General features: G+C 38.0%; 3 protein-coding genes across 23 annotated transcripts; 1 reads left to right on the top strand and 2 right to left on the bottom strand.

The window, feature by feature from the left end:
• Positions 1-56,170: 56,170 nt before the first annotated feature.
• ABI3BP (ABI family member 3 binding protein) lies at positions 56,171-193,127 on the top strand. 17 transcript variants are annotated; one of them, XM_077174416.1, is made up of 58 exons: positions 56,171-56,341; positions 76,723-76,902; positions 85,329-85,397; positions 87,371-87,503; positions 96,519-96,700; positions 99,656-99,717; positions 104,606-104,657; positions 105,033-105,095; positions 106,118-106,213; positions 106,527-106,604; positions 111,572-111,652; positions 112,959-113,033; positions 115,586-115,651; positions 116,148-116,222; positions 117,391-117,459; positions 118,874-118,948; positions 120,246-120,305; positions 120,677-120,742; positions 122,330-122,404; positions 124,244-124,309; positions 124,834-124,908; positions 128,702-128,767; positions 130,284-130,343; positions 130,715-130,780; positions 131,721-131,795; positions 132,873-132,947; positions 133,885-133,959; positions 134,792-134,869; positions 135,408-135,482; positions 135,660-135,725; positions 136,971-137,051; positions 140,289-140,354; positions 143,017-143,064; positions 143,539-143,613; positions 145,147-145,194; positions 145,696-145,770; positions 147,931-148,005; positions 148,830-148,904; positions 150,169-150,243; positions 150,881-150,955; positions 152,570-152,641; positions 153,295-153,369; positions 153,855-153,929; positions 155,572-155,646; positions 156,126-156,200; positions 157,310-157,375; positions 157,697-157,771; positions 163,052-163,147; positions 167,234-167,344; positions 170,093-170,176; positions 171,609-171,677; positions 172,321-172,533; positions 173,983-174,094; positions 183,134-183,213; positions 184,638-184,667; positions 185,658-185,819; positions 189,597-189,710; positions 191,787-193,127. In XM_077174416.1, the coding sequence occupies exons 1-58, from the start codon at positions 56,263-56,265 to the stop codon at positions 191,900-191,902; spliced, it is 4,806 nt and encodes a 1,601-aa protein (XP_077030531.1). In that variant the 5' UTR covers positions 56,171-56,262; the 3' UTR covers positions 191,903-193,127. The 17 variants fall into 17 exon arrangements, with proteins under 17 accessions (XP_077030531.1, XP_077030532.1, XP_077030537.1 ...); XM_077174417.1 differs by having other exon boundaries at positions 134,795-134,869; XM_077174422.1 differs by lacking the exon at positions 155,572-155,646.
• Positions 193,128-193,991: 864 nt separating this feature from the next.
• Positions 193,992-217,044, bottom strand: TFG (trafficking from ER to golgi regulator). 5 transcript variants are annotated; one of them, XM_054654764.2, is made up of 9 exons: positions 216,888-217,044; positions 214,391-214,493; positions 212,565-212,773; positions 206,215-206,298; positions 205,206-205,352; positions 203,592-203,759; positions 201,201-201,341; positions 197,171-197,260; positions 193,992-194,772 (listed from the first exon to the last, which is right to left on the bottom strand). In XM_054654764.2, exons 3-9 carry the CDS (start codon positions 212,746-212,748, stop codon positions 194,414-194,416), a joined length of 1,173 nt encoding a protein of 390 aa, XP_054510739.1. In that variant the 5' UTR covers positions 212,749-212,773; positions 214,391-214,493; positions 216,888-217,044; the 3' UTR covers positions 193,992-194,413. The 5 variants fall into 5 exon arrangements, with proteins under 5 accessions (XP_054510739.1, XP_054510737.1, XP_054510741.1 ...); XM_054654762.2 differs by having other exon boundaries at positions 193,992-194,775; XM_054654766.2 differs by lacking the exon at positions 203,592-203,759 and having other exon boundaries at positions 193,992-194,775.
• A 7,361-nt stretch (positions 217,045-224,405) lies between these two features.
• On the bottom strand, positions 224,406-238,826 carry ADGRG7 (adhesion G protein-coupled receptor G7). The gene is given in 19 exon segments (XM_077174681.1): positions 224,406-224,458; positions 224,461-224,490; positions 226,096-226,287; positions 226,290-226,456; positions 227,759-227,816; positions 227,819-227,863; positions 229,169-229,216; positions 229,219-229,311; positions 232,090-232,197; positions 232,288-232,406; positions 232,710-232,752; positions 232,755-232,800; positions 233,294-233,330; positions 233,332-233,432; positions 236,225-236,265; positions 236,268-236,333; positions 237,120-237,203; positions 237,206-237,250; positions 238,721-238,826. Coding segments are annotated over 19 exon segments (1,482 nt in total).
• Between the last annotated feature and the right edge of the window lie 3,414 nt (positions 238,827-242,240).

Below are 242,240 nucleotides of genomic sequence, written 5' to 3' on the forward strand. Positions count from 1 at the left end.
AAGAAGCTAAAAGATTCCAAGTAACTGAGTCTCTGTTCCATGAAGCCCAAGACTGTGAGCTTCCTGTACTGCTGGATAACAGTTTAGTACCAGAAATAAAGGCTTTTTCAGGTTCTCAGAGACAGCTGAAACTACACATTTCTCTTATCTCCTCCAAACCATGGAAGTGCATGAATAAACTTTTTAGATTTTAAGAACTTACAGCTTAAATGTTAGAATGAAAAAAGCCTTTAATAATCAAGAATTTCTTTCACACTTGTCATCAGGCCTGCAGGAATTGGTCCTTATTCTAAAGGGCTGCAGGAGTATGAGAGGACTTTGAGCCCTCTGCCCCATGAATTCTGTGAAGAGAGGCACATAAAGATGCTAGAGCATAGGGACAGTCATCTCATCCTATAAAACACAAAACAAAAATATTCACCAATCCCAATTTATTTGTCTATCTGTAAGCATTGTAGGACAGACACAGACTAACTCTATACAGCAAAGGAAATGGGTCAGGGCATTGTTACTGTTTTAAATATTAGTAAAAAACTCACAGGGCTTTTGTGGTGTTTGGTTTATTTGAAGAGTACTACAGCACTAGCAGCATTTCTGTCTTATCCTTCTGCTCCTTGATCCAGTTTGGGAATAGATGCATCATATAACATGATCCATTTGCTTTGGTTTTGCAGCTGGAAAAAAATTCCAAAGCTATTCCTGTGCCAGGATTTTTTTTCATTTGTCAGACCAAGTGGCTTTTTCTTTTTCTTTTTTTGTCCTTTATTATTTATTATTTAATTTTTTTTATTAAAAAATTACACCAAAACAACCAGAAACAACAACAACAATGACAACAAAAATCAACAAAACCTTCCCACACTTATTTTTAGTGTTTGCCCCCCTTAGGCATGGAGGCAAACCCACAGCCCTGGTGGGAAGGCAGTATGGTCTACAGAACTCTTACACATGGAATTCTCACTTTGCTCTTCTTCCCACCACAGTAACATTTATAAAGTCAGCATGTGAATATCTGTTAAAAAACCCATAAAGTTTCAAAAACAATCCCACACTGGAATGTCCTCCCAGGGAGGGAATGTGACTGGGAGCCTCATAACCACAGAGACTGACCCTAAAACCTTTAGCATTGCACAGATAGCTCCTGATGGGACATGCCTAATGCACCACTGAATACACCAAGCTAACGAAAGCAGAAGCAGTGGGTATGTGACTTTAGAGTAAGGTGGATGGTAAATGCTTTGGGGTTATCTCTAAGAACATTGATGCTACCATGGACATTTTTCAAAGAGCAAAGCACATGAGAGCTTTTCACTTATCTGCTAAGAAAAGAAAGGAAATAGAAGCTCCTGGTAAGGTGTTCAAAGTTGAGAACCAGTCCACAGTTTTCAGGCAGACCAAACCAGTCTCTAAAAGGGAATCATTTAGCCTGGAAAGATGGAATAAAGTCATGTCAGTGGGAAAAAAGTAAACAAAGAGGTTATATTTTAAAGGTTTTTTTCCCTATATAAGGAAGAGGAGAAATACCCCATAACCATTATGATTTGATAAACCTTCTAGTCAAGTCAAGCTTTTATGTAATTATCCTTAATATTGCTTTGCAAAGGGGAGGCCAGAACTCTGAGAATTTTGCCCAGTCAGGCCCTCTGCAGCCTTCTCTGCACACAGAGATGAGCAGGGAGGAAGGATTAAGTATGCTGTGTGCATCTGTCCTTGGAGGTTACATGGAAAATTTTACTTCTGAAATATTAGTGAGGGATGTGCATAACCCTGTAGAGCAGAGGTTCTGCAGCTTCACTGCTCAGCACCTCTTCAAGAACTGCCTTGTGTAAGGTACTCTCAGCTGCCTGTGAACAAACCTGTGAACTGTGCACTGTTCCTCTCCAGATGGAGCACTGCAGCACCCCTTGTCATCATATAAAAACCTGATGAGCTGTGATGACCAGTATGTTTCAGAAGCACTTAAAAAACTTCTCACTCTTTAATTACTTGTATGCAAAACCCAGGTGATTTTATAACAGGAGAAACTTGGTCATGGGGGAAAAACCCTGTAACCCAGCAAATATAGCAGAGCTGTTCAGTCCTGTAATATAGAAAACCAAAGATGAGAATTCTCCAACACTCATGTGAACCTCTCACGAACATTTCTTAAAGCAGTTCTAGTTAACTAAGCCTCCTGACATACAATGGTTGTGCCCTGTCTCCATTCTACTCTGGGAAAAGGGAAATCTCAAATTTAGCAGAGATCAGTCATCAGAGGATGCATTCAGGGACCAAATCTGAAAAAATCAGAAGTATTAATCTAGCTTTAAATGAAAGATCATGAAAAATCCTACAGAAAATTAATGCTGAAAAATAGAACTGGTACATCAAAATGCCATTACTTTGGCTGCACTTATAAGACCATCAGCTGTCTCAACCATCTGGGATTATTTGATCATTTCAGGACATCTGCTTATCTCTAGGGTGCTTGCCTCAAAACCCTGCCACTCTGAGCTTTCTTCCCTCTAGTTAGTATCAAAGAGCTTCAGCTTGGAAAGGCCTAATCAAAACTTGGTTCAAATTAAAGAAGCAGCCCACCCCAGTAGCAACAGCAATACTAACTGCTCTACACCCATAGAAACTGGATCCCACTTTGGAGGGCTTTTGAGGCTGGGAGGAAGGAGCAAAAGATGGGGGGAAAACAGAGAAAAGACAAAGCTACAGTCTGATTCAGCAACAACAGCTCAGATACAAGTCTATGTGAAATTGCAGAAATGGAAAGAAGTCTCATCCACCTGTGTTGATAGGGCCTTTCCAAGGGCAGGACAAAGAACTGATGTCAACCTACTCTAGTTAAAATGGTTTTGGTTGATTCCAACTGATTACGTCTCATTTGCAGCTGCTTTCAAAATAAGTTCTGGACAAGCAGGGTTCTCCTGAGCATCAGCAAGAAGACCAAAGTAACTACAGCCTACCAAGCAAGTGTCAGCCCAGTAAAGCTGCCATAAAACATGCAGACCACAAAAAGATATCGTACTAAGAGGGAAGATTGCCAGCTTAGCTTGGGTTCAGGGCAGTGGTCTAGAGATAAAGATCCTGTACAGGGTAGCACAGACTGAAGTTCAGTGAAGGCCAACTTGTCCTCTTGGGTAAGCTATTCCACATGGACTGTAAGGTTGCTCAGGTTGCTGCCAGACTAGGGGACCTCACAGAACACACAAGTGATGGTTTGAACAGTGCTGCCTTGATCAGCAACTGAGCTCTAGAAAATCAGGTTAGCTGCAGCTGGCAACTGCTGGCCTGGAAAGGCTCATCCCATGGGGCAACCCACATCACCCTGGTCATTTCACCTGCACTGATGGCAGCTCTCCTCTCAGCAGGACCCCTATCCACACCTTCCCATGGGTAGGGAGGCCAAGCTCCCTCCCCAGAGATGGCAGGGCAGTTCAGTTTGGCCAAGAAGAGTGTCCTGGCTTTGGTGGGTGCTCACATCTGGCACACACAGAACTGTATTGGTTCTCCAAATGGTACAGGCTGGAAGGGTGCTGGGCACCGCTCCCTGCCAAGGGTGGAAACACTGCAGCTGTCAAACAGACATTTTCCAGTGTCTTCTGAACAGACAGAACTACAAAGACAAAAGTGTTCTCTGGTTTCAGGATCTGACAGTTCACCTCATAGCTTATTATGGAAAGAGACTGACTCCTCTGCAGAAGACTTCAACTATTGGTACAGCCTTCTCTTCTTAAAGGAAGACTGAATAAATGCAGTCCTATTCCAAGTCAGCATAAGGTTTGACATTTTACTTGCTTTGAAATTATTTCTTTAAATCATGATGGAAATCTTATGCCTATCACTTATAAAAAGCAACCTGTTAAGTCAGATATTGACACATTACTGAGAAATCTGTCACAAGGTGTTTCTAGAGGCTCCGTGTTATAGTCAGGGTGCTTTCTGCAGAAAGTTGGCTGAACATCACCCTGGACACTTACTAGCCTGAAGAACATCCAGCCATTGAACAAACCCCTGAGTGTTGCCCCAGAATTGATCATGACCCAGTCTTGAAAAACTCTGATCTAGGTAAACTCCTTCAACACTAATCCTTTCCTTCACAGCTCCCTCCAAAACTGCCATCTACCCACACAGTCACCAAGGCCCAATCTTTAACCATATCTTCAATAAGCTCTGCTCCCAGAAGCTCAGAACAGTCTCATCCCAGTCTAGTAGATCCTTGCCAGCAGTGACAGTAAGCACCACTGCTCACAGTAAAACATTTTTTGGTAGTAATAATTAGCTATTATCCACCCAAACACGTATCTCTTCTCAAGTTATCACACTTATCTGCAGTTTGCCTCTCTGCTGAGCTGTTGGTGACAGTCCATAGCCACTGGAGACTGCCAAGATATGACCATTTCACATAAACCACCAAATCACTATCCAAGGACAGTTGATTTTCTAGTTGGCGCTGAATCTCATGAGCACTCACACAAAACCCCATGTACTCAAAGTTACACTTCATCTGAACATTACCCACATAAATAAGTATGGATGTTAATAAAAGGGAGATGTCAGCACTAAAAGGTGTTGAAAATTATTTTAGGAATAATGAATACTTTGGGGATTAACAGTAGCATATGGTACCTTTCACCTCCAATTTACTGGTACAAATCCAGCTAGAGCAGAATAGATAAAAACCTTTACCATCTGGTGACTTATTGCTTTATGGAAAATAAGCAAAATCTACCACCATAACTGGAACTCTTGTTGGCTTTCTCAGTAGACAGATCAAAGAGGGGTAGAACACTCTTTTTTCTCTCCAGGTCTATTTACCTGAGAAGTGAGGACAGCTGAATGCCAAATAATACTACCAATCCAATACCAGAAATTAAAATATGACCATATTTTATTCCATTTATTAGGGAACAGGATGATTTATGGTTTTCAACCCAAAATCTCATCTATTTCTTTCCTCCATCACAATCCCCCACAGCAGTAGGCGTAACAATATTCTCCTTTTCTAAAAGTTTTATCTAGCTTCTTAAATCATTGCTGCTATGGCAGTGATACTTTACCATGATTCATATTTAGCAGCTGTTATATCACCCAGAACAAGAAAGCCTGAAGTAATCAGCTTCCATGCCTCCATGAGTTCTTTTGAACATTATGCTTTTTTTATTCAAGAGTACCATCCAAGTTTGAGTTACCTGGTTTGTTTATAAATTTGCTCTCTCATGCTCCAATTTCTCCCTATGAGCTAGAAAGTTTTTTTCCTAAAAGAAATATTATCATTAATATTGTAGGAAAAATGCAAGCAAATACTATCAGTTTTAAAATTAATAGCAACAGGTACATAAAAGTCCTCTGAATTTCCTGCTAATTTATCACTTGGAAATGTGGAAATCACTTTATACATAGCAGAAGTTACTAGCTGTTTAACATATCTAATATTTCTTAGTGGCATATGGGAGCTTCTCTGAATAACTTGAAACTGAAGATAATTTGCTTGCCTTCTTTAAAGCTTTTTTTTTATCCAAGAGCATGTAGTGTGTTTTTGGCTAAGGCTGAGTGCAGCTACTTTCACATCATATAAGGACCAGGAACACAAATCCCATCAGAGAAATCCCTTAAGTTTCCTTGGCAAATCTCCACCTGTTGTTTTGCAGCCTCTTAATAAAAAAAACCCCAATAAGGGTTCTTATTTCATTACCCCATGTACACTTTAAGCACTACTGATCATGACAATGCAAACTGGAGACGTTCTATTCTTTCTCCTTTGCCTGTTTTATTGGGGTGATTAACACACGCCGAGTAAGACAAAGCTAGAAATAAGTAAAAGGGATTGAGATCTGCCAGAAACATCATCTTACAGATCATATTATGTCTTTTCATACTCCAGTCACACCAGCTCCCTGCTCTGACCACCTGTGTCTGGATACACTGTCTGGCAGGGCTCCCCAGGGAACATTTTCATGCATCTGCTAAACTTTTCCAGGTATCTTTGGGCTTTTATCCTTACTCTGAGAAAAATAATATTAAAATAAAGCATCAGTAACTACTTAGTCACCAAATATTTGGAGCCAAAAGTAGCCCTGTACAACAGAGAACAGTGTGCATTATTTTAAAGTGACCAAACTCCAGGCTGTAGGTAATTAATAGCATGCTAGACCCTTCCAGGTCTAGCATGCTATTAATTACACAGCTGCTGAACCACAGTGGAATTCCTGGCTGAAGGAATGTGCAAAGTTTCAATGGGTACTCTTCTGAAAATGAAGCTCAAGGCATGAAGTTTTACTCAAGAATCTCAAGGGCCAGAAAGTGCATGGGCCCAGATGCCTGCCCATACCTGCATGGCCTGCTGGAAAGACAACCCAGTTTAGGATTTTCTTGACACTTGTCCATTTAAGATTTCAATCCACAGCCTTTGTCCTTCAGATTCTTCTATGTATTTGTGGCACAGACAGAAGGAAAGACTGCTTAATTTGAGCCTTTCTTTCAGATAGTCCTGACAAGTTTCCTGTCTCTCATCAAAACAAATGGCTTCTTTAAGGCTCTCTGTCAGCTGGTGCACTGCTCTAACAAGTTTTCCAGGAGAAAAATAACAGCAATAACATAAATATAAAACCAGAAAAGCAACCGTTGACACAGGTTTAAATACAATTACAAGCTGGCTGAAACTAGATGGAGTCCTAGAAAAGAGATAAAGGGGCAAAGTTTGCTTTGAAATGGACCATAAAACTTCAACATAAGCTTGTGCTGTTCTAACAAAAGGTAAACCAGAAGGACAGGAGGTACCAGAGACTCACTGCTATCTCCATAAAACCAGCTCAAACCAGAGTGCAGTGGCATTTGCAAGGCAAACCAAGGGTCTTATTGGATGCTGTGTAAAACCAGAACAAAGATCCCAAGAGGATGGGTAACGTGTCCAGTTCCCAGAGTCTAAGCTAGCAGGCTTCCCACAATTTGCAGCTCCTCTGGGACCATGCTTTCCAAAAGTCAGAGAAATTAATTCATGATTGGTGCCTCTGCACATTGCAAAGACTTCTGCAGTGAACTCTCAGAAGCTTTGGGGTCCATGTTGGAGCACACATCATCACAACCATGGATGCAGTAACATTCTTCTGGGTGAGCCTAAACTCAGAGTGCACACCTTGGTGCTAGAATCACTTTTGGGTTTACATTTGCAGTAATATACAAGGAAAACTGTCTCTAACTTTGTAGTCAGCAAGCTTCCTCACTGTCAGGACTCAGCCTGTGGAACCTGCTGAGCCTGCTATGCCTTGTTAACTCTTAGCTCAGTCTCCAAGTGAATGAATAAGTAAAATAAAATATCAAATACAGATTAAAAAAAAAAAAGACCCACAACTACTGCAGCAGACCTCAGTGTTATTAGATGTACCAGAAAACACTCAGAGAAAAAAAGGGGTGTGTGCTAAGACCATATTCTCTATTTCTTACTATTTTCTGCATCCTCGTTTCTCTTTTAGTTTCTGATTTATGGCTTCTTCAATTTTCTCAACTTTTCCCACTTCTTAGCTGCATTTCTTATAGTATGGGTAAAATGTAGTATAATATTTAACTTTCACCTCTCATAAAGTGGGACTTGAAGGTGTGCTGCACACTGAATGGCTGCTGATTTTCTCATGTGCTATCTCAGGTGTCTCAACTCTAAACAATATTTTGTATCCCCTTATATCCAATTGCTTTTCCTTGATCAGATTGTTATGCCCCAATATTGTTATTATCATGAGCTAATAATTGAAAATAAGGACTAAAATGTGTCTGTCTTGCTATTCACCTGTAATAAAACAAGCTCTCTGAGACTGGAGAACTTTGCATACAAAGACATTTAACAAGATCTTGTGACCTGACAATGAACTTAAAAGAACTGGGCAACAAATGAGAAGGACTCAGGCATTTAGACACACAGTGGTTCTTCAGGGCTTGCTTGGATTCTGGACTCACTTCCACTTGCAGTCCTCAAACCTAAATACTATTCCCCCCAGCTTTCTAAAATGGGACAACTGAGCTTCACAAGAGGGAAATGTGATGGGCACCCTTGAAGGCATCTGACAGCAATACCTTTGAGCATGAGCATGTTTGTGGACTTCATTCTTTTTCTCATTTACACCCCTGACTGAGCTGACCACACAAAACTGACATATTGCTTTACTGCTTCAGCCATCACCATCTCTCCTCATCTGCCTTTGGCAATTCTGCTTTACATTCTGTGCATGGCTGCTGTGATATAGGTGAGCCTCAGGGTACAGAAGGAGTTACATGAGACTGGGTTTACTTAGCATAAAAATCAGCATATCTGTGTAATACCCATAAAAAATCATGTACACACCCAGAGCTATCCTAGCCAGCAAGTATGCACTGTCCTGTTCTCTGAAACAAAGATGGAAAGCAGTGCCAAAGGGAACAAAGCTCTTGAAAGTTATTGCATGCACATTCTGCTAGAAGTTTTCTCACATTCTCGTGATTCACATTCTTAGCTCTGTTAGATCCTAAGGGGGCTTCTTCCCTGAAAAATTGTGAATTTCACAAACTGTTCACATCAGAAAACTGATGGATCATAAGTTTTGATCCATCTTTTGTCAGCTCCTGGATCCTGACAAAAGTTTCACTTTTTTATTTTTCAGACATTCTATAATGGTTTTAAATACAACGTGGTCAAAAACAATTTTGGATTCTTCCTCTGTAAAGATATCACACTTGTGACACTGACCACAGCATTTTTTTGTGTGTGTCTCATCTCCAGCCTGTGCCTGCTATTTCTTTCTTTGTAATGTCTATAAGAATCTGATCCCTCTCATCAGCTTGATATTTTTTCTTTCAGCCCCATCACCACTGGCCTTTCTACACTCATCACATTTCCTGCTATTCAGTGTAGCATTGTTCAGATAGTTACCCTAAGCAGTAGCTTCAATTACACTGCCTTCATTGATCAGTCATCCTCATCAGCCTGGGAGCTCTAACAGGACTCATCCTCTGCCTCCAGGAACATACCTACCTTCTCTTACCCTGTACTGCTTTACTGTCCTGCCATCCATCCCATTTAGTGCCACCACCCTTTGCTGTCCCACTCTCTGTAACACCTCCAATAGAAAACTCTTGTCCACAGCTCTCTGTGGAGATTTCCCTGTCTTCCTTTATGAAACACTTTTAATGGTTGGGGTGACTGGGCTGATTTCCCAACCCCACAGACATGGTTTCCCAGTAGAAAGCCTACCCAACAGATGCATCAAATGTGCGCTGCTAACTTCAAAAATCCCACCAATCCCAACTTACAAAAGAAAGAAAAGGTTTTTTATATAGTTATAAACACACCATTCTTATATTCTGAAATTATGCCTGGCCTTGTACATTTAGTTTACAGAATCATATTCAGTTTTCTCTGCTCTGGGCTACATTCCTAGCTGTCACAGGGTTTTTGTATTGTTCTGGGCAAGCTGCTAAGCTACTAAATATCTGTAAATCTGGAGCACCTACTTCCTCTTCCATAGAACCAAGGGAAGTACTCAGCTTTCTCAGGTTAATGGTAGGCCAAATTATATTTATCTGTACACCTTTTCCTCAATCTATTAATTGTTCTCCCCTAATAATTAATTAGACAAGGATTATATTAGTGCTTTATTTGGGTGCTGAAGAGGCCCATTAAGCATTTGAGGAAAGTTCACACAGAAACTGTACAAATTAATTTTGGCAAAAGAGCAAAACTAAAATCCAACAAAAGCCATTAAATCTGGCCAAAAACCAAACAGAAAAGCAAAGCAGTGAAACACCTCAAACCCTAATAGTGCAGAACAAATGAAGATTCATGAAAGATAGTATAACCTGTTAAACATATATTACCCCTCCTTCAAATTACCTGTAGAAAATTCTCTGCATTTACATGGTTCTCCTTGTATCTCACTAACCACAGTGTCAGGGTCTTTGCAAGCTGTCAGCTGACATAAGGAGTAACAGTTGTCTTAAATTGAAATTGGATGCTGAACTAGCAGCACGAGGGCTCATTACAAAGAATGAAGGAGAAAACCTGGCCAAACTTCTCTTCAATTTTCATTTATCCTTTAAGGACAATCAGGAGAGCAGATGGTGTATCATTCCTGCACAGCTTCTGAGTAAAGAAAGCTGATCCATTTATTTAATAGTCTTACCTCCTGTCAGTCCTGTCTTTGGCAAATGGCATAGTGCAAGCTTTCCCCTTACTACAAGACTTTTTTCCTGACAGGCATGGAAAAATTTAAGCTTTCCTGTCAGTCAGATGAGTCCCTTTATCCCATTTGGCAACAAACCAGCAAGTCTATAAAAATAGACTGCCATCTGACTAAGCAACTGAGAGCCTGTAGGACATGCTGGAATACCAACCTGAATGCAGTTAATCAGCTGGTGCCTTTCCAGCAACACCTTCTGGCTGCTCACAAAGCATAGAACACCTCTTTCAGTAGTGCACTTAAAAGAACATATTTAAAGTGGGCATTTGCTTTGTTTTCTTTGGTGTGAGGATGTGGTGTGTGTGTGTTTTTGTGGCTGTACCACAGCTTCCTCATTTTAAAGGTTTGTTAACTTGAGCCTTTCTCATGAGATCTCTCTAGAAAGTCTCGTGCTATTTCTTTTCACCTTTTGTTTTTTGGGACAAAAGGGAAAGATAAAAAACTCAAAATCAAACTTAGTTCAGAAGGCTTTCGTTCAGAAGGCTTCTACATAAAGGCTGTTTGATGTAGTGCATACAAGTTTGGCAGACAGGAATGACCATTGTTGGCTATTAGGAAAGCAGCAGACAAACACAGATCAATCTTTGTGAAAGCGAAGTATTATTGTAAAATCAGGACCCCTAATGAAAGAAATGATTGGCATCTGACTCGATGGGTTTGGAATGCTGAATGCTCATTTTATTAAAACTATATTATATTACATTATACTATAACTATACTATATCATACTTACTTCTAACTAACTACTGAAAAACTCGTGACTGTCAGCCAACAGTCCCAACACACACACGTGGATCCTACTGGTCAATGAATCAAAACACCATCACCAGAATCCAATCAAGTGATCACCTTGGGTAAACAATCTTCCAACACATTCCACATGCTCAAAAACACAGGAACAGCAAATGAGACAAGAATTGTTTTGATCATTCTTTTCTCTGCTTCTCTCCATTCAGAGGGCATGTGAATACTACAAAGTATTTCATGGTATCTGACAGTATCAAGAACATTTTGGTATTATTGACAGAAAATGTTTCTATCTAAAATAAATTAAGCTCCCTCCATTCAGATCAATTACCAACAGAAGCTAGAAAGAGTCAATAAAGTAACTGGAGTGAAAGACACTCCTCCTTCCTCTCAATATCTGCTTCACCAGTTTAGTCTCCTAAACAGGGTAACCTTGAATAAAGAAGTAAAATGTAAATGACTTGCTGACAATGATCTATTCTATTATTTCAGGCTGAATAATAACATGTGATGGCTTCAAATAAATAAAATTATTCTACAGGAACCAAATTCAACAATTATTAATAACACCTGAGAAATTTTTGAGGTGTGTATACAGGCTCTACCTTGTTATCTGAACTTCACATTTTGGATCACAGGGAAACACTCACCTGCCTTTCCAACACTGCTTCTACTCCCTCACTCTCAAATGTATTTAAGCAGATAACCTACAGCACACTCTGCTGGAATTTCTAGGCTGGTACTTAACTGAGAATTTTTTCACTCATGCTTTTCCAAGTAATTTACTTTTATACCTGTACAAATGATAAATACAATTAAAAGCCTTATATTATTGTTGACATTGTGCCCTAGAGATGCATTAGAAAAGGTACTTGCACTTCAAAGAATGAGCATACTATTTTAATTAGAAGTGAGCACCAGTATGGGACAATAGGTAAGGATATTTCAGGGAAGAAGTCAATACCTACTGTATTAGGGACAGGGCACAGGGGACTGTTACATCTAGACTGCTATCCCAAATTACTACAGAAGACTTCACTTCAATGATAAATTTCAAGAAAAGTGTAAATAAATACTATGTCAAATATGAGAGGAAAAGCCAATTTCCAAGAGAAAAGTGGGCATGCAGTAGTCATTTAACTCATTTGTATCACCACTATTCACACTGAAGGGAAGAGTGGAAAGAAGAAAGTTTCTAAATTTTGCTGTTGCCCACCCCGTTATTTTTTTATTATTATTGTCTTAAAGACATACCATGGTAATCTACAAGACTATGTGATCGATTAAATCAATACATCTGCAGAAAACAACCATGTATTTAGAGTTTCATAGAAAAAAATTGTTAATTATAGAGTAAAATATGTGTATCTCAGTCCTCTACTGAAGTCTTTGAGGAGAGAAACACATCTCCAAGATATAACTAAAATTAGGTTAGGAAAATTTGCCACTTTCTACTAAACTCCACAACAGAAAAATTCTGACTGGAAGCTGTGCATCACTGTCTGGTCCTGTGAATACTGTTAGTAGGCAGAGAAAGCTGCTCACCATTTTGCAACTGGGCACAACCCATTTGTCATGTAGGAGTTTTGTTTGCTTGGTTTCTTTTTGAAAACTAAAAACAACATCCTTTTGCAAACAGATGGTAGCAACTAGTTTGATACAAGCATTAAATGTAAAATCTCCCTGTTTTGCCTACTCCCCGTGTAATTTTACTGGATGGCAAATGTTCCAGATCTTGTGGATCTATGTCCAAAATATCTTGCAGAGGACATATCCTTAGATCCCAGAGCAAACAGGCAAAGTCCAAATTAACTTCCTTTTAAACATGTTGATAAGTTCTTGGTCTCAACTTTTTTTAATTGGGATATCAAAAAAGATATCAAGAACCAAATTTTGCTACCTAGAACTGGAAAGCCTGTGAAGAGCAAATCTATACAGCAAAAAAGAGGAGATGTCTAAATTGCAGCAAGAACACGAGCTCCTTATTTCTCCAGATGATACTCTAATCTGTTAGAAGGAAGGCCAGTTTAGGATTTTTGTAGTATGTACTTTCCTTTAGCTGGGGGCCTCCTGCTCCCCCAAATGCTGTTTTTCCTTTTAAGTGCAGGAAGGACTATTCATTCCAGTTGTGGAGCTGCATGCAGTCAGTCTAATTTATTGCATTTGGGCTGAAAAGGATCAAATTCACATTTAAGATCAAAAAACCTGTAGCTGTTAAGCTAATTATAGCAGGGGTGAGTGTGTGTGGGAGGAGAGATGAGAGTTGCTGGACTTGAACAGGAGATGTAGCAAACCTACACCAGTGGAAATGACAAGGGCTGACTGCAAAGCAAATGCTGGCATGGCAACTTGAGTTGGACCTGACTCCTAGACCACAAAGACAGGAAATATGAGGGGCTGGAACATCTTCCCAGCTTCCAGCAGCATGAGCAAAAAGAGCACATCCTATTGCCAATTTTTCTCCCTTTTTCTCTGAGCACTTGTTTTTGGGACGTTTGGGACGTTTTGGGACGTCTTTTTTGGGGATGTGTGCTTTCCATCATCTGTGAAAGCATTCATCAGTGTGCTTTGAGAGGCAGATGAAATGAAAGTGGTGTCTGGTGGCCACACACGTAATAAACATTCAGAGACTTTTATCCTATTCAAGCAAAGCCAAGCTTTGAATCCTGACTGGCCCCCAACATTTTCCTTCTCAGTTAGAGTGCCCAGCAATGGCTGGACAAAAAGCTGTATTGCAAGGAATTCTTCCTGCAGTCAGCCTGGAAGTGCTGCAGATTTTCATGAAAGAAACTGAAATTCAGTAACCATGTTCAGTATGGCAATGTTTAAATGATTAAATAATGTACATCTTAAAAAAAATTACATCCACTGCCAAACTTGCCATTATTTCAAAAGGATGTGTTCTAAGCAAGCAGTACTTGAGCTAAGTCTCTGCTGACGCCTAGATCTTCTTCCCATGGTAACTGGAAGGATTGCTTTACTTCCCAAGAAGTTCTACATGACTGTTGGCCATGCTGGGCCAATATGATGGTGAAAGTAGCTTTTAGTTCCTACATCATTACATAGCAGTGCAGTCACTGCTCCACATCCTCATTTTGCTAACAGTTAGGATGATTTCCTTGAAGATTCTGGAAGACAAACTTTTCATGTAACTGGCACACACCCCACATCATCATCATCATCATCATCATCATCATCATCAATAATACAACAATAACAACACCCAAAAACCCACAACAAAACACACAAAACCCACCCCCAACATAAAAACCCAAGCAACCAAGAAATCTTGCTATCACGACCCACTTGAAAGAACAAAAAATCCTAATTATCTGTTGAATCCACAGCTAAAAGCCTGTGGAAAAAAAAAAATCACTGGAAAGAGAAGCCTCACAGTTAAAATCTAAATCTAATCCCAGAATTAGGGATTAAAACACAGGCTTCCAGAGAAAAAGCAAAAAATCTGTCTTGGTGAGTTAAAACCTTATGCGAAGAACAGACAAACCAATACTGATTCTTTCCACCTGAAGATGGTGGAGTACTGGGAAATTTCTTCAGACAGTATCCAATTACACACAGGGCCCAAGACTTCAGAAACATATATCTCACAGCACACATAAGAAAGGGATGAAGTGCTGCCTCTCAGAGTCATCTCTTTTTTCTAGTTCCATCCTGCAGCTAACTCCCCTCTCTTCTGCGCAGGGATTCTGCTGTAAATCTCAAAACTGCTAACTGCTCTCACTACCTTTGTTTCCAGGACTGCTAAGTAATTTAAAGATAAAAGTAGTTGCTTCAAATCATTTTACACGTTTTTACTGATCCAGCTTCTGTCTTTTGAAAACTCAGATCTCCTACAATAAATGAAGAACTTTTCCTTCATTCTCACTGATCTTAATTTTGAAATAGCAGTTAATAATAATAATAATAATAGTAATAAAGTTCAGCTGTACTTCAGCAAGCATTATTTTTTCTCCCTACAGCTTCTTGAAGTGTACTAAGCCCAAGAGATGTAGCATTTTGGACAGTCATGTTACTAAAACATGTTACCAAAACCTGTTCTCCCCATAAAAGAAAGCATCTGCCTTTACCATCTACTGCTTTTATCCCTTGAAATCATCTGTTTTACCTAGCATTCTCCCATTTTGCCTGCATTCAAGTTAAAATTCTCTGTGTGTTGATACAGAAACTGCATGTATCAACTTTCTTTTCTTCTGTTAAAAAAAATTAGAACAAACAGACAAAAATCCTCAAACCAGAAAAAAACCCTCCACCAAAAAACCCGTGCACCAAACACCCCCCAACAAATCTAAATCCAACAAATGGAGCTTCAGGGCATTCCTGCTTTAACTTCAATGAAGACTCTCAGTGAGTAAGACTCAACTGTAAGCTACTTCAGGGTGTTTGATAACTTGCAAGCACAGAACCAAGAAACATTTTACATATTGCTTTATGAATGCCAACTGTGCACCCTGTGTATTTCAAAAGTGAGGTTCAGGCAGCACAGGGGTGCAAACCACTAGGGTACATGTAAGTCAAAGGATGGACAGGGTTGCTTTACCACAGTATCATCAGACAGATGTAGTGCTGCTACAATGTGCTGAGCAGTTTTGACCTACTAAAGTCTTAAATTAATGGTGGCTACTCAGGACGAGTCCCTCACCCAGCCATGACATGTCTGTGAGTGACATCACTAGAAAATCCTGAGCAGGAAACCCTTGCATAAGTCTTTCTAGCCTGACAACTTAAGACAAGATCTTTTAAATGTGGATTTTCTCTCCTAATTGAAGATTAAAACAAGAAAGCCTGGAGTGACAAGCAGTTGGGGAATTTGATATTACTATACACATGTATTGTTGCCCTGCTATTGTATCAATGTCTACAAAAGGTTTGCTTCTGCACCATTTCTGTTACAATTACTGCTCACCTTCCCATCCTGTTCTCCATGAGCAGCAGCATACTATCAAGGCTATCAGGTAAAAACTTGTTTGCTAGACCAAATGTACACCTAGCAGCCATGCAAAAAAAAACCCATTTACTTTCCAGTTTATCTGGTCGTCTCCATTAATTTATGGCCACATCACTCCCATCCAGCACTGGAACTGTTGTGATTGTGTTTTTTTCAATGCTGCTGTAAGAGGGGAGTAACACCTTTGATTTTAACTACTGATAGAATCATGGAATATCTTCAGTTGGAAGGAACCCATTAGGATCGAGTCCAACTCGCTCCTCCTCACAGAACTACCTAGAAAGAAACCCTGTGACTGAGAGTGTTGGCTAGACACTGGTTGAATTCTGGGCAGGCTTGGTGCTGTGACCACTTCCCTGGGTAGCCCATTCCAGTGACCCCCATCTTTGGGGGGGTGGGGATTTCCCCCCCTCCCTCTCCCTCTCTGTAAGGAATCTTTTCCTAATGTCCAATCCGGACTGTTCACTGGAAATGCTGAAGTCTGTACCCCATTACTGCTGGTTTGATTATTTTTCAAACAGAACCATCACACACACAAAGCCAGCCTTTTTGATAGGACCATCCTTAGCTAAGCTCTAGGTTCACTGTTATAGCCCAAAGATGAGACAACTGGGCAGCCCAACCTCTGATCTTCCAGAGCTCACAAGCTGCTATGCTACTTGTCACCATAATTTCTAAAAGACAAATCCTTCTTGTTGGGAAGAATTGTTCTTCTAAAAGAAATTGTTCTTCTACAGAATTGTTCTTCTAAAAGACAAATCCCCAGTCCCTCCTCTTATTGAATTTCCTGCCCTAAAGAACTAAGCATTCTTACCACTCACCAATATCTCAATCTCTATAATCTTCAATTTCCATCTTCATGTCATGTGAAAATCATGCTATAAAAAGCCACTGTTCACAAAAGCGACACCAAAGTCCTGCACTTTTGCTTGAATAAAGGGAGAGAGTCCACTGGGGTGTCACCTCATGGGGTTTCTCTCTCAAGTTTTTGGAGACTGCAGCCTCCTTTTACCCTAAACTCCCAGCACATATTGCCCCATTGGCTGAGGTATTGGGAAGCTACAGCCTCCCCAAACAGCCTAGCACATATTTATTGTATTTGCAGGAGCCCCCAATGAGGGGAGAGAATGATGCATCTGACTCCATCTGATCAGAAGGCTAATTAATGACTTTATTATATTATATTACATTACATCTAAACTGAATCTGCCAAGCAATCGACTCTGCACACAACTGCACCCCACTACACAGAATCTCGTGACTGTCAGCCAACAGTCCTGACACACACATATGCTTGGCCCTGATAGACCAAGGAAACAAAACACTGTCACTTTGGGTAAACAATCTCCATATTGCATCCTACTTTTGCACAAACACAGGCACAGCAAATGAGATAAGAACTGTTTTGATCATTCTTTGAGGTTCAGAGAATGTGAAACCCAGAAATATTCTTGGGAAGAATTGTGCCTTGCTTTTCTCTGTGAAGAGAAATATGGCGACACCTATTCCCCCCACAAACCTCTCCGTTTCCTCCAAAGTTTCAAAGTCCAGGTTATCTGGGTTCTGGAATAGACTCTGTGAGGACACATTTCTCCAATTACCCTAAAGTTCAGGAGCTCCAACACAGCTTCCCTTGCCCCAAGCAGCAGTGCCCGGGCAGCAGCACTGCCCTGCTACAGCCCCGAGACCTCCACGGGGTCCCTGGCTAAGGTGATGGCTGTATTCTCTTCCTAATGGTTGATGCTGTCCCATTGTTTGTGGTGGGGTTTGCTCAGGTGCTCTGAGGCCTTTTTGGGCTCTTGGAGTGCATGTGTATGGGAGGGAGTTGTGTGTTAATTTGGGTTTGCCAGCACATAGGATTGACACGGGGACGCCCGTGATGTAAGGGTTGTTTGCTTGTTCACTCATTTAGCGATGCATGGGTGAGTGAATTTTGGGGTTTTGTGGCAACTGCTATCCACTGTGCTTTGATTTCTGTGTGTGTAGCTGAAATTGCATCTGTGGGTGTGAAGTGCCCTCTTGTTTCAGTCATGGTGATTGCAAGATTTGGTATAGGTTTAGAATTTTCATCACAGGCTCCAGACAGAGGAATACAAAGAAGTTCACCTCTAGATTGTATTTTGCAAGGCTGGAAGAGGTTTGAAGGGGAGCATTTAACAGAAGGAGGAAAAAGAATAGAAAGAGAAAATTTCAGACACTGGGGCTATTTATTCAGTGTTAAATACCAACCAGGAAAAATTAAGCCAAGAAACTGTAAATGTTATTGGTGCAACTGGGAAATTGGAAAAACAAATATTCTTTAACCCAATTAACTTTGAATTTGGCAAACAGTGGATAATACACCAGTTTTTATATATGCCTGAGTGTCTGGTTCTTCTTTTAGGAAGAGACCTGTATATTTGTGAGGGATAGAATGTAAGAAAACAAAGATAGTGCAGAAGGTAGTCTCACACCTGAGGAGTTGCAGCTGTACCAATCACCAAAGAGTAGGAGCAGGCCTGCCCTTAATAGGCCACAGCTGTGTCCAATAAGAAGAGTGCTACAAAAGAGTGGATTAGCTGGGTGAGGAGACTTGGAATTTTCTGGCTGTGCTGTGAAGAAGAAGGAGTCAGTGCTGTGAGGAGCTGCCCATGAGCAATCACTGAGAAGGTATGGGAGCTTTGCAATAAGATGATAACATATACTGGAGGCTCAGATTGAATTCAAAGATAGAAAAATAAAATTATTGGTACCCAAGACTAAAGCCATTGAGGCAAGGAATTTTATATTGCAGGGAACACTAGAACCAGACAATTGTGGGGGAATACCAGAAGCCATAGAAAATGCAGTAACACCCTTGATTTGGGCTGGCAGAGCTCCAGGCTGTTCTGATGAGCTTAGACTGTAAGCATTACCCTAAAATTACTCTGCAAGGCACACCAATGTGGGGATTCCCAAATTCATGTAGGAAGCAGACTTGCAGAGAAAGCTGCACGAGAGGCTGTGCAACAAGGCATCTTAGCATTAATACATAAGAAAGTTCTTTTACTTCCAGAAGTTAGCCCTGGATACAGTCAAGTTGATTCAAAGTTAACTACTTAGCTCAAAGCCCAGAATAAGGAGGGTGGGTGGTTGGTGACTCCCACCACAACTGGTGTTGCAAACTGTGAAAGAGAAACATCAGCAAATCCACTGGGGAATCAATGCTATGGTGATTGGTCTATAGACTCACATACTTGGTGTATGTATGAAAAAAATTGTCATGTCTGTTACAGAAAAATGCCTGATATGTCTTAAAAATAATACTTTGAATTCAAAAAGACTGCCCCCAGGAATTACTAGCAGAAGAAACACTCCTGGGGGTTACTGTATTTCCTGGTGTTAGTAGATACCTTTTCCAGGTGTCCAGAAGTTTTCCCCTACTGCACCAACGAGGTTATGGAAGTCACCAAGGTGCTCCTCAAAGAGATCATACCCAGGTTTGGATGTCATCTGATAGGGCACCCCATTTTATATCTGAAGTGTTACATCAACTTAGTAAGCAATTGGGTATTAGTTGGGATTTACATAGTCCATGGAAACCACAATCTAATGGAATGGTTGTGCAAATGAACCAAACCTTGAAAGGGCACATTAGCAAAATGTGTCAGGAAACTTTCTTGAAATGGTTTTTCCACTGGCCTTGTTATGAATTTGACTACAGGCCTGAACTACCCTGAAGGTGAGCCCTTTAGAGTTTGTTTGGGAGACTATTGCAACCTTCCCTGAGTCTGAGGAACAAATTGGGAATCAGGAAATAGAATATTTAATTTCATTAGGGAAATCCTTGAATTAACATGAAAGATTTATCTTTCTCTCAGAATCTCTTACCCTACACACTCCATCCAGTTCATTGATTTCAGCCAGGGATCACATATACACCAAGACCTGGAAATGTGAGCCACTTCAGGAGCACTGGGAAAGACCTTTTCTGCTTCTGTTTACTACAAGAATTGCTGTGAAAGTGAAAGGAATTAACTCCTGGATGTATTGCACCCAGATTAAGAGGGCTCCCAACCCAGAGTAGACAGTGGAAAACACCAGACCTCGGTAGCTGAAAATTTCAAGAACAACTGTAAATGAGTAGCAAAATGTATAGACTAATGTTTATAGGAATCATTTTATCTTTAGGTGGCTGTGGTGTTGAAGAAAATTTAATATTGACTTTAATCCAGGGGTTTGGTAAAATGTGTAACCTGTTCAGCATTACAGCCTGCCTCCCTATCCCCAGTTCAGAAGGGGAATGTATTCCTTGGGGAATTATCCTCATAAATCTGTCAATGGTTCAATATGATAATCTGACTAATGTAATGGCAAAGAAACTTGGTAAGTAAAGAAACTATCCAAAGTCGCAGAAAAGGGATTCCAGATTTTAAATAGATACTAAAATAATAATACAAACCAGAATGCCCTTGGATCTATTATTGGCCAAAGAATAAGGGGTTTGTGGATAGAGATCCATGCTGTATGCACATCCCAAATGTAACAATGATCTCCAAAGACAACAAAATAGAGCAAGTTGCTGACAGCAATGCTATCCAAACAGCCTCTGAAACTAAATGACTCAATAAAATTTTCCAAGAAATAAGAGAATGGTCCCTGAAAGGATGGCTGGCTGAGGTACAGATAACCACTATAATGGCGATTATAATTGTAATAATTGTCAGCATTGCAATTGGTCGTGTTCTTGAAAGGATTGACCTTAATCCTGCAGGAATATATGTATTTGAATGTCCTTAAGGAATTTGAGCCATTTCAAAGGGGGGAATTGATTCCAAAGGGTTAATCTAAGAACAAGGAGTTCTACTGCATCTGTGTTCTCTTAGCAAAGAAACAGGGTGCAGGGGATGTGCTCACTGAGCAAGGACCGGAGGGAGATAAAGTAACCTCGGACGGGAGTGTATCTGGCTTGGGAATGCAGCCACAGCCAAAGACCATGAAGAGGCAGAACCAGCGGAGGGTTTAATGGTAATGAGCAATTATAATATGTATGAATTTCTGGGAATTGTGATGCGCTTGCAGAGGATGGGAGTGCACGCTGGATGGAGCTGTGCCCCGCGGGCGCAGCTGACAATGCTCGCTCGCTGCTTGATGCTGCACTGCTGCTCAGGAGCTCTGTTTACCCGGCCTGTTTCCTCATTTTCGGTGGCAGCAGAACTGCCAGAACACCGTCTTTAAATAATACTTCTGACAACACTATAATGCATTCGTTTACAGAGCTGAATGTGATTTTTAGAATGTTCTAAAACGGCTCTGAAACTGGATAATTGATGCAGCATGGCTTGCAGGGAGGTTCTGTAGGGGCAGCAATACAGTATTGTCAATGAGTCTAGGACACTTCCCACATTCGGCTCTCTGCTGGGAGTCAGCCAACAGTAGTGATTCAACTAGTGGAAATGTCTGAAAAAATGGTCATGATTCTACTTCTGTCATCTTGATTTATTAACAAGAAGTAATGCAGAAACAATTGTGCAAATGCAGATGTTGCTACAATTAAGATGATGTAGCATGTTTTCTTCAAGAGTATGGTACAGTGACAGAGCACAGCAAGGGCTCTCTGACTATCTTGAGTACATTTTCTATGTTTACAGAATCTTTAAAGGATAAATAATGCCTGCAAGAGTCACTTCCACAGAAATCCAAATAGTGGCATACCTATGACATGATGAGATTTTGATGTGGGTGTGTCGATGAGAACAGGAGGATCAGATTCTGTTGTTCTAGCATGAGATTTAAGTTTTACTTTGTAAGCTCTACCATTGTCAAAATGGTAGAACTACCTTTGTGTGTTGCTAACAAATATCTTGCCCAGTTAACTTGTTAGTTGGGGTTTTTTATAGTTTTTTAAAGAGCTGTGGGGGTTAATAGCAGGAAAAGTTAGGAACACCTAAGGGCCATGCTTGCTCCTATGCTGTTCTAAAAACTCCTTCAGCTTATCTGCTGACAAATAATGCAATGTTAATTAATATCATGTTTTTGGCATGTTCCAGTTGTTGATAGGGAAGATAGTAGAAGAGCCAAGTCATCTTAAGATTCTTCTTAATGCTTTTGCTCATCTGAAAATAACCTGCGCATTGGCAGCCTCATGTTTTTGATACATGTGAACTGAGCCAGCTATCTTTAAAGAGAGATTTGAACATCAAAAACTTAAAAGCATTGTTACTTATGACACACACCTAAAAATAGCATATGATGTTTGTGACAAAATATAATCTGGTGAGAAAGGACTTGAATGTTCTCCGTTTTTTCCGTATTTAATCATCATTGGTTAAATTTACCCCATATGTAAGCAATGCCTACATTTGGATTCCTTTTTAACAAAACAACAAATGCTCAAAAGCAGTATATTTCTGTCACCTGAGCAAGATGTTGACAAAGCTGCAAGTAAAGAAAGCTCATTTTTTAATTCTGTCCTCTCCAGGGTTTAGAAGTACCAAAGGAATGAAGGGGGAAAGGTGGCAGGAGCAGAAATAGCTTTTGCTCTCTCTGTTAAGAATTGGTGCCTTTTGCTGAATTAAGGTGAGAAAGTTTAATTATCAGAAAAGCTGTTCTTTTATAGAGTCCACATGGTATTTTAGCATGTTCTTTTAGGATGAATTTTGGAATATTTTACTTCACCTCAAGAAGCTCTTAACATTGAACCATGGCTGTCCTTTAATATTTTTGGCTGTAATATATAAGTAATAGAATTGGGACCATACTATGGCAAAGAAAATTATGGATGTTAATGCTAAAAAAAAATCCCACATGAGAATGATAACATTTTTCATGCCTTGTAGATTGCAGTTCTTAATGTGCTGCTCCAAAAGGAGTAAGAGGTGACATATTTTTCTATTTCCTGACTTGCTTTCAAATAATTTCAAAACATTTATGCTTTTAAGTAATAGCTCAGTTTTCAGGAAAATTATGGTGTGGTGTGATGTACAGTTATTTGGAAATACTGAGCTAGGAGAAAGAATTGGTGACAGAGGAATTTATGCACATAGATAAAATTTTTCTATTTTTGTTACCATAGTCACTTCCTTTGAGAACTGATTAAACTAATGAAGATGGTATTCTTTCTATGTTTTTCCTTTTAAATTTTAAGGTATGCTCTTTGAGATTTGTTTTAAAGTTGCAAAACCATTTGTTTATAAAAGCAATCCTAAAATAACATAGAGGTCTTGTTTCTTTTGGGAAGGGCTGAAGGTTCCAAGGCTTGATGGCTGGTTCTTACTGCTCTAAACTTTGTTCTCTTGACATGCTGGACTGATAGAAAAAAGCCCCTAAGGAATAAGGCCCACGAGAAAGACGAGAGATCAGCCCAAAGTGGAATGTCTGAGCGCTGACTCGTTGGCTCACCATTTAATGGCAAAGTTTTCCCCTGCTTCCTTCATGTGTTGTTTCCTTCTAAGCTGTCTGTATGGCACTGGTTTACTGCCCAGATAGGACTGTCCTGGTTAATTCCTCGGACACAGTCTAATATGGTGCCAGCCATGGTCAAAACTTTTTGAGTCTTTAAGACCTCAAAGACTTTTAACCTTTGAGAGTTAACCTTCGCAGTTTTACACAGGCTAAGCTACAGAGTAATCTTTTTTGTTTTTCCCTTTGGCATGCAGAATTTGGATTGCGTATTGTGCTTGTGTGGACTGTGTTTTGAGACAATGTTCAGAGAACTTAATCAACAGCTAGTTCCTACATTGCCAATTGCATCTATTTTAATGACAGAAAATGAGATGTTATGAATAGATAGGGAGGGTACATTAATGTGAGAATATGGAAGTATATGCATAGAATTAACACCTGCAAGTTAAAGACTGGACTAATTCAATACCCTCAATTACTGATTTATATCTGGTGAACTTTCATAATCTGTTAACAATTGCTTTACTGCAGCTAGGAGTGTTGAAATCCCATTCAGCCACTAACATCCATGAAACCCTGTGCAAATACAAGTTATGTCTAAAACAGTCTTCCAATGCTTGTTTCGTAGTCTGTTGTGTCTTGTTTGCATCGATTCCACTCCCAGCAGGCAGCTCTCCAAACTGCACAATTAACTACTGTTTATGGTGTTGATATCTTTGTTGGCAGCTTTTGCTAAATAAACAGTTGAATTGGTTGGGCATTAAACTTGGCATTAAACAGGTAGTGCTGTCACCAGACATTCTGGAAGAGGTCATACTAAAGACTGAATGTGTTCTTTGTGTATCAGCTTCTCTGCTGCATCTTCTCACCTGTCATGTGCAGCTCCACGCAAATGCATCTTCTTGCAAATGTCATATTCAGCAGAACATATTAATGGAAAAAGACACTAATCCATGTACTCTGACAGATTCCACCAGTAATCTGAGAGTCCTGCATCGCAGAAACTCAACAGACCTTTTAAACTTAATATGTGGCCAAGCATTGAAACATGGCTGTGCTTGATCTAGGTATTTATCTAATATTTATCTAGTAGTTTAGGTATTTAAGTATGCTATATATTGTTTTATATCTGTCACCTAGTGGATAAAATGCTACATTTTTTGTCTTGTGCAAATTATTTTAATCTTGACTTGGGAAAACTGTAGAAATTGTGGTTTGTCTTGTGGGAAATTGTGGGAAAAAAAATCCTTTGAAAAGTCTCTGGTTTGGCACAGTGGCATATTTTTTGTTTTGGTTTTTTGTGTTTTTCTGTTTGCAGTTTTTTAAATTTGGTTTGGTTAACTAAGTCTGGACTGCTGACCAAAAATATAATGTTTAAATGCTTTAGTTCTGCCTATTTTCCTTCAGAGTAATCTGAGTTAAGCGAGGTATTTTACCTCTCTTACTCTGTGCTAAGTTACATCATAGTTGCATATTAAAGATTTATTTGACTTTTCCTACAGACTTAGTTAATCACATGTATTAAAAACATTTAGCTAGCGCTTGTAAGTTCCTCTATAGGAAATGAAATAATCAATTTGTGTAATAAATAAGTTAACATTTAGAAATGAACTGCATTATTAGCATTCAGAGATTGTAGTGACAGGTGCCACAGACTTTTTTTTGCCTCTTTGCTCTTTATGTTGTTTATTTTTGTACTGACCAGGATGGCTTATGTAGTCACAGTGCTGCTGAACAAATGAACCTCAGTCACGAGTTGAGTAGACTGTGAATTGTTTTCCCTTTGCCCCACCCCAGATTTTGAGGAGGGTGCCAGCAAGCTGTTACAGATGTTGATACGTAGAGCAACTGTTTTTACTACTTAGACAGAACAGAGAGTAATTTCTGTATATACTTATAATGTCAGTTGATAACAATGGTCTATAAAGATAAAAGTTTTGTAAAATGTTGTCTGAAATAATGTACTTACGTTGCTCTCTTAGTTTTAGTCTTTCTTACACATCATGTCATTCAAAATCCACATAATTATGAGAACAATAACATGTTTGCAATTCCAGCCTAGGTTTTAACCTGGTTGTTGTTTGTGTCTAGTTTTACCAGTCACTGTGTTGATGCACAACAGACTCTAAAGTAAAAGAGAAGTCTAATTAAATTTTTCCTAGGGAATTTCTGCTGAGTTAATTTCCCATATGACTAATTTCTTATCTTAATTCCTAAAATAAAGATGGATGTATGATCTCTTGAATTGGGTCAAACAACAGATGATAATTATGTTGACATGATACTGAGTTTCATATTTGCATTGCTTATCAGTCTAAAACTTTGATTCTCATTTTTATCAGTATCTGGTTTTGTTGAGACTAATGTGTTTTTTCTTTAAGATTAGTTTTTCTTTGGGGTGAGGCTGCTTCTTTGTTCTGTTTTTTTATTATTTCATGTGTCAGTTCTAACTTTTGATTTTCTTGGACAGTGCTGTCCACTGCAGTACAGCCATATGTTATGTCTATAAACAGTATTTGTTAATGACAAGGCTTTGTATTATATGTTTTTTGTATTAAGCTTAAGTGTTCTGAAATGAAACCTGGTATTGATTTGTCCACTGAGATTGATTATATTTTGATATACCTGTAGGTATAAAAAATGCAGTGACTATTTGTAGTACTAATAAATATGTTTTGCAATTTGAGTGTTAGATATATTTTTGGTTTACTTTTATTCTCTAGGTCTTCAACTATTAATATCCTTTAAAAATGTTGTGAATGTAAACCACAGCTATTTTCATTATTTGTGACATAGCTTACTGTATTCTACAACTTTGATGTCCCCCAAGAACTTTTCTTTCGTGTCTTTGTCCCTGGTGTGAGATTGAAGTAGTCTCCAGACCCCTCAGGAGAGGGTGTATCAATAAAATAGATGTCTCTCAGAGCTAAATGGCTTGCACTGGTTTCTTGTCCCCAGCCATCTCTGAGCCTAGCACCTCTTTTCCACTTGTTAAGAAAGAATCAGGAGCTGCAGGTTATGCTTTGCTGTGGGTATCAACTGCATTTATATCAGAAGCAATATGGTCTTGGGGTTGTTAGGATTACTTACTAATGGAAGTAATGGAGTGTACAAAAATATCCCTCTTTGGTGGATCACCACTGTTCTGGAGGTATCTCCTTCCTTTTGTCACAGCCTCCCAGGAGTAGATCTCTACTAATCCCTTTGTCATGATATGGTATGTTGCCTCTCAGAAATTCACTGCTAGAGCTTCTTGAGCACAGAGTAGAGAACTTTGCCAGTAATCTGAAAGTTATCATGTTTCTTCTTGAGTTGCTTCTTCCAGTTACTCTCACAGTAAAAAATAGCAGCTAATGCTGCCATGGCCCTTCACAGGGCTGGTTTAGTCTAAAGAGGATGTAGAAATGCAAATGTCTCAAATGAATATATGTGCCAGGAAACTACAAGTATCAGTCATCTTGGCAGTTATGATGCTTAGAGAGAATGCTCATAAGATGGAAGAAAATTCAAAATGTGGTGTATGATATTTTGTAATAATTTGCATATAGACTTGACTTGTCCTTAGTAGTTTGATCAACTAAAATTGTGCATGTGATACCCAGTTGTTAGTAGCTCTGTAGTAGTTGACTATGTATTCCCCAGAATCAATTTCCTTTATACAGTCAAGAGGATATTTATATAAAGTTAGGTTCAGGATTTAGTGTGTAAGATGGTGCTATGCATCTTTGAGGTTTTACTCCACTTCTATTTATCTGATTGCTGCATAGATGAGTAGTTTTGAAATGCTAACTTCATGATTCATGAATGAGTTAAAGTACAATTATAAAGTGAGATATTTTTGATGTTCTCATAATCCCAGGCTAATTCAAAATTACTTCCATTTGGGATTCACTTTTGGCAAGTATTCTTGTAACTAGCCCCAAGTAACATTTTCTATATAAATAATAAACTGTGGTGTCTAGTGGAAATTTTCTGCCATTTATAAAAAGCATGTTGTATCATAAGCAATATTGTGTACAATGTGATCTTTCATAACTGGTACAAGTTGTTACTCTGGTTATGGTTTTTCACTTTAGCATCAAAGAATTGGCTCCATTGGTGTTTCCCTGCCCTAAAGAATTTCATGTGTAGGTAACACTAGGCAACTGTAGGCTCTGCATTTTATTTAAGCTTCTGTCACTCCTTTTCTGTGAATCTTCCATAGAAAGTACTGCATTTATTAAAGCTACTTTCTACTTTCCTTTCTTTGATGTGAAGTGCTCTTACCTTTTATCCAGACTTTTTCAGGAATATTAGATAATTTCTTTTTTCTATTAAGAATGTGCATTTGTCAAAACTGAAATTACTTTTGGAAAAGGATGCCGTAAATGAATTCATTAAATTAAGAAAAAGGAAATAATTCAAACCCATGGATATTTATATTCCATAAATAGCTGTTGGGTTTTCTAGTTTTAGTTTTTTTAGTTTTTCAGCACAATGAAAAATTGTGCTGAAATTACCAGTATTACTATTTCTTAAAATGGTTGGGTTTATTTTTTTCTAGTTTATGTATATGATACACTTTAAGACTTTCCTTATAGCTTTCTTTGGATTGGATCCCACTACCCACCCCCAAAACATGAAAGTAAAAATACACTTTGTGTAGCTTTTCAGAGTATGAAAACAATCCTCCTGATTTTGTTCACATTCCCTAAACTCACAGATTTGCGTCTCACAATTGTACTTTTTTCTGTATCTTGTCTGTATTTTTTTTATCTTAATCTTTCTTACCCTGGGAAATTATTTAGAATCTATTAAAAGTGTGAACATAGAACACCTATGAGATTTGTGTGAAAAGATATTTCCTTCAATCTACTCATCTTCTCGCCCCACCCTGTAGATTTTTAATTTAGTATATGAATATATAATTATAATAGTGCATTTCAGACTATTACCATCCACAGTACACTTGAATTTGAACCAGATGAAACATGGAAGAACAACACATGGACTAAAACTATTGTGAAATTCTGGTTTACCAGCACTGTCTGAGGACCAATGTACCATTTTTGGTCTGATTTTCTAAGAAAATGAAGCTGTTATGAGCATGTATTTTGCTTACATTGTTGTCCATAAGTGTCCTTTATGCTGCAGCAATATTAAGATTCTGTAAACATCCCAGGAGAAAGTAGCAGAGAGAAATTGTTACATACATGCTAATTTGAATCCCATTCTATTTTTTTAAGTAAGTATTTTAGGAGAAAAAAAAAAAGAAACAAGTGGCATGTTTCATTTCTGCCCTTGAAAGTTTAGTTCAGTGCTTTCTGGCCTCATGATTAGGGAGAAAGGAAACAATTGCTTCCCATTCACCTTCAAGATTCCACTACTGATTCACACATCTTTAGGGTAGGAGCCTTCAGCTGCTGTTTTCCCTGTTGAAAAGTTTTGGGTGGGGTTTTTTTTTGTTGCCTTATTTACTCATTTATTTTGAAATAAATTTCATCTTCATGTTGCATCTACTTCTGAGCTTTGCCCACTGCTGCTTTTTTCCTTCATCTTTTCAGTTCTGTCATCTCCTTTTTGAGCTTGGGGCATGGGGCAGAGACAGCAGCATCACTTGTACCTTCTGTGCTTTATACAGTGTTTAGGCACAGTGATATTCTTTGTTGTCTCTTAATGATTTTTATTCATTCAACTGTCTTTTTTTACTGATTTGTGTAGCTAGGTCAACAGCATATTTTGTTGCATTACAGTTTATCTCTTTTTTTCTTATACTTGTATTTTGAGGAACACAGGTGTGAAGGACAAAAGTTTGAAGGACACTTTTACAGATGATATTCTCTAAGTAGATAAAAGTAGATATCAATGTATGAAATCTTTCCATTTGGTATTTATGGTGTTCAGTTTTGCCTTGTGGATTTAAATTTGTAATCAAGTTAGCGTAATTCCTGTTTGTAATGTTTCTTTCATTCTGGTTTAATTCAGTATTTTTTCAGTCATTACAAATAGGCAAGACAAAAAAAACTTAGTAATGAATGTGCTCTTTTTAAAAAGACAGTTTAAAAGTTCATGTGGGTGTTGGCTTTTCTGGGATTATTGTTTTGGCATGCTCTGAGGGAAGTGGTGCTTGAGGAAGTTGTGAGCCTTTGAACGCAGTGTACTCAGTCAGGGGTGGGGTTTGTGAGGCACACATTGCACGTGCCTCTGGGAATTTGTGGGTTTTCCATGGGTAGTAATAGCTTTTTTGTTAAATTGCACCTTCTCCCAGCTGTGAACCAAGGGGGTGCTGGCTGATGAGTAAGGATGGAGAGCCAGTGCAGGAGAGATGATTGGGATCTCATTTGCCACTTGCTTTGTATGACCTGATTTAGGAAAAATTGTGAATGGCATTGTAATATGTTATAAAATAGTTAGTGCTAAAGGAAATTAAAAACCAGAGCATTTTGTGTACTAAAGCCAGTGTTGGTCAACAAGCAGTAATAGGCTAAGTGATAAGAATGGAGATTTAAACACTAGGAGGACACTGTCTCCAGAGATTTATATTTCAAGGCATTTTTTCATCTGACAAGACCCCAGCAGGTATTTGATAGGCATCCTCAATAAGATAATATTAGACACCAGAAGTTTATCCCAGATGATTTTCACCTGACAGGATTTCAGCAATTATTCACCAGTTCTGATAAACGTGGCAGCAAGAAAAAAAACCCTATGATAATATGCTAAAGAAGGGCCCCTTCCAGAGCCCAAAAGCCTGCATAAAATGAACCCCCTAGAAATGACATTTGGAGACCCACAGGGACTTTGGTGTGATAGAGGCCAAATCCTGGGTTTCCCCAACTCCGATCGCCTGGCTCAGAGTCGAATTGCTTGTGGCTTTTTCCAAATTTATACTTTGATTACTTAATAAATTTCCTTATTATTAATTTGGAGTATTCATTTATAACAGCATTTTCCAAAATATGTTCGAATTTATTTTAGAAGGGCTGGCTCACTGTATTGAGGAGATGCAAAGAAGTCCAAGTTAGTACCAAGATTTTGATACTGTGTGTCCAACTCACCATTGTGTTAGGTGATATGTCAACTCCTTGCCCTCCTAGACAGGTATCATTTAGATCACCTTTCTGATTTTTTTTATGAAATAAACTTTTCAGTGCATGTTTTCAGACTGTTCAAAAACTTAAGACTTCATATTGTCGGGGCTTGAGTAAGGAAATGGTGTTAGGACTTGAATAAGTAAATAATTTGAAATTTGTAGTTTCTTCATCACCACCACACTGTTTTGCACAATGGAAGAACAGGAAGAGGATATTCAAAAACACCCTTGAGGAGAACAGTGTGTTTAGGAATATAAATTCTATGCTGTCATTACAGGCCTTCTACTACACTTTCAGTAACTGGCCATTCCTGCCACTGATGTGGTTAACTTTGTCTGGTTTAGTGATTCCAAACTGACTCACTTCAAGACAATTTCAGCAGCTCTTTGAACAGCGGAATTTTTCATTCCCAAGCCTATTCTTCCACTATCAGTAAATTGTGGTATACAATTTCAATTTACTCCTTTGGTTCCTAGAATTGCAGTTTCTTCTTGCAATAGCCTGAATGTTCTAGATGTTGAAGGATGCCTGTTTCATATTTTGCCTGTATTCTCCTCCTATCCTAATAAATAGATTAATTCATATCAATATTGAGATCTGGCATATGTTATTGCTTATGAATACTTTATTGTGTCAAGATTGCACCAGTTCTGCTTCACTGCTCTGTGGCTGGAAGATTTGACTTTAATTAAAAGAAAGTAAAAGAGATTTTATCTACCAAAAATTACAGCTTGCATGGCTGAAAGTTGTTTTTCCTTCTTCTAAACTTACTCAAACATTGTACCAACTTAGAAACAAGTATATAAATGAATACCCAGAAGATGTGAGTGGAAGGATCTAGTGGCTTAGAGAGTCTTTCCTACATTACAGAGACCAGCTCAAATCCTGATCATCCTCCCAGTCTTTGGCCCTCTCTCAAGAAAGGGACACCCTTACATGAAATTCCTTTTTTTTGGTTGGTTACATGTTTTTTCTGTAATGCACCTATCCAAATTCTAGGCAGTGCCAAGTCAGAAAAAAGTGCAAACTATTCACATGGATTCAGGATGTTGTCAGCACTCACTAACATTCTATCTAAAGTCAAAAACCTATCATCATCATTGCATCTGTGTTTATCTTGAAAAATATAATTGAAGATGGGAAAGCATCTTGTTGGTTTTGCAATTTGGCAATGTGCATCCATGTAAAATATTCAGGAGTGAAATGAAAAGGTTTCAGGAGAGACAAGTGAAACGTTTCTGATGTGGAAATACTTATTTTATGGCAGAAAATCATTACAGTATGCCCACCCAAATAAAAGGATTCTAACACAAAGCTTGGAAGCAGGAATGGAGATACAGACATACTCTGTTCAATAAGTACTCACTCTGTCCAGCCATCTCTTTAGGAAGTGACTTTAAATGGTGTAAATTTTACCCTGGATCTGGGCCTGAATTGGGATTTGTTTTTTGTTGCTGAGGAGCATATTTATTTAAAGGACACTTGGGTTAGGAAAATTGTTGGACAGCTGAAACCTTGTAGAAATGGAAAAAGTATAAATAATTGAAAAACTGCTCAGCCTAATTCAGCAAATGGTGACATTAACTAGTATTCTTTTGCCAGTAAAAGCTATGTCCACATTAGGATATTTTGGAACTATAGCTAGGCCAAATGTTGTGCATCTGAGTCTTTGCCACAGCAGAAAGAACAACTTTCATATTTTCTCCTCTAGTTGCACTGCTGAAGGAAAACAGTGCAAAAGATTATCTAAATATAAAAACCTCAAAAAATCAACTGGAGTAACTGTCAATTGTTCTTTGCATAGAAAATAAACTGTGGTATCACAAATGGATCTGGATGAGCTTTCAAGCACCTCCTGCTTGCCTCAGGCTGATCAAACCACCAGGCAATTGTCCAAGCATAGCAGGCTTGGTAACTCTGCCTGGAGTTAAAAGGCAAGGAGTAAACAATGACATTTTTACTCTGGAAAGTGCTTGGTCTCTGCCAAAAGGCTCTTTCGGCTCTTTCCTTCCCCATGTGGAAGTTGTATAGCAATGGAATTACGTTGTCAGGGCTTTAATCTCTGAACTGAGAGATTATTCCAGCAATTGACCCTTAGTTTAGGACTGAAGCTGTGGGTTCTGTCAGGAAATATTAGTGGGTGGAGATTTGCAGCTTTCTGCTAACAGCACTGGTGTGAAAAGCTTTCTGCACACTCCATTGTGGTTTGTAAGACATGCTAGCAGCTGCAGTGGTGATCAGGAAAATGATCTGGAATCCTGTTACCTGTAATTAAAGAGAGAATCACCATGTGCAATTAGATAAAATTAGCATTAATAATTCAAATTAAATAAGTGAAAGAATTCAAACAATACCCTTATCATCAAATGGTTGTTATATATGTGTGGTTTATGTCTCACATAGCTCCTGAAGACAAAACTGTTGAAAGTTGAGGCAAGCTAAAAGGAGGGAAGCCCTATTGATGCAAGGCTAAAGCTGGAGGGAAGCAAGTTTTCCCTGGGAAAGGGGTTATTGGTGTACCTATGTATATATATAATTATGTATGGATACATAGTTGTATTTATTTGGGATTTTTAAACATGCATCATCATTCTTGCTCATGGTATCTTTCCAGACTGTAATTTCTTGAATAAGCATGTAAACGATGCATATTAAAGCAGAAGACAAATTTTTTAGCAGATGTGATTGCTTCATGGTTTAACTTCTGCCTGAACATTTTGACTTTGACAGACTACTGGGGACCAAAGAGTTTCCTAATAAATTTTAGTTATTTAGGGTGTTCCTATGGACACATTTATGTGAATACTTTGTCAGGGTCAGTTTGGATATGTAGCTACTCCCCCCCAAACTATGTGAATCCAGGACTCTCTAGGATGAGAATTAGGCACTGATTTACAGAACTGCTACTACCTCTACTATAAGCAGAACAGAAGACATAGTGTTTTGAATTAATGTAGCTCCCCTGTGGATTTTTAATGCAATATTTCTAATATCATGCCCTCTCTGTCACATGAACAACAAAAAAAATTTCCCAAAGCAAAATATATGTTCTCTCATACAAGAAGCATGTAAATAGCTAGGAATAATTGTGAATTTATTATAAACTGGTTTTCTTCTGTCATATGTACTATTTAAAAATATAAAAGATGGGGATTCTGAGATTTACAGCTTAACAATCATCATAAAAGACAAACCAACAGAATCCTAAAGTAGGTGGACAAAAGGAGACAAAAATGTCTTCTGTGAATCTGCTCTACTCGGATATCAGATAAACTTACTCAATTTAAAATTATTCTATTGAAACACAGGCTTTCCAAATTTGCCATGCATGGTCATTATTTTGTATTATTTGAAGGCTTTGGTTCCATATCTTGCCATTTTTTAAGAGTCTGTAGTTAGCAAGCCTGAAAATAAACTTTGAAAGAAGCAAATCTCTTTCATATCTTACTCAAAAGGAGCCCAGGCTTCCAAGACAGAAACACTAGCCTCAGTAGGCACTTCTATTTAAGGTCTTCATCTTATTTTGCCATTTTTTAAAGTTCTCTGTGTAAATCTTTGCATGGGCTAAGGTCTTGTTGCTCATCAGAATTGCAGTCCACAAATGCAGCCAGAATGTGAGGCTTTGTCAATGACCAGCTCATTTTGAATATTGTTTTTTAAGGATTGCAGCTTCTTGTGGACTTGACCGAGCCAAATTTGCTTTAATACGTGGGAAGCAATTTGAATGCTACTCAGATGTGAGTTTTTGTGATGTTAACCTTCTCCATTTCAATATACCTTTTCTCTCTGAGTTTTATATCTGATAGTGAATATTATTTTTAGATAGTATCTGAGTCAGATGCTTGAGTAAGAGTTTTTATTCACTGGCAAGAAGAGTAGTTTCATGTTAGACTAAACAAGATATGGTGACAGAGCAGCCAGATAAGCATTCAGCAATGTCATTAAAGCAAAGTGAATTTTCTTTTTTTGTCCTCTGCTTTGCAGTCAAACTTCAGCAGTATTATTTAATCTGCGTAATGAAGATTGAAGAGTGTATCAGTGGAGTGCCTGCTCCTTTCAGGCTAACCAGCGTGGTCAGACTTTCCAACTGCACCAATAATTTTGTTGATTCTTTTAGGGTTCGTCAAGAACAATGTTACACAGTGTTCTCCCCTTGCTTTTCATGTGGCTTGGCTTACTTGCAGAAGGAGGGAGTGTCATATGCATCTGCTAGGGAAAAAAAAAAATCTATTTGAGCACAATATACAGGAGTTTTTTCCAATTCTCAGCTTTTAGACAGTGAAGTTGTTAGTAATTCCTGAGTCAAGAAGGTAAGCAAATGAATTCCCTTGCTTTTGACAACTCTTGCCTCGTAAGGATGGTGATTCTAAATACTACAGGCTCTATGCATGAGTAAGCCATGGGTTACAGGATTGTGCAAGCAGATAAAAGTCTGATGTTTAGCCCAAAGTATGTTCAGAAAAAATGGAATTTCTGGAATAATTTCCAGTAAGCTAAAATTTCCTGACTTTTACAGTCGCAATGCCAAATTAATTCAGCCTAAGATGAGAAAAAAGACCACATGTGAGCATCTAAAAAAATCCTTGTGGCTTAATCGTCAATGATCAGAACTAAGACAATGGTATTTACTTGTAGGCTGACAAAATAATTCTCTTGTGGTAATTGAGCCCACACTGGAAATATAGGAAAACATAAATTTTATTTTAAAATAGACTTTATATAGCATAATACTGAGTAAATTTTCGCAAGCTTGGGTAGGCATCACTTTGGGACTGTGTAACAATAAGTTTTTGTTGGTGATGCTGCTTATTGAAGCTGTTTTTATTCTGACTGCTATTCCTATATTCTGTGAGAAGAGGATCTTTCTGTAGGTGTTTCAGTGTTTCCAAGCTAGGAAAACACTGCTTCCTTTCTCTGTATGTGGCATATTTAAATTGGATGAGAATATGGATGTCTAATTTGAAATACATATATTTAATGTATATGAGAGGAGAAGGAAGCGATCAGGCTGGAAAGGACAATTGTGTGGTTCACAGAAAATATCTGTAAAGATTTTAAATAGAATTTTTTTATTGTTTGGTTTCCTGTGGGGGAAGGCTGAAAATGGTAAGAGCCATCTAGTCTGTCGTCTTCTTTTTGGCATTCTGCCCACCAGAGAGACAGAGAGTGAGAGTGTTGTTATGGGACTGGGGACAGTTTCTAATGCAAAAAATATATCAGAAAATATATATAAATATATCAGAAAATCAGAGAACTCTTAACAGAGCATTAACACCTTGCCTCAGAGAAATGGCATCATGCTAATGTGCCTAGCAGTGTTTGAACCAGATGGATTCTCCCACTGGCAAATGAGAGAATCAACTTGTGATTGCTCACCAGAGATTCTGATTAAAATATAAGAGTGTGAGTGTGGAAAGTCTGCACGTGTCCTAAACCACCTAGGGAGTTATGAGCAAGCAGCATCTTCCTCTTGAACTTGATTGTAAAATACACTGATTGTTTTGTTTGCTTGGGGCAGGGTAGTGACAAGAAGTTCCTTTTTACTCATCTCTAGTTCTTTAGCCAAAAATATAGTAAGTATTCTTCAGTCTCAAAGTCATATCCACTGTATTTTGTATTAATAAAATAACGTTTTTAAGATGATGAATGAACTTGTTCTAAAAGCCTCACCATGAGTATTTTCTTAGACTAAGCAGAAAAAGCATGAAAGAACATGTAGCTGAGAAATTTCTTTCTCATGCACAGGCTGTTTCTGTCTGCAAGAGAAGGCAACTGGTTCAGGGAGCAGATTTCAGAGTATGAATGTGTCAAATCTTCCCTGCATTTTCCAAACCCACTGTATTCAAATATTTCATCAAAATTTGCATTAAGATCAGCTGATGCATATCACCATACCAAAAATAATTATTTTCTGAGCTCTTTTTGAGTTTTTTTTCTTATATTTCCCGTTGCTTTTGCGTTCCTGCATCTTGGGTTTTTCAGTGTTCACTAGCATATGTTTTATTTTCCTGCTGTTCCAGCTCTGTTTGCTCCCTTCAGAGAGCAGAGTGACTGAGAAACAGCAGTACCCTATCATGACTATCATATACTTTAAACAAAATAAGGGGGCAGAGGACTCATGTTGCTACTACTAATTTATTAAGTTTGCAAACTAATACCAATTAATTCAGCTTTTGTGTAATAAAGTCCCTACCTAGTTACCTGCCCATTTACCAAAGTATTCTCTTATTGTAACTGTGTACATAGGCAACTACACTGGACAAAGATACATTCTTTTGCTACCGTGCAGAAATATTTCAGTTATCCTGTATTGTCAATCCTCTTCCACATTTAAATTGCATTTGCTCAGAAGGCTGTGCTAGAATCTTATAACACTCAAAAATTTCTTATTGAGAAACATGCATTTCATCTAAAGCCACAGATCAGATGTGATTTTATAATTACATTATAAAATACATACTTATTTTATGATTGCATGGCCTCAGGGTGATTAACACTGTTAGTCAAGAATCCTATCCAGTCATGTATTTAATGATGTGTAATAAATAAATTATGTGTTCTGACAAAGGGAAGTTTGTAGTTTTTGTAAATGTATAGTAATGTGCTACAAAATATAAAAATATGTCAGTAATATTTGCAAATAATAATTTGAAAATCAGTATTTGACACTGTTTGGGCTATCTTGCACATTATATAAATGATGCTGCATGGTGTAGCTATTTTGGAAGTCTTGTAAAATGCAGTGGGGCAACTTAATCATGAGCCATGCACTAATTTTTTTGGTTGATTTTGCTCAAGAAGCACTTTAGGGTTTTTTTGGTCCCTCATCTCCCTGCTAATTAGTTTAAATAATTATTGGGTATGGGGGTTTATTGCCAGCTGATAAGGTTAGAAAAGCTGCAAAAGCTGAGTTGAATTTATCTCTGGGAATGTTTGAGCCTTTTGCCTCCCTCAGTTTTGCTTCTGCTTGGCACAGGTGTAACTTCTAAAGACCAAGATTCAGGGATGATGAACATTGGGGTGTTTTGCCTGAAGAAGTAACCACAGCACCAGCCCAAAGTCTCACTAGAAAAGGTTGAAGGGGAAAGTGTAAACTGCTTGGAGCTGCAAGTATCAAATTAATTGGTTATTTATGAAATCAAAAGTACTACTTTTATCTTTTTTGGGTTTTTTTAATCTGTACCATTTTCTTGGAGAGATGGGACTTTTGTATCTTTACCTGTAATAGTACCAAACTGTCTTGTGCACTTGATGATTTTCTGGCATTCTGTGACTTAAAGTCTTGTTTGTCACTTTTTAATTTTATTTTTTTATGTGCCACTGGCACAGTTTTCCTAATGTTTAGATGAAACTTGTCTCTTATATGGGATCTTTGCATTACAGAAGCATTCTTGCTTTCTGGAATGAATCTGAAACCTTGTTCCCAACATTGTCAGTTCAGCCAGATGTTAAATTTCTGTGTTCTGTTAATTTTGCCATTCTGTCATTGTATAAGCTGCGTGAGGTCTCTCAAATCACATTGCTTTACATCTGTGTTATCATACTCTGGTGGAGGCATTGCAAAGGATTTCCTCACACCAGGGTAAGGGAACTGCCATAAGTGATCATAGCCATGCTTAGCATACAGAGAAGAATATAGTAAAAAGTCTCAAATTCTGAAGTATTTCCATAAGAATGCTCTCTCTTAATTCCTTTTTGGCTTGGCACATTTATTGTAAAAAAAAAAAAAAATTGCTTGGCACATTTATTAGTATCTTCAGTGTTAATGCGTATGGTATGGTAAACTCTAATTGAGAATTAAGGGAATTCTGAAATGGCATTGGTATTGGAATTGCAGTTCATATATGGTCAATATTTACTAAGCAGGTCTTTGAAATACATTTTTTTCCCCAGCAATTTCATGTTGACAATTACCAGGCCCAAAAGAGACAAAGTACTGTATCTCTGCATCCTTTAGAACTTATTTTTACTAATGATGAATTTGCATCATCTGAGATCTTGACACTAGTATTTTGATTGTAAGTGTTCCTTGTTCTAGTAAAATGCCATTAGCTTCTGACATGAGACTCTGTTAGCCTTACTATTTCTGGAATAGCTTAACATGGGTCTCTTTCTGGTTTCAGAACGCTCAGAATTCTTTAGAGTCCTTTAAGTCTCAACCTGAGAGACTGAATTTACTGAGATGTTTGCTATTCATTAATTTTTTTCCCTTCTTAGAACAGCTGACAGCGTTTCTCTGCGGTACCAAGGTTCTGGCTGTAGAAGCAGGTGTTGAAGTTTAAAATGCTGGAATTATAAAATTATGGATTGTTGAGCAGTAGCCTGCTTAAGGCTCCACACTATTATACCTCATGACTTACTACTCATGGCTTTCTTATGCACAGATTTTAGAGCTACTGAGCACAAGTTTTGAAATTAGGAAGCCCTTATAAAGCTTGGAACCACCTCAGTCAAGGACAAACCCACTTTTCTCAAAACTCATTAACAGTGACTTGCAGTGCAACAGCTGATGTAATGATGGGTGTGTATAAACAAATTGCTCGTTTCCTAGCAAATATTCTGATACCCTGCCTTGCCTTCATTGCTATCAGATTTCCTCAGGATGGTTACAGCTTTTACTTTTTTTCTTGTCAAAATGCTCCTTTGGTTCCCATAAGGAGCCTGTGTAAGAATCATGTGTATGTACAATCTCATACAAGTATTTCTGGTATTTATCAACTTAGTCACAACATACACTGGATTTCAGGACTGTGTGCAGAATATTTATGTACAAAATCACAGTTGTTATGGGCAGTCATATGGTCTCTAAGACAACAAGAGACTATTACATCATTTGGTCTTACTGCCTGTGTATAACAAATCATTTTCAGTTTTCAGTAAAAGCAGAAATTGGCTTTAATGAAAGTTTTTTGAGTAGGGAGGTCCTGTCCAGTTATTGTCTGAGTCCCAAATGGTGGTCTTGATTTCTTAATTTTTTTCTTCTTTTTCATTGAAGAGTAGAGCATAGCTGTAAGTTGATCTGAACACCAAGGAGAGGTCTGCTGCTTTGACTTTCTTCCATGTGGTGCCTGTTCAAGGTATTTGATCCACAAGTTCTCAGTGCTGTAATGTTTCCCTGACACTGTGGATTTTGTCTGTGTGTGTGTAAGCCCTGCAGCATGGAATCAGGAAGTTCTGGAAATACACTGACCCAGCAGACCCATCCACACTGTCCTCTTTGCTCACCTGAACCTGCATGTGGGGACAGCCTGAACATTAGTTTGGGACTGGTCCTGTTCCTGACCACCACTTTCTCCTCAGTATCCCTCTTTGGTAGGAGAAGGGTTATTGATCACCTATAAAGCTTGTCCAGCACAAATAGTAAGTCATGAGGGATAATAAAGTGGAACCTTAAGCAGGTTACTTCTCAACAATCCATAATTTTACCATGCCAGCATTTAAAACCTGCTTCTACAGTCAGAAACTTGGTACTGCAGAGAAAGTCAGCTGTTCTAAGAAAGGGGGAAAAAAATATGAATACCAAACATCTCAGCAAATTCAGCCCCTCAGGCTTAGACTTAGCTGAGGGTATGGAATCCCAGGAGACAGTGTCCAAAGCCTTACTAAAGTTGAGGTGAAAATCTCCCACTCTTCCCTCATCTAAGGGAAGATTATCACCAAGCTAATCACCATTGAAGATGACTTTTAGGCTTACTAAGCAAGATTTCCCCGTCATAAATCCATGTTTATTACTCCCAATGTGTATCCAGAAATTGTTTCCAAGATTAATTCCTCATCACCTTGCTGTGAACTGGCCTCTGTGTTACCTAGATCCACCTTCTCACCTTTCTTGAAGAAGAATGTGACACTTTTTCTGATCATGGGGAATCTCTCCTGATCACCACAACATTTCAAAGATATTCAAGAGTGGTCTTGCAAATTCATCAGTCAGCTTTCTCAGCATCCACGGATTCCTTCTGTCACGCTCCATGGGCTTACATACACTCAGTTATTCTTCTGAGGTGAAGCCTCCCTTGTATCTAGGCATCATTAGATCATCAGCTCCATTGTGTTTCTGGCAAATATGTAATTCAGCATTACCCCCTCCTCTCTATGTAGAAATACACAAATATATAAACTCATGAGACTCCAGCAACCTCTTCTAGACTTTCCTGTTTTCCTATCAAAGATCTTCCTTAAGAGATAACTTGAACTTTATTTTCAGGAGTATTTAACAGTATTCATGTTATTAAAATGTTATTAGAAGTAGTTACACAGAAAAGCTCCAGATACAGAAAAACATATTACTGTAATTAAGACTATAAGGATCATGTTTTGGTGAAATCCTTATTGGCATTCTCTTTAGACTTTTTTAAAAGTTCCCAACAGAATATTGAGACAGCAATAGTTGTCCTGTGTATTTTCGATTAGCCCTTAAAATTCAACTAGAAAGAGAAGAAAAAATCAGCAGAAATCTCACAAATACTTTTGTAGGACGAACATCAGACAAGGGTAACAAGAATCAAGAAACAGGGAACAGGGTTCACACCAGAGATCAATACAGTCTGTTCTCAGTAATTCAGCTGCTACTTCTAACTCCTTTTTGCCTTTCAAAGGACGCTGCAGACACTACTTAAAAGACAGGATGGTCTGGGATTCCTTCTGCGTCCTGTGAAATCCTAATAGACCAACTGGCAAATTATGGCTTAGATAAGTGGATAGTGAGGTGGATTGAAAACTTGCTGAATGGCTGTGAATTTTTCAGCATTTGAACTTGAGTGTCCTAAGTAATGTGTCTGCCCTATTTTTTTGAGAGACAGGAGTGAAGTGGAGCGTGGTCAGAGGAGAAGAGCTCTTTTGCAAAAGCCTTTGCTGTTTCAAGCCAGAACTGCAAGTGTTTTGACAGTTATTCATTGGATGAAGGCAAGAGGGAATTAAATGTTATGTTCTAAATCCAGGACATCTTTGTTGCAGTTTGTTAGGATTATTTTGACTTTTGGCAGTCCTCAAGGTGAATGTTCAAAATTGTTTCATTTAATGATTTTAAGTATTACTTAACAGAAATCTGCCTACTATAGTAAATTTGTTCATCAGAGTGTTAAAAGGATGGAAAGAAAAATTTCACAATGCAACAGAAAGGCAATTGCCTTTGTATCAATAGAGCAGAGCAAGCATAAAACGAATGCTGTAACATGAGCATGTAAGGGACATGCTGGTGACTTAGTAGAATTTTTCCTTTTTAGAAAAGGAAAAGGTAAGATGAATGAAAAATAAAGGCTCACATAACCAGGTGTATATATTTGTAATACTCATTTTGAATATAGAGATCTCAAGGCAGTTGTTTCATGCACATTTTTGTGTAGATTTTAGTATTCATCCAGCCATGCACTGCCCTGCAGGGGAGAATTCTGATCTATGCCTGGAGTTGTTACTTTTGACTTCATTCTTTTGGTCAGTGCTGGAGAAGATAAAAGCTCTCTCTTTCTCTATCTCCCCCAACCCCTTCCCTCCATTAACTTGACAATGCATTGAGTAACAGTTGGCAGCTTTGTGAGTTGTTTTGAAAGCTAAAAAAAATCCCATTTATTACCTTAGAGACTAAATGCTGCTTGTGAAATAAGTGATGCTGTATGCTTTGTCAGTTTATTGGCTGCTTTCTCACATGCTCTTTTGGAAAATCCCCATAGTCCTCATGCACTTCTTCCCACCATTCCCTTCCCTTACTTGCACACTACAGAAGATACCTCCAGTTTTTATATTGTCATGTTGCTTGAAAAGCTTTTGTCTTTTAGCATCCAAATGCTGTTCCCAGGGGACCTTCTAGAAATTGTTCACCCTGACTCATGTGAAACTGAGCTAAATCTCTTCCGATCAAAGAGTTTTAAACTGTTTTTCTGAGAAAATGATGTCTGACACTGTAATTTCCATTTGAAAACAGCTAACATCTGTGGAAAGTGCATAACCAATGCCTGAGGAATTTCTGCGAATAAAGTCCATGTCATGTTTGACTTCTTTCAGTTCTCCTATAGAAGAAAAGGGTGGGTGGGGGGAACAGGGAGAAGAAGCCTCTGACCCAAGACTGAGCTAATTTAGGTTTCAGCATACCCTGAGAGCATGAAGAGGTCATCTTTCTTTCTGCTGTTTTTCTCTTTTTTCGCGACTGCTCTACACTTGCAGCACTTGTTCCCTTGTCCCTGGTTCAGTGAGGGTGAGCCAACATCTTGAATATTGATTTAAGAATTAGTTGATTCAGTAGATTAACTCCATGTTTGTACTGCTCGCACAATACCCCTGATGCTGTGGGCTTTTCCCCTTAACTACTTTCGCTCATCATTGCCCACAAAGTTTTAGGGATGTGGCAGATGACAGAATATTTTGCTGTTAAAGGAAATTCTTGTTACAAAAGGTATGCCTGTATGCCCATGTGTAGTTAATCAAAAGGTTTATCTCTATCTACTAAATTATTCCAGTAGCTAAGACTGGGTTGTAATTTGGTACAGGAGCAAAACTGATGTGCATTATGTTATTCTGTAACATTTTTATACCATTCCAGGAGTTCTGTTTGCAGACTTCTGAGAGCTTTTGATGCCCTTTTATGTTCCAAATTTTCTAAACCAAATCTCCTGGTATTATCAGAGTTGTTATAAATTATACAAGGGAATGCAAGCTATTTAGCTTCTGATACTATCCAAAGGCCAGACACATCCCACTAGTAATTTGAAGTTTTGAGTACTTTCCTGAGTTGGCTAGGGAAATTTTCATCCACAGGGAAGCATGTACACTGCTTTAATTGAAAAGTGATTTCATCATGTAATGAGAGTGGGATCCATTCTGTTTGGACAAGTCATGACAACTTTGGATACCAATTATTTTGCACATCTGTCTCTTCATTTTCTCATCAAATTAAACTAAGAAATGGTAGTACTGTAATTCTTTTCTGCCTTTACAGTCTGAAGAGTTTCCTACCAAGTAGTATCCTTTTCTTTGTAAGTTTTGATAGTTTATCTTATGCCACACTCAAAGTAGGAAATCTCCTCTGTCAATTATTTTTTAAAGCTCATCTGTGCAAAAGCATGTTCAGCATCTGCTTATAAAAATAAGAATGGCACATGCAAGATCAGAATATATTTCCAATTTCATAGGTATGTGACTATGAGTGAAAGGAGATTTAGATCCATTTGAGGACTACTACTGCTTCTGATCTGGAATGCACAGATTTGTAGCTAAGATTCAGAGATTCATTTTCTCACAGTATGCCAGTAAGTAGCTTTTAACTAAAATAAAAAGGGAGATTTTTTTTTTTCCCCTGTGCACTGGAGAGGTTATAGCAAGATATTTGCAATCTGAAAAGGAAGGACACGATTACACATGAATCAATCAAGCCCACAAATTATCTTCATAATCTCTATTACTTTTAATTACAAGATTAAAATTGAAAATCAATGCAATGGTGAGCAGACATATGTTAATGTTTTTCCAGAATTTCTCATCATTGAATCCTTCACTTTTTCATTGGTGTAGCAGATACAGAGCTTATTTAAAAACTTCTAGTTTTTATATTAATTGATACAAATTTGAACTTATTTGGAACAAATGTAATTTGCCATCCATTAAGTATCCCAAAATTCTTATTTTCTTGTTATGCTAGGGGATAATCATGTATGTGATTATGTGCCTTCTTGTACCTTGCCAATGAGAGTTTTATACTGTCATGTAATAGTCATCCAGAAGATTTGGTTTTGTGGTGTTTCATGGGTTGTCATAATTTGAGAGCAGGTCAGGGTCCTCTGCAAACATCTCTGTGATGAACTGGTAGTGACTGCAGCCAGGTGTCAAGCCTGTAAAATGCACACAATGCTCAGAGTTCTCATTTGTCTGCAATGACACCAAGGATGAACAGCTTGAGAGAGGAAGTCTCCTTGCTTGGAGAACATCCTTCCATTTTATGACTGATGCAAACTGGCAGAATACAGTTACTGACCTAGTACAGTATTTGTCCAGTATTAAACAGGAATTCATAGTTGAGGGTCATCTGGCACTCTGTGCTCCATTCAGGAATGTTTCAGAATTGTCCTACTCTGTGCTGTCAACCTTTCTCTGAAAATACAGAAACAATAATTTTGTGGAAAAAGGTTTTGAAATGAGCTCTAAGTTTGCGTGCATGTTTCTCTTTGTTCAGTCATGTTTGCTTAACTAAAACACAGATGCTGATATTATTTGATAAATAGTAGTATCAAGTGTTACAAAAATACCTCACTGTTGCACAAGAAGAGATTTCCAAAATGTACTATTACAACTGGGTGTACTCCAGAGAGTGTCTATGTCTCTGTAGCAGTTCCCAGCTTTTACAGACTGTCTGAGCTCTTGAAGACTTGCACTTTGGACACTATATCTATGTTCCTTGAAAGTTTTTCAAGATCCTGAGGTACAACCAGGTTCAAGAGGTTCTACATATTTTCACAAAATCCAATTTTATATGAAAGTCTTACAGGATTTTAAACTAGCAAAGAATACAGAATTCAGTTTTCCAGTTCTTCAAATTATGAGACAATTCAGAAACTCTAGGTTTCCCAAATACTGAGGATTTTTTAAGACAAGTTATGTTAAAATGGGGTTTGTTCTGGACATGTGATGTTATAACTCTTCTGTGTTGCAGTACCCTTTCACTTGGTGTAAGGGAAACTGTTGAATTTCTTTAGCTGTCAATAGTATTTTAAATATAGAAATTGACAGAATTCTAAATTTTTTAATTTACAGAAAAGATTGTGTTCTCCAATGTTTAAATTTCATGCTAGGAAGTCCACTGGTTCCATTTTTACATATATATATACATATACATATATATATATGAATGCCTGGAAAGAGACTCTCCTGCTCATCCCCATTGATGTGATGGGAATGTTTTGGATAGCACAGCTGGACTATTTTCAAATGGAACTGAATTGGAAGGTAAGAACCAGCTTATAGACTGTAACCCTCTATAGCCACTTGGGTATGCATGGCTTGGTTTTTGGTAGCCAGGATGGCCACAGAGGTGGTTTCTGTGAGAAGCTGCTAGAAGCTTCCACTGTGTCCAATAGAGTCAATTCCTGGCAACTCCAAAGATGGACATGCTGCTGGCCAAGGCTGGGCTAATTGGAGATGGTGGTAAGGCCTCTGTGATAACAGATTGTCGTGGTTTGAGAGGAAGTGAGTTTCTTGGGGATGCTGTGGTCAAACCAATAGGTGCTCAGATTTGAATATTGGCACCTGGTGTGGCCGCTGAGGACATGGATATGCCTCTGAGAACACAGGGGGTTAAAAGCAGAGAGCTCCCAGGAAAACTCTCACTTGGTTCCAGTCAGTGAAAGGTTCAGAGCTCTGCTGCCCGGCTGTGGGTTGGGCGGGGGAGGAGAAGCCATGTGGCCGGGTGAGGTAGGCCAGGGCCCGAGAATGGAAGGGTGGAAGAGCACCAAGGGACATCGGGCATCCACCCCCGCCCCAGGAGAGAGAGAGAGAGCCACTGTCTGTGCCTGTGCCACCTTGAATTCTGATAGCACCCAAGGAGGAGGAGGAGAAGTGGGGGGTGTGGCGAGAAGGTGCCCGGCAGGGCAGCGTGGGAGTTCTGGACAGGCAGAGCCTGAGATTTTTAACCCTTTTCTGGGATGATGGAAACCTTGCAAATGCTGATCCTCCTGGAGCTGAATGAGAAGAGAGATAGAGATGACATAAGAGGAAATGGGCCACGAGAGAAGTGGAGAAGAATCTTAGGTGGGAGGAGGTGATGGAGTGGCCTTTGGCTGGACTTTTCTTGTATAGCCATGGACAGAACCATTTTTCCTGTGACACAGAGACTGCATTTAGGGGGGAGGCAATGGCTCAGAGCCAAGGGAGTGCAGTGATGTGATGTGAAGGAGTGCGTGAACAGAGACAGTGGGTGAGGAGGGTGGTGGTGGTGCCCTCCATCTTCAGTGAAGAAGAAGAATCTCTCTTCTTGAGACCCCTCGACCCCAGGGGGTGAATTTGGGGGAGACAGGTGTCCCAAAAGTGAGAGACTGTGCTCTTTTTGGAACTGGGCAAAGCACCCTTAAAAGGAAAACCCTAGAAGCAGCTCTGGTCCATGCACAGTGGTGAGGGCACTGGGCATGGAAGGAAGATGTCATGATGGCAAATGTTCTCTGGGCGGTGCCACAGGTGACATGGAAACACAAGAGGTCTCAACTGTGTTTCCAGGGGAAGCTTATGGCACAAGAGGGACTCCTCACTCCTTGATGAACTGAGAATTGATTATCTAAAGGGTGGTGATGGACTGAGAGTTGGTGACCTGAGGGCTGGTAACTGAATTGAGAATCCAAGGTTTTGTCTTACTGTGATGTATTGGAAATTTGGTGGGAGGAGGGGGAATGTTTTTGGAAGGTTTTCATTCTTTCTCTGTGTGTTTCTTTTTACATATAGTTGTAGGTTAAAAAAGTTTTCTCTTCTTTATTCCTAAGTTGGAGCCTGCTTTGCTCTATTCCTGGTCACATCTCAGAGCAGACACCAGGGGGAATGTATTTTCATGGGGGCCACTGGCATTGTGCCAGCGTCAAACAGTGACACAGATTCAAAAAGAAATCATAACAAAGGTGGTGGCACAGTTTAAATGAGTCATGGGAGTGGAAATGAGAATATATGAGAACAACTCTGCAGACACTGAGTCAGTGGAGAGGGAAGGACAGGAGGTGCTCCTGGCACTGGAACTGAGTTCTCTGCAGGCCGTGGTGAGGACCATGGTGAAGCAGGTTGTCGCCTTGCAGCTCATGGAGGTCCACCAGGGATGCAGAAATCCACCCACAGCCCATGGGGGAAGTGCTCACACCGGAGCAGGTGGATGCCTGGAGGAGACTGTGATCCTGTGGGGGACCCATGGGGAGAGAAGCCCTGGCTCCCAGGCTGGAGCAGCCTGTCCTTGAGGGACTGCACCCCATGGAAGAGTGACCCACACCACAGCAGTTTTGGGAGGGCTGTTGCCCATGGGAAGGACTCTGGTTGCAGCAGTTTTGGGAGGGCTGTTGCTTGTGAGATTGAGCCATGTCAGAGAAGTTCCTGAAGAGCTGTCTCCCATGGGAGAGATCCCATGAACCAGCAGAGTTCTCTCTCTGAGAGAGAACCACCAACTTCTCTCTCTGAGCAGCAGGAGGAGCTTCAGGTGATGAACTGACCATGACCCCCATTCCCTGTCTCCTTGTGCCACTGGGGTAGGCAGTAGAGCTGGGAAGGAGGGAAGGTGGCTTTTAAAGGCTTATTTTACTTCTCATTATCCTGCTCTGATTTTGCTAGTAATAAATTCACGTTGTATCTCTAAGTTGAGCCTGATTTGCCTGTGATGGTATTTAATGAGTGATCTCTCCCAGTCCTTATCCCAACCCATGGACCATTGGTTAAATTTCCTCTCCTCTGTCCAGCTGCAGAGGGGAGTGAGTGAGGGGCTTTTGTGGGTGTCTGGCATCTGGCTTTGGCCAACCCATGACACCACCACTGGCCATCTGGGCCACAGGACCAGGTTAAGACCAGTATTAAGTAACTGTTGTTCTGCCTTAAACCTAAAGCAAGGATGTTGGGTCAGATGCACTGCTTGACCATACAAAGCTATTTCTTTTGGGCTGTGCTTTTTGCTAAAGCTAAGCACAGTCCTTGGCATAAAAGAAATCTCCTAACACACATTTGAGAGCTACCTGTTGGAAATGGGCAGTTGCTGCTCATTTTTGAAGTGAAACATAACCTCTTTCCTCTACAGATGATGTGCTTTGACAATAATGTTTCAGAGTTGTTTTGATTAGATTTACAGTTGTTAAATACTTGCTCCAAAAGTGCCATGCAAATAATTTTGTTCTAAAGGCAGCATTCAGAGTTTGTTTAATCCTGGGTTTAGTTTGCTTCAAATAAATTGTGCATGCACTGTTACATTAATCTTCATGTAATATAACTTCCTATTTTTTAATCCCTGGATACAGAGGACAATTATGGCAAGTAAACATATGAATTTCATATTAATGTGCACAAGTTCTTTATTATAAATGTGCTGTGTACTTTAGAATAATGTGTTTGTGTTAGTCATTAGCTGCCTTTTTCAGCTTAAAGTTAAGTGTATAGTTCATAGTGTTTTTTATATGTTTAAATCCTGTGCACAGTAGTGACAAGCAATGACACTTGAATGTTATTCACAGTATTCTGACCTAGATAAGCCTGCTGATGTCGAGTGCAAACTAATGTAGCCAAATTCAGCCAAAAAGTTTCTGGAAGATGTGTTTTAGGCCAAAATGACTCATAAGGAGAGAGGAAAAAACATGAATTATTTCCCTCCTGTCTTTGCATGCATTCATCAAATCTTTGCATCCTAGCCAAAGAACTAATTTTCTTATGCCAAGAAAATAATATATTTTATTAAAACTAAGATGCTGGTCCTCTTCCTTCATATAACTTGGAGATTAACTTTTATGAAAAGTGGAGAAGTCGACAGTGTTTTGTTTTCATTATTTGCTCTAGTTTTTGCAGGGCTTCCCCTGGCTTTTTGTCAGAATATTTGAGAGATTGGTGTAGAGAAAGGGAGGAGGGAAGAGAGAAATAAGCACAGTTTAAGGCTGCACCTGCTGTCTCTGGAGTGGGCCAGATTCAGTGCTGAGCTGCATTCAGTTCAGTGTCCCCACTGTAGTGAGGCAGAACTTAAACCCTTTTCCTTTTTTTTTTTTTTTCTGTGATGAGTTGAGCCAGCAGCCATGGGGAGAATGAATTTTTCTATTTTAAGTAAAAGAGCAACAGCCTTGTGTGCTTTGTGCATTGCCTTGATACAAGAGCAGTTTGATGTCCTCCTCCATTCTCTCCTTGGAGCTTATGCTGGGAGGCGCCACGAAATAAACAGGGCAAAGCCCAGCAACCCACGAGCAGAACCAGCAGGGCTTGGTGGCCGCCACTGTCCGTGTGTGGCTACACGGAGGAGCAGTTCGAGCAGCAGCAATCCTCCCGCTCCTTCCTCTCTCCAGAGACACGGATTGTGCTGTGTAGGGGCACAGCTCATTCTCCTGCCGGTGCCCAGCGGGATCGCCCCTGGGGGCTCTGCGGTGCACTCTGGGGTACCGCTGGCCGGAGCTGGGCTGGGCAGCCGGGCGCTCCCGGTGCTGTCCCCGCTGCCCCAGGTGTCCCCCCTGCCCCCGTCCCGCTGTCCCCGCTGTCCCGAGGCCGCGCCCTGGCGGCCGGCGGCGGCAGCGCCCGGGGCGGGATGCCCCGGAGCTGGAACGCTGGGAAGGGCGGCTAAGGAGCGAGCCAGAGGTAAAGGCTCAGGGCACAGAAAAATGGTGGAGGTGTTGAGAAGTAAGAAAGCGTATTATATCTCTGAGATGGAAGCCAGAAGTGCTTGATAGAATGTGGCTGAGCAATGAGAAGCGGCAGCATAAGGGCATAGTAGTTTGTCCTGTGGCAATAATCCAAAATAAACCGAATCTGTGTCAGATACGTGATATGACATGTGGCATGTGGTATTAACTCCTGAACAAACCCACTATAATATAACTTGGCAAGCTTCAGAGAAGTCAATCATTAGTGCTTCATTGTTATCTTCAGAGGTGAGTGCTTCTGCAGATCTGTGATACAGACAGATCTCTCTTCTTGAGAGTAGAATTGCCAACGGCATCAACATTCATGTTCTAAATGTATAAACAGATTTTGTATCCTATCCTAGTGTATTGTAATAGACTCCAGACTTCACATCTGAGTTCACTAATCTGGACTGTGATCTTGCATTATCTGCACAAGCCAGAAGATAGTGTGGAAAGAGACTGAAAGAGACCAGGAGGTGCTGACTTCTGCAAAGGAAGATTGTAATGGAGAAAGACCAAGACTCGGTACAGCATGGATTATGAAGGCCACCTTCTAAAGCAATCTGGGACAGGACTGATGCTTAAAGTCTTTGCTCATATTTTAAGCATGTATGAAATAATTGAATTATAATTGAGAATAATTTAGGCTATCCAAAATTCATTCTAATCACAGGAAAATCAATATATGCTAAGATTTGATTCATGCAATTACTCTGTTAAAGGCTCATTACTCTCACACACCTTTTTGTGTTTTGCTTTTTGCTTCTGCCTGCAATTTCAAGTTAATCAGATCATGTTTAGGCAGTGCTAAGTATTTAGAGATATGGTAGTGGGAAAGGCAGAGACAGAGGATGTTTGGAAGGAATGTTCAGGGGAAATCCAATAATATTGGCTGTAATTGTGTTAATTATCTCAAGTGGCACAAAGGTGTTGATAGAAGAGGAGAATAAGGTTGTTTTCTTCACAGACAGAAGCAGTGTCTTCAGAACCTAGTAATTACATACCATTTCAAAGGCCAGGCTTTGGTTCTTGCTCTGGGGACTTGATGAGGTTGGGCAGATTTATTTCTGTTAGGATGTAACAATGAAGGGGAAGCCTTCAGGTAAGGAACCCATTTGATGTATTGAGTGTTTTCTTGAAGAAGATGGTTTCTAGATAGTACTTTAAAATATAAATTGTAGCACACATCATATGTTTGATGGAGTGCAAATCTACCAAAGTGGTTCACAGAGACTGTGATCAACTATCTGGCCAAGTAGGTGGTTGGATGCTTGGGCTCAGAAGGCAGTAGGTAGTGCATCATACACTACCTAGATGGGGGTAACAGGTGGAGCACCATAGCTGGTTCTCTTAGGACCTATTGGTTTAACATCTTTGACACAAATTTGGATGATCACTTGATACTCTTTAGGGCAGGGATGCCCTCACCACACTGGAGGAATGGGCTGACAGGGACATAATGAAATTCAACAAGTGCAACTGCAAAGTGCCGCATCTGCTTGGGATTAACCCCTGCAGAGACACAGGCTGGGGACTGGCTGGTTGGGAGCAGCCCTGGTGGAAAGCAGTGCAGGATCTTGGTGGGCAGGAGGCTGCACAGGAGCCAGCAGTGGGTCCTGGCAGCAAGGCAGGTCAGCAGTGTCCAGGGCTGTATGAACAGGAGCATGGCCAGGAGATTGAGGGAAGTAATTTCCCCCCACTACTCATCACTTGGTGAATTACACAGCTAGGCAGCATCCAGTGTTGGTCTCTCACCACACCCCCAAATTCAGGACAACAATAAACTGGAGCAAGTCTAGAGAAGGGCAATCAAGATGGTCAGAGACTTGCTCAGATGGGACAAGGGAACCTAACAGCAGCCCTTACAGTGTCTCCCAAGAGGTGGCCAAGAACATGGAGACAGGCTTCTCACATTGCTGTGTGGTGGGAGCAGGAGAAAAAACAAGCATGAGCTTAAACAAGGGAGGTTTAGACTGCTTATAAGGGAAAAATGTTTTTCCCCTGTGTGGATGATACCAGGAGCCTAGTGACACTCTGCAGAGTCCTTCCTTGGAGTCAGTCAAAACCTGATGGTTAAAAATTAATTTTAAAAGGAAAAATAAGCCCCAAATAAAATAATACAAAGTCTTGGTAACAGAGAGGAGTGGCACTGTGAAAAACCTGGAATTGTGTTGGTTCTTCATGTGGCAGGTCATGATAATGTTATCAAAACTGCAGAACTGAGTGTAGCAGGTTATTTGCATTACAAAGGGAACAATAAGTTAAGTCAGTACTTAATAGAGAAATAAATGGAATTTTTTTATTTCACTCCATGTTGTACAGAATTTTGGTGAAATACACTGCCTGTTAAAAAAGACGAGCCACTGTCTGAAATTATGAGTGTCAAATGAGTGAGTGCAGAAAGAGTTTGAACTATGTAAAACATGTCACAAGAACATGTTCTGTCCACTCCTTTTCACTGAATTTCTTCTTTTCTCTTTGTCTCAGATCCCATTAATTTGGAAATCTGGAAATCAGTTTGGGATAAGGACACTAGAATGTCCTTATCCTGTCTTTGTCTTTTATGCTATGAAATGAATATGTCTATGTCTTACATTTGACTAATGGACTAGTGTGTGAACCCTGCATTTTTGATAGTGTGAGAGCTCAAATATTTGCTTACCAAAACGAGAATGGAATATTGGAAAAAAGTAATTACAGACTTCTAGGAAGTAGAGTTACAATTTTCTTTTGTCTTCTTTTTCTTCTATAAACAGCACATATGAAAGAATGTTCTCTGGCATCTCTTTTTTCCTAAGGCCTTTAGAGGAGATCCCATGATATTTGCAAGAAAAAGAGTCCAATAATTGAGTCACCCATAAGAGAATGAAAGTTATAATTAATGTTTATATAGCATATTTTATGAGAAAGACACTTCACAAAAAATTGAAAAGCATTGCTGAAATGCACAGTATCAACCAGAAATTTTCTGAGAAAAAGCAGATCAAGTGTACTGTGAGTAAGTCCTTACTCTTGGAGAGCTCCACATGGCATTGTTATGCTTTCAAAGTGAAGACAGGATTTTGTTTGTTAATGTTATTCTTTGCACATTCTTCCTGCTTTAAATTAGAACAGCAAGGAGTTGTGGCACCTTGGCTTTTGCTTGTCAAAATAATCAGGAATGATAGGTGAATTGGGACCAAGCCCAAATCTCAACAAAAGCATATTTGTATTTGGAAACAGAATGTAAAATCTTGTCTCCTGCTCTTCTTCCTCTTCTTCCTCTTTTCTTCTCATACTTTTGTTGTACTTGCTGGTCTGGGAACTATTAAAAGACGACCAGAAAAGCTCTGCTTTGCCCCCAGATGTGCTGTGGTACTATCTTGTTGGAATCTCCATTTTTTGTGATCTAACTCACAGAGAACCAGTTGAGGTAAGCAAGTAAACTTTTGAGTACTTGACTTTGTTACTTAAATATTAGTTTGGTGCTGAAAAGGAGGAGTCACTAGAGGATCAGAGGTCTTATCTTCTCCTGTTTGATCTGCTTGAGACTTTTCATTCCTGCACTTAGCTCAATGTTCTTGCCTTTTATGTTAAAGACTTAACATAAAACTGTAATTAACTGAATCTTCTTGGTTTAATATTTTCCTTCTGAGGAGTCAAAGGATGGGTAATGTACTTCCAGGCCTGTGTGAATGAGAGAAACCTGAGGAATGTGCTAGGTTTGAAAACTTTGTGAATGGAAGTCAGATTCTCTCTCTCTTTCAATAGAGGAGATAATTGGATACCTGAGGAAGTAAATTGGAGGAGAAATTGGATACCTGAACAACATTATGGAAGTGCAGGGTAGTGTTTGAAGTCCCAGGAACTCCCTTATGTTCTCTTGTTTAGTTTTGCACTGTGATAGTCAACATCCATTGACTACCACAGTGCAAAACTAAACATTGAAATGGCAGGAGGATTTAGGAGAAAGGAAAGCAGAAGCTTTCCTTTAGGAGAAAGAAAAAAAAAAAAATTTCTTTTTTCATTTTTCATGTAGCAGAGGTTTCCTAAGAAAGGTTAGTCCTGCAAGAAAAGAAGTGGACAAAATCAGTGATAATCTATTTATATCTATGGATGGTGCAGAGGAGGGGACCATATTAGAAAATTATAAGAGTATATTATATAACTGGTTCTTGTACTCTTGAGGTATATTTAATGGAAATTTACACTTGCATCTGCTTATACCAAAATTGTCCCTGACAAAGCATATCCTTGATAAGACAGAAGAAAATGTGTCTTGGCATGGGTTTTTGAACTCTGGGCTGGGAAGAGCTGTGTTCTACAGGGATCAGAGGGAAAGGGACCTGCACAGTCTGCCAGGGTCTCAAGGGGAAGGTTAAATATCTATATGGACACCTAACCAGACAACACATGGTTGGATAATGCACCAAGGAGGAAGAAGATGTAAGTGGAAGCAGAGAAGAAAGCAGTTGTGAAACAGGGATGGGACCATATTTATCTATGAGGGAGGGTGTAGGTAGGCAAGTAATTAATATGTTTGTTTCACTAAGATTTCTCTGAGTAGAAGTTGGCCTTTGTGCATTTTTTTGGAAGGTGTTGTGTAATCTTTTGAAGGAAAGTGAATTTGCCATAATACAAATAGGAGAGTCCAGTTTACACTAATACAAAGATAGCTCTGTGTGACCATGGAGCAATTTTTCCATTACTCCTCCCAAGAGACAGTTACATCAAATGACTGATTTCTTATTTTTTAATTTTGAAGAGAAAAAATAGAATATGGTTTCTGGAGCATTTTTGAAAACAGTACTTCAACTTAAAAAACAATGAGAATGGCATGTTTGCTCTCTGTATCCATCTTTCTGCCATTTAACACTCTTTTGGTGTGATGTTTTGGGAGACCCCTGTCTAACTGTATGGCCTTTCAAACATCTCTCATCTCCTTCTAATTGTACCTGTCTCATTTGCCTGTGCAGAGTGTCCATATTCAAGATCTGAATCCTCCCAAAAAACCTTCAGGTAATAGTGTTTGGGGATTTTTTGGGGTCCGTCTCAAATATTGACTTTCAAGTTGCTCTTCCCAGACTTGAGTTAGTGAATAAAAAAAACATTTCCTTATGTCCAAATTCAGATAGTATGATGAGTCTGGAACACATTCCCATAGTCCAGCTGTTTTTGTTATAGCTGTGTGCTGTCTATATTGATTAGAAGAATTTGAAATTCCTCAGGTTTGTCTCTAAGACAATGATTGCTGGTTTCTTTTGTGAAATTCTTCTTTAATTATGGCAAACACAGAGTCTTTTTAAGTACATGATTAATCTTATCTTTAAGAAATGTTCCTGTATGCTTCAAGATATTACTTTTCTATTTTAAACTACTAGTTTCCAACCCAGGTATGAGGTCTGTGATTTTCCCTGCTTATAAACACGATGGAAGCAGAACAATGTCAGGTCCAGTCAAGCAGAGGGTGGGAGCAGACTAAGCCTACCGAAGAACTTCACATATTGTAAGCAAGAGATATGTTTAGGTTTGGTTGTTGATGGTTCTTTGGGGTTTGGGTTTGGTTAGATTTTTTTTGTGTAATTTTTTTCCCCTTGGAGACAGTTTTGGGTTTTCTTTGTTTGTTGGGTTGTTCCTTGTTTGGTTTTGGGGTTTTTATTTTGAGGGGGAGAGAGAGAGCTATCACTACTTAGTTGAATAGATTTAATCTCTTTAGAAACTTTTCCAGATACTGAGACTAAATTCTTCCTTTTCTTCTGCTTTACCCTTTCCTTCCCATTTTCTCACTTGTGAGTGGGACCAAATGCTGTGCTTTCTTGGCTCATTGTAAACATGGAATGCAACAGCTTTTAATGGAAAAATGGAACTTCTTTTCCATCTGAAGTTATGTAACTGGTGAGAAGATCATCCTGGAATGAGAAGTGTTGCTCTATTCCTTTCAATGTGCTTTGTACCTATTAACTCACCAGACACTTATGAAAGGGAAAATTATGAAGTATTTTTAAATTGCCAACACTAGATACAAGTTAAAAAATGACATTTAGATTTGTCAAGTCCAGTTCTTTTGCTGAATAAATATTTACAATGTCTGTTTATAATGTCATGTCAAATTAAACTAGTATTTATTTTGCCTGGACAAAAGCCACAAGTAGCCTGAATTAACCTTAAGAAAAATGTTGAGATTGCAAAAATACTGAGGTCAATATAGCAAACAGTTCTCTGAGTACTGCAAATGCTGTTTTTGCAGTTTAAGTCCAGCTCTCTTGGATAAAACAGTGAAAATGTCTCTCAGATCAGTTTTCCATTAATAGAAAGTTTGATATTCATTATTTTATTTTCATGATATATAAGTAATAAAATGGTAATGTCTTACCCTTAGTGGTGGAAAAGATCTCGTAACAAACCCCAGAAGATTATCGCCAGGGGAGCCTGATAATATTTTTTTATGCTAATTCTGGTTTTGCAGTGGGAGTGAATGATGTCATCCTGTCTCCTCCCACAGTGTAAACTAAGCTCGTGTCAAAGTGTTGCTGCCTCTTGTCACAGAGAGAACGGTTCCCTTAAATGCAGCTGCAGTACTTCTGTGTGATACCTGTCAGAGCCATTCCCAGTGCGAGGTTGGGTTTGTGACCATGATGTCAAGATTTGTCTGTCTTCTTTTCTGTGGATATATTGCACTAAACCTGGGAAATACTCAGAAATTGCCAAGAGGCAAGTAGCTATGAACGACTTTCTGGGGGTTTGTTTGTTTTTCTGTTGTGGGATTTCGGGGTTTTTAAAGCCTGTGTTTTGTTATGGAAATTTGCTTTCAAGATGTTAGAAATGATTAAGGGTATTAGACAAGATGAAAGGAGGTCAGGGAAAAGGGCAAATCCAGGTATAACAGCACCCTTAAAGCTCTTGAATAAAATAAACTCAAAAGTTTTCATGGTATCTTGTGACTCTAATGAGAATTATCATGACAAAGTTACTGTGTTTAATGGTTTTATAGTGATTTGGACAGCAGTGTGCAGGTCTGTGGTTTAATATCCTAAAGACAATGTGACTTGGAGGCACCCTGTGTTGCTGGTGGAAGATTTCAGTTCTGTCTTTGAAAGAACTTGTATACTTTCCCTTTATATCTCTCCTAACAATTCAGTAGGAATTGACTAGTGTTGGTCAGGTTGCATGCATTTTGAGGGAGAGAAATAGGATTGATTAAAATTTATACTAGTAGGAAAAAACCCTCCAAACCTGTGTGAATATTTGTTTAACCATTCCTTTCTCCCAGAGTCTGGAAGTACAGTAGATTTGCAAAGCTGGCAGTGATCTCTTCTTCTCCACGGTTATATGACACATGTAACATTGGCATTTTAATAGTATTTTATTGCTTACTGCAGGAAGAGCAGTCATAGCATAAAATTAAAAGAATATTTCTCTATCTGGATGGTAAAACACTTTGTAGTGCCTTGGTATTAAGGCAGCAATTTCACAACTCTTTCTGTGCTGGACGTATTGCTCTCACTTTGTGGCAGTGCTTGCCTGAGTCCACTGTGCTTTGTAATGCATTTCACATCTGCATTCTCCTGCAGCCACCGACATTTAGAGGAACCTGTGATTTAGTTATGAGAGTGTTTATTAACAAATAAGCACTTTGAGGGCTTCCTAGGAGATTCTCTTTCATAGAAGGGAAATCTAAAGGTATTTTGGAGAGTTGAGATGATTTTTGATCCCCAACCCTCTTTAAGATACTTTTTCTTTTTCCAGAATTTCATTATTTTTCTTTCTTTCCTATGATGATGTTCTTTTGAAATTATCTTTATTTTAATCTCATGTTCTGGAGCCAATGTGGAGTTTTTTTGCATACTGGTAATAGTAGAACAGTGTGTAGTCTGCAAGTAACAGATATGCAGTTCAAGTCAAGCTAACTCTAAGAATTTAGTTTTGTCAAAAAAGGACTTAAGAGAGGATTATGTTGACCAGACAGGAATCTTGTATGTGTTGCCTAGACTGAGGGAAGGAACTTTTCCAGTACTTGTCTTTTTAAATTATTTCACTGGTCTTTCTGCTCACTACTGTAGAATAGTGGCTCTAAGTTTATGCTAACTGTGAAATTCAGACAAAGCTTCTAATCCACTGCAAGATTAACTCTGGCATGCATTTTTTCTGTCCTAAAATAACATTGCAGAAGTGAAGTTCTGTTTGCCAAGTGCATAAAACTGCAGGTGGAAACTTCATTTCTTTTCAGTGAAATAACGTTTTTAAGATCCTCCCATTGCAGTCTTATTCTTTTGTTTGTAGTTGCCTCTCCAGTTACTATTTTCAAATAATGCATTGAAAAAGCAAGTGTATTTGTACTTAGCTGCTATCCAGAAATGTTCAAAGGATTGTCTTCTACAGCACTGTCTTGTTTGATAGGGACTACAGACTTTTTATCGTAAGCAAAGAGAATATGTGGATTTTAAAGTGTTTTAAAAATGAAAATATGTACTAGTAATATTCTGTTTTAAGAGGGCTTCTCTGCCTTGCTCTGCAAGCTTAAATTCCAGTGAACTCCTGTGCTCTGTAAGTCCCAAAGTATGTAACTGAGGTTTCAGAGTCATTCTTGCTCTCTGGGGAACAGCGAAATCAAGTTCATAACTTGAAGGAGAGCAATCTAGCCAAACTCGCTTTCTGGTGGTGCAGGTACTTGTGGGAACAGGTTATCAGAGTAAATCTTGCCCTTCTTACCAGCACTTTGCAATTCTAGTGCTCAAATCTTCTCTCTCAGAGGTTAAACACATTGACCCCATGTCTCATGGACTGGGATTTCCTTGCACTGGTACAAGGTGGAAGGAACATCTTGCCTCCTGCAGCTGCAAAGGAACAGAGCCAGTACAGTGACTTCCAGAGCTGTTTGAGAGACATGTGCAAATGTGCTGGTCAGGAGGCTGGAACACAAATTGCTCCCTTTTCCCATGTATTTTTGTACTTTCACCTCCATACATGTGTGTTTTACTAGGATGAAAAAGAAAATATTATTGTTGTTCTCAAAAATGTTTTTTTATTAATGAATTCTTTCATTGTTTTGACACCAAAGATTAAGGTATTGTTGGAGGAATAATAATGATAAGTAAAGACAATTGGGAAAGGAAGGCTGGTGGGTAGTGTGTTTTAGTATGAAGGCAGTGGTTTTTTTTGCAGTTATGTATGTGTTTCATCTGGGGGATCAGCTGCTAAGAAAATTCTGCAGTCAATGCCTTTGGATACTGAGTGAGGGATCACAGAACATCAGAGTCAGAGATGGTGGTACCATTATAGATGACATTTCATCCAGTATTTCAGTGGCTGTCTGTTCAACTTTGTCTAGCCTCTGAAGTTTTCTTCTAATCAGAATTTTTCTATTTTTGCCTCTCTCATTATGCCATTCTGCCAGTGCCACCCAACATACATGATTCTAAAGTTCAACACTGTTGTGCTTTATTGATGGATGGAAACATGCTCTAATTTTTATGGTTCTGCATAACAGAAAATTCCATTCTTAAAGAGCTGAGTGTTGTCTCTCTAGACAGGAATTAAGTACAGACAAAAAGACTTGTCTTTAGAGAATGAATTGGTAAGCAGATCATCCCAGATCTGAGACAGAGATGAGAAAACAAAGTCACAGAATCCAGAACAAACAAGTTACAGGACGTAATCTCCATGATTGTACTGCCCTACAAACCGTGTTTCATTGTCATCTTTCCAGTTGGAGCTGATACAATTGTTGTAGGAACAACTGAAGAATAAGTTCTTAGTGTTTGGTGAAACAGCATTTCATGTTTTTGATTTTGTCACTTGACTTTCCAGTTACAACACAGAAACCACATTTCCATGTGCCTTTCACTAAAATCTCTGTTTCTGATAGCTTTTGTCTATCTTCAGGTTCTGCTTTACTTTGTTAGATCTGAAAAGAATTTGGGGTTGATCCCTTCTTATAAAATTTCAGTTTTAGGAAGTTATTTAAAAAAAGAGTCTCAGTGTTTTTTCTGGTTTTCTTTCCAGGGGATTTTTTGACATATTTCTGACCACTGTGGTTTTCCTACTATTTGATTTAGTCATCAGGTACAGTGGAATTCAGGTCCATCCTGGTTCTACTTTCTAGGACTCAGACCTATCCTACTCTGCTGTCCAGGAAGGGCTCAGGAAACCCTAATTTGGCTTTCTCCTGGTTGCTGTCCTCTTAGGGAAAAAGAATATGGACTTGACATGTCTTAGGGGACCATGTGAAAAAGCCTGATTTACAAACTCCTGTAGGGAAAACCAGATCCAAAACTTCCTTGTATCTACAGTTGTCAGCAGTGGGGTTAAGTGGGAAAAATAATTGTTTTGCACTGAGGATTTGTTTCTTTGTTTGGAAGTCCTGAATATGTTTGGTCTGATATTGTAGATAGCTGCTAGCTAATATTTGTACTTAAAGTAATTATAACTGACATCTCTTTTAGGGTGAATGCTGTATTTACAGTAGACTCCCAAACTTTGACATTTGAGAAAAGGAGTAGACTAATTTTATTCCTAGCTAAGTTTGCTGGCTGTGCTATGTTACGTAATACATCTTACTAAGCTGAGCATGTGTTTTCATTTACTAGTGTCAAACAGTTAAAACAATGTGGAGTTATTTCAATGTATCACAGTTATTATATTGCAACAGCCAAACTTTAAACTTTTGTGCTGCCCTCTCCCTTCCTGCCTTTGGTAGCTGTAGGGTGGCAGGGCAAAAACTGTAAGAAAGGGAAAAGTCTCCTGGAAGTTGTGGGTTTTGAGCATGCAATGAAGCTGGCATATCAAAATATCACAAAAGGATTGAAATGACATGTGGTTTATATGTTACTGTCCCCATGGTTTATAAAACATCTTTCTGGGAACTATTTTTCAAAATGCACAATGCATTAACCTTTAAAAAATGTTCTTGTGAAGAAGAGCCAGTTTGAACTAAATTATTTAACTTCATTTTTTGTTGTGTCTGGAAAAAGAAGCGCAAAATTAATTTGGGTTTTTCGTGAAATATTTTTCTTATGTTTAATGACACATAAGTGACAAGTTCAACAGGAAATTTAAAAGGTATCCTTTATCTGGTGTAATAGAGTGACAAGGGTTTTCAGTCACCAGATATGTCATGGCAAATTTGGCTGATTCTTGCTGAGAGTGAAAACAACCCATAAGAATGTAACAATTATAGCAGTTCATTTAATCAAAGTTATCTTATTATGCAGACAGTTGTGTCCTAGGCTTGCACATAAACATATCAAAACCCAGTACTGAGTGTCAGGCTTCTGAGTTCAAAGATAATCTGTAATACCAGAATTCCATTTTTGTATTGGCACATCCAGTGGTGCAACATTGTGATGATACATATGGGTGGTTTCTGCCAGAATTAAATTCCACTGCATATGAATGCCTCCAAAATGATCTCACTGTTGGATAATCCATATAACCTTCCACCTCTTCATTTTAATTTTCGTATTCCCAATTATCTCTTTTTGAAACTTATTTTTCAGCCCTCCTTCATATAATCTTTGGTTCTAGCTGTTCCAGAAGGACAAGCTACATAATTCACTTGAGGGGAGAGCTGTAGGCTAAATCCTGCTGCTGCTGTGGGGCCAGACCCACTGTATATGGGAGGTATAGTCTGTGTATCTCTTGAGTGATGATACAGTGAATGGACAATGGGTTTGAGCCTTCTCTGGACCTTTTGGACTCACCAGGTGTGCACTGCACACTGCATGTGGAAACAAAAACCTCTGCCTGCTCCAGGGGGAAAAAATGGCTAGCAGTGACCTGCCATAGTCAGAACTGTTCATGCAGCTCCTAGAGGGTTTATTTTCCTTGGGGGAACTCAAGTGCAGACTTGAAATTGTTTGTGAGCAAGAACGGATTTGTTGCTGTGGAGCATTCTTGACTGCTGCCTTTTACAGAAGACAGTTGGAGTCCTCCTCACTGCCATGGTGGATCTTGGTGAGAACAGAAGCAGGTATTTGTGTTCTGGACAGCCTGCAGCCTGAAATAGGTGCCATTAGCATAACAGCCCAGTCTGCAATGTCTTCCCAAGTGAAAAGGGCAGCTGGAAACAGGCCAGATCCTACTCAGACTTGCTTGGCAGGCCTTAGTTCAAATGGTCTTAGTTAAAAATTGTTTTTTCTACAATACAGGATAACATGTATGTAATGCTAATTTGCATTGTGAGGTACATGGTTGCCTTATTGTGCTGTGAGAATGGTGCTTGTGAAGATGACTACTGGCAGCATCATGAATGAAACTATTGTGTGGGCAAGGCCTGGGCCAACTTTTCCAGTACTGCCATCCCTCAAAACATAACAATCATGTGCCATTTTGCTCTGGCTACATCAACTCTAAACCTCCTCACTTGAGCAAACCAGTGTGTGTCATATTAAGGGGAAGAAAAAATAAGTCAAGTTTTGAACCACCAAGTGAATTTCTACTGTTCATGAAGTTGTGATTGTAGTTATGGTCACCAGAACTGAATGCTTTTGCACTCACTCCTTCACCAAGGTGATGTGATCAGAGCGTGCAGGTATCCAGGCAAGGTTATGGAAGGATGGTTGCATTAAGAATATCAACACAGCGTCTTCACCCATTCAGAGCTGCTGAATAAAATGCTGGTAAAGAGTTGAGGCTCTAGCTATGAAGATTCTAGACCTAAAGGCAGGGAGGTAGGGAATGCTCTTCTATGAGAGAAAACTACTTTTCTCCCAGTCTGAAGGGGAGTTTTACTGCACTTGAGAGGGTGGTAGACAAAATATAACCTGTGTTCTCTAAAATGTTTTAGAGTTGTTGCTGAGGTCCATCACTTGGCAAAAATTTAGTATTATTTACAGCATCTTCTGGAAGAAAAATAAATTAGAAGAGTGTATCCATAAATTTTTTTAAGGCTAATTGTAACCATGGCTCTTATATATATACTGTTTACCTAGAACAAACATGTCATCAGGGCTCCATGTGAATAAATCCCTTTGATAAAACTCAATAATGAGCATAAGCCTCTGCACGTGATTTGATTTTTATTTATTTTGTGTGTGTATGGGGTGTGCTAACACTAGGGTGTCACTGCACGTACTTAAAAAGAAACTGTAATTCTATACTCTTTCTCAAGCTGAAGAGTTGATGGCAAAATGGATTCTCAAAGTATGAGGGAATTATTTTTTAGGGCTATTCCAGCGTTTTAATATAGTTCTAAGGTTTTGCATTATTCTTAAAATATGCTCAGGAATAGCACGATTCAATAAAGTGGGAAAAGATTCTTTCCAATCACCTGCAGTTGTGGCATTAGTTTATGAATCTATAAATGGCCACAGAATGCTTGATATGGGTTTACATAATTAATATTTTGGGAACCTGGCCAATTTTAAAGGACCGAGAGTGTATGTGGGATAACATTATTTTTAAACTCACATTTGGAAAAGACTTCTTTTGTCAGCTGCTTGCAATATCTGCTTTATATTAATTATTCACTTTCATTTTTCTTTCTGTGATGGAAATGTCTGGAGTAATTTTAGAACACATAAAATTGTGGTTGGTTCAAAAATACAAATATGTATGCTTGAAATGTCCCAGAAGATCATATTCTGACTCCAAAGTTAAAACATTTTCTGGCAATTTAGATTACCTCATTATCACTGTTCAAGCCTATACATGAACAAGAAAAATGCACACTGAGGAAAATTACAAGACTTTCAGACTTTATGACTTATCACTGTTCTTTTAAAAGCTCAGTGTCAGTACAACATGGACAAACACACTGAAAACAAAGGCGTGGGTGAAATAGTCTGAAAGTTGATAAGAGATTGACATTTGGGATAGAAATAATAGAAATAAAACTCTGCTGTCTGACCTGAATGTTTTGGCAGAGTTCCATTCTGTGGCTCCTGCAAACCCTGAAGTAGTTGGATTAAATGGCAGGGCAGAGTTTTTATTTATAGCACAGTGTGCAGCTTGTTTCACAGTCAGGGAAGTGGCTGCAGTCAGGCTTAAGAGCCATGAATTCCCTTGGTTTGATGGAGAGCTGACTCAGGTAAAAGCAGTGAGGTTTCATATTCAGCTTGAATCAATAGGTCTCCTTCTTCTGTCATAAAGCTAATTAAGAGACATTTACTGTGTGAACATGACTATGAAATTGCTCCACAGTGACAGCTCATCACTTGCTACCTTACAGATGAGCACCAGCTTTTAGCTATGATCTGACAAGCACCAATACTGCATCTCTTCAGCAATCCTTCCTGCTCTTTGGTTTAGTTACAAGGAACACAAAAACTGGCAATTCTAACAGAAATGTCTTCTTGCTTGTGTTGGTTATTCAGTGCTCCTTAGTAGCTGAATCTGATGTAAGTCAGTTGCTGTTATGGAGTAGGAGGTTATTTATGTCCTTTGTTAATCAAGTCTGTATAAACATAAATAAGAATTTTTCCCCAGAAGATTAAAATACTAATTATGCAATTAATTTTAGCTGAAGAACTTCTTTTGAATTGTTGGCAGATTTGGGGATTTTTGCTCCTAACAGAAAATCTGTACTCACTTTGCACATAAGTAACCAAGTCATGAGTGTGATTTCACACATACTCTCTGGTACACTGAGGCATACACGTGCACACACAAAGGCAGTGTGGGATCTTGCTCATTTGATTTTGGTAAATGCATTACATAAAAAATTATCTATTTTAATCTTTCACGCTTCCATCGATCCCCTGTACTCTCAAATTTTGGTAACATGTTCAAATTGCAGTTGATAAAAGCATTAGTATGTTGTTAATGTACAGCCATGAATTCTTAGAAAGCAGCTTCTCTGTAACATAGCAGATGTTTATTGTGTTCCCTTTGCACTCAGAAATACTTACAGCAATTAGCAAGGGAGATCATATGCTATTATTATACTTATTTGAAGGCAATGTGAGGTTGCTCATAGTATTAAGGATGAAGAAAAGTTACGTATAGGGAATAGATAATCTCATTTATGCCCCGTTGAAACTTCAGGCATTGTGAATAATTTTTTCCATGACATGGCCCTTCAAGATTTTTTTCAATAATTTGTTTTTGTAGTATTAAAACACTTGTCAAAAAAACTGGCACAGGGAATATATCTCATGTAAAAACTCTGAAGTCATGAAGCATTATTTATGTGCTTAATACACTCTTAAGTCAGAGAGCATTCCTTGGGAATTAATGTAATCTACTGCACACTGGGTTACAAGATCAGTAATGAGAGAGACATAGCTTCCTACATACCATAAATTCTCCATGAGCATTTGGATAAATGCCTGAGAGAAGTACAAGTAAAAGTGCAAAGTCAGGCCTACAAAGATTGTTTAGCTGATGGTGTGCATAGGTGTATATGCTCCTATTCCACCCCAAAGTTTTCATAAACCTTCCATTTGTGTAGCTGATAGTATTCTTTATTGGCATTTTTCTTTTAATGAAACACTGGCTGGAGAATCTATTTTAAAAAATAATATAGACATAGGAAGAGAGGTACGAAAGAGAGATTACTTCCTGCAGCTTTCTTTCATCTCTGGAGATAAAAGGCAACATGGTGAAAATAGAGCAGGTGATGTAACAGATAAAGAATTTGGAAATATAGTCAGAGAACATGAACTCTATGCCATGTCCAGGGAAGGAAGGGAAATATGTGGGAGAAAAGATGAAACACCTTCATTATCAAAAAAATAAGTATTTTTCTTATCTTAGTACTCCATTAATGATAGACATAGCTTTTATTTTACATGTTGTATACTTACTTGGTTTGGTGTCCATTATTTTCTGCTATCCACTGATTTAGTGGATAGCAGATTTAGTGGAACCATTTACTTCATATTTTAGTTTTCTTAAGACGAGTTAACAATGACTCTGCTTCACAGTGTATTCATAAAGAATTTCTGTCAAATTTAGGAATTCAATAATACATTCTAAATTTATGAAGTATTTATTAGTACTTTTTAAATTAAAGATGTACTGGCAATTTGTTGCTTCTTTTCTCCAGATGTGTTTGAGCTGTAGAATCTTTCCTTTGATCTCTGCAAGCTCCAAATGGGGAACAATATAGAAGAAGATTAAAAGGATCACCTCTGATTTTTCTTAATCTGTTGGGGTTTTTGTTGGGTTTATTTTAGAGTAGTAGTAAGAAGCCAGGTCATCAGTCGTGAGATCTGTCTCATCTAATGGTGCAAGATGAGATACATTTTCCAGCTGGGAAAACTATGTGCAGTTGGAATCAATCCTTATAGGACTGGGCTGGATCCAGCAAGTGTCATAGACATGTGTGAGAACGTTCAGTTTGGAGACCAGGATCATAAGTGAAACCACTTTATTTTGACTGCTATTTTGGAAACATAGGGCAAATTTTTAAAATTTACATTTTGTTTGTTTGTTTGTGTCTACAGCTTTCTAAACCAAAGGAAAGTAACTGGCTGAAAGCTTTGTTGACAGACTTGACTCCATTGACTAGCTCAAATCATAGTTGTCCAAGCCCAATAGAGTTTAATATTTCAGTACTGCTTTTGTTACTGACAGAGTTTTCTTACTCTTTCTGAGTTTAGCATTTGATATACAACACTGCCCAGGAATTCTTATGTGTGCTTCAGATATTTAATTGCTTTATCATCTGTCCGCTTCTTAAAAGTGGGCAATTTATTCCAAAGTTAATACTGCAATAATATTGCAAGCACCTTTGCCAAGTGCCATTCAGAGCTATTAATCCTTGCTCTATTTGAATTCCTGTATGTCTTGGGTGCTATTTGGAGCAGAGAACACAGGTATTTTGGGTGATCATATGCAAGTTGCAATGCTGGAAGTGGAAAACCATTGTGACTTCAGAAAAAGGATAATCCCATTCCATTTCCATATTTTTGCATATTATTTTAAAGATCCTTGCTTCAACTATACTCAGCATAGTGGGGGGACTTATAAACATAATGTCACCTATTTCTGAATGGACGTCAGCTTTGTTTTCCTTCAATTCCAAAGCAGGTCATTATGGACAACTCATCTGCTTCTATTGTTTTCCACAACCCAAGTTCTTTCCCCAGTGTACACAAAGCACAAAACATTCTCCCTCACTGAAATGAGAATAGGAATTACACTGGCTGTTGCTCAAGAACCAGAAAGAGCTTCTTAAGCAATATCAAAGAGGTATCAAAAGGGACTTTGGACTTTTAAGCACTGACTGCTATTCTTTGAGCCCAGTTTTCCATCTCCCCGGTAATGTAGGCATCCAGTCTGCATTTCTCCAGTCTGACAGGAAGGATACCTGTGAAAATTGTGCCAGAGCTGAAGTAAATGATGTTCACCCCTTTCCCATTGTATGCAAAGCCAGGAATAACATTACAGAAGGCAGCAAGCTTTGCCAGACAGCCTGGCCTTGGTAAATTTGCTCTGGCTGTTCCAAATCACCTTCTTGTTCATCATGTGCATAGGTGTGATTGTTCCTGGTGACTGTGGCTAGGGACAGCAGCTTGCAGTTTCCTGGATGCTCTTTCTTGCCTTTACTCAAACGATTGCACTGAGATATTTTTCTCTTCTCCGTAACAAATTAATCTTACTTCTCCCTGGAAATTCTCTTATGCTTATCTACATAGTGAAGAGACCATGCCTTACTGTTTTTTCATTTTCTATGTCTCAGAGATAGGAAGTAGGATTCTGGAATTTGTGCAGGGCACTGAGGAGGGCAGTCCTCCTTGAGGCTTTATGGTATATACTTAGATGTGCAGAACAAAAGTAGTAGCCTTCAATTGGAAAAATAGTAATTTTTACAAGGAAACATAGGGCTGAAATGGACTTCCTGAACTCATTTTGACCACCTTGTTCTTATTCCCAAGACAGTTTATCCTAGACTGTAGCCCCCTGTATCAGTTTTCCAAGTATCTTCCTTGCTGCAGTTTGTTTCTTCTCTTCACAAATATGGAGCAGAAGCAATTTATACTGCTTTTCCTCAGGGCTTTGTTTGTTTACCATATATATTTGGATACTGTTCTCATATCTGTCTACATACTTTTCCTCCAAGCTCAATGACTCCTATTTCCTCAGGCGTCTTTCCTGGGTAATATACTCTGTACCTCTAGTCATTGAATTTGATTTTTTTCCTGAATTTATCAAGATGGTTTTTGTGCAGTGCTCTGTGTATTTATCCATTAGTGATAAAACACCTTTTTAGAAGTGAGAACTAACTTAAAAGGACTGGGATCCATTTCTTCAGATTTAAAATAGAGAAGGCAAGAATTTTGAAACATACCTAGACATGTTGGGGATTCTGAGACTTATAGATTAATTTACAACTAAAGGGTTGGAAGTCAATGTTGGTTTCAAATTTATTCTGTTGCTACAGCTTGTAGATCCTCCTAGCAGTCTAAATACTACTATCTTTAAGCAGGTTTGTCCCTAAAAAAATAACCATGTGCTTAATCAGAGAAGGAGGTAAAACAAAGTTAGCTTTAAAAACATCTAACCAAATGTTACAAAATACTCAGCTAAAGACTTGCTCCTTCATTTGCTTGGATTATGGCAAATGAGGTAATACTTATCACAGAAGAGGATTTCAGTGTGTGACTACCTATTTTGTTCTATTAACACAGATAAACATGCAAATTTCAATTTATTGCTGCTTGAGATTTTTTAAACTGTTGATTTGGAGCTGCCTTATTGTAACACAGTAGAATTTATACTTTTTTGCTGTTGGTTATTTTGATATTCTTCTTTTGAATGATTCCTCCCAAAGTGTTTCAAAAGATCCCAGATGAGTAGTCACAGAGTGAAAAAAAAGAAAGTATTAAGATGTAGTAAATGGTGATGATATGTAAGGAATAGACTCCAAATTGGCTGTAGGAAATGAGTCCCTCACTACAACCTGGGTACACAGTAACCCATGTAGCAGATTACCTGTGCACTCAGTAATAAACACGAACATCCTGGACTGCAAAGTGTAGTGTCCTCACTCTTCTCACAGAAGCAAAGGTGGCTGCAGTTCCAGACTGTTTTTTATTATGCCTTCGATTTTCAACTCTTCAAAAATGCACTGATCTTTGTAAATGAGAGGTGCTTAAGGCAGTGGAGATGCCAAACACTGCCTGGCACTGAGCAGGTAATGGCAGTGATAATGCACAGTCATAAGAGATTTCCTGCATTCAGGTCTGTCGTCTTTAATACCAATTGCTTCAATACATGGGCAGAGCCAGTCCAACAGCATTTGAATTCTTCACCTGCTCAAGTTCTTAGTATATTGTTGAGCTTTTCCTGCTGAGAAGAGGTTGTTAAAGAAAGTCCCTGATTTTATTCAGCTGATCAACTCTAAAGTATGACCACCTTGTATGAGGCCAGGTCCAAAGACCACACTTCTCTTTTGATGATTGCATTGGCTGATGCTTTTTAAAGGCTTAAAAAAGAGAGTTAGACCTAGAAAATTTGTGAGACTCTCCTTGCTCTGCACAGTCTTCTGCTTGCCTTTACTGAATATATTTCTGCAGAATCTGTCAGGTTCTTTGGCCAGGACACAGTTTTCTTCCTAGCCCAGCCTGGGTGGAGTTGTCTTGGACTTGTTTCCTTGGACAGGAGAAGGAACCAGGATTGGAAAGACAGCTCTTCTGGGCAAGATGCAGTCACTGTCTCATCAGCTCTGTCCAGGTGAAATTACATCCTGAAAAATACATACCAGGCCAGTCTGGAAAAAACAATAACAAATAGGGAGCTTTGAGAGTAAAGCCAGGGTAACAAGGCCCTGGCTAAAGGGCTAAACAGATCAACCTAAAGACATCAGATCAAAATTAACCTTTATCCTACTACAAATAAGTGATCCATAATCTAAATTGAAATAAGGGTTTCAAGTTCCTTTATTAACAAGTAGTTTTTGTCTTGTCCTTTTAAATTTGTGCACTGTTTATTTTACAAGTGTTATCTCTCAAAAATTATTCAGCTTGAAGGAGTTTCAAAGGATGTTATGCATTGAAAATAATGAATGGGCTTGGTTTAGTCCCTATCCTTCAAAAATGTTCAATTGTTCAGTGTTGAATTTTGTAAATTTTTACCATCAAACACCAAACTAAGTTTAGTAACTGGACACATAAAGGAGCTGAATTTTCTAAGGTTCAAAATAAAAATTAAACAGAATCCCACAAGAGGAGCAAGGGTCAGGTTCTTTTAAATCATACCAAAGAAGTTTTCAGAAGTCTAACTCCTCTTCCCTTTTCCATCAGAGCTGCATACTTGGTTGTTTTCAAACAAGTTTTCTTCCTTGTTTTCAGTTTTGTTTCATATTTTAATAAATAATGAAAAATGACCTGCAGAATGAAAGGTGGAATTGGGGATTGGACCACTGAAATGGGATCGATCCCAAGTTTAAATCCAGACTGTTTTCAGCTTTTCACCCTAAAAATAAGGACAATTACTTTACTAAGTCAACTAAAAAGTAAATTTAAACCAGTATGTTTAAGGAGCCTTGTGAAGGACATAAAGATGGAAGTGGAACTTCAGTGAAGTTCTTGAATGACCCAAAAACAGGTGAAACAGATGGCGACATTTGAGCAATGAATTTCCTTTGTGTAATGGTTTCTGTAGCTACATAGGAGCTGGAATTGATAATAACTACATCTTTACCTCTTCATTGACCTAAGTGGTCCTAAAGTACTAATGAGTACAGCTTATTCACTCAGTTCTGAACTGTTATAATCACTGGAGAGGGATTGGCAAAATAAGTTTTAAAACCTTGTGATTTTGTAATATAAATGCTCTAACAATTCTCTTTCAGAAGTATATGTTTAGTTTATAACGTTAAAGAGCAGCATATTTCTGAGTAGCATTTAATAAAACAAGATGTGCATAGCAACTGAAGGAAAAGGTGTGAGTAACCTTGAAATAGTGCTGGGAGAAAGGACATAGGAAGGAATGAGGCTGACCCTGGGCCCTCACAGGGCATCTCTTCCTTTTGGCTCACTACCTTCAGCTGAACACCAGTACTGAGGAGTTTCCCTACTGCATGTTTCAGCTACTCCTGAAATTCCTATTGCTTAGGAGTGAATTTCTTCAGCATGTAATTCACTATTCGTTTAGTAGTGAATTTCTCTATCATTTAAATTACTAAAATGCCCTCAGATATGAAAGAAATATGGAAAGAATTACAGTTTATGCTATTTTATTTGCTGTGTACATTCTGTTAAGAATGTTGATCACCTAAGAAAAGTTGCCCTCTTTGAAATGAAAGTAGTTTGAAGGTGGAAGTTAAGAGCTCAAGGGTTAGTTTCTGTAGATAGACATGCTTGTTTTTGTTTTGCACAGTTGCACGTTGACATCCAATTCTTCTGAAGCAATGTTAGACTTGTGTAGGCATAATAATACTTTGAAATAAATGATTGAGGAACTTCATTTGCAACTGACAAAACAACATGCAAGGCTGTTAGCTCACCCTCCCCTAAAAAGGTATTCTTGGTTGCCCTCTTCATATGGCACCTACTTTCATCATTCAGAGTATTTGTGAATGTGAATTTCATGGCTAGGAACCTTAGTGTTTGATGTAATCTCTTATGAGAAAGGATCCTCAGCTATCTTATTGGAGAGTACAAAGACAGATTTTCTGCAGAAGTGCAGAGTAATTTGGCAAGAGGCACTGGGCACAAACTGGAATACGGGAAATTCCAGTTAGATATTAGGACTTTTTTTTTAAACAGAAGTATGCTAAGCACTGAAACAGATTACCCCAGAGATGTTATGGAATCTGTGTCCTCAGAAGTGTTCAAGACCAAGCTGGATGTGGCCCTGAGCAACTTGAGGCTTTGAGCAGGGAGTTGAACTAGATGACTTAGAGAAGTTCCTTCCACCCTGTTATTCCATTATTCTGTGCTTATGGCTGCTTTAGAAGTGTGTCTTGTTTATTGTAGTACATAGAAACAGAACTATTTTTAAATGTTTCCCATTTTAAGATATATTTGGGTTGCAGCCAAACAACCAATATTTCTCCATGTTTGGCAGCCAAAATAAATACAAAAACATAAAAGAGCAGAAAAGAAAAGTTTCATAGTTTTAGATTATCATTGAAAACTTGCCTGGTGGTACTATGACACCAGATTTGGAAAAATCAAAGCACTGCTGTGAATGATTTGAATAAATGAGGTAGTGCTCACAAATAGATGGTGCTAATATATTTTCATAAGGCACACTTCATTTGTCTAGCACTCTGGGAGGCAGTGCTGGGTCTAGCCTTCATGCCCCTTAAAATCTTTGAAATAGTGGAAAATAAACAGTTTCAATGTAAGGCAAAAGGAATTCTGGCAACAAAGCCAAATTTGCTGTAATACACTACAGCTGTATTCACCCTCTAGTTTTGTAGGGCAGAGTTCAAGGATCCTCACTCTATGGATAAAAACAAAAAATAGGACTGTATTTCATCGCAAGAGACCACGCACACCTAAAGTGTGCAGTAGACTCCTGGTATGAGTGAGAGTACCATCTTAACTTTTAAAAGTTCCAATATATTCTTGCCTCTGTCTCCTGTTGCCTATACATTCCAACTAGCCAAACTATGGTGCTTCCAGCTGGATTCTTTGGGCCATTGGTACCTATTTTCTTCTTTCTGAAGAGCTGGTGGTGGGTGGTCCTCTGATGATGCAGCTGATTCGTTATTAAATTGTTTTTCATTCTCTCCTAGTAGAGGCAGACTCCTTTTCTCAGAGTGATTCCAACACTCCAAGTGCTCTGATGCACCTAATGTTGTGCTTTTACTTCAAATGTGCTTTGCACAGTTTCTCCTGCTGATCTTGGCCATCAACTGACTTTTGTTGAAGAGAATACTTGCAGATCAGTGTGGAATTTCTGTTGGCAAGCATGGAGGGAAAGATTGTGTTTCAGAGGTAGCTGTAGATCTCAGAATCTTCCATTTGGAAATGGCCTCAATGTAAAAGAATTACATTACAAATGCAAATTCCTAGGACCAGGGTTTCAATAACAAATGCCAAAAACCGACACAAATGAATGGAATTAGACAGCATCTAGTTTATCATTTAAGTCTTCTATCAAGGAGATGCAGAGAAAAATGGTCTCCTGGAATCCTAATGCAAAAAAAATAATTCTCAAAATCAAATAGATTCCTATCACAGTATCATAAGAGTTAAGTTCCTGTGATTTCTCTTGTCTATTTAATCATATTTAATGAATATTTATCTGAGTGATAACTAAAAGAGACATAGTAATCAGAATGAGAATGCTTTCCTGATTAATTGTTCAAACCACTGTGAGATCAGCACAAATGAAATATATATTGTTAATATGCTGCTGGGGGCAGTCTCCATTTACCAAGATAATTTACATATCATTTGTATCTGCCTTGCTCCCGGCTGGCCCTCTCTTGGTTAGACTGGCAGTGTCTGTGCAGCACGTAGGATTGAGCTCTCCTTGTCCTTGGTTGCTCCATTTCTGTTTGTACACTTCCAAACACTGGTCATTTATTGTTTTACCAGTTAATATTCATCCCTCATTTTCACTGATTCTGGAATGCACACAGCCCATTAATAGGAATGTGGTTTAGTCATATGAAGTGTGGCATCTGTGTTGTTGCTGTAGCAGTTATTTTCTCTGAAAAACGGGCGGCCAAGTTAAAATGAAGAAGGAGATTTGTCTGCTTGCTCTTTGCTGCTCTTTGGGACAGGTTTAGGAAAGACAGGTCCTGTTTGCCTCACCTGATCTCCTCTAAGGGTCACACACTTACTGGATGAGGAAAAGGTTGTGGATGTTGTGTACCTTCAGGAAGGCCAAATGCTGCACCTGTCTCATGACAACCCAAAGCTACCTGGTGAGAAAGGGCTTGGGTGTGCTGATCACCAGCAGCTGAGCATGAGCCAGGGTGCACCCCGGTGGTTAAGAGCCCATTTATCAGCAATAGTGTGCCAAGCAGAAACAGGAAAGTGGTCACCCACCAGCACTTGGCACTGGTAGGACTGCACTCTAAATCCTATATTAAGTTTTGGGTCCCTCTCTGCAAGAAAGGTGTTGAGGAGCTGAAGCATGTCCACAGAAGGGCCACAAAGCTGGTGAGGGGACTGGAGCAAAAGTCTTACGAGGAGGAGTTGAGGGAGCTGGAGAAAAGGAGGCTTGGGGGGACCTTCTCTCTCTGTCTACGACTGCCTGAAAGGAGGGTGCAGGGGCCAGGTGGGGGTCAGCCTCTTCTCCCAAGTAACAAGTGACAGAACAAGGGCAAATGGCCTCAAGTTGTGCCAGGGGAGCTTTAGGTTGGATACTAGGAAAAATATCTTCACCAAAACATGAAACATTGGAACAGACTGATGATGTTTGAGACATGATCCCTGGAGGTATTTGAAAGTTATGTAGATGTCGCACCTGGGGACACAGTTTAGTGGTGGACTTGAGAGTGCTGGGTTTATGGTTGATCTTGATGGTCTTGATGGTCTTTTCCAACCTGAATAATTTTTTCTTAATTGTTTTTTCCTAAACTCTACAGGGACTCTGCAATACTTTTTGCCATCACTGTACTTAAAAGTAAATTAGAGGAAAATGACCTGCCCTGTCAAGACAGGGTGGTGAGGACAAGGATTTATTTTTAAAATTTCAAATGTATCTCCTTTTCTTCTTTCCTGCCTTATTCTCTTTTTTTAAAAAAAATACATTATTCCTGTTTATTTTCTGCTAGAACTGTCTTTGATTTTAAAAGCTCTCTTGGTGATTTTGATATGCTAGCTATAAAAAATAGGTCTAGAGGGTATTATTTCAAAGATACTACTGTTTTGGGATCCCATTTAAGCTTTCTCATTGCAGAAACCTCACTGAGTTTTAAGGCTTTAACAAAATCAAGACTCTTTGTCACTCTAATTGACTGCTTATGAATAAACCATGGTATCCATGTAACTGAAATCAGATCCAGTTGAATATAATCTTGATATAGAATTAAGTCTTCAAATTGATGTAAAGTATAACAGAGATACATAGATACAAGTGTAGGGGAAATGGTTTAAATTATTGTAAATTTAAAATTAAATAGATGTTCTCTAGATTTTTTTTTAATAAATTCAGGTTTAAGACTGATTAAGAAATTTATTATGGAAATCAAATTACCATATTTGAATTAAGTTATCTAAGTCTTCTTTTATTCTTAGGCATGAATACTCTATTGAGACCAGGAGGCCATCATTTCAATAATGCTTAATGGGTTTTGAAGAATCCGTAATTTAAACAGATGTAGCTCACTGTCAGTCAGAGATAATAATCCTAAACTTTGTTACCAGCTTTTGTTAAGTGTCTTTATGAAGCCTGTTTGGGGTATTTGAAGTGTGTTGTGTTTTCTTCCTGGTTTGTGCTGTCGGAGCCCTGTCAATATTCAGAGTTGCCCATCCTCAGCAATCTTGTGTACTGAAAATAAGTGAGCCAGTATGTCACAGAGATTAGAAGCCACTGCCACACTTTTCCCCATGAAGGTATTGCTCTGCTGAAAATGCCAGAGAACTGAATTTTCTAGAAGCCTTGCAGTCTTCTGGAACCTGGCAGAATTGCCTTCGGAAAATTGTGACAGTTTCCTGGCTGAATGATTTTTCTTGATCAGTCTTTAGATAAAGGAAGGGAGGCAGATGTTTTCCATCAATTTTACTTGTACACTTCTTTCTGTAAAGGGAAGAGGCATAAAGTGTTGGCTTAAGGCTTTACATTCTGTGTGCAGACAACTGCAGATGCTCAAATCATCTACTAAAACAAAGTGATGTTTTTGGTCTCTTGGCAACTCTAGTCATTAGAATGTCTATTAAAAAAACAGGGTATGTTGGGGTGATATTAGAGAATCAGCATGTACTTGTCTAGAGAAAGTTTGAATATCAGTCTGCAATTACTGACAGAGAGAAAGAAAAAGAGAAAGAAAAAGAAAGAAAAGAAGGAAAGAAAGAAAAGAAAGAAAGAAAGAAAGAAAGAAAGAAAGAAAGAAAGAAAGAAAGAAAGAAAGAAAGAAAGAGAAAGAAAGAAAGAAAGAAGTCTAGTATTGCTCTATCCTATTATTCGATGATGTATTATTTATCATTTATCTCATAGTTGTTCTTCAGGATTTAGTTCCTGAATCAAAATTATTATCTGCAAAATTCGGGTTTTTCCTGATAAGTTAATTTCAGCTCTCATGTTTGAACAGATGCCTGAAAATCTGCTGGGGATAAAAATTTATATTTTGAGAATGAGAAGAGAAATAACAACACAAAATGTACTAGTCCAGTGCTGGTGTTGTAAGTTTGGGGGAAAGCCAGCAACTCAACAGTTCTGAAAATATGATAGGCCTAACAGTAACAAGGGAGCACTAAAATTGTACATACCAAGGAAGCAAAAGGGAAAAGCCAATCCTCCCTTACCCCACCAAGAAGAAGCCAAAACACCAACTTGTAGCCTAAAAAGTTATTTATTCTGTTGTGAAGTCATTCTCTGTTGCTACAAGTTAAATTTTTGCAGATGGATATACAAGATGTTTCTTACTTTATGTGCTGTTCCCCTGGAAAGCATAAAAATGAATGTTTAAAAAGAGTTTCTTTGTAGTTTTGAGTAAAGTATTTATGTTAGTTAGGTGTCCTGGTGTAATTCCAAATACAAAATTACATTTCCAGCCCAACATAGGGGGGAAAATTGTAGAAGATTTATTTGGATCTAGTTGCTGTTTATCCTCTAACATAATTTTTGAGTGTGATTAACTGATTAACTTAATTTTACAACTTCATATTTTCTACTAAGAAGGAAAAAAAATCAAACCAAAAACTTGTACATTTCTCTCCTATGGGTCCTACATATGGCTAATATGTACTAATACCATAACTCTTGCATTTAAAGGAAAAAACACTTGCATTTTTTCCACTTACTTCATGCATGGTCTTACTACTGCAATTGTAGATGTTAAAGCAAATGATAATGCTAAACTAGTGGAAAAACAGTCATGTTGGCAACCACTATTATGCATGACTGTTAGTTCACTTTTATAAGTACAGTGTTTTTCCAGGGGACATCATCTATAAGAAATTTTTCAGTTGCATGCTATTAGCAAATTAAACAGCCCTATATTGTTATCTTGTAATGTTCCATTACAATATGTGATGGCAAGGCAATGCATTCTGATCTCCTCTTTTTCACTCTTTCCCCAGTGAAAAGGCAGAGTCTGAAGGTTCAGATCAATGCCACAGATGACACTGTTTGCATGAGGTATCTTCGACCGAGTCAAAGCACCAAACTAGAAGGTTTTGTCCTGGGTTATGGAAGCAACTTCTTTTCTAATCAGTACATCCCTTTACCTTCTGAAGGAAAAAACTATGTAACAGAGCTTGGTAAGACATATTTGCTTTGTATTGAATTATGGGAAGAGACTGAGGAGAGTATGAACATTTTGTTCACCTAATTTTTTGTTTTATTGGGTTAGCGCTTATGGTTTCTTTGTGTTTGTTTAAGGTTGCTGTAAAGAATTTCAGTGGAAAGTGTAATTAGCTGGTCCTTCAAGGAGAACAGCTAGTTCTTGTTGTCTGGAAATTTTGCTTACTTGTATTTGTTTTGGAGATTTTCATTTTAGTGAGAGCCTGCATTACACTTGAACAACTCACACATCAGACGGGATGGTTTGCCTGAAGATGCAGCTATAAAGGAGAATAGCAGAAAAATGTACATGCTTTTAACAAACAATAGAAGAAGCAGTGAAAGAGTCTTGAGAATTGTGTGGTTGATTCCTTTTGACAGAAACATTCATATCAACATGATGCCTCTTCTTGTAGGGAACTACTCCCGTATTTCATGTTATAGATTAACCTCTAACTTCCATGTCAGAAGTTACCAATGGAATTCCATGAGATTTTTTTATGGAAGAGATTAAACAATGTCATGAATGCTATATCCTGTTATCTGGAATAGGGAGAAGGAAGGAAGAATGAATTGTTAAAACACTGATTTATCAGGATTTGACCTGTTAAATCCCTAAGATTTTCCTATTGATTTCTTTAGATTTTTCTAGCCTGAAATGAATCAATTTACCCTCATCATTGTAATGCTGGTGGTCTTGGTGTAAAGCAAGGGAGAGGAAAGGACGCATGAGCATAGAAGTAATAACTGTAATGTTTTTGATGTGTTCAGTTAAGGCCATTGTGGGTGTCTGCTCCAGACTGAAAACTGCAGAATAAAAACTGAAAAAATAAGATGTTAGACACAGAAGAATTAAGATATGGGAGACTGATAGGATCACTGTGGCAAAGGTTAACTTTCCTTTTCATGAGTTGGTACTTCTGGGATCTTTCTGTAATTCTATCACCCACCCAGTGTTTGACTTCATAACCATCACTTAAGCTGGGTCTGGCTTACCTGATTCATCCTATGTGTAAGTTTTGAATCAGTTCACTAAGAATGATGTACAGGATTTTCTGTAGTATACTGTGCATTAGGCATAACAATACCTGCTGCAGGAGTAGTGAGGATTAATTTTTGAGGATTAATTTTTTCAGGTACTCAGATCTTAGGGAAGAGCAAAAAAAGGACTGAATGTAACATTGTGTAAGATCATTTTAACTCCCTGTGTAATACAAGCTTTTTTTATCTAATGTTTTGCAAAACTGAAAGCTCAAGGTCACCTGGATTTTCAGGTATATTGATATTTTGTAGCTTTAACCTTAACAGTTAATGGCTGGACTCTAGGCTCCTTTCTTTAGTTCCACAGCACATCAGAGCACTGACCATATGCATATCCATTTGCTGTAGGGTGTCTGGAGAGGAAAAAGCACAAATGTTGAGGAATACTCTTCCTTTATGATTATTTCAAAGGAGAATAATGTCAAAATTTTATCTCCCTCATGCTGATAGAAATTGTCAGTTTCCTTGTGACAATAAATCTATGCTTGTGACTTCTGAATGTCCAGTAACTAAAAATGCAAAATGCAACATAATATAGGTAGCAAGACAAGCATTTCTAACCTTCAGAAAAATGAAGAGTTTGAAAAGACAGGAGTAAAAGAAGTTATCAGCAATAAGTACTTCAAGTTGCAAACATTTATTTGAGGCAATTACCAGTACGTTTATTGGATCTGTTGGTTTAAGTTGAGAAATTTAGGGTTAGATTGAATGCCTTGGGGACTTGTTTATTGGAAGCAGAGAGTGCATAATCTTTCCCATTTCACAAATATTAAACACAATATTAAACTGCAGCTTTGACTGTGCTTTCCAAATATGTATGGAACACGAGCTAAAGCAATAAACATCAGTTGTGCTTTTGGCTCTACTTTAGGGTGACTTGTGTAGCAGAAATGAAGACAGAGATGATTGCTAGCACGCTCCCTCCTCCCCATCGTATTTAGGGATCAGTTGCTGGCAGAAACTGGAAGAACTGCAGAATGGTTCTCAATTCTAGGAACAATGAGTAAGTTTTATTGTGGCAGCCAGAGACCTCAGCTCTAGCATATACTTTATATTGATTTTAGAAAAAGCAAGGTGTTGTAGAGGGACAATAAAAATACTCTCAAGAAATATGCCAAAGATATAAACCCTCTAGACTCTATTGACGAAAAATCTCAGATTATCTTCGTACTTCTAGTACAATGTGATAAAATTGGCCTAGTATGTTGTCTTCATATTAAAACAATGTACTTTTAAATTTCACACTCAAGGTTGTCAATCCCATGTTCTAGATACTCTAGTGATCCAAGTGCTGCTGCACACTCTGAAAATAGTCTTCAGTGTGTTCCACACATTTTTCCACAGTCAAAACAACTAGGTTTATACAAAAAATATCATTCATTTTTGCCCTGAGAGCTCCTATTTGGTCCTCTCATGCTTTGACTTATCTGAATTTTACAGAAAGCAGGTGGTTTCCCTGCACAGTGATAGGTGAGGCATTTATTGAGCAGAATGTGGAAGAAGTGGTTCCCAAATATAAAAATTTATTGTGGTCTATTTAGACCAGGACTAATGCAATTTAATGCTTCCTCCTTGTCAGTTTTAGTGGTTCATGGAAAGAGAAACCTTTCCCAGTCAATTTAGGGACTATGATCACAACCTTAAATCAGTTTGTAGTGACAGGTAAAGATGAGAAATGGATGCTTAATGGCATTTGTTACTCTCTAAAAGGTTTGTATGTGTTTCTAATGCATTAAGGAGCAATGCTGTGGAATATAATCCCCTGGGAGAGAGATTAGATCCAGGAAAATGGAAGATCCATGAAAGTGGATCTTGTGCTGGTAGTATTAAAATTGTTTATTCTGTGAAAATTTTTAAGGAAAAATTGTGCAGATACACAATCAGCTGTAGACACTGCTAAAAAGAAAACATTAATTTATGTGTTAGGTTAATGTAAAAAACACACAGACCTCACATACAAGTCATTATTCCCTTCCTAAAACACATCAGTCCTTTAAAATATAATTTCTCCTTTCTAAAAAAGAGTGTCTACAAGTAGAATGAAGTGCCTTGCAGACATTCCCACATTTCTTTGATTTAGTTCTACATCCCTGGTTTTGTTAATGGAGCATCATAATTGGAATTTTGTTTGGGATAATTGTCCCCAGTTGGAACTGAAATATAGAAGATGACAATAAACACAACAATATATATTTGTAAGGCGCACAAATTCCATATTTCCAACCCATTGTAGATTAATATGAAATTTATTGTCAGATTTTCTGCTGGGTCTCACACCTTTATGATCCTGTTAACAGGAAGCTTGAAGTCAGCAGATGTATTAATTTATAAAATTACATGTCTACAGATGGATATATTTTTAAAGCAATTTTTAAGGACATGACATTTCCTAGGATTTTCAGAAAAGATATATGATTTTGTACCTGTGACATTCACCTACATTTCATCCATTAAAATATTCAGCACCTCACTGCAGTAATTCTTATCTTAAAATATCTCTTTTCCCTTTGTTTTGCAAATTATATAGTAATTGAGGCAGCAATTGGATAACATTATCAACAAATTGGGATCTGCCTGCAGAGGGCATGGGCAAAGAGAAAAAGATCCTGTTGGATTTCCTGAACTTGTAATGAGTTTCTGCTGGCAGCAAAGTCTTGAGCAGTTTCATGCTCTAGCAGATAGATCTGAATATACTGAAATGTCAATGACAAGGCAGCAGCAAAGTTTGTTCCCAAGAATTGTGCCTCTGTTTCAGGACACCAGATGTGGTTTGTGCTGAGTGTACTTTATGTGCTCACATGACAGTAAACAATATGACCTTTGGTCATGAAAGCTATTCAGTGTCAAAAGATATTGAGAGGTTAATTCCGCTAGGCTGATAGAAAGGTGAATGGACCCATCCAAAAGCTCTGGGCTTGACTTAAAACTTTATCTTAATTTTTTCAGTCTTCCTGACTTGTAAAGAAAGTACTTGCTTAAGAGATTTCTGTTAGTCTTTTCTAACTTGTCTCGGAAGATTGCAAGCCCACCTCCTAGAAATTGTTGATACTGTTGGAGAAACCCAGAAAGTTGGGTGGACGCAGGAATTTTTGCAAGAATGAACAGCAATTACTTAACAGAATGAGCAAAATTATTTTCCCTTTCAGTTTCTAAAACCAGCTCAAAGTTGGGCAATGCTTTTACTTTTCCTTTTCTTGCACAAGATTGCACAGTGTAAGAGGAGAATGTATTGGTAATCCTGCTTCATAACACTGCCAGTAAGTGTTGTGTGAATTTCATGTTTATGTATGTATATGGGAGGGCTCTAGTACCACCTTGAGCACATTGTAGAAAGTGTAACTCAAGGATCTGTGCTAGGGCAGTGATTAGCTAAAAGATCTTGCTGTGTAGTTTCTTATCAGTTACCAGAAACTGGCAGTCGTATTAGCTGCATGCTTTTCAAGACGCCAAATAACATGAATGTTAATTCAGCATTATGTTGCCTCCTGCTAACTTACCAGAACTTCCCAGAAAGCAGGTTCCCATTGCTAATGCTAGCAGAGCCTAGTGGAAGGGAGGAGCTGGAGGTGTCCAGCAGATGCCCCTTCCTCTAGAAAAGTGCACTGATCAGCAGCAGGATCATTCATGCCAGCCTCTTTGTCCCACTTCTCTGTCTTCTCCCATGCTTGTTACACTACAATACTTTCCATCCTCCCCTTCCTCCAACTTTGTCCTTAACAACATCCCATGGTAAGTTTTTAGCAATCTCTAAATAAGGATTAAGGGCCTGCACTCTGAAGCAAAAAAATACTTTGTTTTGATTTCTGAATCCAGTGGTCCATGAATGATGCATTTGTAACACTATTTTAAGATTTATTCTAAGTTCATCAGTCAGTTCATACTTACATTGTTTTGCTTGCAAGTGCATACTGGCTTGGCCCTGAATAGTGTGCTTGAACAGAAGCAGACTTTCCTAGCATTTTGTAGTGTAGTGTTAGTTGCCTGCTGCCATTGATTTGATAGCCTAGCTCATGGCATGGAAAGTGTTCTCCTTTGTTAATCTGATATGTCAGTGGCACATATTTTTGTTACATTCTGGTTGTCTTCATAAGCTGTTAAGGTGGGTAATAGAAGCTTTATTCTTTTAATAATTTTATTTATTAATATAATAGCCTATGTTTGGGGAATTATACCACTAATAATTAGGCATGGATTTTTGGAGGAGCACTTCTCTGGTACATGTGGGCATTTTCCTAGAGTATTTTGTGGTTAAAGAATTGAAGGTGGTCACTCTTTGGACTTTATTTCTGATCTGAAAGGAGTTCTTAGCCAAAATATTAGCTGTTCTAGCCTTAATAAAGGGGGTTAGACAGTAATAGATTGAAAAAAGTGGTCTTAGAGTAGCAGCCCTCCAAGAATGTGTTAGGCATCAAGGAGCTACTAAGAGTTTCATAGCAAATTTACAAATGTATTTCAAGCTTAACTTGTTAAAGCTTGCATTGTTTGTAGTGATCCTTCATTTATGTGGATCCTCATAGATGAGAGACAGACAGGTCTGTATTTTGCATCTTCATCATATTTGTCTCTGTTATATACTGATTAATGTTGAAATGATTTTGGAGGCAGATGCTGGGTTCATGCATCTGTGTCCAGACATTTCAACATTGATCTTAATTACATAACTATCCTTTTCTTACTAAATGCAATTCAGAAAAACTAAGAAATATTCAGTTGCAAACAGGATTTTCTGTACTCTGTGGTGTAGTTTGCTTTTACTTGAGGTTATAATTTTATTTTTCAAACAAGCTTCTCTTCTTAAATATATTTTCATGCAAATGGCTGATTTGTTCTGTGAATCATAATTACATCCAGTCAAACATCCATATTTTTATGACTGACTATCACATTTTCCTACCTACCTTCTATTTCAGCAATTTATCTCTTAAGCACTACATGAATTAGAGCAAAATATGGTTTTATTTGAGTTCTGGTATTCTGCAGAATTTTCATTTTCTTCTGCTGTGTTACTCACCTCTCCCCAAGATTCCTGCTTCTTCATGGATCTGTCTATAAGAATCCATGGAATGGATTATGACTGTATAGGCATCATAAAAGAACACAGATTATCATGAAATATTTCCTGTAACTTGACAGAATTTAATACATGGGTGAGGCAATGTTTGAACGCCCTGAAAATGAATTGAGTCATAGTAGCATCAGATGATTTCAGCATTGTGATGATGACTGATAGTCATATTTCTCAGCAAGACTGAATCCATGTAGAAACTCAGTAGTCTTCTGAACTTACTAAAAGAAATGTTGATTTGCAGTGGAAGACTAAGAAACAATTCCCAATTCTAATGAGTCAGGGCTCATTATATGATATTGAAAAAGCTCTCTGCATTTTTTAATTTCATGTGTCTTGGATATAGAATGTATATCTGTCCAGAATAAAAGCATTTCAAGGCATGTGCCCTCCTGTCCGTGCATAATGCTTTGGTACTGTGCATAAAACCAATGAATTTAACTTAAATTACAGTTGCTCTACTCTTAATATCTATATAGTAGCATGGGTGGTTGTGCTCAGGAATCATGGAATCATATTTCTAAATTAAGATATAGCTTAAACACAGTACAGAAACTTATTGTTGTATCCCATGTATTGAGTGGATTTGTTTAACAAATTTATTTTCTGATTTCAGTTAAAATGATCATAATATTGTCTTAAGTTCAGTGGTTCTAAAGAAGTGGTACTTTTTAAACCTGTCTCTTCTCTAAGAGCTCTCTGCTAACATCTAGTCTCAGCCTCTTTTCCTAAATGCTTCCTTTTTTAGGTTGTATTGCAGTCAGAAGAGCCATGAATCCTCTGGAAAATGGGAATGTGTTGTATTCTTTATTAAGGCAACATTTGTTGAACTCACCAAAATAAAGCTTAATGAACAGCATCTAACACAAAATATTTCCACAGAAAACACTTTGTTACAGAACAAGAACACCTGCTAGAACTAATGAATCCCGAAAGATGCCAGGTTTTGTAGCTGAGATGTACAGTGAGGCATTAACAGTCTTTGTGTATTGCCATATTTTGTTTAGCACTTATCTATTTCTATACTGCTACACAAGTCATTTCAGATTTCAGCCAGAATTAATTTTTCCATTTATGGAGCAGGGAAAAACTGTTTCAAAGTATTTTAATAGTTTTCTTTCACAATTCTTGGACATTTTACTGATAAACCCATAAATTCTTAGTTTTGAAGACTGGCTTTGTAGTTCTTGAACTTTCAAGGTCATGTTTTAAAATAATCCTGTTGAATACTTTGTGAGAGTTATAACATCTCACAAGTGGGCATAAATGCAGAGCAGAAAACTGAGTTTACAATACACGGAAACAAAATTATTTTAAAGTGTTGTTTATTTCTATTTTTCAGTCTCAATACAAAAAAATATCCAAGTGGTTACACCACTCCCACACTTGTGTACCCCTCTCAATATTAAAAAAAAATTTTGTAAACTAAGATGTATTTACACTTTGGAGTTCATTTTTTTAACTAATTCTTTTTTCCACACAGCTTTGAACAGCTGTTTTCAATGCTTATCTTGGTTATTTGGTGCAGATGAAACCCATTTAAATGACTAATTAAACAATTAAGGTAAATTTATAGTATGGGTTTCCAGTGCTTTAGGTGCACAGAATCAAATGAGTTAGAGTGGTTTTCCCCACACTGGTAGAACTTTTTCAGTAGTACAGCAAGCTTTTGTTTTTTTTGGTACTGCTTTTCCTTTCTCTCTCTTTACAGAAAAGTGAGTGTATGAAAAAAATGAATTATTTCTTAACAGTTCTGTTTAGTTGGTAGAATTCAAGGTGCCTCTTACACTGAAATACCCAGGAAATTCAGTCTCTTATTTATACTTATACATTTAGATAAATGTATCTAAACTAGAATAAGAATTCTATGTAGAGTAATCCTGTTTTTTAAAAGCAATAGTAAAAATAATTTTGGTCAGTAGAGAGTGAGCCAAATTTTGCCCGTGGATATCTTGCTGGAATCTCCTTCTCTCATGTTGCAGTTAAGGGGGAATAGAGCTTGGTTTTAAATAACTAAGAAGGGCAGAAATCTCTGACACCTGGCTTTAAGTGTAAGGGAAAATCTTATTTCTGAAGAGGAATTCCCCAAACTAAAATAAATATTTCAACCTTGTTTTAATCAAATCATTTATCATTTTGAACTCAATGAATTTTAAAGAAAACAGCCTAAAGATCATGAAGATTGGACAATGTGTCAAGAATTCACTGACTATTTGACTTTTTCTTATTAATTTCAGATTAATCTCTTTTTCAAATAACTAGCATATCTGTACTAATTCCTTTTTCCTTCATTTGTAGATGCAGAGCCGCGGTATTTGGTTTCAGTAAGACCAGCACGTGTTTCAAATAACAAGAAATCTTGTTCAGGTATTTTAATATTACTGCATCTCTTTCTTAAAATATTTGAAAGAAAACAGACCCTTGTGCTGGGTTTCTCTGAAAAGATGTTTCTACCTGTAGGCATCTCACTGGGATGCACAAATTCCATATGTGAAAAGGTAAAACATAGGACAGCGTTCCCTAGTCAGTAGCCATACACATGGTGCTCAAAACATGAACATGTACCTAAAGATTTTTTTGCATAAAATTCTTACAAATGAGAATTGAAATTTAGAATACTAATTTCTGATGTTTAAAGACATTAAAATTATTCTTCCCAAACTACAAGTAAGGATTCCTTCATCCACAGACATGTTAATGCTCTTAGTTCCTCACTGGAAAATGGTGGTGTGTGTCTGTCTCTATATCAATCTACTACTAAGTTTGCAAGAAGTTACAGAAAGTGATATTTCCAGCTGAATCTATACACAGCAAAGTAGAAATCTGAATTTTGTTCTCATCGTTTCAAAGTCTTTCTATATGACCTTAATCATGTCATTAATATTTTCAAATCTTACTTTAATATGGAGACTTAATTCTGTACTTTAATGTGAAGACTTCTTGCAGGATGACTGGACTGTTACAAAAAATAAACTCATGACCTATCCCTGGGAGCACTCAAGGTCAGGTTGGACAGATCACGTCTGAGAAACCTGATCCAATTGAAGATGTCCCTGCTCATGGCAGAGGACTTGGACTAGAAGGACCTTAAAAGTCCCTTCCAACCCAAATTATTCTATGATCTTCGGATGATTTTTTTTTCCTAACTCCTGGTAATGTTTGGGATAAATCTTTTCTTGCTCTTTGCTAGGTGTAACACAATATGTCTGGAAAGATTTTGGAAAGTGATTTACCCTTCAGATGCAACATATATATGTTGGTTTTTAACGTAGGTTTTGTATTAACATATTCATCATCAACATAAAGTTAAAACCAGCATGGTTAACATTTCTAAATGTACACACATATATTGGTTGAAAATACAAAACAGGCTGTCACTGGGGCTGGTTAAGTGAAGAGGTAATAGGGTTAAAAAGGTGTGAATAGAAAGTTAGTAAAATCTGGTTCACAACAGTGAGAAAAAAACCCTTTCGATCAGTGGCTTATAAATTTTCAGGAAATGTTGGTCACCTGTATGTTTTGAGGAAGTACAGATCCTTTAGAGCTTTGGAGTATGTAATGTGATGTAAAGAATATATTGATTTCCTATAGTCAATCATCTTTTAAACACCAGAGATTCTCCTTGGGCAGGTAGTAGTTCATAAACTACAGGTTCAAAATAGAGTCTCTACATAATTTGTTCATTTTCATCTTTTAGCATTTAAACTTTTTTTTAAAATAAGTTCTTTCTCCCCACAAAAACTGTGCTCCTTTATATAGAGCAAAGCTGAAGTTCAGTATCATGCAAAACCTGATTTCAACGTAGTCAGTAATTAAAAGAGAAAATTCCTGCAGATAAAGACACTGATTCAGATCTGCCTTCAGTTAAAAGCAAAAGAACTTTTGTAGGTTTTATTTTACTCTTAAGAATGCTCTAGAAAATATTTATTATGTGTAGATATATTTGCAGTGTTACTGAGAAACCTGCCAAGAAGATACTATTTTTATCACATTCACAGAGACTTTCTAATGTCCTAGACTCTGTCGTGTCTTGATATAGTCCAAGATAGCCAGAGTTTTTAATTTAATTTACCAATAGCTTATTCTTATACTAAGTGTACTTAAACCACCAAATGACCATTTTCAAAAACTAGTTTTAACTGGAATGTTAGGTTGAAGGAATGATGATGTGACACTGTCACTTTTGAAAATCACATGTTAAAAATAGTGACCATGAAAATTAGAGAACTGTTGTACCTTTCCCTTCAAGTTTAGAAGAGATCATGATTTACTTAATTGTCCATCTGCAAAAACTTTATCATGCAGGAGAGAGAAATTAACTTTCTGTGTTCCTTATGTAGGTCGGAACAAGACACAGAAGCCTCTGCAGCTGGTGGTTGGCACCCTCACCCCAACCTCTGTGTTCCTCTCTTGGGGCATCCTTGTCAACCCTCAACATGACTGGACAGCAACAAATAACTGTGCTAGTGACAGGTAACAACAGAAAAGGACAGGCTTTATTACTACCATGAGTTCACTCAGGGCAGCTCCCTGCTGTGAATAATATAAATTTACAGTAAAAATTAAAATGTGGTAAACAATAGTTCTGAATGTGAAGTCAGTTTTCTCATTTGCTCATGCTAGTGCTTTGCAAATCTTTACTTGACCTCAACTTTAGTGAGATGTCTACATGCTGAATTACAAATCTTGCTATCTCACACTGGATCCTTTGTTCTTAAACTAATGGCCTTAGCTCTACCTTCATTTGTATCTGAACCAATTGAAACTTTGTTAAATTACAGGAAAAATTTCACTTTAGAGTTGACTGAAATAGTGTAAAAGAAGCCTTTTGTTGTGCTGAGGTGGGGGAATGATGCTGTAACATTGTTTGATTTTTGTTTCCTTTATTTTGTCTTATCTCTAAAACTGATGCAGTACATCTTTCATTATTTTTCTGTTGTAAGTAGAAAAGGATCTCTTCTGCAAAAAAGATCTCTTTTATGTCAGTATTTTTGGCATTTACTGGGTGACACAGTGAGTGGGAAACTCAGGAAGGCTAGCCAAGAAGCAGTTTCAAGAGAAGTCATAGTGCAGAAGAGCTTCTCATTTAAGTGCACTATTATGGTTTACTCAACCCTCTGTAGATGAATAAAATTATTTAAATTGCTAATGCAGATGTTTTCCCTACTTGTGTTTCTCTTTATATTCTTCCTTGAATATTTTTACTTTCATTTATATTATGTGAAGCTCTATTATACTCAACAGTGTTTCGTAAAACTAAAAAGAAACATCGTGAACCCATGGGATGCATCTACATGTTTTGCAACTGTTATCTTTTGGGTTTTAAATGTTCTTTTGGGGTTTTTTTTTGGTTCAGAACATTTCTTTTACCTCTTTAATATTTGTCAAATTTGTAGCTGTCTAATTTAGACTTGACTTTTCTTACTCCGGTGTTCATAAGAAAACTCTAGCTGACACAATTAAACTGGATGTCAAATATAGGCTATGTTAAAAAACACATCCCATTTAGCCAGGATTACTTTTTTCATACCTTTACAAAAGTTTCATACCTCACAAAAGGACTGATCCTTTTCAAGCATCAGAAACTTCTCATGAAAAAATTTTGGATCTTCATCACCAATCAGAATTTCAAACACTATTAAAAAAATGTTAGTGTTTGTTAGGAAACAGTTATGGAATGTTAGTAAATGTCCAAGGATGAAATTTGATCAGATTTTTCTTCAATAGAAATAAAAGTTGGTTAAGGCTTAGATTTTGCTCTTTCAATAAAGGAAGAAGCAAATATTTTCCTACTCTGTGAAACTAAAGAAATGAGCTGATCTTGGATGAGCTTGTAAAGTGTTCTAACATAGTGGTTTTATCTTTATGTGATGTGTCAGCACCAATGTTGTGGGAATGAAGAATGCTTCAGGAGAAGCCTATATCCTGTATTAATCCACCTGGAAATTCAAGGCAAATGGTATCCACCAGCATGCCTTCATCAATTCTGTGTTTTCTCCTCAGTAGCTGAATTTTCTTTTTGGGCACTCATTGACTCAAAGTGGGAACAAAGTTTCTAACACAGTTTTTCAGTTAGGGCAGTGTGCTACTAGTGTCTTGCTATGTTTAGAATATATTCTGAAGTATTCCTCCTCTCAGGAATTAAAGTGCACATTTTATTGAAATATTGTCAGACAGGAGTAGCTAGTTTAAAAACATTTATATCAAGTTACAAATTATCTTATCAAAGATAGGTATATACCTATAACCAGATTTTGTTTTTGCAATCAAGCATAACAAGGAAGTTAATGAAGAGAAAGAAAGTCACCTAAGTGGTGCTCTTATTAATATTACCTTTACTGGACCAAAGTGCTTGTGATTCGTATAAATGATGAGAACAGTTGTCTATGTGACCATGGTGTGTATATCTAGAATTTTAAGAGAGATTAGATCCACATATATTTCTACTCATTGTGTAGAAGAAAAACTAGTAATTTTTTATATTAATTTGAATGACTGTTGATAATGTACAATAAGAAAAAAATAGGAAGTTGTCCATTCTTAGCAAGTCGGTGTTGTGATAAAAGTACAAGACTTAAAAAGCCAGTAACAGATTCACCGAAAATTCAATCTATTTCAGGGCAGTCTACCTGGCTTGATGCTTTTTCATCTGTCATATTCTCCTCACTGTGACTGTTAATCATCCTCAAGATTGCTGTTAGTGGCTGACCTCTAACCTTTGGCATTGGCAGTACATAGCAGTACTCAGGACCTCTTAACTCAGTTCTGTCAGTCAATGTCCCTCCAAGGTTTAAAGTTGTAACTCCCCATGACCTGAAATGGAGTCACTGTTCTCAGATTTTACCATCTCCATGTGGATATTGGGCTTTTGTACAAGTGTTGCATAATAACAGTTATTTCAATGTGTTACTGAGTCAGAAGATAGAAACCACATGGAATAGTGCAATTCTGCTGGCCAAGGTTTTCTCCAGTGCAAGTTTGACCTCAGTGGGATATTCCTTGGAAGATCTGGTTTTGTGAGCAAATGAGTTTGGAATAAGAGCTGCCATATTCTCAAAGAGCCTTAATATCTTTTACTGCTTCAGTGAGATTACTGCTTCCTTCTTCAGGGAACATAGTGGTCTTCTGTATTGATGAGATTTTTAAGAAACTCCAATGAAAAAAATTTACTGTGACATTTTTCAACAAACCATTCTTTTGGCTTAACTCCCTAGAGATTAAGAGCATAAGCCAATAGAGTGCTGGATATTACCCTCAAGATAACCCCAAATGCTAATCCCTTGTTGTAACAAAAGTATTCGCTGCCATTTTTGTGGACCAAAAATGGAAGGTGAAATTTTGAAGCGTTCTTGAAGTGACTATTACCTCTCATCCGACCCTTAGCACTAGAATTTAAAATAAACCAAAAATATCTAAATCAAAAAACTCAAGTGATTAGTTTTATGTAACTAATGAAAACTACATAACACCAGAAAGTACAGTTGGTGGAACCTTTCTCAGCATCCTCTGCTTTCTGACACCGGTGGAAGACAGTTGATGAGGGAAGATGGCAAAATCACAATATCCTGCTGCACAGCCACATTCAGTTCCTCTTTTTTTTTTTTACTTCCAAGAGAGTAAGAGGTTTGTTTCCTCTCTGCATAGCTGTGTTCAAACAAATATTAGTGGACAGATCTGTCAAAATAAAAGTACTGGGGCTTCATTTACTCTCCCTTCCAGGTCTGAGAAAGAGAGAGTACTCTGTAGATTTTTCTTTCTTTGTATTTGCTTTGATTAGAACACCTCTGTAGCTGGGGGTCAAAAAAGCTGGACTTTGACTTTTACTTCTTTAGGAAGAAAAGGCAGGGGATGGAACAAAACCCATTGTTTTCTGTATTAGATTAAAGCAGAATTTATAGATACAGTAAAGTATAATATTCTATTGAGTGGATTGTGTAGAAAAACAAACACACTTTCAGATACATGCAAAAATAGGAATTTAAAACCTGAAGGTATGTCTATTTTAAGTTAAATGCTGTGACATTTTCACATTGGCATTGTTTAAATTGCTTTACCTGCAATTTAAATGTCCTAATGTCATAGTTGCAAGTAGCAGAAATTTTGTGGTTTATTTTGTTTTTATCTGATGCTTAAAAAAAAAAAAAGTAAGAAAAGCAGTAAGGGAAAACCAGGGGGAAGAGTCCATACTTAGTCTTTTTGTTGCATAGTACATAGAAGTAGGGTTTTTAAAATCTGAAATTCAGAAAGAAATGTGCATCTCTCCTCCTGTGCTTATTTACAAACTTCTATCATTATACAGCTGCCAACTAAGTCATACTTTGTCTTGCAAGTGTCATACGAAATGTATTTTAAATATAGCAGAATTTCTTAAAGGAAAACATAGAGCAGCAAACACACTCCTTGAGTTTCAGATGCTTTTGAGTTGCTGCTGAGGGAGTACATGCTAAAGCTTGTTTAAACTGGAATGATTTGTTCAGTCTCTCCTTTTTCAGACTCTCACTCTTCATTTCAGTCATTCTACTAAAAGTTTTAAGTGGAAGAAGTGAATTTTAGTGATCATGTAAGAGTCAAAACTAAATTAGAAAGTGCTTTACAAACCTCTAACTGGTAACCACCACTAGTGTCATTCTTTCAATTTTTTATATATGCCAGTGTCTGTTACTTTAAAGTAAACTTAGCAGTAAAAAAGGAAACAATATAATCAACTTCATGGGTCAATTTGTGCAACACTCAGTGTATGAAAAATCATAGTTCAAACCATTTCTTTTATTGCTTTCTAGCATTAAATGGATGCTGCACTTCTAATGAAGTCTAACTGTAAATAAATAAATACCTGTTATGCTGATAGTCTCTTTTAAAAAATTCTGATTACATTTCTGTGAACAAAAAGAAATGAGCTTTCTAATCTATTGTCTCTGGCAACACAAAATCACAGAGCTGGAATGTTCTTATATCTCCAAGGCTTAATTGTTTGTTTAGTGTTACATGGGACTAAAATAGTCATGATTAAGTTGTTTGGAGTTTTGGTTGGGACCTGGTTCCAAATAAATCCATGGTATTTATACAAACTGACCTAGTCTTGAAATCTCACAAAACCATCCTTATATAATCTGCCTTATAAGATTTCCAGTATCTAATTGTTTGAGTCCGAATATTTGACTGTGCAAGCATGTTCTGGGAATCTGGCTGAAATGAGATTTGGTTAAAAAATGGAAAAGTGGCACTGGAATTCTTGGCAAAACAGTATCATTCACACAGATAGATGAAAACTTAATGTCTTGCCTATCCATCCTAGAATTCTACCTCTTTTAACAGTGAATAAGATTTGCTTCATCTCAATAGCAAAAACCCTCTGTGCTCTTTCTTTAAAATGGTCATTTTATTTTGACTTCCAGTGCAAAAAAAGGCTGTCTCTAAACTGAGCACTGCCTTGCATCATGGAGTTTGAAAAAACAAACTTTGTAAGCTGAACATAGAAGAGAAACAACCTTCTGTGTCAGGCTGAGAGTCTTTTACATTGAATCTGCAGCTGCAGTAATCACTACAGTGGTTGGCCTATGAGTAATCTTGTGCTCTTGTGGCTTCCTTTAAATTATGAACTTGTTCTTACTTATTTTACTTCTGCCATCACATTTTGTGTATGTCACATGTGGAGGCAAGCAAAGTAAAAATATCATCAAAGATACATAATTTCAAGAATGTAGACACTAAACATTCCATGATTTTGCACAAATGTATATGGAGAGAGGCTCTCTTGATGAATGTAGGATCTTTATTCCTCTGCTGTGGCAAATTTTGCTTTTTTTTTCCCCTCATTATTACAGAGATTATTTCTGAGTGAAAAAACCCTCTCACCTGCTCATGGCACCTTTTTTTTTAAATTGTTGGAGTTTTAGCTGTCTAGTAAAAAGGGAAAATATAAAATTTTTCTGCAGTTCCTAGGGTGGCCTCATTGGTGGTATCTTCAAATGAGTGAAGCATTGCCTGTTAGTGGGAGAGAGGGAGGTACTAACTTTTATGGAGTTTGATAAAAGAGCTCTAATGTTTTATAGAGTGCTAGCTGGCAAAGAAACAGAGTAACCCCTGCAATAATTTGATTAATACTTGTTGTAAATATAAATACAAGAGTATTCAATAAACATTTTTCTGATGAAACGTCCCCCACCAAAACACATAACAAATCAATTAATCAAAATGAATTGTTAAATTAAGTGAAATATTGTTAGGTCTTTATACCTGCTGAGAATCTAGATTGAAATAATTTCTCACCAAGTGTAGCTGGGTGTGCCATCTTCTTGCTGAAACATCAAACCAGCATTCCTAGGAGGATTCCACAGTGCATTAGCTGTTAGGACCCCGTGGTGAGCAATCAGTTTTTCCTTTTCTTACCTCACAGAGATAATGGGAAATGTTTTATTTGAGAAACATGTAGTGTAGCTTTCCCTTCTATGTAAGTATGATAGCACTCTATTTCAGCCTGCCTTATGTTGTTCTGGAGGGGATCTATGCAGATGTTTTGCTGAATGTTTCCAGTTCAGCCAGCTGCATTCATTTTGTGCCTGTATGTCACTGCCACGAGGGGATTGATAGATGTGAGTGGTGACTGGATCTTACTGCTTACTCATGTCTTCAATTATATGTGTTGACTGTTTAATATTGTATTTTTGATGAAAGAAAGGTTTGAAAAAGGGAGAAATTAAAATTACAACAATATTCAATCAGTACAGTGTTCTCAGGCAGACACTGAAATTGCATTTTATTTGGCAGTTTTTCGGTCTGGTTTAACAATGAGTTGTTGTTCTTTGATGATAAAACATGGCATTTCTGAATTTTTACTCTATAAACAAATGATTGCATTTTCCCAAAAGCACATGGAGATACTTAGATATTTTAATAGTCAAATGATTGTGACCTGCAAATTCTTAAATGGAACTTCATTTTTATTGCTTTTTATTGAAATGGTTGAGGAAATTCTGTCATCATAGTCAGTGTTTTTAGTACTCACTATGGCAAGTTTCCACTGAAATAATTATACCCTTGGTGAAGATTTTATAGGCTTGGAAATCTTGGAATTGAGAGCACATTTCTTCTGTGCTGTATGTTTCTCTTTCTTTCTAATGGCATAGTTTGGCACAATTATGAAAATCCTCTTTTCAGGTTTTATAATAGTCTTGAATTTAAGTGAAAGATGGGGCCTTTTTTTTATTGTGCATGTGTTCTTAGTATTTTAATTTATATTAGAGCGAAGAAATTTCCAGGTGTGGAGACAGCATTAAAAAGTAAAACATTTTGTCCACTAGAAGCAAGTGGGGAAAGCCACTTAAAAGCCTATTCATTATCAACAAGTTTTTAGTGGTTTTTTTCTCCTCATTTCTGATGCAGCTGTTCATTTAGATTGTTCAATAACTGAACTGAAGCAGTATACTCTCTTTTTTCCATCACATACAAATGCTTTATTTCTATCCCATTGGATTAAAATAGGTAGGAAAGGGTAAGGATGAGGATGAAAATCAATGAAAATTCCTCTTTCAGACAAGGGAAGAAGGTGACTATTTCCACTTCACATCTGATGTCTGTCTATACTCCAAATCCCTCACCAAAAAACTGTATGGGGTCCAGTAAGAGGCATTTGTGTTGAAGATTGAATTTGTTTATTAAAGTTACATCCTTTGCAAGACAGTGACAGGGAGTTCAAATAAGCTTCTCCTGTTGGTTAATGGCTTTGTGACTACATACAAATAGATTAAGAGGACAAAGGAGAAGAATTTTTCCTTCTTTTAATGTTGCCAATAATGGATTGGTTAAAATGTTCTTTGTCAGTTTAACTGCAATTAGGTCTATTATTTGACATTTGATTAGATCACAGCCCACAGAATTAAGGAGGCAGATTATTACTTGGTAGTCCTGGAACTGAGAGAGGATATTCACTATTTGTCTGTCTTTTTTTTTTCCTTACTGTTTCTTTTCTTTCCTTTTCAAGTTTTAAGTTAGACTATATCTTGTTTTGAACACAAAGTAGTACAGTTAAAGAAGTTATGTGAACATAAATATTGATCTTGGAACCTGGTGAAGTACCTGAATGAGCTGAATTGTAGCTCCTGGTTTACATGGAGAATCTATATTTTTGGTGCCAAAAAACAAATTTGACAGTTATGAGATAAAATCTGTAAACAAGGTGAACCATTATGTATGGAAATATTTTCCATGAGAGACACTTGCCTTGTCTTAGGTTGTGTTTTAATAGTAAAGTAGGAATTTCTGTCTACTCAACAGTCACATTTCATCTAAACCGTACTCTGAAAGTGTTCTTCCGTAACTTCAGCAGAAGCAGATTTATGAATTGGCTGTATTAAGTTTGGTCCACGGAGTAATTAATTAAGTCTGGACTTTTGAAGCTTTTTCAGTTGTTTAAGAACCCTTTTTTGGTTGGTTTGGGTTTTTTTAAGGAAGAGATCCTTTGTCTTTATATAATTGTCTGTATAATTCCTGTAATAAATCTTACAAACTTGATTTGCATGCATTAAGTTGTTCTGTTTAAGTGTGGCAAAATACAATTGGACTGAATTTGTCCCTTTTCAGATGATGTAAATGTGAGATAAATATGGATGATGGATATGAGTTATTTATGTTATGTGTAAAAATTTTCAGTAATACTTGGATTAAAAAGTTGCCAAATCCCTCTGAGATTTGCTTTTCCAAGAAAAGAGACCTCCACTCCATTCTGGTTGTGATTCAGCAAGTATATTGAAAATGAGACTATAGTCAGCCAGGGGAGTTCTTGTGCTTAAGCTCTCACCATTTCCACTACCTTTTTTCTGATTGGTTAACATTGCAGTCATGCTTTTTCAGGGTGGTGCTCCTTGACAGAATTGGGAAATTTCTGTAGAAATGTTTCCTAATTTCACAATCTGTTAGCATTCATCATGTTATTAAACTGCTGGAAGTAATGTCTTGGTTTATTTTTTTGTTTGAAGTGGGGGCATAATGGGATCTCTGAATGAGGAATGTATTACACAAACAACAGATAGTACTGGTCTTCCCTGGAAAGTGTTTTTGGGCTAATTTTGACAGGAATACCTTTCACTGGATGAATATAGATGATTTTGAGAAATCAGTGGAGGCTTCTTGACTAGCAGGCTCATGCTTCAATTGACTGGTTCTGGCATATGTCAGAATTACAGGAACTGCTCAGACAATGAGCTTACACTTTGTGGTTAAAACCTTGCATAGAATGGGTGTTTGTGAATAAGGAAACTGTCCTTTTGATCTTTGTACAATATTCCTAATATCAGGGTCTATATGATTGGGTACATATATGTGGAATAAATCTGGCTTTTGTGATATTTGGTGACCATAAAGAGACAGAAAGAAGAACAAGAACAATAGAACATTATTATTATCATCATCATCATCATCATTATTATTTTCTCACAAAAATTGTTGTAGTAAATTCCTTTGAGTAGATCTACTTTTTTTTTCCCTGAGCAGGTTCTATACAGTTCGCTACAGAGAAAAAGGTAAAGACAAGAAATGGGTTTTTCAGCTCTGCCCAGCTACAGAGACAGTGATTGACAATCTGAAGCCAAATACACCTTATGAATTTGGAGTTAAAGACAATGCAGAGGATAGTGTTTGGAGCAAGACTTTGAATCATAAGACAGTTCTCTCTAGTAAGTATTTGACAATAGTTAATCAAATAGCTGCTGATTTTGACAGTATTTTTTCCTCTATTATGGTATTAGAGTAAGTTACTGATCAAGTTTTTATGGTTTAAATGCCATCCATTATGCCCCTAAAAATTCTCTTATCAATTGCTGAAACTAGAAATATTTTGGTTTTGAAAAACTACCACCTAATCTTCTGAAAGGTGCTCTCTTGTCATTGCAAATAGAGGATCTGCTGCAGGTTGATAGAATTCTAACAGTGTTGAGTACAGATACAGTGTTGATACAGATCAAGTGTTGAGTATGAATACTTATACTTCTGGCTGGATTCTAAGCTTTTTCCTTAGGCCATGAATAATAAGATGATCAAGTAATGAACTAATCCATCAACCATCACCCAACTAATCCATTGAATTTCTTTTCCATCATGAGTGATGGAAATTATTAGTGTTATTTGAATCTTCTTTTACACCTGCATTTACATTGAAGCTGGTCTTCGGGTTAGATGGAGCCTGTCCTGCCTCAATGAGCCCTTTGTTACTCCACTCAAAAGATGAATTTGAAGCTAATTTACAATCAAAGTATTATATTTATCATGTCTGAAGCATGCAGTGTCATGTATGCTTTTGTTTTTGTTTCCATGGAGCAGTGTATAGCACCCATGGCTGGAGTCATTAGTATTTTAAGGTTCTCCTCTGAAATCCCAAGACAATGCAGGAAAAGTGATGTCAAATTAACGCTTGTAAAACCATGTACTGCTGAAAGAATCACTCATACCAGTAGAGGAAACAGGCATCAGTTGAGTTTTCCTCCTTGTAATGAGAAGAAAAGAGGATTTAACAGATTATCCCATTTTATTTATTTTCTTTAAGTATTTGTATAAAGGTATTTTGAAACATGATCTTGCTCAGAAGATGGTGGAAACTCCTATGCTTAGTATTTTTAGCTTGACTCAAAATGTAAAGAATGGGAATTCTCATTAGAGAGCCTTATTCATATGAGATTTCCAGCTGAAATTTAATTTGTACTTCAGTTTTGACTTGTAGGTGAGTTACAGAGCTCAATATACTTGCGGATAGGGGAAAGGAGCAGTACGGTGGCTTATAACACTGGGAAAACCTTCATATTCCCTAATAAACAGTTTTGTTGGCCTTAATTATAGAGTACAAAGCTGTAAGTTTGAAGCACCTGCCCAGTGTCCATGGAGCTCTTTTAGCAGTCCAGAATAATGCCATGGATATACCATAGCTTAAAGAAGATAATGGTGGTAGCCTTTATCTATACCTGATTCACAAAAAGCTCTGCTTTGCAGCCTTACAGATATCCTACCAAGTGGTTTTTTTTCTGTTTTTTTCTACATTTCAAACATCTTAAAGTCATCTGTAGAGCAAATGATGAAATTTATTTCAGCACTTAGAATAAGAGGGAGTGATGAGTGCAAATATTTATAGTTTATTACTTGTTCAAGACTGGTGAAAACACCACCAAATTTTATCTTTCTATATGATGTATTTCTAAATTCTGTTTCTTACAGACATTTTACATTTTTAATAGGTCAGGAGAATCATTCATGTTAGTTTATGGTGACCCATTGAATTTGGTTGAAAGATTATTTCTTCTAAGAGTTCATATTCTATTTACATAAGATTTCTTTTGTCTGCAGTGTAGACTTGTGTATTCAGTGGATGCTTCTGCAGCAGCTAAATCCCAAGAGTTTGTAATTACCCTGCATGTCTACATTCTGGTCTACTGATAAAGAATCTTATAATGGGAAAGTTGTCAGCACTTTTGAATTCAAGCCTTTCATGTTTTTCATGGTAGATACCGAAAATGTGGCTAGTAAACAGAGAGTGCATATTTATAATAAATGTACAACCAGATGCCTGTAAAGTTTATCAATCAACACAAATAGACACTTCTTTTCTGTGCTAATTTCTTGTTTTGTGTCAAGTTCTTCTCATATAGGAGAAGCATCTCAACCTAAACCGAACATGCTTCACTGTAAATGTTCTTGTTCCCACTGAAGAGTATATCAATTATACAAACTGAAAGTTCTTGTGCATGTTCCTGGATTTGTTGAATCCACTGGCCAAACTTTTGTTATATACTAAACATGTTGGGAGGGGCTGGGAGGAGAATCTGCTTCTAATTCATAATTTGAAAACACATGAAAGGCATGGCAAAAGTTCAAATTTATTTAACTGATTTTTTTCAGAAGAGATGAAAGTAGCTTATTTCAGACTGTCTTGCCATGATTTTCTCATGAAGTCATTCAAAAACTTCTGTCACTTTTCCCTTGAATTTAGGCCAATAGTAAGTCCTGTTATTTAGAAGTATCAAGCACTTTGAAAGACTTGTTTCCAACTTAAAGGTGTCTCGATTGACATTTCTTTAGAGTTGAATTTTTTTCTACTTCTCATCTGTTTAGGATGGAATTTGGAAAAAAATATGTAAACATGTAGCTTGACTCTTGTTTGCACATCCATTGTTGGAAGGGCAGCAGAAAAGTGTAAAAGTGGAAGATGCAGAGAAAGTTTGAAGCAGCATGCTAGAATTGAGTAGGTGCTGAACAGGACTTTTTCTTGACTTACTCAACAGCTGCATCACAAGAAACTTCTAATACTTAGAAACTAAGAGGAAAACTTAAGAGAAAAAAATTCAGAGTTTAAGTCTGGGAGTTTGTTGAAACACTGAGATAAACAAAACCATAAACAAAACAAGAAGAATACATTTCATTTCCTTGCTGTCAAAATGTGAAGAGCGGGACTTGCAGATATATTAATGGATCTGGAGACACAGGGCAAAACAATTTTTCCATGGTGTGTTTTTATACAGGCTTTTAATTAAACCTTCTAACTTTCCAAGCTGACAAATAAAAGGTGGATAAACTTGGTTTGCTTTGCTTTGGACAAAAAAAAAAAAAAAAATTCTGTGAATTTATTTTTCTTTCTGTCAAAACAGGTAAAAAAGTAAATGGACAACTCCAGAATATGTATAAGTTGGTACCTAATTCCCAAACACAGGTATGCAAAACAGTCTCTTTTTGAAGCTGTTTCATGTTTCATATGATCAAATTTTTTATTCTCTGTTAGTGTTCAGTGAGAAAGAAATTATCAAGGCCACAAACTGCCAATATAGAAAACAATCTGTTAAATGCACCATGTGGAAAATGTTTAAATGTGTTGATGGACAAAATAATTGAGAACTGTAATTGAGATGATTACCCACACTTTTTCCAACCTATCTCAGATAAATCTGATGGTTTCCAGCTGTAGATTCAAAATTTAGAAGTTGCTTATTCCTTTGTAGAAGTCAGGTTTATTAAACTGTGATATTTGTTGTGATTAGTTAACTTAGGGAAAACATGGTGATGTGATTTTATAGAGTAATTTTGTATATACTCAAGTTTTCTAAATTAGTCATCCCACTGAATTCACTGATAGTTCCCATATGTGAGGCAAGTGTTTGCAGAACCAGAGGAAGCTGGAAAGGGCAATTTAATCAAGTTTGCTAGGCTGTCCATTAAATCCTTTTATGTGGCATGGTAAAATTTTTACCATTTAATTTTAAAAAATTGATTTTTATAAATAAAGATTTTTTTTCCCCTCACTTGACTTTTTCCATAAACATTCTCAAACAAGTATGGATAGATTTAATTTGTTTATGGGTTCATGTACCCAGATTTGTTTTTCTTCCAAGAGCTGAAGCATAAATGACGGCTCTCTAAATCAAGCCAGCTAGTGGGTTTTAGTACAGTGAAAAAGAGACATTTAAGTCATAACTTTTGAGCATTACCAATTCTACTATGAGATTAAATTGGTTTCTTTATATTTCCTTTCCTTGTTTTTTAATCAAAGTGCAATTTTCAGCATTTAATCTTCTGGAGGATTTTTTTTGTTCTGCTACTTTTTAGGTTATTATCCCTGAGGCAGACTATGGACAACTTCCCAAGAAAAGTTGTAGAAATCCCTCTTACTTTAAAGATTTTAGAGGGTTAAGTAACGAGTGTTAATTATTACAAAAGAATAACCCATCCTTCACAATTCTCTTCTGTCTGAGATTTTCCAAATATTTTCATGGTAGGAAATGGTAATGCATGTTTTCTCATTGTTTGTTTTTCATATTTCAGAATATTATAAATGGTCTATAATTATCAGACCTGGAATTCCTTCAGGAATCAAATCATAATTCATTAAATACATTTCCTTCTAGGAATAATTAGGTATGCACAGAATCATAGAATCAATGAGGTTAGAAAAGATCTTTAACTTCCTCAATTCCAACTGCTAACCCAGCACCACTACCATGTTTACCATTAAACCATGTCCTCAAGTGCTGTATCCATGTATTTTTTAACACTTCCAGGCATGATGATTTCCCTACCGTTTCCCTGGGCAGTCATTTCCAACGCTTGACACCCCTTTCTGTGAAAATGAATTTTCCTAATATCTGATCTAAATCTCCACAGTGCAACTTGAGGCCATGTCCATTCACTTAGGGCAGTAATATTTCAATAATTGCATTACATACAGAGTAGGATCAATGGAATGCTTATATTATTGGAAATATACCTATGTCTTGAGTTCAGGAGAAAAGGTTTTATTTGTGAGTAATATAAATCCAGTTGGTTAGATATTCAGGAGGGTGCTGATCTCATTATGTTGCTTTACTGTTTACTGAAGTCACCTTTACTGTTCTTCCCCTTGGTCCCACGAGCATCTTTAAAGTTGCACAGCCCAGGATCAGGGAATTCACCCTGGGCCATGGAGTGCAAGCTGAGTTCCTTTGCTCCTCTTAGCAAACCCTGTGTGCCAGAACCCTGACTGTTATGCTGCTTCTGTGCAAGTAGGGATTCCATTTATGCAGGAGAAGTCCTGAGAAAATGAGCTAAACCAGTTCTCCAAATATTTGCGCAGCTCAAGTATGAAAGGAAGATTAGAGCCAATATCTAGTCTTTTTGTGATCTTCACAGGGCTCAACTCCAGAGCAGCACTGCTTTATCACCCTCCAGAGAAATATCATGAAAACATACCATAGATTATTCTAAATGTTCTCTTATCACTCTTGTTTTAGTGGTGCAAAAAGCCAAAAAGCAGATAGTTCACATTGTTCCTTCAGTTTCCACAGCACTAGGTGTGGTATGGTTCAGTGGTGTGATCAGATCATTGATGCAAAGCCAGAATGAGTGTGATTTAGGCCAAGTTTGTTTGCTCTTTATTTTGCTCCAAAGACACAACTGACTCATATCAACATGGTCCTAACTCTTCTCTGTAAGGACATTTTTAAAGGCTGTTTATGAAAATAACGTTACCAACCCATCTAGTCATTCTGCCCTTTCAACATCAGTCACATATCATCTTGTGTTTCTTTTGGCAGTTTCATCCATTAACTTTGTCTAAGCTCCCAGGGCTGTGTAAGCAGCAGCTCAGGAGAGAGTGGAAGAAAAGGAGTGTTCTAGAATGCTCATTCTTCTTCCCTTCATAAACAATGGGTAGTGGTAGGGCAGAAACAATGCAGTAGAAATTTATTTCCTCTTCTTTCTGGTTAAGTTCCTCTAGTTTCATGTCAGCCTGGAAGGTGGAGTCCTTCCCAATTTTCTAGCCAAAAAGGACTCAGCTTCTACCATTTGTTAAACTCTAGAAGGAAACATTCCTGCTCTTCCAAACCTTATTCAGTCCAGACTGACCATGATCCTTCCTTGAAGAATCTATTATGTGCATGCCAGTTAATTTTGGCTTTTTGAAGTATCAGAATACAACACAGAAAGAAAGAACAAGTCTCTTAAAGTAATGTTACCATGTTCACAGAACATTTGAGATTTGCAGTCCTGTAAGAATATGCTGTATGTATATGGTAAGAAGTGAGATGCCTGACCTATGGTATGATTTACATCTCTCATTTTCCTCTGAAAATAAGGAATATATTATTTGCCATCTTCTTTCATGATGGCAGCATCTGTTTAAATAACTGCTGTTCCTAATACCTATATGTTTTATATTCCCTATCTGAAAAATACAGTTGATAGTGCCATTCCTACAGATGATGGGCTGACATTTCCAAAATAGTTTGTATAAGTAGTAAATATTACTAGGACTATCTAAATTAGTCACTTTGTGAAAACTGAGAAGAAAGCTTTGACATCATGGGTAGATTTCAAGTGCTGCAGTTACAGATTTGTACAGGTGAGCAGTCTAATTATAGCAGCTGGGGAACATGGATTTCATGTCAATTATTCATTCCTGAGTGAAAAACTGCATTTTTAATATATTTTAAGGTATTTTGAGTTTTTATAGTGCTATCATTGTAGCCATCCATTATTAGTCAACAAAGAAAGAATGTTCTTGTCAATCTAAGAACTGTTTACTAGTAAAAAGGCTGATAGTAATTATGACTAGAAGTTATACTGTAGAGGTTACACAAGCACTCACTACAACCTCAGAGCTGTTCATTTAATTGTAAAGCTGCTGAGGAGAAATGCAATAAAATGGACACCTTCTTCTAAAAAATGCATTCCATCCCCTTTGTTAGTCACATGAATAGGAGGGCTACTTCAAAAGCTGATCATCTGCAACACAATCTTTTCACTAGAAAACAAAATGGAAATGTAAAAGAGGAAAAATAAAGAAGGAAGATTATTTTTATCCTCATATAATGACAATGATTGAGTCATGTTCTCACCAATGCAAAACTGTTATTAGGTAGCAGACAGTGATCATAGAGTAAGTTGCCTCCATCCATTTCCCCAAGAAAAGGTTCATCTTACTTGTGGAGATTGGCCTTCTTCCAGCTTCTTAAACTTTGGTATGTGTTTAATGTGTACCCAACCATTGTTTTTAAAGCTTTTCAGAAGTATTTAAAATAGAACAAAAATAGTTATGCTTAGGTAAATGATTAGCACTTTGTCATCAAATGCTGACTTCTCAAGTGTGCAAGTGTTCTTTCACATCAAGTAGGCCAGATGGCATAAAGCATAAAATTACCATTCTCTGGTTCTGATTTCAGCGGAATGTATTTAGCATGGAAGGAGTTATTTTCTTTCTTGTAACTCAAGTATAAGTAAAACAATTCCCTTTTAATATATGTAGCATTTTTATGTCGTTGGCTTTACAGTCTACATTCTCTCATCACTTGAGTCTATTATTAAGCTTTCAGAATTTGTTCATAATTCTTATCTTTGTTATCAACTGTTTTCTTTTAATAGCTGTGGGGTCCATTCAGGTATTCCTTTTTTTTTTTTTTAACTATATCAATATAATTTCACATTCACATTTAGGCAAGATGCAATCTGGGTCAAAGAGATATGAACAGCATAAGAGTCCAAGTATTTAGCATAAAAATTTAAGAATCACGTGGATGGCTGGCCGCTTGTGCTTTGGAAACAAGTCCACTAAATAAGATTTTTGTGAGCTGATCTACTTTAATCAGGCTATGCACCCAAGAGTGCTAATGGTTTACAAATGTGCACCTGGTTCTGGAATAGTCTGTGTTCTAAATATAGTGTTCCTGAGAATATATTTGTGTCCTGTGACCAAATTGTAATTGCATATATTTCACATGTTTTGCTGTAGTTAAATTTCATCTTTTCTTCAGCATTTTGGACTACTCCCCAGTGAGTGCTCCAGAGATCCTTGAGAGAAAAAAGAATTGGGGTTTCCTAAAGTGTCGAATACTGTGGTTTTATTAAGCAAAACTTCTCAAGCTGATAGAAGGAGATCAAAATGCAATATTACCACATTAGCCTGTGGGAACTGAAGCACAACCATCAGGGACCAGGGCCAGAGCCATATCCAGTGTTTAATTGGAACAGGCATGGTATTGGATTAGAACCCTCTATTTTTATTACTCAGTTCAATTACTATTATGGCAGTTCTCCCAAGGCACTACTTTTATCCATTTTTTCTCTTTTTTCAGATTATACTGAGTGATAATAAGAAATTGGTCCCTGTCACAATAATCAAACAAAGTAAGTTTGTGCATTGTTTAAAATGTATTCTTCTACTCCACAAGAGTAACTTGAGACTAAAATGCGTGTCAGGGCAATGGGATGTCCTGCAGCTGGCCCTATAATAACATAAGCACAGAATTTCAGTTTCAGCAAAATTAATATGCCAGGGGAGGGAGATGCACAATTAGGAGATGATGTAGAGAAAACAGAGTTTGCAGTCTCTTAAACTGAATATAAATACAGAAAGGCTTAGGAGCGTGTCCTAATCTGCAAATATTGAGGAAAGGTTTTTAGAATGCTGGGGTTTGTTTCAGGTGTGGTTTTGTTTCTTATTTCAGTTTTTTGTTGTTGTTGTTTTACTTAGCTTCTAATATCCCTGTGTTGTCTCCACAGTTATTCAAAATCGGACGCAGTCAAAAGCACCAGATAGTTCTTCTCTCCCAGGAGCAATATTAGGTGACTAGAAGATATTTTTATTATTTCTCTTAACCCCTGGTTGAAACTTAGAATTGTGCAAATGCTTTTAATTTTCCGTGATCTTAATTGTTTTTCCTTGCATATCAAAGGGTATTTTGCAGCTGGTGCAGACAATATTTGTTACATTTTATGGCGGTACAGATGGTTCAAGAATGTTGTTACTTAATTGAAGTAGAATCATTTCATTGTCATTGTATTTAAAAGAAGAAATTGTGACTGTTTAAGTCAAGGAGTTCTTTCATACTTCAAATGAAGTTCTATGGCAAAGATCTTGTTGAGATGAGGGATTGTTCTTACTGGGCTTTTAAGGTAGCACAGTAACATCACATCTACAGTCACAAACCTGACATATTAAACTACAGAAATCTTGCAATTAGAAATTGATGTTAGATCTCAGGACATTACTATTTCCCTCCAAGCCATTCAGTTTCATGCTTTTTGTTCTTGTTTCACCTATAAGAATATGCAATATTGGCTTAGAACATTAAACCAGGGGAAAGTCTGTTATACAGGGTGGTGAACTCCTGGTCTGCCTGAAATTTGCATGAAGGCTCACTGCACCATGTACCCTGTGACCAATTTATTCCTGGATTTATTGTTTATCCCTTTATATATTTTCTATGACTGCATAACTTTGGCTGAAGCTTTCTTTGTGTGAGTTTCAGCATATTGATGTGAGTCAAACACATACATACAAACCCAGTCTGGTGTTGAGCCCACTTGGCCCACCAGACAGAATCTGTCCCAGTATCTGTGATGCTGCAGTATTCCAGAGTTGTGTGTTCCAGTGTCAAATGCTTTCCACCTCTGATAAATCATGAGATGGTGGTGATAGAAGGAGAGGCATAAAGGGCAAATAGCACCAAATGGGGATAGAACAAATTAATTTTCCAGATATTCAGAGTGAGCTCCCAGTGGTTTAGTAGTAGTTACTCATCTCAGAGAGCAGACTGTGTGCTTTCATGTCTTCTGGAATTAATGGCATACGTCTTTCTCTGTAGTGCACCTAATTGTTCCAGGTCTCAATGAAAGTCAGCAGAAACTTCCTCCTCTCCTGACAATAGATGACATACCTCAAGCATCCAGGAAAAAACTGGGTAAGCAGAAATGCTAAACAAATGAGAAATGCTGAAAACCATTTTGCACTATGAAAATAATGATTCATAAGTCATTAAATCCTTGCTGTAAATTTTTATTTTTAAAATATATTTTAATGAACAAAACAAAACCAAAAACACATGTGTTTAACATAGCTTGCAGTGATTGTGCAGTGGAAATTCATTGGGTCCTAAAGGTACTCAGCTGTCCATGTTGGCTTACTTAGTCAAACTAAAGTGGGACAGAAATAAATCTGTGGTAAAAGAGAGCAGATACATCTTTGTAATTACTCTCTAATGTCTGTTCTTTTAGCTAAGAATGAAACTGGAGTATGGCCTGCTGAATCCAAAACACCAGAAGTTCAAGAAATCTCCCCACAGTCCCTTCCAGGTAATGAAAATTCTGTTTTTAGAAACTCTGTGGAATATCTTTGCCAAATACATAAACTAAAATGAAACCCATCTTTGTGCTCTACAGTTAAAATAGGAGCTGGAAAACAGGAGGATAGTGGCTGAATTAGCAAGGAGTGGTAATGTGGATAAAAATCCGAATCTAATTTTGGACAAAAGTTTCAGGTGATATAATTATTAGGTTTCTAAAACTACTTAGAATTAGAATCATACTTTGCGGCATGCCTTGAAATTTGAAAAATGGTTAAGTGAGGGTTTTTTTGTGTAACACAGACTACTTTATGAATTTGTATGAGAAGTACAGTCATATGTTTGAACATTTTCAGTCTGGAGGCAGGGGTGGAAAGGACTGGAAAGAGCTGAATTGCTCAGAGTCGAATGATGAAGATCAACTTATCGTCCACTTTATTGACCCACATTTCAGAATTGCTTAAGAAGGCATATGCCTATCTTCATTTTCTATAGTCTGGCCCTAATCCTATAACTGGGTTGAAAGTCTTGGTTCTGCTGTCACGGGAGACAATAGCTGCCTTCTGCCAACTGCTTTGCTGAAAGGAAGAATGGATGCTTGAACAGTGGCAAGATTTTAAAACTAAAAAGGAATTTGAGGAAACAATAACCAGAGGTTTGCTTTGGTTTGGTTTAGACATATTATGGATCTTGCTGGCATTAGTCTCTTCTGTCTGTCAGGCCTTTCCTGGCTGGATGGAGTAGTGTAGCATGTGGTTTCTTTGACATCACACTAGTCAGACAGATACTACCCTTAAATATGATGGTGTTTATTTTATTCATTAAGTATATAAAAAAATGCTATGCTTAACTTCATCATAGCACCTTAGACTTAAAAAAAAACAAAGCAGAATAAAAAACCCTTCCAAAAATACATAGGGAATTGAAAAGGTGTAAAGAAATGCAGCAATGTCATGTAATCATTTACAACAATCTTTCAGACTAACTAATCCATCTTTTTTTCTTCTATGAAAATGCTAGAACTTTGTTTTCTACTCAGTAGATAAATATATTTTCCAAATTCTACTTTAAACCGTTCCTTCCTGTCTGTAAAACCTTCATAGGGATGGCTCTTTACTGTTCATCCTAAATATTAAGAGGGGAGAAAGCAATGCCTCTTCACAAGAATTTATTATCAAAGGACGCATTGAAAATGTGTGGATCCTTTTCAGAAAGCTGTAAAGAGTCTTTTTAGGTTGCTTGATTGCTTTGTTTTCTCTTACAGTGCAATGTCTCTTTTGGAATTAAATTTTTTTACTATGTTACTAGATTATTTACCTTGTTTAAGTAACTGCTGTTCAAGAACTGGCAATCTGGAAGTGTGTTTTCTAGAACTTTGCCATTTTTTGTGAAAGTGAGAACTGAATACATTTGTATGGTTGGTTCTCCATCAGAATCCATGTCCTCAAATCTCAGCCCTCAAGTTTGAATTCCTCTAATCAAAATGTGTCATTCCTTGTTGATGGAATGTATTGGTCAGTCAGCTAAGGAATGTGAAATGTGGCAGCTGGGTTCATTCCATTTCCTTTCCTTTGTGTTCTGTAATTATATTTCTGTACCAACACGTAGAATTTCTAACCATAAACAATGCCATGTCTTGACATGGCACAGAATTGTATGTTTATGAAGTTGGAGAAGTTTTCATTACTCTCGTAATGATTGGCAAGTACTCTCTTTTCTTGTAACAATTTAGTAACAATTTGTTACAACTAAACACATTCTTATTGCTCTCACACCAATAGTTACTTATGGATATATTTGGAATTTTCATCTTCCATTTCAAGCTTCCTTTGTGGTTTTGCTTCCGTGCCTTTTTTCCCTGTGGTGACCATTCCTTTCAGCACCAGTGCCTCATGTTAAAGTAAGAGTATGTCACACTCCATTGTGGTTATTTCAGTTAAAGAGAAAAAAAAAAAAAAAGAAGCCAGGAAACAGGGAAGTGCAAATTAATCCTTTAAAAGAAAAATGTTCTTCAAGTCGTGCCATGGAACATGGAAAAAGAACTTGTCTGGCTAAAATGCTGAAGTATTCTTTTATGAGTAACTTAGGTGAGAGATCTGAGCACCAACCCTCAAACCCTTTTCAAGGGTTGCATTTAAACAGTTTAGTATATAGACATAATTAATTGAGTTTAGCAATAGGATCTACTTCATTATATTTAAATCAGACATTGCTATTTGAAAAATCATACTGGATTCTTTGAGTAAGGCATAATAATTATTTGCTGTGGCAGGTTTAAGGACTGGTGCCAGACTGGCAAGAGCACAGTGATTTAGCAGGAGCTCTGTGCTGTAGCAGCTGTTGTGTCATCAGCCATACTAGAAGGGAAGGGAGCTCCAAGTATTTCAGCAAGCAGTCCATCTGAAAGGCTCTGTGAGCTGGGCTGCTCTTGTATTCCACTGGCTCTTCATCAAAGGGTGTGTTCTGTGATGTGACACAGTTTAGTAACTTTTTTTCATGTATTTGTCTACCAGGAATCCCATCATTTTCTTAATTTCAATCCTCCCCTCCCTTGGCATGCATTTCCATGGAAAGACTTGTTAGTAAGCTCTTTCATTCTTTGTTTTTGCCAGGCTTGTTACAATATTTTCCACTCAGGACTAATTTATTCTTAACATAACAGCTCAAATCTCTTGTGTTTTCCTCAATCTTTGAATTGTTGTCTAATATACCTCAAACTACTGCTGCAACTTTTTTTCTCTGCTAAATGTGTCTTTCTAATAACTTTACAGGGAAATTGGAGCTCACCAACCCTTAGAAACATGAGCACATTAGTCTGGGACATGAAAGAACTAGTTTCTCTGTAAAAAAAATAAAAGAAAAGCAAAAAAAGAGAGCTAGTTATTTATGTGGGAGGTCATACTACAGATTTAGTGAATTAGATTTTTGAAATATGGAATAGACTTGAAATGAGAAGTGCCACCTGTGAATCCATCAACCAGGGTTAATGTTCAGTTGAAATAACTCCTTTGTTGCCATGTCTCCCAAGTTCTGTTCCTCCTGTCCTCATTCTGCCCCCTGAAGAGTTCCCCTTGTGCTCACAGGGTATATCAGGAGTGAGATTAATGTTTTCATCATAATGTCTTTCATCATCATGAAGATGAAAAGAGAATCAAGAGAAATCAGAGGAAACAGTTTAAGAAACATTGCCTAGGTGCATTCTTGCTGTATTCCAGGCTGTGATGATAAAATAACTTGGCTGTGTTAATGCTTTGCTTTGCAGACAGCCTTGAACCACTACAATAGGCCTAGCTTACCTGCTGCCCTGGAATAATCAGAGGCATTTCTCTTTTCTCTAATTTAGCTTTCATGGCCTAAACTTTCTTCTTCCTGTATCTTCTTTTTAACAAAAATATCTGTCTTATTTTCATGTCATCCCTACAATGTTTGGTGCAAAACTGAGAGCTTGGTTTCTTTTGTTCTAATTCTAGGGATGTTTTATCCTGTTCAGCTTGCTCAGCAAAGACACATTTCACTTGAGTGTAAACCCTCTGACATCATGAGTTCTGTATTTGCTTGTGTTTGAGTTTCTTTTCATTATTGCACCTCACCAACAAGAAATGTTAGATTTTGTACTGCTCCTGAGGTACAGGTAGTTAGTTGTTGCTTCAGTATTAAGAATGAAGTTTCATAGAGAGAAATTTCTCTTCCTTCTCTGGACAATGAACTGCTCCTTGCACTGATGGCAGAGACAGCACAGTGACTGACTTGGAAGATGAATTGATCCATAACAAGCAGCATCTGTAAAGACTCCAGACTGTGTGACACATTCTCCAAACTAGAAAATAGTGTAACTGTAATAGCATCTGAATCCCCCTATTTAGAATGTGGGAACCAGCACTTTTTTTTTTCACTAAATGAAGTAAGAAGCTTATAAACATCCATGATCAGCTCTTGCTTGAAGTGTGTTAAATAGATTGTGGAAAAAGCTTGGAGAGCATGCAGGAAAAACCAAAATGTCTTCTAATGTGTCTCAAAAAGAAAGCGATCTTTTATTAAATTAATACTAAAACTTAGTGCTATATTAATGCCAACCATCAATATTAAAGATCTCTTCCAAGTAGCTACATGCACTAAATACTGTGCAATTTGCTCTGTGGAGGGCATTAATGTGCTTGTGGCATTCAAGGCTGAGAACTTACCATTCTGTGCTCCATAGCCATTGTCATTTTACAGTTTTAGATGACCAATTCTGGGTACTGCATGACTGATTAAACACCTCTGGGATCTCCAGCAAGATGCAGAGGAAAGAATTGACCTTCACTGACTTACTATTGGCATCAATTGTTATATGAAACAGCTTGCAGAGTACAGTTATGCAGTGGTTTATTAAAATATGGCCAGCAATTCAGTTTAGGTACATTTAATTGCTGTTTAATAAACTGCCTGTGTATTACTCTAAAAATGTACAATTAGAAGAATGAATGGAAATCAAAACCTATTCTATAACAAATTCTATAATTACTAGAAAATTAGTAATTTTCTGAGATTAGTAATAATTCTGAGATATTACAGGTGAGTATTTCTTACGTTCCTGAAAATTTTTATATTAAAAGGATTAAAAACCATTCTGAATAACAGGGAAAATATTTGTAAATATTTTGTGCAAATTGCTTTGTAATGTAATGGATTTTGTTTATAATCTATTGTAATGAATTTAAGAGGCTGTAACAGAAGTACAGTGTGACCTTAACTTTGCTGTTCATGACTTCTGTTTTCTTTTGTTAATATAAAACTGCAGCAAAATAAATCCAAAACATCATATAGATTTCACATGTGAAAACAAAAGTAAATATTAATCATGGTGGAGTTGAGCTGCTGTAGAAATCATTCTAATCATGTGATGTGAAATGGTGATAAGAAAAGCATGAGCCTTTGGGTAGTAGACGAAGAGAAGTTCAGGGGGATTTTAAATTACATTAAGGTTCTTTCTTCTAGCTCAGGCTGGGAAAACACACGGACCTGAAGCTTTTAGATCGACGCCTAAACCCAAATTGGTGCAAGCTCAAAACATCCCGGGTAACTAATTTTTCTGCTTTTTACATTCTTTCTGCATTAAACACTTTTTTACCTTCCGCAGAATTTTTCTACTACTTGCTGCATCCTCTTTGTGTTGGCTCCCAAGGAAGTCCTGATTAAAATATTCTGGTTTCTTTTGTGGTTTCAGTGACTAATACTGGAATGAATTGTAAAGCAGGATGTGCCTAGCTCTGACTGAACTGTGGTTTTCACGGATTTCACTGCGTGATTCAATTTGATTTTTGAAATAAATACTTTCTGTCTATGTGATCTGCATGTTTGACATAACATAAAATTTCCATCTGTAAAATTTACCTCAGTGATAGATTTTAAATAATTACTTCCTTGATTTTCTTCTGATTACAGATTCTTTTAGGTAACACCAACAGCAATGAGTAAGAACAATTTTATATAGCACGTGATGGGATATAACTGTATTTGCCTTAAAGGAAAGAGAAGCTCTACTGATTTTTAAAATTTTTTATCTCAATATTGTATGGTTAGTTTTGTGATTTGGTGTAACACTTATTTAGTTCTGTTTTTCAGAATTCTAAATTCCCTAATGTTGATTTTATTGCTTGTATTTTCTTCCCTGAGCCATGCAAAACTGCGAGGACAAATCTAAACTTCAGGTTGTATTTAATTCTATTTTTTTAAAAACATCACTTAGATTTTTCTAAAGCACAGCTAGTCTGCATTCAGGAGGATGTATGATAAAGGAAAGGACCAGGAATGCTTGCAGGACTGAAATGCAGATCTTCCCATGAAGACAACTGTTAATGCTTCTCAATAAATGCATTTTACACAATCTTATGGATTTACATCAATGTCTTACTTGCACTTTTTTCTTTTTTCATTTAAATTTGACAGCAGATTCCCAGAATTTACTGAAGCGAAACCAGCAGTCAATCTAATTTCATTTTAATTTCTAATGACCTTTTTTTAACCATACTCAACTTTCCTTGGTTTTGCTATGTTTCAAAGATTAAAATATGAAAACTAATCAAGATGGATCATTGATTAATTTTAAACTAGGTGCTTGAAGTTACTGGCAGATGTTCATTGTCAAATTCTCATGCTTGATAGATCTTTGTCTAACAATTAAGGAAAAAAGGGCTTCCTTCATATTCCACATACCTTTTAAAGTGACAATTTCTGTGGTTTTTTTCTCTAGATTGGAACTACTTTTTCTTTTTTTTATTAATTATCATTTTTTCAGGAGTGGTCCAGAAGCCAAATATAAATCCATGCTGTGCCTTGTATTATTCTTAATCAAGAGACATTTTGGTTATTTTTCTTATTGTAGCTTCTAACGAAATACAGCTACTTCCTTCTGGATACAGAATCCCTGATGCTCCAAAAAGTCCATTGACAGAACTTGGTAATTACTTTCTTTGTAAATATGAGTAAACTTTACTGAAAAAATTATCTTCACAAAGCTTGCTCCCATAAGAGAAGTAATGTAATTAAAACAGTAACACAATCTTATATTGTGCCCTTTTTGGGATGCTATGTACATCCCTTCATTGCACAACTGGACTCTAAGCTCGGTGCTTTGGTGCTTGTGTTGGTGATTAGTGGGGATATTTCAGCAAGTTATGAGCATCTGGAGTCCTGTGCTGGGAAGAACATGATGTTTGTGTGGATGCTTTGTTCTTCCTCCCTTCTCTCTTACTTTCTTCTGCTGGGAGACATCTCAGATGTGAGCTCATCACATAGGGGACCATTTGTATATGGTAGATATGATTTCTGTGTCCTTGTTGTTAACCTAAACTAATTTTTGTCCAGTTCCAAGTGTGCAGTTTTTATAACTGATGTTGTTGAGCTGTTTGTGGCAGGAGGTGTCCAGTGTCAGCCTTACTCCCACCTCTCACCATCTCATGCCTCTGTTCCTCTATATTGTACTCTGTGTCGCCCTTGCTCAAGACCTCTGATTTCATAACAGGCCCGTATTTTCTGTGTGTTTGTGTTAAAATAGCTTATCCTAGCAAAACTATTGCTTGCTGTTGCTTTCAGTATTAACAGCTATTACACTGGTTACCTGGAGGGCCCTTGAATCACATTCATTTCGATGACATTAAGCATTAGTCAAGAAGTTATTATAGAATAGTGCTGGCTTATTAGGGTGGCCTACTTTTGCTTAATCTAGTCTGCAAAATTTTAAAATAATTTCCAGAAATGCCTCTTAGTTCTTGAAATCCATATTTGAAGTAGATTCTCAAGAACATGAAAATAATCTTCATAATCTGTTCTTAATTGGTTAGATTCTCTTGACAGCTCTTTTCCAGATACGTTTGAGGGGATGGGGAGAGACATTTGGTTAAATCCAATTAGAAGCAGCACTGGAAAAAGAGAAACACAGTGATTTAAGAACCTATTTGATATAAATGTATTTGGAAAACTGAAAATATTAAGGATGTAAAATATTTTTTCTTTCTATAAAAAAAAGAATAATCTAATCCTATGTTTGCCTCAGTGGTAAAGGTGGAAGAATAGCATTTGAGGGAAAAATAAGTGTTTCATTCAAGTATGTATTATGATGTTTTTCTCATGTCCTCCATTCCCTTTGAATAGTTTCACTCGGCAAAAGTGGGATTTCATTATGAGAGGCTAGGCCCAGCCACTGGGTCAAAGGGAGCATCTGTGCTCTCCATGAAATCACTGCTGAAGTCAAAGATATTTTGTGAGAGTCAGGGCATGGTTATACAGAGGAGATGTCTCTGCACTGTACCTCTGCATGCTTTGGTCACCTGCTGTCATAAAACCAGCAAAGTAAGCAAAATTTAGTTTATGAAATTCAACTGTGTGTGACCTGTATTCTGCCCTAGCTCCCCTGAAGAATTTTTTGGTTTTTTTTCCATCTGGATTGTGCTAGAGGGAGATCTCTCCTTTGTTTTGTAGACTTCCTGTGTGGTCAGTATATTTTTGGATTCAAATGTTTCTGAAAAGATAGCTTTGTGAACACGCCTCCAGTGTTCTGATGCCTTTGGGAAATCTCTTATAGTTCTTTCTGGGTGTAAATGGATCAATGGAAGCTTTTGCCAAAAGCTGTGAATCGTATGGCTTTTGTTGGCAGTGTTTTCTTCTCTAGACATATAGAATAGAATGGTTTTGTTTGAAAGGGACCTGCAGTGATCATCTAGTCCAGCTGCTGAGGCCAACTATATCAGGATAGTAACCCGGGATCCAAATTGTTAATGTGATAAGGTAGATTGAAAGTAAATGGGAAAGCAGATCAAATGTGTGAAAAAAAAGCTGTTCACTTTTTGGCATGGATATTCATATTTCCTCTACTGGAAATGAACACTACACCTAATTATTTGAATGGGGGATTTAACAGAAAGAAAAATACTTACTGACCAGTTCATACTGTGAAGTAGGATGAGTAGGAGCACAGCAGTGCAAAACCTGCACATGGTGGAAGCTTGTTCAAGATGGCTTTTGGGTAAGAGTGCCCAATTCCATCTTGGCTCCATTTTCATTAAAGCACACTTCAGGTTATCCATACTTCTAAGTGAAGAAACCAGATGGTCTTCGTAATAATCCTCATCACAGATAACAGCTAGTAGATGTTGTTACTAACTTCAACTATTATTTCACTGATTTCATTGTACTACTCTTATCTTTTACCATTACAATTTCTTTAAGAATAGTTATACATGTTGCTGTAGTGACTAGTGACCTGCAAGTGGTGTGAATATCAAATGTTGTGTTGTAGCTGCCTTGCTGTAAGTAAAATCCTCTTAAGAAATAAGGGTTCAGCTTGATTAGGTAGGGTATGCTAAATATGAATGGGGTAGAAATTAATGGAGCAAAGAGACATTCAAACAAAAAAATCCTTGTTAGTTGCAGTTGAAATTAGATAGATTTTGTATCACTTGCCAGAAGAGTCTGTCTTGGAATGACAAAATTTTGTTTCATGTTTGCTCTTAGCTACTCAGAGTCCAGACTTGGCATCCATATCTCTACCTTCTACAGAAAAAAAAGAGATGGAAATGGGTAATTAACAGATTAGTTCCACGAATTTTTTTCATCTTGGTGTCATATAGATCTGCAAATTTTAATCTTGGCTACCAACATTCACAGAGAGCTGCTTATTCACCATTCATGTGTCTGTGTAACCAACCACCTGAAGAATGTATCTGTTGTCAGCTTAAAAACTGCCCAAACACAGTGTTGTCATATCTCGTCGTCATCTCATTTCTGTGTGTATAGCTGCAGCTCTTACCCAGAAAATTTAATAAGAGAGAATTCCTTGCTGGTAAGAGTTCTTTCAAGCATGTAGCACTTGCATTCCAAGGCTAGAAACCTGTATTTTCCAGCCATCCCCTCCCCTTGTCGCAGCCGTTGTGTCACATCTCACTTGAGGCCATCTGCCGTCTTGCTCAGCTTAGCGTTGGCATCTTCTGGAAATGCACAGCCTTTGCTCAGTGTTTGATGCTAATCCATCAAGTCACAGCTCTCTCAGCATTTTAAGCTTAGATTCTTTTTTCAGCTCTTGAGGAAAAACAGACTGTTTCTTCAGGATCCAAACCATCCAGTACCATGGAAGTGCAACCAACCCGACCCGGTAATGGTTCTCATGAGGTTAATCCTCCTGACAGTTGGGAATTTTTGGAGGAGACAGTGCCCCTCATGAAATAGTTTGTTCAGTTTAACATAAATGAAGAATAACTGTGGATATGAAAGCGCTGCATCAAGTATTAGGTCTCCTTATGACATTCTATGTGAAATACTAAACTAGTACTTCAGGGGGTTTTCCATGTTTGGCAACAGCATGTAATTCTTAGTTTTAAAAGTAAATTGGACTTACTGTAAATATCAGATTTAAATACTGTCCACACCCGAGTTTCATAAATAGAATATCCTGATTTGTTGAAGGATTCTGAGTTTTAAGAGATTAATGAAAACCAAAGAAATTCCAACATATTTTGAAATTATCACTCTTCTTTTAGCCTTTCTGTATAAACATAGTTATAGTTCTGCCCAGATTTCTAAACTGGCACTATAAAAACATATCACTGAAGATTCAGATGCTTTCTAGTTGGTCATTACAAAATTTCTATTATGTGTTTCTATTATTTTATAGATGTTATTTGCCTGGGGCAACTGACAATTTTCCAAAATAAGGAAAAAAAATTAATAAGATGAGAGCCAGTTGGAAAGATTTCATTTCATTAGCATGCCAATAGTATAATGCCTGATGCATATGTTTTTGGAAGAAATTAACATTGAAGGAAATCCATTACCTAGGGGGAGATTGATTACAATAGTCAGCTGTTCACATGTCTGACAAAAGGCAGTTTCTATGTTTCATTTTGTCAGGCTCCTGTTTTGTCATCTTTTTTCCTTCTCCAGTTTTAGCACCAGGATATTGTCCTTCCTGATCCTAAAAAAAAATATCCATACAGTCACAGGTTGCTACTTTTTTTTAATAATATGTTCTCCTATTTTGAATAGCCTTGTATTTTCACTTTTTAACTCTGCATTTCACTTTTTTATGTGAGTCAGATAAAAATTTGGTTAGAAAATGCATTATGCATTAATGCGTGTTTTTGAAAATCATTTTTAAGTCACACTTAATCAGTTATTGTACATTTCAGACTCAGCCTTTCTGTGGAACATAATATGTTAAGTATTACCCAGAAGTTTTTTCAGCTTCTAAAGGAATATGATGTTGCAAAAGGTTTCTTATCACTTCAAAACAATACAGCATTATTTTTGCTTTTATTTTCCAGCTTCACATGACTTTCTTCATGTTATTTCTACTCCCCAGACTTTTACATCTTCAGAAATATCAGGCACTGGTAAATTTTAATAATATTCTTTCAGAAGCCTTTCATACCCTTTTGATTGGTTGGTGATGAAAAGTTCTTTGCTGCTTCCATGTTGATGATTTCAGACAGCCATTGCATATCGCTTGCCGTGGGTGTTGCCCTACATCTTATTTTTTCAACTCCTGTACCACCATCCTCATTCCTGTGATCAGGCAGAGCACAAGTTTACAGCAAGACTGCAAGTAGCTTGTAGAATAATGCAGTATTGATCAAAGAGGTGTGTCAGGGATAGATTTAAATTTTGCAAGGCCTAAGGCTGCTCCAGTCAAGTAAAATACTATGCTTTTTAGTGATATTTTTATTTCTTTTATCCTGTCAATTTTTCACATACAGTTTACTGTGATTTTTTTTCCTATGTATTATCTTAAAATAAGTCAACACAACTAAGGCCAGACCTTTCCAACTAAGCTATACTTTGAGTTATAGCTTTGGGAATAGATTATTTTTCCTGTAGCCTTAGGTAGGTGAGGAAGCCCAAGCTGACATCTTCAGCTAAGTAATTAGTGATAATATTTGAAATGGAAAAGGAGGTTAATTTTTAAATAAATAGACAAAAAATAATAAATGCTCTGCGGAGTAGTGGAAAGTAAAGTTTCTCTCCACCAGATATGCCTTCTTAATTTACTTACATGACATCCTTTCTCGGGTTTGGTTGTTTTGTTTAGTTTTTTTTTAACAGCAGCTAGAGATACTACTGATTTGGAAATATCCATGCCTGTAATTACTACAGAGCTTCAGCTGTTAGAATGGCATGGAGTAAAATTCAAAAGTTGACATCAATATAGTTTCAAAATTTTGTTTTCTTTTTTTTTTATCCTTGCTGCTATTTTTGGAAGTTTTCCATTGCTTTAGTTGTCACCATCATAGTAATTCATACACTTACTGGTGTTGTTAACTAGATTCTCATCTGTACTTATCATCTTTGTAGATGAAGGATCAGAGGCAAAGATGAGAGTTCCCTTTAGTTGGTTGTGTTTGGTTTTCTCATTGTTAAGATTCCCAGCTGTGGACCTGCCTTTCTTAGTTTTGGGAGTTTTTTCCTGTGCTGAGAGAACTTAGTTTTGAGAGGGAATAAAAAGCTTACACATATTTCTGTGTAATGTTTCCATTAAAAGGCAAGCCCCCTAACTACTTTCTGGATCCAAAGGTGTTTTATTACTAAGATTATTAGGTAATAAGAATTCTCATTAGTATGAATAAAATGGTTCCCACACTGACTTCCACACCAGCCCAACAGTCCATGAGACAGAGTAATGCCCAGCTGACTTGCAAGCAATCTTCCCTCTGCTTCCATTTTAACAAAACCACACCTGTTGGCCAAGTCCTGAGTTATTCAGGTAGCTCTGAGGTGATTAAACCTTTTAACACAGGATTATCTTTCCAGATTTAGGTGAAAGGAAGCCTCTTTCTTCAAGAGTCACAACATCTGGCATGCCAGAAATGCCACCAATCTCAGCTGGTAATGATATCTGTCTTTGTAGTTCTCCTCACATCTAGGCAGCCTCTCAAAAGACACAGCAATGCTTTGCTAAATGAAGGGTTTATTCTGACTTGCTCTGTTTAAAGCTGGAGAGGCAGAAACTAGTTGCATCTGCTGCAACATTTGAGACATTTGGAATGAAATATTGCAAAGATAAGATGATTTTTTTTTTTAATGTTGGTAAACAATTAGCTTGTCCGGATTTTCTTGTGAAAGATTGTTTGTATAGATAGATATATTTATATGTGTGTAGAGGCCCCATCATTGTTAGGAATGATTAAATAAATGTTAACATGTCAAATTTGCTCCTTTTGCACATTGGAAATCTCCTCCACTGGCAGAAAAAAAATTTAGCTACAATTCTTAAGCAGGTGCAAACATTTTGGTTAGTGAGTCATTGAGTGTTGCTAGGAAAGGATCAAGTCCAAGAAAACTGAACAGAAGGATTTCCATTTCCATAGACTGGGAATATCAACATATCCCAGAGGAATCACTCAGCATTATTTTCTTATTGCCACCAGCTGCATCCAAGGGCATGTTTGTAAACTGTCACAAGTCTTGCCTGCCTTAAACCTGAAACCAAGCCCAAAGCAATGGGTAAATATGCACAGTAGTAGTGAGTACACATAGTCCAGATTCGAGACTAGTTTATGTATTAGGTTGTGCATTCTCCCTGTGCAAAATTAGGATAACAGGGTATGAGGGGATGACATGATTAAATAGACTTGTTCTTCAGTGCACAAAGAGATGTTGATTTGTACAAGTGTAACTTGTAAGATGTGCTAGAATTCTGTGGAAAATATTTCTTTTTCACCTGCTTGCAAGCATTTAAATACAGAGAGATAAATTCTCTGCACTGTGTTTTATTAGAGCCAGGGACAGTAATTTCTGACCCATAGAATGATTTCATTGATTGTAGGGAAAAGTGAAATCAGATCTTGAATTCTAAATACATAGGTGTGATTCTTGCCATGTTACCTCTGCAAGAACTGTTAGAATCTGTCAAGGAAATGTTTGGTGAGGAGTGGTTTGATGAATTGGATATTTTGGCATTTTTCTGCTGATGTGGAGCCATTTAGCTACTGAGGCTCAGGGAGTATTGTGTTGGTTGCAACCACAGCAAGACTCTTGATTGTGGGTTTGAGTCACGGGGTGCTGTCAGGAAAGGGCAGGTGTGGCCCTAAAGACAGACATTTAGGGTGTTGTACTGCTGGTGCTGCTTGTGCTGCTGGGGCAAGGCTGAGTGCACATCTCAAGATCATTTCTATGTCTGTAGCAACTGAGAGACCAGACCTGGAATGGACCCCGTCTGCTCCACGGGAAACCACAAGGAAGGGTAAATAGCCAGCAATTGCCTCCTTCACTGCTTCCTTTGGCCATGCTCTTCTCTGCAGTGATGAGCCTGTTCAGATGTGCTGCTGGCCCAAAGAGTGGCTCAGTGATGTGCCTGGACCTTTATGGCTCCGTACTAAAAATCATTCTACCTGCAGATGTTCTGGGGAACTGTTTCTAGGTTTGCTCTCGTGCCTTGGCTGCCAGTGCCAGTTGAAAGGCAACTTTGTGCCACCACCATGGGCAGTGAAGCTGTGACATGGTAGCCTGGCCCAAGCAGGGCCACGTCCCCTTCTTTGTAGCTCTGTCTTGATGTGACCTGTGTGACAGCAGCCTGTGAGAGGAGCTGAAGGCAGTTTCTGTGTTTGATCTTAGCTGCTCGAAGACCGAGGCCGAAGTCCACCACTCCTCCCTCCCCGGCAACTCAACAAACTGTCATGGGTAACTAGCAACAGCCTCCTTTCCCCATTGTCTGCCATCTCTTTCACTGCCCATCACATCTCCCACCCCAAACCACCTGGCATCCTTTGTCATCTGCCATGGACAGGATGGAGTCTCGTTGGTGCAGCTTGGCTTGCCAAAGCACTGGCCACAGCAGTTCTGCAATTCTCTTGTTTGATCCCACGCTTTTTCCATGGCCCGTGAGCATTTTCTGCAGGAAGCATGAGACATTTTGCAGAGAGACCACATTGCTGCACCTGGCCCTCAGCTCCATTCCCCTGCTTCTTTGTGTTTGGGTGGTGGGTCTTGCTTTCTCTGATGCATTCAAACACAATGCACAAGAACACACCACAGCAGCTCAGCCGCCCTCCAGGCATTCCTTGGGCAAGGCTGCACCTCTTGGTTTCCTCACCATTGACATTCAAGGCCACTGGTTTTCTTCTGCCCATGCCCTTCCATTGCCATCACTTGGAACTGGGAATGCTCTGCCCTGCTGCTGCTTTTGAGGTTGTGTTATTTTTATTATTTTTTAATTGATACCTCATTTCAGCTTTTGGTGAATCTTGGTATGTTTCTTCATGGTTTAAGACACTGGCAACCTCTGGTACTAACATTTTTTCTTGCAGATCTAACAATTGTGCAAGGCAGCAGTGCCCAAGAGATATTGTTGTGCTTTTAGCCAACCTGTTACTTCTCTTGGGCCTCCATTGGGATAAACCTTCAGTGTAGATATAAATGGGGCCATACACGCAAACCCTATTTAGTTCAGGCATTGCCTGTGGCACTTATCAGCAGTGAGGGAGATGCTTGTGGCAACAGCTTCTTTCACACTGCAGGTGTGCAAGACCAGTCCTGTGTCCTTGCAGTATTTTTGGCCCATGGGGAAACAAAGTATTACATGAGCAGGCTGGTGTGCCTAAAACCTGAAGTTGAGTGCGAGTTAAAAATGTAATGAACAGTAAAAAGTGACTTGGCACTTTTGTCTGGAGCAGTCTTGCTTTCATATCAACTGAGATATTTCACACACTTCAGGATCTTTTCCAGGGAATTTACATTCCCTACTTTGCATTACTTGAGGTAATTTTCTGAGGTTTCTTGTTTTTACAGTGGAGAAATCAGATACTTGTAATTATAACAAGGCATATAAATTTGGCTGGGCTAAGGATATTAATTTCTGTTTCCCTGCCTGGTGATGTTGTCTGAATCACTTTTTATATTCTCTTATTTTTGCCAAAATTTTAAATTGGATTTCTTCCAGTATCTTCATCTCATAAATTCACTTTCTCCTTGACTCCTCTTGGCCAGTGTTCTTGTACTTATTCAGTCTTGCATTCCTTCTAACCACATGGGAATTTTTTCCATATTCCTTGTGTCATTCTGTTTAAGTTTTTGCATTGTATTTTTTGTGGGTTTACACATCTTTGCATATTAACATATTCATTTTTAAAATTCTGCTAATTTTGCAAAATATATCTTTTTTCTGTTTTTTATTGTTTGTACTCTAAACCATTGAGTCCATGGTTGCAGATGATGCCATGGTATGATGGTTCATGTATTTTTTAAATAATAAGCCACCATTTTTTCCAGCCTCACATGACTTGCTTCATGTTACTTCCATCCCCCAAACTTCTACATCTGGAAAAATGTCAGAGCGAGAGACTGGTAAATGGCATTTATTTTATACCCTATCCTTGATTTTTCTTGATATTTGAGTGGTACAATTTTGATGTCTCTTATATATCCTCTATTTTTAATGTTATCTCCAGTAATCTTTCATTTGCTCATTATGGCTTCATGTTATTTATAGTAATCACCAGTGTATAATTAGTAGTTCTAGCCTCAAGTAAGTGATCCTGATGCCACCTGGCACTTTCAGGCTAGTATTGTATTACTGAAGGGTTCTGATGTGGTCAGTGGGGCAGACTTTAGCACTTAAGAGGAAACTCTCAGGCTTTGATGAATTTTGGGATATCAGCATAACAGTTATCCTTTGAAGTGGGGAAGTTTTTCTTTACCTAGTAGACACATTTAAAGAGATCCATTGGTTGGTCTTTGGTTTCCTGTTCACAACTTTTTGAAGTAGTCTCTGATACTTTTGAAGTAGTCTCTGATACTCTGATAATAAAAAATAGTAGAAGCTTGCTGTGAGGTTCTCATCCTTGGTTCTGTTCATGCTAGCATGATTTAAAAAGTGACATTTTATTACATCAGTGTATCAAACATCACTCTCTTTCTGGGGACCAATCAAATGGAACTGGGTAAATGAGCATTGACGTAGTTCATCATCTGAAGATTAGCTAATTACAACATGCATACATTATTTGTGTTTTCTCTGGTCTTAATTGGCTACAGTTTGGTCAGTGTTCTTTTAGCTTCCCTTCACAGATAAATTTAGAAAAGCTTTCATCTATTGCAGAATTCACACTGAATGCAAACATGATGCAGCTGTACTAATACTCAGTGGGTGGTGCTGACAGTTATCTTGCCTCTGCATGAACACAAGACCTTTGTTTTCTTTTGAAGCTGAGAACTCTATCTATCCAAGGTCATTTCTATCTTCAGTAGACAAAAAACTTTTAGCAGTTTATCAGGCATGACTTTGCTGTTGCCTTCAGTACTGTTCTCACCAAGTTACCACAGCCTTCTCTCTTGATTTAAAGAGCTGGGCTACTTAGATTACTTATTACTTGGCCCTACACGTTATTAAATCATGAGTGTTCTTAACATTAAGAGTACCCACTCTTCATTTTTTCATATAATACCACTCATAGAAATGTTTCTTTCATGCTCTAGGCTGCATGATTTCTCTAATGGAAATGGTTGTCTAAGGGGCTGATAGAATCTGGGTTTGTTGGGGTTTTTTGTGTTTTGTTTGTTTGTTGTTTTGTTTTGTTTTGTTTGATAGTTGTTGTTGGGTTTTGGGTTTTAGGTTTTTTTAAATTTGTGTTTTTATTAATATATTGTCAGAAAAACCTAAAAATATTTTTAAGCCTTTATCTGGTGAAGGATGGCCTGTCTCAAAAAGTCTGCTTCTATCAAAGTAGCTTTGTGGCAGTTGCAGGGAAAATCTGATTCTTGGCCAAAATATGAATTTTTGGGAAAATGTTTTGATACCACCTGTGTGAAAATTGTGTGCATGCTGTATCAAAATCATACTGGGCATTTGCAACTCCTTAGTTAAAAGATTTTTCTGGCACATCCAAACTAAAATGTAGAGGAGAAGGGGTCTACTGTCAGCTGTTGCTATTTTATGGAATTTTAAAATCAGATGCAGACAGTTGGCCTCGTAGCTAATGCCTAAAATTAGATGTTATGTATCCAAATAAAAAATTACCCCATGAGACAAAAATGTAGTAGGCTACCACAAATATCAATTAGAAGTGTGCACACAAGATCATAAAATAAATATATGTCCCTTGGACCTGCTAAGGGCTGAAGATCACCTTATCTAAAGGCTGATTTCACTAACTGTTTCAAGATTATTTTCATATTTGATCTTAGCTACCCAGGGATCAGGCCTGAAGATCACTTCTCATCCCTCCATGGAAACCAGAGGGAGTGTCATGGGTAAATAGCTTATAATTCCATTAGCTTTTCCATTGCTTGCCATCCCTTCCAGCAGCTGTGGAGAGTGCCAAGCTTCATTCAGACACGTTGCTCCAAAGACTGCTTGATGCTGGGCTTTCTCCCCACACTCCACCCACACCCCTGCTCAACTCAGCCATTTCTGTGCAGTCTAAGCTGGAAAATAATTCCCCACGTGACTGAACAGCAATCCACAAATAGACCTCTGCTAGCTTATTTTGCCTCTAGGTTTCTTCTGGCAACTGCAGTTTTCTTTCAAAGAATAAATACTTTAAAAAAGAGGCCAGCGAGAAGAAGATTGCCTCACATGAGCTACTGGAATTGATTCTCCTTCATTTCACACCAGCTTCAGTGTTCATGTAACACCTCATTTCTCATTTGATCTTTACAGCTGCTGTCACCTTGCTTGATCTCACATCAATGTTGTCTTGAGCTGGCCAATAGCTAATAGCCAAATACTGTGGATCTGAAGCCAGTTCTAATTTTAACTCCAGATTTTCTTTCAGCTTTTGATGAAAATCAGCACATTTCTTCAAGACCTGAAACGTCAGGCATCCAAGAAATACCATCAGCTATACCTGGTAATACTTGAAAAATGAGATTTTAAATAGAAATTTCCCCAGAGATTTTAATAAAAAAAATTGTATATTGTTAGTTAAGTTTAATATTACTCAAAATACCTTCATAACTGTTGTAATTAGGTTGCTCTCTCAAATACCAGACTAATTTAGGGAATTTTGCATGAAACAGTAAATATTTTTTTTTTTTGGTTTTGGCTTATATTCCTGGTATATTTACAAGTCTGTATTGCTGTGTTTAGTGTTAATGGGCATGTCTTATTACATAAAGTAGAGTTTTCTTTCTAAGTTGCAGTACTGCAGAGGAGTATAGTGAAAGGTAATATAAGTTTTGTATAAATCCCTGAATGAAACCATTCTAAGTTGGAACTGTTGAGTAAGCCCTTAGAAATAGCAGGAACAATAGCAATGAACATAGAGAGTTCAAAATAGTGGAGATTAGACTCTAAAATGCTTTAATTTGAATATATTTAAAGCAGTGATTAAGTTAGACATTTGGCTGCAAGAAAGGGAGACTGCATAGGCACAAGGCTAATAGAAACAAAAATGTGCAATGTCAAGTGTATTACTATATTGCTTGAGTACAACTTTGCAAATAAAAGGCACAACACTGTCATTAAAGAAAACATTTGCAACAAATTGCTCTTGACCAGACACTTCCATGGTAGATCTGATGCTTCCAAACACCCTTGAAACCTGTTATACCAGATCCCAGTGAAATTGAACTGGTGGATTAATGGTATTTTATTGACATTTAAATGAATTACACCTAATAGTATGTAATAATCTATATAGTTTTCCTGTTCTTCCTTATCAGCATTTATCCTTTAGGCTTCTTCTACTTTCTCAATTCATAAAATAATCTAATTTACCAATACCTTACAAAATGGGACACTGAACAAATGCAATTTTATCAGTGCTCAAGATTCTGTTTTGTGTCCCTGCAAGAAGAAATATTTAATTTCCATTCAATAATGACAATTTCCTCCAAAGTCTATTTCAAGTTGTTACCAAAACCCTCTCGCAGCAAAAAGGAGTTAGGTTTAATTTTCAACACACTGCCACTTGCTGCCTTTTTTCTGCTGTGAACACATTTTCTTCTAAGTCCAAATGGCCAGCCTATTAAAGGACAGGTTTTTATCTTCACTTCTTGATCAGCAGCTAGAAAGCATTTTTGGTTCAAGGTGCAAAAAGACTGATCTTTTTCACCCACTGGTATGAATTTCTTCCTTGTGTTGGTGTAATTTAAACTCCAGAAAGGGTTGAAGAAGATTCTTAGGAGTTCACTCTAGCGTCAGATACTGGATCTGCTTGTCACCATATTGGGACACATTTTTCTCCTTATTCACATAATACAGAAAGGACTTTGAAGTGTCCAGTATCTTGCTTGTGCTTGCAGTGACATCATCCTGAACAACACAGCTTGTGTGTTTGCTATCCCAGCAACAGTCAGATTCCTCAGCACTTTAAATCCAGATTTTCTGTGCAGCTCTTAATGAAACACAGACAGTTTTCTCAATTCCCATCTAAAGCATCTGGAGTCACGGAAATACCATCAGCTCAGTCTGCTTTTGACATTTCTTGCAAACTGAGTGTTCTTGAAGGGTTCCCAGGATGCTTTTGGTGAAATGTTGATTTCCTTTACTTTGGGGATAAGAACAACTGCAAGATAAAAATTCTGCATCGAGTGCTATTTTTGTTTAAAGCAATATCTATGATGTTTAAAATACTGGATTATGATCTTCTTTCCAAATTCTGAGTTCCCCTTTACAGTACTAATTGGTGGTATTAGCCATGATTGTCACTGACCAGTTATGTATTATTTAATGTCATAGAACTTTACCATGTGATACTGTGGGGCTTGTAACCAAACTTTAATTTCTCTACTATATGCAGTGTATCATGATACAGATAGCTGTAGTATTGCTTCAAGTCATACTCTTTTTATTTTCTAATTACTTTCTCATTACCAAAGTGTATTTCCATAGCTATTGACATTTAAGACATTGTCCTGGTCTTAGACAGTGCTGGGGGCAGAGAGTGACATGTGCAGGAAATTCTCTGTGGATTTGTCTTCTATAAATATTGTTTATGTTCAGTTGTGGTTTTAAAACAACTTAATGGTTGTTCAAGTTGTAAATCCTGAAGTTGCATAGAATATTCAAGCATATTTCTCATTAAGGAGGACTATCCAGCTATGACAAAAATCCTTTTAGGGAGATTAAAGGTAGCATAGTTAACACTGCAAACCCAAGTTCAGGGTTAGGGGCTTTTTTAAACAGCTTGAGACTTGATAGTCTAGCTATATCTAGGGGGGAAAAAACCCTTTATTTGGAAAGATAAAGGTTTGTCGGCTTTCCTAATGTGTCCTAAATGATCCAGTCAATTTCTTTCATATTTTCTTCCTCTATAGGACAAATTTAATGCTGAACACATGAACTCTCTTTTTTTTTCTCCTGATATACTCTGAACCTTGTCTTCTACTGCAGATCTGTATAGATATTTGTAAATGTTCTATAGTATCCCCCTGTACATTAACAAGTAGGTACTTCTTTTTATATTTGCCATCATAACAGTTATGCTAAGCACTTCTTTAAACCAGTGGTAGACAAGGAGAAGATATTCAGAAAATGTACTTGTGAAACTCATATTATTTCCATTTTTCAGCAACAAAATTAAGATGGAGAGGACAATAAGTAACCCTGTGCCACAGAGAAGTGTGTAGTCAGGTGAAAAGGGATACATTTCTAAAACTCTTTCAATCCACCCCCTGGTTAATTTACCCTACAAAGTTTTGATGCTTTTTTGAAATATTTTATTTGCTAAGACTGAAGGAGTCTAACAGAATTTTCAGAACAAGAGCTCCTTGTTTGAAATATTCTCTTTGTTGGTCCATCAGATTTGTGCTCTTCTACTTTTTCTGTACTGTGTTCTTGCAAGTGTCGTGACAGTGTCCAAACTTTGATTCCATTTTCTGAGATAAACTGTTTGACTATCATCTGTTTGTGTTAGGAATTTGTTCTGTGCTTTTATGAATTTGTTCTATGCTTTTCAATAATACATTCTTAGACAAGAGAAGGGATTTATATTGGGATCTTTGCATTCACTGTTGTCATTTCCATATCTGTTCACTAATTACTGTGTGGTAAATGTGACTCTTCTTGTAACTTGTCCTTGTCTTCCCGGGTCTATATGAAATTCTGTCTGTTCAAAGTACTTCATAGTACTTCATACCTGTTCAGAATGAAAACTTGTAAATTAATCAAGCTGTTCTACTAGAGATTCTTATGGATTTTGGTTAAGAAGGCACAAGTTGGTTTTCTTCTACAAGGGTGCCCAACTCATGATGGAAATCCTTATTAAGTTCACCTTTATGCATTTTAAGTGTGGTGAAGTATATAATAATCAGAGCTAGTTAATAGTTTTTCAGATTAAATATAAGGTGGGCAAACAAAAGTACTGGCTATATATTCATTGACTAGTTTGCAATTTATAGTTGGAAAATATTTGATGCCTGAAAAAGGATTTTGGAATGTGTCATTTACTGCAGTTAAAAGCAGCTCTGGAGCATCATGACTGCCACTATTGTGCAATAGGAGCAGTGTTTAGCTAGTGCTGGGGGTTTGGGGTAATATCAAGTGACTATGAACTGATGTAGGATTTATTTGGTAGAAAGAGCATACGTGAGAAACCACAATTTAAATATTGACTTATTTGGGTGTGATTGAAGTAATGCTTTCATATGCATTGAGAGACTGCCATAATATCTCAAGATAGTTTCCATCTCTAACCTTAGCTCTCCCAAGACCAGTTCTGGAGCCCACATCTTTTCCTTTCCTGAAAACCACGAGGACAGTAATGGGTAAACAGTGATTCCATCCTAATTTCTATCATTTCACAATACTTAAATAAGAAAAGCTGTACTTTAAAATTTAGTCCAAACATTTCAGTTCTTTTGCTGATAGTGGCAATGCCAAACATTTCAGCAAGGTCATCAGTCATTTATGTAAATGATGGGATACTCAATTATTAGGCTTCTCAATTACTCTTCCTCATTTTCATCTCTATAGACTTAGTTCAGTAAAAGATTAACTGTCTGTATACTACACTAACTCAACTAAGCCCTCCAGATTTGGAAGTGGAATAACTTTATAATGAATGCAAGTAGTTCTGTAAAAAAGCTGAGTGTAATATGGACTTTAATCACACAGTCCTATACTGACTCATCTTTAAAAAAATAAATTAGTCACTATTTCTAAAAGTTTTCTGGTTTAATCTTAGTTACTAAGAGACCAAAGCTGAAATCTTCTTCTTCTTACCTTGCAAGCCAAGGAACAGTGGAGGGTAAAAATATATTTTAGTTTTTTTTGGTTTTTTCTTGATGTTGTTTGACATAATTATCACTTGCTTTAAGCAATATCTGTGGTTTGTTAATGCACTTTAGAACATTTGCCATACTAATGACACAGTCATGATGTTTGAACATGTTTTTTTCCATCACTTGAAAAGTCAGTTTTGAATGGACCAGTGACAAAAAGAATTTGTCACAGAATTCCTGTGTGACTCTATACACAGTTGTTATTTTGAAAATTCTTTTTAGAATGAAATATTCCAATGTAGCAGAAACATAATTTTGTGTCTTCTTACTAATATTGATTTGTTAGCATACAGAACATTTTTAAATCTTTTTGAATGAGGACTAAAGTTCAAGCTTGATGAATAGGCATGTTAATCAATGATTTATAGACTAACTGTAAAGAAGAAGGGGAATTATATTTCACGGGGAATTATATTTCACAGGGAATTGCAACGCCTTTCATGTGAATGATCAGAGCTTATATATGCTGTTACATGTAAAAAACATTAATAGAGAAAACAGTAAGAAAATACTTCCATAAATTACTGAACTTTTAAGAAAGGTTGGAGTTATGACCGCATACTGGTAGCACAATGTGCAGTTTATTTCTCATGCTTGAAAAATTAGTAATTAGCATTTGCAGCTGCTTGCATTGGAGACATACCCCGCACTTGTCATCCTGAATTTTGAATTCAAAGATGAGTCTTGGCTCATGCTCTGTCCGCATTTCCTGCTGCTTTTGCATCTTCCAAGGAAGTGTAAGGAGTACTTTGATGAATTGGATGTTTTGGCATTTTTCTGCTGATGTGGAGCCATTTAGCTACTGAGGCTCAGGGAGTATTGTGCTGGTTGCAACCACAGCAAGACACTTGATTGTGGGTTTGAGTCACAGGGTGCTGTCAGGAAAGGGCAGGTGTGGCCCTAAAGACAGACATTTAGGATGTTGTAATGCTGGTGCTGCTTGTACTGCTGGGGCAAGGCTGAGTGCACATCTCAAGATCATTTCTGTGTCTGACCATAGCAACCGAGAGACCAGACCTGGAATGGACCCCGTCTGCTCCACGGGAAACCACAAGGAAGGGTAAATAGCCAGCAATTCCCTCCTTCACTGCTTCCTTTGGCCATGCTCTTCTCTGCAGTGATGAGCCTGTTCAGATGTGCTGCTGGCCCAAAGAGTGGCTCAGTGATGTGGCTGGACCTTTATGGCTCCGTACTAAAAATCATTCTACCTGCAGATGTTCTGGGGAACTGTTTCTAGGTTTGCTCTCATGCCTTGGCTGCCAGTGCCAGTTGAAAGGCAACTTTGTGCCACCACCGTGGGCAGTGAAGCTGTGACATGGTAGCCTGGCCCAAGCAGGGCCACGTCCCCTTCTTTGTAGCTCTGTCTTGATGTGACCTGTGTGACAGCAGCCTGTGAGAGGAGCTGAAGGCAGTTTCTGTGTTTGATCTTAGCTGCTCGAAGACCGAGGCCGAAGTCCACCACTCCTCCCTCCCCGGCAACTCAACAAACTGTCATGGGTAACTAGCAACAGCCTCCTTTCCCCATTGTCTGCCATCTCTTTCACTGCCCATCACATCTCCCACCCCAAACCACCTGGCATCCTTTGTCATCTGCCATGGACAGGATGGAGTCTCGTTGGTGCAGCTTGGCTTGCCAAAGCACTGGCCACAGCGGTTCTGCAATTCTCTTGTTTGATCCCACGCTTTTTCCATGGCCCGTGAGCATTTTCTGCAGGAAGCATGAGACATTCTGCAGAGAGACCACATTGCTGCACCTGGCCCTCAGCTCCATTCCCCTGCTTCTTTGTGTTTGGGTGGTGGGTCTTGCTTTCTCTGATGCATTCAAACACAACAGCATTCCTAAGAGGCAAACCCAGCTGGGCTGGCACAACAGGACCCACCTTTCCATTGCCATCACCTGGAACTGTGAATGCTCTTCTCTGCTGCTGCTTTTGAGGCCATGTTAGGGTACTAAGATCAAAACTTCATTTCAGCATTTGGTGAATCATAGGATGTTTCTTCATAGTTGGAGACACCAGCTGTCTGTGGCAGTAATATTTCTTGCAGCTCTGGTAGTGATGTGGGAAAGGAATTGTCCCAAGAGATATTGTTGTGTTTTTAGCCAACCTACTCCTTCTCTTGGGCCTAGATTTTGGTAAAGCTTAGTGTGGAGATAAAAGGGGCCACATGTGCAAAACTACATTTAATTCCGGCTTTGGCTATGGCAATTTCACTTCTCTTGTAATGTGATCTCTTCTTCATATTTCTTTTAGCAGCTTCTTCATCATTTTCATCATCAGTGCATTTTCACACATTTACATTAGGAAATCCATGGCATGTTCATTTGAGATGTTTTACTTTCCCAAATCCCTAGTTTCTTAGTCATGTCTTGAAACCTGTTCAGTGTATATGTTCAGATTTTGCCAAAAAATGTTTTGTTTTGGTTTTCTTTTTCCAGCTTCACTGGACTCTAATCATATTAGTTTCCTGTCCCAAACTTCTGCATCTGCAGAAATATCAAAAACAGAGACTGGTAAATTGTATTTATGGTACTTCCATTGCTTAGTGTTTGGTTTTGCATGAAGGATGTTACAGTTACAGGCTGTTTGCCCTGATTGCTTGGTGTCTGAAGCAGAATTTTGCTTGCAGTGTCTGATAGGCTCTATAATTACATGGTGATATTTTGTGGAATAGGATCGGATACAAATGAAACCACAGGAATTTATATTTTTTGTATGGTTTTAAGCTGTTCAATAGATTAGGACCAAAAGGACCAATAGCTTGATGGGTTCATTATCAGTTATAAAGATATGTTCTTGACTGGGGCATTTCACCATGGGGGATTTTCTGTTAGCCATATTGTACACATTAATTTGCAGTTTTCTCTATTCATAAGATTTTTTTCAGATTATGTTTCTATTGCACCTTGAAACTTTTATTGCTGGGGTCATAGGTATTCAAGAACATATTTGTATTCATTACAGAGGTAGGAATGTGCAAGAGATAAGAAGGAAAATTATCCTAAACCTGGCTGTTAATATTTCAACAGTTTTGTGTTAGATTTTATGCCTCAGTCTGTCTCTTCAATCTATCACAGAAGTTTTTTTAATTTGTATTATGCCAATTAGGTAAAATTCCACAAATGACAAATTGCATGATGTGTAGTACTTTAAAATCCATTAGTCAAAATACTGGCTTTTGTTATATTGAAACATGTTAAGCTTTGATAATAGTAATACCTGGTTTTACAAATTCATATTTGCATGTATTTAAAGTATATAGGTCTCTTTCTATGGGTGCAGATGAAGTCAAAAGCACAGGGTTTTTTTCATGTTACATGGGTACAGATCAATTGACTCCTGTTGATAAATCTGCTTTTAGGGGGACTGCAGTTCCTGTCAGGTTGTGTCTATTAGGTACACGTGACATCTTCAAAGCTTTGAAGTTTTGTTACTTTCTTTTTAAGTTGGAAACATATGAAACTCTGTTATAGTGGTATTGGCATCTTGCAAAGCACTGTAAAGCAATCTTTCTTTTTCTGATTTTTGCCCCCCTTGCTATGTCTGCATCAATGTGCACCTGTCTCAGGGATATTTACATTTTTCCACAGTTACAAGTTCAACTGACCTGGAAAAACCTATGCCTCCATTTTCCAGAACACCTCATGTGCTAACAACTACTGCGGGTAATAGTAATGCATTAGCTTTTCAGTTAAACCCCTTTTGATGTTTGGACAGCCATTTCTGAAATGTTATTAATCCTAGGCATTTTCATCATCCTCCATGTTGTCTCCTGTGAGAGTCATGATCATTGAAAGCATCCTTTTTTACATGAAAACTTGCACTTTCTGCTGAGAAACTCACCTGGTAGTTTCTGATTTCACATTCATTTCTCAAAAAGCTTCTAGGGCTATTTTGAGATATACTTACATGAACTAAACCTGGTTTAAAGCTACTAAACTATGTTTAATACTACTACTGACTAAATCTTAATAAGAATTCTTAACTTACTTGTTGCTTTCTTACAAGCCTAATTGTTATATGCTCAGTTAGAACACATGTTTTTATACCAAATATTGTCTTGACAGCATAGGAAGCTCCTTTCTTACTATTTTTTTGTTGTTTAACAATTTTTTTAACTTCACCCTTGTTTTTCATGTGTGTATGACAGATTATATAACATTAAAATTCACTAAAAGTATTGACACAAAAAGTGCTGGAGAGAACTAAGGCAGGTGCTCTTCTTCATGGAAATAAACTTGCAGTGTTTTTTAGTTTTTATTGTTTTTGGATTGGGGGAGGATTGAGTACTTTATAATTGTGGTATTAGAAGTTTTTATCTTTGTATTTTCTGGTTCGCTTTAAGCTGTGTGGACCATGTGATGGAAAGCAACGTTAGCTTTGACTGGCTGACAATTCAGTTTTAATTCTCACTTTAAGCACTACCTTCAGCTTACATTCTAATCCAATACTGCTCCATTCCTGAGGTAAGGTGTGCTTATGGTGAAGTGCAAATTAGGTGTGCCATAACATATCACTTTTTTGGTTGTTTTTCTATGATCAAAAAAAGCTGTGTTTAGAACTAATAATCACAGCTAACATGACATGGTTTTTTTTTTATAGTTTTCAGTGATATTCAGCCTCTTCTTTCAAGTCCTGTGGCACCTAGTAAGCCTGAAATAGCAGAAGCTGGACCAGGTACAATAATCTCTACCTAGTTCTTAATTCAGCAGCTCAAACCATGCTCTGAAATTCAAGTGAAATTAATACACTGCTGTTATTTTCAGTGGACATTTGGATTAGCCCCTAAGAGCTGATTTCAAATTTGTGTTGCTGTTAATGGCTGAACTTGGTGTTTTCTCACATGCATATGGCAACTCACAGTCATATGATTCAGTATGTTAAAAAATGTGCCACATAGAAAATTGAGAAAACAGTATTTTTAGAGCAGTTCTGATGAAAACATTGTGATGTGAACTGTGGGTTGCATTTTATTGTTGTAGCATCAGTAAAAACATTAACATTAGTGCATCCTTAGCAGCGTGAAATTGGTTAACAGTTACAGACATTCAGTGGTTTTGGGCTGAAACCACAGCTGGATCTGTTGTCAGGTTTCTATTCCAAATTTTATATGTTTTAATGTGTGACTAATTGATTGTTCAACATGTCCTCTTCATTAAACATCCACATTGTACACTGTACCACCTCCCTTAAGTATTGGACCAAAACTCAAAATGTTCAAGAGCTCTACTTAAAATCTGACTTGGCAGTGGTTGAGGTCCAGACCGGTTGCAATGAAGCAGGAGGAAATAAATATCCAGAATTTTTGTGGATCACAGATGTGCTGATTTATAGTCACTGAAGCTCTGTGCAGTTCTGAATTTCTCCCTAATGCATACTAAAGTGATAAATGTCCAAACATTAGTGAAATATTTGTTGTTCTTGTTAAAAAAAAATTATTTTTGTTCATGAAGGAAGAGTTTCTTCCATTAGCTCCTTGCTCTCCTATGACTGTCATCATTTCTTCCAGCAGCAACAAGTGAATCCATTCTGGAATCTTTCACACCTAAAACTTCCCGTCCTTTTCAATGGCCAAGGGTAACATTAGGTAATGTTGTTTTCACCCAGTGAAAAACTCTGTGTTTGTTTTGAGCACTCCATCCCATATGAATGCATTCTTTCCATGTATCTTTTCACATGCATAACCATTCTTCTTCCTGGTTAGAGAGTCTTGTTCTTCCATCATTGTTATATTGACTGCTCTTGACATACCTGCATATGAGAGCAAGCTTCTGGGTGGATTTACTGTCTCAGAGAAATAAAACTTGTCTCTTGCATGATAAAACACCATCATCATTTTATTAGTGTTCTGTCTCTTTTACTCCCAATGCACATGCTGATTGTGTCTGATATGTAAAGCTTTCAAAATGGAAATTTTCATTCTTTTGGGCTCACAGAATCTTATTTCTGATCAATGTACAGCATTTCAGTATCATCTCCATTCCACACCTCAAAATCTGATTTCATCAGCTGGCTTTGACATTCCATACTAAGTTGTCTTCAATATAAACATGTGACATGTGCTGTTTGTTGTGGGAAATGCTTGTTAAACAATTTTTCATTGCAAAATGAGCTCTTTCTTTCAGCTCCAAAAGAAATACCACTTATTCCTTCTAAACTGAAACCATCTGCTACCCCAGAAGTACAACATGTGAAACCTGGTAATTGTGCACATCATTTTCATAAGTTGGTTTGCAGAGAGATATATTCTCTAAAAATATCTAAGGAAAACTTCCTAAAAAGGACAGGAGTTATGCAATACATGGACATCCTGACTAACTCATCCATCTCAACTTGGTTATGATTGGTTTGATTACACTTGAATTTTTCTTTTCTAGCCCCTAAACCACCACTTTTGGAGCCTAAAACTTCTGAGACTGTTAAACGACCAAAAGCAACCCTAGGTAATAAATGTTTCTGTAGCTGTTAATCACTCTTCTTTGCAGTCCAAGCCACAGTTTGTACTCTGTTACTTTAGCTCATAGCTTTCACTGTATTTAATCCATTTCTCTGAAAGAAGAAGAAAGTAAGGAGATAAGCATCTAGAAATGTTTTTCTAAACTTAGGAGAAAAAGAAACCATTTTTTTCACGCAGTTTTTCGAGTTCTATGGTACAGTAAGAATTTTTGTCTTCCATTTTGCTGAGAGCTTTTCTATGGCAACACTCTTTATTCAGAAAACTCATTGGAAATACAATTGAACTGCCAAGTGTAAAGGTGGTATTGTGGGTGTTAATCCCAGAACTCTCAATGAAGGATTCCTGTGGTACCAGGTTAACTTGTTGATTCCACTGCTTTATGAATCCTTCTGAATGTCATTTTGGCTTGAAAAGCACCTCTCAGTCACATCATGGCTCACTCCTCTCTGCTCTTTTTGTAGACGTCAAACATTTTTCACTGCATCAATTGCTATGAAACATTTCATTGGAAAGCAATCTCATAGCACTGCTTTTTAAAAATGTACAAAGTTACTTACCTCTGCCTGAAACTGAGTTTACACTTTGTCTGGAGTCAAACTAAGAGGCAGATTAACTAATTACAGTTTCAACTCATGCATGTTTGGTGGGAAAAGGGTTTCTGGAACTCATTGTTCTTAATTTTTAGCATTTACATGATACTGCTATTCTACTTATATTACTCAACTTATATTAGCTACTTCTATTCCATGAGCAGAATTCAATGACTGCAGCTATGAAGTTCAATTTTTTTTATTGATTCCATGTTCTTTCAGCTGTTTGCCACTAATTTCTTTACCATGCCAAAAAATGAGGACATTTCTGTATATTTTGTCTATATATGTCTTCTTATGGCTTCAAATTGACCGGGAATTCAAAATTATAAAAAGCATTATTATTTTATCTCTTAGGTATCTTGCGAAAATTAATTTGCTAACTTAATTAGAAGAACATTTGGATGTGACTGCAAGCTTCAACTGCATATTTAAATGCAATTACTCACTTTTACAATGAAAGACAAACAGGGATCTTGCTGGACTAGTGAATTCTTAGGAAGATTTTTTGAGAAGCCTCCTTGGCATATCTGATCCTACCACTTGCTTTTTTTCCCTGTAGCCATTCATTGCCTCATTTAATCTTTTTTTTTGTGATACAGTGGAAAGCATAAATTTATAATCCAGTATATTTCTTTCAGCTCCTAAAGAAGCAAAGCTCACTACTTCTGCATCTAAACCTAGACCATCTGCCAGACCCCAAAAGCCACGAACTAAACCTGGTAACTAATTTCCATAGCAAACATTTGTTATAGTATCTCACTTAAGTCATGCATTTTAGCTTGAATTTCTTCTGTGTGAATGTGAAGTTCAGCACTTAATCATCAGAAAGGTGAGGAATTACTCTTTGAGGAATAATATTTTTGTATTGGATCCCCCAAAAAATAGAAGCAAAGCAAAAAACCTTTTAACTTTTATGTCCCAAGTCACCAACTCACGTAGCCAGATATCAAAGCAAATTATTTCCCTGCTTTTCGTTTTGGAATAACAAGTTTTCCAACTTAGTTCAGCATAGGGTCCAGAAAACACAAGTTCTACTGTTTTGCTGATGGTTATAAGATCTTACATAGAACCATAGGATTTGATTGATTCAGTGATCATTAGAGCACATATAGACTTACCTGAAACTGTGAAAGTAAGAATGGAATTTTATTCTGGAATTCAGTAAAGACATATTTTATGATCCCAAATGAAATAGCACCTTCACACCATGTTAAATTTCATCTATAATGTATGGCAGAGAGTAAAACACACCTGGCATTTTCTGGACATGGAGAATAAATAAATAGAGTTGTAAAAATATTTCTAGTGTTACATGGTTTATAATGAAATTATAAAGCTTGAAATTGCATAATTGTTTATTGTAAGAATATATTACTCAATGCTGGAAGAGATCAGATGATTTTATTAAATTCCTTCCAGATTCCTGCAAATTATTTTTTGCCCATAAAAAGAAATGAACTCTCTTCAGACCAAATTATTCCCTGTGAAGCTTGTTAAAGAAATGGCACTTATGACTTGGAATTGTCTCAAAATACTGAGTATCATTAGTTTTTATGCTGATTACAGCTCCTGCATAATTTTAAGTGTAGGAAATCCAGTATTGTATTACAAGAATCATTACTTTTGTCTCTGCTGTAGATGTCTATGTCTGAATATAATTCTGAGTCCTGCCTATTGTATTTTGAACAACATGCAGGACTCAGATTTATATTCAGCAACTCATGCACAACTCATGTGTGAGTTGCTTTTTTTTCTCTGCCTGAGACAAAAATAAAAGCAACTCATTTGGAAACTGTTGCATAGATTTGTTTTACACCCTGGGACTGCCAAGATCAAGATTTTATCCTGGTGTTTCCACATTGAGTGCTTCTATAGCAAGTTTCTATATGCCTAAGAAGAAAGTGGCATTTTGAAATATTTGTACACCAGCCTCTGGTTTTTTCTTTCCCAGTGGTGGTCTCATGAGTCAATCAGGTAGAATGCTGAAACACACTTTTTAATCTTGATGAAGCTTGTCATGATTCTCTTGTAAGTAGGTAGTGAAACTGGCGTGTTATAATGTGACAAATTATATTCTTGTTCAGAAAATATTATTTGAGCCATAAAATATGCAGGGCATGGGGATAAGCTGGCTTTTGGGTAGGTGGCAAAATGGTGAAAGAGCAGTGCCCTGTCTGTGTTCCAGCATCACCTGGAAGTTCAGCTTAAATTAGAAACTTGTGTCAAGATAGTGGTTGTCACCTTTCCCTAAGAGTAAATCAAAATAATGAACAATATATGCCAAATTCATATTTAATCAATTACTTACTGCCATTACTGCCAAATAACTGCCTTTGGGTTAAGCAATTAATTTTGGCTCTCATTATTAATATTATTTTTGTGCTGTTTCTGGTAAAGTATTTGTCTTTTTTGGCAGTGGAGGAAAAAATCCTCATTTAAGAAACCCCAAACATTAAAATGATTTTCAGATTCTCCAGCTAACAAACTGTACATTCTAGTGAAAGTTCACAGTTTCATTCTCTTTCTTGGCATTTGGGTAACTGAATCTGTTGCCTACATGAAAAAAATAAGTTTTCTTGCCAATGTGATCATGCCCAGCCATTGTCCTCACTTTTATTATTGTTAGAATGAATATCTCTCTCTAAACATTCTCCATTTTTCAGGAAAGGAAATAATAATGAATTTTGTATTGTGTACACAAATACGCTGCCACACTTTCTTTACAGAAAAGTTTTTAAATATCTCCAGGGATTGAGACTCCAAAACTTATCTGGGCATTTACTTAAATGCATGAATTATTTGTACTGAAGACATTTTGGAGTATTTTGCTTTCTTAAAATAGTAGCAATATTATCAAATATAAAAGCTGTCTAAGCTATAAAAAAAGTCAGAAAAGAAAAGAGGGAAAATTTAGAAATCTGAAATAATTAAGTCTTTTAAATTTAAACACCCTCCACTCAGGTAAACCACCATAAACCTTCATGTGGGGAAATAGAGACTTTTAAATTAACAATGTGATTTTCTGTCTAAACTGACAGAATTTTGGAAGTGTTATGTCTCAGATTTTATTGTATTTCAAAATTTTAAGGTAACTTCCTTTAAATAAGTTTTCCTGCGAGTCTCAAAATGCTTGTGAATTACAACATGACAAATTGTTAGTATGTCCAAAAATATAGTTTGAGGCCCATCATACAATATTTATCCATCACTTTTTCTTTCCTAATTAAAATCTTTTGGGAGGAACAGAGGCTAAGAGTCAAAACAGAGAAACAAAGCAAAATTTAAAGGGTAACCACAAAGATTACTCAATTATTGTAGATGTGTTTAGGAATGAAATTGGATTCTGTTTGTAAAGTCACACTACTATCAAACAATTCTACCAATTTTGACTTCAAAGTTCTTTATATTTTTCAGGGTGTTTGGGGTTTGTTCCTTTCAAACCCAATTAAGTACTCTAGATAGAGATGGGAAGCTTGTTAACTTGATGATCTAATGTGCAGTGGCACTAGATAATCTGCTGGGACCTTCAGCCTTGCTTTCTGGGACTTTACAGTTATTTACACATGAAGCCTTTCATATCTATCCTTTCTATCACTATGGAAGAAACCCAGGAAAGTTAATAGAAAGATTTGCCAAAGAAAATGGAGTTCTCTGGAGCTGTTTCTTTTCAGTGGTCTACAGCCATAAAGAGATTTTTTAAAAAATCAGTAAAACAGGAAGGTGAAGCTTTAGAGAGCTCCTGTCTCAGTGTGTTCCTGTAGCATAAATGCACTTTTTATTTTTCAAAAGCAGCAAAATCCACATAGGGTAAATTTATCATTCATTCAGTGTTTCCTTTTGAAGAGTTTTGAAGATTTTAGGTGGGAAGCAAGAGCAGGTGAGCTGTACCAGCAGTTAAAAAAACAGATACAGATGCACCTGTATTTCTCTTAAGAAAATTCTCTTTATTCCAACAGCAACCATCCCAGTGTCAGTCACTTCTAGGAGTCCCTACACATATGAACGTCCAAAGACTGCAGAGGGTAATGATTATGAGTCATCCTTAGTCATTCTTCTTTTCACTGGTCTCATATTATGTGCAGTTGAAAACAGCATTTCCTGGAGGCTTCTTGCTTATTCATGTGTGGTCCAAACCCAGCAAATGGAAATATGATCTTGGTACTTTATTATTTCTCCATGTTTCTAACATGGAGATGTCTTCTAAAAGACAGGATATCACTTCAAAGGTATTTACCGGAAAGTTTCAGTTATATTAGAAGAGGAAAGAATAAGAATTATTGCAATAATAAAGATTTTATGGAATATAGAAATAACATAATCTAAAATGTCATTTAAAACTACACACAAGTAAGCACTTCCTGCAAAAGGAGTTTTGTGGCATATTGCTGATATTTTTTCAAATGTATGGAAAATACTGCATTTTTTCAATTAATACATCCAAACTTTTGCTCAATTTAAAATTTAAAAAAAAATTATTTTATTTTTAATGAGGAGCACAGTTTATATAAAATAATACATGGCCTTTTTTTAGTATGGGAATATATGTTAAGTGATGTGTTTAATATATACATTTTTTATGCAGACAAAGAACAAGGGGCTCTCCTTTGCAGTGAGCCCTGAAATGCTTTATCTAATTGAAAGGAAAATTTAAATCACTGTTTACATTTGCTGTGCAAGCTGTATTCTGAGAAGGGCTTCAAGATGTTTTCAGCAATCTAGCTTTGGTCTTTAAAACCTGGATGAAGCTGAGTACATACATGAAACAGGATGAGGATATCTTTAAGCCTTACTTAAATGATTTGATAAAATAGAATCAGTTTGGTTTGGTCAATTAGCAGCAACTCACTTAAACTCATAGTTTTCAACTGCAACAAGTTCTATACCATGAAATCCTCTCAAAACTCCTCTAATGACATTGACTTCTCAAGGTCAATATTGCATAACAATCTTTTCTTAGCATTGCTTGTTAAGTCTTTTCGTTGGCTTTTGACTAAACTATGAGTAGTTAATTGTGCTGCTCAAGAACATCCAGCTCTTTGATTATCCATCAAATGGATAATCATTGCTTGTTTTGTTCATATCCAACAATATTTCATGCATTAAACACATAGTACAATTCCTTTTTCTGTGGTTATTCACTGAGAGGGACAGAGGCTCATTTCCTAGACTTAATTTCTTTGTTGCTGAACCTGAATGTGATTTACTATGGGACCATTTACTTTCAGCTTAAATGCAGGTTTCCACAAAACAAACATTTCCCAGTATCCAAAATACACATTCCTCACATTTGAAGCCCAAATGATCTGCTAAGATCAAAACACCTCAGGCTAAGTCTGATGAGGCACTTCTTTTGAAATTATGTACTTTGAGACTTGCTATTAGTGCAGAAAGTAAAGAAGAGAACAACTTTTTATTTTCCTCTAGGTGGGGAGAAGAGACATTCAATTTTTTTGGATAATACTTGTACAAAAGGAAACCATATTGCTCCAGAAAACTGTGCAGACCTAAAAAATAATATAAATATCTTTCTATTATTGAAAGCTGGTTTTCTCTTTGCAAGAAATGATTGTTTTTTTTCAAAAGCAACCTGAAAATAGAAATTAGTATTTTCTAGGAAAAGATTTTCAATTTTAATTCCAAAGGTAACTGATGAGCTTGAATAATGGCAAAGTCTTTGCAAACCAGGCATATGTAGTGAGAACATTTGAAAAATTAGTGGCTGGTCTGACATTTCTATGGAGTATCCGACCACTGTCAGTAGAAGTTAATACTGGTTATTTTGGGGTTTTTTTTTTCTTCATTTCCAGTAATATTAATACTACAGAATAATGTACTGTGTATGTTAATAGGCATGTAATAAATACCTTAGTATTAGCCCCCTCACTTGCAATCAAAGTTTTATAGTGTTATTGACTGTAAAGCCCATTTTCAAAATGGGTAAATGCATAAGAGAGTTTGGGAAATAAGTGAATGTGGGTTAGAGAACAGGCTCTGTCTTTAGGTGTGTATATCTGTGTGTTATATGCTACTTGACTTGTTACTGCATTGAGATGAAAGAATTAATGCATTAAAATAGGTTTTCTTTATTGCCAAGAAATTTTTATAGATTCTGCCATCTCATAATTTTTTGTCTCCTTTGGTACAGTTTTTCACCAGAAAAAAGGCATGATATATTGGTTTTGTGATTCAAATTTTAAGTGGATATGAGAAAAAAATAACAGGCTTTATCAAACTAATTTTTTTCAGCTGACTGATAAATACAGCTCTACCTAATAGCAGCCTTTTAGTGCTCTGCTTTATTACTCACTTTAGAGGAAAAACTCAACTATTTTGTCATGGTCAGCACACTACTTTGAAATAACAGAGTTCAGTTTGACATTCTGTATATCAAGAGTCCCTTGCTGTCTCTAAGTTAAACTCTGCAATCTCTTCTCTTGCTTGTTCTTGGATTTACTGATTTTTATCCACATAATTTTGCTTCTATTGCCGTCAAGTTTGTCCAATTACTTATTTCTTATTTTACCTGTATTATTAAGAATTGTAATTGCCCATGATTTAAAAGTCAGCTTGAAGATCCATATTACTGTGGTGTTGTGTTAGTGCCTGCTTTTCTACTTACCACTGGAGTATTTAAGTTTTTTAAGCGCGTTCCTTACTCACTTTGTCACACTGTTTCTGTTGCAGTCTTGGAACCTATTACACTTAGAACTGAACCACCAAGGTCACCCATAGGTAATAATATTTCCTTGGCAAGCTGTTGTGTTTGCTTTATTTACATCACAGCAAGCATCACTGAAGTTAGTCACCTCCTGTCTCAGGATTGTTTCATTTAACCTCATTTTTCTTCTAGGTAATTATCTTGCTTGGCATTCAAAACAGTTGAGTGTATTGCTCTCTCCACAGCTGGAATGTGTCCTTTGTGAAAAAAGAAATTATGCTGGCAGCTTTCAATCACCTTTCTCATAATTATGCTTATTTGCGCTTGTTCCAGTTTTTATTTTAAAAACACAAACAAAAACTGAGCTTCAAAAATGACTAAAATTCCACTTTCTTGCTTAGATTGTTGTAAACACATGGAGAGTATTACCTGATTGCCTACTTCTTCTCAGTTGCAGGTGTGAGATTTCTGTGCTTGTGTGTTCAGCTGGTATCAGATTTAATTGCTGTGCAATTTAACCGACTTACTGCCCACATTTTCTCTTCCAGCTCCAAGGGTGACTCCACGTGTTCCTTCTAAACCTAAAACTTCACCCAAACCTCACGTTCCGCAGGCCAAAGATGGTAAACGACTTTGTGATTGTTTCTAGTACAGTTTGTTTTGGATTGAAATGTGTTTATAAGCAGCTGTTAAGTTACCTGAGCCAGTTAAAACAGAATGAAGTTCTGTTCTGTGCCATTCAGCAATTTAATTGCAGCTTTCATGAGTCGTGACATTTGCTAGGTATTTTTCACTGAGCAAAAGAATAAACCTCTGCTACTTCAAGGCACAGGATGAGAATAGTGTAGCTACACTCAGATTAACCTTGCTAACTAAAACAAATACAAAGAAAATAAAGCATGTACTGAGGCTACTTGAGGGGTATAATTCTTTCCAACGTTGCTTTGCATTGTTAAAATAAATATGTTTCCCTTCTAAGCCACCATCAGTTAATTTCATGTCATTAGTATTTTCTGCATGAGGGCCTAAATTGCCTAGTTATACATGCATACTTAGTATTTGCTTATAAACATTTATTGGCATTAATGATCCTTTCCATTGTATCCCAAAATACTGGATTTTTATGTCATTAAATGTGAGAGGCAGAAAAAATTACTTTCTGTCCCATGTTCTCCAGCTGGTAATAGCAAGAGAAAATGCAAGGGTCTCAAATATCAATATCTGTTATCCTTTGGTAAATGTAAAAAATTTAAGGATAAACACTTATTGAAGATCTTTAAATTGTAGACATAGACCAATATTTTTGAAATTTGATGTTATCTGTTAAGTGTGATTTCCTCATGTAGCAAACAGTCAAAATCCTTGTCTTCTCATAAATTTTTAACGATGGCATCTGATTATAAAACATTGTTTCCAAGTTACTCCTTAAGATGCAACTTCTCATACACTCAGTTTTTTACCTTTGTGGCCATTTTTCATTGTTATGGTAGTCTGGCTTTCTCAGAAATGGTTTATGGTTTTGTCACACAGATATTATGAGCTTGTATTGATCTGTGTTTAAAACAAACTAACAAACAAACAAAAGCCTCTTCAACTTACTGTTTCTTCAAGAATCTGTAATGTACAGAACATTTTCTACAGCATCATCCACTTATCTTGTGGATTGTATTAAAATATCCAAAGACGTTTCTTCTTTTTTTTTAGTTGTAATCCATACAGAAGAATTGACACATCAATTTCACATCCTTATTACTCTAAACCAATGGCCTCTAGATCCATTCCAGTCTAGAGCTGAATTATATGACTGTGCAATGCAATACACCATGTTATGCTCTTTAATAAGTGTTCAGTACACAAGCAAGTACTGTCTGATTCCAGTTGTGTAAATAGAGTGCATTTGAAACACATCACCAAGGGATAAGATTTGTGTCCCTAAAAAGCCATTTTCTGAATAACAGAATGATAATATTTGGATATTTCATTGAAGCCTATGGGAGAACAAAGCTCACACTATGTTGAAGATTTCACTGCTTTCTCAGATATTTAATACAACTGTTTCACTATAAGGCAGTAAACAAAGTACAGGATTCAAAAAATAGTGCTAATTGTAAATTTTCAACTTTCAAAATATATTTTCTGTTTTGTTTCTGATACAGTCCTGGAATCTATAACACTTAGAACTGATCAACTAAAACCAACAATAGGTAACAGTTTTACCTACAGGGTAAATCACCTGGGGACCATCACATTTAGCTTTTTTCTCACTGACCATCACAAGCACTGCTTCATTGCACTCCACTCTCATAATTTTTTTACCATTAAAGTTCATCCTGTAAGGGGTGGTTTTGTGATTTTTCACTAACAATTCATAATCATCTTTTTCTCTTTTTTTCCTCACACAAATGTGTTCTGCAAAGGGGATGGAAGCACTACAACCTACCTTTGACTGCTTGTCACTATACTCCATTTCTATCATGTGCTGCTTCACTTTTCATACTGTGCAACAATACTGGCCTTGTTTTATATTGTCCTGTTACAGAGGTTTTCCATCAGCACTGGGGTTTGTTATGTACTAAGTGTTCATATTTCTCCATTACTCACGTTTTTATGATTCCAAAGGGTCCCAAAGGCATATGTTCTTCTTTAATGTTATTCTTTCTGTCAGTATCTGTTCCCAAAAAATTCTAATATTTGCTATTTTTTAGTTCCTAGAGGACCACAGTATGTTCCTTCCAAGCCTAGAACATCACCAAGCCCAGAGGTGCCACGAACAAGACCTGGTAGGTTCATTTTTTTTTTTTACCTTTTCATACTGACACGTGTCTTATGGATCCTACTGTGATCACTGGAGCTTCAGATTTGTGTGTATTCCTCGGGCATATATTTTAGAACATTCCTTGAGGCATAAAATCCAGTGGCATATAGAATTTATAAGCAACCTGGTAAGTTGAAAATATCTTCAGTTCTTTATTACATTGTAAGTCACTGCAGAAATTGATGTTTTCTGTAAAATTCTCAGTGAAAATGTCTTTTCTGTGTAACTTGTGTTCTAGTAAAGTAAAGGTGAAGACAAGGGGTGTCATTGCAGAAAGGAAGGATTCTGCTCTGTATTTTTTAAATTGTGCCTGTTTCTTCTTTTCCAGACACAAGCTTTCATTCAAGTGAACTTGTTGGTTCACTTTTCCAGAGCCCTTGTGTTGTTCAGAAATTTAAGAATGTGTAATACTTCCTATAATTGTGTCTGCATGGGTTGTTATACCCATAAACAACCTTAGGAGAATTAAGGAGGGAGAAAATAAATTATGCAACTCACACTTGCATGTATGAGGCACCATAGTGGGTTGACCCTGGCCAGAAGCTAAGCACACACTAACCTCTTGCTCATTCCACCCCACAGTGGTCTGGAGAGCAGAAGTAAGGGAAAAAAAAATATAGGGGAAAAAAATCATAGTTCAAGATAAAGACAGTTTAATAAGGGAGGATAAAAAGAGGTGGAGAAAGCAAGTGGCACAAAGCAACCTCACACCACATCCCACAGGCAGAGCAGAGCCAGTCTAGGAACAATGGGTGCTTTGGAAAGTTTTGGTGCTGAGATGGCTTTATGTGAGGTGGAATATCCCTTTGGCCAGGGTGGTCCTGCTGTCCTGGCTGTGTCCTCTCCTGCCCACCCCTAGCCCAGCCCTCTTTCCTGGGGGCAGAGTGAAAAACAAAGAATTCTTGGATGCTGTGACAAGGCGTATTCAGCAACAAGTAAAACATTGGTATTTTATCAACACTTCTTTGCTCATGAGTCCAAAACAGAGTAGCACAGGGGCTGCTGTGAAGAAAATAACCTCCATTCCAGCCAGACCCAGTATGGGTATCCAAGGTACATGGAGTATTAGATGGTGCTGGTGAAGAGATGGGCAGAAAGACAACTCAGGTTCCTTTTCTCCCCAGTAAGTCTGCACTTATTGTTTGAAAAAAACCCTTGAAATAAGTCAGGAAAGTGTACAAAGCTGAAGGTAAAAAAAAACCACCCACAGTCTCTTTGTGGCTTTTACAAAAACTTCAGATATTTGGGATCTGTTCTGTATTAGAGCTGTTACCTTGAACGGGAGGAAATTCTGTGGAACATTATACTTGGATGTTGAGTTTCAGGGAGGAGTGACTATCTGTCATCAGCCCTAGCAGGGATGGTATGAGTATTGTGGAGACAGTGATTGTTCTTGGTAATACTTTGGTTTTGTTGTTTTATTATGCTAATGCAGTTCTGGAAACAATTAGATTTAGAACTGAGAAACCAAAGGCAACAATAGGTAATGATGCTTGATTGTTTGAAAGGTCACATTGTCTTTCTTCTTCAGCACAAACTGTTAAAAGCAGACCTGAAAAAAATTGTCACCTTTTTTTGCATGTTCCTTAATAATTTAACTGTCAAAGTTCTCAGTATCTTCTTATTTTCTATGAAACAAATGAGAAGAATTCTTGTTGTTATGCACATAAGATAGGAAAATTTCCGTCAACATCTAATGGTAAGAAGCAGAGGGCAGATCAGAACAGGATCCTAATTATATGTTTTCAGTCATCCTGTGTAGACAGCACATTGCAGGTGCAGAGCACCATGGGTGGGCAGAGCTGCATCCTGAAAGCTTTCTTTCCCTTCCTCTTTCTTTTTCTTCCCTCCCCCTCCAGTTTTATGAAATGAAATTCAGTCCTTCATAGTGGGCTGGAAAATAATTCTGTTCCACTCAAACCTCAATTTCACTGTCAGAGCACAATCACTTCATTAATCCTGGGTCATATGATTGCTTGAGGCAGATCCATTTGACTAAGGCATTTTTGTCACTTGAATTTGATATTGTGAATCATTCCAGGACTACACCCGTTACAGAACAGTTTATTTGTATTTGAAGCTACTTATTACTTTAATAATGCTTAACCCAGTTTCTTTCTTTCAGCTTCTAAAGATATATATCACAGGCCTTCCAAACCTAAAACATCACCCAGTCCACGTGTTCCTCCAACGAGAGCAAGTAAGCTTATCAATATTTTGCCCTTTAGTGCATGAAAATTTCATCACTTTGAAAATATTCAAAATTGATGAGTTCTGTGAAGATACAGAGGTACTTATTTTCCAGGCTGTGCTTCACTGTCATAATCAAATTTTGCTATACAGCTGTCATTGAACATAATCTGTGGGATATTTATACATGTCAATGAAACACAATGGAGATGTGTGGGTTAACACTCATTCTTAGCCCTTGCACACAGGAATCTTGATTTCCTTAGAAAATATTTGTATTTTTGAGTTGCTTCTTTAAATTGTAAAATTACAGTACTTTTCTGTTCCCAAAACTTTGGATATAGCTCTGTCAATTTGAAAATTAGAGGTAAATTTCCATGTTTCTTCTGCTTTGACTGTTTTGCTGAGGATTTTTTTTTTTTAAATGCAGAGTTGATTCAAAGGAGCAGCAGATTTTTGGAATATGAAACACTTGTGAAGCACAACTAGGAAGTGTTAGAACTACAGCAGTTTACTCTGTAGAAAGCTGTGTTTGTTATTGCTGTTAGGAGTGGAAAGTTGATCTGACACTGCACTGTAAAAGTCACTTTGTCTTTAGTCTATGCACTGGCATTGTATTGATTACAGGAGATCTCTTTGGGATTATTTTAAAATGACAGAAGTAGTCCCTAAAAATTTTCTTAGCAGAAAACAAATCTTCTGATTCAGCAGAAAAATCGAAAGACATATGTTGAATCATCATCCTCAACAATGTGTTCAAAACTTTGCCCATCTTCATAAGACCAAAAATCATCATCCTCAATAATAAATTCAAAACTTTGCTCATTTCCACAGGTCCCAAAGAAAGTCGGCGAGTCACTTCCAAGCCCAGGGCATCACCAAGTCCGGATGTCCCATACACAAAACCTGGTACAGATTGTTGTTTTGTTGTGCTTGAATATCCAGGGGCTCTTTTGGGTTGTCTTTCCTCAGTGAATCAAGTGCTGATTAACATTTCTTCATATTACAAATACATTCTTTGGTGATCATTAAATATATGCTTCCAGGAAAACAGAGGTGATTTCTATTTTTAATGTCTGAGTTTTAGTAGTTGCCTCTGCTTTTCAGCCACATAACATCTATCACAGCTGAATAATCTGTAGAGCAGGGTAGACAACAAAGAAACATCATGAGAAGTTGGAAGAAATTGCTTCTCTTTTGTGCCTGTCAAAAGATGCTTGGAGAAAAACCTATTTGAGGGCCTTCATGTATGACTCCAAATATCTCTAACTGAAACCACTCATAGGTTTGTGTGACCTGGTGATGGAATGTCACCCTCAAAAATAAACTAATAGGAATTCGCATACTAATGAACAGTCAAACCACTGTAACTTCTAACAGTTCTGAGAGTATCCGTTGAACATTATTTTAAGTGAGTGTATATTCACTAATTTTACAAAGAAAAGGAAAAAAAAGGAATGTGTTCCAAATTGAAAACTAACCAGTCATGTCAAAGGGAGTATTTTTACCATTAACTTATACTCACCACTAACTCTGTGTATCTTGTTTTTATGGAGTTTTGGGAGTTAGTACATTTACAGTTGAACAACAAAAGACAGCAGCAGATAAATTTGTTACCTTGAGCTGGTCATTGTTATTTTTTCACTACTCCTTGGGCCAATGTCTATATATCACTAGTCTGTTTTTCACATAATCTGTTTGTGGTTTTGAATTATTTTCTTTTCTACTAATTGAACAACATTCTACTCTGTTGCAGGTATTGAAAGATTCCTAGCTGGTTTGTTGTCTTCACATAAAATTTCTTTCCCTGTCACACATGTTGTAATTCTCTGACACTTGTAGAAGCCAGCACACCATGGGTATTGCAGTTATGGGTTCTGAAATACAGACAGAAATACATTCCCTGTAGCTGTCTGTGCTCTAGCTGGCTTTGTTGCTTGACTCCAGATTTGGCTTATCTGATTAATTTTCCACTCATGTTTTCATTCAGGATTTTGTTTTCTCTTGAATTCCTGACATGTATCTGACCTGTTCTTGATGTGTATCTGACACTCAGTTTTTCAGGTTGTCATGCAGAGATTGTTTTTCTTTGCAAGCATGAGATATGCAGTGCCTGTGCAACAGGCCTAAATTTGTCAAAGTATAAACCCTTAAAACAGATCTTTTCTTTCAGGTCTTAAAGAACCACAACATATTCCTTTTAAACCTAGAGCAACTCCCATCCCAGATGCTCCATACAGGAGGCCTGGTAAATTATCTGGTCTTTTTGAAGCTTCGGTGGATAATTGAACAATTGTTTTTGGGGTGGAAGCAGGGGGGGAATAATCATCAGTGCATCAGCTGTCACCTGGTTATTATTCTAGGTTAAGAAACCTCTGCAGGGATGCAATTAAATCTGACGGAAACTTCAACAGTTCAACAGTTTTTGTATTTTATGCAGATATTAACAGAAGAAATAGAATCAGCCTATATGTTTTAATCAAGGATAAAAAGTTATTTGCAGCTTCTATCTGAGCAACACACTTTAATAGTGTGCACCATGTTTTTGAAGCATTTATGAGAGAAACCTCCTAACACTGTTGTAATGCTTTTTCTTTACATGTGCATTTCACCCAGATTAGTATGAGGATTCCCTTTAATTACATTTTGCTTAGGTGACTCCCCATCATAAATCCAACTGACCTGTGTAATATAATCAGTGATTTCACTGAAGGTTTGTTAGTGTTGTTTCCTAACCATAAATTTCTGAGGGTAAATGCCCATTGCTGTTTTAAAACATCCCTTTCCTGTTGTATACAGAATAGTGCTGAAAGGATTTTTGAGAAAAGGAGGAAAGGGAGATTGTTTTCATTATTCAGATAATTTATTGACAATTTTTCCAACAGAGATTTTTCCAACGTTTGATGAACGAGATACTACTATGATCCCTCATATTCCTGAAAGAACAAAGGCAATATTTGGTAACTGTTATTTCATAATTATTCTATTTTACACCTTTTTTAGAGAATATCATCTTAGAGAGAGCTTATTATATTTTATTAAAAGCTAATAATGAAATTTTGCTCTTCTTGTAGATACTTACTTGATCTTTGGTCTTGATAAGGGTAATAATGCATGGACTCTTTACTTTCAAAGGTTCTTTTCATCCTCTTCTAGCCTTTCCAGTCAGGATGATGCAATTCCTCCAGGTTATCTATTTTCCAGTAAAAGGGGACTTTATTTAAAGAGCAGATAGTGATGCTTCAGAGAGTCACAGTATGTTCTGGGTTGGAAGGGACCCACAAGGATCATCGAGTCCAACTCTGAAGTTAAACTGGCCCATCACAACCCTTGCATTATTACCATGCTCTAACCAACTGAGTTAATCCCCTATTCTTCATGTGAATTGTGGATAATTTCATTCTAAAATACTCTTCTTCTTCACTCCTCATGGTTTAATTTTACAGAAAAAAATTCTAATATATCAACAACGGCATAGTCTCCAGACCCGATATGTGACCATCTAAATCCCACTCTACTACTTGAAACCATCCTCTCTGCTTTCCTCTAGTTATCCAGGTTGGGAAGACTTGCTTAAATATATGAAACCTTAGCTGAGTGTTCTTCTTCTTAAATGAATTGTCAGATGTGGACCAAGTAAGGGTCACTGAACCCAAGCACTATCCAGGAGCAAGACCATTGCTTGAGCAATTGTTGTTCAACCAGCTTTCTGTCCCCAGCTTCAGAGACAGACCTTAACTGTGATTTTCTGAGAATGAAATGGTATATCTTTTCTGAGAATGAAATATTAATAGGCATTTTATAATCTTCAAACTATGTCTCTTTTCTTTTTGAGGAAGAGGAAATTAAAACTGCTTTTAAACATGTTTCTATTTCCATTTATATTCCCTGTATGCAATGATACTAAGGTTAGTATTCATTCAGTATCTGTGCATCTAGCTTTATGAAGTAGGTGCCCTGTTGTAAACAGCTGAGCTACCTGAGCAATAGTCACATGCAGAAAATGATTCCTCAGATCAAGGGGGATGAAAACTGCACAGGCTAAGGCAGATCATTTTGGACCTCTCGCATTGGAGCAGACAACAGACTAAAAAGGGCTAAGATAACCTTTTCCAGGAAATTATTCCTACTTTTACTTACAAGATTTTTTTATCTGTATAGTGTGAAGATAACAGTATTAAATCATTCCAACATAAGAACAAAATAATATAATTTAAAAATCAAGTTTGACACAAATGAAAAAGAAATCCTTTTCTCATCTACTCATGTGTGGCAGATGAGAAAGACACAGGTTACCACTGTCTATTTTTGTCCTATTACCATATGATGATGTTAATGACTATATTCCAGACTGCTTGATGCAGAACTACAAATTTGTATATATTTTTTTAGAAGTCTTCTTGTATAAGTGGCCATTTAACTTGTTTTCCTTTCTTTGCAGGAATTCCAGCTTTCAGCTTATTCTTACATAATTTGCCTTATTCTAGATCAGATCGTACTCATGTTCCTCCTGTGCTGTGAAAAGCAGTGTGTTTTTTCATTATTGTTTTGGGTGCTTTTTGTTTTTGTTCCAGCTCCAACTGAAAAACCATTCATTCATACCAAACGAAAAACTGAAAGACCAAGAGTGCCATACACCAGACCTGGTAATGGAGGCATTATTTTAATTTTGTGTTTAATTATTCTTTCCCCAAGTTTCAGGTTTTTGTGCTTCTTAATGGGGTTATTCCTAGCCAGTTTTGTGGTGAAAGAAATGCATTACACTTCAGATGATCACTCCAAAATAAGCCAAAACTGCACTACAAATAATAGTAAGAATATATAATATGTATGTATATATGTAATGTATAATATATATAATGGTATTCCTCTGTCTATTACACATAGCAAATGATGACTGGAATGTAGTAATGTGGGTATTGACAAATTTCAGTGCCTAGGCAGACTGAGTTCTCTGTGATTACTGGTACTCTTGGGTACCCCTCTGTGAACATTTTTTTGTTAATCTTTTCTTGAAATGCAACAGAATTTCTTTACAATGTGCTTGTGCAGTTAGCCACAGACATTGTACTGAAATAAAAATAGCTTTAAAAATAATTATGGAGTGCTGTGTGCTTTCCCATTTTTGGTATAAATGTACAGCAGAAGTTAATAGAGAGATAATTATGTCTGTCAGCATTTGATTGTCAAGATATTCTGCTACTCCATTGTTTGGGACATTTTGCAGGTTTTAGCAAATGCTGCTTTTTTTGGATTACAGATAAATATTCTAAGATTTTTCACATTTTCTCCTTAACAGCAATATATCCGACAACTCCGCAACCAATTTTTACAAAATCTTCTACCACCACTGGTCATTCAAGGGCAACAATGGGTAAATAAGTTTCCTTAACATTAAGATGCAGGTATTTCTCATTTTTCAGTAGAGAAATTTCTAGAGAGCATGCTCCAATGTGGTATTTATGTAACACCATTCCACTATCCTTCATTCTGCTGCCACGTGCATGTACCTTAGGATACAGAGGATTCTCATTTGTATTTGTCAAGTAAAGCAAAAATAGCCTACAGCTTATGTCTGATCAGAAGTCTGTATTTTTCAGATCTCCAACCAGAAGTCAGTGGCTTAATTTTTCTTTTAGAGCAAGAATTTTAGCCCCTAACTCAGCTTATCCTACAGCAGCACACTGCTGGGACTTTTCTGTGTTTTGGCTAGTCGTTTTGTTTCAGGTTCCAGAAAGCCATGGAATTGTTATTGTCTTTTTTTCAGGCATTTGAGGCATGCATTTTCTGTGGGCTAAGTATGGCATTGGATCATGATTCCTGAAGAATACAATAATAATCTTTTTCCTTTTCTTTCAGCTCCAAAAGAAACACTGCTCATTCCTTCCAAATCCAAAACATCTGTTGGGCCAGAAGTACCACAAACTAAACCTGGTAATTTACAGTTTTTAACTTTAGAAGTGTTACTGTGGCACTGCCTTAGTTATATTTCTGCTGTCACTGAGTTTTGTGGTCAACGGGTATGCATAATAAGTAGACAGAATTTTGTCTCATTCTTCAGCTGAGAACTTGTTCATAAATTATATCAAAGTGAATGCCCAAGAATTGGATCAATTTCCATGGAAAGCAGTTGGATGGGTTTAGTAGTCATCAAAAAATCTGAGAAATTTAATTAATATTCATAAAAATGTATTTCTGTGCTTACATTCAAAAAGTTCTTTTGTTTTGGAGATTTTTTTATTCTAAATACATTTGATTCAATTTCTCAAGTACTTTTGAAAATCAGGTTACAGAGTTTCAGTCCAAGATATTTGACATGCTAAGAGTAGAAGTGCCTTCAATACCAGTGATTTTTGCAGTAACCATGGTAGATTCAGGGATGCACATCTATAGTGAAGGGTGGTGATATCTGAGCTCTACCATGAGATGATCAATTTCAATAAAAATTGCTAAGGAGGAAGGAGAAAAATACAGTTAGGTGAGGAGAGACTACATGTCTATAAGAGCAGCTCCTGATCTTTCCTTCTCTCTGATCTAACCTCTCAATTGATAAAATTTTATTCTTAGACAAATAGCTTAATTAATAGTTTAGTAATTTCCCCCCCCATCACTTCTTTCTCCTTGCCCATTTTTTATGGCCAAAGAGATTTCAAGCAGAGACCCTATTCATTCAAGAACTATATTCTATCTATACATTCACCATATGTACCTATATATTACTGTGAACATCAAACTGAACAGTCCAGGAAAAAGATTTCTTTCCTAAATACCTTGTTTTGAAAGGCTGTTCAATAACCAAGTTAGATTCTAAGTCTCAGTTGAATAAGAGCTATTTGCAACCATGCCATATTTAACAAATGCCATCTTTTGGTACCACTACAAATTTAGATTTAGGGAAAGAATTTTAGAGAACAGAATTTAGAGGTTTATTTTTTGCCTTTTAAAAATCACTATAAAATTTATATATAAAAGTCGAAATCATTATAAAGGTGTATATGCAAAACCAATTACTGGTAGGAAAAACTGTAAACAAACATTTACTGTGAAATATAAATGGCACCTTTTAGCAACTGCTCCTTATGTGAGTAAGTAGTTTATTTTCCAGCTTCCATATTTTTACCTTATTTCACCTTATTTTCTTATTTATTGAAAGACAAAGAGCCATGTAGTGTGGGCCTCTGCCTGCCAGTCTGTCCTTTTCATCCAGTAACTTAGAGACCTTTCAATTAATTCATTCAAACTTGAGTGAGATCTGAAAAATAAATACATTACTCATAGCTTCTAGAATTTTTTTTGAGACATGTAAATTAATCAACAAGTATGAGAAAGACCATAGAACTCCAGGTTTAGGGCAAGTGTTCTGAAGTTAGTGGGGGCCCAGCAGAATAGTTGCACTGTCTGGTTGTCAGCATGAAAATACATCCAGACTAATCAGAATGTGCCTGTCTCATGTCTGTTAAAATTGTCCTAGCAGATGTGCAGATAGGTTTTTAGGAAACAATGGAGAGACAGATCCTTCATGAAACCCAGCTTCTTTAATTTGCCTTCTCACAGAACAATGGTTTATTTTTTATAGCTCCAAGGGCAACACACCTGGGATCAATTAACCTTGTAACAGTTCATGTTGTTGATGGGTCCAAAATAACTTTGGGTAATGAGAATATTGCATCAGTTTATTTTTCATCAATCTTTACTTTCTCTGCTTTTGCTATATGGCTAAACCTACACTTTAATCAACAGAAATACTTTCATATATCTTTGTCATGTTCGTTTCTTAGTTACAGTCCAGTGCATGTACAAAATGTTGCTGGTTTTAATTTTCCAGCCATTTTTCTTATTAATGTAATTCTTTATAGAAATAAGTACTACATGTACAAGGCTGAGGAGTCATTGTAAAAAGGCATTGCCTTATCATCTTTTCTGGTTTTGTCTGACTTACTAATAATATATATCTTGCAGACTTGAAAGGTCTTTTGCATGTATAAAAGCATGGTTTTCAGCCAGATTTCTAGCACTGACTCTTTTTTTTATGATTTGCACAGACAGTTTGAATTTCCTTTCCATCTGTGATGTCTTATGTTTAAAAGGAAACCATTTGCATTTGCTAAGCAGTAATATGTCCATTTTCAGTTCCCAATGAAACATACCACATTTCACCCAAGCCCAAAATTGGTCAAGCAACTGAAATTCCTTGGTTTGATACAGGTAATTTTTTAAGATTTTCTTAAGTTGTTGTATTGAGTTTCTGTAGATCTTAAGTAAAATCAGTACAGTTTAATGGTCTGTTCATTATTACCTTTAAAACTGTTTCAAATACATAATATAAACATTTATTTTTCCCCTTATCAAATATTTTAGTTTATTGCTCTGAAAATGGGATTTGCATGGTATTGCCTCAAATATTGAAGATTATGTGAAGTTTTTAAACAGTATTAGAGCTGTGTATTGGATGCTCATATGTATATAGTGTTGCAAACATCGATGTAACCGAGTTCCAACTTTTTCTTACAAAATCAAAATCTGTAAAACTTCCCCAATCTAAATGTTAAAAATGAGTAATATGTTCTGACCTGTATTTTCTCTGATGCTTTGGAGAGGCTGGATTAAGTGTTATGGGTCGAACATTTATTTGTCTTGAATATCAAATAGCCAGCTCTACTTAAAAAAACTGATTTACAGACATTGCTAATTGGGCACAAGATAAGAGTGACTACTGCTTATGCTTTCAGCTTCCAGAGATCCCATAACATCTAGAGTATCAAAACTATTTTGCAAGTGAAAGGCAACAATAAAAAAAGGTTGAGGGTTTCTGATTTCAACCTTGCCGATGACACTGATCTTCAGCTGCCCTGCACAGTGCCTGCATTGAATGCTCCCAGTTGTTTTCTCAGAAATATTTTAATGTTTCATAGTTTTATCTAAGTCTTTGTTTTTGGGGGGTTCAGTTCGGTGTTTTATTTTGAGGTTTTTTGTTTGTTTGTTTTTTACAGAACCTAATTAAATGTCTTAAGGCCATGGATACCTTGCAGAGCTAACTCTGTATCCATATACAGTTGGGTAACTGGCTGTAAATATTTTACATCTTTTTCCTAAACCTACATATGAATGTAACTGGTCAGACTGCATGATGGAGCCATCTGGCCACTAAAGAAACTAGCATTTTCCACATGCATTTTGGATTAGAACTCATAGAGCTCTCATGTGTCCATTTTGCTGTATCACATTGGTGCATGGACCTTTTTGTCTGGCAAATTGCACTGCACTGTCCCTGTTCTGTTACACAGAGCATTGAAACAGGACCTTATTTCTTTTAGCACCTCATAAAACTCGTCTCACTTCTGCAAGACCACAGCCTACGGATAAATCACAGACCAGACCTGGTAATAAATGTTTATTCAGTCTGGGATAGGGAGAAGATTAAATAGTTAATTAATTTTATCTACTCTTAGTGGGATTTTAAGTATTGCTGGGAGGGAAAAAGGGGGATATTTTTCAATCAATAAGTCTAGTGGTAAGGCTATTCCAATCAGAAAAAGAAAAAAGAAATTAAACCAAAACTATGTGTGTCATCACAGCAGGTGTTACTTCTTCTCTAGTGTGGAATTCTTGGCATCACATAGAAGTCCGTTGGGTACTCTTCTCATGGAACTTCTTTCTTTTTTTCTTCTTTTTCCTTTTTTTCTTTTGAAACTCTCTCACAGCTCTTAGTAGAACCACACTACCACCAGTCAGAACAAAAGCACCTGGACTGCCAAAGTGGATCATGCCAACAACAGGTAGAGTTCTGGGTTTGGGGTGGTTTTTTTATAATTTATCAATAAAAGACAGAAATGTGACTTCCCCAAGTCATCTTGAGCCCTGCAAAATATCTCACTGTGTTTTATTCTAGAATCTAATTCCTCAGAGTGCCATGTGTTTCTACTGATCTTGTTATACAATTCCTGAGGGTGATTATGAAATTATATTGGCACTCAGTCTGTGTAAATTTACAGATTTATTACTGTGTGGCTACTCTTTACTAATGTTTTCTGATCTCAGATCCACAATAAGTACTGGAAAATGCTTCATTGAAAAAGATCACCCATTTGTAGGAGTCCAAGTCAGGAGGCTTGGTAGGGAAGCTTAAAGCCAAGTATCTCTCTAGTTACTCCCTATGCCCATGGTGTGTTCACATCAGACCTACTCACACTCAGACCATGCAGTATTTGGACTGTGCAGTATTCAGGCTTGGATACTTCAGCACCACAAAATTCCATGTTGGTCGATGACAGACAACAGTGAGATCTTCAATTTACCTATCCTTAACCAACAGATAACAAATGTCCCTAACCACAAAGATTTATTAAAAGTACAGGTCGTCTTGGGGGAAAAATACTTTGTCCTTTTTCAGTTGGACTTGATTTTTCCATCCAATCAACATAATATTTTCAGTGATAATTCATAATGAATCCATATTTTTTTTATTTCATAGAGCATTGATTTATCACATCAATACAAATAGCATTGGGGATTATTTTTTATACAGCCATTGGTTAATTAAATATATATTTTTGGGATTCTTCACCAACAGTTCAAGTTTAAAATAATAAATAATATAAATAAATAAATAATGTACATACACAAGGCAAACGCTTGGCTGACCACCCACTAAAAGTTCTATTGTCCCATATTATTGCTGGCTCCTGTTATTATTTCTATGCTAGCTAGATTAGGATAGCCTGAGTGATATTCCATCTATTCTAAACATTTTGGCCTGTGTAATGTTTCATTCTGCTATATTTGGCAATTTAATACCTGTTGCTGATCATAGAATGCCTTGAGCTATTCATTCCTGTACATTTTCACAAACCCACCATGTTGTTAGAAATGGTAAAAACTCAGCAGAGATGGATGTATATTTAAATTGAATTAAATTTAACCTGTTTAGAGTATGGCATACATTTCTGTATTACACATGGAGTGAATGCCTTCACTAGAGGTACAAGTTCTTTGACCTTTCATAGTCCTTCTGTTAAATTAAATGAGACCATCAAATTCCAGGACATCAGAGCCAGTTAAAGCATTAATTACCCAATTTCAGTAGTTGTGGGTCAAAAGGTTTTGTTGCTAACTTGCACTGGAAATCACTTTATACAAGTGAGCTTTCTAATGTCTGATTACTGGAATGGGAGAATACACACAGGTATTGTTCAGGAGTGATCACATTATGAAATTATGCACAGGCACACAATTACATTACCCAGCACATTGAGCTTTTCTTTTCCCCTATAGATATAACCTTGGCAGAGGTATTGGTAGGTTATTAAAAACACCAGCAAAAATTAACACATGCTAAGTAAATCAATAGTATAAATATAATAGTAGTAAACTGCTACATGGAGTTTTATGTGCTTACTGCTGGTTTAAGTTGTTAAAGTATTGTTTTAAGCAATCATATTGTAAGTGGCCCTCTTGGTGTGCCCATCATTTGTTATTATTTCCATGCCTTTATAGTAGTGCCTGTTGCCAGGAAGAACTAGAGTTTCATTGTGGTAGATGGTGTCAGAAGTCACCACAAAACTACTAATTACTGGGCATGCTATGTGTACTCACTGGTAAATAAGTACCTTCTTTTAGAATTCTTCTGAAAAATGATACTTCCAGTAGCGGTTTCCATTGTCAAGTTAAATAAGTATATTTTTTCTCTAAGTTAAAGGAACATGCTGTAGATGTCTCTTAGCTAAATTTTAGTGCTGCCAAGTAAGCCCTTTAAGTCAAAGTATCCAAAGTACCAAAGGCCTTTGTTATCTCCTGCCCACTTCTTTGTACCTCCAACCCACAACAGCTCATTGACACATTTCTGTGAGTCTGCACCTTTCTTCTGAGAAGTGTAAGAGAAATCACCAATGAATTTCATACATTTATGTCATCTTGAGAGGGGACTGCAGCTTGTCACAACTTTTCAGTCTGTACTTTTCTTGATGATCAGTAAGTGAAACCCCAAGTCTTCTGTAAGGCAAGTACATCACAGTATTGAGCCAGTGTCTGAGACACAGGGCTGACTGTGCCCACAAAAATAAACTCACACAAAAAGGAATTCAGGTAACCAATTAAAGAAATCTTCTTTATCTCTCCCAAGCAATGTGCAGTTAATTTTCTATTGCAAAAGAATTCCTAAGTCTGCAAAACAGACTTGGGAAAGGACTCTATAAGGATTTTGGAACCCCAAATCCTACCAGCTGAGCAAAGACAAAAAAAATGCCTTTTTCAATATTTTCTGTAGTTGGCTTATCAAAATCCTGAACTTTTGACCTAAGATGATCAGAATTTTTAAGAGGGCTGTTAGGAATATCTCTATATGTGTAACAATATGTTTTCAGACTTACCTTTAGACATTACATCACTTATTCTTGGATATTCCATTATTTGGACACCAGTTTGGATCTTTTAATTCCTTGCTGGACTGTTGATTGTACTCCATTTCATGCTCCTGACTGGGCTTGTTAGCCTCAGTGCAAAGATGTTTCACCCCATGCAGGGAGGGCTTGGCAGCTGCAGGGCCCAGATGATAAGCAGTGGAATTTGTTTTTTCCAGCACCAGCACAAGGGTTTGTGGCTGGTTTCCTGGCAGGCTCCTCAGCCTTCTGGCCAGGTCCAGTGCCAGGTGGTTAACTGCACTGTGGAAAAGAGGCAGGGATTGCTTCCTCATGACTAGCATTCCTTTTAGTTTTTTGTCATGTTTTAGCCTTTTTCTCTAGAATGCCATTTTATTCAGATGGCTTTTCATGTTGGTGTGCCTAACTTATCTTACTGGGTTGTTTTTTAATTTATTCTTAACCATGCAAATACTGCTCCTGATCTACTGAGCTTTCTGACAAATATCAGCAAACGAACTTGGAGCAACATTCCTATTTCCCTTGTGAAAGGGAGGCATACATGGTTTTCATTAAAATTACCATTAACTTTGTGTTCTATTTTCTTTTTATTTACAAACTGTGTGTGTATAGCCAAGTTCCAGAGGAACTCAAGTATAAAGGTATTTCAGTTTATTTTATCAAGGGGAACTTTTTCCATTATTTCCCTTTAAATGATCAACTCTCCTAATAGTATTCCTACAATTAAAGGACATCAGAACCAGGAGAGGTTAGTTTAACATGTTCCAGACCCCGTGAGTGTTTCCAGGAAAAAATATAGAATTAAAAGAAGACACAAAGACATATGCAAGTAATAGGTCTATTCTAAATTCTGGCTAAAAGTTTGGATGAATGTGATAAGTGGTTTTAATAAGCAAGTTACATTAGGTAGAATAAGGCAAATACTATGACAAACACAGGAAACTTTGGTTGTGCAGGTACCTTGTGTGAAAACACAAAGTTTTATGTAACTTGAAATACTCAAAATAGGAGATTTTGTCAACATGAAGGTATTGTGGTTTGAAACTTTGACTTATTTTTCATTACTACTTTACTAATGTCAGAACAGCAGTGCATGTTTCTGAAAAAAAAACAAAATTACTTTTTCCAGCTAGAACATGTGCAATATTTCATTCATTCTCAGCTGACATAACTCAGGAAAGATTATTAATCTAAATTTGATTCTAAGAAGCAGAATAGAGATAGGTTTTCTGTAGAGACTTTAACATGCACAAATAATTTAGACTTGTAATACAAACTTGGGTGATTTAGTGTGAATTAGTCAATGTGGAACCACATTTTGTTGATATGTTCACTTAAAGCTGAGCTGAGAAACTAAACTAAACTATAACTTGCGCTAACTATACCTCATGATGTACAAGATTATTTTTATTTTTTTTAAGGCTGGTGCTGGTCTTCTCATGCTTTTTCTTCCTTGAACATCATTCACATGAAAATCACTCTGGTGCTTTATATATCTGAAGATCTAATTAATCTTTTTAATTACCTGAAGAAAAATTGCAATTATATAAAACCATATGATGTGTTCAGATATTTTAGACATAGGGACCAAGTCACCTGTGTCCATTTCCCAGCTTCCTGCAATCTTACTCCCAGCTTACTTTAATCTTCAGTAAATTATTTCTCATGTATGGACCATGGATTTGTAACGAACATGCAACAAAAATGGTCAAATAGTAAAGTAATTGAAAAATTATCTGCTTCATACCATTAAAATACTAGTGAAATATCAAAACAAATTGAGGTCCAGATCATAAATCTATGAAATCTTTAGCTGAAGTGATTAGATCATGTTGGAACAGGGTTGGAATTTGATAATTATAGTAATATTGAGATTTTTTTTTTTTTAATATGACAAATTTTAGGGGTTTTTGTCTTACATTCTTAGCAAGGGTGCAGGGGGGTTTTCCCACAAATATGATGAAGTTGCAATGCATCTTCTTGCTTTACTGTATATACAGTCTTATAAAGCAAATATACTTACTTTATGTAGAGACAGGATATTAATTTAACATTCTGGCTGTCCTATAAATACCAGCATGTGAAACAGTTGTTCTGTAGCAGGAGTTGTGTTGATCTTTTAATGCCACTTACTCTTTTAAAAATGTGTTTATATAACTTTTAAGTAGGACTTTCTCTTATATACAAACTGGATGTTGTGTGTACTTTGTCTCCCTTACTCCAAACATGGTGAATATATTTGGTCCAGAATTGCTCTAACCATTTAGTATGGAAGATGACCAGAGATCATATAATGGGGAGAAGGAGAACTTTGCAAGAATCAGTGGACATTTTACTCTTTACACTGAAAAACTAGATTGTTCTCTTAACTAATTTTTCCACATATAATCTTGGTTTAACTCATTTGTTACCTCTTCATCTTATTAATTTTCTCTTTCCAAATATACTTTACTTGAGGGATGTTTAAAATTAAACTGCAGACTTTGTAGAACCAGATTACTTTCCACTTACCTGAATAAGAAGATAATGGATATCACCAAGTTATCAGTAAAAACATAGATGAGACACATGTTGGTTTTGCACATGATGCCAGCTGGAGTTTGAAGATATTCAATACACAAGTATACCATGACTTGGTGCCACACTGTAGATACTTATTTTGTGGGGTTTTTTTTTTCACAGATGACTTTTATACACCTGAGGCTACTGCCAGACCAATTGACATGGATGTCAAAAGACCTCCAGAATATGTTGACACCTGGCAAAGGCCAATTTCTGGTAAGGTTAATAAAAGTAAACAATAGAGCAATTTTTAACAGTTGTTATTAAAAATAAAAACACTGCCTTTTCTGCACACACAGCATGTCCACTGAGAAGAAAAAATAATTCATTATCATCCTCATCAATACACATTCTTATGGGTTCAGGATGCTACTAAAAGAGATAAAAATAAGAATAATTTATAGCCACTACTTAGTCACTTACATATGCTTAGTCACTACATATGGTAGAAATTTTCACCACCAGAGCTATATCCTTATGATCTAACAGCTACAATACTGTAAGCACTGATTTTTTTCATGCTAATATTTTCCACATAGCAAAGGAGAATCAGATAAAAACATAACCAACTTCTACTCCCATGTACGAGGAAGTTTCATTGAACATTGGGATTGTTGGGAAAATTAGAACACTAGGCTTGAAGGAAAATAATGTGGAGTAAATCAGGTTACAGGGGTTTTTTACATGTGTAATACAAGACTGGTAAGGTTTACTCTTCTGGCAAGTCTTGCAATCATGTTTTCAAAACAATCAAAATATTTTGACTGAAACATGCATACAACAGGTAAGTACCCTGATGTGTCAAGAATTTCTCTGTTTCATAAGCATAATCAAGAACAAAATTTGCTTTAGCTGTGGTTTTTACTGACATAGAAACTGACTGAAAATGAAATCTTTTTTTTACTCTTGGATTTACTACTCAGCTGCTGATGTTCTTTTTAGGCAGCTTCTTCTTTGATAATATGTTACTGCATTTTAAAGCACTATTTTATAAACTGCTGTGTGTTCCTAATCCCTGTTGGATTTCCTTTGCACCTAATTTACCTCTGCAAAGATAAGAGCCTAGCTTGATGGCCAGGTTCTGATGTTTTATCCTTTTTTAGTTTATTCAGTCTGAACCACTGTACTTTGCAAAGATTAAATCTAGCATGATGTACTATTAGTAGCAGCTGAAGGCAAAGTGTAAGCTCAAAACAAGGATGATACTCTGCACTTTTAGTTACTGAATGGCAGGCAGTGGTGTTTCCTTAAGTAAGTCCAACTTGTTATTTGGAGAGACTTGAAGGATTTTATTCACATAAATTTGAGGGGACATTAATACCAACTTTTACTTGTTTTATGACATTTGATGTTCAAAGTTAAGCTTTTAGAGCTTTGAGGTCAGTCAGTACCTTGAACTGTAGTCGTAAAAGGCAGTTTGGTATGGTTGTGAAATTAGCTACTACTGTTTCATTATTTTCTCATATAACTCTTCATGCAGTCTCATCTCTCTTCATGCAGCCTTAACACGCATATCAAAATTCATGGAATCGTAGAATGGTTTGAGTAAGAAGGAAGGTTTAAAGATCAGAGTTCCACCCCACCTGCCTTGGGAGGGACACCTTCCACCAAGCCAGGTTGCTCCAAGCCCCATCCAACCTGGCCTTGAACAGCGCCAGGGATGGGGCATCCACAATTTTCTGGGCAGCCTATTCCAGTGCCTCACCACCCTCACAGTAAATAATTTCTTCCTAATATCTAGTCTAAACCAACTATGTTCCAGTATATATTATTACCTGTTATAAATTTACCCATTAAACAGTTTAAACTGTCTCTCCTTGTCCTACCACTGCAGGCCCTGTTAGAAACCCTTTCTCCATTTCTCTCACAAGCCCTCTTTAAGTACTGCAAGTTGCACTAAAGTCTCTCTGGAGCCTTCTCTTCTCCTCATTAAACAACCCCAGCTCTCTGAGTTTCTTCACAGCAGAACAGCTCCAGCCCTCTGATGGGTTTTGTGGCCCTTCCATGGACTTGTTCTAACAGGTCCATGTTGTTGTTTTACTGGAGACCCCAGAGCTGGATGCAGCACTCCAGCAGAGGGGTAGAATCACCTCCCTCACCCTGCTGGCCATGCTTCTGCTGGTGCAGCCCAGGATACAAATGGCTTTCTGGGCTGGAAGCCCACATTGCTGGTTTGTCTCTAGTTTTTCACCCACCAGTATCCTCAAGTCCATACCTGCAGAGCAGGGCTGTTTATAATCTCTCATCTAGCCAGTGCTGGGACTGGTGATTGCCCCCAATCCAGGAGCTGGATTTTGTGCTTGGCTGTGATGGACTTCAGGAAGTTTGCATTGGCCACTGCTCGACCTGCCAGGGTTGTCTGGATGGGATCCTTCCCTCCAATGTTCACTGCACAACCAGCTTGGTATCATCTACAGAATTGCTGAGGGTGCACTCCTTCCCATTTTCTATGCCACCAATAAAGATGTCTGCCCTAAGAGGCTGCTCATCCTTCTCTTTCATCAAGAATGTCTCACTTAAGGACTCCCAGTCCATAAAGAAGCCTAGAGATTAATCAAATAAGAACATTTCATCATGTTGTTGTCCTTATAAGAATCTACACTCACGAAATCCCTAAATCTTGTGCATCCTAGTTTACAAGTTCAGTCTCCACACACTGGTAATTAGATTTTGTAGCATCATCAACCAGCACCCAAATCATTGTCTGAAGTAGCAGAAGGGAAAAGTAGGAATTCTTGTTTTTCCAGAGTACACTACAGTAGATTCAATTGTGACCCAGTACTCTGAATGCAATGTTTTAGTTTGCCTGCAAACTGTAGTTGTAGTTGTGCTGCTCAGAAAATATGATAGAAACCACTGGCAAGTCAATACTTGCACATTTTTACTTCATAAATACCTTGGACAATCCATTCTCTAATTATGGTCAGGGAGAAAAGTAATGATGAATACTACTATATAATAATATCTAGGTTATGGTGACATATATAAAAAAAATTATTCTATTTTTTCTGGCCTTAAGCATATTTTTTTCATCTCTATCTGGAAATTAGGACTTACTATGAAACTTAAAAATGCTATTTTCAAAACCACTACATCCTCCTAAATTAGATAGAGCATTATTTTCTGTCTTGATCTGAGCGATTTAAAAAAAAATAAATCAACTGTTTTATAAGTGACTACAAGAGTCCAAAAAGGAAAAGGGAAGAGAGAGAGATGGAGATATTCCTGGTTGTATATTGTAAGTAGTGCCAAAAAAGCTCTCCTAAATGAGTCTTTGGATCTGCTCCCTTCTCGCCCACAGTCTCTCTATTTATAGGGTGAGCCAAGGACTGATACACAGGACCTGAGGTACCTTATGGAGCCAGTAATTCAGTATCAGGCAACTTGCAGAGTTGTTGACATTGGCAGCCTTATGAGGATTATACTACTCTTGAGGATTTTCTCCTTTTAGGTACAAAAAGGCTTTTGTTACATAAATGTGTTGCACATATCTCCTGGATTTTCTTAAGGAAAGAAGGGCAAAGGTGAATAGTGGAACAAAAATCTTTGCCTTTCCTTTGCATAATAAAATCCTTCATAATTGTCTGGAAAATACAGTAAAAGGATTTGTAAGTATGAATTAAGGGGCTTAGGTTTTCCTTTTAGACCTCACTGTCAAAAGAAATTATCAGATAAATGTAATGGGTACTGGCTGGAGCTGCACATTGAAATAACCAAGTTGGGTGCTTCAGAAATTTCAACAACAGTAATTGTCTTTAGCCATGTCATTGTATGAGGTGACAGTAACTTTTTTCAGTTTTGAATGACATAGAATAAACTGTTCCTAATGATAATTTCATTTTCTTACATATTTTGCTTCAAGCTGAGGGTGGCCAGTTGTATTAGTCAGAAAGTACAAGAGGTCAGAAATTTTGTGAGCAGGATACTGAAGATGTTTCCTAGCACATTGAGGTGGTGTTTGTTGTGTTTGTGAAGATGTATCCATTTGAATGCCAAAAAATTACTGTTGACAAAAACGAGTAACTACACAGAAAGTGAGTCACTGAAACACTTGTGCAAAATCTCAAAGGATCGACATTTTTTCTGTGTAAACTTTGTTTAAAACTTCATGGCACACTGTTCTCAGAGATTTAAGGCTGAAAATACAACTCAGATCATCTCCTAATCTCTCCTCTCCACTTTTGATATTAAATCAGACATGAAACATTGCTTGAGAAGTCAGAATACAACTTGTAGTGTGTTTCTGATTTGATGGAATTTGAGGTTAAATAATTAATAATGCTGTCTTGTAATGTCATTCAGTGACTGTACCACCTGGCCCTCAGCGCCCTCCTATACCTCCTGCCAGACCTACACCAATGAGAAGAAAACCTCTGCCTCCTAACACCGTGACTGGTAAACCAGGCAGTCCAGGTATTTCAGCCTTTTCAGCATAATCATTTTGTTGTGTGTGATAATACTGGCTAGCAGGGTAGAGGATAATTCTATAGCATCGATTTCTTTAATCTGTGGTATCTATAGAAACTAGGTTTTTGGAACATACAGGCCTTGTGGTTTTTGTCTTCTTACAAAAACCTTGTTTCTTTCTTTTTCTCTAACCTAGTTATATCAAAATCACGCCTAGTAAGGAAGCTGAAAGCAAAATAGCACACTCCAAGTCATGCTTTAAGATCAACCTTAAGAATATTTCTTGTCTACTAATATAATTTTTTGCTATTTAATGTGCATGTCGGATGGGGGATGTTGACTATTGTGCTTCAGTGCCTAGTTATTTGTTAACTGGTTATTTGTTATGGAATTGCTCATATATATACATATATATGGTACATCCATTAACCACTGCAAAAATGAGCTAATAGTCACCTAGACAACTGACAGCACTGGGAGTCTATTTTATATACTGGGAAGTAGAGCAACTGAGTTGTTTCATGTGCAGAATTTAGCTTGATTATTGTGCTAAAGTATTCTGGCTTCTCAGTATTGGTTTAAGAGGACATAGAAAATTTCACCTTTCCTATTTTATTTTAAATTAATCCTGAAACAAGTATTTAGTATCCACATGGATGTTCTGTCAGTGGATTCTATATAAGAATCCTTAGGCTAACATTATTCCACATAGTCAGAACTTATAATCTCCTTAAGCTTAACATCATGACAGCTTTTTTCCTCTTCATATTGATCTCTGTAGTTCCTTGGAGATATAAAGGTCTTTATATATTAGAATATACAGCTACATATGAATATACAGCTCTACTGGATTTCCTATTGTGGTTTTTTTTGTTTGTTTGTTTATTTCATTTGGGACTTTATCTGCTATTAAGGTACTAAAGACCTAAATAATACTTTAGTATTTTGTGCGGCAGATGAGTAGCAAGAATCTTCAGGATGATTGAGACAATCTATATATTTATTCATCAGCAGAGCCAAGATTGAAATACTGTGTCTGTACTTGTTGTTGTTGGGTGGTGTTTCCTTAGTAATAGTTCCCAGAAAACAGAAGACCTCATCAGTCTTAAACTTGATATATTTTCTTTTGCTTGTATCAGGGTCTATACTAATTTGCTCCACTAAGTGTCTAATTAATTTACCAGTGTTTTGAAATTTCAACAAAATTTTCAAATTTTCCTGACAGTGGAGGCCAGGTTATGTGGTAGTCAGTATTTACCATACCTTCCTAGGCTTTCAAATTGGAATAAATTGCTTAAATGATCTGGTTCTTCCTTGTGGGGACAGTAGAAGATTTTCCTTCTTCCGTGTTTCCTGGTGTTTTATCCAGCTTGGTTTTAAACATTGTAATTTTGTTTCTTCTGGTTCCCTGGAGAGAGAGACAGTTCCACTGTACCAACAGGAAAAATTTGCCTCAATGTTCTTCTTGGATTTTTCCTGTCAGAATTCTGTCCTATTTCTCATTAACACCATGAATAATTCCTTACTTGCATCTTTCTAACTCATCCAGTGGATATTATGGAAAGGTTTCTATGCAGACATTAAAAGTCTCCTGAATGGGTAAAAAGAAATGGAAATGAGAGTTCCAGAAACTTTGTGAAACTGAACTCTAGCGAGAATCTTTCAGATTTCCACTTCATTAAGAAAATTAGTGGAAAGTAGGGATTTTTGTTGCCTTAAACTTGGCTGACCAGAGTTCTGCCTTCAGTTGCCATGTTCTGTCTCATATATGATGGGGAGGTAACTACATTATGTAGTCCTTGACTCTTCAGGGTTGAGATTTCACTGTCAAATCATGGTTATCTGGGAGTATCTGCATGCTTTATGAATTTAATTCTTGTCTTTTACAGCTATTATGCAAGAAATCAAGACCTTTACCATGGATTGTTTGCCTCTTAGAAACCTGTTTTCTTTATTAGGTGGTAACAGCTGAAGAATAACAGCAATGTCACATAATCTGAAATACTTTTTTTAAATAGTTGTCTAATTATAGGTGATAATATTGCCTCTATCAGTTAGTTTCTGTCCAGACTTATGGAACCTACTACAGAAATGAATTCAGCAAGAAAACTTTTCTTCTTGAGTGATATAGTGCTATAAATGTTGAAAATGCTGGACTTGGCTGCATTTTCTTTGCTTTCATTTGAAGTGTATCTTAATTTCATTTAATGTAAGCTCCAGTACTGTTTTGTGGTTAAACTCTTAATGCAGACCACAGTTAAGGACTTGGTGTTTGTCACTAGAAATGTTGCAGCACCAGTAATGTATGTGCTGTATTGAGAGCAATATTTGAGGGAAGAATCTAAGTTTCAGTTGCTGACTTCAGCTATTGTGCCTTGCAACTCAGGAAGAAACGTGCTCTTTCTTCAAGGAATAGCAATGTCAGTGCTGGTCATTTTGCATCCTTTTAGCAGTCTGTGTAGGATGGTTCTGTGCATTAAACCAGGTTATATTCTAGCCAACTAAAGTCCTCCAAAACAACCTCAAAGTAGCAAAGAAATTTCTTACTGGGTTTCAGGATTAGGTTACGTTTGCAACTAGCACAGTTCAGAACTTTCCTGAATCCAGCTGAGGGATTACTAGGATTTGAATGAAAATACTTGTTGCATGAAGCAGTTGTCACAAACTGAGTTCTCTTAGAAAATGAGAAAGCTGTTTGACTCCTTCAAATGCTGAATGTCTTGTTGCTACAAGTCCCTCCATCTGTCACTATAGCTAAGCCTGCTGGACCAACACCTCCTGTGAGGACAGGAACATTATATAAGACACCAACAGCTTTTGCAACTCCAGAGTATTATGGTAAGCATGTTACAAACAGTTCTGGTTTGTTCTTTTTTTCTTTTTTCTTTTTTTTTTTTTTCTTTTTTGTGATTAACATTAAGGTTTCCATTTTTCTTTTGCTTCCCTTCCCTGAACTTTATTGATGCATTGTATATTTAAGATAAGAAAATATTCTGTCTGGAGTGATTCTGATTTTTTTTATGCCTTTGACTTTTCTGATTTGATTGAGATCTAGCTCCTTTCTCATATTCTTCTTGGTAATTGAGAACATGACAAGGCTTCCATCTTCCTAGAAATCCATACATGCTTAGTAGGCTTTCAATAATACTCTGTGGCCACAAAGCTGTGCAAAGGCTGGACAAGACACTTCTTTTCCTGAATGTTTCAATTTTCCCAGGACATAAATTCAACATATTATTTGTCAGTGACTGACAGTGCTCATCATAGATGTGATAGCCTCCTTTATTTGAGCAAACTTCCACCATTTAAATTGAAAAAATTGTAGTAGCGCAATCATAGTGGTCAGAGGGTAATTTGCCCTTTATAAAACTGGAAGTTGATTACAAATTCAGAGCTAAGTCTTTTCAAGGTGGCATACAGTAATGGGTTTGGAGGAGGATGTGCTTAGAATTTTTGGGCCCAAATGTGCAGTTCTTGGTATATTGCCATGAATGATGCTGCTTCTAATTTTCCTGGACTTACAGTAATGCTTAAATTTTTGTCTCCTTACAATGAGTAGGAACTCACTGTGACCCACAGTGCCCAGAAAAGCATGCTGGATGCTAGATTTATTTATAAATGCTTGTTGGGAAACATTGTGTTTTATCTGTTGAGGTCCATTTTAATATTTGCATCATGCTCAGTGTAGTGGCTGATTAATACAACATTGTATCATGAATCCTGACTGCTTTAGCACATTTCTCTTCACCAGTGTATTTGCTTTCAATTTCCTTCAAATTTTGTGGAAGTGTACACTCTGAAGACAGAAATTTTTTTTTATTTCCTTACGGTTATTTTTAGAGAAGTTACTGTGCCAATGTAATAGTTCTATATATCCCAGGAACATCAAAAAAGCTCCAAGCTAAACAGCCAGCACAGTGCTAAAACCTCCTTTTTCCATGGCTGACCTTTTTCTTCCTTACCAAAAAATTAAACTAAAGCAAATGCAAGACAATGGTCTAAAAGTATTTTACATATATTGCATGAATTGAATCCAGCTGCAGACATTAAATCTGTCATTCTGATTATGGCTGGCTGTACTAGCAAGTAAATACAGGGTTTACAAAGCATCACAGAAAAAACACCTAAAATGAAGAGCCAGATCTGCCAGCAAAGATCTGCCATTTATCTATTCTTATAATTATTTTAAATGCCAAAGGAACTGTGAAATGCTGCAATTCTAACAGTGAAACTTTGTAGTTATTGCAAATTATAACTGTGTTTTCTACAGTTGATGCAACAGTCTTCAGCTCAAGTCCTACATCAGAAACGGATTCTTCAGGAAAACCAAGGTACCAAGGTAGGATATTCATAGCTATGGTATTTTTATTTCAGGGAGCATATAAAGTCTGGGCTATCTTGCATCAAATTATCTTATTTGGTTATTCAAAGGCCAACATTTTATTTGATTCTGTGTCACTTTAGTGGCAGATGTAAGAGCTGCAGTACAAACCAGCATTTTCTGGACTAAAGTTGTTGCTCCTTCTTGTGAAACAAAAGTGTATGTCTTTGTATTAGCATGACCCTCAAAATCTGCAAGTAGAATAATAGTCTCATTTTACTATAGAAGAAATAAAGTTGATTTTTTAAATTTTGTGACAGATTTTAATTCTTTCAAACAGTGTGTATCACCTGCTAATATCTTCAGAGTGCCATTTCATCAGTGGCGCCAGGGGGTGAAGCAGTGCAGATTCCAGGTCAAACATCAATAAGTAAAATTTTTAAAACAAGCAAAAAACAAAAAAAAACAACAACGAAAATATAAAATCCAAACCAGGCAGCTTAATATTGAATATATGGGGTTTATTCAGAAAGCTCTGTGTTTCGCTTGTGCAGATTTTTGCTTGGTGTGCTGAGATGGATGTTGTGCACCAGATGAAATGGCACTGCCATTTTTTAAATACACTCTATTGAATAACAGCTCTTCCCTATATTGTTCTTAGCCCCCCATGTCAAGTACATGAAGAAAGATGATGATGTGCCTTGCTCCATCACAAGCTCTCTTGAACATTTTCCCCAAGAAGAAGTTGGCAGCAAGGAAGAACCCACTCGTCCTCCACAGAATCCTCCAACCAACCTCACGGTGGTGACTGTAGAGGGCTGTCCATCCTTTGTCATATTGGATTGGGAAAAACCAGATAATGACACTGTTACTGGTTGGTTTGATTTCTTTCCTCCATTATGTGATAGTACAGTATTTCCAGCTTAATTTACTTTCACAGTAGTTTTTTGTCATTTAAAAGTACTTTAATCCCCAGGGATTAAAGGAGCCCAGTGGTTTGGGGTATTTTTGTGCTATTGTCAGCTCCAGTGTGGATAAGAAAATGCTTCTAGATTATAACAAGATTTACACAACAAGGATCATTGGAGTCAATGATGACATGAAAAGATACTTAAGAAATATGACTTCAAATTTCCTCCAGTTTTCTGGCTCCTCTCTGTACAGGATCTGGTAAGATCTAGTCAAGAAGTTCCAACAATACAGCAGCATATCTAGATGCACACACTTAATGTAGGCATCTTTCTTGACCTGAGGCTGTTGTTTCACAGTGGGCCAGGCACAATCAAAGCTTACACCCGTCTAGTATGTCAGTAGAACTTTGCCAGCATAATACTTGCAGTATTATGGCCCACTGCAATAGGGTCAACTCTGTTAAAAGAATCTGTTTTTTCTTTCATTTCTAAAGGAAGGGGTTTATATTAAGAATAAATGCCTGTGAGTCATGCAGGGCTCAGCACACAGACAGGTAAACATGCAAGATAGCCATTCTTAATTCTTCCATCGTTTTCTGTGTTTCAACATTGGCTGACAAAAATTGAACATCGAAATTAACTAACAACTCCATTAATGACTCATCAAAATCAATTCTGAATTCAAGAGAAGGCATTGAATCCTGTTTTCTGAAAACAGTGATTGCTTCATATTGGCACCAGTACAACATTACTTGTTTAGACAGGCTTAAACCAGTTTTGCTGCCATCTCTTTCTATTTTTGTAGTTTATGCATGTTTTTCCAATCATCTTATTTAGGCATCGCATCTCTTTTTTAAAAATAAATGCGCTGTTTCAGACAGAAAGGTGAAACAGAAATCATAGTTTGTTGCATCATTTTGCTTTTTGAATGCTTACTTTGCTTGACTTTAACTGTGTACAAGGGCTTTCATTGGGTACGCCCAAAACCAAAGCATAATGGAAAGGTCTGACAAATAACAACCAAAACAGTGATCACACTCACCTCCTTGTTTTCATAAAAACTGCAAGTGTCAGGAACCAAAACCATTCTGCTCATGCTTTGCTCATTTTTGTTGCCACAGAAATGAAGGGCAGTTTGTTGCCTTGTGCACTGAGTAACAAGCAGGCACTGGATGGACTTGGTAGTTCTTGGTGTGTGCATGCACATATTTGTAAGCTCATTCATTTCCTGCATTTTCTTTTCCAACTTGAATGAATTAAAATGTCCACATCATGCATTGACTTCAGGCTGGCAAAAGGCAGAAAGGTTGAATTCCTGTAAAATTGCATACTGATTCACTATCTGGTTGTATTTAAGAAGCTCGAGTAAGAGATGTTACTTGATCTAATTTTTCTTTACTATAATTTTCCAGAGTATGAGGTTGTGTCAACTGAAAATGGAGGAAGTGATGGTGAAAAGGAGAAATCAATTATCACTACAAATCAAACCCATTCTACTGTGGAAAACCTAAAACCTGACACAAGGTAGCTAAATAATATAATTTTTTAAGTTAATCCAACTAGTTTAGACTGTCAGCTCTCTGTCACTTCAAATGGAAATACCTATGGAAATAAGACCTGATTGGTTTTACTCCTGTTTTGATAGAAAAAAAAATGTATGGTTTGGTTTAGCTTTCTTGTAAGTTAACAGATAAAACATATTTGAGGAATCTTTAGGAAATTTACAAGAGTATTTGTGATCTGGACAAGGTGCAGAAGGGACCTATTGTATCAGAAAGACTGCTTGTCAAAAGTAAGGAAATTACCATGAGAGAAAAAACACATTTTTCCTGAATATATCATTTTCTTTCAGTGTCTCAAAAGAGCTGGCAAATTAAAAATTAGCAAGTGAATTCCAGTTCATGGTGTGCCTCTCATGCAACTAGTTCAAATAAGCATGATCTATCTTTAAATATCAGATCTCATTAAAAAGTATTCTTCTTTTTATGCTAAAATTCAGAGCAGAGAACCACTTGTCTTTTGTTACATTGTTTACTAATTGCATCAGAAAATTAATGAGTGAAACTTGGGGTTTTTCCTGCAAGACCATCCATTTGGCTTTGGTGAATGGATATTTCTGTTTTAGATAAACTAAGATATAAAGGCATAGCTATTCCTGAGAAGGGAGCAGTTACCATTCAGCAACCCCAGCCTCAAAAAGGAAAGACAGTGAAAGCCTTTCTGGATCCAGAGGGCCACTGCCCAAATATATATAAATTTGATATAAATTGCTTTGCTATAAATTGCAGTGGTGCCTGTCCCCCAAGTCTCACCAGATTTAAGGATGTAAAGTACTCAGAGTGTCTCAGTTCAATAAAACTCGCATTCCAAGCAAAATGTGTGTATCCTAATGGTGAGGACACCTTGAGAGCTTTGGCAGAAGCACAAGTTACTGTTACCCCTTAAATCCAGGCATGCTAAATTCAGGGAAAACAAGAAAGTGGTTAAGATAGGTGTCATCATGTAGACAGTATCTGTTCTGCCAAGAAACATCACATGTCCATCATGAAAGTCTCCTGTCTATCAGGAGCTGCTCATTAGATGAAGGAAATGGCTTGTGGATAAAACTGACTGCAAATGGGAGGAAGAGCAAAAATTAAACACAGCTTAATATTCATTAACAGGGTCCCTAATAAGTTTAAAAATTCATCAAGGAATACATTAGACTGGGAAGGAAACTTTTCCATAACTAGCCTCAAAGGGAAGATAATTCCCTTCTTTCCCTTCTTTCTTGTCATTCTTCTGTAGAAGAGGTAGAGCTGGAAAAGAAACTTGGCAGAGAAATAGAAATCCCTCCCACAAATGATCAACATTTGCAAAAGTACCAGCAATATATGGAAAGAGAGATGCTCAGTAGCAGAAGGGAATTAACTGGGAAGAACCTCTTGGCCAGGGAACACTTTGGAGAAACCGACAAGATGAATTAGAGACCCTATTTATTCCAGCTTTCCTGAAGCCCTCAGTGAGGCTTGTGTGAACCCCCTGTGCTGGTCTGAAGGTCCAGTGCATTCAGAGCTAAAGGCAGTTCAGGACAGATCTAAAGCAGACAGACCTAAACAAAGACTTCCCAAAAAGGCATAAAAAATGTGAATCTGTTATCTGAGCCTTCATGGGTAAGTCTAAACCAGAAAGCCCCTGTAGCAGAAAGCCAGTTCAGGGCTGTAGTTGTGCAGATGTGGGCTCTTGAGGAGCTGTTCCTGGCAGAGACATTCTGCAGTCTCGTTGGCCAAGGTCCAGCGTCCTGTTGAGGTACTTCAGGTAGGATGTGGTAGTGCCTGGCCCAGAAGCTAAAGAGTTAATAGCCCAAAACCAACAGAAGGGAAGCAGGACAAACAACTTTTTGGTGTGAAGGGGGACGACAAGCAGCAGGGAAAATCTGGGTGCCAGATCATGATGTTTGTTTGCTTCAAGCTTTTATATTCTTCAAATAGGTGATACTGCTACACCTCTGGGAAGCTCTGCAGCAAGGCAGACACCCTTCTCCCTTTGAGCTGGCCTTTACACAAGGCAGCTTTTAAAGATTAGGAGCTGATGGCCAGACTTTAAATATTTCAGGAATTTGGACAGTGTTAGGGAGGCAACAAAGAGACTTTTACAGTCGCTCATCAAAAATTGCATCTGCGACTGCAGCTGTCAGTAAGTACAAACACAGAAGTTAAATGGGATGAGGATTATGGTGTAGTATTCTGTGTGTCCATTTAGCTGTCTGAAAAGTGACTAGATCCAGAAAAAATGCACTGGCTGAAAAAAGAGTCTTGACTTTGAGTACAGTTATCAAGTACTTGGTTTTAGCAGACTCATACCATGACAATATGGAGATGGAAATGAAAATGGACTTTCATAGGTGTACCAGAACTTGTGAAGGTTAATTTTAAACAAAACAAGTTGTATATATTATGGAAGTTTGTTGCCTTTCTGTCTTATATATGCTAGCTTTATGTGTTCCTGGTGACTTGACTGACTACTCTGAGAAGAAAAGTAAAATAGAGATTTGAAAAATTCTGACTGTGAGGACATAGACCTTTTAAATAAATGTGGGGTACAGTCAGCTGTTTTCTAATGCAACGGGTTGTTTGGGTTTTTTTCATTTAAAAAAAATGTTTTAGAGGAACATATGCAATCTGATTTCATTGGAAATCCATCTGTTTTTTGCCCAAGGAAAGACATATCATATCCATAACATTTTCCCACAGTAAGGCATGCCTCACAGTTGACAACCACACATTAATTTAAAGGATTTTTCCTTATAGGACAAATATCTTATCCTCCTTTTCACCTAGAGAAATCAATTATCAAATGTGGTGATTGCAGGATTTCAAATTTTAGAAGTTTTCTGATAGTTTAAATAACCCAGAAAGTTCAAATCTTGATATCCATTATTTGGTTGGTCAGAGCTCTTGAAATTGGTACTCTTGTTGTCAGTAAGCTCCTGATCGGCTTCAGTCTAGAATTCTGTTTAATTTCATCAGATTTGCTTCTGATTGTAACCTTTACCTGAAATATCTCAAAGCATGTAGTGTTGTTATGCTATGTGAGCCAGATGACAATATACATCTTCCTTATACAGATAGTTAATTGGATATAGCTGGTGCCTGAAGAAAACTTCCTTCTATTTTATGAATGTCTTCTACTTAAACATTTCTCTTATAGATGTTCTTCTGTGATCTACTATTCACATATGCACAGTGTTGATTATGACTTTATAATGTAGCTAGCTTTTGTTACCCTTTACATTATTTCCAAGGACTTTAGAGTAGGTTCAGGTCACATTTCACTCAGCCCCCTGTTCATTATTACACTGAAGCACATGCCAAAATTTCTGCAGTTTTTGCTATCTTTTAATTTTTTTAGTGAAAAGATTTATTCTTCTTTCTCCTGGTTAGTTGGAACAGAGTAGTGAGCTGCTCTGTCTTTACTCTGCTGTTCAAACAGTGAGTGTCTGCCACTATGAACCCCGAGCTCAAAGCAGCTGAAAAGGGGCCTGGACCAGGTCACCTTCATAGGTGTCTTACAACACATATTATTTATTGTAAAATTGGACCTTAGGGGCAGTTTCTGGTCTTGTAGATCTCAGTTTCCCCCAGTTTCTTTAATGCAGGCGGAGGTGGCTTAGTGTGTTAATGCAAATGTCATTTCTATCTTAGCAAAAAAAAAAGAGAGAAACAAATGCACTAGTATGAACTAACAATTTTTCATCCTCCACATGGAAATTCCGTGATTCTTATAGTGAGAAATGCAGTGTTTATTCCACTTGGAAAAGAGTCAAACTGCAAGACTGATCATTTTGGTCAAAGTAGTTACAGTCTAACTTCCAAGGAGCCATTTGAGGAATGAGACCTGCAATATTCCATCTAAGTTGTCATACAGGTCTCCTGTTCCTGAGTTTCCCTAAAAGGCTGCTACATTGGAACTACCAGTGGGAGTACCACTGGCATACCCAGGACTCTGCTCTTTCCTTGTTTTACATTAAAATTTCATAAGAAAGCATTGCAGCAATTTCTCCTATGTTAATAGTCAAGCAAGATCTTCCATATGTGAGTCAAGATAAGGTTATTATCAATGATTTTCAGTATTTTCCTCCTTGAGCTGCTTGTTTGCAATAAACAGTGAGAGGCCTGAGAGAGAAATGGGCTTACTGTGGTTTTTGTTGTCTTAATTCCATCTCTTCTGTAGTAATAATGGTGTTCCTCTGCATATTCTCCTTGGAAAAAAATTGGATTCACTGATCTGGGGTTTTTTCATGGACTTTCCTAGCCTAAAATATTAAATGCAGATGTTGTTTGGGTTTTTTTCCCAATGAGATTTTTTGTTATTTCTGCTGGTTTCTCTGCCAAAATATGTAGTTCTTATTTCTGTATCCCTGCCCTATCTTGAAACCCTTTTTTTTTGGTCAGTGTACATTTTCTCTTTCATTCTGGTGGTTTGTTTAAGGGCAGTGTAGCCCATAGCACAGACCATAGTGTCCAGGAAGTTCTACAGCCCAAATTTCTATACAAGCCTTCAAAAAAGAGCCTGAAGGCTGCTGAAAACTGTTCTCATGCACGTTTGTGATGGCAGTAATTGGAAGGTAGTGAAGAAAAATATTAAGACTTGTCACAAATAGCTCTAGGGAAGTTTGAGTAGCCATTGGAGGACGTGTCCCACCAGCCTACTGCTGTAGAAAAAGAGTATTAATAAGAAAAAAAAAAAAACTTGTGATACTTGCATTCCACAGTTTTGTATAGCTTCCCATTAGGTACTGATCTGCTTCCTCATTAATTATTTTGGTGATTTCAAATATACTCTTCATCTTTTTAAAAATGTTTTGAGTGGTTTCTGCTGGATTTTTGGGTTTGATTGTGTCCTAAGGCTGTTATCGCCTTTATCTAATATTGGTTTTTATTGTAGTTAGCACCCAAATGTTCTGATCACAAACAAGGAAAAACCCAAGAAAACCTCTGTCCATGCAGAGAGTTTAGCTTTTGTTAACAGCAAGGGTCAAGAGATAGAAACTATAAAGAAAGCTTCAGTGCAGCAAAATTCAGAAAGTGGCAGAAAAATGCTGGAGGTTTCTATTTGTTTTATAAAACAACTAACAGATCTTGTACTAAACTGCTGTTGATATCACGGTTCATGGATAAGCATTTCTCATTTTTCTTAGCCCTTCGTCCAACTTTGTTAGGAGAAAGATTCCTCAAATAAGCATAGCAGTTCTTTCTCTCTTTCTCTCTCTCTCTCTCTCTCTTTCCTCCTTTGTTTCCTGGTCACATTGCCATCCAAGCACAGCCTGCAGACACAGAGGAGCTCTGTGCACAGAGCCCTGCACAATTGCCATCCAACACCAGCATCTCCCCAGAAATAGACCTAAAGTCCCAGGACTGTACTCAGCTGCTCCAGGTCTCCTATTGTGGTGAAAATCTCTCTTCACCTATTTTCAGTTCTGCAATCTTCAGTCTTGTCCTTCTGCATGATTTGAAAAATGCAGGAGCAGCTGCATTTGCCAGAGTTCCATGTGGTATAGTGATTTCCTGTGGTGGAAAAATTCACTCCAAGTAGTAATTACTGCAAGTCAAGTCCATTTAATCTGCACAAGGACTTTTACTGTCTCACACAGTTCTGGAGGATTTGGAAGGCCTGGTCTCCAAAAGTTTCTAGGATAGCAATCTTATAGATGTTAAAGGCGTGAGGCATTAGATTGCAGCTTACATAGGACAGCAGAGTTGTTAGTATATTAGGCAGGCAGATATAATGATGGAATATAGACTCCAGTTTCTCCTTTGTAGCTATGATATTTTCTGAAAAATCTTTTCTTTAAGAGTTTTCCTCCTGAGAAGCTGAGAGGCCTCAGGAACAAAATGTAAACAATGGTTATCTGCTGCTGTGGAATGCAACAGGTGGATCTGTGATTGGCCCATGTGGTTGTTTCTAATTAATGGCCAATCACAGTCAGCTGGCTCAGACTCTCTGTCTGAGATACAAGCCTTTGTTATTCATTCCTTCCTTTTCTGTTCTTAGCTAGCCTTCTGATGAAATCCTTTCTTCTATTCTTTTAGTATAGTTTTAATATAATATATATCATAAAATAATAAATCAAGTCTGCTGAAACATGGAGTCAGACCCTCATCTCTTCCCTCATCCTTGGACCCCTGTGAATACCATCACACTCATTAGGTAAATTTAATTAAGCAGCAGACATGGATTCTATTAATTTTGATGCACATTCTTCTTGAAACTCTGAGCATTTTCCCCCTTCTTTATGGTTTCTATAGGAGTGCATAACAGAGCAGATGGTACACTTTTTTTGCCATTTTAATAATATTTTTTTCAGATCTTTTACCTTACACAAAAAAAGGAAGAGTTTAGACTGTCTTCTATTAAAACAGCCACAGTATAGCTTTAAAAATACAGTAAACTATGTAATATTGTGATCCCAGTCTGGCATTTCCTTCCTCTCCTTCTCAATGTTCTGTCAACTAACTAATTCTCTTCATCCCCAAAAGTGGTTGTTTGTTATTTTTGTACTGTGGAAGCCACTGGTATTGTTTCAGGATTGAAATTGGCAGAGGAAATAAGCCTGTGATGCTTGTAAAAACACATACCACAGAACTGTAGAACTGCATGTATTTTAGTTTCTAAAATTTCCTTTTAACATTATTACTAAGAGGCTTCCCTAATTGACTGAGCTAAACTTTGGACATTTCTTTATTATTTTTCTTTTCTCCAATTTTCTTTATATGTTTACATAGGCTGAAATCTCTATCTGTAGATTGTAGTTCTTTATTTAAATTTTGCCTTTATTTTCCAAGCTGTGGTTTGGTCTTTTGCAGAGAACCTAGTGATCTCTAAACCACAATATGAAAAACAGTGCTTGGAAAATAACCTTGTTTTTTTCTCTTTGGAATTAGAGAATTGATGAGTCCAAGTTCATAGACTAAAGATTTTTGGGAACAGGACTGATTCCTATGAAGAATATTGCCTAATGCAGCACAACGTAGAGAATATCAACTATTGAGAAAAATAAATTTGTTCAAAAATCAGCAAAAATACATACAAAGGGACAAAACCAGTTAATTATCACCCATGAGATCAAACCATAAACAGCCCATAAAGCAATCATCATCTTGATGATCATTATTACAATAACAGCTTTAGATCAGGTGTTCCTCCTGTGAAGGAAGCAGGAAAACTTCTTTGCAGTCTTTTATCTCTAGGTATGGATTAATTTCTACATTTAAAAAAAAATGTATCATCTGGCTATTACTTTGAGACCCCCAACATATTAGGAAATCTTTGTTTATGCTTCAGTGATTCTTCAGAAAGGATCTCCGACTCCTTTGCTACAGTTCTCTATATTATGACATTTCTTACCAGATGAGAATACTTCTTGACCAAAAAAGTTACTGTACCACATGGACAATGTGAATACTAACTACTCACATCCTATTTTAAAAAGCATGTCTTTGTTTAAGCAATTTGAAGTTGAGAATGAAGATTTATAAATTTATTAAATTGGTTATTTAGTTAATGTCTCCCTCCTACCGTGGGGTAATATGGGTAGTTCCAAAGTCTCTTTCAGCATGTTTAAATAAATGTCAAGATTTCTCCAAATAGATTTTTTCAGCTCAAAACAAGCCCATGTTTCTCTTAGAAATATCCATGAATTTCCACAATGCATCTGTTCAGCACACCAGTCTCTATAAGTATTTCCCTCAAAAAGAAAAGAAAACCCTAGAAATAAAGGCAATTGCTTAAGTAAGCAATTTTAAAGTTAAATATTGTCTTAGAAGTACAGTGGATGGAAAACAGTTGCTGGGTTCTGCATGAATACTCCACTGAGGTTAATTAGCTCAGGTTTTGTGGGAGCCAAGGAGGAATGAAAGGTAATCCAAAGTTTGGATTGAATTATTCTTCTGGGGAGCTGGAAATGGAGTTTACAAATTTCCAACTGTGCAGAGTGTGGTATGGGGGTTTTCTTTCTTTAGAAAATTGCTGTTTGGGAATGGTTCCAGCAATACATTACAATGCTATGTTACGGTCACAAGCTACCAAAATTACCATGGGTAAATGATCCTTCTCCAGTCAAGAGCTGAAGGTTTAGTTGCCCACTTCTGGGCCTCCCATTTTTTATGTGTTTACAGCAAAAGTACCCTTAATTTGGGGCCTGTTTTCCAGGCCTACAGTCCCTTTGTCTCGTGTCCTGTGGCTGCCTGTCACTGACAAAGAGAACCTTTCTGTTAGGACAGATTTACCATGCATGTGCTTACAGTATGGGAGATGTCCCTGTGCACATGGCACTTCCACTGCTAATCAAGCACTCAGAGGTGGGGGAGGCTTAAGAAAAGGAGTCTGGTTTGGATTTTTTTCTTCAGTCATGTTGTTTTCACAGCACTGTATTTGGTTCCCAACACAGTGATGAAAAGGGATCATGAGATCACTACAGCACAGGCCAATGTTGTGCCACATCAGTAAAAACACATGCAAAAGTGACTCTGCACAGTGTCTTGTCATTGCTTCAAATACTTATTATTAACATACATTCAAGCAATTGGATCTTTGCCTTGGCTGAGCTCCTGTCCTGGAAGATTTGCCCTGTGTTTCGCTACTGGTCCTGTCTGTCACTGTGGGTGGGCCTGACAGGCATTGAATTGGAGGTTTGTGTTCTTAATAAAGCAAAAAGTACAAATAAATAGCAATGCCCTTTACTCAGTCTCTAGTTATCAGGTTGCCTCAGACCTTATCTGAACTTGCTCCCTTTGCCAGAACTGAAACGGTTGTGTGAGAGGAGACAGACAAGTCAGTGTTGAATTAAATCAAATATTAATAGTATGTGTGCAAGGAATTATCAAAAGGACTGGTTAATTTTGTGTTCAGTTCAGATCTTACACAGCTAGGACAAAAAATGTCTCAGTGGTTTTGTGGCAAGAAATTGGGCTTTTTTGTTCTCCAGAAGGCGAGTAGCCCCAATGTGTCTATTGCTTGCTTGCTCCAGACTATTCAAGAATGCTTAGTTTGCAAAATTTTCATCTCTTCTATTTTATTCCCCAGTTATGAATTCCACGTGAAACCCAGAAACCCCCTTGGTGAAGGTCCAAGTAGCAATGTTGTGTCATTCAGTACTGAATCAGGTAAGAACTTCCAAAGATCAGACCACCATGTACAGCACCTTTAGTACCCATGTTTGTGGGATGCATGAAAGACCCTCTCACGTCATTTTGTGCATTCAGTTCTGCTCTTTACTGTCTCCTGATTGGCTTTTTACCAGCATGCATGGAAAGGCAGCCTGGGATCAGGACTGTGTTGTGGGGGGATGTAAGATGGACAGACTGCAAGAGAAAAAAACAGAGGCACCTTGTCTGGTATTCATTGCAAAGAAAATTACTTCATCCTTAGAGAGAGCTCAGTCATTTAAGATTTATATTCCTGACCTTTTTGCATCTATCCAACACATTAACAACTTCTGGATGGGGAACATTAGGGGTTTTTTTGGGCTGGTGTGTTCATAGGTGTTTTTGCTACCTGTTCAATAAGGCAGCTGCAAACAGTGATGTTGTTTGGCTAAAATAAGGATTGAGAAAGAGCTGTTGTGAAAAGTCAGTGTCCCAGTAGGTCCCCTTCCATCCTGTTTACTCTCCAGTGAAACTCTTAAAGAGGTGTATACAAGCCTGTTTTGGCCACTGGTTGGTTCCCAGGTGAAGTTCTCTCTGACTCAGAGGTGAGAATCAGAGAGCTTTTGCTCTGCCTATTCTTGCTGACTTGTTGACTTTAGGCAAGCAAGATACCATCTTTTCTGCAGAAGTGTTTATTGCTTGGTAGTACTAAAAGACCACATAAAACACAAAATGGATTTAGCCTTTTTAAAGGGACTTTCTCAATCTGTGTTTAGAGCCAGGTATAATAATTTAATAGTCCTCAACTAGTGCTGTCACTGATGGATGAGAATTTTGGCTGAGCAAAGGATTACTCAGGGAGGAGTGCAGACTATGCCACACATATTTAAAACCTCTGAATACACTCTTTGTAATTCTAGATTGTTAAAAGTGAAAAAACATTTGCGCCAGGTGCAATTTTCATGAATGACAAGGCTTATGTTCTGTCTCCTATTTAGTTTGGACAAATAAAGCATGCAGTTTTGTTTTTTCTTAATTGCACACATCCATTTCTCACATTTGGGCTTTCAAAGCCAAGTTTTTTGTGGTAAGTATTACAGATGTGCCCTTTTTATTATTTAGGTTTTGAAATTAAAATTTTAATAAGACACGGTACAACTGGTTACAGGTTTAAACTCTTGTTTTTACTAGAGCTCTGCTTGGCTGGTGTTGTCCCATAAGTAAAATTATTAAAAGCTCATTGATACTGGAGTTTCATACGAGAAATATATTTCTTCTAATTTAATTTAATACAAAAGTTAACTTCACTTCCAAAACTCTTTCTGTTTCACAAATTACAGCTTACGTCAGCTGTAAAAAATCACTTACCAATGCTTTTCCATAGAATTATTGGAAACGTTCATTTTACAGTGTCTGATTGAATGTTTGTTTTCTTCCCCCAGCGGACCCAAGAGTGAGTGAGCCAATTTCAAGTAAGTGTTTTATACATAAATCTGATCAGCAGTTTTTTCAGAAATGAAATAGCAGAATTTTACAAGGAGGGTGGCTCTGCTGCACCAGCTGGATGAGTTACAGAATCAAACAGTATTCACACACAATTTCCCTCCTTCCACCCATGCCCCTGCCAAGGAATTCATGCAAGGCTGTTTGTTTACCTGAGCATAAGGCAATCAACGTGATGTGGAGCTCCCATGGCAGCTGGGATGGCTTCAAACCAATGTACACAAATGAGCCAAGGACAGCCTCATATTTTCTCAACCTTGTCATTAAAGCAAAGAAAGCTCTGCAAAATGAATAAGCTACTCCACATTTTTAAGTGAGTTAACAGAGCACAACTTGGAGGATTCTATTTATCTGTCTTAGTGTTTTAGGAAAATTTTCTGCTTCAGAAGGTTTGATCTAGCTCTGCCTTAGGCCACTTACAAGACTCTTCCTGTCCTTGATGGAAGGTGAACTGAGCTTTTGAAGAAGAGCTGAGATCATTCCAGCAAATTGGGCTGCTTTTTGCTTTTTGTATTTGTAATAGTCATCACTTTCACTTTGACAAACACCGTGGAACCATTTTTCTCCACATAATTGATGGCACTTCATTTTTATATGTATTTTTTGTTAGATCACAGTTTGCTGCAAGTTGATTGTCTTGGCTTGAACGCACTGAAGAATGGTGACTGTATCACACACTTCGTAAATGAGAGTATTTCCAGTACAAACATTGTCCCCCTAACAAGGTCCTAGAATGAACCTATTCCAAACCTGCACCAGAGGACAGCAGGAGGAGTTCACAGCACCAATTGTACCTGCGTACTTTGGTGCTTCCCTGACATATTTCTCATGTTCAAAATGCAGGTGTCATGGTACATTCTGCTTCATGAAAGTTTCTAATTCTAGTTATTCAAATGCATTTGTTGTGTGTAATTTTGTATGCAGCATCATACTTCAGCCTCTTTTTTCTTCTCCTGCAGTGGGGAAAGATGCAATCTGGACTGAAATCCCATTCAATTCAGACACATACTCAGAATGCAAAGGCAAACAATATGTAAAGAGGACTTGGTATAAGAAGTTTGTGGGTGTGCAGCTGTGCAATTCTTTGAGATACAAGATATACCTCAGTGATTCACTTACAGGTAAGAAACATTCAAATCAGTTCTGTCCATATTTTGCATTCCTGAAAGATATTATGGTTTCTGAAATAAGAAGTTTAACAAGATGAGCTCTGCTGAAGTGTGATCAGATTTGTTTGATTTAGTTCACAGATTAATCATAAACAGTAATCTGCTTGTGCTCAGTAACCATTGACATGTTTGATACTGAGTTTTCAGACTCCAGAGGAGCCTCTCTGTGGTGATCATCTGCTTTTAAGTAACTGTTTATATACTGGGGATCATACAGAAAACAAATAAAGATCAGAGTGAATAGCATATATTGTAAAACAGCCAAACTGGTGTTCAATTATTAATTAGAGAATAATTATTAATTAGAATTATTAATTAGAGGATCAGGACCTCATTTTATACCGGGATTACCCCTGTCATTCCCACTCCTTTCAGTAAACATCTGGTTACTTCATTACTGAGAGGCTTATAAATACATGACTTTAACTCTAGTCAACAGGTTTTACCCGCCTGCATTGACATTTTTATTTTGTTTTCACATTCCCCATTTTTGCTTATGATCTTTTCTCCCCACCTTTTTGTTTTCCTCAAATTATATTTTATTACTAAGGGAAACTTCCTGGCCTTACACATTCTCAAGTTTTGTTCAGTGTTTTAAGGCCAGTTGAGTGTGATGTCTTTAAGACCTGAATCAGGTGACACATGCAGGGAAAACAACCTTTGAGAAGTGTTTTTCAGTTAGTTGATGGGAGATCTTTGTGTCTCATGCAGCTTGTCCAAGCTGTATCTGCTACATTAAATATGTTAACTTCTTACAATGCATCCCAAGCTCCTGGCTCTCTTCTGTGTGAAATCTCTTATCACAGACAGCTCTGTGACAATGGCATTAGCATGGCATCTGAGCACAAAGATGTGTGGGAAAGCCTTTTGAGTGCAAGTCAGGCAAGTGTGTTCAACATATCCCATTGAATTAGCTAGGGCAAGACTATGGCTGGAAGAATCCACTTTCATAACCTAAAGCTGCCCCATCTCTGAGCTCAGCACCTCACAGGAGCAGAGCTCTGGGCTTCATGAAAAGAATATGGAAGGAAAAGAGCAAGGGAGTGTAGGGCAGCCCATGGTGCCATGATTTTAAGCTTCCTTGCCTTGCATCTGGCACCGTTCTCTGATGAGCAGAAAAGGAAGGAAAGCCTTGTCATTAATAGTCAGTACAATATTCCATATGTAAATAATATCTTAGATATTTTGTGAATAAAAGAGAATGTTTTGAACAGATGTATCATTCATTCAACTGTTGCTGTACTAACCAGCTGTGATCAAATGACAAGCACTGGCAATGAGGCATGATGTGTCCCAAAACCAGCCAGCAGAGGAAATAGCAGTGCTAATCTAGCAGGACTAGACTACAGCCCTAAATCAAGTGAATTAACACTGCAGTGAAAGCAACCCCAATCTGAAAAGTTTAATATCAGGAGCCCATTTTCCTATTTTCATTAGATTGTTTTTGTTCTTGCTGGAAGGGTGGTGGTTTAACCTCGTTGGAAAAAGATGAGATAGACACACTGTATTCATTATACTTGCTAAGCATGGTTCTTGCACTTGAATTGTTACAACCAGTGCTAACCAGTTGTCACAATATTTAAAAGTGAAATATTTATGTAGAAGGAAAGCTGCTTTTGCCCCGTTTGCTAAGTGAGGCCTCTGTGTGAGTGGGAAGTTTCCCTGTTTGAAGCCAAGCTCTGCTCTGATGTGTCTCACGGTCACCTCGCCTGGCCGTGTCCCCAAGGCCAGGAAGTGTCCCTGCAAGCACCAGCCAGCTGCACCAGGTGTGCACTGAGCTCTGAATTCCACTGGACACTGAAAAACCTTCCAAAGCTTTGCTGTGGAAGCAGTGTAATTGCCTGGAAACTGGGGTGCTCTGTCCACATGCCATTGTATAAGGCAGGCAGCAACTGCCTCTTTTGCATGCTGTTTTTTAGCATGAATTTATTCTTCTAGTGCTGTGGAATTTATAATGTATAACACAACGTTTATATGTAAGATTGTAAGGCCACCCACAAGGGAACACTGGGGAAAAAAAACTGACTTTGTGCTAGAATTGCTATTCCCAAAGCAGAAAACCAGTTTTTTGTTAGCTGAATGGTTTTAAGTGTGTTCTTTCATTACAGAAATAATTGGGCAGTAAGAATGTAATAGTCAGTGAGAATGCTGCTAATTTATGAAGACCAATTGTTTGAGTTATGCATAGGTTAAGCTGTGGGCCAGAAGAATATGTGTGTATCTGCAAGTTACTGTTCTGGTGTTAGCCATTAAAATATCTGGCTTATTCTCTCTCTTATGGAGAAAAACTGATCTCTCCTTTACACATGCCAGGACTGTTCCATAAACCAGCATCTACTGCTGACCTCATTTAACAGTCCTCCAGAGCAGTCACTGTAGGCATTCCAGAAAAGCAGGCCACCTAAAAATAAGTATTTATTGAGGGAAGGAAAAAAATAAATTCTATGTGTGACCTTCAACAGCTGTGGAAAAAAAAAAAAAGGCTTTTTTGGGCAGCCTGAATGTTCTTAATTTCAGAGCAAAAATTTGCTGAGAGGAACTCCCTCTGACCAGTTCTCCTACGGAAAAAAACATGTTTGCAGCCAAAGCTAGATAGCAATAAATAATTTTGTAAAGCTAGAGAAGAACCACATGCACAGAGGCCATCAACTGGAGGTGAGAAATTTTGGCAAGGTATTGCTCAGATCACAAAAACATTGGAGTTTATTGGTAGGCTGCTTTTTTTTATTAATTGCTCTTTGGGAGCAGTATTATAACCCACCCCAGCACCTCTCAAATGGCCAGACTGGCATGGATTCAAGGCTCCAGAACACCTAGTATCTAATGAGTAACTGGATTTTCTACCTAGCTTATACCTCCACCCTGAGCCTTTTTCTAAATTCTCTCACCTTTCCTTTCAATATCTCAACCAAAGGTTGAACATATTGAGAACTAAGTGCTGTGAAAGAAGATTAGAAAGAATGGTAAGTTTACCTACAAAGGTGTCTGTCCCAGGTTTGGGAAGAGAACATAGCATGCTCTCCTCCATCTTCTGAACTGAATTTTACTAATGTCTTGCAAATCAAATCAGGAAGTAAAAACATCTGTCAAAGCTTCTTCACTGTGCCTGTTAACAGGATAATCACATTCTTTAAGGTCAGCACATGCTACATGGGACACTTGAGACCTTGATTTCTACTCAGTTGCAGTCAAGTGTCCTGTTAAGCAATCCTGCAAGCAAATAGATGGGCACACTCCATGCTCTGGATAAGTACTTAGTATCTGAGGTCATCTATATGTTAAGGGCTATCACTTGCACATACATGTTGTAAAAATATGATGATTTATAAAACAGGCCTTGGCTATGTTAGGAGGCGGTCTATAAAAACATCTCTGAAGGTACTGGGGGCTTCCTGACAGGGAACCAGACCTGCCTTCCATTCAAATCACTACCAAAACTTGCTTTTTGATGATGTTCTTGGTAGTAACAGGATTTACCATACTGTATGAAATGTAGGGAGAGGGAAAAATTATGTCCAGGCATAGATTTTGGCCAGGAGTGGGGCCTTAGCCTTGAGCACTTGGAGCCTGCATGTCATGTTCAAATTACAGGTCCTGAGCTACAGGTCCTGAGAGGAAAAGAATCATAGCATTCACCTTGGCTTCCCCACAGAGAAAAGAGCACAGCCCATTGCCTCTGGTGGTTTTTGGAAATAGCTTTCACTAACTCCGCTGCTTCTTTGCTTTCAGGAAAATTTTATAACATAGGAGATCAGAGGGGCCATGGAGAAGATCACTGCCAATTTGTAGACTCATTCTTAGATGGAAGGACAGGACAGCAAGAAGATCTGCCAGTCAAAGATGGTAATTCCCAAGACCTGTATCTGTAGCAAACCTGGGCAATTCCTTTGTTTGTTTCTATTTCCTGCCAGTGGATTCAATGCCCGCTGCTGGGGTGGGCCATGAAAGGAGCTGCCAGCTATGCAGGCAGAAGAGGGTCAAGAAGTTCTTTGACAGTGAATGATGACTTATTAAGACAGTTATGACTTGGGTTCTGTTAGGTAGCAAACAGCCTCTCTCCTGTTTAAAACAGCCCTACAAATTATTCACAGTTGGTATTACTTATTTAAACCCAACCACAAATTTGAGTTTGCAGAGGCATTAAGTGGTGTGTTCAAACTAGCAAGGTTGATTTAAAGCACAGTACATAATCAGTTGGGCATTAAATACCTTGTTTGGTACTAATGAGAAACTGAAAATTTATGGCCGGAAAATATAATTCATGCTGCAGTAATTCTGTGTGTGCTGATTGCAAAAGGGTGCCCAAAATTCCAGTCTGGTCTAAGTGGCCATGGCACTGGATGTGCTAAACACAGCCGTGACCTGCCTGGCTATTTTGTATCCATTGCTGAGGTATAAGAAATTTGTACTTCTGTCAGCTGAAGTCCTGCCTTGCTGCTGGCAGCAGTGCCACGGTGAGGTGTTCTGTTCCTTGTGGGGTAAGAACTTAGGCTGTGCTGGTACGTGCACGCGTGCTGAGCGTGTCATTCACTGAGGAAAACAGCAAAACAGCTTTCAGTACAATATCAACGTGTTGACCAAACCTTCCTTACAAAACACCCCACGAGTCCAGATATGCGTCAAGGTAGGTGTGGGAGATGAAGTTCCCAAGTCTTTCACAAGTTTTTCCAAAAACAAAGTTATTGAATGGTCTGAAGGGTGTTTGTTTATGTGTTTTGTGTGTTTCTTCTAAAGAGGTTTTTGCTTTTCCCTTCCCAGTCAGTGCTGCCCATCCAAAATGATATTTTGCGTAAGAGATGGTCAGAATCCAATTTGCATTGCCAGGACAGCAGACTTCTCAGTTGTACCAGATTCACATTTTAAAAAATATTTGAATATTTGAAAAACCTTTTACCTAACAAGCTTGCTACCTCAGTTTAAAATACACTTATAACCAATTTGATTTCAGCAACTGGATTTGAGTGAATTCATGAACTATGATCATTTTTAGGCCAAAATAAACAACAAAAGAAGAAAACCAAAGACTTCACCTTTTCAGTAGCTTGTATTTCTAGCAAATGAACTGAACAAACCAATAGACCAATTGTTCTACCTGCAGCAGATTGATTTCTGAAATAACTTCACATATTTGACCTGAAGTGCTGTGAGAATCAGCATGAAAAAAACCACAGGCTAGGGACATGTTATAGGATAATGTATAGGAAAGCTGGCTCCCTATTCTTGAGGTATGGTTTATATGGTGTTTTAAAAGACACAGTGTGTATATTTGACCCAAAGTGCTGTGAGAGAATCATGGCTGATGCCATCTCAGTATTTTTTGTGTGTGTGTGGCTCCAGCCACACATAGATTCCTTATGGTCAGGTTAGATGGAACCCCAGTTCCTCACTTTAATTCTTTACCTAATGTTAATTGTTTGAATGGGAAGCAAATGTGTTGTCAAAAGCACCAGAGTGAAAGCAGGAGGATGATTTGGATGGGGCGATGCTGTGAACTTTCCCCAGTGGCCGGGTTTTATTGAGGCTCACTGCAGTGTCAAGGCTGCACAGTGGGGACTATTTGTCACTGTCACTTTGCAATGAAGAGCTGCCTCCTGTTCCAAGAGCCCAGAACATCCAGAGGGGGGACGGAGGGAGTACAGGCTGGCCCCAGCCACCCCCACCCACAGCAGGGATCTCCAGGGAGGCACGCTTCACCTCTGTGCTGCCATCCCAAGTACTTTTGCTTTGAGTTGGGTGGGCAAATTGCAGAGTGCTAGTGGATGTAGGGGCAGCAAACAGCTCTGCTTGTGGCAGGTGGGTTAAAGGCTTGGTGACTATTTCAGCCACACACTGAATTGTTGGTTACAGACTTCTCAGGGAACCAAAGCACGGTACTGTCCTGAGAGCTTCGTGCCAACAAAATTCTCTTCTCTGTTCCAGGGTTTTTCAGGGCAGTTCGTCAGGAGCCTGTCAAATTTGGGAAGATAGGCGGGGAGACCCAGATTAACTACGTGCGCTGGTACGAGTGTGGCACATCGATACCTGGCAAGTGGTGATGCCACACGAAGAGGGTGCCAAGGCCCCGCTGCCCAGCGCAGGCTGCAGGAAGGCAACGCTTACAGGGTTGGCCAACGCGCGAGGCTTGTACCAGTCTAATGCCAATACTGCGTTAATTGTGTAATAGTGTAGGCCGCTTACTGTAGTTATCCAGTGTTACAAATTTGTTTTTAGAATTTAAAAAAGAAACACAGGCTAGGGACATGTTGTAGGATAATGCATAGGGAAGCTGGCTCCCTATTCTTGAGGTATGGTTTATATGGTATTTTAAAAGATACAGTGTGTATATTATTTATCACAGTGTTGTAATAAATGTTTAAGGCACAGATATGCCAGAGTTGATTATGGAATGCAATGTGCGTTAGTTTTAAATATTCACTGGTCCTGTAATGCAAGTGCCATAAGTAACCCATCTTAATCCATCTGTAACATCTCCCAGTCATAAATTATAGAAAAGATCCTATAATTTTTAATATCCTGCAGCCAGTAAACTTGAAGCACTTTCTCCTTACACGTTCAAACAGTTTATGCTCCTGCCATAATGCTGAGGTAGGTTGCTGTATGTGCAGCTTTAAATGATAAAGTTCAGTGGAGTTTTCTTCCAAGTTTGTTTTCAAATGTTTCAGCCCCAGTCAAAACCATGTTCAGCCTGTCACTTTGGAGTCAGAGCCTGGCAGTGGCTGGCAGGGAGGGTTAGTGTTCTTAATTGAAGTGGACAGGTACATATGTACATGGAATGAAAAAACAAAGCTGGCCTCCACAGCTGGGGTTTTTCAGGAAAATGTCGTTTTCAGAGTATGACATTTATTGGTTCAAAAGCCAAACGTATGTACCGTGCAAGGGGACTTGGAAAGACAAATGAAAGAGGAAAAATAAACTAGTTATTACAGCATGATCAGGTTTATTTTATTTTAAAAGAAAAATTCTGGTTTAAAACAGTTTTCATTGGGGACAAAGGGGAAATACTGATAACTGAACTTTAAAACTGCTTTACAGTTATTTTGATTAAAACCTCTCCCAAAGCTACTTGTTGTACTGCTTGAACATTTATGAACTAAATAAAGAGATGTAGGTTTTTTTTTAAGGTGTTATTCATTACCTTACTAATGTATTGAAGAAATATGAACAGGAACTACCAGATCTATATAGTAGTCATTTATAGAAAATACCTTATAAAGTACATTGCAGGTACACTGTACGCCTAATAAAATATTTTTTAATCAAGTGGTTTTTTTCAAGTGTTTTACATGAAAACAAAGCTTAGTTTCTCTGGTAAATGCTGTTACTCAGAACAAACTGCTTGCTGGAACCAAGCCCCTGTTAAATGACCTAATGAACATGGCGTCTGTTAGGTCCAAGAGCAGAAATGGGAAGAGGTACAGCCACAGCTTACTGAGTAGCTGTGGGCACAGCACTGTTTAAGGATAGGACTGCTGAAGGTAGGAATATTTTCACTCAACTTCCTAATTTGTCTTCGGGAGAGCTCAAGCAGCTTACTCCAGCTCATTTTTTTATTCTCCGCTTAGTTTTACATATTCCTAGAATCTGCAAAATGGAAAATATTAACTGGGAAAATGTTTTGCTCTCTGCTGTAATGTGGTCTACTGACTTCCTTACAGCCCTTGATCTGCTTTTTCTTGGCTCAAAATTGAGTCACTAGGATTGCACTCCCAAGTTCTTCTGGGTGGCAAAGAACCTGCGGAAAGTTGGGGTTTTTTTAAGAGCTCTTTTCAAAAGTTACCCATTTGGACTAAATTTTCAAGTAATAAAAATTCTCTCCCACACCTTGTTAAAGCAAAATTGATAAGAGGCTTTAAGATTTTATGGACTGGTTTCTAGCCATTTGGTAAAAAGAGTCACTTGACAATTAATGACAGCAGACAGCACAAAACCACCCCCTGTTGTGAAACCTCTGTGAAAGCCATCTGCAGTCCCAGCACCTCTCCATTTACACACCCAGAAATCTGCCTCTCCTCCTACAGACACCAGCACCGCTGCTCTTCACCACAAAGTCTTTGCACCCAGCATGCACACTGGTTTTAGCACAGTCGTCTTGTTCAGTATTACTTCTAAAATCAAGATCAGGCATTTCATAGATTCAGGGTTTTTATTAGTTTTTCCATGTGAACATTACAATTTATAATACATCATATCTAGTTTGACCTCCAGAATGAATCTAATTTAGTACATCATGGTATTAGTACAAACAAGCCTGATAAGTGGGCTAAACTTCCAACTAGTATCTTCATATCCTTCAGATAAGGCAAGCTAGAATGTCAATCACTTTACAGACATTTAAGTAGTGTTTTCCAAAAACCACCCAGCCCCAAATTAAACTAGGAAGCGAATACAATTTAAAGCAGGAAAGATTTGGTAATTTCCCTCCCCCCAGCAGAATTTAATTAACAGCTATAGTTTTGCCTCATTACAGTTTTGGAATCTCAATTAAAAATTCTGGAGTCTGTCGGGATGGAATCGCACGTGTCAGTCGCTGTCTTCAGGGCACGTCCTTAGCGGTAGCCGGGCCCGGGCTGGGTGTAACCCTGCGGCCCAAAAGGGGGACGGCTGCGGGCGTAGGGGTTGGGCCCGCTGGGCGGGGGAGTCATGGTGCTGCCGGGCGGGGGGGTGAAGCCGGGCCGCGGCTGGAAGGTGCCCGGGGCCGGCTGGGAGCCGCTGTAGGCGGCGGGCTGCGAGGCCTGCGTGGTGTAGGGCTGCGGGGGGAAGCTGCCCGCCGGGTACTGCGGCGGCTGCTGCGCCGGCAGCTGCTGCGCCTGCCCCGGGAAGGCGGCGGCCGGGGCCGGGGCAGCCGCCTGGCTGTAGGCCGGGAACTGCTGGGCTTGCTGCGACGGGGGCTGCTGCTGGCTGTAGCCTGCTGGAAAGGCAGAGAGCAAGGTGGGGTGAGAAGCACTAAGGAGCCCCGGGTGCCTGCAGAAAGACTTTTTGTTCCTAATGGTCACAGCGACAAACGCAAAACGATGCAGGAAGCACAGAAAAGGCAAACCAAGCGTGAACTGCGAGTTTTCCTGCCTTTCACATAAGCACACGGCCGGGGTTTTGGTGCACACCGTGGCAGCACAGCACACTGACAACAGTTACTATAAAACAGTTTCCCTGGGACTGACAAGAAATAAATTGAAAAAAAGGCAAGTAGTCTTTTCCTTAATATCACACATAAAAAATAAAGTCTTCACTGGCAAATGAGGCAAAATTTAATCCTTTTCCCAAACCTCCAAATTAAACTGTCTTGACAATACTCTCAGGGTTTTATATTAAAAAAATAATTGGTGAAATCATAGGTGTTTTCGGTTCCTTAGTGTTAAATATGAAAAGGTTATGTAGAACAGAACACTTTAGCACAAAACTTCCATTTACACATGGTCCCAAATTTGATTTTTCTGTATAACACTAGCTTCCAAAGGGAATTTCTCTTCTCAGAAATTTTAAAATGGAACAAAGTCCTTTCATGAAGAAATAGCTACTTTTATCCAACACACCTGCAGCTACTTGCAATGAAACCTCTCCAGTGACTGGAATCCTGTCAGCATTAAACACCAGACACACAAATTATTAAAAGTGCACAGCCCTAAATGGAAAGAGTAAGGGTAAGAATGCACTGCAGTAAACTCACCTTGAAACTGGGATCAAAATTTACTCATGAGACAAACCTCTGAAGGGTCCATTTTTACACCCATGTATAAATAGCCACTGTTGCCTAGTAGATCTACAAGAGTGGGAAGGTATCCTGCTCTTGGGGAGACATGGGTTTGAAAGGAGACAATACTCATGAGAACTAAAGCAACACAAACAAAAAGATCCTATGACTCAACATCTCCAAAGGCTGCTGTCAAGAAGTCCTCAAAGCAAACTCTGTTTCTGAAGATTAATTGTGAACTTAGTTATGACAAACAGAGGTGCCCAGGAGGTTTCTGGGGGCAGTTCATTCATACTTGACAATGATGTTGGAAAGCAAAACTCACATTGCACTACAGCTTTCACAGGAACATCAGTAAAATAGTGGATTAGACAATGGTAGAATACGTCTAGAAAGCAGATTGGAATTCTTTTGTTTCCCCACTCAGTTTTTAAGCCTAGAGTGTCAGACAGACCCTTCTACTTCCAACAGGCTTGCTACTTCTGAAATTATACCTCAGTACATCTGTCTCTGTATTCTAATTACCAATGTGGTGGGGAGAAATCTGCAGAGAACAAGATTCCATTTAGACACTCAAACCAACGAGCTCTCACACAGTGCACAGGAACAACGTCTGAGGCACAAACCTTCAGTCCAAGTATTCTAGGGTTCTTATCCAAGCTAAGCATGGAATTTCTTTTTGTGAGCTCTGCAAATCTTCTCATCTATATAAAAAGTGATGCATTCCCACTGTACACCAAGAAAAGGTCACACTGGCTCTGAGTCACTTAATGGGAGTCCTTTGTTTAGTTTAAGGAGGATTTTTTAAAACAAGGAATGATAAATGCTTGGTATCATTTTCTAAAATTGTTAAACAAAATGCAATTTGTTACAGAATCTACTCTAACAAGTTCATCCCTAAAACTCATCTAGATTATCATTCCTAGCATATACTATGCATTTCTAGATGCCAGCTGCTCCTAAAGGAACTGAAAGTTCTGAGGTCAAGTTTATTTTGGGTATACACCAAAGCAGCTTTTCATATTTCATTGCACATACACCTCTAGTGCACTAAAATATTCTTCTGCTGAAAGTCTATTGGCACCTTTACTTAAGGTATCAGCAAAACCAAAAACTAAAAAAGAAAAATTATCACTTGAAAGTTTCTCTGGGATTTATAGTATGTCTATTAGCCAAGGATTTACTGAATGACAACTACAGTGTTTGCACCAGTAAATTTTGGACGTGGAGATCATTCTAGATGCAAGAAATAGGGGCCATCTTTAGACATCTTTGATATTTAAGGAAGCTAAATTGGGATGTTTAGTCACTTACTTGCTAGAATCCCATAACTGCAGAATATAATCCTGAAGGCTGCTCACCCTTTAGGTGATTCATTTTGCCTTTCTTTCTAACAAGGCATTCTGCTGATTTGTAACGAGGTCTGCCTTTGGTCACAATCAAGCAGGAGTGAACTTTGACTGCATATTAACAATTTAAACAGCTACTCTCTTCCTGGCAATTTCTGAATTGTGCCAGTTCCCATAAGGAACACCGGCACCTGGGCAGCTCAGCACCTTGAGTGAAGCCTGACAGGGTCGGGCACTGCAGGAGCTGCTGCTGCAGAGCTGCTTACCTGGGTACTGCACGCCGTACTGCTGCTGGGGCTGAGCCTGCGGCTGCTGAGCAGGGTAACCAGGCTGCTGGTACTGCTGATACATCTGACCTAGGGATTAAAAACGCATTTCGTTGAAGCCCAGTACCCTGGTGCATTACAGTGAACGATACCCTGACAGTTCAACATCACAGAAACAAACTCAGTGACATCAAAGTACAGATTTTAGTTTCTGAAACATGCTGTTCTGACTAAATGAAGTTTATCTAAAGAGTTATGTGACGCTTACTATGGCACATTTTCAGAGGCTGCCAGAATCTGCCACCTTAGTTAGCACTACTCTGGTGGGTAACAGACCAGGAATCTTTAAACATCTTCATAACTGCTCCAGAACTTACACTGTAAATTAAAGTACTTCAAAAGTTAAACATGTCCTCAGATTGTCTGTTTAGATTAGCTTTTTAAGACCATTTCTGCAACCAAGTACTGTAAGCAAGTGGTACATTATTTATGCTGACCACATTTTCCAGATAAGACATCCATCTCTTAGCATTGCCAAGTTTGCTTAAGAGACCCAGCAGTATACACCAGAAGCAAAAATAAAACCATATATTCTTAAGCTTGGTAGTCCAATTCAGTGCTTATTTTTCCTACATTCACTGTTTTCAATTTCTTGGCCAGAGAGGCAGAATATTTGTTTACACAACCTATGGGTCCTGTTGAGGCTTTATGCTTCTGCTGTTTTTCAATCTAGAAAGTCACAGTCAAAGAACAAAATCAATTATCTGCCAAAACTAAAGCTTAGCTGAACTGAAGCAGACATGGAAACTTTACTATTATGAAGTGTTACTGTACTATTATTCATTCTGCAAAGATCAGCAGACTGTATAAATAGACTGTAAACTCTATGTTCAGAGCTGCGCAGAGACAAAAGCAACTCGACTGACTCTGCTCCAAGTTCTCCCAGACAGACCCCTGTCCACAGTGATTTAAAGTAACTCCTAATTTCTTCTTTTATCTGTATTACTTGCAGCTGAAAGTAACAGTATTTTATATTCACACTATTATACTGATGCAGTCACTTAAAATATTATTTGGTGTGCAATTGTTGTGGGATGATGAGAGTGCAAAACACAAGGCTTGAAGAGAATTTAAGGCAGTTAGCTTAATAATTAAGAACTAGAAACTCAGAAAGTTCTGTTTATGAAGCTCATTTGACATAGGGAAGTTCTGGGAGAATAACCAGCAGGCTGCCTATCCTGGGATAGCTCCCCACAAGCTAACCGAGAGACCACACTGGCACCTGCTGGAAATCCCAGGTAAAGGGATAGTAAAGAATCAGCATGGAGTTTTACCAAAGGTTTCTGAGAAGGTTTGCTGTCTTCTCCAGGGCTGAGGTGTTAGTGAGGAACAGAGAGGTGCTCCAGTGCCATTTAAGAAAACATTCTTAATTTACAGCCATGAATACAGGCAGGGATACTCTGGGTCCTCAGACACAGAGTCTTTTCTTTCTCTGGGTTTTTATTCTGAAAACTAGATGAGCTACAGCACTGATGTCTGGTTTTGTACTTAGCAGTGCTTACTGCAGTGAAAGGTCTGCCAGCATTTACCATTGTTCCCGTGCACTGAAAAAGACTTTTAGTCTGATTCAGAATACAGACCATTTACATATATTCACACAACATTCTTTTCCCTAGAAGATCATGAAGTGCTTATGGGACTGATATTTCACATGTATTTCAGCAAAGACTAAAAAAGCATCCACATCTGTATATAATTGTTTCTTGTGTGTGCTTAGGACTGAATTTAGTGATAGAAAAGCAGAGGCCACAAGACACAGCACTGTACTAGAACATCTTTGCTGGATTAATTAAATTCAAATTAGTGAATGCTGAAAACTTCTCAAGGGAGGCAGCCCTTCAGTAGTATCAGCACACAGAAGTGAAGTGACTCGTTATTAGGTTGTTGCGTGTGAATACCAAATCATAATCATCACAGCATTTACTGGCAGAGAAATCCATTAATAAATAAACCCTGATACACCAGAATGACTGACACATGATTGCCATCACCAGTTTACTTTAATCTTCAAAGTACTGGGAAAGTGTGGGGGGAAGCAGAGCTTGGGGAGTTTTGGGGTTTTTATGAAGTGAACTAATAATTTCAAACTAGTTTCAAAACCTAACAAGCCCTGCTGTTCACCAGCTGTGCCATTTATGTGAGTCCATCCTGTTGAAAACCTAACAATCAAAACCTATCCAAAGTTCTGCCTGGACTATGGCTCTGTGGGGACAGCACAAGCCCCCAAATTGCCACTGGACTGAGGTGGTATCAAACCTCAGTGAAGTATAGAAAACTACACCATGTTTCAAAGAAAAGTCTTTGAACATTTTGGAATAAAATTGGTAATTGCACTTACATTACCCAGCTTTGGTGAGAGACTGCTGTTTACCACATACATACCATGCACAGCATAAGCAATGTATCTCTAATTTCTAATGAACAAGGACAAAAGTTACTTCTGATCTCTTCCCAAAGACTGAACCACAGAGTGAAGAAAATATAATCAATACTTAAAAGATTGCAGTAGCAATAATAAAAACTACATAAAGCACAGATCAAACCCTTTATAATTAGTACTTGCTGCAACTATACTTTCCTTGACCCAAGTTTAGAAAAATCACTACATCTACTCTGATACATAAGCCTAGATAACATCTTCTCCCCAAGTAAGATGAGTTTTACTGAAACAAATACTTTTCCCTTTCCCTGGTGTTAGCAGCCATATGGGATTCCAAGCTGGTGCTGCTAGCGCTTTGAAGTGCTTCACTTCTTGGTTTCAGTTCCAGTTTAACAGCAACACTTAAAACTTCTTACCTTATTGTATTAAACTAAAGTAAAAAATTAAACTCATAAAATGCAAGTTCAGTAGCTGAGAATATGGTTTTTGAACATTAAGTTTTTTGGCTGCCAACAGAAGAACCTGGAGCCCTTTTCTGCAAAAGTAACTTTTATACATAAACACCAAACTGCTCTATCTTTAAGCTACAAAGATGTCTCTTACTATAACACTTGACTAATGAGCAAGAAAAGGCTGAAAGCAGCAAAATAAGGGTTTCATAAGCTCCACTTCAACCAGCAGTATTCATACCTCTTTAAGTATTATACATAAGTACCAGCTGTTCAAATGCTGTGCTTGATCAAAATGTTACTTTTTCCCTTCAGGCAAGGCAATCCAAGTGACTGTGGATACTGTGATCACTGTATTACATTTGTCTAAGCATCAGTAAAGCAAGCATCAGGGGGCTCTCACTTGTGCCTACACCAGCATAGAAACAATTTTATATTATTCTTCATATGGAGGAAGAAGTAAAAAAGCAGGTTATTTCACAGACAGTTTAATCCAGAAGTGTGAAGGTCTGAAGGCTCAGTGCACTCAGAAAATAGCACCAGAAGAAATGATGCCCAAATGTAAGAAACCTCAGAATACATAAATTTTGAGAAGTTAAATAACTTTTTTTAATATCATAGTGCAAACAAAACTGAATGTCAGTTAAGACCTTAACTTTAAAGGAGAGCTAGCTGAGCTCTCAGGAGTTATAAGGAACGACCATGTATTTAAGATTGTTATAGGGTTTAACTTGACTAGCACAGAGCCATACACAAAAAGGAAGCAATGAAATACTAGCTCCAGTCTGTTAGATAGAAATGGTGAGTAAACAACAGTTTTAATACATAGTAGACAAGTCCACAAACTGTGAGTTGAGTGAAAGCTTGACACAACACACAGTGTATGTATGACAAGAGCACAGATGCAAGCAGAAAACAGTACCATGAAAATTCTCTGGTGCTACACCACCCGCCCTTCAAACAGAGCCACTGCTCCACCTGCTGTTTCTGTAGGGACCAGCACGGGCAGCAAGGACAAAAGTTGCTCTGCCGAGGGGCACACACGGATTGGCAGTTTGCTATCCACTTTGGGTCTGCTAATTCAAGGCAGAATCAGACAACATCCTTCACATCCTGGACAGTAGAAAAGCACCCTGCTTACCTTCCACCTGCCCTGTCTGTGGCTGTGAGCTGGGGTAGGGTGGCTGCTGTGCCTGGACCCCAGGGGGATGGGCTGCAGAAGAGGAGGAAGCGATGCTGTCCGGCGTTCCTGATCGCTCCTCTGCAGGGGCACTGGGTGGTCCTAGAGGAGCAAGAACAAAATACAGTATGTGAAATGAACACCAAGTTGGAATTAAAAAATTTTAGTACAAGATCCCTCCCTTGCAATGTTTTTAACATTTTTTCCACTTCAGATTTACATGTGTGTCATACCCAAGCTAAAACTAAGTGTATATTTACACACCTAAACTTTCATTTGAAAATATTGGGAGGGGCAGGCAGAGGGGGCAGAATGTTCCACCTATCTCTAGGTCACTCAGATTTCATTCTTCTGAGGAACCTGACTCATTTGTGAGGTAAAACCCTTCATGACAGCATATTTTTTCAACAGCTTCAAGTGTTAACCTTGCACGCACACACACTGAGGAGCTGCCACATTTGGACACAACATGCACTTACCTATTTTTTCTTATCTGGAGGAAAGGCAAAAGGTTGCATGGAGCTATCCAAATGGATTAGCATCTTGCTGTGAAACACATGGACCAGGCCACAAAGTGTTTACTGCTAGTCAAATAGCACGTGAACAGAAAACCTCCAAAGAGGTGTTAAAATCACACTCCCAGACAGGATATGGCAGGCTTTAGTCTAAAAGCAATTGTCTGCTCTGCTAATTCTGAAAATATTCCCGCTGATACCCAAAGACAGCATGGAAACTGGGAATTCAAATTTTCTCTACATTAGTAAGAAGTTCTAAAACACACATGTGAACAAATATAATATACTACAAATTAATGCAAAATATTTTGCTAGAAACAAGGAAGCTTAAACCTGGATCTTTCCAGCTGTATGAATGCTAAGAGATACTACTTTCAAATTAAAGCACGAGTACTAGAACTGCTGCCAATACATCTGCAATTTTAAGATAGTTATATTTACACATTATAAATATGCATCCAACAAGTCCCTGATTGTGTTTTCATGTTAACCTTATTAGGGGAAAGTTAATTAAATCTGCCGACTACTTCATTCGCATTTATATACATAACTGCAGGATTACAGCTTTAGAAATGGGATTTCTTATACCCTGCTTAAATGGTCCTCTGTGGAGTTCTTTGCACATTCAAAGAATGGTCAAGTCATTTCCCTCTCAGAAGAATTATACAGACACAAATATTGAAATATCACTGATCAAAACCACTCATTCAAAAAATAACTCAAACTTTCTGCCAGTTGTGCTTCACTTGCTATTGCTTACTTGTTCAGATAGCCCCCTGCAAGTTTTCACCTGGTTTGTAAAAAACCATGCTGTGACAATATCCAAAATGTGCCAAGGAGGAAGAGATCACACAATAGGCCTGGTCCACAGACCTGTACTTCATATTGAAGTCAACCACTGTCTGTGGGTACAACTTTAGATACTGCACAGTCACAATCACACAGTGCAGATCTATTACTTTTCCTCCCCACTTTTGCCATGGCAGGCATACTGGAGGAATGACCTCCAGTTCCTACTGGTTTGCTCATCTGTATCATTACTTCACACATCATATAAACTCACTTGCTCTGGAGATGAGAGCACACAGCAAATCCTGTTAGCTAACGGCAGTTCCATCCTCATGTTTCAATGAACCACTAAACCTTGCCAGGCCTGCACAGGTTCTGTGCAAAATCACTTCCCTAGGTTCTGCATCACACTCCTTATCACATTCTACACTGCTTTTCTAGCTTCAGTTACCCTGTCTCAAGTTGACAGCATTTATTTAGTATAGTCAGTTTCCATGTTTAGCATTCTATTACTAGGGCCAGCAGTCCTTCAGCTCTTCAAAACTAAATATAATTCAGACAAGTATGTTATTCCTTTCTGTTAACAGTAAAAACGTTGATTCTATTTACTTCTAAAATGAGACAGAGAAAAGGTGGGATCATACAACACATTCTGAATGACCCAAAGAGCAGAAGCACAAGCCAAGAACATGAACTGCAAGATCAAACCTTAAAGCAGAGAGCAGTGAGTTCTACTATCATTGACAGATACCAATTAAGTTAGTCCACACAACAGTTTTAAGTAATTAAAATTTTTAAAAATGAAGCCATTTTGTAGTCTAAGCTAAAACACAATGCTAAAATCAACAGCAGCATTTCAATATTTTGTATACAAAAGTTAGCACATAGACACAACACCTTAACATAGCAAGTTTTAAAATTCTGAAGACACAGTGAACACAGAAGACAGCTTAATACATCCAACATACAAATGCTTTGTGACAAATCAAAACTGGAGCAATTGATTATGAACAGGTTTAGCTTTCCTTTTCACCAGCCACGTCCTTACCTGACACCTGATCATCTGTCAAGCCAAAGGCTGACATGACATTCTTGCTGATTTCATCCTGGTTCTTTAGCGGATCGAATGCAGACATGCTCGCTGCTATAACTTGAGTGGATGGCTTAACATTAGCGTCAGCAGCAGCAGGCTTTTCGTCCCTACCATCTACAGCATCTACAAAGCAAAACGCCCGGTTACCAGCTCTCCAGAACTGAAACACCAGCACACACACACACTGCACTGCAGCAATCGCAACACCGCACAGCTGGGGGGCTCTATAAATGTAACTGTTGGAATGTGCACCTTAGGACAGCAGTGAATAATCACTGATGGATCTCAAACTGGGATGGATCACAAAGCTTGGGTTTCTTTCACAGTTACTTAAAGATACACTAACACTGTGGACTATCAATATCATATATGATAGGCACAAAGCTCCTGCTTCAAACAAGTGAACTGGCCACAAAGAATCCAAAATTAGGAAAACATACATCATAGTTCCAACTTATGGTGTTTTATCATCTGCAGTTTCTGGTTTGTATTCCACCTTTCTCCACTAATCATTCCTAAGCTGACAGGTGAAGTTGAGCTCTTTGCAACTATACACGTAGCTGAACTGCTCAGAAATGCCTTACCTAAGAGTTATACATTTTCTGTTAAAAGCAAACAACTACAGATAGATACATACTGGCTAGTTTGTTTACACTCTAAGATCATCACTCTAACCTCCTTCCAAGAAGTTTGTAACCAGAATCCATGGTATTCCACTGAAATTACAAATTGCATGAATTGTAGGAACAGGGCTGGGATTTTTTTGAGCAACAAAAGCATAAAATTTCAAAGTGCAAATACAAAAGCAACATTTCCTAAAAGGCAGGCTGATGTTCTCAGTTCACCTCTTTACTCAGAGCACTGTACTTCATGGCTTTGTGTCATTATTTTCTGTGTCCAGCTTCCCTAAACTCTGTAGTTAGGCACACAGAGATACAGTATTTGCAGTACAATTGCCCTAAACTAGGGGATCAATACCTCAAAACTGTGAGAATAAGACTTTCTTTCCCATTTTGCCCTCCCCCAAAAATCCTTTCCCACCCCTACCTGCACCCTCGTGCTGCTTACCCTGAGACAGCTCTGATGCTGGTCTGAGCGCAAAATGTGTGGATTCAATTTCCTAACCTGGCAAAAAAAGTGAATACAATTTTTGCTGAATTCACTTCTTACTGTTTTAGTGAATCAAACTTACTTAGCAACACAAGATAAGCACCAGAGCTAGCCCAAAGTAAGCAGAGGGACTACTCAACTGCGAGCAAGAACTCTTCAGCAACAACAAACTATTAATTTGGCTAAAAGCCCTCAAAAGACATTGCTGGAGTTCACAGGTGTTAGTTACAGTGTTTTTGTACATTGCAACAAAACCTCGGATTCTGCAGTTTCATTCCTAAGTTAGTTCAGGGCTTTACTCCAGATACATGAACAAAAATTCTGTCTCTGAAATAACTAAAGCATTAAAAATTAGGTTCTGGGCCATCAAGCAACAATTAAAAATGGTCCATATTTCGCTTTGTAAACAGCACACCACTCTGCAAATCAAAGCAAACAGCTCTTTGCCAGGCTGCCTACCACTCTCAGGCAGGTTGGTGGAAAGCCCTGGTTCCGCTGGCGGTTCTAAACAGTCCAGTAATCGATTGACTTTATTGCGAAGTTCTATCAGCTCTCGGCGCAGGTACTTCACCTGGTTGGATTCTAGGGGTCTTGGCTGGCCATTCACTGCAAAACAGCAATTAGATAAACTTAAGACTGTAGTAACATCCAGTTTAAGATGACCAAAAAATTCCAACTTTTACTTGCTTGTAGCATCATCGTCCTTTGCCAAGTTTAAAGTGACAAAGTTTAGTCCACACAGACTGAACTCATTCTAGAGCTTACTGTTCCTTTAATATAATCTCAGTTCAGGAAAAGCTAAAAAGTATCAAAGTCCACAGTAAGTCTCTGCATTGTTTACTCATTTCCCTGAATATACCCTGAATGATGCAGTGGTTCTGGAAAGTGTCCCTTCAGAATTAACACAGTCCACACAACACTGCTGCAATTCATAAATAAGGTCAGTGTCCAAGTTAAAGGCTTGGAACTACGTGCTAAGTTATCTGTGGTAGTTTGAAAATAAAGAACTTTTGCACAAAGGCCAAAGGATAAACGTTAACATCTATTCAACTCCAAGCACTAGTTTGGAGCAGTGTACCACTGTGTGATGTCAGCTTCAAATTCTCATGCACCTGTGAAGAAAACCCCACAAATGCTAGAGTGGAAGAGAACATGGAAAAGGGCACTAAGGAAGAAAGAACCACTGATCACATGTATATGCACACATGCCAAATACTTTAATGCTTTTTACACTTTGAGCAAGTGTAAAAAAGCAGTAGTTTCCATTTCCATTAAGTTTGGAAGTCTCATGAAAAACATCAAGAGAAAGCAGGTATTACGTATTAACTCAGCAGTACCAACTTACTGATTGCATTTTCTTCACCTTCTGAGGTGACAAAGTATTTTGTACCTCTCAGTGATGTTCACTGCCCGAATTTTAATAAATATTATTTAAAAGAAATAGAAAAACATAGTATTCTATACTTACCAAACAATGTCAGCTTAAGTATCCTACTGCACTGAATTGCAAAGGAGAGATCTGAGCTATCAAAAATTGTTATAAGATCTCCATCTGAAAAGAAGAAGAAAAAGTTACATTAAAATCACAGCCTATGACTACTGAGCTTCATATCATGACAGAAGTGTTCCTTCATTACTCAAAAATAACCTTCCTATTTGATTGTGAATTCACTAGAAAAAAATGTTTATTATTTTAGTGCAAGAATCAGTGTGCAGAGAAATTGTGCCCAGAAGGTAAGACAGAAACATGAATGGCTCCAAAAGGGAATCTTCTGACATTAGCCCTTCGATGTTCCATATAGTTCATCATTCTTTTATGTTTACATACAGGATGAAATATTAGAGCTAAGAGTTCATCAAGTCCAACACCAGGAAGAATGATGCTACCAGTTATACGTGAAATGCCTACACCAAGTGCCTCTAGAACCATGCTGTTCACGAACAGAAAAGAGTCAGATAAATGGCACAAGCCAAACCCAATTCAATTTTTAAAAAACAAAATAAAATTTCAAATGTCTAGAACACTTCCTCAGGTATATATTCAGAACATGAGTTGCAAGACTTATCATTCCCTTGCTGAAAAACAAAGTTCATAAGTAGAAGTGAATAGTAAAGATCTCTCTCAGCTTTAACTCACAAATAAATACGAAGACATGAAGATGCCCAAATAGTGAGAAGAAAACTTCTCTCAAACAGGAATTTTACACAAAGTCACTACTCTTAGGTATGGATTTCTTCTATGTCACATGTCAGAGGATCCTAATGAATTTGCACATTGGCATCTGTCCCAGGAACTATATTAGAACTGAATGGGATCATTTATTCTTAAGATACAAAGGGCTATGCACAAAGCACTGATCACCTGTAATCATATTAATCCTCAAAAGAGATACCAAATTCTCATTAAGTCTGGTCTCTCACAATTTTTGAGTCAAGGAAAGCTATCTTTGCTTACTCAACAAAATCACAACTAAAACAAGACTATTGTCTTTGGCAGGACAGATTTTCTGGTGTTTAACATGTTCAACAGGTTATTCATAGCTTGAATGAACCCAAGCTAAGCAGCGCAAAGGAAAGAGTGAGAGCACATTATCAGGAATATGTGTACTGGCACAAGGGATAGCAGGAACACTTCCTGCCTGATCAGTTTCATAACTGAGGTGAAACACCACCGAGTGAAGTTTCACCTTGAAAAGCAACAGTCTTTAGATAAATGCCACACAGCTTGGAACAAAGCCAACTCCAGGCTGCCCAGACTCCTCCACAAAACACTGTAGCAAGGGGGCTCTGTGGACAGACACAGGAACACGTTTTTCATTACAGATTACTGCCAAAAAATTCTGAGTGTATATAAATTCCTTACACATTGGTGACAAGGGCAAACTGTATCTAAGCTACGCTTAAAATTTTCAAAGAAGATAATGCTTCAGTATGAATAGTAATAAAACACATGATATCAAGTAGAAACAGTTCAGAATTTGAAGAACTACATATTCTAATTTTGTCATCCCTGACTACAAGTAACACCTCTGCAAAGGAAGGCTTTCTTAACTACTATTAGTAACACCTCATAGTGCCTGTCAGTCTTCAAAGAAGGTGCTTTCTAACAAAATGAAGTTACAAACACTAATAAAGTGATGGCATATAAAATAATTTTCAAGTTTTCCTGAAAGAAATAGTGTTGCCTCCCAAGTTTTTTTTATGTCCTGTTTTCACTTTCACAATCTCAAAAGACATCTGTTGATAGCAGTATCAGTCAGGGATTCTCTCTCTGAGTAGAGACTGGAAAGTCTCCAGAAGCAAGGGCTCCAAACCCCACCAGGCAGCCTGTTCCAGTGACACACTGCCCTCCTGGCAAAACTCATGCTCAGCCTCTCAAACTGCAATTTCTGGCTGCTGCCGCCTGGTGCTACTGCAAATTGCTCACATTCAATGGTCACACTGCATTCAATGCTCACATTGCAACTCCCCTTCCACTGGTTCTGCCCTCAGCCCCCTCTGCAGCACAGTGAATAAGCCCAGCTCGCTCCAATGCTCCCACCTGCACAAAGCCCCTCCCTGTTCTCACCACACCCTGCTAGACCCCTCTGCAGCTTTCCCAAGTTCTTTTTGTCCTGGAGTACACACATTAAAAGTGAGCACAGACATGAAGCCTCCCTGGGTGCCATCTCACCAATGCCAGGAAGAGGAGGCTCAGTGTCCCTGTTTGCCATTATGATCCATAACAGGACTTGGACAATCAGACTACCAAAGTTAAACAGATCTTTTTTTTACTTTGGCAGTAAAGAGGGGTGTGATGAGGTGTGTGCTCCCTCCAACTCAACACTTTCTCCAGCTTTTCAAAAGCCTTTCCTAAATGCTGATATCAAAATCCACCAGTGCCTTAACACAAAGCCCTTCTATTCCTTATCATCATGGTAACAGAATAAATTATAATTTCTTCTCTCAGCAATTCACAACATTGGTAAACCATCCTTTGATGCTCTTCTGTCATACCAGTCAACAGTCAGATTCACTGCCTGAACCAAGATGCATGTTCTTTGCAGTCTATTCTTCACAGTGAAAAGAAAAAGCACATGGCTTACATGGATTAATGTCACCCAAAAGAACTGGGATCATTCCATCCTCATTCTCCCTCACCTATTTTAACCTTTAGGTTGAAGACATTAAGAATAATGAACAAATTTTCTATTTTAAATTGTTAGCAGAAAAAAAAAGGCTGACAAGTACCAAGTACAAAATCTTATTAGATGCATAAAGTCAGTTCTATGATTCTTATTGACAGCCATCAAATTATTATCCAAGTAGAGCATAAGCTAGGATTCATAAGGTATATGTCAAGCCATAGAAGTGTCTGACAATTCAAGTATATTAGATATAGCAAAAAAACTCTTCATCTTCAGGAAGCTTAATTCCTGTTACCATGACACTGATAAAATTACACCATGTTAATTATTTTCTGTTGAAAAATAAAACATACTTTCCTTTATTTTCCTTTCTAATCTTGTTTTAGAGATTTATCTTTTTCATTTTTACAAGGGACACTGCTTTCTCTCTCTACAATTTCCCATGTAACACATTCTCTGCTATGCCAATTCTAACTTTTTTCTTTCTATAATGACTCCCTTAAACTAACCACTGGGCTGCATGGTATTTCAGCATTAATGCTGCATCACCATGAAGTATTCATCATATTAGAAATCTGACTCATTCCTTCGCCCTGCCAGCTGTTTCCTCATCTACTAAGCTTCATTATCTATTAGACTTATCCACCCTTTAATTTCTCATTTAGTCCATTTTTGAAAAAACAAAAACAAACCACAAAACCCTACACAATCAAAAAACCACACTACATCAAAATGTAGTTTTCCTTCACTCTAGTAAATTTACCAAAGGCTGAGAGATTACTGACTAGCACAGCAGCTTGAATACATGCAGCATGAGTAAACAATCTTCTATTACAAGGTAATGAAGAGCAAGAGCAAAAAGGCCAATCTCACATTACACCCTGTTTTAAATTCAAGCATAACTTTAAAAAATGTAAAGTTCCTGTTATTTTAGTTCCTGGCTCCATAGGGCCTTTTAGCATGTGTAACTCAGTTACAGGGTTTGTTTAAGATGCAATTTTACTCTTTGATTCATACAAATTCACTGCTGACAGTCCTCATTAGTTTGTTTGTGGTTGAGGTTTTTTAGCTGACATTGGGTTATGTGTGTTCAAGAACTTTAAATAGCACATGAAAATTGTTTCACATCTAGCAGAGCAATTTCCTTAGCTCAGGAGTTCAAAAGCTTGAATATAAAACTTGACTTCACAAAGCAGCATTCAACCTGAGGCTTCTTTTCTCTGGTAATTAATAAAAGCGCCACATAACCTAAATATAATGTAGGAATATGCAGGGGTAGGTGAAACGTCCTTTGGACACTGAAAGACTGTGCATATGAATTCAGAGAAGACACAGATGGAGGTAATGGAAGTGGTGGACATCATTAGACCAGTTTAAGGTATCTCCTCATAAGAGATCCAGACAAGCATTCCTGCAGATCTGCAGGGATAAATAACAAAACATAAATTGCTAAAATGTATATATTATATCTATTATATACATTATCCAATGCATCTAACGACGGAAATAGATTTAAAGAAGAATCTTAGCTTAGCTGAAATGAAGTTAAGGATGTAACAGCTCTCATATAACAAGCAAACTGAAGCCTTGTTAACCTTTTCCTTGGTCGCTCACAACTCTGATAGCAAGAACATTTATTTGTTTAGAGTAGTGATGATCAGCTACCACACAGTTTACAGCAGTGATGATCAGCTAGCATAACACACACTGAAATCACAGTGGAATAGTAGTACATTCTGTGTGGTGGGTTACCCTGGCTGGATGACAGCTACCCACCAAAGCCACTCCACCACTCCCCTCCACAAGTGGCCAGGACAGAGAACAAAGGACAAGGTATGAGATAAGAACAGGAAGAGATCACAAATCAATTACCCTCATGGGCAAAACAGACTCAACTTGGGGAGAATAACTGAATTTGTTACCAGTCAAAATCAAAGCAGGATAATTCACCTTTCAACCCCTCCTTCCTTTTCAGCTCTATCTCTTCCTCCCTAGTGGTGCAGAGGCACAGGGAACGAAGGTTATGGTTTCTGCCACTGCTCAGGCAGAGGAGTCCTTCCTCTGCTGCAGCCTGGGGTCCCTCCCGTGGGAGAGTCCTCCACAAACTTCTCCAATGTGACTGCATCCTGGAGCACTTCCTGCCTCCTCCTTCTCCACTGACCTTTTTGTCTGCAGAGCTATTCCTCTCATGTATTCTTGCTCCTCTCTTCTCTGGCCAAAACTACATCTGTGCCATAACTTTTTTTCTCCCTTTTAAGTATGTGACCACAGAGGCATTACCACTATGTCTGACTGATTTAGCCTTGGCCAGTGGCATGCCTGTCCTGGAGCTGCCTGGCTTTGGCCTCCCCACTACCTCCCCAAAACCTGGCCTGCAAACCAAATACAATTCTGAGACAAAGAGAAGTAAAAGTGAAAGCAGGAAGTGTCTAGACTGTGAAAGACAACCAAAGAATGAAACTGTAATTACTGTCTCCATCATACATCATTATGTTATTTTGAATAAAACAGAGTACTATACACCAAAACCCCCAAATGACCATATTTTAAAGCATGGGTAAGAATGCAAAAAAAACCAAAGTAACTAACTTGATTTAATCTGATGTAAAAGCATCCCATCTCCTTTCACCTTTCTCATTTCAGAATGAAAAAAATGTGGTAAGAGGAAAACAAAACAACCACAAATCCACTGGGCTCCTTCTAACTAAAGATCAAAACCCAAGGCATACACTACTTACAATTTTGATAAGTAGCATCTCAAAAATTTAATGAACCTCAAAAAAAAAGGTCTCAGGCGTGAAATTTTATTGCTTAGATATATGAACAAAAGCTGACATTATAGGCAGCACAAGCAGCACTAAAGTTTCCTAGGGCTATAAAGAGAAATGAATCTGAATGCTTCAGTAACATGGCACTTTTTACTGTGCAACAGCATAATCATCAGTCTTTAAGAGACTTTGGATTTTATCACTTCATTCCAAGTTTCATTTTATGTTGTCCTAAATTAAGTAACTTATTCATGTCCCATTGACATTCAAAGAGGAAAAGCCCTCCAATCATAATTTTTTGTTTCTATGCATCTCAAAGGCTCATTCACTCCTCATTCTGTGGAAGTCCTTAAGGTTATGTTTGTTTTAACACTAATGATCAATATTTTCTTTGGAACAACTAATGTGCAACAGATTCAAATGGTCCCCGAGAGGAAAGATAACTTTTAATGCATTATTTCAAATTAAAATTATTTTTCTAATCTTTACTGATGGAGAAAAACAATCAAGAATTACTACCACCTAGATCAAGTTTTTGGTCTTATAAGAACTTGTGTTAGGTCATACATGTTAATTCTCTTTACACTTTCAAAACCACTGAAAACTCAAAAGAAAATGATAAAATGAATGAACAGAGAACCTGTAATCAACTTCTTGCAACAGCAAAAAGTGCACTTTCAGAGAGAAAAATTGAGGAAATATCTCAGGAAAGAAACAGAAGAAATGCTGTTAAGAGACCATAACAGGAGATAATGAAATACAGCTTCTATTATCTGATCAAAAAGATTTCACAAGAAATCACTTGCATTTGCCCGTGACATTGGACAATTCTAAAAGGTGAATGTCAAAGTTTCTATCCATTGATAAACCATATCAGAGCAACAACAGCCAATTAAACCTCAACAGTAGTAATTAAACCTTACCTTCATCTTTATATTTTATTGTGACTTCATCATTGCTCAGAAGTTTTCCTCTAAAAACTCTTTGCATCATTAGCACCAATTCATCATAGGTGATATCTTCATTATGAATAGGGATTCTCCTAATATCTTCCCCAAGCTGAGCTTTGATGATCAGCTTCCCACTTAAGTCCAGCTGCCCATTCATGGTGGATTCCTTATCACCAGCAGACCTATTAGCAGCAAAACATTAAGAACATTTCAGAAAACTGAAGTGTTAGTTATTTTAATCTACCTGATGACAGTTCTGAAGCTTTACATTATCATCTAATTCGATTACTTTTACATGCCCCTCCCTTATAAAAAAGAACAAATGGCTTTTTTTTTTTTTTTCATTTAAGAAAAGACTGCCAGAGCAAATATGTCAAAGATTTCAGGCTCTAAGGTAGCTTTACTAAGGGGATCAAGCTGAATCATGCATGATTTTCTAAACAAAGAAGTGCAGAGCTAAACATTGGTTTTATCACACGGATGATCAGAACTCACTGAAGGTTCCTCTCCAGAAAGGAAGATACCCAATTTTTTAATTTTTGAAAACTTTGATTGGGATATTTTAACCAAGATTTTAGACTTTTAAAAGCAGCTCAATAGACCACACATTAGCTACTCATTGGGCTCAACACATGGTCACAACAGTCTGTTACTCTCAGTGTTTTAAGAGGTGACCAACTGCTCCAACTGAGTATCCATCTTGTGTCCTAGCAGCACACAGCATATACTTCTATTATATCTTTAACATTTTAGTTAAGAAAATTTAAACATTACCACTTTGTATTAAGCATCTCTCATTTAAAAACACAAAGGCTTTACATTTAAAAATCTGAAACTACAGTGAAGTTACTCAAAAAAAGGAATAAGAGGGGAAAAAAACACAAAAAGAGATCCAGGTAGTTAGTCAAATGTCCCCTCCTGTTTTCACTGTTTTGGACAGGGCCAAAACAATAGATCTGGAATGAGGGGTAACTAAAGAAGCAGTTATCTTAACATTTGACATACAATTACTGGACATCTTAAAACACAGGCAGCCCATATCCAAGTCAAGATTTCGGAAGCCAGATGCAGGCAAGTATATTGTTCACTCTCTTGCACAAGAAGAACTCTCAGAGACATGCAACTATTTTTCTTTTACCTTAAAGGATGTTATAACACAGTGCCTCATGAGAAAAATGAATTTTGCTATAGTCAGTCTATTTTTGAAGTACTGCACTGAAAATTCTCTCCTACCAGAAACAAGACACTCAGCTAAAGCCTTTAATACATTCCTTGATGCACCTCTATGTTTCAGTGACAATATTTTGCATTAAAAAGATGGAGCATAATGTCATCTTTAGACTGCAATTAAATTTCTGGGGGCGCTGGTAATTAACTTAATACAAAGCAAAGATTTCAGGCAAAGTCCTTTGTTTAGCCCAAAAAGATACAAGCAATTATTGATCAAAACTCTTCTCATCACAAGTAACAAGAGGTAGGTGGATACAGCCTAACTGCAGGGAAAAGGGACCAGCAATTAACAAAGCCACCTTGCTGCTGAGGCACTGTGATCAAACTGAGAGGTTTATAGTACTGTTAATGCTCACTAATGCATTATTCAGCTTTTGCAACAGAGGAGTCTTGACTGCAGGCACATCAACCCAACCTAATTAACTCTAAATTACATTTAAAAGCATAGGGTTTTGCAAAAGTTGGTTGGTTGTTGGGATTTTTTTTTAATTTAAGCATTAAAAAATAAAACAGTATCGACCCACAGGTTTCCTTCAATCTCCTTTCCAAAAATATACATTTATTATTACCTTGTCTGTTTAGTGATGCTGGATTACTGGACAGTTTTCCCACCTCACTTCAGGGCAGAGTTAGGATAAGCCGCCATGCACTATCAATGCAGGGAACAGGAAGCTGCATCAGAAAATAACATATTTACAGTCACACTTCCCTGGAATGACACAATTCACATCAATCTTTCACTTTAGAACCTCTTAGTTAATATACCAAATATAAAAAACCCTTGCTTTATCCATAATGTAACAATCAGATTTACACTTTTGAGTATTGTAGAATTTGCATTCACCTAAAAGAGATCTCAAACAAGACTTCTAATTTTGTAATAAAAGATTTTTATATTTTTTTAAATTTTCTAATGGCATGTAGGAATTCCTAACAGTAATGTATTCCTTTCCAGGACTAAGATCAAGAGATGATTTAGCATACCGAACAGTCCAATAGGGAACATCCCTGGCTCCTCCCTTCTGACCCCATGGGTGTACCCTCCTGGCGACTCCTCTCTTTCACATGCACAGCCAATTTCAACAATCCATAATCTGATTTTTAGATGATTCACTGCTAACCAGAGAAAAAAAGTAGGTTCCCCTTTATTCACATAAACCTGGGCTTCCCAGCTCACCTCTTTAAACTCCTCTGGAAGTAAAGTGGAACATACAGGATGAAGGGAGAGAACAAGCAAACCCCAGAAGAGACACAAAGCCACTCTGGTTCTCAAAGGCTGGCAGCTGCTCCCCTCATCCTGGGTAGGAAATGCTCCCCTTTAAAAAGGGTTGTGCCTGCTCCCGACAGTGAGAGATTGCTGTGACACACGAAGCAGGGGAACAGGAAGAGACTACTTTTCTGATGCCTCACTCACATTTTATGAAATAAGGCATGAAGATAGCACCCCTTTCACCCCAGACCTGCTACAGCTCCAGGTAAGTTTACTGCACTGGATAAATACATAATATTTATATATTTTTATATATTACTATTATATATACATAATATTTATATATATATTTATAATATTTATTTCTATTTATTTAGATAATGCATCTAAGAGTGCTTGAACCAAAGAGTTCATTTAGCTACTCCCTCACCTTGTTTAAGCGTTAGATCTGGGCACTGGTTTTGCTTCTCCAGCATTACAATATTTGCTACTCAGGAACTGTTAACAGTAAGAACTGAACCTCGTCTCTAAGTCCTAAACATACACACATTTCGGTGGACACAGCTGAACTCCTGTGGCCTTTCAACAGATTGAATGTACCGTTCATTTCTTTGTGCAAGGAAAGGAGCTACTGTAATGCCTTATTTACCCACATTACTCACAGAAACCTGCTGTCCATCACTGACTACGAAAAGGTAACAGGATAATAAATGCACTTTTTTGGGTCTAGCTGTTCTCCATTCTGCTTGAAGGTGTCCACATTTAAAGACACAGATTCTAAACACTGGAATTGCTTGCAACTGTTACAGAAAACCATCTGAAATACTCAGATTGCTGACTTACATAGCACTAAAGCTTTTTCCCTCACTGTGACACAGCTGAATGGATGACTCCACTGAGAGAGTTTTACAGAGAACACATCCAGAACGCACACTAATGAGCTTTTTAACAAAATCAGAGTCTACTTTCCTGGGGCGGGGAGGAAGCAACCAACCATTTACGTCTCCATCTTTCAGACTACAGGCTGCTTTCCATAAGAATTACACTGACATCTTTCTAACCTTCCTGGTGTACCACTTGCATTTTGCAGGTACAGACTTTTCCTCCCCTCCTGGCTCACTTTCCATTCACATCATGCACTAATCTAGGTGGTGCATGTGGACAGGGATTGCCCAATCTAGGCCAGTCACTTCAGGGTCCCCTCTAAAACCAGCATCTCATGACCACGTTGCATTTCACTACCTTTTCTGCGCAGCAGCAGAGAAAAACAGCCTTGCCCAGGCGAGGGAGGGACAGACATTCCTGCTTTAATTTTTTCTGTCAAAACGGGGTTCAGGATTAGAGTGACGCCGACAGAAACACGAGCAAGCAGGAGTGCCTCCCAAAAGCCACCCGAGAGAGAACCATGAGTTTTCCCCAGGCAGGCGGGGGGGTGACGCGAGGGAGCGGAACAGAGAAGAGCTCTTTTCGGTTTTCTCCAGTTCCCATTCGGCAGGCCCGGCCCAAAGGGGACCAGAAATCACAGCCAATCCCTGCCGGGCAGTGAGGAGCCCACAGCTCTTGCGGCTGGGTGACCCAGGAAACAGCGGGCCGTGCAGGGGCAGGGATCCCGGGATCTCCCGCTCCGCGGGCCCAGGAGGCCGCGGCCGCTCTCCGCCTCCCTCAGCCGCGGCCGGGGGGACGCGAGGGGTCTCCCCGCCCCTCCGCCAGGGGCCGCGCCGCCCCTGGCACCGGCGAACGATGGGGTCGGGAGGAGGGGGCGGTCGGCTCACCCCAAACCCAAAGCTGCCCCCCTCCCCTTCCTCCCTGCCGCTTCCACACGCGGCTGCTCCCAGGAGCAGCCCCGGCTCTCTTACTCTGGCTTCTCCGCCGTCCCGCCGGTGCAGCCCCCCCGTCTAGCCCCGCGAACGGCCGCCGCCGCCACCGCCCGTACGTGGCAGGGCAGAGAGAAGGGGCCGGAGTAAGGCCGGGCCTGCGCGAGCCGCGCGCGTGCGCGCTGCGCCGCTCGGGGCCCCGCCCCCTGCCGGCCGACAGGGCGGGTCCTCCTTGCCCACTGTGCCACCTCAGCGCTGCCGCAGCGAGGCCGCGGTCTCACAGAGGGCTTCTTTCGAAATATGAGCCTCGGCTTTCGTAGGCTGGCGGTGCTCATATAAAAAAACGGGCCGTAAAATTCTCCTGTACTTGTTAGACTTGCTAGACACCCACACACAGGAGTCATTCATCCTGGTCATTCATCGTTACTCTGGTAGCCGCGCACACCCTCACACCCTCTCACACCCTCCCATACTCCTCTGTCTTGCATTCAGAGCTTGTTCCCTGTAATATATGTTATACAGTAATTCATGCTTAAAGGGAGAATGTATAAAATAAAAATTGTAAAAAGAATCTAACATCCAACAAGCCTCTGACGACGAGCAACCCGGATACAGATTACTACACTGGAATTAGGAAACTCCTGGTGGCAGCAGGAGAACAATGTCTCGCTTACTAATGGAGATGGGCTTCCTCCGGAGCCACCAGGGAACACCCAAGGGTGATCATCGCTTGGTAGATACCATCAATCAAGATAACCGAAGAATACGCAACTTCCCCTGACTTGATCAGCGCTTGCTAGTACTCAGGAAACAGCCATTGTCCAGCCCTGCACAACGAAAGAAAATTTCATACATATGTGGGGTTACAAAAGAAACCGGAGCACCTCTGCCTCACGCATAAAAAACTGTATAAAACAGCCCTGCTGGAAACAGCATTTGTGAACAGAGGGAGATCCGGTGCGATAGAGGTCAGATCTATGTTCACCCAGCGCTGATCCCAGGCTCAACGCTGCCTCTTTGGCTATGGGTTTTGAGGACCATATTTTGATCGCGAAAATAAAATCTTTCGCATTTGTTAATTTGGATTTCTGGCTGATCACTTATGTAATATATGTTAGAAATAATTCATGCTATAAAAGAATGTATTTTATAAAGATTATTAAATCCAAACGAGTCTCTGACCACAAGCAGCCTGAGGGACGGATGTCTGTTCAAACTCCAAAATTCCTGGAGTTGGCCAGATAACGATCGGCATTTAGCCCAAGAACAGACATTCCCAGCACGATGATCATCGCTATCCGGAGTCATCGGAAGACCCCTAAGAGCGATCATCACCGTGTTGATAACATCGATCAAGACAGCCGCCAGAAAGATACATGTAAATACGTGACTTCCTCGGATTCGATCAACGCTGGCCATCAACCAGGAAACAGCGATTGTCCAGCTCTGCACAGTGAAAGAACCAACTATGAATATGCAGAGTTACAAAAGAAACTTGGACTCCTTCGCCTCGGGCACAATAAACTGTATAAAACATCTCCGCTAGAAGCAGCTCTCGTAAACGGGGCAGGGGTCCGATGCGATAGAGGTCAGATCCAGGTTCACACAGCGCTGATCCCGGGCTTGACACTGTCTCTTTGGCTGTGGTGGTTTTGAGGACCGTATTTTGGTCGCGGAAAAAGATAAATCAATCCTTTCACATTTTTTGATAATTTGGCTTTTGATTGATCATTTATAACAATTCATAACACCCCTAAGAGACAAAAAACATGAATCTGCAGCTAATTTCCTGAGTTTTGTCAATGGAAGGTGCGGGAATGGATTCCTAAGGGTGCCTGTCCCAGAGCTGCTGGAGCTGGACTGGTGTTGCTCAGGGATCGTTGGGATTTCTGCTGCCCATTTTCGTTCAGCACTGAGGCCACGCTGTGCCCATGCTTCCCACAGAGGTGCCTATGCAAAGCTACCGAAAGCACAACTGTGCTTAGTTATTTCCTGGCATTAAAGATGCCTCTGAAAAGACACCTTTTCTTTAATATCTATTTTCTGCCAGGACAAGGAAAATGTAAGAGTTGTTTAGTTTTTGTAGTATTTGTCCTTGCTGAGAGCTCTGTCCCCACCTAGAAGAGGGTCCAACTAGCAGTAAGGAGATTGAAAATGGAGGTGAGAATTTGAAATGGAAGTCAGAGAAGGTGAACATGATACAAATTTTAATTCTGAACATTTCAAGGAGAAGGAGGCGCATGGTTCAAGAGGCTTCTTTGCTAAACTTTACAAAGTATTTAGAAAATATTTGGGTATTTTCAATGAAAAAATCTTTGCTTTAAAAAATATGGGAAAAATCTGGAAAAGTCGATGTTTCCATCCATTATACTTTCTGCCACTTGTATTACATACCTTTGTACTGATGATTCAGTCCTTCTCCAATCCATTTCTTTATCAAAGCAAGGTTTCCGAAGTGTTGACAAGAAACTTTGTGATCCCTAAAGCCCACATATCACAAACAATACCAAAGTTCACTACACTATGAAGATAAATACATTCCACGTGTAGATAAGAGCTGAACTATTGTTCCTGTAATAATGTAGCATATTACCTGAAAAAGATCATTTTAATTTGTTCCATTTCTGAAATTAGGATTCCTAGATGAAAGAAAAAAAAGCCATGAAATGTATAATTGGGAGGGACGGGGGGACGGGGGGCTTTATGCTGAAAGTGTTCTATATCAAGCAAGAGATGTTCAGTGTTGGCAATAACAGCATTTTATTCACATCGGAAATACTTAGAGACAGGATGCTTAATTAGTAAAAGAAGACAACACTTCCAATTCTATACTTCAAATTCTTTGTAGGTTTTTGCCAAGTTTTTGGCATAACATGAAAACAATATTCTTATTAGTTTTTTTAAAGAGGCATTCAAAATTAAATGGGATGTTCTTTAGAGAATACTTTTGTTTGTGGAGAAAAAAAATATCAATTATAAGAAAATATTATCACTCATTTAAGGAGTCATCCTCACAGTGCCTAGCAGTGTTCTACAACACAATCACATATCATACTTCCTAAACCACACAAATTTCTAAAGGAAAATTTCTGAAATAAATTGGAGGAATTGACAAAAACAAGCATTTTACATTGGTTTTATAAATAAAAAATACCCCGTGGCCCATGGGTACATAAACTTCCTATCCAAAAAAAAGTATGAACTACCTGTCCTAAATAACTTTTAATGACCTTCTCTGCTTTTTCTGGAGCAATAGTGATGAACTTCAGCCTTGCTTCTGGTGTGACTGCACTTTTTAGAGGTGTATCAATGCTCCAGTACACTTATTTTTTGCCTCCTAAGTCAGCATGGATTTCTAAGACATGGAGGACTTTTCAGGACTGATGAAACACTTCTATGAAGACACTCAGAAAGCCTCATGTGTAATGCACAGTGCATTTATAATTGCTGCTTGTTGATATATTGTTTGGTTTCTAATTAAATTGAATTTTTACTTATGAAAGGGAGAGGAGGGCTGCAGTGCATTGGCCATGTCCAGTGGGCCTGGAATATACAAAGGGCATAAAGAGAGCACCGTCTGTGTGTCTGTACTGGAGTGTAAAGCTGTCATTAGCTCAGTCCTTGCCAAGACCTTGGGATACAAGCAGCACCAAGAGGCTCGGGTGCTGCCTGGCTGCTTTGCAGCCACACTGTCCTGCTAGCACATGGTCCTGCTTCTCTCTCCCCGTGGTCTCAGCTTATGATCTATTTCCAGCTACCTGCAGCTGGAGAAGTGTGTCCATCATTCCAGGTACCTGTGAGAGCTGTATGAAACAAACCATGAGCAATGTGGGATTGTATTTCATGGATTTGCAGGTTTCCAGTTCCAGTTAGGGAAGGTGGACAGGGAAATATTGTCTGAAAAAGTCTGGGTTGATCTGAAAGTTTCCTCTGAGTGTTTTTCAGGCTGTGATTTTTAAATATTTTATATTTTTTAATGCAGATACAGTGGTACCTGGAAAATGGGAACACTTTGAAAACTTTTGTCTTGAAGAGTGATGTTCTGAAAGTGAACAGAATACAAATCTGGAGTTCCTGTAGAGGAAATGAAAGTGTGGACTTATTTTGCTATTAAAACCAGAAAAGATTAGTCAATGTGAATTGATTCAAAAATCAACTCATAAAATGAGTTTTGGTAACTGCTAACAATTACATCAATAACTTGAAATAAATGAAGTACTTTCAAGAGGAAAATTAATCCATGTAGGTGATTCCCAATTCCCAATCCCAACTACAGATGCTCATTTGCACATTGTAATGGATTAATTAGCATGTGTCAGGAGCCTGTCTCAGGATCATATTATTACTCTCATCTGGATAGGATGAAGATAAGACCTGGCTGAGGATGCCATAAGCATTAAATGTGGTGTGCCATATCAGCACTTCAGTCAGATTCAGACAAAGGGAATAAAGACTTTAACATTTCTGTACTGGTTTTCTAAATTCTCATTTCAAGGATTAAACAGGAGAATGTCGAGTCAAAAAAAAAAAAAAAAGGAAGCTCATGTTTTTAAATAAATGGATCTGTTTCCTGCTCATGACTTCAGTTTTAAGTCCTGGGCATAATCTGTCCATCAGTGTGATATGATCACCTCAGGACTTTTTGCACAGCGTTTGCAGATCTGATTGTCACTGGTGTACAGGCACTCCATTTTCAGTGGATCAAACTGACAATAAACAACTTAATGTTTGGGGATGGGTGGATTTTCACATATTTCTAATTAGCTGTTTTATAGAAAATAGCCAAGGACATAATAATGAAGAATCCATTACTCCAAGTACTTCATATGCCTTATATGAAGAGATGCATTTATAGGAATACAAGGCCAAGAATCCAGCAGGGCTGTGGGGGGAAAGAAGAGGCAGAAACTTTCCTGAAGGCTTTTTTTCAGTATCACTGTGAAAGCCCTCAAGCCATGAAGCTCTTGTTACTACCCTGGGACTCTTTCCAACATCTATTGCAGAGGAATTTTTTCCTGCTATTCTTTCTGAAAATAATTTTATGTATGATTTGGTGTAAGAGAAGCCACCTAGACAGAACAGTCTTTTCAGTGCTGACCTTGAAATAAAATCCCACCTTGATTTGTACAAGGGTAAGAGTTTTATGTGCGACAAACCAGCATCCATTTCTGAAGAAAAATCTGAATCCCTATAACTGCTTTTTAACAAGTTCCCACCCTGTATCAAGCTGTAGAACAAATAAGTCCAATTTTTGTTTTTAAATCTCAATTATTAGTCTCAGAATTGCTAAATATTACACCTGGGTGGCATTGAAAACACAAAACTGAAAGCAAGACTTGTTTTTTCATTGCTTATTAACATCACCAATCATCCAGGTGATCCTGAGCACTACCACTATAGAGATAGTGCTAATCATATTTTTCATTAATGAATCCTTTTTATTCCTTGAAGCACACACAAAAATTTATTAAATCCTTCTCTATTCCATTTAATATCTGAGTTTCAAACTTTCTATTTATTCAGGGCTATATTGCAAAAAGGTATAATTAAAGTGAGTTGAGAAGATACACTTCCCTACATTTGTTTGATGTATCATTTGGAGAAGAAATCCAGAAAAATAAATGTAACCAAATTTATCAGACTAATCTGTGTCTGGAGTATGCAGCTTGTATGTATCTGTTTTCAATTTTAAAAGTGAGGTTTATCAAGGCAATTGAAAATAAGCATGTCAGCTATTATAATTTTTTTAGAATGCTTATAAATTCATCCAAATGCACTTAATTTTCAACAAAAGTAGCTGTCCATGAAAATTTTACTTAAGGAAATGAAGAAATGGTACAAAATTTTGTTGAATGGATCAGTCCCATGGAATTAATAAAATTAAAGCAATCCTTTTTTAAATAATCCAGTGTACACTGAGAGCTTGTGACATATAGCCTGTGACAATACATACCGCCTGTGACAATACATGGAGTGGTGATGTAAAACTGAGCGAGTAAATCTGCTTCAAGCTGCTCAAGAACTGGAGTGATGTTTGGCTGTGCTGAGAAATTCATAATTCTCAGTTGGCTGGACCTGCTCTTCTCTCACTTTTAGTGATTTAAATTGGGAATAACTGTCATTGAAGTAGAGTGACACTGCGATCCAAAAAGGGGGACGAAAGTCTGAATACATTCATTGATATGCACTTGAACAAAGTCTGACTCATTGTAACAAATGGAATTCATTTTCTGCCTGCTGAAAGTATACATTTCTTTAAAATAGAAGGTTGTGTCAAAAATCTGAGTTTGTGACAAGAAGGTCTGAGCTGGCGACAAGAGACTGAGGAATAAATTTGCAAAAACATGACCATCATCTGTAAGGGGCTTTGTGTTTACATTTCCTGAACAAGTCTGCCTTTCTTTTGTATTATCCACTATTGCCAAGATACATTGTAAGCCGGATAGCCTGCTTTGGTATGTGGGCACTCCAATGAATACCTATTCCAGAAACACAGGGCAAATAGGAATATAATTATTATAGCCAGATTTTAAATACATGTGAGGTATGTATATTTCAGTACATTAATTTAATTAATTTAATATGTTTAATGTAGCTACTGAAATGTAGTTATGCACTTAAGTGAAGGGCTGGAGTATCAGTGAGGCTGAGGGTGTCTGCAGTTTGCCTTTCACCTCACAGAGGACTGCAGTCTTGCAGAAGGATTCAAGGCAGATGTAGATCTACATCCTTAGTAAGGAGAAAATGTCTTTCTTTCTAGTGAATATCTAGGTTGAGTAAAGAGTTTTATTTCTTTTGAGTACTTAGAAGTACAAAATAGTATACCAATATGTCTTGGTTTTGAAAGACAGGTGTCTGCTAAGGAAGGCAGAAACCTCCCCTGAAATGGAAAATGTAAACCTCCTCCCTCTGAATTGCTATAAATTTTAAATTAAGGGGGCTCTCAGGAAAAAATATGGGAGCAGGAATAACAGTTCTTTATTAGGGAAGAAAATAAAAAGATAAAATAGACAATGCAGTACACTAGAACAACACTGACAGAGTCAGAACACAGCCTGACACCCTGTTGGTCAGGGTGTTGGTAGCAGGCCAGCTGGGATTGTGGTTGCAGTCCTCCTGAAGTGTCAGGTGTGGTTCTGTTGGAGCAGGGATCCTGCAGAAGGGTGTAGTCTTCCTCTGAATGTCCAGTGGAAGAGGCAGCTGCTCCTCTGGGAAATCCAGCAGAGAAGCCGGGCTGGTGTTCCAGAATCTCCAGATTATATCTGGGTAATAATGCTTGGCTCCTCCCTCTGGGCAGAGCATCTCCCAGTGGGATGCTACAGTTCTTATCAGTCATGCAGTGACATTCAATAAGCTGTTATCAGCAGATGTCCCCCCAGAGGAAAGATTGGGTGTGGAAGAGATAAGTTAAGTGTGCCCACTTAACAGAAGACAACTGCCATACAGATGACAAATAGAATACAATTTGCTTGGCAATCCAGGACACAACAATACATCTATATTTGCATTAATAATAAGCCATCACAAAAGGCATGGGATAGCAAGTGTTAATACGTGGACTTAAAATTCTTCCTGTCAGTAGTTTAGAGCTTTTCCTTCTCTGTCAGTAGCTGCAGTGTTATTGCAACTACTATGGCAGGGATTCCTAATTAATAAATGAGACATTAGCAATTTATTGTTTGGTTGCACAGGCATACCTCCCTTCCACACAAATAGCTTCTTGCTTCCTAAATTCTATAGATTTTAAGATCTATGTTTCACCTGCCTTGTACTAAGGTAAACGGGTTTTCTGTAGCCTAGACAAAAGGCAGGACTGAGGGTTGTGAGCAATATTTTTCTGAGGACAACTCATAGCCATGACTTGCTGATTTTTGCTAGCAAAGAGCTTCAGCAGAGCTTCCTGAGCCAACACCTGTGGTGACAGAGCAAGCCCCTCCTGGGCTGCTGTGGGCTCCCTTATCACAACTGTGCAACCCTACCTTCTGGTCAGCAGAGAGAAACTAATTTAGGAACATATTGTATCAAACACCTTTGCATTTCATACCAGATTGATGCAGAGTGTAACTTTTGCCCTGCAAGAAGCTTGGCTGTCAGGTTTGCCTCCTCAATCCCTTTGCTTCACTTCTTGTCTTCTGCACCTCCTGCCTACCAGTTCACACTAGGCAGCACATCTCATGGGAAGAAACTTCATGCAAAACTTTTTATCCTGGCAATAAACATGTTCCTTAAAGTCTATTCCTTCTTCATCCCTAGTAGAGACCTTGCAGATTGCTATGCACTGACTGTGGTCTCAAAAGAGATCCAAAAGCAGCGAGTCAGAATCATTGTGGTATGGATGTGTGTAACTTGTCACAGGACACATAGAAGAATGTAATGCTGTGCTGTCATTTAAATACCTACGGAGGGAGCACAGTGCCACGTAGCCAGGCAGCATTTGCTGAACTTTTTCTGGTTTCCATGTGCAGCCCAAATTCCAAATGGTTCTGAGGAATTGCCTCTACAAATGCAAGACATAATAATGGAACAATAAGGGTTGAAAACTGCTTGGTGAGTGCCATCAGAAACAATACGATACAAAAGCTGAATACACAACATGGAAAATACTGGTGCCCCTGTACACTGTATTAGAAGAATTTCTTGAAACAGTCTGAGATTTTCACTTTACTTTGTCAGCACCTGTCTGAATTTTCCTGTTGTCTGGGTAGTTCTCTGAAAGAGAAAATGAAACATTCTCTGAAAGTGAAACATTCTCTGAAAGTTTCCTTTCAGTTTGCAGTGTTGCTTCTAACTGCTCTACTGACTTTAGAATGTGTTCTTTGCTTATTAATAAATAATGTATAAAAAATAATATCAGGCACTCATTGCTTTTGGATATAGTCAAAGCTCTGGCTGGGAATCACTAAATGGGGAATTTAAGTCCACCTATGCGGTCACCATAACTGAAAGATTTTTTACTTAGTTGGTAGAAGCAGATTGTTGAATGCTTGATTACTGTGAAAGTTTCTCCTGCACCCAACAGGCCTGTGCTGCTGTGCCAGTGACCAGGCTATCAGTTTCAGTGTTTTATCAGGTCAATGAGAACAAGCTCAGGTTATACCAGTAATGTGAGCAGCAACAGGAGATTATTAAATCACGTGGCACTAACCCAGAGACACTGATTCTACTTGCTCTCTGCTGATCTCCTATCTTTACAACTCTCTCTGAATGTACTCTGTACTATAAAAGTTGCCACATGGACTTCAAATCTTACCCTATCCCATTACTGACATGATTATGAGGAAATGTCCAGGCAGTGGCTTCATGCCTCTGAGCAGCAATAAATACAGCAGTGCAGAACTGAGTGCTGACCACAGGAATGATGCCAACAAGAAATAGTGCAGCAGGACAGCCACAACTCTGCACCAGGAGTCTGTGGGAGTACCCACCCTGTCTGAGGTGAGGTGATACTGGTGGCATCGTAAGGAAGGTATTGCTGGTAGCGTCTGGTGGTATCGTTGCTACACTTTCTGGAAATTTGACTTTCAATTCCAGAGATGAAGATGATGTTAAAAATGAGCATAGAAAAGCAGAGACTCAGTAACATCCACTGTACAGATAAGTTTTAAGTTTTTCTATTGATAGAAGTATGTTTAGGAGAAAAAAAGAAGAGAAAAATGAGAAAAATTCTCAAATATTTTCCTATTTTCATTTGTATTAAAAGCAAGCGAGAGAGGAGAAACTTTAATACAGACAGAAACTAAAACAATAACTTATTTGCAGAATCACACCAACATTACTCTCAGACAGCTTAACAAATCCATCAGTTTTGTCTGACTTTGACTAGAACAGAGAATATCCAGCACTTTTTAGGACTAGGCCTTGACTGACAACAATTTGGGATGTATTTTTTTCCCTTTCTGCTCTTTTTGGGATCTTTTTCATCAGTGTTAAGAAGCGAGTTAGCATAAAACAAGTATTTCTAACCATTCTCCAGAGTGCAAGAGAATAATAAACCTCCACTTCCAAACTTTGTCCTGTCTCTGAATCACAGAGTCAATTAGGTTGGAAGAGGCTTCCAAGATCATTGAGTCCAACCTATGACCAAACACCACCATGTCAACTGGACCCTGGCACTGAGTGCCATGTCCTCTCTTTCCTTTAACACCTCTGGGGACAGTGATTCCACCACCTCCCTTGGCATTATATATAGTATATATACACATATATATAAATGTGTATTTTTATCTTTTATATATATATATATATACATATATATACACATTATCAGAAATCAATACATTTAAAAGGCAGAGGCTAGAAGCTCCTACAGTCTTAAAAACATGAACCTTGATGGACTTGCTCCAAATCTGCATTAGTCCAAGCAGGATGAGAAACAGGCATTAATCTATTATAACTTCAGCTCTGCTGGCATGACTTCCTTATTTGTTCAGAGGGGATTCACAGGATACCATTAATCACAGGCGTGTCCATCAAGAAAATTTGCTGCAATTGTGTTTGTATTAAGTCATTCACAATAAAACAGTAGCACAAGCTAGCTACTGCCTAGGAGAAGATATAACTGTTTACACATTGTAATACCAGAGTATGTGGGGAGGTCACACGGCTGGTGGAGCACTGTGACACATTTTGAAAGCCTAGACTTGAGACAGTGAACTGAAAAGCTCAATGTCTACCACAGACCTTTGTACTCTGGGTCTGTGTTGTCGGTGCCTGACCAGGGTAGTGACAGAGGTGTCAGCCAGTCCCAAGCCATGCTGTGTGGCTTAGCTATTTTTGAAAATAGTATTTGCTAATTAATAATATTGCAATATGTTCTAAACTGGCTGCTTTTAATTGTTTTCCTCAAACTACATGCAGAACAAAATATTATAACTTAGTGTAAAATACTTGCAGTTTAACATCTTCCCTCTTACCTAGTGAGTATTTGAAACAAAATGATAATAACCAGACCAGCCATGGACAATCCAACAGCAAATAAGAAATATAATCCAAAAGCTTTTCATATTTATATTTTATATGTAATGCCCAGAAAACCAATTGTATCACTTATATGAGATGAAAAGAGATACATTTCTTTCTAAAGTTTCTGTTTCTGGTTGCACATAGGAACAAGAATGTTTCAGTAAAGTTATGATTTTTGCTAGCCACTGCCAGAATTTTTAGATCCCACAGAATTATTCTAGACTCCAAAACCAGAGAAGCTTGCGAAAAACACCAACAAGAGATTTAACAATACCAATCAAATATTCATCAAAATAGCAGATTAAATTATTCATAATAAAATGCAAGGGGACACAGACTTTACAAAGCAGCTTTTAGCTTTTCATACTGGTGAGCATTCTGAATTTTGACTTCTTGGTCTAAGGTAAGATATTACAAAGAATTATAAATTGAAACCAGTCTATGTTTGTATAGTGACAATAAAGCAGCAAGTAAATGTAAATGTATTCAGTGAAACAGAAAATGCTGTTGCCTTTGCATAAACAGATGGGAATCTTATTTAGAATATAGTCAATTTGTGCAAAAAGGACATGCGTAACACAAAGGGAAATACAGAAACAAGTAAATAGTACAAATTTGGAAATGCTGTTCTGTGAAGACAGTAAAAATGAACTCTGAAATGCTGGCACACTGAAATTAGTGACCACAGATATGTGATTTTATCCAGGGTGTGCTTTGTTTAGAGAAGCTGAAATAAATACTGAAGGAATAACAAACATCAGAACCAGGCAGTCATTCCTAAATAGTCTTGTTGGTAAAAGAGGGCGATGTATAAAACTTAGTCGTTGAAAGCTTAATATTTACAGTTCAAGTACTTTTATAAACATATCAGCAATGGGAGTAGTTAATGCTAAATCCTCTGAGCTATTTACCCAGCACAAGGCAGTGCCACAGCTAGTCCAGATTCCAGGAAGCTCTACTCTTCACTTGGGGACACTTCAGCCTTTAGACAACCCCTCATCTGACCACCAGCTTCTGCAACTGAGGTGCAGAGCTGGAGGCTACAAAGGCTGAGCAGGAGGAATGAATTAGGCCAGCCCTTCCCTGCTGAGGAGCTGCACCAGCAGCTGGGCACAGGCACAGGTCGTGTCAGAGGGAGCCAGGACTTGCCAACACATTTGGCTACTCAGCAGCTTGGGCACAACTTGCCCAATTTGCCACATCTGCCACAGGGCAGAAACAAGTACATGGGGACACTTTAAACTCCTGTGCATTCTAGCTTGAGTGCACCTATGCCCTTGTGTTGCCATGAGTTAGAAACAATCAACCAAACAAAAAAGAATTAAACAACCTCAGACGCTTCCCATTGAAGAAAGGACAATACCCTACCATCAGAACAGCAAAATTAGTGGTGTGATTACACCTGCATCGTTGACAGGGTAATCCCAAAAGACACAGGCATGACCACACAGCTGCAGTTCAGATGTGTCATACTAGGGATGGGGATTGCAAAGAAAGAAAGTGGCTACAGAGACATAGACATAGGCACCAGCAAACTGTGTGAATTGACAGTGATTTGATTTTGAAAGGGGAGCTGACAGCTACTAAGCAATATATGGGTTTCATAAACCTTGTGAATTATATCAATAACAGCATAATTTGGCATTTTAAAATTACTTTATGTGCCTTTCTCAGACAAGATTGCCAATGAAATTACCAATTCCTGTGAATTATCCAAGTGATCAGGATTCAGGCTTCCACTGACTAGGCATTAAAGCACTGCCAGTTGAATTATTTGTTAGCCAAACAACAGCTTTCAGGTTTTGGTAGCAGTGTTACTGCCAACCAGAGCTGAATTCACACTGGAACAGGAAGCAAACAATGATAAATGGAGTGGCCCTTCCCTCCCCTCCTGCAGCACAGTGGTGCTCGTGCACTCACACATCAAATGACATGCAGACATTTTCAAATATACTTCTGCAAGGTACAGCAATTAGAACTACTTTTAATGAGCAACAAGCAGCTTGGAGTGCAAATAAGAAGTGAACACAACCATTCATGGTATTAAGTAGTTCAATTAAAAATTATGAATAAAAATAGGAGTAAAAAAGTTTGTCTCATTTCCTTAGTAATTTCCTTAGAAATGACACATTTCCTGGATCACTTAGCTGTATGGTTTTGTGGTGATGATTACCGATCTGTCATATGTATGTGTTTGAGCTTTAAAATTTTGTTAAATATTGTAAGAAGAAGCCAATTACTGCTTTCTGGAGAAACCATGCCAAATTTGAATACACATTATCTAAAAATTCAGGGGGTTTGGCAAATGGACACTCACATAGGAGAATTATCTGCAAGAAAGCAGTAACATGTGGCATCAGTTCCTGGTGGAGGAAGTCAAAGGACAAAATGGTTTTATCTGGAAGTAGGAGTTAAAAGACAGCATGAAAAATGAACATTCCCCACATTAACACGTGTATTGGCCAAGTCATGTTGACTTTTTTCTTGTTTTCCAAAATTTTGGCTGTCTTCTGGAGAGAAAGACTGTTTTTTTCATTCTTGATATAGGACTAATGCACCCTAAGACAAATCCCCTCTGGTATTCCCATGGCATTTTGTGGAATACACTTTTGCTCACAAATGTCCTAGTTTAGCAGCACAGAGTCAGCAGTATCAGCTGTTACATACAAAAGTTGAAGAACATTTTCTATGCCACTTGATCTAAACACAAGAAGCCTGAACTATGCTCATGTACACATTCAGCATTTACAGATTTTTGTTTAGATTTTTTTCAAAATCCATATAAGTAGTTGAGAAAACCTGCTATTCCTATGAATGTTAAGAGAGATCTTCAATTTTTACTGAGGTGGAGTGTGAAAATAATTATTATCCTTCTCTTAATATCATTTCTGGGGGAAAATACTGGTAAATGAGAAAAATAATATCCTTAATCCTAATATATGCACACCATCTAAATGGCCAGACTTTTAATAACAGTAAATAAGAAATTGTCACACCAGTGACACTTAGTGCAAAGTCAGAAGATAAGAGACTGCCTGGCCTTTTGCCTTCAGATCTCACTTTTTGACTGGCTGGGGTTTTTTTCACACTTCTACCAAATTAGAGTTCATCTAGGTGATTTAAATTGCTCATCTGAATTGTAGCTTAAGTGAGGAAGCAAAATCCTAAATTATATAATAGGCTTTTTTATTGCTGTTATGCTTTTGACTTAAGACCAAGAGAGAGTGATTTGATCTCTCTCTAGTCTGATCATCAGGTGAGACTAATGTAACTGTATTTCTACAGAATATCACAAATGTGTACTTAATATTGAAGAAATCTGTTGAGACTTCTTGTAAGACAAACTGCATTCAATATCTATCTGTCTTGAGGGGAATATTATGTTATACTGGCATTATGATAAAGGCTTTGATTACATGATCATACTGTTTTTCCACAGTATTGTTTTCTGAAACAGAGAACAGAAATGGCAGTGGCCAGTTAATGAGTTATTCATTGATTGTTGTTGGTGCTGAGTGTGTTGGTTACTTGGTTTATCTCTTCACATGTTTTTCTAACCCTGGTATTTCCCTATGGATTGTATTCAATTTATGTTCATCATTATGATGTCTAAGTGCTCCACTAACCTCACCTTTGTTATGCTGTTGTGATTTCTCAGTGTTACTGACACTACACTGAGAGATTGAAGAGAAGTCTGCTGGTTTCAGGTGCCCGGTGTGAAACTCTTGTGATGTCAGAGAAATGCACATATTTGAAGCTCAGCAGAAGAATTATAATCTTTTTTTTTTTTTTTTCCTCCTGGTCAATACCAATTTATCCTCCAAGTACTGCAGAATGTAAGTAATGGAATCTAGAAAAATCCCAAGTGAGTAATCCAGTTTACAGGTGTTAGGATGTGGATGTCCTGACTGACACCTGACAGCAATAGGAATTTTGGTTGAAATGGTTCATGTCTTCAGATTTCAGGTGAAGTAAGTATGTACTTGTTCTTAATCTCAATGTTTGTAGACTTATGGTTAAAGATTCAACACACCCTCAATTTTAGAAAATAAAACAACTGAAAAAGTTACAGACACCAAAAGTATTCTGGCCATTACATGTACATTTGCATTCTTCTATAAATAAGATTCTCCAGCTCATTTGATGTTTGCATTTCTTGTACCAGGCATCAGCATGCATGAAAACCAGCCAGCTAAGGGGTTTTTTCCCCCAAAGGAGATTTTCAGTGAATATTCATTAAAAGTTTTCCCAGCTGCAGTTTTCTAAAGAAGAAAGGGCTTACTTAAAATGTTGAACAGTATCTGAACTTCAGTACTGAGGTCACCAATAAGCCCAGGAGAATTTTCCTGGATTTCTGGTTTTGTTGATTGATACTTTCCCTGTGCTGTATCTGCAACAATTAGCAGTGTATGAGTTAGGATTTATGATTCATACTGGTGTTCATTCTGTCTAGCTAAATCCAACAACACTCAGGACTTACTTCTCTGTGCCAAAAACAGAATCCTAGAGGAGCTTGATTTCAGTGGAGAGGACTGGATTGCAACATTGGGCTGTGAGATGTTACCAGTGAAAGAAAATTCCTCCATTGCTTTCATGAGGCTGCATCAAAATAATGAGTGGGATAAAAGTTATAATTATTTGTTATTATACAGCTACAGGTTCAGTTTCTGAGCTTCCTGTCTGATTTGGTTCTCCAGTGGGTAGTGCTCCTTATTTCCTATCCCCATCTTTTCTCTAAAGCAGAAGAATCCAGCAATGCTTACATTGGTGTAAATTGGGAATTGCACATTGGAGTTGAATGGCAAACATATTTTAACTTGTTCATGAACTGCTTTCATCCTGAACCAGAAGGGGAAATGCTGTTGACTTACATCTAAAGAAAATGGCAAAAGCTGAAGTTACCTGGTTGTAGCACTGACAAGAGTATTGTGGATGAATTCTGTTTGTTGGCATCCAAGAGTTGACTCACTGCAGCCATTACAGCCACAGATGCCTGAATCGAGCAGAAAAATGGCAATATTCAAATGCACTGGAGTAAATCACCCCATGTGCTACACACTGAATGGGCAAAGTAAGAACACTTAACAAGCATTGCTTGAGAGTACACAACAGAGTAAAAAAGTAAAAGAAGGCATTCAAGGGAGCACAAACTTTGTGCCAATGGGTTCATAAAGCCACACTTTTATTAATTTAGTTAGTAAAGATTTAATTATTAACTTAAACATTAAATGATGCTTAAAAATTGCAGATGTACAGCTGATAAGCTTACACTCAGTTCTGAGAGCAGACCCAAGGGTGATTCCACAAGTACATGCTCGAGGATGCTTAAATAACTCTTCTAAATGACAAAATGAATGCATTTGTTTGTAGTGTTATGTACAGTTAAGAGAAAGAACAGTGTCTTTTCTGCTGGTGGAGGGGGAGACAGAATTGATAACACAAATATTAAGCCCCACAAGTCTTATTTTAGTCCTAATAAGACTCACCTGAAAGTCTTCTGAAACATTTGGCTTTTTCATAATGTGCAGCAGTGATGTTCTGTCTGGTCAGTTGGTCTGTCATGGAGCTGAGGATTTGAGTGTTACTTACAATAACTGAAACCTTCCCAGAGCCCACAGTTTCAACCTGTGAGGAAAATGTCATTTAACAGGAACAAAAGGAGGAAAGGCAAAAGAGTCACCACGTCATAGCATTCTCACACAAAATAAATATATATAAGTAATAAAATAAAAATATACAAGTAATTGGCCATCCAAAATGTTTGTGTTAATGTCAAGTATGTGGTGTTTGCAAATTCTCCCTAGAGATGGTTTTCATGAATTCTTGGAGTATCTTGGGTTGGAAGGGAGCCCTGGAGGTCCCCATGCCCAACAGGGGCTGAAATCAGGCTGCTCAGGGAATCACTTTGAATATCCACAACCTCCCTTGGAAAACTGCTTGTGTTTGAACAGTGTTAAGGAGAAAAATATTCTCTTATTTAAATGGAATTTCCTATATTGCCACTTAACTCTGTGGGCACTCATCCTGAAACTGCACACCTTGAAGAACAGCCTGGCCCCATTGTTCTCCCCACCTTGCCATGAAGTAGCAGCAGGACCTCTCCTTTGTCTTGAGGTCACTGAGTTCTGAGTCTATAAACTTCTCTGCACCTTTCATTGTTCCTTAAATAACCACAACAGGATTTTTTGAAAGGCCATCAAAGGAACTTGAGAAATGTCCTCTGGAACAATCATGCCTCTCAACACAGGGTTTATAACCTGCAATGAAGACATTATCACCACTTCAGTACATTGAACAGAGTGTTAGCTTGGAAAAAATGTTAAAAAAAACCCAAAACAATAAAATATTCTGCTGCTGGAGGTACCAATATGAGTGCTATAAGCACTGGTTGGAACCAGTTTGAGTTGGTTAGCAGTGAATTAATAGAGATTAAATCTCTGTAGCATCTTTAAAGTCTAAACACAAAACCAAGTTGAGGCATCTAGCTGTACCTCCATATAATATATGAAGGTTCAGCTATATAACAATAAGAGACAGAAAATCTGCCAGTCATCAGATCAAGTCATCTGGTTTTTAATCCCATCAATTAATAACTCTACTGAATTGCTTCAGTAACTGAATTGTTCTCAAATTACTTATGTTGGGAAGCTACCAAAATCAAGATTAATTCTATCATGCAGCTTTGAAGAATTGATAAAACTTGGCAGGTAGATAGGTAAGAAAAGTGAATGTCTTGCATAGGGAGGAAGGAAATTTGCATTTATAATTACTGGAGATAATATTATTTGACTTGAAAACATCTGCATGCACATGATGGACCAACAGTACATCATGAACATCTGTGTTCACTGTTTGTGGTCTTTGTTGGGTCCCCAGGATGAAGGAGGAATGATGAATCTGACTCCATGTTCTTAGAAGGCAAATCTATTATGATATGATATGATATGATATGATATTACACTATATTACACTATATTACATTACATTATATTATATTAAAGAATGCTATACTAAAACTATACTAAATAATAAAGAAGGGATACAGACAGAAGACTTAACAAGATACTAATTAAAAACTCGTGCCTGACTCAGAGTCCTGACACAGCTTGGTACTGATTGGTCATTAAGTAAAAACAATTCACATGAAACCAATCAACCAACCACCTGTTGGATAAACAATCTCCAACCGCATTCCAAAGCATCAAAACACAGGAGAAGCAATCAGATAATTATTGTTTTCATTCTTCTCTGAGGCTTCTCAGCTTCCCAGGAGAAGAAATCCTGGTGAAGGGATTTTTCCAGAAAATATGACAGTGACACACTGTTCTTGCTTCCGACTTCTAGCATCACCTTGGATTCAAAATAAGTAGTTCTATTTAAAAGTAATCAAATGCTTTTAAACCTAGGCTCTGGATCACTAGCATGCACACCTGCTCCCATTCCCCAGCTCCCCAAGCTGCCCTCAGCTCACTAGATGGCAGCCCAACATCATAGCTCCCAAGAAACCCACACATTCCTGATGGCAGCAGAAAAACCATGTGTCACACCTTACTGGCACTGGAAATAGCTACTTGTAATATTATATATTGCTTTGAACTGTTTAGTGGGGGTTATGTACTGGGAAAATGTAATATTGAGCTCAAGGGTTTCTCAGGAAAGGATCCAAGTAAGTGAAGAATTGGGTTGAAGGTACAGTAGTCAAGCAAAAATGCATGAGGAAAGGACTTCTCTTATTTAATGGGACTGTACCTGGTGTATTTTTTTTTTTTCAGTTGGGACTAGTGATAAGGAAGTGAAGCACAGAAGCAGCAGAAGGGAAGCAGTCACTGTAATGTGCTTAGTCATGTTCAGCTCTCCATGTTTTGCAGAAACAGCAGGGCTAAGCCTTAGAGCTAGACTTAGGGAGTTATGGATTTTATGGATTTTATAGATGGCATTCATGCAAGAGAGTTTGAATTTGGATTCTTGATGGACAGAAACATTGACAGAATGGAAAGTCTTCACTTTTAATCCTCCTGAACATGTTGGTGTCAGTGTCACCCTCATGCCAGTCTTCTCCCTTTCACTGGTTTGGTACCCTGGGTCAGCATTGTCTCTGCTCAGAGGCATTTGCTGTGAACTAGGAACCTGGAAATTGGAAATTGCAGGCCAGTAAGAAAAGTGAAGTGGGATGCTGTGTTCAGGCAAATCCAAGCAAAATAAAATGATCACCGTTGGAAATTCAGGCCATCTGCACAGCAGACACATGCCAAGAATGCCACAGGAAAAAGGCTTTGGTCATTTATTTTGCTTTCTGCAAAGTTTTGAGGGATATGAGATATATTTCCTGCCCCAATTTTCTATTCCCACTGCCCATTTTTTTTTCTCTGGGACAATGCAGAATCTCAGAAACTGTTTAAGTAGTAATTTAAGATTACCTGTGATGCTAAGGAGTCCAGATTTTCATTACAATTCAAATTTGGGAAGGCTTTAAAGTACAAATTTTCCTTTCTCAGGAGCACATCCGGATTCCTATTGAAGCATTACCTGTAATTTTCAAAAAGCAGAAAGATATGCATTTAGTATGGATGTTCTCACACATTCACATGATCTCACTGGGACTTAAAACTGTTCTGTGGCTGTGACACCCTATCCAGTGTTACTTTCTGTTTGCTTGTAAAATTTTGTCCTTCAGTGTTAAAAGTGACCATCAATTATTATCTATTTATGGTTCTTTTCAGAACATGTGGTTTACATTCATGTCAGAGGGGCTGACATTCTTTATGTCCAAGCCAGACAGGATTTAGTTATGTTAGAGCTGCAAAAATACATCTTTTAATTGGGAAGCACTGGCATCAGCTCTGAGCTGTCAGAAAGTGTTTTTACCATGTCCTGAAAAACAGAGTTTATATGTCATGAAAGAGATGCAAAGGACATGTGGACCAGCAGCTGTGCAGCACTTACTCCTCTACAAGGTCCCTGACAAGGTCCCTGAAAGCTGGGGCAGTTCATGGAACCACAGTTGATGGAAAGCATCCTGAATCCTAATGCTAGATTGTAGGATATAAACAGATTGTTTTACTATTAAAAGGTTGCTCAGGACCCTGACTCTCCTCCCAGCCCCAGACAGGCACAGATCCATCTCAGCATGTGTACCTGAAATTCTCTGCATTTGGGGCAGAAAGCTTTGCAGAAAAGTTTGTGCTCCTGCTGCCTGAGCTACAGAGCTCTGGCTTCAAACACAGACCTCTCATCTGGTCTAATAATCCAACATCTTTCACAAACTTTACATCTGCTTTTGGGAAATGGGAGCAAAAGGAAAGACACACATACCATTCACAGTATCACGTGCACAATCCTTTTAGGAGTGGCCATATTTACCCACTATCATCTGTTCAAAAGTAAGGTTTTTATATTGCTTTCAAAAATGTTCACAGTGTCAGTACTGTAGTCACAGAAATTAACTGCACAGAAAGAAAAAAAAATAATATATTTCCAGATGAAATATTTTTAGCATAAGGATCAGTTTTCAAAAATGAAATAGTACTGAGGCAAGAGAAGCTCATTGAATCTTTTGCCCTAAATGAAATAAAAGTAATTAGGTAAATCTTATCTAAACTGAAGCTTCTAAGTGCCACAAGTGATATTTTTGAAGTGAGTGAAGTCCTAAAAGCCCATACTTTTTGCCATCTCTTCCATTTTCACTGTTTTAGTCCTAGAAAATTTGTAAAATATTATGAAGCCTCATCTTTGGTATCTTAATACCCAGGCAGAAATCAGACTTGGTAACCTAATGCCACAGATTACAGCAGGGGACAAAAATACACACTTCTGAACAATTAATGGGGAGCAGTCCTTTGGTGACTGTAAACCATGATGGATTGGATTTGACTTTTGGTGCAGGATGGTTTTACCCTGTTTCTGCTGTGCTGGGACAGGCTGAGCACCCCAGACCCCACAGCTGGTACTGGCTACATCTAAAGGCAGCGTGGTGAGCCCAGTAAACCCTGGCCTGATCCAAAAGAGCAGCCTGCTACATTCTCGTGTACCTTACTGCTATAACTTAACACAAATTTACCTCACAAAGCTGCAAACACTTGGAAAAAATATTGCAGCACACAGGCAGAAAATTTTTGCTTCATCTTAAGACTTGCAACATCCTGTTTTTGCTAACTTTTGCTAATTCAGACCACATTTCAGCTGACTATGTCCCATTAGCAGGACTGACTCAAAGCGTATTTATGGTCAGGGTCCTGAGGGGACTTAGGAAACCTGGAGTGTTGTCTGAGTTCTGGCACAGGCTTTCATGTCAAGTTACTTAACTTTCTGTGGATCTTGTTTTCTACAGGGTCTCAGTTTCCCACTATATCATGACACTTTCCTTCTACACAAATTATTACCAAAAAATAAGGATGCATGATGCTGCAAAGATGAAGTCTGCCTTGCAGCATCATACCTGAGCCTTGCTTGCCAGAAGGTGGTCAGCAGGACAAGGTGTCTCAAAAATCTGGTGGAAGGGACCTCTGGATGTCATCCAGGCCAATAAGAGGCTCCACAGCCTCACTAGGGGATGTGCTGCAGTGACATGATACCTTTCTAAATCCAAGCATTTCTCTTCATGCTCAATCTCAGTGTCTCAAACTGCAGTTTATGACTCTGTGTCTTGCTTTACCCTCTGGTGTTACTGAGAGGGTTTGGGTTTGGTGGTCTTTGCACCTCCCTCTCAGCTGAAGGCTGCTGTTAGCCCTGCCCTCAGTCTCCTCTTCAGCACAGTGAACAAGTTCAGCTCTTTCCCTTGCTTCCTGCAGGCCACCTGTCCAAAGCTCCTCACTGACCTCACTGCATCCTGCTGAACCCTCTCCAGCTTCCCTAAGTCTGGTTAACCTGGCTTGCAGGTGGCAACACTAAGTTTGTATTTCCCAGTGGTGCCTCACCAGGACCAGGACGGGCAGGGTAAAAGTGTCCATCAACCTGTCTCCCTCCACATAACACAACTGCTCTTCCACCTTGTTTGCAGAGAACCACACACTGCTGGCTCATATTGAACTTGGCATCTACTGTAATTCCCAGGGAGTTTCCAGCATGCTTGCTCCTCAGCCAGCGAGTTCCCGCTCTGTACCAACGTCCCTGGCATGGAGATCAGCACTTATTCCTCTTGGACACTGTGAGGTTTCTCTTGGAATGGTCTTCAGCTTTCTCAAGTTCTTCTGCACTGGAGCTCTGCCTTCACTGTGTCAGCAATGCCTCTGCCCCGCCCCAGGTTCAGTTTTGTGGGTGCACTTGTGAGAGAGGACCAGCAAGTCCTCTTGTCATGAGTCGTGGCCCAGGCTGTGGGTGAAGACACTGAATGGTTCTGCCCTGCCATTGACCAGTGGCTCTACTTTTACAACATCCTGATCAAGCCACTGATTGCCTAATGAAGCCCTTTGAGCTTGCCTGTTGAGTTAACTTTCAGCCCAGCAAGTTGTTCATTCACCCAACACATGTGTCTTCACCTACCAAACAAGAACACTGAGGGATGGTGTTGAAGGCATCTATAAATCAAAGTGTATTACATCTTGTTACTCTTCTGTTGTCTACATACAGTTATTTCATGGGGCAGAGAGTCAGACTGGTCCTACATGTAAATCCATGCTGCTCCTGATGATCTTCTGGTCTCCCATATGCATGGGAATAGACTTCAAGAGGATATGTTCCAAAATGCTTCTAGCACCTGAGGTAAGCCTGACTGGCTTATGGCTCCCCCAGATCTCCTTCTTGCCTTTCTTAAAGGTGAGCACAATATGAACCTTTTTGCATTTCTCTGTGGCCTCTTTTTAGCACCACAGGTGGCAGGAGCCCACAGGGGCATCAGCCAGGTCTTGAATGAATCCTCTCTAGACCCATGGATTTGAATACCTTTGGGATGATCCTGCTGTCCCTCTGAGGGGTGAAATCCAAAAGTAAGCTGCTATGAGCACACATGCATTCATACAAGCTTTTTATTTTCTTTTTCTAGTTATACAAGCCCTGATCTGAAAGTGCTTTGGGCTCGTTTATATGCTTATACTACTTTGTTTCAGACTTAGAAAGGAGAGTCCATCTGAAATAAAATTTTCCCACTGAAGCAAATCCCTAATTATTCCAAATATTTTAATGTCATTAGGATCGCTCCAGATTAAAACAAAACAAAACAAAATAAAACCAAAGCAAACAAAAAAAGACCCAAACAGAACAAACCACAAAAATAAAACCAGGCCCTTTGTCATGATTTGTGAAAGAAAATAGCCATGACATAATGTAGAAAAGCAATGAACTATGAGCAAGTAGAAATTTTTTCATCATTGCTGGAACAAAAGTAATTGGGTTACAAAAGTTGTCTACACTGTATGCCATGCTCTCTTTTCCTGGCAATAAACTGATCACCTCCTCCATACTGCCAGCTCCTGAGTGCCCTTTCTTCCAGCCTCCTCAACACCTTTAGCACTGTGATCCCATGCTCTTCATGCTCCATCACATCTCAGCCCCTCTCACCTCTTAGATCCATCTTTATATTTTCAGTACATAAAACATACATCTCCATTTTGTTAGCTGGTGGAGAGGAGACAAATGTTGTGAGTAGTTTATGCATCTCAGTGACTGAAGTGGATTGACTGGCCTCAAACTCCTCACTGGTGGCACAAGTCTCCTTTCCTTTTCCTCTTTGAGATAGTTATAGGCTTGGTCTTCTGTACCCAGCTAGTGAAATGTGCAAAACTCATAAGATTTTGAGACCTTTAAGATGTGTAACCACCTAGTAAATTTAGTTGAAACTGGTCAAAAAGTTAAAGAAGGTGCCAAGAAAGTGGAACAACAGACAGAGGGACAGTATAAACTTTCCTCAGGCAAACAGAGTAAAATTGAGGGTTTGTAATTTCAGTAATGTTTGTTATGATTTCAAATTAATTATGCCTGTCCAAATATTTGTACCTCATGTATTTTAACAACTATAACTATTAAAATCTATTCTTTAAGGCAATTCACAGCAAATCAAATGCAGAACACTAGAGCAGTGACCAAAATAAATTACAGAATCATCATAATGGTTTGTTTCCAGTGCCGAAATCCCAGCCATGATTATTTTATTTAAGCCAACTTCTCTGAAACATTTTGCCCAAATGTTCCAATTGTCGGTGATGGAGAGAGATGGAGAAGACTGATTTGGTGATCAGAATCCGATTTATTGTGGAATACAAACACTTATATACTATTTTAGGGAGCCTAGTAATGTGTATTACAATGATTAGGTTAAAAATCACATACACAAACTTATGCATACAATAACATCTCTTGCCTGCAGAGTTTAATAAGATTTTCTTCTGCTGGTAAACCTGTCTGATTGGATCTTCTTGCAATCTAGGTCTCATTTTCAAAGTTCTGTTTGCTTATGCCAAGGCATCCTGTTTTCAAATCTTTATGTTAACCAGGTCCAAAGTTCATTATCTGTCTTGTGTCCCCCAACATTCCAACATCAGTCATGAACTCATCCAACCTATCATTGTCTGCTGGATGTGTTGCCCATCCTGTCATAAGGAAAATAACATGGAAGACCTGAACTTTCCATCTAGCAGTCCTCACCAAGAATATTGTCCTGGGTAACACTGCAGTTATTTTGACATCCTTCTGACCAAATGTGTCACATCATTTGAAAAAAGCCCAGCTGACACATGACACATTTATGTGCCATACTGGCCACGTTGCAGGCTGTTGGCCTGGGAAAAAGGAGCTGAGGATTTTACCAGCCCTGGAGATCCTGCAGCCTCCCAGCACAGGGCAGTCACAGATGCCATGCTGTGGCAGAAGGGACTGAAATGGGAGTCAACCAGGACAGTGCTATTCCAGGTGTAGGAAATTTGACTCATCCCAGACCAGTGCCAGTGGCAGCAGGAGCTGAAGGCAGGCATTGTCCTACAGGGTGCTGAGGTGGATGGTGTCCTCAAACACAGGGCAAATCCAGACACGGCAACACTGGTCACTGAGACCTGAATCAGATTTTCAAGTGACTGTGATCTTCAAACAGGGGAATTCAAACAAAGGCCAAATTGGCTAGAAACAGGCCACAGATTGTCAAAACCTGTAATGTCTTCCCCAGATGTATTATTCCTTTGAGGTGGGTGAAAAATACGGCCTCACCAAGCGAGAAGAGCCATGCTTGCAGATCTGGCCCTGCTGAGCAGATCTCAGCAGCAGGAAAGGTCAGGGATCTCCCAAAATGGAGGTTCCCAGAAAAGGTGCCAGCTGCCTGTCTTGTACTGACCTATAGGACAAAGAGATCCCACCCACTCCTCTGGACACAGACAGGCTCCATTCCCAGAGCTGCCTCTGTGGAGACAGAAGCACATGGACAGGAGGTTCCATGGGTTCTCTAGTGCCTGTGCAAATAAAGAATCAAGGCATGTCTATATATATATATATCTTCATCAACAGGTATGTAAA

This window comes from Agelaius phoeniceus, chromosome 2 (assembly GCF_051311805.1).
Source record: "Agelaius phoeniceus isolate bAgePho1 chromosome 2, bAgePho1.hap1, whole genome shotgun sequence".
In the NCBI taxonomy this organism is placed as follows: Eukaryota; Metazoa; Chordata; class Aves; order Passeriformes; family Icteridae; genus Agelaius; species Agelaius phoeniceus.

What these genes read in the sequence shown, in the direction of transcription:
- ABI3BP (XM_077174416.1), top strand. Translation starts at nt 56,263, where the DNA reads ATGATGTCAAGATTTGTCTGTCTTCTTTTCTGTGGATATATTGCACTA. An exon ending in AATACCATCAGCTATACCTG is followed by an intron (nt 124,909 to 128,701) that starts GTAATACTTGAA and finishes CTCTAACCTTAG; the next exon opens with CTCTCCCAAGACCAGTTCTG. An exon ending in CCTCAGTGATTCACTTACAG is followed by an intron (nt 185,820 to 189,596) that starts GTAAGAAACATT and finishes CTTTGCTTTCAG; the next exon opens with GAAAATTTTATAACATAGGA.
- TFG (XM_054654762.2), bottom strand. Translation starts at nt 212,748, where the DNA reads ATGAATGGGCAGCTGGACTTAAGTGGGAAGCTGATCATCAAAGCTCAG. An exon ending in CACCAACCTGCCTGAGAGTG is followed by an intron (nt 203,760 to 205,205) that starts GTAGGCAGCCTG and finishes TTTGCTTTGTAG; the next exon opens with ATGCTGTAGATGGTAGGGAC. An exon ending in GACAGATGATCAGGTGTCAG is followed by an intron (nt 201,342 to 203,591) that starts GTAAGGACGTGG and finishes TTGCTCCTCTAG; the next exon opens with GACCACCCAGTGCCCCTGCA.